Genomic DNA, 285,558 nt, shown 5'->3' with positions numbered 1-285,558 from the left:
AGTGACTTGCCCAGGGTCACACAGCTAGTAAGTGTCAAATGTCTGAGGCCGGATTTGAACTCAGGTACTCCTGATTCCAGGGCTGGTGCTCTATTCACTGCACCACCTAGCTGCCCCAACACTGAATTTTTAAAAAGTGTTCAAGTACCTTCTATGTGCAAAGCACTAAGATTAAAAAAATGGGCGGAAAAGATTGTTGTTTTGGTCTGGGGTCAGGAGGTGCTCACAGTTAGCATCACAGATTATGAGAGTTGGAAAGGCCCTCAGCAGCCTGGATTCAATCCCAACATACAAAGAATGACGCCCCGCCCCCCATCATATCCCTGATGAACCATCATTTAGCTTCTGTTTGGAGGCCCCCAAGGAGGGGGAGCCCACCACCTGTTGAGAGAGCTCTTTCTTTGTTTATTTCTTTCTTTCTTTCTTTTAAAGTAGCTCTTATTACTAAGAAGGTTTTCCTTTCTTCTGTCCTAGAGTTGTCTCTTAAATTCCCCCCATTGCTCCTGGTTCTTCCCTTGCCATGGGCCATATAGAACAAATCAAATTCTTCCTCCCTATGACAGTTTTTCAAACACTTGAAGACACTCTTACGTCTCCCTGTTCTGAGTCTTTTCTTTCCAGGCAAGACATGCCCAGTTCCTTCACCTGGTGCTCGTATGCCCATGATTCAAGGTCCTTCCAAACCCTGGCTGTCCTCCTTTGGAGAGTCTTCAGCCTCTCAATGGCCTTCTTAAAGGCCCTGAGTTCAGTACAGCAGAGAAGACCTGACGAAGGTAGAGTCCAGTGAGAGATCCTTTCTGCATTCCTAGAAACTGTGCCCCTCCCAATACACCCCAAGATTGCAGACCTTTTTACTGTCACATCACACACTGATGACTCAGACTGAGCTTCCAGTCCATTAAAACCCTCAGGTCTTTTCCAGAATAATTTATGTCTAACCTTAACTTCTCTCATATTCTCCTTAAGACATGTGCTCCCAACGTGAGGTCTTATAGCGCCATGCCATCTCTTAGCTTTCATCTTCCATTATGTGACCCTGACTTCCATCATCTGTGAGTTTTTAAATTCTAAGTTCATTGGTGAATTCCCCCTGCATCTGCACTAGTCTTTTCAGACATATCTGCTTTCCCTTCCCCATTGTAATGATTTATTTTGGCCTCTTCAAAATGTGTTGATTTATTGTTTCTTAGCTGTACTGGCCTGAATTCCCCTATGGAAATGATGGAAAAGGGGAGGAGGATAAAGGGGGGGAGGCAAAGGAAGAGAAGGCAAATTAGGGGTGGGGGCAGTAAAAAGCAAAACACTTTTGAGGAGGTATAGGGTGAAAGAAGATAGAAAAGAGAGTAAATATCAAGGGGGAAGAGGATGGAGGGTAATACAGTTAGCAATAATAATTGTGAAAGAAATGATGAGCAGGATGCTATCAGAAGGACATATGAAAAATACAAACCATCAACAGAGAAAGAACTGATGATATCTGAATACAGATTGAAGTATAATTGTATTTGTTAGTTCCTATTTTCTTTTTTATATTCTCCCATACAAATATTTTTTATTTCCATTTATATTTAGAGATAGTTTTCAACATTTATTTTTGTAAGATTTCTAGTTTCAAATTTTTCTTCCTCCCTTCCCTCCCTTTCCCTCCCCAAGACGGCAAGTAATCTGATATAGGTTTTATATGTACAATCACATTAAACATATTTCTGCATTAGTCATGCTGTGAAAGAAGAATCAGAGCAAAACGGTAAAACTGCAAAAAAGGAAAAAAAATAGAAATTGGATGGTTCAATCTGAATCTAGATTCCATAGTTCTTTTGTTCTGGATTTGGAGAGCATTTTCCAGCATGAGTCCTTTAGAACTATCTTGGACCATTGAATTGCTGAGAAGAATCAAGTCTATCATAATTGATCAACACACAATGTTGTTGATATTGTGTACAATGTTCTCCTGGTTCTGCTCATCTCACTCATCATCAGTTCATGCAAGTCCTTCCAGGTTTCTCTGAAATCCACCTGCTCATCATTTCTTACAGCACAATAGTATTCCATTACATTCATATGCCACAACTTGGACAACCCCTCAATTTCCAATTCCTTGCCACCACAAAAAGAGCAGCTATAAATATTTTTGTACATGTGGATCCTTTCCCTTTTTTATGATCTCTTTGGGAAAAAGAACTAATAGTGGTATTGCTGGGTCAGAGGGTATGCAAAGCTTTATAGCCCTTCAGGCATAGTTCCAAACTGCTCTCCAGAATGGTTGGATCAGTTCACACCTCCACCAACAATGCATTAGTGTTCCAATTTTTCCACAGCTTCTCCAACATTTATTATTTTCCTTTTTTGTCATATTTGCCAATCTATTAGGTGTCAGGTGGTACCTCAGAGTTGTTTGTTTGTTTGTTTGTTTGTTTTCGGGGCAATGGGGGTTAAGTGACCTGCCCAGAGTCACACAGCTAGTAAGTGTCAAATGTCTGACGCCGGATTTGAACTCAGGTACTCCTGAATCCAGGGCCGGTGATTTATCCACTGCACCACCCAGCTGCCCCCAGAGTTGTTTTAATTTGCATTCCTCTAATCAATAGTGATTTAGAGCATTTTTTCATATGGCAATAGATAGCTTTGACTTCTTCATCAGAAAACTGCCTGTTCACATCCTTTGACCATTTCTCAATTGGGGAATGACTTGGATTCTTATAAATTTGATTTAGTTCCCTATATATTTTAGAAATGAGGCCTTTATCAGAAGTATTGTGTTAGCTCCTCTTTCTAAAGTTATTTTGTCTGTTTTCTTTCACAACCTGACTAATGTGACGATGTTCTGCATGACTGCATATGTATAACTTATATTGAATTGCTTGATTTCTAAGGGAGGGGTGAAGAGGGAGGGAGGAAGAAAATTTGGAACACAAGGTTTTAAAAAATCAATGTGAAAAAAATTTTACATGTAACTTGGGGAACATTCTAAATAAATAAATTTTTAAACGATGGGAATTTTCCTCTCTTTCACTGAACACTGAAATCTGTTCTCTCTAAATCTAGGCCTCCCATCTGATTGTATCTGGTTTTCTTCTCCTCTCTTACAAAATGTAAGATGGAATAGTTAACCACTTTCCCCATGACCTTCCCACTCAAGCCACTAGGCACTGCTTGTTGGTGAAAATCAACTTCAGAACAGAATTTCCCCTTCTTGGGTGTTTCTCATTTTGAAGGATGAAATTATCATGAAAGTGAATCAAGAAACTGTTGCTCCTTTGCTTTTATCAGAGAGAATATTTTGGGAGATGTGCAGATAACTGAAGACTGCTATTGTGTCTCTATTTTTCTTCTGTGACCAATTGACCTATTGCCTCTTTCTGTCCAGGTGGTCTGACATCTACAACGATTACTACACTGGTCCCATTTCTGCCCTCAATGATCTTCACCCACATGCTTTCCACAATGATTTACCAACATGAATACAGCTTCTCCATATGCCTTCCCCCACTCCTTGAAGACACCTTTTATCTTGAATAAGGTGCATTCACAAGAGCCAGGTCCCAGGAAACATACTTAGTCTATTGCTGGGATTATACTTGAAGCCTTCCCAGGCCAGCAGAACCTACCAGAGCTCACCCTCCACTGGCATAGCTTGGGAATGGTGTGACCTCTGAAGACGAGTTGAGAAGGACTTGGTCATTGAACTGTCCCCTGCTGGAGGCCAGAAATGAGCAGACAGAGTGACTGCAGCAAAGGGCTGTATGACATGACATGCATTTGGATGGAATCGGGGCCTAATCCGCCACTGTCTATAGCCTCTGTTGCTGGTCCATCCATGCCAGGGGCAATCACCCTCCCCCAGAAGAAGATCACAGGAGCTTAGGAGGCTGGGGAGGGGTGGGGCATACAGGAACAGCCATTTGGGCCAGCTCTGCTCTGCTCCCTGGCATCTAGGAAAGCAGGAGCCCAAGGACCATGCCTGGGCAGACAGAAGCAGGTACCATGTCCCAGGGAGAGGGATGAGGACCAATTGTAGCAGCTGGGGCTGGCATTCAGAGAGAGGGCACAGGGTCAGCAGAATCCTGCCAGTCAGTGCCACTGCTGGCCTGGCTTTCAGCTCTGTAATCTGGCCCCAGCGACTCAAATTCAGAGAGATTGTTTCTAGGGCAAATGCTAGTTTTGCTGTCTGCCCTGAAAGTGACTTTGGGGGTCAGGGATCAAGGTCCTTCCTTGGCATCTCTGCACTTCTTTTTTTTTTCCCCCCTTTCCTTTTTTTTTTTTTTTTTTGCGGGACAATGGGGGTTAAAGTGACTTGTCCAGGTTCACACAGCTAGTAAGTGTCAAGTGTCTGAGGCCGGATTTGAACTCAGGAACTCCTGAATCCAGGGCCGGTGCTTTATACACTGCGCCACCTAGCTGCCCCGAATCTCTGCACTTCTAAAGCCTCTACAGATGCCCTTCATGATTCAGCAGAAGCTCCAAGTCAATACTGTTCCTCAAGGTTCCCATGATTCAATTCACCAGGTGTTTGCTGTGAAGAGAGTCTTTGCTCAGTGATCAAAGGATAGAGAACTTACAGATGTGTGTGTGTGTGTGTGTGTGCGCGCGCGCGCGCGCGCGCTATGAACACGAGTAACTCAGAGAGAAAACAAAGAGTGGGAGGAGCAAGGGAGAAGCTCAGGCCACTAGCTGGGAGTAGGGGAGCAAGGTCCCTAGCAGCCAGTGGGGCGGGGAGGAGGGAGGGAAGGATTGTGTATCTAAAAGGAAGTCTTTAAGGAAACTGTCCATCAGCCAGCACTGATTAAGTGCCTACTGTGTGCCAGGCACCATAGGGAGTCAGATATAAACTATGGAAAGTGGCAGATTTCATCAGGAAGAGAAGGCAGTAGAGGCCGTTTTAAGTGTGGGCCCGGACGTTTGCTGCAGTGGACAGTGCATGAAGGCCAGCCAGACTGGATGAGTCTAGACAGGCACCAGCTGGTGGGAGGCTGAAAAGGACTGGATGCGGAGGTGACGCTCTCTGTAGCGTCAGTTGGGAGGAGGCTTTGTTGGCAGAGGAGTGAGGTGATCAAAGCCATGCATTTGGAAGAAGAGTACATGAGCATGTGTGGGACAGATGGGCTGCAGAAGAGGGACTGGACCAAGGCTGGAACACTGATCTGGACAAGGAGAGGTGAAAACTGGAACCTGGCCATTGTGATGCCCATGGAAAGGAGGGGTCAGGCAGAAGCCATTGGGAGACGCACTCTCCCCAACAGGAGAGGAGGGTGGAAGGAGCAGAGAGGGGAGGACCCAACATGGCTCTGAGAGAAGCTGCAGAGAACTGTCTCTTGTCTTTAGGGTGGAAGCAGGAGTAAGTGAATTCATAAAGGTAGTGACAATTGGCCTTAGTGTTGAGAAGGTTTGGGATACTCATTGATTTCTTGAGATGGGTTGAGTCATTTAGTCAGTCAGTCAATAAATATTTATTAAGCATCTACTATGTGCCAACAGCTGTACTAAGGTCATTTAAGCTCTCTTCCGATTGGTAGAGGGATTTCCTCAGTGAGAGTTCCCTGCATCTATAAAAGCAAAGGTCCTGTCCCAAGACCCCACCCACCTACAGATGATAATGATGATTAAGAGAAGGAAGGAAGGAAGAAGGAAGAAAAAAGAAACAAAGAATGAAGGAAGGAAGAAAAGAAAGAAGGGAGGAAGAAAGGGAAAGAAAGAAAAAGAAAAAATAAAGAAGGAAGTAAGGAAAGAGAAGGAATGAAAGGAAAGAAGGAAGGGAGGGAGGGAGAAAAAGAGGAAAGAAAGAAACAAACATACAAACAAAGAAGGAGGTGTAAGGACCAAATTCAATATGAGGAAAGTTAATTGGGCAGCTCGCCGAAATATTGGGGTAAGGGAGGAGATTAATAGCCATTTTTTTTAGTGAGGCAATTGGGGTTAAGTGACTTGCCCAGGTTCACACAACTTGTAAGTGTTAAGTGTCTGAAGCCAGATTTGAACTCAGGTACTCCTGACTCCAGGGCTGGTGCTCTATTCACTGTGCCACCTAGCTGCCCCAATAGCCTTAAAAAAAAATGAAACAGGGTTTATTAACAAGAACAAATGTAAAACACAAGTGAGATTAGTAGAATTAGGAACAAGGGAAAAGGGGAATAGGGGAAGGAAAATAATATGACCTGAAATTACCCCAACTGGACTCAGCTGTTCCCAAAGAGCAAAACAGCTGCGCCCCATCTCTCTCCCTCTCACACGCCAGAATGGGGAATCTCTTCCCTTCTCCTTCCCAGAAAATCCCAGGCTGTCCACACACAGCCCCAGGCTAATTGACTGGCAGCCCTGATTGACAGTTATATGACTGCCCTCACTGGGCTTCTCGTCATTATAATTTGGCCAGGCCCATGTAGGCATCAGTGGGTGGTGATGATGTGGACTGCAGCTGGCATGGAGGCAGCCGAGCCCCAGGGCTTCCAATTTCAGCCAAAGATGGGATCACAGAAACCTCAGATCACAATTAATTCTTTTTGTTTTTGTTTTTGTTTTGTTTTGTTTTAGTGAGGCAATTGGGGTTAAGTGACTTGCCCAGGGTCACACAGCTAGTAAGTGTTAAGTGTCTGAGGCCGGATTTGAACTCAGGTACTCCTGACTCCAGGGCCGGTGCTCTATCCACTGCGCCATCTAGCTGCCCCCACAATTAATTCTTTACAGAAGGAAGAAGAGAAAGAAAGAAAGAAAGAAAGAAAGAAAGAAAGAAAGAAAGAAAGAAAGAAAGAAAGAAAGAAAGAAAGAAAGAAAGAAAGAAAGAAAGAAAGAAAGAAAGAAAGAAAGAAAGAAAGAAAGAAAGAAGGAAAGAAAGAAGGAAAGAAAGAAGGAAAGAAAGAAAGAAAGAAAGAAAGAAAGAAAGAAAGAAAGAAAGAAAGAAAGAAAGAAAGAGAGAAAGAGAGAGAGGGAAAGAGAGAAAGAGAGAGGGAAAGAGAGAAAGAGAGAGGGAAAGAACGAAAGAGAGAGAGGGAAAGAACGAGAGAGAGAGGGGGAAAGAAAGAAGGAAGGAAAGAAAGAGAGAAAGAAAGAAAGGAAGGAAGATAAAGAAGGAAGGAAAGAGAAGGAAGGAAGAAAGAGAGATAAAGAAGGAAGGAAAGAGAAGGAAATGGAAGGAAGAAAGATAAAGAAGGAAGGAAAGAAGGAAGGAAGGAAGGAAGGAAGGAAGGAAGGAAGGAAGGAAGGAAGGAAGGAAGGAAGGAAGGAAGGAAGGAAGGAAGGAAGGAAGGAAGGAAGGAAGGAAGGAAGGAAGGGAAAGAAGAAAAGAAAGAATTCCTCTTTAGATAAGCAGAGTTGCCTTCAGGAATCCAGAAGGTAGGTGGAAGCATGGGACCAGTGTTCTGAGGAAAGGTTAGAATTAAATACCCAGATTTGAGAGTTAGCTGAGCAGTGGAGATAACTGAAGCCAGGAGAGTGGGTTTTCACCTCAGTATCCAGGTCCTCCTTGTGGGTCAGATTCAAGTTCACAACTTGTCTATGCCTGTTGCTCCTTCCATTTTCTGAAAGAAGCAATCATTCATGTGGATCCTGAACTGCTCTGATTAAAGCAGAGAGAAAGAGAGCTGCAGCTGCTTCTTGGAGAACTGAGGTCTCCCATCGCAAGCTGTCTCTTTCTTGCCAGATTCAGGACTAGCATCAGGAACTCCTCTAGGTAGCCTGGTGGCCCCTAGTCTATGCCATCACCAGACTTCCTGCTTTCTTTTGATCCTTACCTAAATTCCCCCTACCAATAAGGCCCATGAGGGTGATGAGTTTCCACATGGGAACTTTGATTTGAACTCAGTCCTGTGTGGCTGCAGTAAGAACAGGGTGTCTCTTGCCATTAGCTACATCTCTCCAAGTCCCAATGATACCTTTGAGGGATAATTACACCCCATTCCCCCAGGGCCGTTGTGAGGATCAGATGAGATGACATTCATACTGTCTCCTTCTTGTAAGAACCTTGTGCTATTGAGATCTCCTGCTCCCTCTGTTTGTCCCTCACACACTGTGCCCAGTGAGTTAGGACTTTGAGCCCACAAGGGTTGTTTCTCCCCCCTTTACATTGCTGCTGCCAGTGTGTCTATATGGTTTTTATTGTACTTCACCGTTGTGGTGCCTTGAGCTGCCTCTTTCCATATGAAGCGCATCAAAATCCTTTCAATCTTGTCCCACAAATGACCCCATTAGAAGGTGAGCTCCTTGAGGGCAGGGACTGTTTTTGCCCTTCTTGGAGCCCACAGTGCTTAGGTACAGTGCCTGTACATAGTGGACTCTTTTTTTTTTTTTTTTTGGCGAGGCAATGCAGGTTAAGTGACTTGCCTAGGGTCACACAGCTAGTAAGTGTTAAGTGTCTGAGGCCGGATTTGAACTCAGGTCCTCCTGACTTCAGGGCTGGTGCTCTATCCACTGCGCCACCTAGCTGCCCCCATAGTGGACTCTTAATAAATGTTTACTGGCTTTGCTTGACTTGACCAGATCCCTACCACAACACAGAGAGCACCCAATCTTCTACTAGGATCCCTAAAACAATAGAGGATCCAATTGGACCGAAAACACCCTGTTGTCCCTTACCCCACAGGATATACCAAAATCCTCTGAGTCCCTGGAATAACATAGGATATCCCAAATTTCTGGCACTTCAAGGAAATTCCTCCAAAATTCCAGTTTGAACTTCCAGACTCACCCCTCACTAGGAGAAGTAGGTTACCTTAAAAAGCCCTACTCAGCAAAGCCCCTTAAGCTATTAGGCAAATTTATCCTATGGATCTTCAGTCCTTAAGGGTCTCACAAGGCAAGCAGCCTAAGACTGTGCAAAAGCAAAAGCAAAAGCAAAAGCAAAAGAGCCCCAAAACAGCAATAAAAGAACCTCTGGAGCAGAAAAACCCACAAAAATACATGCAGAGATTATTTTCCAGCCATAGACAGATTAAAGGGGGCCATGCTGGGCTATGAGTAAAGTCCAAGCCTGCAATCACAATGACAGAGACCCCAGGAATGCTGCACCAGAGGAACTTAACCCCGAGCCTCCGAATCAGCTGCAGCACCAACATCTTCTGGAACTGAGCTTGCAGTCGGGTGACAGGGCTGAACGGCTGGAGGGGGGGAGTGCAGGGGTGTCAGTGGGACCTAGGGAGGAATTCAGCTGTCCCTCCCCAACAGGGAACCAGGAAGAAGTCCTGAGCAGCAGGAGGCCCAGGTAGGGGAGGGGCTCAGGCTCGTCAAAGCTAAGAACCATACCACAGAAAGCTTTTCTGGTTGGTTGTTTAGTAAGTAGGCTTGAGGTTATTTTTAGACTAGAGAACAGGCCAGATGAGAGAAAAGCCTGCCCTCCCTCAAACCAAAACACCTGGGACCCTCTGAAGCTGGAGACAGTAGTGTAGCCTAGAAGCAGGGCTCCCCAGTGGGGAGTTAAAAGTCAAGTAAAAGATGGCAATATGAGCAAGCAAAGAAAGTTCAGAACTATAGAAAGTTTCTTCAGCGACAAGGAAGATCAAGGTGCACCCTCAGAAGAAGATAACAACCTCAGGGCCCCTACATCCAAAGCTTCCAAGAAAAATATGAACTGGTCTCAGGCCATGGAAGCTCTCAAAAAGGACTTTGAAGAGAAAATAGGAGATATAGAAGGAAGATTTAGAGAGAGGGAGGAAAGAATGGAAAGAAAAATGAGAGTGATGCAGGAAAGTCATAAGAAAAAAGTCAACAGCTTGAAAAGTCAAATGGAAAAGGAAATAAAAAAGATGTCTGAAGAAAATAATTGCCTAAGAATTAGGATTGAACAAATGGAAGCTAGTGAAATCAAGACACAGTAAAGCAAATCCAATTGAATGAAAAAATAGAGGGCCATGTGAAATATCTCCTTGGAAAAACAGCTGACCTGGAAAATAAATCCAGGAGAGATAATTTGAAAATCATTGGACTACCTGAAAACCATGACCAAAATAAGAGCCTAGACATCATCTTCCAAGAGATGTCAGGGAAAATTGTCCTGATATTCTAGAAGCAGAGGCTAAAATAGAAATTGAAAGAATCCACTGATCACCTCCCGAAAGAGATCCCAAAAGGAAAACCTCCAGGAATATTATAGCCAAATTCCAGAACTCCCAGGTCAAGGAGAAAATATTCCAAGCAGCTAGAAAAAAGGAATTCAAATTCTGTGGAGCTCCAACAAGGATAAAATAAGATCTAACAGCATCTACATTAAAGGACCAGAGGGCATGGAATATGATATTCCAGAGGGCAAAGAAACTGAGACTACAGCCAAGAATCATGTATCCAGCAAAACTTAGTATAATCTTTCAGAGGAAAAAAATGGGATTTCAATGAAAAAGAGGACTTTTAGGTATTTGTGATGGAAAGACCTGAAGTGAATAGAAAATTTGACTTTGAAATACAAGACCCTGGAGAAGCATAAAAAGGTAAAGAGGAAAAAGAAACCATGAGAGACATTAAAAGTTTAAACTGTTTACATTCTTATATGAGAAGATAATACTTCCAACTCATAAGAACATTCTCAGTAAGAAATACACAGAGGACATAGGTCTGAACTGAATATGAAGGGATAATATCTGTAAAGCATTTATGTTTTCTTTATCCTTGTTCTTTGTGGGGTAAACAGGGTGGGGTGTCTTATGTCTGGGGCCGGATTTGGGCTTGGGGCCTCCTGGTTTCAGGGCTGGTGCTTTGTCCACTGTGCCACCTAGCTAACCCATGAAGACATCTTTAAAATAGGGTCATGGGGTAGGAAGAATAGACTGGGGGAGGGGGAAGGGGAGAGGTGGACTGGGGAGAGGTAGCTCACATGAAGGAAACAAGAAAAAAACTTATGATGGGGAGGGGAAGAGGGGGAAGGAATAGGGCAGTGAGTGAACCTTGCTATCATCAGAACTGGCTCAAAGAGGGAATAACATACAGACTCAAGTGGGTATAGTAATATAGTAATATTTCCTCTGTGGAAAAGTGGGTGGGGAAGGAGATAAGGAGGGGGTGGGAGAAGAGGAGAAGGAAGGAAGGGAGGTTTGGGGGAGGGAGCTGGAAAAAGCAAAACACTTTTGAGGAAGGTGAAGATCTTCTGCATAATAGCACATGCATGACATATATTGCTTGATTTCATAGGGAGAGTTGAGGAGGGAGGAAGAAAAATTTAAGAAAACAGAATTAGCTCAAAGACTTTAACCTCATCAGAGTGGACTCAAGGAGGGAATAATATACACACCCAATTGAGAGGAGTAATCTATTTAACCCTACAGGAAAGTAGGAGGGAAAGAGGATAAGGAGGGAAGGGTGAACGAACGAAGGGTAGAGCAGGGGAGGGGGTAGTCAGTAGCAAAACACTTTTGAGGAGGAATAGGGCAAAATAAGATAGACAGAGTAAATGTCATTGGAAGGGAATAGGATGGAGGGAAATAGTTATGATGATTGACTACAATGGCAAAACGTCTGGTACCTACTCTGCTGGGCTATTGTGAAGAAAATTCTTTATCAAGTTTAAGGTACTATATAAAAGTTATGATGAACAGGATGCTATCAGAAAAACCTGGAAAGACCCACGTGAACCGAGGCAGAGAGAAATGCACTGTATACAAAATAACAGCAATAGTGTAAGATGATCTGCTGGGAAGTATGTGGTTATTTTCAGCAAGGCAATGATCCAATATAACTCTGAAGGACTTGTGAAAATTGCAATACATCTACAGAGAAAGAACTGATAGTATCTGAAAACAGACTGAAACACATTTTTTTGGGGGGGGGGGAACAATTTCTTAATCTGAAGTCTTGTTTTTATCTGTTTTCTCTCACAACCTAGCTAATGTACAGATGTTTTCCATGACTACTCATTGAATTGCTTGAGTTCTTGGGGTGGGGGGTGGGAAGGGAGGGAGGAGGAGAAGTTGGAACACAAAGTTTTAAAAAATTGATGTCAAAATTTGCTTTTATGTGTCATTTGGAAAATAAAATTCTAAACTAGAAAAAAAGAGCAAAAGCAAAAGATGAAAATTTATCAAATGGGAATAAATTTAGGGATGCAAAATTCACACTCTTATTAGCTGCAAATTCATGATGGGTACAGAAATACAATAATTATCAGTACATAAGCATTCAAATGGGTTAAACTCATCTCAAAAGAACTGATCTGGGAGATTGGTACCTCTGAGCCACGTGCTTTGTGCCTATCTCCCCATGAGAAGTCCAAGGATTTTTTTCATGGTTTCCCTCCCTCCACCCTTCCCTTCCCTTACCCCTAAATAAACTACCACCTTATTCTAACTGCCTTTGTGTGTAAGAGGGTGTAATTCTTTAAAGAGGAATTCCTAAGAACCCCAACCCCATACCCAAACCCTATACGCCATTTCCCTTCATATCAGAACTATAAAAAATTGGAGTTGGGGGACATAACTAGGGTTGTACGGTGGGTGACTGTCTTGTGTCTGAGGCCGGGTTTTTGCTGGGATACCCCTGGGTCCAGGGGTTGTTGCTTTGTCCACTGTGTCACCTTGCTGCCCTATTATGACATCTTTAGGGTTAAATTGAGGGGTGAAGGGAATGAACTGGGGGAGGGGGAAGGGCAGAGGTGAAATCCTACATGAAAGAAACAGGAAAAGGCTTATGGAGTGGGGGGAGAGATGGGAGAGGAGCAGGACAGTAAATGAATTTTACACTCATCAGAAAAGGCTCAAAGACCTTACACTCAGCAGAGTTGCCTCAAGGAGGGACTAACACACACACCCAACTGGGTGGAGTAATCTATTTAATCTGGGCAGTAAATGAGCCTAACACTCCTCAGAATTGGCTCAAAGACCTCAATCTCATTAGAATTGGCTACAGAAGGGAATAATGTACACACTCAATTGGGTGGAGTAATCTCTCTAAACCTGCAGGAAAATAGGAGGGGAAGGGGATAAAGTGAGAGGGGCAAAAGAAGGAAGGGCAGAGTGGGTGAGGGGACAGACAGAAGCAAATCCCTTTTGAAGAGTGATAGATGAAAGAAGATGGATAATAGAATAAATATCTTGGGGAAGGGAATAGGATAGAAGGGAAACAATTGACAATAATAATCATGAAAAAGAGAAAAGGGAAAAATTGTACAAAAAATATTTATAGCAACTCTTTGCGGAGACTAAGAATTGAGAATCAAGGGAATGTCCATCAATTCAGGAAAGATGGAAGAAGCTGTGCTATATGATTGTGGTGGAATGGTCTTAAAAGAAAAAAAAAATTAAAAAAGAAGTGATCTGGCTTTTAAAGAAACTCACCAGAAAAACTGTGCAATTATAGCTAGAACAAGAGAGGGAAGAAAATTGTAATTCTGCCCTTGTGGATCCTGAAACAAGGGAAAGTCTTGGCCGAGGAATCTACCCAGCAGCCCCCACAAATGTGAAAGTCCAATATTTATTCAAGATGAGGTCCCACATGTAACAATGTTCTGGAGCTGCTCTCCTCATTCCCACTTTACCTGATGAAATGGGTCCCAGATTGTGGCTACGTCTTCCTCCCAGGGCTCTAGGGATAGCTCTGAGGGGTTGCATCTATCTTTGCCATGCTATTTAGTTCCCAAGTCTCCAATAGTATCCTTCCTCCCGTGATTATAGGTTGATTATCAATTTTTCAACTAGATTTAATTAGCTCTTAGAAAGGGCTATTTACTAAGGTGATATAATCAATGTAAACTGGTCCAGCCCACCACTCAGAACAGCCCTCCATAACACATTCTCTCACCAGTTGGTACAGAGCCTAAGGGAAGGCTTGCTCCAGATTTGAACTTGCATGGCAGAGCCCTAGAAGTCTTCTTTTCCTGTGGTCTCTCTGACTTTTCCAGACCTCCAAGGCTGGTAATTTATCACTATGTACAGGGACTGTACATAGGACTCTACTGTCCTCTGGCTGATGGTAGTGGGCAGTAGCAGAGGAGACTGAGACTGAGGTCTGGGGCTCTGCTTCTATTCTGTTGATTCCTTCTCAGGGATTCAACTGGAATTCTCTCTCCTCTCCATTTACTTGAATCTCTCTGGCTCCGAACTGGCTCCTACCAATGCCCTGAGCTGATACAGATCCCACTGAGTGTCGCCAGCCTCCCTTAGTCAATCCCCAAATTTCTTATGCAGCATCACTCCAGATAATTAAGACTTTGGAGCACCTAGTCTAGGATGGACTGAGGTGTGTTCTCACTTGGGTAGGGCATTGGGTATGACATTCTGTTACTTACTTTGAGCGGGGTGGGCTAATTCCTCCCCCAACCCCGCTTATGTAAATAAATATTGAGTCCTCATTACTGGAAATAGTCAAGCAGGGGTTGGGTGAGCCCAATAACACAGAATTTGAGGGTTGGAAGGGACCCGAATAGCATCAAGTTCCACCCAAACGATAATGTACCGCAGAATGGAATGTACTGCAGTGTGCTTGACAGGTGGCCAAGCAGCCTGACTTGAAGACCTCCAGGGAGGGGCCCCCAGCCCCTACTAGGAGACCCTCTCTCCTTCTCACCAGGAAGTTTTCTTTGACTTTTGTCTTCTTAGCCGCTTGGCTCCCTTCTCAAATGGATCGCAAATTCTCCTGTTCAGCTGCTGACCTTCCTTAGCTCGGAGTATATCTGTCCTCAGGTTCTTAGGGGGCCATGTTGGGGTGTAGCCAGAGCAGATGTGGCCCTGGGCCAGACCTCTAGGGGCTAGGCATCCCTCACATCAACTGGGGTGTTGGGGTCTGGGAGAAGGCATGGCTCATCCTTGGCTTAGGAGCACTGACGCCCACAAAGAGCCCTCCTACTGTTTGCAGATGGTCCTAGGGATGTGTGAGCCAGAGGTTCAAGTCAGAATGGGCTGGGTCCTACGAAGGTTCCATCTACTAGACTGGTTTACTGGCTCTCCATAGCCCACCCTCAGACCAGCCATGCTGGGAGGAAAGGGACTGGAGGGGGTCCAACAGATGTCCTATGTGCTCTCGGCCTCCCCCTCCCTCCAAGCTGCAAGGAAGGTCGAGGTTGTCTGTTTGGCAGGAACCAAGCATTCCTAAAGACCACAAAGGGACTTGTCTGTCCAATCTCCCATACCCAGGACATGTGGCCTCCAAGAAGACCGAGGCTGTGGGAAGCCCTGCCTCCATCTCTGGACTCACTTTGTCTGTCTCACCTCTTCCTGACTCCACTTAAATGGCAATTGCTATTATCACATGTATGATTGTGGCTTTCTTTCTCCCTCCTTGTCTTTCAACTATACATTCTGCCACCATGTGTCAAATACCTACAATGTGCAGCAAGCAGCTAAGTGTTGTAGAGAATAAAGCACTGGGTCCAGATTCAGGAAGACCTGAGTTCAAATCCAGCCTTAGACACTTAGTAGATGTGTGACCCTAGGCAAGTCACTTCACACTGTTCGCCTCAGTTCCTCATCTGTAAAATGAGCTGAAGAGGGAAATGTCAAATTACTCCTGCATCCTTGCCAAAAAAAACCCCAAACAGGGTCACAGAGAGTCATGCATGACTGAAACAACTGAACAACAACATGTGCAGCACATTATGCCAAGCACAAGGGGTGTGTGTGTGTGTGTGTGTGTAGGGGTGAAGATGATGCCTTTTGCTCCTCCAGGAGCTCACTGTCTACCAGGGGATTCCATATGTAAACATGTCACTCAAATATTATTTTATAATTCACAGGTGCATGCACCAGGGAAATGTGAAAGGGTGATCTGAAGAGGGTCAGAAGCTTATTACCAACTTGGGGCAGGGCTGGTAGATCAGGGATGTCTGCCTGGTGGAGGAAATCTTTGAAATGGAGTGACAGGGGCAGCTAGGTAGCACAGTAGATAAAGCACTGGCCCTGGATTTAGGAGGACCTGAATTCAAATCCGACCTCAGACACTTGACACTTACTAGCTATGTGACCCTGGGCAAGTCACTTAACCCTCATTGTCATGCAAAAAAAAGAAAAGAAAAGAAAAGAAAAGAAAAGAAAAGAAATGGCATGACAGACAAGGATTCGTTAGAAAAAGAGGGGGAGGACAGTTCAGGCAAAAGGAAAGGTCCTCACTGGTGAGGGAGGGAGCACAAACTCTCTCCATCTAAGCCTCCTAAACCAGACTAGTACAGACTATACTTCACATTCATACAGCCATTTCTTCCCCTCTCTTTACCCTAACCTTACAGATTTCTTTCTCTTATTTTATTCCGGGACCTATAATTTTATCCATTCTACCATTGCTTCTGGACAGGACGCACCACTGGATTCCCCTGTGGCTCCTCCCAAAACCAAACATCCCACCCTGGCCACTACTCCCCAACATGTGCTATTTCTACCTATCAGAGTATAAGTCCTTGAAGACAAGGACTTTCTGGACTTTCCATTTGTATCCAGAGTACTTGTGCAACCCAGGTAAGTTCTGAGAATTCTCATCCTAACTTCTACTGTCAGGAATGTTGGGTCTCCAGAATTTGGAAACATCTCACCCTCAGAGTTCTCAGGATCAGGAGTGATTCTCTAGTGGCAACAAAATGACCCCCCCCCCCCCACCACTACCAAAGTGCCTCCCTCCAGATTATCAGTGGAGAATGATTTAGTCAACCAGTCTTAAGTCACAGTTAAGAAGGGGGGTATAGGAAGGGCTAAACAAGTTGTGGTATATGAATGTAATGGAATACTACTGAGCTGTAAGAAATGATGAGCAGGCAGATTTCAGAGAAACCTGGAAAGACTTACATGAACTGATGCTGAGTCAAGTGAGCAGAACCTGGAGAACACAGTACACACTAATAGCAACATTATATGATGATCAACTGTGATGAATTTAGCTCTGCTCGGTAATACGATGATCCAAGACATTCCAAAGGATTCGTGATGGTAAATGCTCTCCACACCCAGAGAAAGAATTATGGAATCTGTATGCAGATTGAGGCAAATTTTGTTCACTTGTGTTTTATTTTTCTTTCTTGTGGTTTTTCCCTTTTGTTCTGATTTTTCTCTCCCAACATGACTAATGTGGAAATATGATTGTGCTGGATTGCCTGTATCAGATTGCTGTCTGGCTTTGGGAGGGAGGAGGGAGGGAGAAAAATTTGGAACTCAAAACCTTAGCAAAATGAATGTTGAACTCTACCTTTACATGTAATTATTAAAAAATAAAATACTATCAAGTGAAAAAAGAAGGGCGGTAAAATAAGAGTAGTTCACCTTAAGCTTTCCCCCAAAGTCTGTGACTCTCTCTCCCCTCCCCCTCAGACATCCAGGGCAAAGTGGGCTCCAGCTTAAAACATATACTACTCATCACATTTGCTGGTCGCAAGGAGCGGAGCCCTTTGTAGGAGGAGCTCCTCTTAAGCGTGTAATCTCTTTGCTGGCCTCCTTGTAGAGCTGTGAGTCCAGCCTGCCCATGACTGTCAAGGCTGCAGATTCTGCCACCAGCTGATCCACAGATGTTGTGTAGGACACTGATGGGGAATGGGAAGATCCAACCTCCTTTAAACCTTTGGAAGCTAGAAAGGTCCTTCTCCAATCCAGGGAAGGGGGAGGAGACCTGGCTGAGCCCTCAGTCTCTCCCCTCCCTTCCAGGTGGCTCTATCTTAGGGAGGGACTGTAAAGCCATACACTCCAGCTTCTGGAAGACCCCTCCCCACTCTCAACTCCATTGATAATTCTTCAGTCAAGGAGATTGGAAATTTATCAATGCCTTAGTCTGTACCAATTTCTGTTGCATGTCACTCTATCATTTTGTTTTTGTTTTTTCTTTTGGCGGGGCAATGAGGGTTAAGTGACTTGCCCAGGGTCACACAGCTAGTGTCAAGTGTCTGAGGCCAGATTTGAACTCAGGTCCTCCTGAATCCAGGGCCGGTGCTTTATCCACTGTACCACCTAACTGCCCCTCACTCTATCATTTTGGTTCAAAGGACTTTTCACACACAAGTGTAAAGTCTTTTGAGTGATTAAGTGATTGAGACCTGTTCTCACCTAGTTAAGATATCTAGTCAAAATTATCTGAGGTGGCTTTGACTCCACTCTCACACGTGGCATGTGGTGAGTTCATACTAAATTCTTTTCACTCATCAGAGTATGAGCTAATGTATGGAGATGGGAAAATGTAGCCCATATATGAGGGCCAGCCAGGAAATAATCTGATTTGGCTGGACCATAGAGAGAACTACTATGAGATAAGGCTGAAAAAGATGAGAGAATCTTGAATGACAGGTTAAGGAGGCTGGACTTTGCTTCAGGAGGTGATAGGAAGCCATGCCACGGTCTAGAGCAAAGGAGTTGCATGATACATTCAGGTCAACTCAACAAGCATTGATCTTAACCATGTGCCACACACTGCTAAGCACAGAGGAAACAAGGAAAGGCAAAAACTCCTGCCCACAAGGAGCCCACATTTAAACAACTGGGAAGCCATTTCAGTGCCCTCTGCCAGCCCATAGTTTCATAATCAATGCTGATAAGGACAATCATCAGAAAAGTGCTAGTGATCTGTCCCCTTTCACACCTAGTTGGTGCCCTCCTTCCAATTTCAATGCAAATGCTCTCTGGATGACGCAGCAGTTGTGTTTCGATAAAACTCTCTGGAGGCTTATTTCTCATCCCCCTTCCAAGCTCTTTATTGTCTTACAAGGCAACACTGCTTCTTCAGTCCTCCTCAGTTTTTCTAGTGAGACAGGACCCTAAATTAGTCTTGACCTCACTGTTGTATCTCTTCGCTTCACAAGAACATCAAGTGTTCACTCACGACTGAGGTGGTTTCTGGGATCTGGCTGTCTCCTTGGGACAAATATTTGCATGGTCTAAACACCTCTAAGGGACATCAAAAGCCAGAGTCAAAGTCTTTGCTTTGGGCCATCTACTCTTTTTCAGACAACAGCTTGATCAAGCAGGTTAGGGTTGAGCTGCCGTCAACATAGCCATTGTTTTCCTTTTCTTTACCCCTTTCTTCAAATCGGGGCTAATTTTGGCCTCTGCTCTATGCAGTTGATGATTAGGCTGTGTCCTAACAACTGATTCAGAAAGGACCTCTGTTTTCACAATGAAGATAGTCATTTGTTTGTGGTAATGTTGTTCAATGCCCTTGTCCCATATAGAGGTATCAAGTCTGAATCATCCATCTGCCACCTTTTCTCAACCCCAAACCACTTTCCAGCCTATTTTTGGATACATGAGAGAGATGTCTCTCATCTCCACCTTAGTAAAGTCATGTAACAGTGTCCAATCATAGACAAAAGCCCTCAGTGTACCTCCTATTCTACCTTCTGGGCTGTCCTAACCCTATGATGGACCAAGGCCAGACATTAACTAACAAATCAGCCTTCATAGTAAGGAAGAGAAAGGAAGAATAGAAGGCTTAGCCTGAGCCTGGAGTGAGGAAGAACATGGGTATGGTTGGGGGAAGAGTCAAGCAGACCCAGAATTGTCACCCCCTGCTACCATTCCAGAGACCAAGAAGGGACCACAAGAGAAGCAGCAGAAAAGAAACTCCCCCTCCCCCTACCTATCAGGCTGATGACTGGGTGAATAAGTGCATGCCAGGTACCTTACCATGTGCTGTGCTCTGCCATGATGGAGACAAGAGGAGGAGGAAGAGGAGGGTCAGATGAAGGAGGAGAGGGAAGAGAAGCAGAAGAAAGAGGAAGAAGGACAAATGAAGGAGAGGAAGAGGAGGAGGAGGAAAAGGAGAGAAAGAAAGAAGAGGAGAAGGAGAAGAAGGAAGAGAACAGGAAAAGGACAAAGAGGAGATGAAGCATGAGGAAGAGGAGAAGGAGGGACAGGAGAAGCAGGAAGAACAAGAGGGACTCTTGGTATCCTAGGAGGTCAGTCATCACCTCATTCCTCTCTCCTCCGGCCCCACGCTCCCAGTCCCTCTGCTACCACGTCCTTCTCCCTGCTTCAAATACACTTAGTCCTCTCCTCTTCCGCTCCCAATCCCACTGAAGACTCCTTCTCTTCCCATGACCCCGAGGTTACGGAGCTCCTCTGGGGAGGGGCCAGGGCTGGCCTCCAGATGCTCCGGTTGAGCAATCATTAGACATTTACAAACTAGAAGTATCTGAAGGGTGTCCAAGCCCTTTCCTTTCACATTTAATCTACAGGACTCCAGGACATGACTCCAGAACTCATTTTTCTTTTTCTTTAGAGAATGGACAAGGGTGAATGATGACCACATGAAGCCCTTCATCAGTCCTAGCTACCTCCAGAAGCCTGAGCTCAGAGATACTCAGGACCACTCGAGGGGCCCACCCTGACTGGCCATCTCCACTCTAGGAGCTCAGTGCTTCCCACATACCCAGGAGCCCGGGCTGTAATGAATACCCAGGGTTCACTTTTATATCACCTTCAAATCTGATGGCTTAATAGACGTTTATGGACCGACTGACTGATGAGGCCACTATCTGTGCCTTCATCCAAGTCTACTAAATAACACAGGGCCCAGCAGAGGTGCCCAGGCCCTCCACTGGAAGGCCCCTGCTCCACTGACAAGGAACCATGGGTCAGGCTGGCTTGTCAGGAGAAGCCGGGGAGGGCTTTGTGTGTGACTGGATCGAGCTTGGTCGGCTGTATGGCTTAGAGGGGTTGCCTGCAGCCATGCCTGAGGGTTGCTTTGTGCCTAGTTTCTGGCTGCTTAGATTTGAGGCTGTCTAGGCTTGGGCTCTGGTCAATGTGCAAGTCAGTCTGTGACTGGTATTGGGGCTTGGTCTCTGGCTGGGACATGAGCCAGCACATGGCTTTGCGTGGATGTGGTGGGAGGCCTCGGCCTGTGGCCAGTGTGTCCAGAAGGTCAGTTGGTGACCAGTGAGTGCCCAGGTCATGGGCCCTGCAAGAGCGGAGGCTGGTCTTCAGGAAGTCAAGCCCCTGATTTCATCTCCTGGGCCCCTGCTCAAAAGCCACCTGCTCATTTCTTCCTTTCTCTGGCTGCTGTCACTCAGCTATGAAGACTCAGAAGACTCTTTGCTTGTGATGTCCCTTGGAATCAGGTGCTTTCTCTGCCTCCAAGGGACTGCAACAGCGCTATGGTGATGGCTGGTAACCATGGGGATGCCTTCAGCCCAGCTGCTGGGGAGGGCGGAGTGCATGGGGGATAATGCGGCATTTCCAGGTAGCTGGCCAGCCCCTTGGTGCCACTGGCGACTGCTCCCATCAGGGATGGCACGCGCCCAGGGCGGGGCTCCTCAGGACTCTGTGTCTGGACAGAGCCCAGGGCCCTGGGGAAGGAGTCATCTTCCCCCCTGCCAAAGGTGGGCAACAGAAAGGGACTGAGCTCTCTCAGGTCACAGAATCATCTCAGGGTGTGAGGCCATTGACAGGAGAGGAAGAAAAGCAAGGAGGTAAGTGGAAGCCCCCATGGGGGCTCAAGGGGCAGCTCTCAGGACACATGAGGCCAGGGGAAGGTCAACAGAAGCCTGATATGCAGGCCTGGCCCACGGGACCCCAAGGAACAGGGGGGCAAGTGAACCAGGAAGGTTCTGGCTGCCATCTACACCTGTACATGCCCACCCCGGCGCCACCACTGTCCAAGGCATCCAAGTGACTGCTGAGGGCTGGACATCTCTGATCCTCCCTCTCCCGACAACTATCGCCCTTTTCTGCTTAAACATGGCGTTCTCCCCTTCTCTGTCCTTAGCTCCAGACCAGCCTGAACCTTGTCCTTTGCTCTGAGAACATCACACTAGCCTCCCAAGGTCCAGAACAGTCGTGTCCGGGAGGTACAGGCTGGACCACAGGCACACAGCGACCAGGCCACTCTCCTGCTCAGAGATCATCAGAGGCTCCCTACTGTCTCTAGGATAAAAAGCAGAGGACTCGGTGGGGCTTATGATAGCATGGCTCTGCCCGCCCCTCCCAGCTGTATTTCCCAGAACTCCCCTTCTTATACATGCTCCTTGTGCCTGCAAAGTGCTCCCCTTGCTGCTCTCTGGCCTCAAGATTCTCCCTCCACCTCCAGGTATTCCCACTCTACATGTTTGCAATGTTCTGCCTTTCCTCAGCCTAATCAAGGCTCTGCTCAGGATCACTTCTCCCAGAAGCCCTCCCAATCCCTCCCCCTTAGTGGTCCCATATCCCTCCTCCTCCCCACCCCTCCCAGCTCCCTCCTCCCCCCTCCCAGCTCCCTCCTCCCCACCCCTCCCAGCTCCCTCCTCCTACTCCTCCCAGCTCCCTCCTCCCCACCCCTCCCAGCTCCCTCCTCCCCACCCCTCCCAGCTCCCTCCTCCCCACCCCTCCCAGCTCCCTCCTCCCCACCCCTCCCAGCCTTCCCAGGTCTTGACATGCTTTCCCTTCTCAAATTTGGTAGTTATCTCACAGTAGACTATGAGCTCCCCATTACACTTCCTGCTTTCAGCCTCTCCCCTCTTCAATCCTTCCACATAACTTCCTGATGAAGTAGCCAGAGTGCTCCTTCCTTCCTCGCTCCCCCTCCCTCCCCCTCTTCCTCCTCCCCCTTCCCCCTTCTCCCCCTCCCCTTCCTCACCTCCTCCTCACCTCCCCCCATTCTCTTCCCTATCAGCCTTCTCTCCCAGGAGATGCTTCTGCCCGGTAGTTTTTCTACTTCCTCCAGAGCAGTCTTGTCCCCAGGCAGTTACCCTCCCCTTCTCCATCTTCATTTAGTGTGTCTGTCCCCATTAGAATGCTAATGAAAATTCCTAACAAAGAATATGAGCATTTTGAGAAGAGAGAGACTGTCTTTCATGCCTGTATTTCTATTCCCCCTGCATAGCACCATGCCAGGCACATAGTGACACTTATTAAATATTCTATCTTTCAATTTAACGGGTGGCAGGTAGGTGGCTCAGTGGATAGGGTGACAAGCCTGGAGTCAGGAAGACATGTCCTAGCTGTGTGGCCCTGTGCAAGTCACTTAACCTCCGCTTGCCTCAGTTTCCTTATCTATACAATGAGATGGAGAAGGAAGCAGCAAAGCCCTCCAGTAGCTTTGCCAAGAAAACCCCAAATGGGGTCACGATTCCAAAAACATGATGACCACCCAATTTAACTCTCAATCTCCCTATCCATCAGTCAGAACTGGCTCAGAAATCACCCACACAGGGGCAGCTAGGTGATGCACTGGATAGAGCACTGGCCCTGGATTCAGGAGGACCTGAGTTCAAATCCAGCCTCAGACACTTGGCACTTACTAGCTGTGTGACCCTGGGCAAGTCACTTACCCCCCATTGCCCCACAAAAAAACAAAACAAAAATAAAACAGAAATCACCCACATTGGGCAAGCCCCCAAACCTTTCTGGGCCTTAGATTTCCCCACCTCAGAAACAAGAGGTTGGACCAGATGGACTCTGAAGCCCCTTCTGGGGCTGGGGAGGAATAAGCATTTCTGTAGCTTGGGCCAGGCCCTAGGCTGTGGGCTGAGAAGACTGAGGCAGGCAGAGGTTAAGTGACTTGGCCAGGGTCCCACAGCTAGCAATTCAGGTCTTCCTGACTGCACACTGACTCCCTCATAGCTCTATGATCTCATAAGGCACAGATCTAACCAAGTGTCTCCCCAGCTCAAGAAGCTTCACTGGCTACCTACTGCCCCAGAGGTAAAACACAAGCTCAGCTCGGCAGCTCAGTGTTGAAGCCCTCCCTGTTCTGGCCCCCAACTACCTGCCTGCACTACTCCCTGTTCCGGCTAAATGGACCACTTCTGTTCCCATTAGCCCGCAGCCCTGGCCTCTGCCCCTTTGGTCAGCCTTGGTTGTTGCCAAGGCCAAGAATGCCTCCGTCTCTTCCCGCCCCACCTCCTACTCCTTGGCTTCCTCCCAGGCTCCTCCCAGGCACCACGCCCTCTGGGCAGCCTCCTCGTGGCTCTGCTCACAGTCCACTGAATTTCGTGGCCTGGGGAAAAGGTGTGTCCTCCCAGCATCATGGGGCGGAGTGGGTCGTCCTTTGGCTCATCTCAGCATCCCCGGTGACTTGCTCATTGCCTCATCCTTAGAGGGATCAGAGGAGAAGGAAAGGCAGTGCGTGGGCAGCTCCAGCCAATCCTGTGTGGGCTTCCATCCTGGAGTGGAATCTGGCCACTGTCTTACCGACATGTCCAACCAGACAAGCTGCGCAGGGCTCGGGCACCCAGAATGAGGAATGCTCATCTGACAGTTCTGCCGAATGGAGTGGAGAGGCATCCCATCTGTGGGGCCCTGGCATCCCTCTGCCCAGGAGACCTCTTCCTCTTCTCACAATCACCTCACTTGCTTTAATTTTTTTTTTTGGTCAGGCAATTGGGGTTAAGTGACTTGCTCAGGGTCACACAGCTAGTAAGTGTTAAGTGTCTGAGGTCAGATTTGAACTCAGGTCCTCCTGAATACAGGGCCAATGTGTGTGTGTGTGTGTATATATATATATATATATATCCACTGCGCCATCTAGATGCTCCACCTTGCTTGATTTAGATAACCATAGTCATGGCTGCTGTCTGAATGGGCTCAGGACCAGTTACCCCTTGGAGGCCATTCACCCCAACATTTATTAAGGGCTTCCCTTTAGGTCAGGAATCAACTCCATGCAACCACTAGGCAGTGGACATCCATCCCACCTGCAGACCCACAGAGATGCTGTTTTCCTGTAGAATGGGGGACTTCAATTATCCAGACATCTGCTGATGCTCACTCTGTGACAAAAGCAGAGGGGCTAATCATTTCTGTACTTTGCTTTATGGTTTTTTCAGTATTCAAAGGTGAAGGAACCAACAAGAGGTCAGTCCAGCTGGGCTGGTTCTCACTGACATGGAGGGGCTGAGGTAGAAGCGATGGAAGCCATCCACTTTACACCCATCAACGGGTCATAATGGTGACAGACAAGGAAAATGGCTGTGGGGAAACAGGAGCCGGTGGAGGTGTGACATGAGCCAGCTATTCTGGGAAGCGATCCTGAGCTAAGTTCAGACAGTCGCTGCACTGTTCAGTCCCTTTGATGCTCTTGTAGGCTGGACCTCTACACCCAGAGACCCAACACAGGGGAAAAGCATTTGTAGCACCTCACTTTGTGGTGCCAATCAACTGGAAACTAAGGGCGGGGTGGACCGTATGCACGTCTGCTACCTGATGACTAGCCCAGCTAAGTCAGGAGATGCTCATTCACAGGATGAAGGTTTCAGCCAATTTGGAATGCCAAGGCCCAGAGGCGTCACAGTCTGGAGGTAGTCAATTTGGAAGCTCCGGAGTCATCCTGTCCCATCTGTGGGGTAAGGCTCGGGAACTTCTGCCACCAGGTGCTTTGTAGAAGAGCTGTGGCTATGCAGGAGAGGGGTCCACCCCTCAGGCTGGGGTGGAAAGGGACATGAGAGAGACCTAGAACCTCAAGAGGTGGGGAGGTCAGGCTGGGGTGAAGAACACAGTGTGGGAGAAAGGGAGAGCCTGGGGGAGGCTAAAGAGTGAGGCAGAGCATGCAGCGGGAAAGAGGCGCTGTCCAAGACTGGCCGCTCCTGATGGTTCTGAAACTGACAGCTCTGGAACGGGGAGCGGGGGGGTGGGGGGGTGAATTTAGTCCAACCGCATTACATCAGAGGAAAAGGCCACGCAGTGTGAAGTGGAAGAACTGGTATTGGAACCCAGGCCTGCTGATGCCCCAGAGGCCACGGAAGCATGTGTGTGCACGTGTGCGTACAAGCGCGCGCGCGCGCGCGCGCGCACACACACACACACACACACACACACACACTCTACAGAGGGCTCCCATCCATAAAGAAAAACAGGAATGGGACATTGAGTCACGGTCAGCAAGGGCATTCCCAGCGGCCCCTTTCAGTTCTCAGAGGCTCAGACTGAAACAGCCCCAAGATCAAGGTCTTCCCCAGGACGGTTTAAGTGGAGACGGTTAGAGAAGGTGCTCATGAGTGAAGGGAGGTGCCAACAAGCAGCCCCCTGCCCTTGCTACGTCCTTCCATTCACAAGTGTCTGCTCTGCTGACTAGGCCCTCGGATCCCCATCCCCTCATTCAAGGCCGAAGGCAGCCCTGCCCAGCCGGCCCAGCAGGCCCAGCCGGCCCAGCCCGGCCCGGCCCAGACCTCCCGGCAGCGGCAGCAGCAGCAGCGTCCTCTGCAGGGAAACAGACGAGATGAGTGATGGGCTTCAGTTCCCTTCGCCATCTAGTGGGCGGATGGGGGATCACATGGTTCCCCTGAGTTTGCTCTGCCATCTAGTGGAAGGATGGGGGATCACACGGTTCCCCCGAGTTTGCTCTGCCATTTGGTGGGCTTAATTTATAGACTAAAATGAAAGAGAAGATGCATTTAGACCTGGAGGGGACCAGAGATGTCAGGGAGCCCAGCCCCCTCTTTTGACCAATGAGAAATCTGAGGCTCAGAGACGTAAAGCCACTGGCCCAAGACCACACAGGCAGTAAGAGGGAGAACCACTTGCCTCCCTGCATTGTCCCTCCCACCTCCCAATCCCTCTTTCAGTGGCCAAAGTGATCTTCCTAAAACATGGACCTGACCATGTCACTCCCCTGCTCAAGAAGCATCAGGAGCTACCAACGCCTCTAGAATCAAATGCAAACTCCTTCATTTGGCAGGTAATGCTCTTTACCAACTGGCTGCATCTTCCCTTGCCGGGTTTATTACACATTACACTCCTTCACACCCTCTAAAATCCAAATATGCTGTTTCTGGCATGTGACATTCTGTCTCCCTCCTTGCTGCCACCTCTTAGATCCTTCCAAGTTCAGTCCAAGCATTACCTTCAAATGAGACCTTCCCAGATCCAAAAATAAAGCCATCCTTTACCTCCCCCTCCTCTCCCCCTTCTCTCTTCTTTCTCTCTCTCTCTTCCTCCCCCCTCTCTCTTTCCCTTCCCTCTTTTTCTCTGTCTCTCTTTGCCTCTCTATGTCACTGTTTTTGTGTCTCTCTGTCTCTGTCTCTGTTTCTTCTCTCCCTCTCTCCTCACTACCCTCCCCTCTTTCCCTTCTGTCTACAAAGAGTTTTGTTGATGTTGCTTTTTATATAATTGTACTCAACACGTCTGCTGTTCCTTCTGAATTCCTCCTTTGTTATGCATGATTTTATCTTTCTGCATTTGTCTATATTTCTATCCCTCATATTCGTCCTTTTAAAATAGGACAGTAATATTCTGTTGCACTGACATACGCTAATTTTTTCAGCTCTTCCCTAGTCACTGGAAATAAAGGTTGTCTTCAGTCTTTCTGCTCTTGGAGCAGTGACTACACTTGGGGAAAGAGGTCTTTTTTTCTTGGTAATGATGTCCTTAGCGTATCATCCTCATCTTGGAGATATGAAGTCAAAGAATATGGGGAATTCTATAGTTGTCTCCTTATTGCCGGATCATTCTTCCCAAAGCATCGATTTATAATTACACCAGAAAGATAATTCTGCGCCTGTTTCCTGGCAGCATAACTACATGGAATCCTGCAGCTCTGAGTAATTTGGCTGATTTGCTATGAGGTTGTTTGTTTAGGTTGCTTATCTACTGCTATGTCAATCAGGGTATTTTGCATTGGGGTAGACATTCTAATAAGCTATAAAACTCATCTATTCACTCGTCTTTAGCTGTGTATCTGGCTCTAGAGCATCCTTTCCTTTCCATTCATTGTGAGCTCCAGGCACAACACTGTCTTCTTCTGGTGTTGCTCTCAGAGTGTGTAAGCTACAACTAGGAATCTCGAGATTCCAGGATTGGGCAGGATCTCTGAGTCCATCGGTTCTAATTCACCTCAAGTTTCTTCCAGACAAGCCCCACATCTTCCTTTCACCCTCGGGGCTGAGCAGAACCAACCTCATCCTCCTTCTACAGGGCTACCGTTCAGGAGCTTCCTGAGTCTTCTCTTCTTGTGGTGAAATATCTCCAAGTCCCTGGTTTTCATGTAACGTGATCTGGGGACCTTCACCAGCCCAGTCAAATTTCCTCCAGAAGCTCACCAGCTTGGCACTCTTTCCTAAACTCTGGTGCCCCTAAATTTAACACAATATATCCCAAATTTCTAAGCAGGCCCAAATACTGTGGGATAGTCCCTAATCCTGGACACGACCGCTCTTAATGTATTAAAGTTTTCAGCTGCCTATTGACTCTCATGGAGCATATGATCCCTCAAGACAAATAGGTACTTACAGAATCCTAGAACTGCAGGGTGGAAGGGAAGTTATTCTAGTCTAGTGTGTCATTTAAAGATGAATGGTTACTTACTTTCATCTCTTCTATCACACTCATGAGATTGATTTTTTGAACCTGAGTGTAAGACTTTACATTTGCCCTTATTGCATGTATTCACCAAGCATTTGGCAAGTGTCTGAAATGTGCCAGGTGCTATGCTCTGCACAGTGAATAGAAAGAAAAAAATGAGTCTCTGTCTTCAAGGAGCTCACATTCTATTGGGGGAAAACATGTACACACAGAAGTAAATGCAAAACACATTCAAAGTTAATTCAAGGTCCTTTTGTGGAAGGGATCAAGATGGGCTTCTTATTAGAGGCAGTGGTTCCCGAGCTGTGCTTTACAGGAAGTGAGGGGGGATTCTATGGGGTGGAAGTGGGAGGGACTAAAGGAGAAAGGAGCAGGAAAGTCAGACCCCAACAACAAGCCAGGGATGTCGTTCACCTGGATTGCAGAGGGTGAAAAGCAGAGCAACCTGCATTTGTTTTGAAAGTTAGGCGGCAACCAGGTTGTTACAGGCTTGAAATCACAAAAAGAGGAGTTCTATTTTCTCTGGAGACAGGAGGGAGCTATTGGTGCTTTTGTGTAGAAGAATAACCTGATCAGACCTGTGCTTTAGGAAAATCACTTTGGCATCAGTGTGGAAAATGGATTGGAGAGGAGAGGTGCTTGAAGCAGAGAGAACAATTCATTTTTTAACTTGATATTTTACTTTTCCCCAAATATATGTAAAAACCAATTCTTAGCATTGTTTTTTTCATTGAATTCCAAATTCTCTCCCTCCTTTCTTCCTTCCCCTCCCATCCCCCACTGAGAAGGCAAGTAATTTGATACAGGCTATGCATGTGCAACCATGCAAAACATATTTCCACGTTAGTCAAGTTGTGAAAGAAGACACAGATTTTAAAAAATAAGGACAAAGTCTGCTTCAATTTGCATTCAGACTCCATCACTTCTTTAGTTGAAAATGGATAACATTTTTCATCACAAGTCCTTCATAACCATCTTGGATCATTTTATTGTTGAAAATAGCTAAGTCATTCACAGCTGATCATTGCACAATATTTCGGTTATTGTGTACAATGTTTTCTTGGTTGTGCTCATTTAACTTTGCATTAGTTCATGTAAATCTTTCAAGGTTTTTCTAAGAGCATCCTACTCATCATTTCTTTCTCTTTTTTTTTTCTTGCAGGGCAATAGGGGTTGAGTGACTTGCCCAGAGTCACACAGCTAGTAAATGTCAAGTGTCTAAAGTCAGATTTGAACTCAGGTACTCCTGAATCCATCGCTGGTGCTTTATCCACTGCACCACCTAGCTGCCCCTTGCTCATTATTTCTTACAGCACAATAGTATTCCAAAGCAATCACAGACCACAACTTGTTCAGCCATTCCCCAATCAATGGGCATTCCCACAATCTCCAATTCTTTGCCACCACATAAAGAGGAGCCATAAATATTTTTAGATAATCATCCCATCATATTCAACTCACACCCATTCCCTTTGTCAAATTAACCTAATAATAAGAAAGGTTTTAGGAATTAAAAGTATCATTTTCCCATGTAAGAATGTAAACCATTTAACCTTACTGAATCCCTTATGATTTATCTTTCCTGTTTTCCTTTTTATGCTTCTCTTGAGTCTTACATTTGAAAGTCAGATTTTCTTTTCATATCTAGTCTTTTTTATTAGTAATGCTTGAAAATATTCTCCTTCACTGAACTCCATCTTTTTCAAGAAATTATCAAGGAAAATTGCCCTGATATCCTAGAACCAAAAAGTACAATAGAAATTGACAGAATCTACCTATCATCTCCTGAAAGAGATCCCCAAATGAAAATTCTCAGGAATATTGTAGGCAAATTCCAGGACTTTCCAGAGAAAATATTGCAAGCAGCCAAAAAGAAGCAATTCAAATATGATGGAACCACAGCAGGACAAAAGAGCTAGGATTACAAGCAAGAATTACCTGCCCAGCAAAAATGAATATAATTCTTCAGGGGAAATTTTTTTGTTAGTTCCTTTTTCTAAAGTTTTTTTGACTGTTTTCTTTCACAACCTGACTAATGTGGAGATGTTTTTCATTACTACACGTATATAACTTATATCGAATATCTTGAGTTCTTAAGGGGGGGTGGGTAGAGAGGGAGGAAGAGAATTTGGAACACGAAGTTTTTTTTCATAAAAGTATTTTGTTATTTTCCAGTTACATGTAGAGATAGTTTGCAACATTTGTTTTTATAAAACTTCTCCCTTCCTCCCCTCCCTCCCCCCTCCCCAAGACAGCAAACAATCCAGTATAGGTTATATATGTACAATCACATTAAACATGTTTCTTCATTAGTCATGCTGTGCAAGAAGAATCAGAGCAAAAAGGAAAAACCTCAAAAAATAAAATAAATATAGTATGGTTCAATCTGCATCTAGATTCCATAGTTCTTTTGTTTTCTGGATTTGGAGAGCATTTTCCAACATGAGTCCCTTGGAACTATCCCGGACCATTGTATTGCTGAGAAGAGTCACGTCTATCACAGTTGATCAATATACAATGTTGCTGATACTGTGGAACACAAAGCTTTAAAAATTGATGTTAAAATTTGTTTTTACATATAATTTGGGAAAAATAAAATTCTAAATAAAAAAATCACTAGCTTCCATTTGCCCAATTCTAATTTTTAAGTTCTTTTCTTCAGTGAATTTGTGTGTATCTTTTTACATTTGGCCAATTCTGCTTTTCAAAACATTCTTCTCTTCATGGGATTTTTGTTCCTCTTTTTACCATTTGGCCTATTTTGTTTTTGGAATGTTATTTTCTTCAGCATTTTTTGCTTCCTTGACCAAATTTTTGAATTAAAGTTATTTTTTTGCAGCACTCTCATTTATCTTCAATTTTTCTTCTACCTTTCTTACTTGATTTTAAAAATCCCTTTTGAGCACTTCCAGTAATTATTTTGGGGCCAGGGACCAATTCACATTTTTCTTGGGGGGGGGGCAGGGCTTTGGATGTAGGAGTTTTGACTTTGTTGTCTTCTGCTGAGTTTGTGTTTTGATCTTCCTTGTCACTGTGTAATTTCCTATGATCAGATTCTTTGTTTTTTGTTCATTTATTGAGCCTATTTCTAGACTTTTAACTTTATGTTAAAGTTGGGCTCTGCTATTAGGATGGAGGGGGCACTGTCAAAGACTCGGGGTTTTTTGTGAAGTTGTTTTTGGAGATGATTCTTGGAGTGTGTAAGGTTTTGGTTCTTCTAAGGCAATATTGCCTAGGGAGAGATGTGTTTACTACTCTTCTGGCCAGTGCTCTGGCATGTGAGTAATCACAAGAACTCTTTTCTGTCCTGGAACTTTGACAAGGATGCTAGCTCCCCTGTGGCCACAAGTTCTGGGGTACAAGTGCTCCTCCTCACCCTGGGACTGCCACCCAGGACTGTGACCTAGATTCAAGTAGTGGCAGTGCAACAGAGTCCTGCTCCCGGTACCAGCAAAGGGACCTATATAATCTTCTGACCAGTTGTCTGACCCCCTTACCATCCATGGACTGATTGCTGCCGAAACTGATACTGCTCCTACTGATTCAGTCACCCTCAAAGCCCACTGCTGGTTTGCTGGGGCTTAGCCTATACTGGAAGGTGCTCCACTCGCACCCTGGTGCGACAGACCTTTCCTGCCAAGCTTCTAAGTGGTCTTGGGCTGTCCTTTTATGGGTTCTGCTCCTTCAGAACTTGTCTTGAGGCATTATTTTAAGTTCTTTGGAAGGTTTTGGCAGAGAGGTCAGGTGAATCCCTGCCTTTTCTCTGCCATCTTGGCTCCACTCCCCCCCCCCACCCCACCCCCACCCCCCCGCCCAAAGGAAGACCAACTTAAAAGGCTACAATAGTCCAGGTGAGAGGTGATGAGGGTCTGAACTGGAGCAATGACTTAATGAGTGGAGAGAAGGAGATGGGTATGAGAGATATATACATATAATTAAATAGACTTGGCAACTGATTGGCTATGGGGAACACGAAGGAGGAGATAGAGATGAGAGATGGTGAATAGTCAGGGATGATTCCAAGGTGGCAAACCAGAGTACCTGGAAGGGGGCAGTGCCTTTAATGAAAAAGGAATATTAAGAAGAGGAGTGGGTTTGGTAGAAAAGAGAGTGAATTCTGTTTGAGACATGCCGAGTTTGGGAGACCCAGGGAACATCCAGGTGAAAATGTCCCATGGGCCATCAGTGTTATGAGGCTGGAGCTCTGTAGGGAGAGATGGGATAAATCTATAGGTCTGAGACTCATTTGCATAGAGAGCTGATGAGATCACCAAATAGAAGTTATGGAGAAGAGGGACCCAGGACAGAACCCTGGGTTTCCCAGCATGATCTATTATGTGATAATATAGTAAAGAAGATGGAGAAGGAGTAAATAGCAGAATAATCAAGAGAGAGCTGTGTTATTAAAACCCACAGAGCAAAGAGTATCTAGAGGAGGTGTGAGTCAACAGCATTAAATACTGAAGGGAGATAAAGAAGGATGAGCACTGAGAATAAGCTATCAGATTTAGCAATTAAGAGATCATTAGTAACCTTGGAGACAGAAGTTTCAGCTGGCTGTTGAGGTTGGAAACCAGATTGTGAAAGATTGAAAGTGAATATTGTTGTTGTTCAGTCGTGCCTGATCCTTCATGACCCCATTTGGGGTTTTCTTGGCAGAGATACTGGAGAGGTTGGTCATTTCCTTCTCCAACTCATTTTACAGATGAAGAAACTGAGGTAAACAAGGTGAAGTGACTTGCCCAGGGTCACACAGCTGAGGGTGGATTTGAACTCAGAAAGAGCAGTCTTCCTGACTTCAGGTCCAGTGCTCTGTCCACTGTGCTACATCGCTGCCAAAAGTGAATGTAGGTGAAAAAGTATGGACTTTTTTTCAGTATGTCTGTGATAGGAGGGAGAGATGTAGCAGGGTAGTCTGAGGAGATGGTAGGATCACAGGGAGTGTCTCTGCTCCCAAAGCACTACCATATACCATAGCCCATATCCATATATGTGTATGTGTGTGTTTGTATGTGTATATATATATATGTGTGTGTGTGTGTATGTATATATTCACACACATATATGGTATATGTGTATATATGTACACCATATACCATATACAGAATTTATTGCATAAATTCAATTACAAAGTGCTCCTAAAATTAAAAAAAAAACTTAAGTAGCCACAGGAATATGTGATACTTGTGGCTGGGCCATGTAATGTCATAAAAACAACAATGCTACCAAAGTTAACTTACAGCTTTAATTCCATTACAATAAGTAACATCATTCTTTTGGAAAATAAAAGATATAGAATATCAAGGTGGGGTGTAATGAAAAGAGGGGACAAAGAGGGAATTGCTCTTTCAGACCTCAAACTATATTCTTTTTTTAAAGTTAATGAATAAATTTATTTTTGATAGCATTTTAATGCATATACTTTTGCTCATTTAATCCTCACAACAATCCTAGAAGGTAGATAATACAGTGGTTATTATCTTCCCCATTTGTCTATAGCTGAGGAAATGGATGTCTTAAACTATATTCTAAAAAAAAAATTTAAAAACCTATATTCTAAAGCAGCAGTTTTCTTTTTTTCTTTTTTTTTAGTGAGGCAATTGGGGTTAAGTGACTTGCCCAGGGTCACACAGCTAGTAAGTGTTAAGTGTCTGAGGCTGGATTTGAACTCAGGTACTCCTGACTCCAGGGCTGGTGCTATATCCACTGTGCCACCTAGCTGCCCCTAAAACAGCAGTTTTCTAAACCATCTGCAATTTGCTAAAAAACAGAGAGCCAACTACACAAAAGAGAAGTGATGGAATTTAATAATTCAGGGTTCAATAAACTGGAAAATGTAAAATTAGTCAGAAAAGGACTTCCTTAATAAACACTGCTGGGAAAACTGGAAAACCATCTGGCAGGCTTAGAGCAACACCTTATCTCATTCCACAATACATTTTAAATGGATATGGGGCCTTAATATTAGAGATCATTTAAAAAACTAGAAAAGAAACAGATCATATTCTTCTCACAGCTATGGGCAGGAGATGTATTTTTAAGCAAACAAAATGATGAGGAAATGACAAAAGATACAGCAGATAACTTTATGTAAAGCTGAAAAGCTTCTGCACAGACAAAATTAATGCATGTGGGATAAGATGGAAAGTGGTAGAATTGGAAAAAAGAAACTATCAAATTTCCCTGATAAAGGTTTGGTATCCAGTGTATATAAATGATCTCTATCTCTATCTCTATATACATTCATATATTTGTGTGTGCTTATAAGTGTAGCCAAAAACCATTTCCCAACAGATAAGTGGTCAGATTATATGAACGATCAGTTCTTAAAGGAATGATGGCAGCCTATTAACAACCATATGAAAGAATGCTCCAAATCACTTAAAACAAGAGAGAAGAAAATCAAAACAAACTCATACCCTGCAAATTGTCAAAGATGACAAAAGATAGGAATAGTTAGTCTTGGAAGGTGTTGTGGGAAAATAGGCTCACTAGTGCATTGTTGGTGGAACTATGAATCAGTACAACCATTTTAGAAAGCAATTTGGAATTATGCAAAGTGATTAAAAGGCCCATACTCTTTGAACGAGAGGTTTCTCTGCTGGGCTTATACCTCAAGGAGGCCACTGATAAGAAGAAAGTCCCCACATACACCAAAATATTTATAGTAGCGCTTTTTGTGCTGGCAAAAGAGTTAGAAACAAAGCAGATGCCCAAAAGTTGTGGAATGTCTAAACAAAGTATGGTCCATATGTGAGTTACCTCCATAAAAATCCTGTTTAAGTCCGTAAGAGATGACGTCACAGAGAAAGATAGACACAGAAAGATACATAGACAGAAAGGAGAAAGGAGGAGAGGAGAGAAGAGAGGCAAAGAGGACCCGTGACAGAGTCTGAGGTTCCACCTGCATTTATGGGGTGGAATATATATATGATGGTTCAATAAAGGAGACTTAGAAGGGCCACTAGGTGGCACAGTGAATCTAGAATGCTGGGTCTGGAGTCAGGAAGACTTGAGTTCAAATCCAGCCTCAGTCACCAGCTGTGTGACCCTGGGCAAGCCATTTAACCCTGTTTGCTTCATTTTCCTCATCTGTCAAATGAGCTGGAGAAGGAAATGGCAAACCCTTCCAATATCTTTACCAAGAAAACCCAAATCGGGTCACAAAGAGTTGGACATGACTGAAAAAATGACTGAATAAGAAAGAAGACTTAGAAGTAGTGGTCAGCTAGGGAGGAGGAGAATCCCAAACAGTGGTATGTAAGGAGGAGAGAGGAGTCAGCAGTGTCAGATGCAATATGTGGGATGAAAAAGATTAGGACTGAGGGGGGACAATCATATTTGGCATGTAAGTGGTCAGTAACTTCAGGGACATCAGCTTCAGCTGGGTGATAAAGTGAAGAGATAGAGGGCAAGGCACACTGAGAAGTGGCATTAGAGAGTGAAGATCATAGAAGCTGACAGCCTTTTCTAGGATTTTAATTGTGAAAAGAAGAAGCTTTAGATATAGGATACTCTCTCGTATTGAGGTTCTATTCTACCAAGGCCCTCAGATCTTTTCCAGAAAGACAGACAGACAGTCAGAGACCGATAAGGAGATAGACACAGACACAGACAGACAGACACAGACAGGCAGAGAGAGTGAGAGAGAAGAAAACAGGTATCAAGCACTCACTGGGTGCCAATGTGCTAAGTGCCGGGACCACAAATCAAAGCCAAGCAGCCTCTTCCCTCCAGGAGATAGTGGAGAATTATAACACATAAGTGAGTGCAGGAAAGTAGACCCTACAGGCAAAGCAGACATCAATGAGAAGTCCAGAGAGCACAGCAAAGTGAGCATAGATGGAGCCTGGTCAGATGGAAGAATGGGGACCCAGGGGAGGGGCTTCTCCCAGGCAGGAAAGTGTCTGGGGAAAAGGAAGAGGAGAGATCCATCCATGCCTTTCTCAGCTTTTAAGAGTGAGGGTTTTTTATTACAAGAGTAAGACTTGGTGGGGGGGAGTCTGGTCATGTGATATCATTGGTTTAGGGCTAGGAAACCCCCTTATCTGGTGAGGAGACTCCCTTTACTGACACAGATTCAAATCTGCCTCAGAGCTGCCTGGGTGCAGAAACTGGCTCTTTCTCGACCACATCCCACCAAATGGGGAGTGGTAGCTCATTCATTGGACGACAAGGTCAGGACCTAGAAAAGATCTTGAAAGACTTCAGTACAATACTGAAGCTTATACAATTAAATTCACCAAGCCTGACCCCTTCTTCCCACTCTTTGCAGAAGTGGTGGGCTATGTGTGAGGAACACTGACTAGAAATGGAGGGAGGTATACCATATTTAGTTTTTCAGAAAATGTTCTCTTTCTCCTTTTCCTTTCTTCTGTATTATAAGAGATGGGGCACACAGGAGGAACCTGGGGAAGGACATGCGGGACCGCACTGCTACCTTCTGCACATGGTTAAAGTTTCATCAGGAGCATTTATAGCTTAGAAATCCGAAATTGGCAAACTTGACAAATTGGGCTTGATTCCTTGTTTTGTTGATTGTCTAAACTTAACAAAATGATGGAGAAAATGTTAGTAGCTCAGACTAAATTTTAAAGTGTGTCCTGTGCAAGTTCTTGGGTCTATAGGTGATATAGAAACGACAGACGTCAATAAAAAATGTATGTAAAAAGATCAAGAGAGATAAATGTAAAGTCCTATATTTGGGTTCAAAAGAATTCACTTCATCAGGTCTCAGGCTGCATTGTGTCCTGTGAACACTTGGGACGTCTTCATCTGAGCTAAAGATACAACATGGAAACGCTGCCTGGTCAGCCACAGATTCCAGGCACCCCTGGAGACCTCCTGCAACCTGACATTGAACTTTGTGAGTGACTCTTCTTTGACTGGCCATGTAAGCTCTTTGAGATCTACCCAACTTACTCTCATCAAGACCAAACCTCCATGTTTCATAGGAGGACAACACAGGGAGCTTAATCAAACTGCCTCCAACATTCTCTGGTCTACTACTAGGTTCGTCAGTCACTCCGAGAGAGGATAAGAGAAGGGGAGGGAGGGAGAAAGAGAGAGGAAGGAAAGAAAAAGAAAGAAGGGAAGGAAGGAAGGATGGAAGGAAGGAGAGAGAGAGAGAGAGAGAGAGAGAGAGAGAGAGAGAGAGAGAGAGAGAGAGAAAGAGAATTGAGTTACGACTTGTTCTGGACGCGAAAAGGCTGGCTCTTGGATCGTCTCTTCTTTTGCTAGCCTTTCCCCAAGCATCTCTCTGATAGAATCTGCCCCAGGATAGAAGGCAGCTCCCAGGCCGTTCGTGCCCCTTGGGGCTTGGCTGACGTCCTGCGGCACTTGCACCTCCAGGACGCTCTGATCACTACCTCCCTCCCCTCCCCGGGCGATAAGGCTCGCCCCCAGGCTCCTCGAAGAAGGTTTCAGAGACCGGCAGGCTGTTAGGGATTGGTCCTCTGTATGGTTCAGCCGCACCGAGGATCTTTGGGGGCCCCACCAATTCTAGGAGGTGCTTTGAGCTCACCTTTCTCCTTCCTCCAGATGCTCGCGGCTCCTGGCGGGGGATTCTGGAATCCAAGCCCGCAGCGTTCGAGGGTCCGCTAGATGGCGCCAGAGCTCCGGTCCTTGCCTTGCCTTTGAGCCGCTGGAAGACCACGCTTAGCCCCTCACCCTCCTCCTTGGGGGCTCGGAGAGTTGGGTTTGGAGTTTGCAGCCGACGTGCCCCGAGGGAATGGAATGTTCGTGTTCTGCCTGCTGCTGTATTTTCAGAACGCTCCCTGTTTGGTAGTCAGGGGGATTTTTAAGAATGTGGGCATTAATAATAATAATAATAATAATAATTTTTTAAAAAGAATTTTAAAAATTGGGGCGTCAGACTCTTCTTCCCCGTGAATGGAGTCAGGAAGACCTGCGTGTGAGCGCCTCAAACACTGACTGCCTGTGGGACCCTGGGCAGCCCCTTCGGGCCTCAGTTTCTTCATCTGTAAAATGAGTGCATCGTACTCCATGATTTCTAAGGTCCCTTTCAGCTCTAGATCCCGGAATCTCTGCTTCTGAGATTCCCTCTTTCCTCACAGATGGTCAGTTTTTCCCCTACTTTACTTCCAAAGAATGTTTAGTCATTTGCTGAATTTATCCATTTGACTTTCCACTGTTTTCTCAGGGGTTTTGCCCCATGGTCTCTTCTGGAAATGTCCTGGACACGTCAATTCTCCCTTTAATTGTACTTGTGATTTGGGGTCTAAGTTTGATTTGCAAGCTCTCTCTTGGGATTTCCCGGATTGCTCCCCAGCACTGTCTCTGAGTGAGCTTTCTGTTTTGTTTCCGTCATATTGGGATGGTGGATGGATGACTTGACTTTGCCTGCTGGCACCCTTAACTGACCCTAATCGCTAAGGGAGAGTTCATTTTGCTTCTGGTGCCTGTTACCTCACAGGGCTGCTTCTTGGCCCAAATGAGATAATGACTGGAAAGCATTTTGCAACCCTTAAGGGTCTCTAGAAATGCCAACTATTTAACCTCACTTAAGGATTATCAGTACACCAGAGCTTGCCTCCAGTTTGCTCAGGGCATTTTTCAGAAATCTAAATCCTTGTAAACATTTTAGCATGAAAAAAAAAAAAAAACAAAGCTGTTGGCTTGGGGTTGGGCTCTCTGAGCAGACCTTGTAACCAGTAACTCCCCAGTCTTCCCAGATGTCGGAGGTGACAGCCCCCTCCCGAGACAGCTAAACCAACCATGGGAAGTTCCTCCTCAGTGATTCATGGTCTAGGACAAGTCCTCACAAGGTCCTTCACCTACTGGCACCCATCCTATAAGGGGCTCACCTTTACCACCAGCACTAGAAGCTCGTCTCAGAAAAACTGTTACATTCTCACTAGGAATAGTTCTTGTGCCTTGGACTTCTTTGAGAAACCTGTGAAAACCTCAGCCTGTACCCTGACACTATTGACACTGCCTCTTCACTTGCAATTACCCAGTAAACAACAGTCAAGAAAGTCTGGTTGAAAGAAAGGGAGAAACAAAACAGAAATCTTTGACTGAGGAACATTTCTGAGCCCTGTTGTTTATTGGCTTATCGTGAGGAATGTGATCTGATCGGAGGGCCTGATCACCAACCCTGGCTCCCCTTTCCAGAACAAAGAACAAACATCTCATTCCTCCACAGGGAGAAGCCTTCCACAGTCTGGCTCCACTTACCTTCCTAGACTTACTTCCTATTACTCCCTTCTGCCCCCTCACCATTACAAACAAGCCTCCCTCTGCTAGCTGATCCCATCTCCCACCTCCAAGCCTCTGCACAAGGAATCCTGCCAAGTGCTCCCTCCTAACCTTACCACCACTTCACAAAATCCCTCCTTACTTTGGCTCAGGTGTCAACTCCCAGTTGAGACCTTTAAGAAACCCCACTCCAGGTTATAGTGAGACTCCCCCTTATAATTTCCATATGTTACTTTGTATCTCCTTTGAATTGACTCACTCATCTATGGCCCAGTAGACTGTAAGCTTCCTGGGCTCAGACACTGCTTTGCCCGTTGGGTTTGGGTTTTTTTTCAGACTCTCCATGTCACTCCCCTAAGTTCCCGGGAGTGGGTCCCTTTGCTGCAGCCCCCAAAGGAGTCTCATTGCCAGCCCACCTGCCCTTGCCCCTCTGGTGGCTCCTGGATTTATAGAGGAGTACCACTCTCTGCAGCCCATTGGGTGGCGCCAGCAGATGTCTCCACATATTGTTCTCTGTTGCCCCCTGCTGGTGCGTCCCGGCACTCCTCTTGAGGAAATGAAAACTGACCCTGGCATACCCAGGCCCAGGATTGCCTGCTAACTAGTCATGTGACCTCAAATCACTTAACCCTCTGAGTCAGTCGGTGAAACTAATCTACCAGCCTTTCTGAAGCGTCTTGTTGCTGTTGTTCAGTCGTGCCCGACTCCCCGTGACCCCATTTGGGGTGGTTTGCCATCTTCTTCAGCTCATTGGACAGATGAAGAAACTGAGGCAAACAGAGTGAAGTGACTTGCCCAGGGCCACCCAGCTAGGAAGTGTCTGGGGCTGAATTTGACCTCAGGAAAATGAGTTTTCTTTCTCTTTTTTCTTTTTTTTTTCAGGGCAATGGGGGTTAAGTGACTTGCCTAGGGTCACACAGCTAGTAAGTATCAAGTGTCTGAGCCTGGACTTGAACTCAGGTCCTCCTGAATACATGGCTGGTGCTTTAACCACTGTGCCACCTAGCTACCCCCGTGACCTCAGGAAGATGAGTTTTCTATCCACCGTGCCCCCTAGTCATTCTATTAATTGCCTACTACACGCCAAATCCATGGGTAGCCAGGTAACCCTGTGGATAGAGTGCCAGGCCTGTCACTCATCTTCCAAATGGGGTCACAAAGAGTCAGATATGGTGGAAACAACTCAACAACGACATGGATCGATTGAGAAAACGGCCTCTGCTTCCAGTGACTCTTATGGATGCCAAGAGCCCCCGGTGGAGGTGACTCGTGGAGCACCGCAATCTCTGGAGAGTCGGCATTGCCCATAGCTCGGGAAGTGGTGGAGGTAGACATGGTGGGTACCAGCAGGCTGGACAGGGAAGGAGGTGGGGTGGCTAGGCATGGGGCAAAGGTGAGTGCTGGGCAGTGGGTGACCCTCCCCCCCAAGCTGGGCCCACACCTCAGGGTGGCTCAAGGCCCACAACTATGTGTCCGGCACACTTGCTCCATCCTCCACAAAGGACTTGTGGGAGGACACCAACAAGAGCCTGGCAGCGGGACGCGCATGCAGAGGTGAGGAGACAGTCCCTGCATGCGTGTAGTCAGGGATCCTTAGAGAGGGGCGCAATTTCATTTTTATCTTCGCGTTTATTAAGCATCTCCTCTGTGCCAAGCAAAGCCCTCAGGATGCTTACAGTCTATTAGGTCGGGGGGTGTGGAGAAGGAAGGAAATACCGAGTCTAAACAATGACATCCGGTGGTTTCTAAAGGGGGAGGGGGGTCAGGAAGGGCCTCAGGGAGCGGGTGGAGGGAGGTGGGGAAAGCTGGCAGAGCAGTGGGACAGGCACCGACCAGGGCCCTGGGGGTCACTGTGACCGAGGATGGTCAAGGGAGGTGGGAGGACTAGGTTACTACAGACCCCATGATTATTGTGATTCCAGTACAACCCCCCCCCAGGCTCTCCCGGGGCCTGGCTCTGTGCCAGGCTGCTTGGGCGAGCTGGAACAGACGGGGACCCTGCCCTTGGGGAGTCGCCGTCTGCCCAAAGGGTCAGGGCAAATATTCTGCACCGGGCCAACCTGGGCGGGAGCTCTCCTGGCTCCCATGCAAGGCAGTGAGTGGCTATAAACTGGCTTATAGGCTTCACCCTGGGCTGGGCCCTGAGGGTCTGCTCTGCCTAGAATCATCCAGGCAGGCTTCCCAGAGGAGGGGGTGTGAGCTGGACAGAACTAGGACAGCTGGAGAGAGGAGAGGGAATCGACTCTGGGTCTTGTAGCTCTCTTGAACTGCTCTAGGGGATGGGGGCGGGGGTGTTGTCCTTCCCACCCCCAGAGGACACCTCCTCTGGGCTCTCCCACGACATTGTCTGAGCACAAGACTAGGCACAACGGGGCGAGAGAAGGAAAGCAGGACAGGATGGGGGTGTCAACAAGGATGCTTTGAGGTGGGTGATGGAGCCCCTCCCGAGGCTGGTTGGTGAAGCTGGGTCTGGTAGGCCGGGGGCTCCCATCTCACCAGGCGGGTCTAGCACATGGACGTTGGCACCCTCAGACCCGAACTATAGGCTGTCCTCCACCTGGCCCGCCTTGGCCTCCGTGTCAGCCCAAGGCCATGGTCATGATTGTTCCACCTCCTGACCAGCTCAGCTCGGACCTCCAGGAGACCAGAAGGGGACAGTGTCAGGCCCCCAGAGGCCTCCCCCAAGATGCTCTGGGCAGGAGAGCCAAGGCTCGGTTTTGATACCCCCAAGTTGGGCCCCCTGCGCTCCCTGCAGACCTGCATCCCTTCCTCAGCCCCTCCCCCTCCATATCTTCTTTCAGGGTCTCCCTCGGGGACCCCAGCTCTCTCTTAAGCCCCCCTCACTTGGGCTCCCTCCCGGGGTCCCCCAGGGCCTTCCAGAGCCTCTTCCTGGCTCTGGAACTCTTGGCTATGAGCTGTGCCGATCAGAGCCAGGGGACCACGGTCAGGGGGAGGCTGAGGGAGGGGAGGCCGATGGCTATTGACAGTGGCCTCTCCTGCCACCAGGGGGCTGCCTCCCCTCAGGGAATGGGCTCCTCATGTAGTGTCTACCTGGGGCTAGGCTTTCATTTTTTCTCTCCCCTTTGGTCTTTCTTCCTTCTCATGCCACCTCTCCCTCTCTCCATCCATCCCTTTTGTGGCATTATATCCCCCCCCCACCCGAATTTGGCTTCAGAGGGCCTGGGTTTGAATCTAGCTGTGACTTTTACCAGGTCCTTCCCAGACTGCACCTCAGCTTCCAGCTGCCTGAGAGGTCGTGGTCAGATCACTAGACTCAGAGTCAGGAAAATCTGAGTTCAAATCTACCCTCAGATACTTCCTAGTCATGTGACCATGGACCAGTGATTACCTGGCCACTGTCTGCCTCAGTTTCCTCAACTGTAAAACTGCCAGGGGCGGTTGTGGGGATCAGTTCACAGCACACAGTGGTCGCTAAAGCAGGCTTGTTCCTCCCCTGCCAGCTCTAAAGAGGAGCCGATGGCCAGGACGAGGCCCCCGGCTCTTGCTAGTGTTTCTGCCCTGCCCCCATCGCCTGGAGACACCTCTGCAGACACTCATCCTCCTCCCCCACGCTGGGAGCCCGAACTCGGGAGGCCAACTCTGGACTTCACCAGGAGGCACAGCTGCATCCCTTCTAACTGGACTGGACCTCACTGGCCACCTCCTGGCTTCCGGGGCCCAGGACCTGAGGAGTGGGGGAGGTGGTCCAGGGGGCAGTTTGGGCCTGGCCTGGGCCGGGGGAAGCCAGGACGAGCAGGGATTGCCAGGGCCACACAGCCTCACCTCTTGGTTAAGAAAGCAGTAGAGCACAGCTACGATAAAGCCCTGCAAAGAACAAAGAAGACATCTGGCTGGTAACTCTTTGGTGTTGGCATTCAAGGCCTTTCACATCTGGCCACAGACTCGGGCCGAATTGTGCTCCCTCAGTCCCTCCCAGGCAGACTTTCTCCTGCTCCAGCCCCAGATGCCACCCCTCTCCTGACCTGGCTCTCTCCTCTGCCTCACCAAACCCTCAAGGCTCAGTTTATCACTCTAGAGGGAATGGTCTGTCCTCCCTCTCCCTCTCCTGCTCCCCACTCTCCCTGTCTTCTGGAGCTTGCATGGACTAACAGACCCTCCAACACACTAAGACAAGTGCTTGCTCAGCCTCTGCTTGAAAACCTCCAGGGACGGGGGGCTCATCGCATGTCCAGGCAGCAGGCACCACCAGGGGCCAGCTCTTGTGGCTAGGAAGGTTTTCCCTGACATGATTCCTAAGAAAGGTCTGTTGTTCCCTGATTGTTCCAGGCATCAGAGTCTTGCCTCCCGGGCTAGGCTCTGAACTCTCCTGGGGTTTGTTGATTGACTGTAGATGATATGGTAGGGCCCAGCATGGTTCTGCTCCCTTCTCCCTGAGCCTCATGGGGGTGGGACAAATGAACCCTGGGACCAACCTCTACCTGCCAGGCCTTCGTCATGTGTGTTGGGGGGCAAGAGGATGGGGAGAGGCTATGGGGGAGGGGGGAGGGGGGGACTGGGAACAGTGAGTTAAATAGGAATGCCAAGTCTGCTTCCATCAGCTCCCATCTCTGACCAACCAATCCAATAGCTGACAAGCAAGTGCCACATGTTCCCAGGAAGAAAGTCAAGGGGGAGGAGTTGCCCATGATCCCTGAGGAGCCCTCCGATTCACTGTCCTAACAATGGAGCCAGGCACCAGGGATCATTTGCTCCTAGAGCCATAACTAAGGTAGGGTGAATGGGACTTTGCCCCAGGGTGCTGAAATGTCGAGTGTTGTCAGCACTTGCAAGGTCAGAATAAGTACACTTAGCACCTGAGTAGAAAAATTAGCCCAAGTAGGAAGCTACAGGACTGTGTACCTTTCTATCTTGCTGTTAGCACTGGGTGAGCTCTCCCCCTACCTGTCTCTCTCTCCACAAACTGCCCTGGATGTCCAGATGAGAGTTATGGCTCTATGTGGTTCCCATGGTGACCAGATGCACACTCTTATCAATGACTGACAGCCCCTAGGTCAGACTGTATCCAGAATTTGGCCAGGGGCCCACTGCAGCTGATAGTTTGTGTTCGGCTCCCCTGGGGGCAGTCTCGTCCTTGACCATGACCTCACCAATTTCTACACTAACCATTGTGCTAACCAGAACTGACTCTGCTCCATGGCGGGGCGGGGTAGCGCCCTTGAGCAGGGAGGGAACCCTGGTCCCTCTCCAGCCAGGTGGTGGAAAACGTCTATCTGGCCCCTCACCTGGAAGGAGCCAAAGCCCAGTTCCAAGCAGAGGCGGAGACCCACGCCGGCGCTGTCTGGGAGGAAGTTGAAGATGATGTAGTGAGTTCCAAACAGTGGGATGAGGAGCAAAGTTGACTTGGAGAGCCTTCTGGAAGAGAGAAGAGGAGGTGGGGAGCATGGGTGTGACTGGCACTTCCTCGATGATCTCACGGATGCCCAGTACAGTGAAGAGAGCCAGCCTCTTGGACAGGAAGACCCGGGTTCAAATCCTGCCTCTGACTCATCCTGGCTCTGTGATGCTGGGGGAGGGCTGGGGGAGGCAGGGCAGACTCGCAGGGAGTCAGGAGGTAGCCTTGGCTGAGACAAGGGATCGGGTCAGGAGCAGGGCGTGCATTAAGACTGAGGGATCGCATGTGAAGCTCCTCCTAGAAGTCACGAGGGGTGAAGATGGGGGCATATGCCGGAGTCAGTAAGGACACCAACCCAGCAGTGGGGGAGGGCAGGCCAAGAGCCCCGGCTGGCTGCCCCCCCCCCCAGCATCTCCTTCTATATGAGACCGTGTGGCCCTTTGCTGCATGTCTGACATCTGTGGGACTAGTATTACTAGGCCCCCTGCTAAGAGAGCACGGGTTGGTCTTGCTAAGGCTGATTCCGTGTCCGGAAGTGACCTCGCCTCAACCATGTTAGTTTTAGCCGTCACACGTCCCACAAGGCTTCGCTGCCCCAGAGTCAGATCACAAAGGCTGGGGCCGGAGGGGACCTTGGAGGTCATGGGGAGCAGCCCCTTCAGTTCACAGAGGGGGAAACTGAGGCACCCATAGAGAAAGGGATGGCGGGTCACCCAGAAAGCCGGTGGCTCGGCCAGCAGCGGCCCCCAGGGCTGCTGACGCCCAGTCCGACGACATGCAAAAGGCGCCCAAGCGACTGAGAGGGAAGGGGATCAGAGGGGTGCCTGCACGCCCCAACTCCTGACTCCAGGGACATCCACAGGACCAGGGCCTCTGAGCAGGAAGGGCTCTCACTGGCAGAGCCACCATCCGGCCCAAACTGGCCTCCTCTCTGGCACCCAGAGAGAACGGGTCTGACCCTACCCCCTTCATACAACCACCGCCATATTCCTGGAGCATCAGACCCTCCCAATACAGCCCAAGATCATGTTAACTTCTGTGGCCACTAGGTCCCTCAGCTGACTCAGATTGGGTTTTTGGCCCACTCAGACTCCCCAATCTTTTTCGGACAGATCTTCATCCACCATCCTGTACTTGCAGACTTGATGTTTTGGAAGCTGCCTTACCCACAAGCGTAAGACTTTCCATTAGTCCCTATTGCATTCCATCTTAGGAGAGTCAGCTGGATGCGCTAGCCTCTCGCGGTCTGTTGAGACCCTCACTCTGCCATCCAGTACATTATTTAGCCCCACCTGCCCAGCTTTGTGCCACCTACAGATTGGATAAGCCCAAATCTAGGCCGTTTACGAGGCCTGCAGATGGTGCAGGGAAGAGAGGCTGGGCCCAGAGTCAGGGAGGCTTGCATTCAAATCTGCCCACAGACCTGTTCTAGCTGAATGGGCAAGTTACTTCCCTGCCTGCCTCAGTTTCCTCATTTGCCTTCCAGTGTCGTTAGGAGGATCAAATGAGATCAGCTCTGTAACGTGTGTCACAACCCTTCCCGTGGGCTGTGAGCCCCAGACCTTATTTCTGGCCTCTCCCAGAATGCTGACGCCAGGCCCAGGAGGGGCCTGGGAGGCCACCTAGCCCAGTTCTCAAACACCTGGACAAGGAGCCCTTCTCACAGATCCATGGGCAGAGCTCATCAGTGGGCAGAGGAGCTCACCACCTGCCTGGGCAGCCCGCCTCGCCTCCGGAATTTGGAAGCTCAGGCAAATTCCTTCCCCCCTAGTTGGTATGTGGGGCTGCATGGGCCCTCCGGAACATCCCCTTCTGACCTCTGGGGCCAAGAAAAACAAGGCTTATCTCTCTTCCATGTGACGGCCACTCAACTATGTGCAGCCCAGGGTCAGGTCACCTACCCTCTGCGGGGTGTGCTTCCCCAAGGCCTTCACTGCTGCCTTGCCAGCCGGCCCTTCTGGTCAACTGGGGGCCCTCTGATTCATCTGGAGACCCGTGTGGGGCACCGAGCTCAGCCCCGGCGAGGCCCAGTGGAGAGAAATAGCCATAGTGATGCCAAGCACTCGGGGCAGGTCGGAAAAGCCCTTCAAGGAATTGTCCGGACACCCTGGGAAGCCGGCACCCCGACCCCATTTTGTAGAAGAGAAAACTTGCCATGGGGCGCCCAGTGACCAGCTGGAGACAGATGCAGAGCCGGGTGTCCCCTCAGTCCAGCCTCATGCGCCGGCTCCACTGACCCACCAGCCCCTGCCTCCCAGCCAGGGCTCAGACTGCTCTTAGCAGTGCATCCGCATGCACCGAGGTCTCGGGCCACTGTCCCTGAGTACCCTCCACAGGAGCTGTTTTCCAGCCTCGCCTGCTTCAGGCGTCCACAGTGGATTTGTCTCATCTCACCCCGGGTCTTGTGCTGGGGGTGGGAGCTTGGGAGGCTGCCGGTTCCTGCCCCTGCCGCGAATGACCAGGCAGGTCTCTGACCCAGCTGGGGCGGACGAGTCCTCTCCTCCCCACAAGCCCCAGGTCTCGGTTGTTCCCGCCTCCCCCTCAAACCCTGCTCCCTCCATCCCAGACTCCGTCCTCCCCAGGGAGGCACCCTCTCCCAGCCATGACTCCTCTTGTCCATGCACAGGGAAGGCAGCACACAGGATGACCTTCCCCACAGCCTCTACCTTCCCCTAGGTCCCTCACTCCTGCTTTGTGAAGATTAGCAAGGCAGCTAATGTTACACCTTTGAGGTAGCACCAGACCTGGAGTCAGGAGGACCTGAATTCAAATCCGGCCTCAGACACTTGACACTAGCTGTGTGACCCTGGGCAAGTCACTTAACCCCAATTGCCTCACCAAAACAAACAAACAAATCAAGCCACACTTATGAGGGCCCTGCCTCAGTTTCCCCAACTGTGAAAGGGGGATAATAGCAGCACCTCCCTCCCAGGTTGTTGTGAGGCTCAAGTGATTTCAGCACAGTGCCTGGCACATAGTAGGTGTAATATGAATGTTGGCTACTGCTGTTTTATCATAGTAAAGCTGGGCCACCAGCCCAGACCCCCAGGGCTCCTCCCCTGGCCCCTGGCTGGGACCTTCTACATGATCTGACTTTGTCCCAGACCCGCCCCCCTGCCCCCTCACTTGGGCCTCTCTTCCTGGATGAGCCTCCTGATCAGGCTCCCCCCATACAAGTGCCTCCTGGAATTCTTTACTCGTCTCCTTCAGCCCCCATGGGCCACCCCTTGGCAGCTCAGTCCCCCTCCTTCCTTCCCGAGCTCTCACCCCCCCCCCAAAGCTCCCTGGTGTCCCACCGGTACTGGGCATGGCTGTGCAAGTTGTTCTGTCCCGGATCCAACTTCTTGAGCAAGATGCGGACAATGTTGAGGAAGAGCCCAAAGGTGACCTGGTGCCAGGGACAAGAGGGCACGGGTGAGCTGGGCACAGAGAGTAGGGGGCCTCACAGGCCACCAGGACCCCTGCCTGCCTGAACATAGGGCTGGAGGGGCATGAATGGACCTGGGACACAGGCAAGGGACTGGCCCAGGAAGACTGACACCCCGCAGAGCTCAGGGGCCCAAACCTGGACGCGCCCTGCTGTGCCTGTGACCTTGTCTCTTTGAAGTAAATGTTTTTTCTTGGGGATACCCAGGCTAGAGGGGTGCTGTGAGCCAGCGTCCTCCTCACTTTCCTGTCTTTTCCCTCTGCCCTAGCACCCCAAGGTGCTCCCCCTCCCAGCACCCCCAGCATTGTTTCCTACCCCTACCCCCAACACCCCCAGAGTTGTCCCCCCTCCCAGCACCCCCAGCATTGTTCCCCACCCCACCCCTCCCAGCACCCCCCAGAGTTGTCCCCCCTCCCATCCCCCCAGCCTCCCAGTGTCCCCCCCAAATCTTTCATACACTAGGCCAGGCAGCTAAAGAGGACCCCTGAAGCCATTAAACCCAACCCACTCATTTTTACAGATGAGAAAACTGAGGGTCAGAGTGGGGAATAAGCTTCCCCGGGATCACCAGAAGGGAGTCAACCCCAGGGTGCTGGCTTTGCAGCTCTGTTCTCCCCCTGGGCACTGGCCCAGGGACAGCTCGGGGGTGGGGTCCAGGGAGGGCAGCCTCACCCCGACCGAAAGGACGATGGGCCCTTTGATGATCCACCAGTAGGGGGAGTCGTCATTCATGTCCCAGCACCTGCAAGAATAGAAGGCCCAGGCATGGGGGTGTCCAGAAGGGTCTGCCAGGGGACAGGCAATGTCTCCTTGGCTCCCCAGCCCCACCCAACCCTGCCCTATGGGGATCCCCCCCAGAAGGGCTCCCCACTTCCCCGCTTTGCCCCTGGAGGTGAGACCTTGGGCAAGTCATGTACCCTCTCAGCCTCGGTTTCCTCATCTGTAAATGAGCGACTGGACATTCCCTGAACCGGGAATGGGAGCTTCTTGAGGGCAGGGGCCGTTCCATTGCTGAGCCTACACAGAGGCTCAGTCAAGCCTCATGTAGCCGAAAGGCTCCAGCCTTTGCAGCCTGTGATGGAGAAGGGCTTCTGACTCAAGGGAGGGCTGGACTAGATGCCTGGAAGAGGCCTTCTAGCTCGTGTGTATGTGAATGTGTCACTGAGTGTGTGAGAGTGCATGCGTGAATGTGTGTGTGTGAGTGTGCATGTGAGTGTGGGAGTGTGGGAGTATGGGAGTGTATGAGTATGAGTGTATTAGTGAGTGTATCTGTGTATATGAGTGAGTGTGAGTATGCATGTGAGTGTGTGAGTATAAGAGTGTATTTGTAAATGTGTCTGTGTATGTAAGTGTGCATGTGAGTATATGTGAGTGTGTGAGAGTATGAGAATGTATGTATGAGCATTCTGTGTATATGAGTGGTAGTGTGCATGGGAGTGTGAGAGAGTGTGAGTGTGAATATATACATGAGTGTGTATGTGTATGTGAGTGTGAGAGAGTATGCATGTGAGTGTGTGAGTATAAGAGTGTATTTGTGAATGTGTCTGTGTATGTGAGTGTGAGAGTATGAGAGTGTATGTATGAGCATTCTGTGTATATGAATGTGAGTGTGCATGGGAGTGTGAGAGAGTGTGTGTGAGTATATACATGAGTGTGTATGTGTATATGAGTGTGAGTGTGAGAGAGTATGCATGTGAGTGTGTGAGTATAAGAGTGTATTTGTAAATGTGTCCGTGTATGTGAGTGTGCATGTGAGTGTATGTGAGTGTGTGAGAATATGAGAGTGTATGTATAAGCATTCTGTGTATATAAGTGTGAGTGTGCATGGGAGTGTGAGAGAGTGTGTGTGAGTATATACATGAGTGTGTATGTGTATATAAGTGTGAGTGTGAGAGAGTATGCATGTGAGTGTATGTGTGTGAGAGTATGAGAGTGTATGTATGAGCATTCTGTGTATATGAGTGGGAGTGTGCATGGGAGTGTGAGAGAGTGTGTGTGAGTATATACATGAGTGTGTATGTGTATATGAGTGTGAGTGTGAGAGAGTATGCATGTGAGTGTATGTGTGTGAGAGTATGAGAATGTATGTATGAGCATTCTGTGTATATGAGTGGGAGTGTGAGAGAGTGTGTGTGTGTGAGTATATACATGAGTGTGTATGTGTATATGATTGTGAGTGTGAGAGAGTATGCATGTGAGTGTATGTGTGTGAGAGTATGAGAGTGTATGTATGAGCATTCTGTGTATATGAGTGGGAGTGTGCATGGGAGTGTGAGAGAGTGTGTGTGAGTATATACATGAGTGTGTATGTGTATATGAGTGTGAGTGTGAGAGAGTATGCATGTGAGTGTGTGAGTATAAGAGTGTATTTGTAAATGTGTCCGTGTATGTGAGTGTGTGAGAATATGAGAGTGTATGTATAAGCATTCTGTGTATATGAATGTGAGTGTGCATGGGAGTGTGAGAGAGTGTGTGTGAGTATATACATGAGTGTGTATGTGTATATTAGTGTGAGTGTGAGAGAGTATGCATGTGAGTGTATGTGTGTGAGAGTATGAGAGTGTATGTATGAGCATTCTGTGTATATAAGTGGGAGTGTGCATGGGAGTGTGAGAGAGTATGAGAGTGTATGTATGAGCATTCTGTGTATATGAATGTGAATGTGCATGGGAGTGTGAGAGAGTATGTGTGAGTATATACATGAGTGTGTATGTGTATATGAGTGTGAGTGTTAGAGAGTATGCATGTGAGTGTGTGAGTATAAGAGTGTATTTGTAAATGTGTCCGTGTATGTGAGTGTGCATGTGAGTGTATGTGAGTGTGTGAGAATATGAGAGTGTATGTATAAGCATTCTGTGTATATGAATGTGAGTGTGCATGGGAGTGTGAGAGAGTGTGTGTGAGTATATACATGAGTGTGTATGTGTATATGAGTGTGAGTGTGAGAGAGTATGCATGTGAGTGTATGTGTGTGAGAGTATGAGAGTGTATGTATGAGCATTCTGTGTATATGAGTGGGAGTGTGAGAGAGTGTGTGTGTGAGTATATACATGAGTGTGTATGTGTATATGAGTGTGAGTGTGAGAGAGTATGCATGTGAGTGTGTATGAGTGTATTTGTGAATGTGTCTGTGTATGTGAGTGTGCACATGAGTGTATGTGAGTGTGTGAGAATATGAGAGTGTATGTGTGAGCATTCTGTGTATATGAATGTGAGTGTGCATGGGAGTGTATGCATGAGTGTATATGTGTCTGAGGATGTGAGTGTGACAGTTGTGTGAGAATGACGTGGGAAGATACTTGTGCTTCCTGCCTCCCCAGACAAAGGTGGCCTCCTGCCTGCTGTCTCTCCTCCTGCTCCCGCCCCCCCTGCAGTGCCCTGACTGCTCTGGCCAGGCCTGTTTTCTCACTGACCATTCCCGCTTTTGCCCCCCCCCTTTCTGCTGCCTGCCATCCACCCCCCTCCAAATCCTCTTCATTCTTGGATCCCAAAGCTTGGACCCTCCCTCTGGGACCCTTGACCCCAGCAGCCTCCCTGTTCCCCCCTTGGGTCACAGCCCCAGGCACGTAGGCCTTCTTTCCTCTCACACTGATCCCTGGGTCATCTCCTTGCCCTGTCTCCTGAACAGTTGAGTCCTGAAGACACTGAGTGTGTGTGTGTGTGTGTGTGTGTGTGTGTGTTAGTATGAAAGTATGGGAATGCATGAGATTTTGTGTGTCTGTGTGTGTGTGTATGAGTGCATATGTGTGTGTGTGTGTGTGAGAGAGAGAGAGAGAGTGTCTCTGTGTATGACTGTGTTTGTGTGTGTGTCTGTGTAGGAATGGAGGGCTTTGTCCCTCACCAAGGTAGCACTGAGGTTGTATGTGGTGGGGGTGGGCAGTGGGGGGGGGTCCTGGGCTTGGGAGAGACTCACACTCTGTCTTCGAAAGCCAACTTGAAGAAGATCCACACAAGGATGAAAAACATGGGAAGACCTGAAGATGAGACCAGCTGTGCTGAGCCCCTCCCCCGCACCAGGGGGTGCCCTTTGTCTGTGCTGTGAGGCCTGGCGGGAGGGTGGCAGGAGCCTGAGCCCCGAGCCAGGCTCTCCTCAGTCCCTCCTGTCATTTTCCTTATCATGGCTCCAGAATGACTCCTAACCCTGGGCAGAGATGGCCTCTGATTCTCAGACTCAGACTGACCCCTGAGCCCCACCCCCAGCCTGACCCTGGCCTTGGCCCCAGCCTGCTCCTGCCCCTGCCACAGGCTGCCCCCACCCCCAGATGCAGAGCATTCCCCAGTGCCAGGCGCAGACGGGACCCCGATCCCTGATCTCCCCAAGCTGTACCCCAGCCACCGAGGACGAGCCACCAGAAGTATCTCATTCCACTGGAGAAGGCCGTAGCCAGGAGACACGTCAGGTAGATGGCCTCGCCCAGGAGCCAGGTGAAGTTGGTCATGGTGGCAAAATAGGAGAAGGCCACGGAGAGCTTGCAGCCAGTCTGAGGGTAGGAAGAGCAGAGGGCAGGGGAGGTCGTGGCTCCAGGCAGGCCCCTGCTCCCTCCCCTCTGGCCTCTTCCATCTGGTGCTTCACAAGGGTAGCTCCTGGAGGCAGAGCCTGGCCCCCGAGCGTCTTGGTGCCCACGCCCCACTAACGCAATCTGGGCACAGAAGGAGTAAGCTGGAGCAAATTGAAGTGGAGCTGGCTCCCAGGCTGGGCTGAGCAAGGCAGGACAGTGGCTCAGGAGGCTGTGGCCTGCCGAGTGGGCAAAGACCAGAGGAAGCCAGGACTCACGAAGAGCTCACCAGAAGTGGGCAGGGCTCTCAGAAGTGGAGGCAGCCAAGGAGAGAGGCCCAGCCCGGAGAAAACAAGGCTCTGAAGCCCCCTGGGCTCATCCTAGCATTGCTCTGCCTCAGGCCTGGGCAGGTCCGGGCCCTGACCTTTGGTGCCGCTCCCTGGGTGAGAGGGAGGGGTGCTGGGGAGCCTGAGGCCCATCTGGGCCGGGGCCAGGAGAGCCGGCTGCTATCCTCCTGTCCTTTCCGGCAGCGGGTTCCCCTGGGGCCCCTCTCCAGCTTCTGTCTTCCTGGGGCCTGGGCCGAGCAGTCCTCTCCACCTTTGGTGCTGCCCAAAGCAGAGCCATGTCCGCTTCTCCTGCCAGGCTCCTCCATCAGACGAGCCCCTAGTTTGCCTCACCCCACTTTCCCTGGCCCCCCTGCCCAGGGGCTGCAGCTGCTGTTGCTCCTGCCTCCCACCATGCAGAGGACATAAAGGTGCCTTTGCACACCCTAACACTGACTCCCTCTGCTACCGTGAGGCAGTCACAGTACTTCTCCAGGCCTCAGTTTTTCTATCTGTAAAATGGGGGTAATCCTAGCCATCCTGTCTGCATCTCTGAGCTGCCCCAGGGATCCAGTGAGAATCGAGCAGTCCTGCTCGGTGCTGAGATCTGGAGTCCCTGCCCGCCTCCCCTCCTCCAGGAAGCCTTCCGGGATTCACCGTGCTGAGCCCGGCCTGTCTCTCAGCCTGGAGCCTCTTCACTAACAACCTTTTGCTTCCTAATCCACCTAGTCCCCCAAGGTGAAGGGTCTTTCCCTTCTCCTCTCGTCTTTCCATCCACTGCAGGCCTGGCCAGACGGGGCTCCAGCCTTGGTTTATCAAAGCTCTTTTATTCTTATATCACTGGGGCCTCGTGAGGAGGGTGGGAGGTTCGATTGGCCCCATTTCAAGGATGAGGACACGGAGGCTCCAGGACATGACCTGCCCAGGTCTGCTCCCAGCCCCTTGGGGCTACAGACCCATCTCCGCAGCCCTTCTGTTATACACCCATGAGGACAGCCGCGGGGGTGGGCACGGAGGCAGGGGCTGCCCCAGGGCCCGGGCACTCACCGTGGAGAAGGTACAGTGGTCAACCTCATCCTCCCCCTGGAGAACTATAGCGTCTTTGAGGAAAACGGCCCCAGCTTTGAGGATGAACGTGAAGAAGAGCTGGACGTGGATGTAATTCCTGGGGCAGCGAAGCCTCCTAGGGCACCAGGAGGGCAGGGTCACAATCCACCACGGGGCGGAGGCAGGAAGGAGGACGACGCATGTCAGGGCAGTGGGGAGACAGCTCAGGGTCAAGTGGACAGTGGGCGTGGGGGGCAGGGAGAGCAGACTAGGGCCAGAATGGAAGCCCGTGGAGGGCAGGCACTGAACCAAGCCCCTTGTGGAGAAGCACGTCTGCTGGGCCGGACTGACCCTGAGGACCCATCTGCGGCCACTCTACCTGCTCTTGTGGGGGATGGGGAGCCACTAAAAAGGATTGCCCAATGACAATCGCCCAATGACAATCGCCCAGTGACAATCGCCCAATGACAATCGCCCAATGACAATCGCCCAATGACAATCGCCCAGTGACAATCGCCCAGTGACAATCGCCCAATGACAATCGCCCAGTGACAATCGCCCAGTGACAATCGCCCAATGACAATCGCCCAGTGACAATCGCCCAGTGACAATCGCCCAATGACAGGATGGGGTCAAGCTGTGCTTTAAGAAGTTTGCTCTGGAAGCTGGAGGGAAGGAGGCCAGGTGCCAGGGACCAGTTGGGAGGCCATTGCAATTCTTGGAGAGAAGGGAGAAGGCCTTACTGGAATGGAGGCCACAGGAGTGGAGAGGAAGGGAAGGATCTGAAAGTCGTGGGGCGGGCTGGGGTCAGGAGGGATGGGCCTATGGCCTAGGGCAATTGGCTGCTCAAAGATTCCCTCCAGCACAGGGGCTGGGGGGAGGGGAATGCTGCCTTCTCTGCCTGGGTTGTGTCTACACAGGTGGGGTTGAGGTAGTTACTTATTTTCCTGAAACAAAGTCCAAGGAAACAAACCAAAAATAACCCTGCAGAAGGGAAGGAGACCGAATGACCCAGGGCAGATGTCTACACTGAGAGGAACCATTTGCTAATTTCCCTTCTCTACCCTTCCCACTGCACCGGCAGAAACAGCATCAGGTGGGACCATGGAAGGCACAAGTTGGGCTGGGAACCAGTCCCGACCAAGATGGGAGAGAAGTCATCCATATGTGCTGAGCCAGTTAATGTTGGCTCTAAATGGGGAGCTGTCCCTAGAGCCTTTGGGAAAGTCCATCTGCTGGGATCAGGACACAGCTCCTTGCTCCAATCTAGCCCTTAATGAGACCTTCTTGTCTCATTTCCCTTATTCCTAGAAGAGCCTCCTGGACCCAAAGGGGACACCCAAAGCTCCCCCTCCCCCCATCTTTTTTCATTCGGTTGTGTTCCTGTCTATGTATCTATCATAGACTGAAGGAGCCCTGAAGGCGGGGTTGTTGTATAGAGCCTAGTCAAGCACTTTTTTTTTTGGTGGGTTGATGAGGGTTAAGTGACTTGCCCAGGGTCACACAGCTAGTAAGTGTCAAGTGTCTGAGGCTGGATTTGAACTCAGGTCCTCCTGACTCCAGGGCCGGTGCTCTATCCACTGCACCACCCAGCTGCCCCCTGGTCAAGCACTTTTTGATAGTGATAGGGGTGATAATAGTGATCTGTCAGTCAATTAACCAACACATATCAATTCAGCTCTTTTTATATTCTGGGAACTGGGCTAAGCTTTGGGGTTACAAAGTCAAAGGATGAAGAGCTTAATTCTATCGGGGGCCACAACATTAGCATATAGAAGTACTTCAAGACTAAGTACAAAGTCAATAAAAGGTATTTTGGGAGGGAGAGTATTGGGTCAGGGGTCGTGATGGAGATGAAGACGGGCTTTCTGGTGGAGATGGGGATGGATGACAATGAGGATGGTGGTGAGGGCACTTCCGATGGTGTTGGTGGTGACCACTGATGATCACTAGGGATCACTGGAGATCACCAGTGATCCCTAGTGACCATTGGGGATCCCTGGTGACCATCAGCAGCCACTGATGATCATCAGTGGCCATTGGCAATCACCGATGACCACTGATGATCATCGGAGAGCACAGGTGACCACTGGTGATCACTAGGGATCACTGGAGATCACCAGTGATCCCTAGTGACCATTGGGGATCCCTGGTGACCATCAGCAGCCACTGATAATCATCAGTGGCCATTGGCAATCACCAATGATCACTGAGGATCACTGGTGATAGTGGGGTTAGTGAAATACCTGAACATCATTAGGATGATGATGGCCACAAGGAGGGAAGTCAGTGAGATGCTGTAGCCGATGGTATAGATGATCTTGACTGTGGAGAAGTAGGATTTCTGCAGAGGAGAGAGGAGCATTAGCTGGCAGCCAGGAGTCTGGGGCCAATGTTAACTCCGGAAGAGGAACATTACAACTTCCGTATTAGGGAAATGAAGCTGTGATTATTCACACACTTGTCCCCGCTCCAGGGCTGCCAGTGAGGGCTGTCTTACACTAGCTATTAGGAAGAGGGTGGGCAAGGACAGGGACGGAGATGGACAGTCAAACCTCAAAGCCAACACAAAAGAGGCCCCTGCCTTGTGAGAGCCTCCAGGAGGGGAGAGAGGATTTATGAGGTGATACCCGAGGCAAGCTTGGAGGGGCCCATGCCCCACAAAGAGAACACCCAGCCTGTCCCTCATGGCTGGGCAGTTTCTTACTCTCCCTAAAGCTCTCTTGGGCCCTGACCTTGCTCCATCCTCCCAGCAGCCTTATGGCATAGGGGCCAATAACACCATCCCATTTTATAGCCAGGGAAGCTGAGGCCTGAGTCAATAAGTGGCAGGCCCAGAGTCCCTCCATGAATGAATGGGGGGCTGTTCTATGGAGGAGCTGGAGTCCCAGTCAAAACATCTGGGTTCTCATTCCAACTCTGCCACTGACTGATCATGCGACTTTAGAGGAGCTAATTAACTCCTGGGGGGCTGTTTCCCCAAATGTAAAATAAGAACTCTGACAGCTACCCTCCCTTTTATGCCTGCAGGGGTGGGTGGGATTGGCTCAGCAACATTAGAGACCAGAACCCAGCCCTCCTGCCTCCCAGTCCAGGGGACTTTTGGCTACACTACCCTGAACCCACCAAATCATCACCTTCAACCTACCCCCACTGTCCCAATCACTATTATTCTCATTCCTTCTGATGCCAGTCCTGGGCACAGGGGGAGGGGGTATAACAGAGAGAGAGAGGTGGCTCAGCACAGTGGGCTGTGAGCCTCACCGTGCTCCCCCTCCCTCATGCCTGACCACTCTGACCCTACTTCCTTCTACCTTCCCCTCACCATCCTGGGAGCAGCCCACCTCCTCAGCCAGAGATTCCAGCTCCACGGGACAAGCTTCAATATATGGTGGGGAGGGGTCTGACCATCCTGTGTCCATGCAGTCTCTCCTCACTGTTCCTGGAAGGGAGAAGAAACAACAGAGAGGGGGGATGGGAGCATCTATCTCTAGAAGTACCCATAGACATTGTAGGGTACCCTAGTATTTCCCTAAGAACAGGGGTATGAAACTGAAGGACATGAACCCATAGGGGAAAAAAAACATCAGGAAGGGCCCTGAGGGAGCACCCTGTGTTTCTAGCCTTGCTTCAGCAGTGGTCTCCTGAGTTTGCCAGCCCTCTCCCCACTGGAGCAGTGAGGCAGCTTCTATTCCAATCCCATCCTTTGCCAAATATGGGAAGATCTGGGACAACTTGGGCAAGGGAACCATTGACCAGAAGCACCTTGCCTGACCCCTGTGCTAAGTACTGATAGGAGGAGGTCTGTCCTCCATCCTCTCCCTCCAAACATGGTCAGAAGAGACAAGGGGATGAGGAGGAAATAATGCCTGCCCCAGGACTCTGGGCCTTCCTCCCAAGGTGCATCATCTACCCTCCCTCTCCCTGTCCATTCTACAGAATTGCCTCACCTGGTTTGGGGCTGAAGAGAGAGAAGAAGTCTGGGCAGGGCAGGGTGACTGATGCCCCAGTGCCCAGAGCCGGCCAGCAAAGCAGGCCATCCCACTCCCTCTGGCAGCCTAGAGAAGAACAAAGCAAGCAGCCTTGTCATGGATGTGAGGAGAGAGTCTGAGATCTGAGGCGAAGGAAGGGAACATGGGGAACAGACCAGACATGCTAGGCAGTGGCTACTCCCTCCATTAGCAGGAACTGCTCGTTTGGGGGAGAAGAGTAAGCCGCACAATGGGCCTAACTGCCCTCACAAGCCCTTTCGATCTTATATGGTAAAGCTAGAAGTGTTGAGAAAAGCTGGTGAATGGCCCAAAGGACAATGTGGTTTGCCCAGCCCTGCATGTTTATGCCAGTGGCTTTGTTTTTCTTTCATTATCAGTTGAGGGGAGAAGGTTGGGATGGGAAGGAGAGAAGGCCTATTTTTGCTGATTTAAAATAGACATAGATAGATAGATAGATAGATAGATAGATAGATAGATAGATAGATAGATAGATAGATAGATGATAGATAGATAGATAGATAGATAGATAGATAGATAGATGATAGACAGACAGGCAGACAGACCGACAGACAGGACATGTTTCTCCCTGGGCAGGACAAGGTTGCTGATTTCCCAGGGCCCACTGTGGACTAGTGGCCTGGACCTTCCTGCATCCCTCAGTGGCCCAGACAAGAGAAGGAGGTCTGCATACCCACAGTCCCATTGGACAGCTCCTCTTCTCTTGGCAGGCATGCTAACTCATCCTTTTTCAGCTCTTGGAGAAGTTCACATTCTGGGTGCACGAGCCCCAGCACCTATGGGTAAAGATGTTCAGAAATGTAGGAAGGGCCCAGAATGCCCTTCCCCATCCTGGAGAATGGGCCCAGTTTCCCTTGGGCAGGAAGCTGCTGCCTGATTCTCTTGGGGCTGGGCAGAGCAGTCATCCTCTCTTTCATGAGGAGTAAAAAGTGGCCAGGCTGTTTGGCATCCTCACATAGCTGAGCAGGCAGCCGAAGCAAAGGCTGGCCCTTAACTCTGCCCTTAGGAGGTTTGTGGTCCAGAGGAGATGGTCTAACAGAACAAGCATACACACAAGATTAAGAAGCTGCCCATTAGCACATGCACATGGAAATGTTCCAAGAGGACACAGGACATAATCAATGGAAATGCTGAGTCAAGAGATGGAGCGTATTGTTTGAGGAACAGAAAGGAGGTGAGGATCACTGAATCTCATGGCATGTTCAGCATGGAATAAGGGCATTTCTGAAGATGGCGAAGACACGGGCCTATCCATGAGCAATAGGGAAGCAACCAGTAGACAGGGAGAAATGGAAGATTAGTTAAAGTGGCAATGCCAGAAGAGGTGATCTGCTTGCTGGGGAAGACGGAATGCGACAGCATCACTTGTGCTTGAGGAGGCAAGGAGAAGAGTCACCTCTTCATGTGACACAGGGATGAAGGTGGAGATACTGACAGAAGGCAGCTCAGTGATGTGAAATGAGGAGGAGGGAGGAGGGAGCTCTCAAGAAGTGTTTGCTTTTTCGGTGAAATATAAAACAAGGTTCTCAGCTGAGAGTTGGGAGAGAGGAAGCTATTAGAGGTTTGAGGGTAGACAAAAGGGTTTGGAAAAGTAGTTGTGGTGAGTGGGATAGTGACTCAATTGGGGAGATACAAAGGAATTATCTTCCAGCAGTGATGGCCCGGTTGAGGAGGACACCGCTCCTCTCACTCTCTTCATCTCAAAATCTTTTCTACATCATCTAGCACTCTATTCCTTTCCCCAAATCTCTGACACAGAGGGGACCCTTCTCTTTGCCAAGGCCAACCCTTCAAGATGTACCCTGGATCAAATCCCTCCTGTTCTTCCAGAAGATTGCATTCACAATCATTTCCTCCTCTTTTCTTGAATCTTCAACTTCTTCTCCACTACTTCTTTTCCTACTGCCTTCAGACAAGCTCAAGTCTCCTCCATTCTTAGAAAATCTTCACTAGGACACTACCATCTCCTGCAGCTATCATCCTATATCTCTTATCCCTTTCTTTTTCTTTTTTTTTGTTTGTTTTTTGGGGTGTTTTGCGGGACAATGAGGGTTAAGTGACTTGCCCAGGGTCACACAGCTGGTAAGTGTCAAGTGTCTGAAGGCGGATTTGAACTCAGGTCCTCCTAAATCCAGGGCTGGTGCTCTATTCACTGTGCCACCTAGCTGCTCTCTCCCTTTCTTTTTTAAAATGAAGTTTTGAGTTCCAAATTCTATCCCTTCCTGCCCCCTGAAGTAGCAATCAATCAGATTGTATATAGGTTATACACATGCAATTATGTAAAACATTTCCATATTGGTCACTTGGTCTAAGACTTCAATAAAAGAAAACAAATGAAAGAACATGAAAAATAGCAAACTTCAGTCTGTGTTCCATCAATATCAGTTCTTTCTTTGGAGATGGAGAGTATGTTTCATCATAAGTCCTTTGGGGTTGTCTTGGATTATTGTATTGCTGAGAATAACTAAAGTCATTCACAGTTCTTCATTGAGCAATATGGCTGTCACTGGTTCTACTCACTTCACTATAAGTCAGTTCATACGATTCTTTCCAGGCCTTCCTGAAATCATCCTGTTTGTCATCTCTTATGACACATAATATTCCATCGCCATCATATACTACAGCTTGTTTAGACATTCCCCAGTGGATGGGCATCCCTTTGATTTCCAATTCTTAGCCACCACAAAAAGAGCTGCTATAAAAATATTTGTACAAATAGGCCCTTTCCCTTTTTTGAGGATGTCTTTGGGATATAAACCTAGCAGTGGTATTGCTAGATCAAAGGGTATGGGCAGGGGCAGCTAGGTGGCACAGTGGATACAGCACTGGACCTGGAGTCAGGAGTACCTGAGTTCAAATCCGGCCTCAGACACTTAACACGTACTAGCTGTGTGACCCAATTGCCTCACTAAAAAAAAAAAAAGAAAAAAAGAAAAAAAAAGGGTATGGGCAGCTTTATAGCCCTTTGGGCATAATTCCAAATTGCTTTCCAGAATGATTGGATCAGTTCACAACTCAACCAATGGTGGATTAGTATCCCAGTTTTCCCACATCCCCTCCAACATCCAACATTTTCCTTTTTGTCATATTAGCCACTCAGATAGGTGTGAGGTGGTACCTCAGAGTTGTTTTAATTTGCATTTTTCTGACCAATAGTGATTTAGAGCATTTTTTCATATGACTATCTATAGCTTTGATTTCTTTGTCTAAAAACTGCTTGTACATATCCTTTGGCCATTTATCAATTGGGAGATAACTTGTATTCTTATAAATTTTACTCATTTCTGTATATATTTGAGAAATAAAGCCTTTATCCGAGATAGTTGTTGCAAAATTCCTTCCCAGTTATCTGCTTTCCTTATAATTTTGGTTGCATTGGTTTTGTTTGAGCAAAAGTCCTTTAATATTTTATATTTTGTAATGCTCTCTTAATTTGCTTTGGTATCACCTTTTATGTGTAAATCATGTACCCATTTTGACCTTATTTTAGTATACAGTGTGAGATGTTGGTCTATACCTAGTCTTCCCCCTTTCCAGACCAAAGTATTTAATAGAGCTGTTTATACTATCAACCTTCACTTCCTCTTGTCTCATTTCTCAACCTTTTGCAACCTGACTTCTGACCTCCTCACTCAACTAAAATGACTCTTTCCAAAGTCAATAACGATATCTTAATTGTCAAGTCCAATGGCCTCATCTCACTTCTCATCCTTCTTGACCTCTGTGCAGCCTTTGGTGCTGTTGGATCACTCTCTCCTGAATACTTTCTTCTTCCTGGATTTTCATAACTCTACTTTCTACTGGTTGACCTCCTGCCATCTGACTTCTCTTTCTTAGTCTCCTTTGTTGGCTCATTAGCCATTTCATACCCCCTAATTTTGGGTGTTCCCTGAGGTTCTAGCCTGGGCCCTCTCTTCTTCTCCTATATGCTCCCTTGATAGCCTCATTAGCTTCCATGGTAGTTATCAACTCTATTCAGATGATTCTTGATTCCATACATGAAGCCTCGATCTTTCAACTGAGCTCTAGTCCCACACCACTAATGGCCTTTGGACGTCCCTGAGATATCTCAAACTCAGCATGTCTAACCTGAACTTATTACTCTCTCCCCTAAACCATCCAGTATTTCAAATGTCCATATTTTTGTCTAAGGTGTCATCACCCTTCCAGTGTCTCGGATTTATAATCTCAGTGTTATTTTGGACTCCTCAGTCTCTTCACCCCACAGGGCTCATCAGTTGCCAAAATCTTGCACACTTTATGCCTTTATAACATGTCATTCATCCAACCTCTTCCCTTCACTCATACAGCAACTACTTTAGTTCAGACCCTCATTACTTTTCCACTAGATCATTGCAACAGCTTCCTAATTAGCCTTCCTGCCTCAAATCTCTTCCCATTCCAGTTTGTCCTAAAAACTGGAGTAATTTTCCTTAAGCTGAGATATGACCATGTGATGCCCCAACTCAAGCAACTCCAGAGGCTCCCAATAGCCTGTGGGCTAATATGTAAGCTCCTTGGTTTAGCCTTACATAACCTGGCCTCAACCTCTCTTTTCAGTCTCATTGGATGTTATTCCCCCTCCTCCACTCCAGAAGCCAGACAATCAGGCCTTCTGTTCCACACACAATACTCCATCTCCCTTCTCTACGAATTTGCACTGGACATTCATCCCCATAGGCCTTGAATGCATTCCCTCCTTGTCTACATCCAATCTAGTCACTCTACTCTTTCATACTGCACCTCAGACACCAGGGGAGGTGTGGTGATTCTGCCTTTCCTGATCCCTTAACCACTGCTGTCTTCCATTTCAAATTGTCTTATACTGAACTACTAATACATCTGCACGTATTATTTTTATGTGTTCTATATATACATAGTTCGTGTGTGATCGTTTCTCCATTAGAATGTAAGATCTTTGGGGCAGCCAGGTGGCATGGTAGAAAAAGCACCGACCCTGGATTCAGGAGGACCTGAATTCAAGTCCAGCCTCAGACACTTGACACTTACTAGCTGTGTGACCCTGGGCAAGTCACTTAATGCTCATTGCCCCACAAAAAAGAATGTAAGATCTTTGGAAGTAGGAATTGTTTCATTCTTGTCCTTGCATTGCTAGTGCCAGCATAGTATCCAATGCCCAGTACATAGTAGGGTAATAAATGTTTGCTGAGTGATTGATTGAAACTGGCCCACTGAGCCCAAAGCCAATGCTCCTTCCCTACCCCAAGCTACCCCCAGGAGGTAGGAGGGTCCCAGTGCCAACCTTGCCCAGCAGGACATCATGAAGGCTACCTTGATACTGCCCATGGGACTGCTGGTTAAGCAAACACTAGAGAGGGGAAGGGGCAGTCCCCACCTGGGTAAAGGGGCAGGGGCCAAGTAAGGAGCTAAGCTGGCTCTGTACAGGCTTTCTTCACAGCACTAACAGCCCAGGGCTGAAAAAGACAGGTAGACAGCTGCAAATACTAGCAAAGCTTCTGGAGTCACAATTCAGAGGTGTCCAGGGAGCTCACCCAACCCCTTTCTGCAGGCTGTGAGCAGCGCTTCCCCTCACCCAGCCCCGCCTCTTGCCCTTTGCTGAATGTCCCCTTACGGACCCTGAGCCAGACCCCAGGTGCCCTTCCTCAGGCTCAAGCAGCTGCAGGACACGTCCCTGCTTAGTCAGACCTCGAGCCTTTTCTGAGGCCTTCAGTTTGTCCTGATACCCCAGACTTTGGCTTTTAGGTTCAAGGCTCACGTGAGACAAACCATACAGACTGTGGGAAGAAGAAGGTCTGGGAACAAGGTGGTGACTGTCAGTGGGAGAGTCTTGAGGCCACCCTGGAGCTGTCCAAGTGCTGACATGAGTCAACCTGAGAAGGCTCCCTGGAGAAGTCAGCATTTGCCAGTTGCACTTATTTAAAATGTTCACATGGCAGCTAGGTGGCACCATAGTGCATAGAGTGCTAGGCCTGCAGTTGGGAAGACTTATCTTCCCGGGTTCAAATTTGGCCTCAGACACTTTCTAGCTGTGTGACCCTGGACAAGTCATTTAAACCTGTTTGCCTCAGTTCATCTGCAAATGAGCTGGAGAAGGAAATGGAAAACCATCTCTGACAGAAAACCCCAAATGGAATCACAAAAAAAAACAGGCATGACTGAACAACAATAAAAAATTTTGGCCTCCCTCCTCTCCTCTCCTCTCCTCTCCTCTCCTCTCCTCTCCTCTCCTCTCCTCTCCTCTCCTCTCCTCTCCTCTCCTCTCCTCTCCTCTCCTCTCCTCTCCTCTCCTCTCCTCTCCTCTCCTCTCCTCTCCTCTCCTCTCCTCTCCTCTCCTCTCCTCTCCTCTCCTCTCCTCTCCTCTCCTCTCCTCTCCTCTCCTCTCCTCTCCTCTCCTCTCCTCTCCTCTCCTCTCCTCTCCTCTCCTCTCCTCTCCTCTCCTCTCCTCTCCTCTCCTCTCCTCTCCTCTCCTCTCCTCTCCTCTCCTCTCCTCTCCTCTCCTCTCCTCTCCTCTCCTCTCCTCTCCTCTCCTCTCCTCTCCTCTCCTCTCCTCTCCTCTCCTCTCCTCTCCTCTCCTCTCCTCTCCTCTCCTCTCCTCTCCTCTCCTCTCCTCTCCTCTCCTCTCCTCTCCTCTCCTCTCCTCTCCTCTCCTCTCCTCTCCTCCCCTCCCCTCCCCTCCCCCTCCCCTCCCCTCCCCTCCCCTCCCCTCTCCTCCCCTCTCCTCCCCTCCCCTCCCCTCCCCTCCCCTCCCCTCCCCTCCCCTCCCCTCCCCTCCCCTCCCCTCCCCTCCCCTCCCCTCCCCTCCCCTCCCCTCCCCTCCCCTCCCCTCCCCTTCCCTTCCCTTCAGTATTTCCTATGTCTGACACCAATGATTGTTGATATTAGTCACAGGCCTGGCCCAGCCACTCTTGCTTTGGCAGAGGGTGGGGGACCATTCACGTGTCCTTTCAGTTCATTCTCAGAGAAGGAACAAAACAAGGTGATTTCAGCCTGCCGAGTGGGTGACCTTCTGTGTACCCACTGTCCCCACCACAGCTGTCACCCTGCCTGCTAGTTTCCATCTCCAAAGCATGAATAATAAAAATATTCCTATCTGGGAACTGGCTTGTCCAAAGGGCAGCCTAGCCCTGAGCTTCATCCATATGAAGACCACAGCACACAGCTGCTGGGGAACAGAACAGAGTGTGTGGGGGGGGGGCTGGGAAGGCATCCTCCGGGCACTGAAAGCAGTGGCTTCTGGACGGTCCTTCCAGGAAGCTCTCTGCCCCAGCTGGGTGGCTCTCCCTGCACACTTCTGTCTTTAGCCATACTTCATTCCTGCCAAAAATCCCCGACATGCCCTCCTCACTCCTCCCTCATTATCTAATCCCCGACTGCCCTTTGGGCCCCTGCTCAAGGTCTGCTTTCCTAGGAAGCCTTCTCCAAGTACCCCAACTCCACCCCTACCACCCACATTCCACTGCAAAGTCATAGGTTGTGAGCTGGAAAGCATCCTTGGGGATTGGAAATCCAGGCCCCTCATTGCACAGGGCAGGTTCTGGGGTTTGCCTGATTTCTACCTCCTAGTTCCACTTGAAAGCCTGATACCACCATGTGGATTGGGTCTCTGAATGTTTCCCTTATGTGAATCTTGTCTCTCCAGCCAGACTAGGAACTCTGCTCCCCCAGGCAGGTGCTGCTTCTTGCCCTTGCCCCACCCCTCTCCTCTGTGGCGATTGGCACAGGGTAAGGCCCTGAGAGAGGAGCCTCATTCCCCTGGATGTGCCAGCTCTGCCCCAGACAATCATAGAGGCCTCACTCCCATCTCCAGGCTGAATAGATTCAACAAGGACCACTCTCTCAGTCTCAGGCCCACACAAGGACCAACTTCCTGAACCTGCTCTGTCTCTAGAGCCACACCTGGACAACACAAACCCTTTGGAGGGATGTATTGGGGAGAAGAGTCTACTTGGGGGGAATTCCAAATCCCTAGCCCTTGGTAATCAAAGAAGTAAGAGGCTGGAACTAAATGAACCTCCTGTTTGTCCCTGCTCTCTTCCCATTCTCCTATGCTTAGGTCTCCTTCCTGGGCTGCAGCCTCAGAGATAGCCCCTCTCCTCTTCTTTCCCCTCAAGCCCCAGCCCCGCCCTCTAATTCCCTGACTGGACCAAGCCACCAGAAGCCACTTGGGTGTCTCATGCCCAGCATCCTAAAACAAGGGCAACTCTTTTTCTCCTGATTTGAAGAGGTTTTGGCACCAACTCCACTGTGGGCGTTGTCTGAGAACATAGGGAGACCCAGCCTAGCAAGGTCCCATTGGCTCAGGAGTCATGTTTTACCCAGAGAAGATGGAGGCCATCCAGTTTGTTCTCTGCCCCCCAGACTCTTTCTCAGATGGTCCCTGCTCCTCCTCCCAATATAAGCTGCATGTGCCTGGGTCTTCATCTCCTGAGGAGTCAGGGGAGCATCAGGGGGCTCTTGGCACTGCCCCCTCCTATCCATGGCCCTGGAACAAATTCATTCTCTCCTTTCCCCACCCCTCCCACCCCCACTCTCCAAACCATGGCTATTTCTCAATTTCTGCCAAAAACAACTTTTTTCTCGCTCTAATTGTGCCAACTGGCCCACCTGGACACTTGGGCTCCTTTTGATTAATGACTGGCTAGAGCCCAAAGCCATCTGACCTGTGCTGGAGATTGATAGCCACGTCCTGTTTTTCCATTAATAATCAACTCTTGGGGATTAGACACAGTCATTTACCTGATATAAACAGAGCTGAAGTGTGAGCCCTCTGCTCAGCTGGCAGTCCCTCAGATGGGGGTCACTGAGCTTCTGGACCCCACCCTAGCCCAGGGGTTAACTGCAGAGGATGAGCACCCAAGGGAGAGAGGGCCTTGCTTCTCCCACCGTTTTCTCCTCCTTTTCTACAGCCCGAGGCCAGCCAGAGGCAGTGCCAGGCATGCAGGGAGCTGAGGGCCAGCGAGGCGGACTACTTACACCAGCCACAAGACCGAAGGAACAAAAAATCCAGAGGCCCCACAATTTGGCAGGCATGGTCTTCAGCAGAGAAAACGAGCAGTCAGCTTCAGGCTGGGATCCTTCTGTGTCCTGAGCATATAACCTCGTGGGCTTGCTTTGTACACAGGAGGGCATCTGAATAGTCATGACATGCTGATTGGCCCCGAACTGCCACTGACTAACTATTCAACAATATATTCGTGTGTGTGTGTTGGGGGTGGGGGTGGGGTCAGCTTGTTTCTCTGGATACCTTCTCCCTCCTCCACACTAAAACAGACCCCCTCCCTCTAGGCTCAGGGGAAGCCCTGGTGCTGTCCAACATGTTGCAGTGAACTAGACTGACTCTTATTCATTTTAGAGATGCCACAAGGTAGAAGACCACCACCAGGCAGCAAAAGGACGGGGGGGTGGGGAGAGAGAACAGAGAGAGAGGATTGGCAACAGATGAAGCCGAGGGACCGACTTTACAGAGGTGAGTGTGTGAACAGGCATAGATGTCAAGTCTTCTAGCGGAGTTACAAAGCAAACATACAACTCCAAAAATTCCATTTGAAAGCCTGTGGTCAGAAGGCAAATCATTTGTAAAAGCTTTGGGGATTTTAGAGGCCTTCAAGGTCACTCCCTCCAACTCCTCCCCATTTCTGCTGAAGGTTTGGCCATCATCCACATCACCCACCCTTGGCGCCATCTTTGACGCTTTTTTTTTTGCTCTTTCCACTCCCACATCCAAGCAGCTGCCAAGTCCTACCAGTTCTACCTTCCCAGCTTCTTTCCTCCATGCCCCTTCTCCCCTTTCACACGGGTACCACCCTACTTTAACCTCCTATCCCCCTTTCACCTGGATTACAGCAACAGCCTTCTGCTTGGTTTCTTTGCTCCAGCCTCTGCCCACTCCAATCTACTGTCCGCTCAGTGATTTTCTAAGGCATATTTCTGCCCCTGTCTCTCTCTTATTCAAAGGCTCACTGTCACCCACCTGGAGGCTCGAAGCCCTTTTGTTTCTCCTCACTTCTGGCTCAGCAACTGATCAAACAACTCTTTTCACTGCTTAGTAAGTAGCCAGAAATAATCACTGAATGCCTATGTCTGCTGAGAAGAGGGCGGATCCCTTCTACTACACATCATCAAACGCTTCCAAAAGCAAGGACCTTCCCCCATGGGCTGGCTGAGGGCAGAACTCTTGTGTGTGCCCTGAGGACCAGGCTCTGGCTGGCCAATGCCCTGTTCCAATGGAAATCCCAGCACATCAAGAAGGACTTGACGTGACTCTTACTTCTCCTGGCTTAGTGATTATGGTCCAGCCACCTGACCTCTCTGAGGCTCAGTTTTCCTTGTATGTTAGATGGGGACAGTGACAGCTATAGTACCTGTGGGAGAAAAGCCCAGAGCCTTCCATAATAAGGAGGGTGGTGTTCTTATCTCTGTGAATGTGAAAGCCCCAAGGGCAGGGGGCTGTTTGTTTGCTTTATTCCCAGCATCTAGAGGCAAAGATGCTTGTTGGATTTCATGTGAGTCAAGGGTGTGAAGTACCTTCAGAGGTGTTAGCTCTAGCACTAGGGAGGGGATCTGCTCTGCTTTCCACTGGTACGGGGCATTGGCCAACCACAGGATGGTCTTCAGGGTGTATGCAGAGAGCCAGCGTCCAACTTGAGCATTTTCTCATAATGAGGGGCTGAAGGGGACTGCCCACGTGTCTAGGCACATGCCAGCTTCTTGTGGGCAGGGGGGGGTCTTCCTTTTTTCTCTGCCTTCCCAAAGCCTGGCACCGAGCTAGACACACAGCAAGCACTTAATGTCTGTTGAAAGGAATTGGCCATGACCTACTCAAAGATATTTCAACGTGAGTGAATGCCCTGGAATTCAGGGCATGTCTCCTCTCCCCATCAATTGGCAGGAAGAGACAATCATTAGCCCCACAGGCTTCTGGTGATCTGGGTTGCCCCCTCTGGGACTTTCCCTGTTGACCTGATGATCTTCCAGAGCCTCACCCCAGTGCCTGGGGATGCGGGCGCCTGGCCCATCGAGGCCCCCAAGGTGACCGTGTCACTGGTGCCCAATCCCAGCTCCTGCTCCACCCTGGCCCCCTACAGCTTGGCTCAGTCACAGAGGGATGGGCAGGCAAACTCAAGCCTCTCTGAGCCCAGGGAGGTAGAGGAAATAGTGCGGGTGTGGGTGTGTGCCTGGGGCTAGCTTTGAGCAAGGGCAGCGCTGTTGGGTACCCAGATCACACCTCCCTCCTTAAACTTTAAGCTGGGCCTAGACTTTGCCCTCCCAGCCAGTAGTAAGAGCCAGGCCCAGGTGCTGGTCTCCCAGGAGACCAGCAGGGCCTCTCCCATGCCCAAAGCCAAGGTTTTAGGAGGGCAGGGGCAGGGGCCAGGCCTGGCACATATCATCCCCACCGTACAGAGGAAGAAGCAGAGGGGAGGAGGGGAGAAGCCACTTATCAAGGCACTCGCAGAGTGGAGACTAGACCCCAACTGCCCCAACCCTGAGCTAGCCTGAGGCTCACCGAGCTCCCAGAACTGTGGGCAGCAGCCCTTTGAAGAAGGATCACACTGAGCTCATGGAAACGCTGTTAGAAATAATCAAGCCTCGGGGCAGCTAGGTGGTGCCGTGGATAGAGCACTGGCCCTGGAGTCAGGAGGACCTGAGTTCAAATCCAGCCTCAGACACTTAACACTTACTAGCTGTGTGACCCTGGGCAAGTCACTTAAACCCAATTGCCTCACAAAAATAAAAAAAGAAAAGAAAAAGAAATAATCATGACTCAAAGAGGTCCACCAGCATTTCAATTGCTTTCCTGCTACTAATTCCTGTGTCTGTTGTTTGTCTTTCATTCTTCAAGAGGACCACGACATCGAGATGGTGTCATGACCTGCACTGAATTGGATTGAAGTGAGGGAGGGCTGTGCAAGGTCACCAACTTCACTCTCTCCTCCAGAGTCATCTGGGTCCAGTGGCAAGATATATATCAGGACAACTGGAGATGACCCTGGATGTTTAAAGCAATTGGGGTTAAGTGACTTGCCCAGGGTCACACAGCTGGTAAGTGTCTGAGGTCATATTTGAACTCAGGTCCTCCCAACTTCAGGGCCAGTGCTCTATCCACTGTACCACCCAGATGTCCCTATTCTTGTGTCTAGCAAACTATGGGAGTTACAAGACACTTTCCACTGAGGTAGTCTGGATCATCCCCATTTTAGAGATGAGGTAACTGAGGCCAAGATTGCAAAGATGTCACACCAATCTCTCTTGACTAGAGGCACTTAGAGGCAGGTAGATGTGGTGGATAAGGGTGCAACCCTCTCCTTCCCCACCACCTGAGGTAGTTCATTCTCCTTGGATACACACACACACACACACACACACACACACACACACACACACACACACACACGGCTCCTGGTACCTTCAGGGCCAAAACCACTCTTAACTTTTTCTTCCCTCAAGAACCCTTCAAATATGTGACACAGACCCAGAGTCAAAGACCTGAGCTCCAATTTGGCTTTGGACACTTACAAGCTGTGTGACCTGGACAAGTCACTTGGCCTCGATTATTCTCAGTTTTCTCAGCTACAAAATGAATGTGCTGATAGCATGGACTTCGCAGGGTTATTAGGAATCTCAAGTGAGAGAATATTTACAAGCCCTTCCCACAGTGCTTGATAAATGATATGTAAATATCCTCTTTCTCTTAACTCCACGTTGTTGCTCTTCCCACTGGGCCTCACTCCCTCAGAATCCCAGTCAGTTCCTGAGAGTTCTGTGAGTTTGGGGTCCTAAAGGACGAAGGATTGAGGTGGAGTCAACAAATGTGGGGGGAGCCAGCCAGCTAGATGGAGAGGGAAGTCAGGAGCAGGGGGTGTGCATCCTCCCCTTCTGGGGCAGTAAAGGTGTAGGTCCTGAAAGTGTTGGTCACGGTCTCCATGAGTGGACTTTGAACCTCCATGGCCCTGTGTCCAAGTGAGCATGGAGCCCACCTGTGCAGGTCAAGTCCAAGGCTCAATCATTGACTCCTTGGGAGCTGTTGTGTGTGTGTCCAAAGGCCGTCAGGGCATCCCAGGGAATGGGGCAGAAGCAATTATGGAGTGGACCAACCACACTGATAGTGAGACTCCCTCCCTTCCCATTGCTGTGACCCAGGATCCCCAGGCCTTGTCCCCACACCAGTCGCCAGCTGATACACTGGCCCCTTCCCCTCACATCTCCTTCTCTGGGGAGCAAGTTCCCCATGTTCCCTCTCCTGACTTCCCCCTGATGTGCCAAACTCATGTGCTAATGGGAGAGAATCCAACCTTCTCCCCGACACATCCCAGTCCTCCTCCCCCCCCTCCCCCCTCCTCACTCTCACAGGTAATATAGATGTTTTATAGGGGCCTCCTGGAAGTGACTTTCACCTGGCTTTTTCTGGCCATGGAAGAGCAGAACGGGAGGAGTCTTTGGGAGGTAGTGGGGTCTTCCAGGAACACCCAATAAAGTTGCCTTATCTTTCTGGGTGGAGTCAGAGCCCTGAGAATAGAGAAGGCTTGATTTCTTCTGACTCCCCTGGACATTGCTTCAGTCCACAAGCATTTATCAAGGAACAGGCATTGGGACACGGACAGAAATGAACACTCTATCAGAGGAAATAACACTGGACACACATAAACTAAAATAAGTCATGTAAAAAGTCCAGTCAGAATGTGGAAATATGCTTAATGTGGTTGTACATAAATGACTGATATCAGGTTGCTTGCCATCTTGGGGAGAGAAGGGAGGGAGGGAGAAAAATTTGGAACTCAAAATCTTATAAAAATGAATGTTGAAAACTATCTTTATATGTAACTGGAAAAAATAAAACACTATTAAGATTGAAAAAAAGTACAGTCGAGGTGATCTCAATATGGGGAGGGAATTAAGAGCTGGGAGCGATGGGGGGTGTCTCCTGTAGAAGGGGCCCTCAGGCTGAACCAAGAGATTCCACAAGGTTGAGGTGAGAAGGGACAGTGACCCAGGCACGGCATGTGGTCACTACAAGCATGACAAGGGCTGGATGGATGTGAGGAACAGGAAGCAGACCAGCTGGCCAGACCGGAGGGTACCCAAAGGGGAGTGAGATGTCACCCATTTTGATTTGTGCAGAGAACACTCACCTCCTTCTGTAGTCTGGAGGGGTTCCACGGTGGCCAGGATTTGGCCAGGAATGCAATTCTCACCATGAACTCTGATTTGGACTTGACACACTCTGTCAGAAACAAGATGCAGGGAGTACTTGTTTCTTACCCTGTGTTCCTTTTCATCTGAAGAATGGCATGGTCCCCAGATTACCCTCAGTCTCTTGGATGGAACATTGAGAAATGTTATAAGATATGGTTATGCTCCCTCAAAAAAGGCCACATTCAACCCTAGAAAATAGGGGAGGGAAATTAATTTGCTGCTGCTCAGTGGTTGTGGTACATATTGGACAGGTGGGTGAGGTTATCTGCCTCAATGAACCTGTGTCAGCTTTCTCCCCATTTCCTTAGAGATAAGGTAAGGGAGGGGGCAGCTAGGTGGCACAGTGGATAAAGCACTGGTCCTGGATTCAGGAGGACCTGAGTTCAAATCCAGCCTCAGACACTTGACACTTACTAGCTGTGTGACCCTAGGCAAGTCACTTAACCCTCATTGCCCTGCCAAAAAAAAAAAAAAAAGGAAGGAAGGAAGAGATAAGGTAAGAGATAGAAATAAGTGGGACCCTGAGTCAAATGACCTTGTCACTTGTGTGAATACTTCTAGGGGGTGGGTGTGGGAGTAACCTGTTCCTGATACCCAATGGCCAGCAGCCGTTGGTCTTTTTACTCTGTGATTCTGTGATGTCCTCTCATTCCAAAAGAGGTGGAACCCTCTTAAATTTTATAAGCAACGACTCCCAGACGAGCCTGCCCAGGGGCAAGCGTGATCTTTCACTTCCATGGCCCAGCCTCAGCTGTTTTATGAGGGAAACACCTTTTCTCCAGTTTGCAGAGACCACATGAGACAGTGTCCCATTGAATGGAGCTGGGCATCTTGGGTCCGGGCATGAGCACAGTCATCAGCATGGGGCAAATGAAATGCTCCCCCACATCTTCTGTCCCTGCAATCCTCATTTAAGTGCAGCTGGGCCACCCTAAGCGGCCAGTGAGGGCCATCCAAGTGCCCCAAAATGCCGAGGTCCTGGTGAATTTGGCCGCCCCGGGGCTGGAGCAGGCATTTCAAGTAGACAGGAATTCTGAGCCATGGAAGTAGACTGCCGCTGGTCATCGCCATCACTGTGCCTTCTGAGGGCCAATCCTCCATGTTCTGATCAGCCAGAGCGAGCCTGCGCATGGCCCATGAAGGCTCCCGAGAGCAGCCGCCGGTTCTGGGAGGCTGGAAATTGGTCAACGACCATCCCCTGGAAACGGAAAAATCAATGAGATGTGGGCAAGTCTAATGAGGGGGATGAACGGCCCTGGCTTCTATCAGAGAGTGTGGAGATACACACCCAGAGCATGCTGCCCCAGTGAGAACTCGTGTTCACAGAGTGAACGTTGGTTAGAGATGATGAGACTCGCTCTCTTGGTATTGGAGGTGACCATGCACGTGTCTCCTTCACGTGTCCTCTCCGGGGGTGCACCAGCCACATAGATTCCTGACATCCACATCCTCCCTCTCGATGCACATGCCCTCCAGGCGTGTTCCCTGGGCAGGCATGTTCTCAAGTGCTCCCCTGTGCGAGAGTGTGCACCGTGTTTGCATGGAGAGAGGAAATCTACTGCTGGGGACCGTCTTTTGGGAACTAGCACGCCCCCTGGCCAGCTGGCTGACGCCCAGGCAAGGCTGTGGCTTCTAGCTGTGCTAGCCCACAGAGAACCATGAGCCAGCCATAGGATTTCTGGGGACCTGAGCTGGAAGGCTCGGGCCAGGGGCTCTATCAAAGGCACATGTTAATTTGCTTGCCCCAGGTGGTGCTACTTACCCCAATTGTACCCCCTTGCTGATGGTCAGCTCCCCTCTCCCTAGGGCTAGCCCTCTCCGCCTCCTCTCAAGCCATTTCCTGAGGCCTTGGGGTTTTCTAAGGAAAGACAAGGTTCAAATGCTGCAAACATGCATTAAGCACCTACTGTATAGGAAACACAAAGGCAGAAATGGAACAGGCCCTGCCTTTAAGATCCTTAAATTCCATCAGAAGGAGAAACCTGATGGACCAGATCGTTTGAAATGGAGAGAGCATTAAGAAGAAAGGAATCAGGAATGACTTCCGGGAGAAGGTGGCATCTAAACGGAGCTTGGAAGAGAATGGCGGGATTCTAAGGAGGAGAGGTGAAGAAGGAGGGCACTCCAGGCACTGGGAACAGCCAAGGCCCAGAGGTGAGACCGGGAATGATGAGCCCAGAGAGCTTCACACAGGCCAATTTGGCCAGAAGAGAGCGAGGCTCGGAGGGAATCCATGTGAATGTCTAGGAAGGCCTGGCTGGAGTCCTGAAGGCACGTCTCTGAGGGGCTGGTCGGGTCCTGAAGGCAATGGGGTGCTACTGGAGGGAGGGGCAGAAGACGGACACAATCAGGGCTGCTCTCGAGGAAGTTCCATGGCTTCATCAGCTGCGCAAAAGCTGAACTGGAGGTGGAGGCACCAACTAGCAAGTTACTGAGCGCTAAAGGAAAGTCCCAGAGGAGAGAAGATCGTCCTGTGTTCAGTGAAGAGCCAGCCCCATTAGTCCTTTACCAAGTACGTCGGTCTAGTGGATGAAATCGGAATGGCTCACCATGGGTTGGCCAAGGATCAGCCTCTGGAGAATGAGCACCACTTAGTCGGCCAGCCCAGAAGACAATCACATCAGTCACAGGAAGGAAGGATGCACAAGGTCGTCCTCTGCCAGAGGACAGCAAGGCAGGAGCTGGGAGGCGGGGATGCCCAAACAGGAGAGATCAATACCAGTGCATTTTTACAAATCCGCCCCCCGGCCAGAGCTGTGAAAGGAACTTCCTCTATCCTCCTCTGATGGGCGTGGGGCTCATTTGGGTTCTGGGGGCGGAGGATTGGCCTCTTCTGCGTGGGCAGCTGACCTTTGCCTCTAACTCTGGTCACTCCATACATGCTGGCAGGGTGGGGGAGCCCAGGTGGGCAGGGCTTGTGACAGGGCTGGGGCAGGACTTGCCCAGGATGGGCTGCGATCTGACTCACTAGAGAGAAGAGCCACAAAAGCTTGGAAGCAATTTGATCTGGGTTACCTGTGTGCAATCACGTAAGTCCTTTGGAATCGTCTTGGATTGTTGCACTGCCGAGAAGAGCCGAGTCTATCCCAGCTGACCATCACACAATGTTGCTGTTACTGTGTCCAGTGTCCTGGTTCTGCTCACTCAGCATCAGTCCACTCAGGTCTTTCCCTGAAATTCTCCTGCTCATCATTTCTTACAGCACAATAGTATTCCATTACATGCATAGACCATAACCAAGTCTCTCATGTCCCAGCACCAGGATCTCTTCCCTGGCATGCATAACTCATTGTCCCTGCCCCCCCCAACACACACACATGCACATGCACACACATACACACAGCACAGTGCCTGGCACATAGGAGGCACTTACGAAATGCTCACTCCCTTCCTCTTCCTGCCCCTCTAATGCATCTCCAAAGTCTCCCCAGCTATCTCCCTTTTGGGCTCTGGCTTTTGTCTCAGAGACTTCTCCTGCAGATCTGCCTTCTCTGTTGTGAGGGTTAGAAAAGTTCTTTTAACTCCGTCACACACCTGGCAGCAGGCTGCAGGCCATGCCAATTACCCAAAGGCTCCCCTTGAGCCAGCAGGGCAGGGCTGGTGACCCTGCTCTTTATTCCTTAAGTTCAGTGGTTCCCAAAGTGGGCTCTAGGGACTCCTGGGGGTCCCTAAGACCCTTTCTGGGGGTCCATGAGGTGAAAAGCATTTCCATCATAAAACAAAGCTGTTTTCATGTCTAATGCAGTAAGTATTAATAGATGTAACTCACATAAACTCAAGCTTGGAAGGGTGGGGAGGTCCTGAGAACCCAAGAGTGTGGGAGCCACTCCTTTTGCTGCCCCCAACATCGCCACAGACTCCTTGGCCCAACATCCCAGCAGCACATCCTGCAGGCAGGCTGGTCTGCTGAAAGCAGGCACCAGTCTCAAAAAGGGAATGCAAGACTTTGCTGGGGCAGGGAGGTGTTGCTACATACACGTGGAGGAATGTGATCCCATTAATCCTCAGGGAGGTGGGGGTCTCCCACTGGGAGCTTTGCAAAGAGGCATTTGAATGAAATTTCCAAGCTCATAATCCCTGGAAATCTATAGAATGAGCGATGGGTCATTGCACAGCCCCCTCCCCAGTGCCCCTCCCCTGGTGGAGATGCCTGCTGGGAGGGGGAAGGCTGCTCATCACTTGGCTGCCCTGTTACAGAGAGAAGCAGGGAAGTTCCAGGGCTGCCCACAAGGTTTTTGTCGCTCCTCTTCGCTCCACGCCCCTTCTCGGCCCTTGATCACACGTGAGCACCTGGCCCTGATCAGAGGCCCCAAGGCCACCCCCTCCCAGCGCAAGACTGCCCTTTACCCACCCCTGCCAAAGGGCCATCCGCCTCCCCTAGGCATCCCAGTTCAGCCAGCCTCTGGGTGGCTTCCAGTGCCTTCTCATGCCAAACACAAGAAGGCCAGCGCCCCTAGTAGGCAACAGCCCTCTGCATGCTCCATCTCGGGTGTTTGCCAGTCCGCTCCAGGTTAGACATTCCCCTCCTCTGATGCCGCAGGAACAAAGCCCCCTGACAGACTCTCAGGCAGGGCAGACACTGGGTCTGGGGGCAAAGGGGGCGTCCCCAGGACACAATTGTCTCCTTTCCCCTCCAGCTAACAGCTGCCATCCTGTCTCCACACTTATAGGAGCCCTCAATGCCAGGCCCTAGAAAGCTGGTGAGTGCCCCCCCATCAACATGGGGCCTGTTGGCCATCTTCAAGGCCCTGCCCCTTGGGATGCCTTCCTCTGACTCTAGCCCCCAGCACTCTTCACTTGGTTCCCCTCTCTAGACTCCATGAGCTCACTGAGGACAGAGGCCAACTTATCCAGGCCTAGTCTTAGCTCAGAAATCACCACTTGCCTATAGGACTCCAACTGGACACCCATTGACCCCCAGATGTCCCACACGGCTCAAAATCCACGTGGCCAAAGCAGAAATCATTCTCCTTTCCCCAAACCCTCACCTCTTTCTACCTTTGCTGTTCCTGGGGCGGGGGTGTGCCCATTCTCCCGCTCCTCCAGGCTGGCAACCTCAGAACCTTGACCCCTTCCTCTCCCTCATTCCCACCTAAGGCACAGCTGTAAATTCTGCTTTATTCCAGTCACCACATTTCCCCCCTCCGCTCTCACAGCCCTCACCCAGCTGCAGTCCCCCATCATCTCTCTCCTCGGTTGGTGCAATCGTCTCGGCATCTCAAGTGTCCCCCTACTCCAATCTATCCTTTGATCTGCTCTCTGTGAGACAATAGGAGCTTCTGGACAGAAGGAATTATTTCCCTCCTTTGTAGCTCTGTTTGAACGCAGACCAGTGCTTGCCACAGAGGGAGCAGTTTGAAATGCGTGTGGACTGGCTGGTGGCCTGTGTGCTAGCTGGCCAGCATCCACCCCAGGGCTTTGCACCGTGGGCTCCCCCTCCCTGCCAAGTTTAAAACATAAAATAAGTCACTGTTGGCTTTCTGCTGCTCAGCCCCCTCAGGGCAGCCCCTGAGGATGTGAATGGTATTCTGCTAAGGTCCTCTGACAGGGAGGGCACTGTAGTCCACTGACCTCCGGAAGCGTGGTCAGCCTGGGATAAATCCAGGGCTCTGGGCTGTGGCCAGCATGGGCCCAGCCAGATAGGCATCTTCACAGTAGCTTAACTGGGTTGGGTTTATGGGAGACAAATAGTGTGGCCTCAGGTTTATAGATAAACAAAAATTAAACCACACCAGAGGTTTCACGAGCATTTTATAAGCTTTCTTGGTTTACACGCTGTACTCTTGTGGAAGAAACAGACTAGCTGCCACACCCTCTAGGTTAGCCCAAGTCTTTCCCTCACATTTTTATAGACACCATAAGACAGGGCTGAGTTAATTCTCATCTAATTGCTGTTGTTCAGCTTTGGGGCCTCACGCCATCTCTCCATCATCCTAGAAGTCCTGGAAGCTGGAGGCACTGATGGCTGGGACTGGACATGATAAGATGTGACTTTGATACGTCCATTGGTTCTCTTTGAAACCCCCTGTTCTTCTTTCTGGGTCAAGGTACAGAGACAGTGGCTGGAACCCCCACCTACCCCCCAGGGGGGTAAGAGGAGCATGAAAGATGTTGTTGGCACAGGAGCAGCCAGTGTGGGCAGGGCAGGGGTTTGGAAAGGGGGAATCAGGGACTCCAAGGACTATCCCAAAGGGCAGTGAGTCGTCTGGCCACACAGAGCCCTCTCCCTCTCTCCCTGCTCTCTGGAAGCTGGAGCTGCCTCTCCTTCCCTGCCCTGACAGTCCAGGCATCCAACAATTCTTCCGGGGACTCTTGGCTCCTTGGAATAGAGTTCAGGTTCAACTGCCTCTTCTGGGACTGTTGGACCCAAGAAAACAATCTCAGTGCTGAGAAAAGAAGAGAGAGTGGGGAAGCAATTGTGGGGGGGAGAGAAAGAGAGAGAGAGGGAGAGAGGAGGGGGGAAGAGGGGAGAGGGGAGAGGAGAGAGGAGAGAGGGAGAGAGATTCAGAAACAGAAAATGATGTAAATTCAGAGAGAGATCCATAGATAGAAAGATATTCAGAGATAGATCTATCCAGAGAAACATCATTATATATAGACAGATTAAAAAATAAAGATAAATAGATACAATATTAAATCAATATGTAGGGAAAGAGCTCCATACATAGGTGGCCAAAGAAATATAGATAGATAGATAGACACACACATATAGGTATGTATGTGTGTGTCTATATCTGCTGATCTATCTATATGTATATATGTATGCATGTCTGTTTATCTTCTCTATCATCTACCTATCATCTATCTCTCAACAATCTATCTATCTGGGGCAGCTAGGTGGCTCAGTGGATAGAGCACTGGCCCTGGATTCAGGAGGACCTGAGCTCAAATCCAGCCTCAGACACTTGACACTTACTAGCTGTGTGACCCTGGGCAAGTCACTTAACCTCAATTGCCTTACCAAAACAAACAAACAAATAACCCCCCCCAAAATAATCTATATTTACCTATCATCTATCTATCTAATCATCTATTGATCTAATCATCTATCAACCTGCCTATCATCTATCTATCCATCGATCATCTATCTATCTATCATCTATCCATCTGTCTATCCATCTGTCTGTCTGTCTATTTATCTATCTAGAGACAGAGCTGGAGACAGCCTGTGATAATCAACGTGAAACAGCAGCTCCTTTCTCGTTGCACTCTTGCACTCTGCCTCACCTGAGTTAGTTCTCTCATAGGGTGGCCGTTGAAAGGGACCTTACAGGGCATCGAATGGAAGTCACCTATTGAGGGCACAAAGGGCAGAGATCAGGGATTCACACTGAGGTCTCAGGACTCTGAAGACCCCATCCCCATTGCCCCCCTCCCCCCATTCTCAGGCATGAGTCTTATTTCCCAGACCCCGGACTCTCCAAGGGCAGGGTCCAGATTTCTCTCCGTCCCGTCTCCCTCACAGCTTAGTTGAGCACATGCCTGGGCACATGGGGGAGCTCAGCCACCCTCCCTACTTGGGGCCCAGATTGAGGTGCATGCTTTAGGTAGGCTCCCTGGGGAGGAAGTGACCAGATTCCACATGGCCAAGCACCCGAGGCTGGTCCTGGAAACAGAGGCGAGGGGCACAGGCTGACTCAGCTCTTCCCTGGGGCCCCCTCGGGGTCTGGGCCTCCCTGGCAGTGGATTCCCTCATGGCCCTCATCATGCTGTGAGCCCAAAGACAACAATGCATCACATGAAGCATGGCCTTCCATGAAACATTAATCAATCCCTGCTCTTCCCTGGGAAGCTGCCCTGCCCATGAGGAGAGATGGAAAAAGCCTAATTATCCCCACTGCATGCTGGTGTCAGGGAGGCCCATGGAGATGCCGACCATGGCCCAGAACTCGCCAAGAGGGAAAATGTTCTTGCCGATGGCGTCCACAGAAGACAGAAGTGTCACAGAACCCCCCCAGCCCACAGAGCAGACGTGAGAGGCTGTACCGAGCCATCCCCACTTGGGTCTCATGACCCAAAGTCCTTGCTTGGGACACGTGTTGGGCTCAGGGAGTGGCCAGTCAGTGGCCAAGGCCAGGGGTCCGGCTGTAGGCAGCAGAAAAGCCGTCCTTCCTGGTCCCTCTGAGGACTGCAGGCGGGCTTGGCCTAATGAGAGCAGACCTGCTTTGGACGTGTGGGATGCAGAGATGGAGCATCTCCACCTGGCCTTCTTCAAGCTGTAACTAAATAGCCACCCTTGGCTTGCGAGGGATACTGAGGCCTCAGGAAGGGCCGTTTGGTCTGTACGATGCCCAGCGGCTAAGCGGGGAAGAGCGATGCTCTTCATCCAGCTGTTTAGGATGGGGGAACTATCGAGGCCACAGCTCAACTGAGTTAATGGAGGTGTTCGCCAGGGATATCTGGTTAATGTTCATTCTCATGCAAAACAAACCAAGGTCATATTCAGCAAGCGGAAGATTCCAGAGAGGACAAAGCCCTTGAGACCGGCTGCTGCCAACAGCTCTGCCTTTGTCTCTTCTTGCTGCTCCCCTTCTTTCTTTCCTGTTCCAAACTCCCTCCCCTCCCCACCCATTGAGAAGGCAAGAAACAGGGCCCCTGTCGCTTCTTTCTTTCTTCTCCAATCGAGGGTACAACTAAGTGGCCTAGAAATGATTCACTCATCAAGGTGTTCCCTGACTTCAACTCCACACTCATCCCTTCAGATTTTGCCTCCTCTGTTCCATCATAACGATGCTAACTAGCATTTACATATGCACTTTGGGTTTCGTTTAAGTGTTTTTATATATATGATCTCCTTGGACCCTCACAACAACCCTGGGAGGTAGGTACTTTCATTTGACAGATGAGGAAACTGAGACACACTGAGGTCAAGTGACTTGCCTAAGGTCACACCATTGAGATCATAAGTTCATTAAGGGTAGGAACTGCTTCTCATTGCCTCTTTTTGATTCCCAGTGGGCATCCCAGCACATGGCGTCCTGGAGAATGGGGGCTGAGCTCCCCCAGAACACTGCCTTCAAGGTGCTTACGATCTATCAGCAGAAACCATGTACAAATGTAAATAAACGCAAGAGCCACATGCTTTAAGGGGTGGGGCGGTGTGGAGCACCAGGAGTTGTGGGGATCAGGAAGGGTCGCCCATAGGAAAACTTGAGCTGAGAACTGAGGCAGGTGGGCATCCTGGGCATGGGGGACGTGGGCTGTCATGAGGAAGGGATGGCAAACAGAACTGTTCCATGGGGCTGCAGGGTGTGGGGAGGGGATGGGGGAAGGAGCGGGGCACCCAACAATTCATCTATGAGGGAATAGAGAGCCCTTGGCCTGCGCTTCACTGAGAGCCCTCAGCAGCCAAGGGGAGGATGAGCTGGGAAAGGGAAAAACTTGCGGGGTCGGAGGGCGGGGGGGGGGCTGGCTAGGAGCCTGTTGCAATCCTCTTGGCACGAGGTGATCAGGGAGGAGAGCCGGGCCTATCTGTGCATGGCTTTGGCAGCCACTTATCACTGAGTGTGATAGCAAAGGTGCTGGAAGAAGTCTCCCACCTCCCTCCAGCCCTGGCGATGGTGCCATGGGGCCTGAAAGGTGACTGTTGGGGCTTCACTCCTTTGGGGCAAGCACTGGCCCCTCTAAGGGGTATTTCCCTGTGGGTGGTGGGGGAGGGAGATTTACAGCAGGGACTGTGGCAGCAGAAGGACCCTTGGTGGGGGGCAGGACCCTGACAGACTGGTGTGAGGACTTCTGCCCTCATGAGCCCACTGAGGCCCCTCAGCCCAGCGCCACTTAGCTGGGCTGTGACTGACTCCACACCAGCCCAGTCCTAGACTGGGCCCGCCGGCCCTGGCTCCTCAGCCACCTGGGCTCTCTGTGCTCTTCCTTATTCCTTCTGCGTAGAGGAGAAATGCTTGCCTGACCCTCGGAGTCCAGAAGGAATCAGCCACAAGGAAGCCCGAGGCTTCAAGCCACAGGCTGAGTGGGAGGACCTGGTACTTTTGGGCGGGAGGCGCCCGCTCAGAATGGAGGCTCTTAAGAGAGGAGACTTTGAGCCGCACCCCATTGTGAAGCACCTGCTGTGTTCAAGGTGCCAAGCCAGGCCTGGCTCCAGAACCGTAGCCCAGCCCAAGGACACTTTCCGCAGGAGATGAAAGCCGCCAGCGAGGTGCCCGTGGGGCGTTCCCTGGGCTCTAAAAAGATGTCTTCCCAACTAGGGGGTCTGGAGAGTGTTTGGCCCGTCTGGGGAGGCTTCTCCCCGCCAAGGGGGTCTGGAGAGTGTTTGCTCGTCCCTCCCACGGTGGCGCCCACAGAAATGCTCGCTCGCTCTGACTCTTCCCGCCAGGGACGTCTAAAGAGACATCTTCCAGACAGAGCCAAAGTCTCAGCCTTCATCAGGCCAGTTACCGAAGCTCAGAGGGGGCCCAAGGGCCTTCAGTCCAGCCTGACCAACCCCTCTCTAACATCCCCAGGGGGCAGAGCGGCGGTCATCCTGAAGGAATGGGAAACCGCAGCGAGGAAGCGGCGGCCCCAGTGCTGGCCCCAGAGTAGCCCTCGAAAGGGAATTGATGTGGCTCTACATTCGCCCATGTCCCCCGTGGGCTTCTGCGGCCATCCCCTCACCCATGCGACAGCCCTTCCCAAACCTGAGGACAGCTCCCAGGAGCCGTCTCCAAGAAGGAAGATGCCAAGGAGACTTCTCTTTTCCAGACTAGCTCTTCCTACGAGCTCTCTAAGGCCTTCACCATCCCGGTCGTTGTCTTCCCCTTCCCCCTCCCCTCCTCCCCCTCCTTCTCTTCCTCCTCTTCCTCCTCCTCCTGCCCGCCCCCTACCTCCCCCTCCTTCTCATCCCCCTGCCCCCTCCCCTCCTCTTCCTCCAGTTTATCAATGTCCTTCCTAAATGCTGGTGCCCCAGCTAAACACAATAGTGCAGGAAACGGCCCCTCCTGATCATGCCCTGGGATGGGAGATGAATCTGGCTGCGTGAGGAGAGCAGATTAGGAGGGAGGGCAGCTACCGTAGAGAGGAGGGGATGGCGAGGAGACCTGGTCTGAGTTGGAGGCTGGATGTCTGCAGCAGAATTAGGGGAAATCCCAATTCTAAATAAGCTGATTTCCAGGGAGAGATCCACAGCAGTGAAGTAGTCAGTCAGGAAGCACCTACTGTGTGCTAAGCACTAAGAAAGCCCAAAGCCGGGGTCTGCCCTCGAGGGGTGCCCAGTCTAAGGGAGGAGACAAGGCACCAACCAATGTACAACCCAGCCAGAGATCGCCAACAGAAGGAAGGCATCCGCATTAAGGGGGGTGAGAAGAGGCTTCCTGTAGGAGGCGGGACTTTAGCTGGGCTGTGATCGGGAGGTGGGGAAGACAAGTGGGCCCCAGGCCTAGAAAGAGGACCCAGCCCCTGAGCTGGCAGCTGGGAAGACCACGCCCAGCTAACGCAGCCAAGGTCAAGGCTTCCCACGGGGCAGGCCTTCGTGGGGGGGACCTGCTCATCTCGCTGCCGATGTCAGTGCCAAAGTCAGTGCCCACTCAGTGCCCATGCCAGTGCCCATGCCAGTGCCCATGCTGATGCCTGGACCAGGGATCACACCAGAGAAGCTTAGGAAGTGATGGAGCCCTGAGAGTAGACACAGACCCTTGATCTGGAGGCTTTCACCTCCTCCTCTTCAGTCATGCTGAACTCCACAGGCGGAGGCTTCCAGCTCAGAGACCCCCAGCCCCTGGCAGCTACAGACAGAGAGCTACTACCAGAGAAAACGGGTGCACCCCCACGTCTGGGGGCAGGGGGCTCACTATAGTTTCTACTCCCCCTCCCATGTCGACTATGCCTGGCACACAGTAAGTGCCTAACAAATGCTTGTTGATTGACTGACTGACTGACTGTCAGCCAAGGTCCCTGTGTCAGTTGGTAGAGCTCAGTGACATAGTAGGCCTGCGACAAACAGGCTCCCAGGATGGTTAAAGCTGCTTCCCACCTGATGGGCACCCCCCAAATAGGGGGGAGCCCTGCTAGCGGGGCTTCCTGCTCCATCCATACTAGTGAAGCTCAGGGGAGATGGTGTATGCCAAGTGCTCTGCAAACACCAAGAGATGGAGAAGTCTTATTAAGAGGGAAACCCGGAGTCAGTGTGAGAATCTCAGGCCTCCAGCCCAAGGTCATTCAGACGGGGCTCCCTTCTACGGCCTCTGCTCCCAGTCCCCTGAGCAGGGACACCCCCGCTTCAGGTCCTGCCACGCCAGGACCGCTCACAGCATCAGGATGCTCTTGGCTTTCCTTGGTTCTGCCTCTGGACCAAGAAGACAAGGCACAGCCCTTGGCCAGACAGCTCGCAGAGCCCCCCCCCCCCGAAGGCCCTTGTGCCTCCATCCAAGACTTGGCAGTCGTCCTGCTAAACCTCATGCTTGGTTCAAAAGGAAGTGGGGGGGGGCATCACTGGGAAGCCAGTGACTATTGAAGTGCGTCACTGAAGCCTTTGTTATTATCATTGAAGTTATTAGAGCTGCCACTGGCCTCCACAGCACCTTCCTCGATGCTGAAGTGCCCATGACTCAGGAAGGTGCTGCGAGTGGAAGACAAGGTCTCTCATAACTCCCCAAACTGGAGGGGCTTCAAGCTCCCACAGCCCAGGACACGGGCTCAGCCTGGCTGAGCACAGAGAGGAGGATGGGGTCAGCTGTTGTGCAGATGGCGCCTGCTGCTCTTAGGCAGTGACAGGGGCAAATGGGTGGGAAGAGCAGGGGAGGGAGCTGTTCTCAGGCAAGAACTTGGTGGTTGGTGCCCCAACTGCAACAGTCTTGTCCAATGCCCAGTGAGCCAGCATGCTCCGGCAGAAACCCAGGCATGCAAGTGACTGACATTCTTGCTATCGAGGGAGCCCAAAGACAGAACAGATGGGTGGCTCACAGGAACTCCTTGGCACTCAGAGGGCACAGGGTGAGGGGGAGCAGGCTGATGAGGAAGAGCTAAAAAAGAATAGGGCCTGGTCACATGGAAAGAGTAAGGGCTGACGAGGAAGCTGGCTGGTGTCCCATTGGTCCCCTCAGAGTCTCAGGAGAAATAAGGAAGGCTTCTGGCATGTGGGGTGGGTCCCTTAGAGTGAGCTCAGAACCTCCTAGAATAGGCAAGGATAGATGGCTTGCCATCTGCATTGCTGGAGGAAATGTCCATGTGCATGGATCCCTTGCAGTAGCTGAAAGTATTTGCCAACATTTCTCCTCAGTCAGTTCCATGGCTCTGGCCTCCCAACACCCATTTGAAGCTCCCCTTTATCACTCAGTGCATTTGTGACTCCGCCCAGCATTGTCTTATCTGCAAACATGATGAGTGTGGGTCAAGCACAGATTCCCAGGACACTCCACTGGGGACCTCTTTCCTAAGCTGATGTTGAATGGTTTCTCTTTGGAGTCAGACACTCAACCTATTTGGAATCCATAGACCCTGCCATCCTTCAACCAAGCTCCTTCTCCTTGTCCCCCCACTTCTTTTTACATCATCACCATCACTACCACCACCACCTCCTCCACCACCATCGTCACCCCCATCTTCATCATCATTACCACCACCATCATTATCATTGATCCATCAGAGGACCACCCTGTTCCAAGGCAGTCCCTCCTATTTCTTTTTTGTCAGTTTCTTTTTTTAGGGTTTTGTGTTCTTTTAAATTATTATTTCTGCATTAGTCATGTTGTGAAAGAAGAATAAGAATAAAAGGGGAAAACCTCAAAAAAAAAAGTAAAAACAATCTGGTTCAATCTGCATTCGGAATCCACAGTTCGGGGGTGGCTAGGTGGCACAGTGGATAAAGCACCGGCCCTGGAGTCAGGAGTACCTGAGTTCAAATCCGGCCTCAGACACTTAACACTTACTAGCTGTGTGACCTTGGGCAAGTCACTTAACCCCAATTGCCTCACTAAAAAACAAAAATAAAATTAAAAAAAGAATCCACAGTTCTTTTTTCTGGATGTGAAGAACATTCTCCTTCATGAGTTCTTTGGAATTGTCTTGGATCATTGCATTGCTGAAAAGAGTTAAGTCTATCACAGTTGATCATCACACTGTGTTGCTATTACAATGTTCTGATTCTGCTCACTTTGCTCAGCATCAGTCCACTTAAGTCTTTCCAAGGTTTTCTGAAATCTGCTTGCTCATCATTTCTTACAGCACAATAGTATTCCATTACATTCATATACCACAACTTGTTCAGCCATTCCGAAACTGATGGGCATTCCCTCAATTTCCAATTCTTTGCCCCCTCCTATTTTCCCTGGTACAAAAGCCACTGGATCTGTTACAAAAACATGAGACTCTGTTGGTGGAGTTGTGAAAAGATCCGTCCATTTTGGAGAGCAATTTGGAACTATGTCCAAAGGGCTATAGAACTGTGCATACCCTTTGATCCAGCAATACCACTGGTAGGTTTTTATCCCAAAGACATCCCCCCAAAAGAGAAAAAGACCTATTTGTACAAAAATATTTCTAGCAGCTCTTTTTGTGGTGGCTGAGAATTGGAAATCAAAGGAATGCCCATCAATTGGGGAATGGCTAAACAAACTATGGTATATGGTGGTGATGGAATATTATTGTGCTTCAAGAAATGACAAGGGGAAAACATTTTTAAAAGTTTAAAAAAGAAATGACAAGGGTCTTAGTAGATAAAGCATTGACCCTGGATGCAGGAGTACCTGAGTTCAAATCTGGTCTCAGACATTTGACACTTACTAGCTGTGTGACCCTGGGCAAGTCACTTAATCCTCATTGCCCCATCAAAAAAATTAAACAAAAAAGAAATGACAAACAGGATGACTTCAGAAAGCCCTGAAAAGATTTGTATGAACTGGTGTATAGTGAAGTGAGTAGAACCAAGAGAACCTTGTGCACAGAGAAAGCCATATTGTTTGAGGAAGAATTGTGAATGACTTAACTATTCTCAACCATACAATGATCCAAGACAATCCCAAAGGACTAACAATGAAGCATATTATCCACCTCCAGAGAAAAAAATGGCTATTGATAGAACACAGACTGAAGCCTGCTATTTTTCACTTTCTTTCATTTGTTTCTTTTATTCGAGTTTTCTTGTACAGTAAAATGAGTAATATGGTGATATTTTACATAATCATACATGTATAGCCCATATCTGATTGCTTACCTCCTCAGGGAGGAGGGAGAGGACATAGGAAAGAGGGATAAACATTGGAACTCAAAACTATAAATAAGTTTATTTAAAAACAAAAACAATAGCCCGAGACTGCATCTGAAATGGGGTTGGCGATAGGCCAGGGGAGGCAGCATCGGGTCTTGATGCCCCAGGGCCCCTGGCACAAAAGCAGGCCCCTTTGGCCCAGCCACGCCTGGCAGTCTAAACCTGCAGTTCCTGCCCTTCCTCCCCAGGCCTGGGAGCCACCAGCATCAGGCACTCTAGGCCTGGATTTTCAGCCATTTTCATACCCTGGACCCCTTGGCAGTCGGGGCGGGGGAGCCATGGGCCTCTCCTCAGAATCATGTTTTTGAATGATCTCAGTTAGACGTTAATGACAATAAAGATTTTTTTCCTGGTCAAGTTCCCAGACCCTGAGATTTATCCACAGACCTGTTGAGGACTGTGGAGCCTGGCTTAGGTCCCCCTGCTCTGGAGTGATGGGGGAAGGCCGACGTATTAAGGCTGCCTCCTCTGATGGCATCTGACCAGAAAGCTGTTGCTGGGGATCACAGGATGCCAGGTTCATCTATGGGAGAGCAGGGCATGCTTTGGTCAGAGCTGGTGCCTCCGGGGACCGCCAGCAAGCGTGACAATGAGTTGGGCAGGGATGGTGTGTCTGAGAGAAGGACCTCTGTGCGCTGGCCTGGGTCGGTGTGCTTCCAGTCCCCAGGCTCTGGGGGAGGGGTGGGGTTCTCCTGTGTGAGGAGACCCCCTGGGGGGTAATGCCGACAGAGGCCCCTGGAGTCTGTCCTTAGGGCTGACACCTGAGGAGCTTTCTGTAGGCACCATAGAGCAAAAGGGCAGGGATGGGGGCAGGAGCCCAACTCCCAGAGCTCAGGGCAGGAGCTGGGTCAGTGTGGGCTGCCAGCTCTGTGATCACAGGCTCTGGTGCAGGGGCCTCCCCAGGCAGCTCGGTCCAGCTCTGTCACACAGGGTACCTGACGTGGCACCTGGGGATGGCTTCACCCAGGATTGTTGGCAGTGCCCTGGTCATGTGCAGACCACACCTAGGCAACCTGCAAGCAGGGATTCTAGCCCAAAGTCTGTCAGGTGAGGGATGGGGGCCAGTGTGGGTGTCTGAGGTGGACAGGAGGCAACAAGGGAGCAGAGGCAGATGGGGACCTGAGAAGGGAGGGGAGGGGCAGGATGGAGAAAAGCCCGGAGGCTTTTTGGGAAGAAGGGAGAAGGATCCAGGGAGTGCTCCCAGTCCCTGGCCAGCAGGGGCTGTGGGACACTGATGGGTGGGGAGGAGAGGACAGGGTACAGGAACAAGGCTTCTAAGGCCTCGTGACCTTTACGGTCAGAACAAGGAGTAAACAGGAGAACCCCCAGATGCCAACTTTCCCACAAGCTGATTCTCAACGTCTCCAGAAGGGGCAGGGCACAATGCCTGAGCCCCTCCTCTCACAGATGGGCAAGAGCAGCACTTGGATACAAGAAGGGCCTGCAACCCAGGCCCCACTGAGGGGCCCCGAGAGCCCCACACGGTCAGAAGCCACGCCCTTGGCGGGCAAGCTCCCGGAGCACAGGGACCGCTTGGGGCTCCTTCTTTGTAGACTTTCTCAGCCTGCCTGCTCCACTGCTGGCCGGCTGAGCCAGAGTCTTGCGGGCAGGGATCTGGATCTGACTCCTCCTGGCTCGGCTCTGCTGCCACCCCCCTCATCAGACACTGACACGGGCGCTTCTGATTCATGTAGTGACTCTGCCTCTCCCTGGACCTGCTTCTCATTCTCAGAATCTCTCCCTTCTTGGACCTGAACTCTAAAGAATGCTTCCTCCCTGACACCCCTCCCCTCCCCTGTCCCTCCCAGGACAGACTGTCCAGTAAGACTCGTTCCCTGGAAAGGTCCTGTCCCCTTCCATACATCGACGCCTTCCCGAAAACCCTAGGCATTCAAGGAACAGCCATGGAAGAGAGGGAGAAACTGGGCTGGAGGAAGGCATTCCTAGAGCCCCAGAAACCTGAGCGTGTGTGTGGGGAGTTTGGACACAGACTCGAAGATTCCAGAAAAGTGCATGGGATACAAACGGGAGGGGTGGCCCTGCAGAGGGCAGAACGGGCCGCCGGGACTTGACCCTTGTCTTCCTCTTCCAGGATGGAGAAGGGGCAGAACTGAATCCTAACTTGATATTCCCTCTGCTTCTGGCTGGGAGAAGGGGGTTTAGGGAGTGAGCTTTTCTCCACTCACCGCCCCTTCCATCCCTTCTCTCTCGGGTCTAATCAGCTACCCCCACGACAACAATTAGCTCTCCTCTTAGCTTAGGGACAATATGTTGGCACTCAGGCTCCTCTGCTTCTCTGGGAGTTTTTATCCAGTGAAAAATCAGTGTTGTGATCACAGTAGCTCAGAGCCCCCAGTTAGGAAAATCCCTAACATTCAGAAAGAGGTTTGGCTCTTGGCCCTGCCGTATGGGGGCCAGTCACCCTCATTGAAATGTATAATTATCTCTAAATATCCAGGAGCAGACTCCAGGCAGGCAGGGTGGCTCCCACTGGTGATTCCTGCTGCCAAAGAAGCTAGGCTGGCCAATCTCTTGAGCTTAAAAGTTCTCAGTTGAACTGGGCCAAGTCCACCAGATAGCCACATTATAGACAGCATCAATGTGGGAAACCCCTGCTAATGGGGGTTGCCTGGGAAGGGATGAGGTGGCTCTGATCCTAAACAGAGCAGGTCAAAGCTCCCTGCTGATCAGTGGGGAGCTTCAGGAAATGCCCATCTCATCTAGCCAGGGCAAAAGACCAAGAGAAAGGAAGGAAGGAAGGAAGGAAGGAAGGAAGGAAGGAAGGAAGGAAGGAAGGAAGGAAGGAAGGAAGGAAGGAAGGAAGGAAGGAAGGAAGGAAGGAAGGGAGGGAGGGAGGGAGGGAGGGAGGGAGGGAGGGAGGGAGGGAGGAAGGAAGGAAGGAAGGGAGGAAGGGAGGAAGGGAGGAAGGGAGGAAGGGAGGAAGGGAGGAAGGAATACTGGAAATGGGAGGAGGCACTGAGTGCTTCTCCTGGAGGCCAGGAAGCTCATGTCCTTGTGGCTCTGTGCCCCTCGAGCCTGGCACAGTGTGTGGTCAGTGTTAATGGGGTCGGATTGCATGAGCAAAGGAGGAACTTATGAATTGGACTTGACTTGAACAGGCCAAGATGGTTCCATCCCCAGAAGAGCAAGTGCAGGGACAGCTCAGGGCAGGAGGAAGGGTCCCCACCCCACACACACCCCTGGCCTCTGGGCATGTTCTGATCCAGGAGCTCTTGACTCCTCTTGCCTGGGAGCAGACTTTCCACCTCAGCTTCCCAGTCATTCCCAAACCAGGGTCTTACCTGCATGTATTTATATCCTCAGCACTTAGGGAAGCACCTGGCACCTAGTAAGGGCTTGACAAATGCATCTATCCATCCACCCACTAACCCACCTACTCACTCATTCATTCATTCACTCACTCACTCATTCATTCATTCATTCACTCACTCACTCACTCATTCATTCACTCACTCACTCACTCATTCATTCACTCATTCATTCATTCACTCACTCACTCATTCATTCATTCACTCACTTACTCATTCAGGCTAAGAGCAATGAATCAAAACTGAAAAATGGAAGCAGTTTTAGGCTCAAAGTTAGGACAAAACTGCTAACCATGGGAGGCATCCCAGAGTGGGCCAGGCTGCTTTGGGGAGGGGGTGACAGGCTCCTCTTCTCTGGACACCTTCCACCAGAGGCTGTGTGGCCACTTGTTAGGAAGGATGCTCACAGCTTGTTCCAGGCCTGGCTGGACAGGGCAGCCTCAGAAAACCTTTCCTCCTCAGAGATTCTGATTCTGTGGGGGTCACATTTTCCTCCGGCCATGCTTGCTGAGTGACTGCCAGATGCTGGCTCCTGGCTCCTGGCTCCCGGCCCAGACAGCTGCCTTGTTGGGCCTCTTACACGTCTCTCTCGGGATAGGGAAATGGTCCTGGAGGAGGGACAGCATGTTCTTGGACTGGCCCAGGCAGGGCCCCATTCCCTGCAAAATGCCTTTTTGGAGCACCAGCATTGAAGGGAAGTTATTAGGAAGCCACACCCTGGTCCCCCATTGTTGGGGAGGCCAGGACCCCATGCACACTGTGCCTGACAGGTGGCAGGGCCCAGAGACATCCATCCCTTCTCCTTCGGAGGACACAAAACAGGATAAGCCACCCAGGTCCTTCAGATCTGGCCTCTGGGGTCCTTGTCCCCAGGCAGCCAAAGCTCTTTTCCATCTGCTGCCTGCAAGGCGAGGCAGGGGCGGGGCTTCCGCCAGTATCCCCCTTCTTCAACCCCACCCACAACTGGAGTGCTTATGGATCTCCCAGCTTCTTCCCCTACCCTAGCCAAGGGTCAGGAAAGGATCTGATAAACTAATTCACGCTCAAGTGTTAATGACTGATAATGACTTCAGGAAGGGGGCCTGGGCTGTGCTCATGTGATCTTACATGTTTCCGCCATCTTTTCTCCTCCAAGGTTCATCTCAGACACATGAAGCCCTTCCTGGCTTCCCCAGTTGCCAGTGACACCCTCCCCCCAAAATATATTGTGATGCTCGCTTCGGCAGCACGTATACTAAAATTGGAACGATACAGAGAAGATTAGTATGGCCAAAATATATTGTGTCTGTCTGTCTGTCTGTCTCTCTCATCTCTGTCTCTATCTCTCTCATGTGTGTGTGTGTGTGTGTGTGTGTGTGTTGCACGCTCCTTGAGAGCAGGGGTTCTTTTGTTTCCCCAGTGACTGGTGAACAGTAAGTGCTTCGTAAGAAGCTTGTTGAGGCCAGGCAGCCTCTGGGACTCCTCTACTCCCAGCCGAGTGTTGAATCTTAGGCTCCAGCAGGGCTCATAGAAGGAGAGAGGACAGCTGGCCCAGGATCCCCAGAACCTTCCAGAAGACAGGTGTGGCCCCTTGGGGAAGGCCACTGACCATCGGGACTCACCCACCAGAGACCAGAGGGAGGGGACCTGAGAAGCCTTCACCACCCAGAGAGCTAAAGAAATGTGAAGAGAAGAGACCTAATTTAGGCAGGAGGGGAGCAGGACCGGTCCTTTGTTCCCCCAAACTGTCAGCGGGGGGAGTGGGCGGGGACTCGACCGAGGGGAAGGAAGGGAAGAGCCCCTTCACAGTTAGAACCTGACAATGATGGGAACGGGGTGTGGAATCACCACAGAGTCAGCAGCTCGAGGTTCAAATTCTGGGTAAAATGAGGGCGTTGGATGAGGTTTACCCCTTCCCCTTCTGAAGTTGTGACCCTGTGGCCTCTTGAGGGGTCTTCAAGCAAAGGCACAATGACCTGTCAGTGGTGGTTGTTGTTGTTTGTCCTTCTTTCTCCAAGAGGACCATGTCATCGGGATGATGTCATGACTTGTAGTGGGTTGGATTGAAGTGAGGGAGGGCTGGGCAAGGTCACCAGACTCACTCTCTCCTCCAGAGCCGTCTGGGTCCATCAGGACACCTGGAGGCAGCCCCAAATTTTTGAGGCAATCTGGGTTAAGTGATCTGCCCAGGGTCATACAGCTAGTAAGTGTCTGAGGTGAGATTTGAACCCAGGTCCTCCCAACTTCAGGGCCAGTGCCCCCTAGCTGCCCCATGCACCTGTCATGGAGACTGCAAAGTGGGGGGGACTGGCCCAGATGGCAGGGCCTCATGGTGTCAATCACTGAGGACCCAAGAAGACTTGGGTTGAGTCCCCTTCAGACATTCACTAGCTGTGTGAGCCTAAACAAGTCCCTGAGTGTGCTGCTCCCTCATGAGTGTCACACACACATGTGTGCACACACAGGCAAACTTGCACATGTGTACAGACACGTGCACACACCCCCAGGGGTGTTTCTCTCTCCACACTGAGAAGAACAAAGTTCTCCTGTGGCCTGCAGGATGGGGAGTTACAGGGAGGGGTGCCATCCCCCGCTTGTCTCTCCCCAGAGTTTTCTGGTTCCCACACTCTGGTTCAAGCCTTCCCAAGTTCTCCCCTGGTTGGACCCCAACATCAGCACCCAGTTAGTTCAGCAGCAGCCTGATCAGGAACCCCCACCATTCCCCCTTAGAAGAAGGGGTCACCTCAGGATGGGGAACTCACTCCCTTGTGAGACAGCCCTAGCCACTGAGATTTCCTCTGGGAGGTGTCTCCCGAGGTCTTCCCTTTAAGGTCCCCCATGTGTCCTGCTCTGCGGACCCTTCCCCAGCCCCCTTCCCCAGTAAGGTCTCACCAGCACACAGCCTGAGGTTTCAGGGGAAGTGGGGAGAGGAGACAGGGAGGAGGAGAAGCGCAGGGCCTCTGAGGCCACCTGCCCAGAGAAGACAGAGGTGGAGGAGCCTGCCACAGGCTGCCTCAGTCTCCCTTTGGGTGGGAGGGCACTTGACAAGAGCCAGGAGTCCACGGGTGTCCAGTATTCATACACCTTTATTTGCTTGTGTGATTCCAACTCCAATGAGACAGCAGCTGCCACACAGGCAGAGACGGGGCCCATCCACTGGACGTGAGGAAGAGAAGGAGAGGGGCAGCAAGGCACTGTGGTCAGGAAGCTGGTCTGGCTGGGGCCAGAGGTTTGGAATGCCCGGGGGCACCTGGCCAACTGACATGCCAGGGCTTCATCCCAAGAGTGGGCGACCTCGGCTCCTGGTCCCTGCCTGCCCCAAACACCCTGGGCACCTGGTCTCAATGGCCTCACCTGTCCAATGGACGGGATCACCCCTGTGATACAAGTGTGAAGAAGCAAAGGGAAAGACTGAAGCAGCTGGGATGCTGCCCCCCCCACTCCGGGGGTGTGGAGGCCTGGCTGCTTGTGGAGAGGTGGGCATGGAGGCGAAGGAGGGAGAGGGTGCACGGCCCCCTTGGAAGCCCAGCCTCTGCCCCCCGGGACCAGTGTCCACCTGATGGAGATCTTGGTCTCTGTGGGCTGTGTAGACCCTGCTGGAATGTTGGTGGGAAGGGAGCAGGGAGAGGGGCCTGCCTGAGGTGGGTTCCTGCCTGAAACTCCTGTGGAAGCAGCCCCAGAGGCCCTTGGGTCCCCTGGCCCAGCTTCCAGCAAACAGATGGGCAGGGGCAGGCGTACGGGCATGGGCTCGGGCAAGGGCATTCAGGCCTGGCCCAGGCAGAGTTAGTGACTCAGGCTGCCTGCACCCTGGGTGGGCAGAATGATCCTATGGTGAGCTTGGGCTGGTCTACACTGGCAAAAGGGGATGGAGGGAGGAAAAAGGGGATGGAGGGAGGAAAAGAGGAAGGAGGGAAGAAAAGGGGGATGGAGGGAGGAAAAAGGGGATGGAGGGAGGAAAAGAGGAAGGAGGGAAGAAAAGGGGGGTGGAAGGAGGAAAAAGGGGATGGAGGGAGGAAAAGAGGAAGGAGGGAGGAAAAGGGGGATGGAGGGAGGAAAAGAGGAAGGAGGGAAGAAAAGGGGGATGGAAGGAGGAAAAAGGGGATGGAGGGAGGAAAAGAGGAAGGAGGGAGGAAAAGGGGGATGGAAGGAGAAAAAAGGGGATGGAGGGAGGAAAAGGGGGATGGAGGGAGGAAAAAAGAGATGGAGGGAGGAAAAAGGGGATGGAGGGAGGAAAAGAGGAAGGAGGGAAGAAAAGGGGGATGGAAGGAGGAAAAAGGGGATGGAGGGAGGAAAAGAGGAAGGAGGGAGGAAAAGGGGGATGGAGGGAGGAAAAGAGGAAGGAGGGAGGAAAAGGGGGATGGAGGGAGGAAAAAGGAGATGGAGGGAGGAAAAAGGGGATGGAGGGAGGAAAAAGGAGATGGAGGGAGGAAAAAGGGGATGGAGGGAGGAAAAAGGGGATGGAGGGAGGAAAAAGGGGATGGAGGGAGGAAAAAGGGGACAGAGGGCTGGAAGCTCTTGCTTCATCAGCAAACCTCAAGGGGGAGAAATTGTCCATGTGACTAAAGAAAAATGATGCTTTGACAGGACGATTTCATAATGGCTTAACTGAGGGCCTCATAGATCATGTCGGGGATGGGAGGGCTGGGTGCATCTCCCGCCAAAGCCTTGGGTTGCAGACCCCTCCTCAAATCGACACTCTCCATGCTTACAAACCCGCCATTCGTGCTGAGACGCCTTGGAGGGCATCTTGTCCAGTGCACCCATTTCACAGAGGGGGAATCTGAGACCCCTGGAATGGTAGAATTTGGAGCAGGTGGTGGACTGGGGAGACAATTGTGGGCAGAAAGCTTTGCAGGGTCCCCTCCCATCACGTGATGTAGACGACTACCTCCGCTGTCTAGCCCTACCAGTAGAATCCACGGCCCCGGGGGACTCTCTGAGGGGCTCTCTTCCCTCTCTTGTGTCCCAATCTTGGGGAAACAAGCATTAACGTGCGGACCCCAGGCACCAGCTCAAGAAACAAGAGACCAGGAAAAGAGAAAGAAAGAAGCTGAGACGCCCCAGGAGGGCCCCGTGTCTCCAGGGCAGCCGGCTTAGAGCCTATAACGTGGGTTTCCCGTCCTCCCCCAGCCCCGCCCTCGCCCCCCTCCCGCCTGCCCGGCAAACCCGCCCCTCCCCCACTCTGCGCAGGCTGCCTCTACTTGGGCTTCATCTCCACCCTGGAGTTCAGGTCCTCAGCATCCAGATCATATTCCTCCACCTGCCCGCTGGTCCACACCTTCATGCGGTCGGTGAGCTCGCTGCTGCGAGGGGCCAGGATGAAGTCGTAGATGAGCGCAGCCAGGGCACCCCCAATGAAGGGCCCCACCCAGAAAATCTGGAAGAGGAGAAACACTTCAGAGAGGCAGCAGCTGCCCCCGTTTCACAGACCAGGACACCGAGGCCCAGACACCGGAAGTGCTGTGCCCAAGGACACTCACGGAAGGTGTAGGGGGGCAAGAAGGCGTAGGGTGTCCCCCTCACCCCGGGCCTGGCAGAGTCCACAGGGACGCTCACAGCAGACCCCGGCCGCTGCCCCCTCATCTGGCCTTTGAAGCCCCCCCTCCTCTTCTCCCCCCCCCCTTCTCCTCCTTGCTCACAGTCACCCAAGAAGCCTGTCTGCCCCGCCCCCGCCGCCCCACCGAGTGAGGCTGGCATGCCATGCACTCACCCAGTGGTGCTCAAAGTTGTTGGCGATGACCGCTGAGCCGAAGGACCGAGCGGGGTTGATGCCGCAGCCGGTGTAATCAATCTGTGGATCCGAGATTGTATGTGAGAGGGTGGAGACGGGCAGTGGGGTCCAAGGGAGAGGGGAAGGGAGGAGGAAGAAGACACAGAGAGTGGAGACGGTGGTGAGGGACAGAGGACTTAGGGAGATGCGGCGGGAAGGAGACCCTTGGGCCTCCCCACCGCCGGCTTACCGCGAGGAGGTGACCCAGGGCGACCGAGAGGCCGATCGCCAGCGGAGCAGAGCCGGTGATGTCGTGACGCCTGCGATCCGTGGTGGCCAGTACACACAACACCAGCTGCAAGGTGCCAATGATCTCGATGCCCAGCCCCTGGCCTGAATTGACTCCCTTGGCGAGCTGTGGGAGAGAGAAGACAGGGCAGAGCTGCCTGATGAGCGGGTCCTGAAGCCGGGGGAGCCTGTCGCCCCTCCTCCTCTTGGGAGTCACCCCCATTGCCGCCCAATATCCCCTGAAGTTCGCAGGCTGCCCCAGCACCATTTAGTCCAGCCTTGATCCCCAACACGTCATGCCCCGCCCCAGCCAGGTTGCCCGAGGTACCGAGCGTGTGTGGGCAGAGAAGCAGCCTCCCACAGGGCGGTTCCCTTCCCCTGGCCCCCAACTAGGCTCCTGGCATCAGCCCCCAATGGGGCTGCTCCAAATGCGTCCTCTTTTGACAAGCCCCAAGTGAGGCTACATCCCTTGGGCCTCTGGCCTGGCTTCCTGCTTCACTCGGCTCTCTGAGACTGTGGGCAAAGTGCTCCTGAGCCTCAGTTTACTCTTCTGCATGTAAGCGATGGCCCAATCGTCCACTAAGGATTTTTCCAACCCTAATTCTATTCTTAAAAAAGACGCCTCCCTCTGAGGCAGCCTCTTGTGCCGCCCACTCTGTCCTCGGCCTCCTGACTTCGGCCTTGCCTGCTAGTCACTCTCTCCAATGCCTGGCTAACCACCGAGTCCCAGAATTTCCACTCCTCACCCTCCTCACGACTGGGGGCTACCTGATGTCTGGCCTCCCCCTCCCTCAGCCTGAGATTGGACTCCTCCTCTTGCTTCTCCCTCTTTCCTGAGCTCCCGCCTGTTTCTCCAAGGCATCTCTAAGCACTTGTCTGGTGGGCACCTTCAGCCCCCTGAGCTTGGCCTGTGCCAAGCCTCTTCTGACCTATTTCTGCTGGCCACTACTCACCTGCTGTCCCAGCCTGGAAACTTTGGTACTCCCAAACATTGCTGGGGGATACTCAGCTGGCAGTTCCCCCTCTGCACCCCACCCCATGCTGGCCCGGGGCCTGGAGATGCCTCCCCCATCTCTGCCTCCTCCTCTGGGAAGCCGGCTCTGGGCTTGTCTGCCCTTCAGACCCACAAAGCTGGGCCTTTGCCCGCAGCCTCACACTTCTACACCTTCTGGTGTCCTCCCAGAAGAGAGGTGAGGTGTGAGCTCAGCTTTGGACCTTCCCTGGCACTGAGCCTCGGCAGAAGGACCTTGCTGAAGAAGTTTCTGCTGGTCTTTGACTAGGTCTCGGAGCAGGCTGGGGTTCTCTTGCTCCATCTCCTTGGTGCCAAGCATCTTGCTCACAGCCCATCCAGGCTGGGGAGCAGCCAGGGGAGAGGGACCAGAGCCCCAGCCCTCTGTGTCCTGGCGAGGCTTCGGTGAGCACGGCCATCTCCTGACTGAGTCCTCACCTGGCCTTGTAGGAGGGAAGCTGCAGGCCCTGAGGCCCAGGCTTCTCACCTAGCCATGAACTAACTCACCTGGGACTTTGGGGCTGGTTCAGCCTTGGACTAGGGGACTAGGGGGCGCTGTGGTGCACAGAGCTCCAGGATTGGAATCAAGAAGACTCATCTCCCTGAGTTCAAACTCAGCCTTCAACACTTAATAGCTGGGTGACCCTGGGCAAGTCCCTTCACCCTGCCTACCTCAGTTTCCTCATCTGTAAAATGAGCTGGAGAAGGAAATGGCAAAGCAGGGTCTCTGCCAAGAACAGCCCAGAGGGGGTCACAGTCAGCTGCGACTGAACAATACATCCTAGGCTGGCTGGCGAGAGGCCCAAGAGCCCTCCAGTGGGCAGGAGGGAGGGGCTCTGTCCAGAGCCAAATGCACATCGCTTCTGATAAAGCTGGCGTCTCGGGCTGGGGAGTGGAAGGGGTATCTGGAGCCAGCAGAGAAGCCTGGGAGCCCAGAGGGAGAGAGGAGGCTGAGCTCATCTGGGTGGGGACAGCTCAGAATCCATGGGGGGGTGGGGGGGGCGAGGGGGGGTTCAGTCCGCAGAGGGGAGGGGCTGGAGGTGGACTGCAGACCGAGGGGCGGGGACAAGCAAGGTGCCGGTGAGGCAAACTGAAGTCTAATGGGGCCAGGGAGCTGTCCACACCCCCCACCCATTTCTAGGGGCTCCAGCGCCAGCCAACGCCGGCCCTTCCCACCTTCCCGGTATGATATTTCCCATATAAATATGGGAAAGTTAAAGGGGGAGATTAATGCTCTGTATACCCAACTTGGCTCTCACACCGGGCAGGTGCTGTCTCTTACATCTCTCTATTCCATTCCTGACTCTCGGTGTTCTCTAGTGGGTTTTGTGTTTGTCTCTGTTCTGTTCTCCATGTTCTCTCATTGTTTCTGTCTCTGTCTGTCTCTTTGTCTCTCCCTTTCTATCTCTGCCTGTCTCTGTCTCCCTCCTCTCTGTTGTCTCTCTCTCGGCTCCCCAGTCTCTGTTCTGCTCCGAGACATATAGGAAGTGGAGTCTGGCTGGCACTCGCTCCGTCCTAGTTACTTTTAGAAACATGAATCATGGAAAGCAGGAGGGAAAGTTTAGCTGCTGTGAGCTCATTAGGGCCGGTCCCCTGTGGCAAGGCCGGACCCCTCCCAGCTGGAGCTAGCTCCATCCTGGCCCAGGCCGGGCCCATTCCCAGAGACAAGTGGAGACACCCCCACCTGGAATGAGGAGAAGGAGTGGGGCAGAGAGCCGGCCCTCCCATGCAGGAGCTGAGCGGTCCCTCGAACCCCCCTGGTCTTGGTGGTCCCAGAAGCAGCCGCCTGCTTTCCCCCATTGCTCGGCCGGCCTTGTTTTGGCCCCTGGGCTCTGGGACGGGTCAGTCACCTCTCCTAACTTAGAGTCACCTTCCCACACAATTCTCTTCCCCTCTTTGTTGGGCGGCCGTGACTCATATCCCTGTCATTCATCAGACCCCGGGATGGGGCAGGCTCTGCCTTCCTCCTCTGGGGCCAGGGCCCAGGCACAGGATCTGCCCCACTACCCAAGCTCCCTCCCTCACCCCTCAGTTAGCAGAGCTTCCCTCTGGAGCAAAGAAGCGCCGGCTGAGGGGATGGAGCTCAGAGCAGGGGCGGGGCCCCCTGGGCTTGATAGAGTAGAGATAGGGAGCCCAGAACGGTCCTAGAGTAGGTGTGTCCCCAAAGCCCGACTGGTGCCCAGAAGGCAGCCCCGCCCCCACCTCCGCTAGCTTTGTTATTTGCAGTTTAACCCCCGAGGTGGGGGCTTTCTGCCGCCGCCTTTCTATCCTCTTTCCCTAGAAATGGCTCCGTTATCGGCCTGCCTGGAGCCTCTCTGTCCCTTGACAATGGCCAATGGCCCCAGTCGGAAGCAACATGACCTTGGTTCTGGAACCTCAAGACTCCAGCCCCCTCTGCTTCTGGCCCAGCGGCGCCCCTCCAGCCGCCTCCCGCACCCATGCCCCACCCGCACTGCGGCCGGCGGCAATGCCCCTCCGTACCCTGCCTCGTAGCGCACTGAATTCTTAGCCATCCTTAAAACCCACTTCAACGACCCCTCCTCCAGGAAGCCTCCCCTGAGCTCCGAGCTTGGGAGATTCTTCCTGGGGCAGTGGTAGAAGACCTCCCCGGAGTTCTTCCGTTCTGTTGGGGAGAATCATGGGGAAGGGTGGGCACGGCTGCTCCGAGCAGGGTTCACGTGGCAGGAGGATACCCAGACGCTGCCTACGCCGCAAAGGGGCAAGTTTGGCCTGGGCGGGTATGGGAGGGAGCCTCCTCCAGCTTGGGCCAAAGTCTGCGGAGGGACCGCAGCCGGATAACGCCTCAACGGAGAGCCCAGCCCCCAGGGTTCACTTTCAGATTAGGGGCACGCAGGTGGAAGGGCAGGAGCGTAATTCCAGGTCTCTGATTGGCTGGCGTGTTGGGGGGGGTGATCAGGGAGTTGCAGACCCATCTCCAGCGATGGGGTCCGGAGGAGCCTGCTGTTTGGCTAGTGGTCTGACAACTCGGGGTCCAGCGCCCCATTGTCCGTTCTAGTGGGAAGAAGGGGAGCAGGGCAAGGCCTAGAATTGAGGCGCCCGAGTGATTCCTAACCTGAGTGGTTAGTGAGGCACTCTCTGGAGTCACCGCCCTGTCCCCACTGTGGGTCAGCCGCACCAAGCACCCTTCTAGGGCGGTGCAGGAGCCTCGCCCACCAGGCAAACAGCACTCTCCTGCCCTGTGCGGCCGGCCCGCTGGGGCTACCCCAGAACCACAGGCTGCCTCGGGTTTTGGCAAACCACCTCCCAACGGGGATGCGTCTAAATCCTGTCTGGTTCCGAGGCTTGTGTGGCCTGGGGGACGACGACGAGAAGGCACTTGTAGCTGCGGGGCCTGACTTGGTCCTCACAGGAGGCTGTTGGGGCAGATACTGCTTATCCCAATTTGACAGAAGGGGAAGGGGAAGGGGAGAGCCAGGGAAGGGGTCACCTCCTTTGAGGTCACACCGATGAGCCGGTCCCAGAGAGGAGGGGCGAGGAGGCTGGGAACCTGGCCACTCCGGGGTAGAGGAGAGTCGGGAGGCATCTGGCATCGGCCCTGGCTCTCTGGGCTGCTTTGAGGTGCCACTATTTTCCTCGACACTCAGAGGGTGGGGCGGGCATCGGCCCTGGGGCCCAGGGTGAGAAGCATGGGGCAGTGCCAAACTCTGCAAGGCTCCGTTCTCCAGGACAGAGAAAATGCCCGGGGTAAACTGTGCCCTCCCCACCTGAATTTCCAGGGAGAAGAGAACTGCTTGGCACTGAGTGCTCCATAACTGTGAGATGCCCAATGTTAGGAGGCCTTGCCTCCCACCCACGGGGCTGAGTGGACAAGGAGCTAGCTTGCCCCCGCCCCTTTCCCCTAAACTCTGCCCTGTGCACCAGGAGCCGGCCAAGCCAGCCTGGGGGTGGGGGGAGTATTTCTGACTGGAGCTGACCTGAATGAGCAAACTGGGCAGGGCACCAAGGGCCCCCTCATGCCCACTGGCCACACTTCCTCCCTGGGCACCAGCCCCACTGTCCTGGAGGGTGATGGGGCAGGTCAGATCCAGCCTGAGTTAGGAATGTGCGTGTTACCTGACCATATGTATGACATGCGTATGTGCGTGTTGTCTACTTTCTGAGTGCACTGGCCATTGCCTCCGTTGGGCACACACGTGTGCAAGTGGGGGTGATGTGACCCTGACCCTCTGCTCTGTCTCCAGCCCCTCTCTCCCCTACATTCTCCTCTTTTCCCTCTCCCAGCCCCCTCCTCTCAAAAGCCAGCCCTCCCTCCCCCACTACTTTCCAGCCATTGCAGCATCCCCAGCTGAGACCTCTGTTCTTCCAGAACATCTCCAGGGACAGGGAGCTCACTACCTCCCTGGGTCAGTGGAGATGGGAGAGTTAACATGAGAAAGACCCAAGGCTCCAAAGCTTGAGAAGAGTCGGGTCCGAGCTGACTGGAGTGTTGTTTGTGGCATCAAGGGAGTGGGGAGGAGCATTGATAAACTGGGAGGAGGCAGGGCTCGGAGACCCTCAGCACCTCAGGCCTGCACTATTGCCATAATCTGCTGGGGAGGGGGCGGGGTCCATCCTTCTCCATTCAGGCACTAAGGTCCCATCACGTCACGCCTCCTACTTAATAAATGTCTGTGGCTCCCTATTACCTCCAGGAGGCTCTGCCTGGCATTCAAAGCCCTTCACAAGCTCCTGGCATCTCCAGCCTCCTTCGAGACTTCTACTGGCTTTCCCAGCCCCCCAGCGTCCTTCCCTCTGAGGTTTGCTGCAGTTTATCTTGTGTGTCACCTGGTTGTCTACATGTTGTCTCCCCCATTCCCCATTAGACGACAAGCTCGCTAAGGGCAGGGACTCTATGTTCCCTTTCTTTGCACACTCAGCCCCTAGCGCACAGCGTTCCAGAGACAGGAGATGCTCAATCACAGCTTGCTGATTCCTGCTGAATCTGGAGTTAGAACTTGGGTTCAAATCTCTCCTGGCCTTGGGAAGTCACGTCACCTTCCTCAGCCTCAGTTTCCCCATCTATAAAAGAGACTGGACTAGATGACCTCCGTGGTCAGATGCCAATGCCAGGATTTCGTGATACTCTAATATTTCCAAGCCTGAGAGATTCCTGTCTGGGGAAGGGAGTCAAAGGGGACAGTGGCTTCAGCCCCCCCCTCTCCCTGCCTGGGCTGGCAATGGGCTCAGGCATGGGATGGGGGGGGGGTGGTCAGCCTGCCTGGGAGGGGCTGCTGTTGCCTTGGCCACTGGCTGTGTTTGGGCTCGAAGAGCCTGGGATATGTAATTAGTGTTTCCAATCAGAAACAGATGGGGAAAAAATGAGGAACAGACGACATTTTGTGGTAAAGGCTCATTTATGATGGAAAAAATGTGGAGCCATTCCCCCCCCCCAGGGGCCCACACTTCCCCAGCCTCTGACTCCTTCAGTGCTAGTCTACCCAGATCAATCTACGAGCAGGCTCTCCCTCCTCTCCTTTTCCCTCCTCCCCTCCCCTCCTTCCTTCCTTTCTCTCCTCTTCTTTCTTCCTTCCCTCCTCTCCTCTCTTCTCCCCTTCTCTACTCCCTTCCCCTCTCCTCTCCTCTTTTCTTCCCTCCCTTTTTCTTCTCCTCTTTTTCTCTCCTCTCCCCTTCTCTCCTCTCTTCTCCTCTACTCTTTTCTTCCCTCCCTTTCTCTTCTCTTCTCCTCTCTTTTTCTCTCCTCCTCTCCCCTCCTCTCTTCTCTTTTCTCCTCTTCTCTCCTCTTTTCTTCTCTCCCTCTCTTTCTCCTTTCCTCTCCTCTCTTTTCCTCTCCTCTCCTCTCTTCTCCCATCATTACCATTATGGGTCACCATCCCAGACCAATCACTAAAGAGCTCTTGGGTCACCTCAGGGCCAAAGAGGAGAAGAATAAGTTTGTCAGCTCACATTTTTTTCCCTCTTCCCTCCTTTACACATTCAGTTCGGGGACTGCCCTGGCCAGTTACTCTGGTGGCTTCGGCTTCAGCTGGGCATGCAGCACGCCTTCCAAGAGAGCAAGCCTTGGACAAGGAAGTCTGTCCTGAATGGCAGCCCCAGCCTCGTGCCCATGTTCTTGGAAGGCACCAGCAGCTCTGCCCATGCCCGTCTGGCTCCAATGGGCCTTGACTCCTGCCTTCCTCAGGGCCCTGGCCATCACCCAGTCATACAGCCTGTGTGTCTGGAGCTGCCACCCAGGAGAGGGGAGTGGCCTTGGGCCTGGGCAACTGCCAACTTTCTGGGCCCCAATTCTGTTCTTGGTGCCCTCCATGGAACACAGAAACAGCCAATGGCTCCAGTGCCTGCCAACCACCCCCATGGCAGGAGGGCTTTGACATGTGCTTGAACACACACACACACACACACACTCTCTCTCTCTCTCTCTCTCTCTCTCTCTCTCTCTCTCTCTCTCTCTCTCTCTCTCTCTCTCTCGCACACACACACTCTCTCACACACACTCACACATTCACTCATACACTGCCTTCTATTGTTATCAGATATGCTCCTCAAAACAACCCCTGTCGGCTCAATAGAGGAGGAAGCCACTAGGTGCTTAATTAATGCTTGTTGCCAGAGGTGTCAGTGGATTGTTAATGGCTGAGCTGTTGGGTGTGTCAAGGGAGGACATAAGAACACCTGGAATTCATAACTCTTCTTCAAAGTACTTCCATAGCTCTCATTGGCTAATAGCATCCCCACTTTAGAGATGGGAAGACTGAGGTCAGATAGTCACACAAATCTTTTTTTTTTTTTTTGGTGGGGCAATAAGGGTTAAGTGACTTGCCCAGGGTCACACAGCCAGTGTCAAGTGTCTGAGGTCAGATTTGAACTCAGGTCCTCCTGAATTCAGGGCTGGTGCTTTTTCCACTGTCTACCTAGCTGCCCAGTCACACAAGTCTTAATGGGAAAGTGTGCACTAGAATCCAATCTCAGCTGGGGTGTGGCCCACAATTCCTTGCTGTCTTCTGCCCTTGACCTCCCTTGATTCATTTGAAAATGAATCTCGCTCAGACCAGGACAGATGGAAGGATCATGGACTCTGGGAGGGGCACCTTTGAAGTTGGCTTGTCTACCCTTGACCCCCACTGGAGTTTGGTCCTTAGAGCCAAAGTGAGGCCTCCAGATGTGTGGCATGTGGCCCCGGCCACCACCCCTGCAGGGGTGTTGGCTCTTCCATGACTCATTGGGGAGAAAGTTCCCCCCACTCTTCCCCCCACCTCCTGACTCACTCAAACCACTTCCTACTGCTTCCTTCTGTAATTTTTCTGGAAATTGCCAGCTCGGTGCCCGAGGGGCAGATGGGGCTCTGAGGGGGGTTCCTCCAGACAACCGGAGATTCTGATGGGTGCTAGGCTCCCCCACCTTCTTCCCCCTCCCACCTGCCCAAGTTCTTCCAGCCCCAATGGACTCCTTCCCCAAGAGGAGACTGGAGCCCCAGGGAGGGCAGAATCTGTCCGTGGGATGGCTCTGACTGCCTCAGTGTCACAGAGGAAGCTGGCGATGGAGATAGCCCCACCGGGCCCAGCCCAGGGGGCTCTGCTCCAATTGCCTTTTGCAAACACATATTTCTAAGAACAGAAAATTCCATTCTCTGTGGCCTGAAGGGCTTTCGCTTGTGAGAAGTCACAACCAATATCACCGGCTCCCAGAGACCCAGAGACCCAGAGATGCTATTTCCAAGGAAGCCTCGTGCTCCCGGACCCTGGCTTTGCTGGGAAGGTCCCCTGGCCCTCAACCTACCCCTGGACGACTCACCCTTCACCTGCCACGAGAGCACCCTGCAGCTCCCAGATCCCACTTTTAAAAGCCATCCGGCCTAGGCCAGGATCAAGCCCTGACCACGGAAGGATCGTGGGCTTAGAGGGGAAAGGGACCACAGAGGTCAGCCAGTGTCATTTTATAGATGGCAAAACCGAGGTCCCCATAGGTCCGAGTCAGGCAGGTGGCAGACGGCTGAGCCCAGATTCCAACCCTGGTGTTTTTCCATTGTCGGGTCACAAGGCCCCCAACCATGAGGGAATGAATTTCTCAGATGCCTTCCTCCAGCTCGGGAGGAGAGAGCCAAGGCAAGGCTACAGGAGGCTCCTTCCAGGGGAAAAGGATGTAGCCACTGGAGCTGGGTGGGGCCGACCCCACCCACTCGGCCTCCCCAGAGGCCCATGCCAACACTCCTGTTCTATAGATGAGACCACTGAGGCTCAGGGCAATGAAGGGGCTGTCCAAGATGGAGAGTCAGGAGGGACTTCAGGCCACCGTCCCCTTGTCTTAGAGTGGGGGAGGCCAAGGCTTGGGGACACCACCCTGGGGGAAGTGTCAGAGGCAGAATCAGACCTGTGACTGCAAAAACCAGGTCCTCTTCCCCATTAAACAGCTATAGGGGCACTGCAGTGCTCAGAGTGCCAAGCCTGGATTCAGGAAGCCCCAAATTCAAATTTAGCTGTGTGGCCTTGGGTAAGTCACTTCACCACTCCCTGCCTCAGTTTTCTCATCTGAAAAATGGGAATAGTAATAATAATGATAGCACTTACCTCCCAGGCTTGTGAAGACCAAATGAGATCATATTTGTAAAGCAATGAGCACAATGGCTGGTACGCTGTAGGTGCTCTGGAAATGTCAGCTATCACTACCACCATCACCAGCGCTGCCTCCTGCTTCAGACATTGCCTCAAGCTCCCCAGTGCTCTGGACAAACGGCTCACTTGTGTTTGAGTCTCGAGGTCCAGCCTGACCCCAGACCCCCGGAGGGGCCTAATCTATCAATCCTGGCCACGTGACTGGTAGGTTGATTGATCGATTAGAATCAGGCTTGGAGATTAAGAGCTGGAAGGAACTATGGCAGTGATCTTTCTGCAGAGCTGTTGGTCCACTAGCATTTATGAAGTGCCTACTAACTGCCAGGCCCTGCATTAAGTAATCGCTGAGGATACAAAGGAGGGCCAAATTGGTCCCTCCGCCCTCAAAGTCCAACAGGGGAGGCAACATGCAAACAACATCCAAACAAGCTACCAAGAGGCCCCCTGAGCAGAGGGAAGGCCCAGTTGAGAGGGGAAATCAGGAAGGCTTCTCGTGGGAGTTGGGATTGTGGAATTTGGGGTGAAACCCGGAGGGGGGTATAGGGACTTGAGAAATGAAGTGATTATGGCCTCCTATGTGCTGCTGAGACAGGGAGGCCCAGTCAGGGCTCAGGGGACCCAGGGCCTTCCTCCCCTCTGGGACCCTGCCTCTCCTAGGAGACGAAGCCAAGGTATATGGGAAACTGGACGGCCATGGGGCTGACTCCAGCCTGGGGAGAAGCCAGCCCTGCCCTACAGTGTTCTGTGTCCTGGGGGCCGGGGGAGCATCTTCTCTCCCACTACAAAGAAATGAGCTTGGTCTCTTTTTTCCTTTCCCCAGAGGGGATCCGTCAGTCAATCAACAAGCCTTTCTCAGGCTCCTAGTGGGGCTAAGCCTGTGATGGGGTGGCTCTAAGAACCAGGGATCTGGGTGAGTCATCCCCATGGACTTGGATCTTGTCTCTCTTACCACCCTTGAGAGAAGGATCCTCTCAGCCCCTGTCGTGTGAGCCAGAGGGGGCCACAGAAGTGTGTGTGTGTGTGTGTGTGTGTGTGTGTAGGGGGTGTCACTGATGTTCACAGGACCCTCTGGGCTAGGGACAAGCGGGGAGCCCTGGGACCTTTGAGGAGGAGACCAAACATGAGCTAAGCCTTGAAGGAGCAGTGGGATGGGATAGATGCAAGAGTAGGGAGGGTTCTCCAGGCGGAGGGAAGGCTGGGAGGCCAGTGTACGGGCTAGAGCAATGCAGTCGGGCCGTGACCAGCCCTTATGGGCCAGGCAGGGCGCAGGGGAACTGGCCCCTCAGCAGGGATAGGAGCACCTCTGGGCCTCTCTTCCCCAGGCAGCCCAGCCGCCCTTCCTCTCTCATCACACTGGCTCCCTACTGCCCGGCCATTTGGTCCCAAGACCTTGCTTCCAGAAGCTTCCTTAGCTCCTGAAAGTTGGGAGCAAGTCCAGACAATCTACTGACCCAGCCCTGGGCCCCCTGGGCTGCTCTCATCTGCTTGGCCTCCAAGTGCCCAGGGAAGCGTGGACAGGGAAGATAGCTAGAAATGGCGCCTCCTCCCTAGATGTCCCTGTGATGGACCATCTGGCCACTCGGCTGACCCACCCAGCTGCCCCTTCTTCTCCCCTTCCCTGCAAAGCACCCAGGCATGCAGGGCTGGTGGCCGGGAGAGATTGAAATGAGGCTAAGGGACCTGGGAAATGACCTGCGGGTAGAGGCCGAGGGGGCAGCCGCCTTGTGTGTCCAGAGCCTGGGCCCATCTGGGATCTCCAGGGAGTAAAGGGGGAGAGGTGCAGCCGGGAGCCAGTAGGGGACACTCGCCCCTCAGGGAAGGCTGGCAAGGGTCATTGGAGGTGCCCTTGTGCCAAGAGAGGATGGGGCTGTGGCTACAAGAAGACCGTCCAGGGCATCCCCTGGTCTCTTCAGCCTAGCTCCAGGAAGCCTAGAGATCACCCTGCCCAAGAAGAGGAAACTGAGGCGGCCCAGGGAGGGGAGAGAGACTAGCCCAAGATGGCTCAGGCTGGTTTTTTCAGGGCCTTTTCCATGAGCCTGGCTAGATAACGCCCCCCCTCCCCCACCCCATCAGCCCCACCCCGCCCGGCCCCACCCTCCTTCCTGGCCTCCCAGAAGAGCTCTGCCCTGCAGAGGCTGCTGGGGCACAATTGTGCCCCCCTCACTTCACTGACCTCATGGACAGAGCTCAGGAACGGCCCCTCTGCCTCACGTCCCTGGACACCAGCTGTGGGCTCTCTGAGTGAGGGATGGCATTCTCTCCCATCGGGCCTGACCCTAACCCTGACTCTTCCCAGCCTTGTGGGAGTGCTCCTGCTCCACCAGCCATGCCACGAACAGCCAGAGTGGGACCCAGAGCCTGAGAACTGGCCTTGACACCCAGCCCTATGGCGCTGGCCGGGGGCTTTCCTAGGCTGGGACTCAGTTTCCTCATTTGTCAAAGGAGGGGTTAGACAAGGCAACCGGCAGGGTCCCTTCCAGTGCCTCATGGACAGAGGACGGGGTGCACAGAGCGGGGTCTACCCAAGGCCACAGGGTAGGTTACCTCGCCCCGGCGGTCCAGCGGCCTGCCTCTGGCCTGGAGGTGGACCCCACATTCCGACTAAAGTCCAAACTCCAGCTAACGGGGCCTTGGCTAATCTTCAAGCCTGGGCCAGAAGGAGGGCGTTTGCTTAATAACTGCGCTCAGCGAGGTGTTGGCCGCGGGTGCCCGCTGGGTTTGATTAACAAGCCTTCAGGCTCTCTTTGTTTCCCCTCCCTGGCCCTAGGCCAGGGCTTCCTCGGAGGCTCGACACACTCACTCACACGCACACACCTGTCTCAGTCACCATCTGGAAACATTCTGAGGCTCCCCGGCTCGTTAACTGAAGAATCCCCACCTCTCCCATGGCCCCCCCACATCCCCATGTTGGGGCCTCAGCTCCCAGGAGAGCCTCCTGCTTCTCTCTCTCTTCTCTGGTCTCTGGTCCTCCCTGGGAGGCGCCACAATCCAGTGTAACGAGGGATGGATCTGGGCCAGGTGGGAGGACCCCAGGTCATATTCCAGCTCTGAGGCTCACAGCCTGTGTGACCTTGGACAAGTCACTGCTTCCCTGGATTTCTTCATCTACAAGAGGAGGGCTAGCTCTACTGGCCTCCTCCATCCTATCATCTTTTAGTCCCTGCACTGTACCTCCTGACTCCCTATCTGCTCCCCAGATCACTTCTGACTCATCCCTCCCCTGCCAGGATGTGGCTTGGCTATGGGGGGCAGGGGGATGGGCCTTTCTAGAGTCTGCCGCTCTCTGCCCTGGTGTACCAGGAGGAAAGCTGGCTATTCCCCATGTCACCAGTTGGCTTGGCTTTGGGGCACTCTGGGAGACCCCAAATTAAAGCCCCAAAAGCACGCAAACAGCCTGTGGGGTTACCCCTCCCTTCATGATGGCTCTGGACTTTGGGGGAGGACCTTAGAGGGATGCCCGTACCTTGGGGGAGGAGGGGAATCATCCTCGGACCCAGGGCGCCTCTCGAGTCAGGCCAGGTCCTGTAATGGGATTTCAGTGACAGCTTTTTGGCGCTTGTGGCTTGTGTGTGCCACACTTCACTGCCCTCTGGGGGGCCCAGGGGCAGCCTCTAGCCTAGGAGGGGGGCTGGAGGGACCCGCCCACTGTCCCCCACCCGCCACCACCACCTCAAGTGAAGCCTCGGGGCGCTCCGGGGGCATTCCTCTCCTCGTCTGGGGAGTCTCTCAGGCTCTGCTCGCTGAGCCTGCTTAAAGCTAGACGTGCCACCTCGCTGGCCCATGCCACTCCTAGTCGGGGGAGCCAGGGGCTGATGCTCCATTCCCAACAGGGGCACAGCTCCCCCAGTCCACCTCCCTGTCCTCCTCACGAGAACATCCCCAACGCCAAACCTGAACCCAACTCTCCTTCAAATTCAGACCCTAGTCCTCAGGCAGCAAGCAGAAGTTTGGAACCTCTGCCCAGAGAAAGCCCAGGTGACGAGGTAGGGGGAGGGCGCACACCTGACAATCCCAAGGTCAGCATCCCTCTGGCCTGCCCCTGCCCCACCCCTCCGATACACAGAGCTTCGGAATAGAAGGGGGAAAGGCTGAGTTCAGACAGGTTAATGGTTCTCAAAATCCCCAGCGGTTGGACCCAGTTTGGCCAGATGGTGTTTTTCTCCTCCAGTCTCTGTGTGTGGGTGGGTGTGTGTGTGCACTGTGGACCTTTTATGGCCAGGGGCTCAGCAACACCAGGGAAGTAAGACACCCCATTCCCCTCATCTCCCCCATGGTATCTGAGTGTGGCCAATTCCCCAGTGAGCTGCCAGCGGTGGAGGGAGCCGTGAGCCACTGAAGAGTCCAAGACAAGTGGAGCCCACCCCACTTTGCCGTCTGAGCCCTACCATTGCCTCCGATTACCCCCTTCTGCAAGACCAGATCCTGGCACAGGGCTCTGGCCAACTGGCTAGTGTATCCTGCACCCAAGCCGGCTCTTAAAGCAAGAACCCGGACTGTGGACAGCACTGGAGGAAGGCTTCGGTCTGTCTGGTGACCACCTCTGGGCCTTTCTCACCAACGTGAGCCTCGGGTGTCAGGGAGGGCGTCCGGACCCACCTGACCTCACAAGCCCACAGGGCCCCCACTTACCCCATTGAGCCCCAGGGTGTTGCCAGGGAGACCGGAGGTGATGCCCGAGAGGATTGCCGTGGCCACAATAGCCCCCACAGACTGAGCGATGATGTACAGGAGTGCCCGAAGGATGCTGATCTGGCAGCTGAGCAGGAGGCCCAGGGTGACGGCCGGGTTGAGGTGGGCACCGCTGATGTGGCCCACGCTCTGTGCCAGCGTGGCGATGCTGAGGCCGAAAGCCAAGGAGACCTTCACGTTGTCCTGGATGGCCCCGGAGGTCTTGTTGCCCTCCACCGGGTAGTTGTAGCCCAGGGCCGATCCAATACTGATGAACACGAAGAGGATCATGGCCAAGAACTCGGCCACCACTGCCCTCCAAAAAATCTTCTTCTTAAGCTCGCTGGCCATGGTGCCCGTGACGACCACCTGTCCTGCTCGGTCCTGCCCTGCCCTGCCTCAGTGGCCACAGCCGCTTGGCACACCGTCCTTGCCTCAGAGCCTGAGCAGAGAGCTCTGGAGAGCAGCCCGCCTTCTGGGGATATTTATAGGGCCCTTGGGGGGCGGGCAGGGGGAGGAGGAGGAGGAGGGAGAGGGTGTAGCACACAAGGAGGAAGGCTTGGCTTTCCTTGGGGGCCGGCCGGTCGGTGGGAGGAGGAGGAGGCAGGAGGAGAGATGGATGGAGAGTGAGCTCTGTCTGAGTGAGTGCCAACTGTGGGGTTTTTTTCCTTCCTTCTCCTTCTCCCCTCCCTCCCCAGCCAGACCAGGGAGGGCTCCCTAGCTGCTGGGGCCGGCCCGGCTGGGGCTGGGGCTGGGGCTGGCAGCTCTAATAGGCTTTCTGAAATTCTCATAAACGGCCTCTTGGTGCAGGCTAAAGAATTCTAGCACACCTCCCTCCCAGAGCTCCTTCCTCCGTGCCAGCCCCCCCCCCCCGCCCCCGATGGAGCCCCGGGAGCAGGGCTGGGCCAGGCCTTGGCAGCAGGATGTCCTCTGCCCTTGGGGGGTGGGCAGGGTGAACCCTGCTCCCCGCTGCCCCGTTACTTGGAGGGAGGCCCAGCAACAGGGCTTCTTGGACAGGCCAGGCTGCTAGGGGTGCCGGGGAGGCGGGGATGAGGAGAAGGCTGGGCTGTGCTGAGGCCTTTGCCCAAGGCAGGGGCCAGATCTCTCCCCAAGCCCCCAGGGCAGAAATCAGGCCATGGCCCCTCCCCTCTCCTGGCCTGGCCTCCCCTTCCCCCCAGCTTGGAACAGGGCTGGCCAAGCCTGGCTGAGGGCACAGAGAACTGAAGAAGTCGCCCCCCCCCTCACCCTCACCCCCCCCACCTCCACCCTCACACACCTGCCTGGTGGCCAAGCCCATGACCACAAACAAGGGGCTGTCCCACCACCCAAAGGCGGCTGCTGCAGGCCCACCCTCCAGGCACACTGGATGAAATGCACTTGTCCTGTTTCCTGCCCAGAGAAAGGCAGCCCATTCTGCCTTCTCCAGGGAGACTGTCTGGACAGAGGACTCTGGCTGGGGCTGGGGCTGAGACTGGGCGGAGAGAAGAGAAAGGGGAGGGAGGAAGAGAGAAGACAAAGAGGAGGGGGAGGGAGAGGAGGCCAGGAGGGGTGAGGAAAGGGGAGGGAGGGGAGAAAAATTAAAGAGCAGCTGGGCGGTGCAGGGGAGAGAGTGCCAGGGCTGGAGTCAAGAGGACTTGAGTTCAAATCCAGCTTCAGACACTTACTAGCTGTGGGACCCTGGGCAAGTCACTGCACCCAGTCTGCCTCGGTTTCCTCAATTATGAAATGAGCTGGAGAAGGAGACGACAATGCAATCCAGTTTTTCTGCCAAGAAAACTCCCAATGGGGTCAGGAAGAGTCGGGCATGACTGAATACAGCTGAACACCACTGGCTAGGCTTGTTGTGAGGACTTAGCCCAGTGTCTGGCACATGGTTGGTGCTATGTGAGTATTAGCTGTTGTTATTAAAGAGAAGAAAGAGATAGAGGCAAATGGAAGAGAAATGGAAATGAGAGGAGGGAGGGGAGAGAAAAACATGGGTGGGAGAAGGAGGTGTAGCCATTCCTGGGCATGGGGCTGGCTGGGGTGGGGGTGGGGTGGCAGCCTCCTGTGGACAAAGAGGAAGCTTCTATCAGAGCAATCTTGGCCATCTGGAGACTCATCTCCAAATCCCTACAAGAGGTGGGTGTTGTCAGCACTTTTTGATGTGGGCAGTGCCCCCAGGCACCCCAACCTCATTCTGGCCTTGTGAAGAGAGAAACAGTAAAAGAAGAGAGGGAAAATGGGAGGGGGAGCAGAAGGAAGGAAAGAAGTAGGAGCATGAAAGAAAAGGAATGGAGGAAGAAGAGAAAGGGGAAAGAGAGGAGTCAGGAGAGAATGGATAAGGAAGATGAGGAAAGAGAGAAGAGAGAAAGGAGAGGATGGCTGGATAGCTGCAATCAGGGGGAGAGAGAAAGGGAGGGAGGGAGGAAAGAAGGGAAAAGGATAAAGATAAGGAGGAAAGGAGAGAGGGAGGGAAGAAAGTGAGATGGGGAGAGAGATATGAAGGAGAGATAGTGAAGGGAGAAAGGGAGGGAAAGAAGGGAAGGAGATGGAGAGAGAAATGCAAGGGAGATGATGATGGTGGTGCTGGTGGTGACAGAAAAAGAGAGGGAGAGAGAGAGAGAGAGAGAGAGAGAGAGAGAGAGAGAGAGAGAGAGAGAGAGAGAGAGAGAGAGCGCACAATATCTGGGAGCCTCAAGGCTGGCACAGGCAAGGAGGTTGGAAAGAAAAGGATGAAAGTGATTGGGTAGGAAATGAGTCTCTTGGCAGGGGCTGAGGAAGGGGTTTTAGAACCCAGCCTGTGAGGTCTGCCATTCCTCTGTTCTGCCCTCTCCTCACCCCTCCCTGAGGTATGTGCCCTTTCCAAGTCCCGGATTTCCTCTCCCTTTGCAGACATTCACTTCAAAGGTGGCAATGGGACAGGACCAGATTTCAGGCAGAGAACAAAAAATGCAGTATCGAGATCAGAAGGTCGATGAAGAATCGGCTCAGATTGTTTTGGTCCTTCCTCCCCCAGCCCCAGGGATCTGTACTGAGTATTTCCTTCCACTTATATAACTGTCCTGCTTTATCCACCCTGTCTGAAAAGAGTGTGGGGATTGGAGGCCCCAGAAATCCAGGGCTTCCTGGGCCTGGGGGCTCTGAGCTAAGAACAGGTCCTGACTGCAGACTTCCAAGGACTGAAGGAGGTCCCTTGCTCTGTCTCTCAAGCTCAAGGGAGGGATAGGGGCACAATCCCATCTCATGGGCCAGAGCCTCAGAGCCCAGCATCTGTTTTCCAGGGTCCAGGGCCCTGGTGGGGGGCATCAGTTGGGCCCACGGGCAGGTCAGAGTGGGTCAGCACCCCTAAGGATGACTATACCTGGGGGCCTCTTTAGTTTGAGTCCCATCAATCCACTGTCCCCTCCTAGTTACACATGGTGGGTTAATAAGCATTTATTTAGGCCTTACTTGATGCTGGGAACACAAAAGCAGGAAGATCCCTACCACCTTGATGAGGGAAGAGGGCAGATAAAGGACAAAAAAAGGAAACTGAAAAGGGTGGGGAAGATGAAGGAGCCCTGGCAGGCCGCTGGCCTGGCCACCTTCGTCCTGGGAAGAGCCCTCCAATCAGAGGCAGGGCCGAGGGCCCGACCTAGAGTGAGCTTCCGGCCTGAAGAGGTTTCTGGGTCCTGGTGGAGAAGTCCTGGCCGGGATCCTGTCCTTGGGCTGGCAGTGTGACCTCGCATTCCCTTTCTCTGTATTTTGTGTCCCACCTCTCGGGTCCTGGGGATGTCCCCCAGGACAAGGTAAGTTCCTCGAAGGCAGCTTGTTTAGTTTCCTTTTGTTTTTGCGGCTCTAGCACCCAGGACAGTGCCCAGAGCATAGTGGGCACTTCACGGGTGCTTGTGGATGGATTGTCGAAGTGGGTGGGGAAGTCAGGACCCAGCTCTCTTCCCCTGAACAGCCTGGGGAAGGAGCCAGAGGCAGGGCTCAGCCTTTCTGGGTGCTCAGCACGGCGGTGGCCGGATGGGGGAGCACAGAAGGAATTGCATCTGGCCCCCTGGGAGGCTGAAGGCCGGGCCTGGTCTGAGGGCTTGGAGGAGTCACTGGGCAGGAGATGGGGGGAAAGGCAAAGGATGATGACGCGGAAGCCAGGAATGAAGCGGTGGGGATCTGGATTCGAATGGCGGCTCTTCTACTTACCACCCAGCTGACCTTGGACAAATTCCCTTGCCTCAGTTGCCTCATCTGTAAAAAGGAGACTTTGGCCTAGGTAGACCCTGAGGTCCCGGCCAGCTTGGGACCTGTGACTCTGTGGACTAGGCTCTCGCGTGGGCTCTGTTGCTAGTGGCTCACCAATGCTTCCCAATCACACGTGGAGGCCTCTGGGGAGCCCCTGAGACGGGTAACCCTCCTAGGTGGGGACAGATAGGGCTAGGGCGTCACTGGAGGCCAGAACAGATAGTGCTGGGGCGGGAACACCATTCCTAACCGATTCCGGGTTGCCTTCAGCCCTCCACCAGACCCCGGCTCACCGGCCCACGTCCACACGGAAGCCATCCCCTCCGGGAAGGCCTCCCCAGGAGGACTGGGGTGACCATTCAGTTCCCAAACCTGCCTCTTTCACTCACACTTTGGGGTGTCTGTGTCCCCATGGGGATGAGAACTCTCCGAGGCGGGGAGGTGCCTTCCAGGAGCTCCCTAGACGAGGCGAATAGCCACGCCCAACCCTGCCCCTCCCACATCCCCTGGGCCCAGAACGCTGGCTTCCTCAGGTGCTTGGGGACTGGAAGAGATGACGGGAAGGAAAGAGGATGGATGGGGGAGCACCTGGTTGGGGCTTCGGGTCCGCTTCTGCAGCGGGTGGACGGGGAATGGGGAGCCCCTTCCCCTGCCCCTTTACACAGAAGCTCCAACTTTCAGTCCAGCCCAAGGACAAGAAGGGCCCAGCAGGTCCTGTCTGGGCCCCACCCCTTTCTGTCCTCTCTTCGGGGATGCTCTTTGACTTCTCGGTGCGCTCAGCTCCTGCCTTCTTCATGCCCCGCCCCCCGCCCCACCCCCAGTGCTCTCTCCCCAAGCCCCTCGCCTGCTCAGACCTGCAGCCAGGGGCCTAGTGCAGACTCGGAGGCGTGGCCTCTCCCCATAGCTCTCTGAGCTTCCCCATCAGACTGGAGGCTTTCCAAAGATGGGAGATGGGTCTTCCTCATGACCCCCAGGGACTCTCTAAGGGTGGGCCACTGCCTCCCCTATCACCAGGCAGGGGTTTTCTGAGCGGAGGGTGAACGTTTTCAACAAACCGGGGTATCCAGGGAAATCAGACTGAGAAGAGAACCCCAGAGATAGTGATCACAAGCCCCTGGAAAAGCGAGACCAGGAGAGGCTGGAAAGGGCACACGTGGATCGGGAAGGCCCGCGGCTCTTCAGCCTACGGGCCGGCCATCTTGACTTGGGTCTTAAAGAAATACCTCGTGAGCTCTTGGGGAGGGAAGTGGTGACTCGTTCAGAACAGGCCCAACTGCCTTCCCCTCTGTCTGTGCTGGGGTGACTAGACTGGAACATTAGGGAGCCTCTCTCAGGAGAGTGGACAAGAGAGGGAAATAGACGGGAGCTAGAGGAAGGTCTCTAGTGCAGTGCCCCAGGGCTCTGCTCTGGACCTGGTTCTAGTCAATGTTTGCATCAGTGACTTGGGCTTCTCATACAGTCTGTGGACCCCATGAAGCTGGGAAGGGAGAGTCGAACGCTGGATGGCAGCTCTCTGAGCCAGCTAGGCGGTACACTCCATTGAGTGCTAGACTAGGAGTTGGAAAGATCTGAGTTCAAATCCTCCCTGCTACCCTTACTAGCTCTGTGTGAATGACTTAATTACTCAGCCTCACTTTCTGCATTTGGGAAATGTAACATTTGTTAAAAAAAAAAAGTACAATGTGATCAAATGAGACCATCTTTGCAAAGTGCCTAGTATACAGCAGGTGCTGTATAAATGCCTATTTTTCTTCCTAAAATATGGGTAATACTATACCTACTTCACAGGATCATTGTGAAGACCAAATGAAAATATTTGTAAAACATTTTATAACTATCAAAATACTACATAAATGCGAGGCTTGGTTATCTAGTCTGGAATCTCCTGGGGATAAATGTAAGGTCTTGCAGCCCAAGTGTGAATGGGGATGTCTACAGGATTGATAGAGAACATCCCCAAGAGGAGGCTAGGGCTCTCCCCGTCTATGTGAAGGGCTGGCAGAGGGATTCGGAGGGTTCTGCCAGGCCCCAGAGGGCAGTACTAGCTCCAAGAGGAGGAAGGTGCAAAGAAGGGTCCTTTGTCTTCAGGGACAGCTGATTGGGGGAGGTCCCATGGGGTAGCTCTTCCTACCATAGGACCTGGTCAGGAGCCTCAGGGCTTTTCAGGTCTAAGCCCAGGGCTGAAGTGGCCCTGACCCCACCCAGAATCTCCCAAGGCCCCTTGGCAGGTGGTGGGTAAACACAGGATAATTACCGCGTTTATGGGTTTATAGAGTGTCAGGCCAGTGCTTGCTTCCTGCAGAAGGGCTAGCCAGCCCAGCTGGCCATTGTAGGAGGTGAGAGGGGAAGTGTGCAGTCACATAGCTACAGTTTGGGGAGTGCAGGGGAGGGTGTTGGAGGTGGGAGGTGCTGCTGTGCCCCCCTCCCCAGCCCGAGGTCAATACTCACTCTATTAGGCTGCTGGACTCTTCCAACCCCCAGCCTGTCCCATGGGTATGGGACCTAGCCCAAGCCACCATTTTGTCAATGGCTCCAAGTAGTAGAGAGATTTGCCCAGAGTCCCTTGAGCCACCTTAAAGCGGAGGCTGTTCTCAGGGCCTGTGGCTGCCAGTAGGCAGGACACAGCTCACCCTCTGCACTGTGTCTAGAGGGAGGGAAGGAGGTTCATGACACAGTAGGCCGTCAGGCATCCCTCTGCCCGACTTGGAAATCAAGACTGGGCCAGCATTTACCTGTGAGTCTGGCTATGATGTGAACCAGGCAGAAGGCCTTGAGCACTTAGCCTAGTTTGAGGCTTCTAGGCAAGTCCTACGGCTAATGCCCAAGAATCCTCATCCCTTCATTAAAGCAGCGCCTAGCAAAAGGTCAGGAGAGCCAGCCTGAAGCCCTTGGCAGAGGAGAGGGAGGTATTTGGTCAGCCCTGCTCCCTGCTCACTACAGCCACCTCCCCTTGGCTAAGCAGGGTCTCCGAGGGAGACTCGCCTAGTTTGGCGCCTCCCAATTCTCGGTGCTATTCCCTTGCCTTCCCTCTCAGGGCACCTGCTCTCCAGGTGACAGACGGCTAAGCTAAACCTCACCAGAGCAAGTGCTACTTCTCCCTGGTGGCATAGTTGCATTTCATCAGAGCCTTCTGGAGACACCTTCTTGTCCCAAAGGAACGAAGCTCTGATGGTTGGATCTCGGGCTGCACAGGATACCAGAGGGAGAGAGCCTTGGGGAGGGGCCACCAGGGAACCCCCAGGCTACAGAGTCTTGTAGACTTTTCCATCCATTCGTAGATTTGTTCATTGACTCCCTCACCAAACATTCATCGAGTGAGAACCCAGTTACGTACTTCAACTTGATAGCAAGAAAACGGCATTTCTCTGAAACTGTTTTGTAAGGAAGACACTTCCTGGCTCCAGCCTGACCTCTGCCCACACTGCCCCTGGCGGCTGTTCACAGGGGTGGGGGAACGGTCCGTGCCTCGGGAGCTCGGGCCTTGGGTAAGCATGCCCTGAATTGAGGGGTCCTCTGCCTGCCACGCTCGGGTGGTCCCCAGCCTTGCTTGGGAAAGGGAATGCGTCCTCCCCCTGCTCCCACTGGCCGTAGACAAGCAGCAAGATGAAATTGGGTGGCACAGGCAGGAGGGGTCTGGGAAACTGAGGCTACAAGCAGTCACGCAGAGCTGCAAGGGTCTGAGGCGGGATCTGAAGCCAGCCTTCCTGACTCCAGGGGCTGTGCAGAAGCCGCAGCAGGATCAAGTGGGAGGTGAAGCCTGACTTGAACACTGGGAAGGCTGCTGGCATTACAGCCCCTCAGGCTGGAGATGAGCAAGCCCAGCGCTGCCCGGAGGGTCCTGGTGAGCAGTCTGGGTCTCCTGCCTCCCCCTCTGGCCCTGTAGCTCCCAGCCGCCTCTGCCACCAGGACTCCCGGGATGCTCAGGGGGCCCTTCTTTCCTCACTTCTGGGCTCAGCCGCAGGCTTCCTCACAGGTTGCTTCCTGTGCCCTTCCAAGGCTACAGAGATTTTCCAGGATCTACCTGACCCCAGGGCAGCAAGGTAAATGAAGGCAAAGAAACATTTGCTTCCCAGTCACTCTACACCTGGACAAACCCATTTATTTGGTTTGTCCTCCCCCCCTCCCCGCCCCAGGCAATGAGGGTTAAGTGACTTGCCCAGGGTCACACAGCTAGTAAGTGTCTAGTGTCTGAGGTCGGATTTGAACTCAGGTCCTCCTGAATCCAGGGCTGGTGCTCTATCCACTGAGCCACCTAGCTGCCCCCCAGGATTTCTAAATGGGCTTGTCGGGAGCAGCTAGGTGGTGCAGTGGATAAAGCACCAGCCCTGGATTCAGGAGGACCTGAGTTCAAATCCGACCTCAGACACTAGACACTTACTAGCTGTGTGACCCTGGGCAAGTCACTTAACCCTCCTTGTGTGCCACCCCCCCCCCCCCCCCCGCCAAAACAAAACAAAACCAAAAAAAGAAATCCTCGACTTGGTCCTTCACCTTGAAGTGTTGCCTCTTGCAGGAAGCTTTCTCTGATTGCTCCAGGTCCCAGGGAGGCCTCCTGCTGAGGCTGAAAGCCCTCATTGTCTGAACACCTCCTCCCCAGGCCAGCTCATGGGCGCACATTGACCTGAGTCCTCTGCCTATACCATGTCACCAAGCAGCCTATGATCTCCCCGAGGAAGGGGCTGGGGTCTCTCCCTGTTGCCACAGAAGCACCTCGCTCCGTACTTGATCCTCTCCCCCAAGATCAGCCTTACTGTGACTGGGGCCCATCTCCCCGACCTTTCCTTTCTCAGGGGGTGGATTGGGGTGGGGGGATGGTAGAATATCCTGCTGAGACCTTGCTAGGAAGAAAGGGGAGTCACGCACAAGCTCCCAATGCTCCCTTCATCCCAACAGGGGAGACAACCCCCAAGAGAAAGCTCACAAAGTGGGGCAGGAGTCGGGAGAGGAGGCCACGCAGGAAGGACAGCAGTAACTCACTGGCCGATCAGAGTGGGAGCCTGAAGCAGGGCTTTGGATGGAGTCATAGTGCCCAATACACGGATGAAAGATGGTGGAGCAGCCTAGAGAAGAAGCTCCCTGGGTCCTAAGGAGAGCCAGATGTCGACGCCTCTCTGTGCAGGCACTTTGGCCAGCTCACCCTCATCTTCCTTGGGCTGCGGTCACCCAGGACACCTCCCTGAGGCCTCCCCGGAAGCCTTGTCAATCTTCACTCCTAAATCGAGGGGTCCTGGAGGTCTCTCCTCCATCAGGAATGTGGAGATGGAGTCACTCGGGGACACAGAATGGCACAGAGAGCCACACAAGCCACCAAGGGCCACCATCGTCAGGCTCTGGCCTCCCTTGAGCCCCTGCCCCTCGGGCTGACAGCTGCTGTGGAAGGGCCAGGGGAGGCTCCCTAATCCCGGGCCTGGGGCTCTCTCTGGCTTTATACGCTGCCTAGCGGTGTTGGTCAAGTCAAGTCAAGGAGCATTGATGAAGGCAGGTGTTGTGCCAGGCCTTAGAAATCCCAATAGGAGACAGAACATCTTGGGGGCCTACAGCCCCCACCCCAGCCATCTGCCTGGGACTTGGACTTCAAAAAGACAGATGCTCATATTTGATGGTTTTCCTTACGCCCTGGGTAGCCTCTTCTCTAGGTGGCTTTCCCGCACCATCTTTCATCTTCGTGCTGGGCCCCAGGGATGATGGATTCCTAACATTCCACAGCATATGAGCCCCTGTCAGTGTGCTTCTCATTATCGGTCAGCCAATAGACACAAGTAGCTCTCCCTTCAAAGCCGAAAGTCCCACCTGTGTGACCCTGAGCTGCAAATAGGCACTCCCCATATCTCAGGCCCACCACTGCTTCCTGGTCATCTCTATGCCATGCCCCTTGACCCCTGTTTTCTCTGTGTCTCCTGCTCAAAACGTTCCTCTCTGGCTACCACTCCCCTTTATGCACTGTCTCCTGGTATGAGAATCTTTGAATGAGAAGCTCTTGGAAGGCAGGGAAATTGTCTTACTCACTAGTATTTGTATGCTTTTGCTGTTGCTTGCATGCTACGCTCTCTTTTGTCTCCAGAGTTATCCTCCAGGAGGAGTTCAGAGAAACCTGGAGGGTCTTGCAAGGACTGATGATGAGTGAGATGAGCAGAACCAGAACAACATTGTGCACAGTATCATCAACATTGTGTGTTGATCAACTGTGAAAGACTAGATTCTTCTCACCAATCCAATGGTACAAGAAAGTTCCAAAGGAATCATGATAGAAAAGGCTCTCCAAATCCAGGAAAAAAAAAGAACTGTGGAATATGGACGCTGATTGGACCATACTATTTCTTTTGGTTTTGGTGCTGTTGTTTTTCTTTTTTTTGAGGTTTTTCCTTCTTGCTCTGATTCTTCTTGTATAACATGACTAATGCAGAAATAGGTTTAATGTTATTTTATCAATCTATCTATCTATCTATCGATCTATCTATCTATCTAGATATCTATCTATCTATCTAGATATCCTATATCATATTACCTGCTGTCTAGGGGAAGGGGGGAGAAAAATTGGAAATTGGAAATCTTATCTGAACAAAGGTTGAAAATTTAAATAAATAAATTTTTTTTAAAAGACATCCTCCATGCCTACAAGACACCTCTGTTCATTGTATAGACAATGTTTGATAAATGCTTTTTCAGTCATTCATTGATCAGAATGTCTGATCAAAGATCAGTTCAGCCTTTATGTTCTTTATGAAGTCTCTCTGGATCCCCCAGTAGTTATTGCCTTCCCCCAACTCACCTCATAAATATATTTTTTGGTATGAGCAGCACAGCACAATGGACAGAGCACTGCCCTTGGAGTCAAGAGGACTTGGGTTTGAATGCTGATTCAGACACTTATTAGCTGTGTGACCCTGGGCAAGCCACTTGGACAATCTGTGACTCAGTTTCCCCATCTGTAAACTGGAAGTGCATTGGACTTGACGGGCCCCAGGACCCTTTTAGTTCTGAATCTAAGATCCAGGGCCTTCTAGGTGTCACTCCGTTATTTGACTTGTGGCTCTGTATTTCCATCATTGTCTAGCATAAATGGGTGCTTAATAAATGCTTGTTGATGGCCGCTTAGCAGGAATGACCAGAGCTTGTGTTTCATTCCATGGCTATAGCTTAGAAATCCCAGGGTTGTCTCGACACCATGATAAGACCTTGGCACTCCCTGTCCTTCCCATTGAGCCTCTCCCTAGGAGACCCAGGAGAGCACATGCCTCTCGAGCTGTTGGTTCAGGTGGAGCTCACTATCCCTTCACATCTCCAGCTCTTTTTTGAGGCGCTCCTCCCTCCCCACACTTCTGCCACTTGGACCTGTTCATGCCCCAGTGTAGGACTTGACGTCTGTCCATATTACATTTCATCTCTTTGGCTTGGGCCAGGTTTCCTCTGAATCCCGACTCTGTTACCCGTTGTGTTGGCTTTCCCCCCAGCTCCATGTCACTTGGAGAACATGTGATAAGCCTGCTCCAGGCCTCCGTCCAAGTCACTGACTAAAAGAATGCTAAATGGCACTGGGTCAAGAGCAGACCCTTGAGGCACTCACTCACCCGGGGAGGTTCCTTCCATGCTGACCTCCACAGATCCAAGCAATCCTTCAGCCCGATCATGAGCTGGCAGCTGGCTCACGATCTTGTCCCCAAGCAGAGCGTGAGAGACACAATACGATGCGTTGTTAAATCAAGCTGTCGTTGAATCTTCGGCATCTTTTCTCTGCCCATCCTCGGCCCGCTCACCCTGTCAAAGAGGGGGCAGAGGGTTAGTCTAGCACGGCGTGTTCTTGATGAAGCCTGCTTCCTCTTTCAGATACTCATTAACCGGCTCGTGAATAATTTGCTCTAGAATATTGCCGGGAATCAAAGTCAAGCTCCGCTGGCCTCAGTTTGCAGCTTCCGACCCAGTCTCTTTCACATGAGTCCTTCTGTCACTTCCGCTGGCCATGATGTTCAGCTGTCACTGATGAGAGCTCCGCAGCCACACACCCCTTTATTGCCATGGAGCGTAGGCTATCTGGGCCTGCTGACTGACTAATTACAGGCACCCTAATGCTCTCTCAGCATCTCCTCGCTTCCCTTTCGCGCTTTGTTAGCGATCTTTGCTCTGTTCTTGCCAATCCAAAGGCCATTTTCCTTGGCAGAGAAAAAAACCAAAATCATGAGCGGCTGAACGGCTCTGCCTTTGGCGCATCATCATTGTCCCATCTGCCCAAAGCAGCAGTTGCATCCCTCCCTCCTTTAATTCCCTTTCCCCCCAATAAAACCCTTTTCTAAAACCCTTTTATTGCTTTTAGCTTTCTGCCCAGCTGTGGCTCATTCTGAGCTCCATGACTTGTGACACTTCACTTTTGGAACTCCAATACCTTCCCCTGCTTCCCTTGTCTCTATGTATCTTTCTTTCTTTCTGAAAGGCTTTAATATATAATATTATTTTCCAAGTTACATGTTAAAACCATTTTTTAACATTTGGATTTTTTTTAAGTTTTGAGTTCCAAATTCTCTCTCTCCCCTCCCTGAGACAGTAAGCAATCAGATATTAGTTATCTATGTGCAATCATGTAAAACATTTCCATATTAGTCATTTTGTACAAGAAGACTCAAGTAAAAAATAGCATGTTTCAGTCTGTGTTCAATCAACATCAGTTTTTTCTCTGGATGTGGAAAGTATGCTTCATCATTAGCCCTTTGGGAATGCCTTGGATCATTATATTGCTGAGAATAGTTGAGTCTTTCACAGTTCTTCATCAAACAATATTACTGTCATTGTGGCCCTACTCTCAGCTCGCTACTCTAGAGACCCAGAACTTTCCCCTTGGGTGAGATCCAGGGTTCCCTCTTTTCAGAAAGAGAACTTGGTGTGTTGAGGAAAAAGCACAGCTTTAAGAACTATGTTCAAATCCAAAATTCCATGCTCACAGTATGACCCTAAGGACTTAACAGTCAACATGTCAAGCAAAAGGGCAAAGACAAAGACTACCAAGAAGCACCCTCAGTATGCAACTTCACATGTACTCACTATGTTTGATCAATCACAGATTCAGACAGAGATGGTTTTATTGACAAGGAAGATTTACTTGATATGCTTGCTTCCTTAGGAAAGAATCCCACTGATGAGTACCTAGATGCATTGATGAATGAAGCTCTGGGTCCTATAAATTTTACTATGTTCCTCACAATGTTTGGGGAAAAGTTAAATGGAACAGATCCAGAAGATGTCACCAGAAATGCTTTTGCTTGCTTTGATGAAGAAGCTACAGGCACCATTCAGGAAGATGACTTGAGGGACAACAATGGGAGACTGTCATTGTGCACAACATTTTCCTGGTTCTGCTCACTTCACTCTACATCAGTTCATACAAGTCTTACCAGGCTTTTCTGAAATCATCCTGCTTGTCATTTCTTATAGCCCAATAATATTCCATCACCACCATATACCACAGTTAAGCCATTTCCCAATTAACAGCCATCCCTTTGATTTCCAATTCTTAGCCACTGCAAAAAGAGCTGCTACAAATAAACATTTTTGTACACATGGGTCCTTCTCCCTTTCCTTTGATCTCTTTGGGATACAGACCTAGCAGTGGTATTGCTGGATCAAAGGCTATGCACCGTTTTACAGCCCTTTGGGCTTAGTCCAAATTGCTCTCCAGAATGGTTGGATCTTTTCACAACTCTACCAGAAATTCATTGCTGCTGTTCAGTCATTCAGTTGTGCTTGACTCTTCATGACACTGTAGACCACAGCACACCAATACTTTCCATGAGGTTTTCTTGGCAAAGCTACTGGAGTGGTTTGCCATTTCCTTCTCCTGTGGATTAAGGCAAACAGAAGAAATTAAGCAACTTGCCCAGGGTCACACGGTCAGTAAGTGTCTGAGTCTGGATTTGAACTCAGGTCTTCCCAACGCCAAGCCCAGTGTACTAACCACTGAGCCACGTGTCTGCCTAGTGGTTCATGAATGTACTTATTTTCCCCTCCAACATTTTTCACTTCTGATAAGTGTGAGGTGGCACCTCAGAATTGTTTTCATTTGCATTTCTCCAGCTAATAGTGATTTAGAGTGTTTGATATGATTGTAGATGGCTTTGATGTCCTTTTCTGAAAACTACCTGCTTGTGTCCTTGGACCATTTAGCAGTTGGGATGGATAGGGTACAGACAGGGTGGAGAGCATCTGCTCACAGGTGTAGATAGTGTTACCCCTTAACAGACAGACTGAACTTCTTCAGGACAGAGTCGGTGCTTAATAAATGGCTGTTACCAATTGACTGACACATTGGTGGAAGCAACAGAGCCTCTGTTTCAGGCACCGCTGGAGTGGGAGCAGGAAACTTCTATTCTGATTGTCTAAAAAGACACAAGAAGAGATTCTGCAAAGGACAGGTGAGTGGTAGTGACTTTGCAAAGTTCCCAAGAAAACCTGAGACTGGGTGTCTAAAGAGATTGTTGGTGAACATAATTTGTATAGTGTCTAAGTGCTTTACAAGTGTAAACCCTATGAGAAAGGTGCTATCATCATTATCATTTTACAATTGAGGAAACAGAGACAAACAGGGTAAAGTGACTTGCCCAGGGTCACACATATAGTGTCTGAGGCCACATTTGAACTCAGGTCTTCCTGTCTACAGGTCCAGTGATCTATCCACTGTACTATCTAGCTGCCCTAGCAAAGGGAAATCTAGCAAAGAAAGTGAAAGCTGTAATTATAGAGACTGCATTTGAAATAGATGGTTTCAGAGAAATCTGGGAAGACTTGTATGAACTGATGAAGGGTGAAGTGAGCAGAACCCAGAGCAGTTTATAAAATAAAAAAGACAGCACTGAGTGACTTAAGATTTCTCATCAACATGACCGATGAAGATTCAGAGAATCTATCTTGAGGCTTGCTACCCACTTCTTGACAGGGAGGTGCTGGAATCGAGATGTAGAATGTGATGTTCCTTTTGGGACAAGCCAATGCGGGAATGTGTTTTGCTGGATTTTGCACATTTGTTAAAAGAGCTTTATTGTTTTTCTCCTTCCTTTTCCAAGGGGGCAGAGTAGGTAGGAGGACAAGGGGAAATAGAGGCACAACATGTTCAGACTATTAAATACAAAATAGGAATAGGGTAGCAAGAAAGAAGAGAGAGCTAGTGAGGTATTTTTATTTTACAAAGGGAGAGAACAGGACAGCAAGAGGCCAGGAAGCAGTGCAGACAAGCTGGCCAGCTACAAGCTAATCTGAATATGCATTTTAAAAGAAAAGCAGGCTGTGCATAATAGGGAACTATGGTCTCAGATGTAACACTTTTTCCTGGTCTATTATGAACATGTAAATGTTCATTCTATTTGTCTCTTCAGGATAAAAATAAAATTTAATTTTATAAAAGGGGGATGTGATTTCTTGTTCTACAAACTGGCAACAACCAAATTAGCTTTCTTTCCTTTTTTAACCAAACTAGTAACTGAGGGGACCATTCTCACTATGGGTTAGCTGCCTCTTAGCAGAATGCGAATAAAATTCCAGGCCCAGTCCTCATCTCTCTCCCTTTTTGATGAACTATCTCATACTATTCTTATGGAAAATATGTGGAGATGTGGACTAGACAATAAGAGAGTTGATGGATTTGGGACTGGTTGAATGGCTGCTTCCAAAGAGCATCATTAATGATTCACTAGGAGCTGGGCAAGAAGTCTACAGTGGAGTATCCCCCAAGGATGTGTGCTTGACCCTGGGCCATCCAACATCTTTGTCAATGACTTGGAGAATCTATCTGATTGTTAGAGAGCAGGGAGTGAGAGAAGGAGTAGAGCCATCTTAGTAGGATCACTGACCAGTGGTGACCAACTCGAAGGCCAAGCCAATAGAACACCACCATTGCTCTGGTACTTCTGTGAGTCACAGGGATGATGTGGGGGATGAAGCTTCAAAACTGCTCCCACCAAAAGTGGGGAAAGGACTCTCTTTTTTTGCAGGGTAATGTGGGCTAAGTGACTTGCCCAGGGTCACACAGCTAGTTAAGTGTCAAGTGTCTGAGACTGGAGCTGAACGTGGGTCCTCCTGAATCCAGGGCTGGCGCCCTATCCACAACGCCACCCAACTGCTCTGAAAGGACTCTCTTGATTCCTGTTGTTTCAGAGGTGAGTCCTCTCTGGATTCTTTGAGAAAGAAATCAAATCTGTTCTGCATTTGTTGCCTTGTGTTTCCCCATTTAATTTTAAAAGAACCACCTAGAAGATAATGGAGTGTTTTATCTTCCACACCCATGGAGGGAGAATAACTCCTAAAGTGGTTGTATCTCACAAGAAATGAAGAGAGAAAATCGATGGTATGTTGGTAAGTCAGCCCTCTGAAGGCTCCAGGATTCCAACCATTCCCAGTGGTTCAGATTTCCATCCATTCCATAGGGTTCTTGTCCATGCCCTCCACCCAACATGCTGGGACCTTCCTCTCCATCTCCGAACGCTGGGGAGAGAGACGTTGGTTTCCCCTCACTCTCCCTACATGGCCAGGTTGGCCTTTTCCATCATGCTGGCTGAGGGTGCTCCTGCTATGACCATTGCTTTTCATTGGTCCAACGTCTTTAGGAAATGGTTTTGTTGATTGGTGAGGTCTGAATGTCTTCCTCATCTGGGGTCTGCACCCTTGCTTTGGAAGAATTTACAGCCAAATGCCTTTTCTGACACCTCCCTCCATTTATGGCTCTTAGATCCCATCGACAGGATTCTATAATCTGCAAGACAAGCCTTCCCCTCCCTGAAAGCAGAGTGGCTATGGCTGGGGGAACCTGGGTGCTCTGCTTGCCTGCTCCTGTTAGATCCCTCAGGGACTTCTCAATCTATTTTATTAGCCTTTAAGGTCTCTGGCAAGAAAGAACAATTCACCATTCACTAGATGGACCTGTGATCTCAGTTATGTGAGCATGCAGGCTGGCCTGACATCTGTTATCTATCAAGCTCCCTCCCTGACCTTTTCCAGTCTCATTTCCTGAATACCTTTTATGCCAATTCCTATGCACAAACTATTTAATATAGATAAGTTTTCCCATCATCATGCTACAAGTCCACCAGACATCCTTACTCAACGTCCTGGACAGTGTCCTGGGCAGAAAGGTCACAGCAAGTTAGAGTATCCTACAAAAGGGTGCCTTGGATCCCTCTCACCTTGGACTCCTCTCTCCCAGTCCTCCTGATACTTTGAGTACGAGATTACTCCAACCACTTAGAGTGTCTTCCTGCCAGTGTACAATTCACTTGCACACTCATATATTTACACACATGTACCTAAAGAAGCTCCCATGTATACATGTGATTCTAGGTACATTGTTATAACTACATGTACGAAAAGACATGCATACACAAAGTATACCTATGTAAAATACAGGCATCCACATTCATGTACACTTCCACATGTGTACAAACACACATGACATGCGACCCTAAAGAATGACCCACATGAAAGTGTTCCATTCAATTAAGTTCAACATGAATTTATTAAGTAACCAGATACTGTATGATGAGGCACAAAATTGAAATCATCCCTGCCTGCTGGGAACTTACACTCTATATTGTAGAAACAGAACACACACAAATGCACACATGCACACACAAGCGCACACACACGCAATACTCTCACATATATACACACACATGCACATACACACACGCACACACACACGCACACACACACGCACACACTCACACAGATTGGATGGACATAAAGCACTTCCCACAAGTTAGTTACATCTAACCCCAACTGGGGTGATTGTTCAAGGCCTCTGGCAGGAGAGAGAGCATCGCTCACCTTCATTCCCAAGTGTAGCCCCCTCTTGGGGCTTACTCTCTAGCCTTCTCCGGCCTCTCGCCTCCAGGTTCTTGGGGCAGCCCTCAGAGCTCACAGGCCCCCACTAGGGTATTTTCCACCTCCAATATTATTTGATACCGACTCATCAGCCTGGAAGGTTTTGAAGTTTTGCTAAGAGGTTCAGAGAGCAAGGATGATGCCCTCCATCCCATGGATGGGGAAACTCATGCCCGAGGTCACACATGGAGGGGGTGGGGTCCAAACCCTGAGGTCATCATTCCACACTCTCTCACCTCACACAGGAAATGCAACCATTGGCTGGGGTGGTTTATCAGTAAATCTACCCATTGCTTTTCCTGTTTTAGCAGAGGGCATAGGTGGAAAAAGGCAAGAGAAAGAAAGGAGAAGAGGGGAGAAAGGGAGAGAAAGGAGTGAGAGTGAAGCCCCACCACACACACATACACACGTGGCCTTTCTCAGCCCAGCACTATCAAAGTCAGGGCCAAAGCTGCGCCCCCTACACACACACACACACACACACACACACACACACACACACACACACACACACACAGATGAGGGGCTGGGGGCTGGCCTGCCCAACCAGGCAGAGCAGCTCCCGCCCTGGGAGTCAGCCTCAGCTCTCTCAGACAGCCCTGGGGCTCTGAGGAGGGAGGTGGGAGGGAGTTCAGATCCATGCGGGGTATTTTCTGGTCAGTGGTCCTCACGTGGTCGTAGCCCCGCCTCTGAAGTGACCTTGGTCTAGATGGTTGCTTATTCTTGGGCCGGCAAACCACATCACAGAGCCCCCAAGAGCGTTTAATTGGAACAGAAGAGGAATTGAAAAACAAAACGCAACGTTGTCAGCAAACGTTCTCCCAGGAGCACATTCTTGCTCCCCTCCTCTGGCCAGTGGGGTCTGGGCAGGGGCGCCTCGTGACCTTGGGCTCTCTGCTTTCTTCTGTAGCCACCCCGGCTCCTCCTCCCCTTGTAGTGGCAGGAAGCCTGTCCAGGGGCCACTGGGTGCCTCTTCCACTGGTCATTTGGCAGCCCTTGGCTGCCCGGGGCCCCCCAGACACCATCTGGTGCACTTTTCCATGCAGATGCCCACCCCTCCCACAGGTGCTCTCTTCATTTCCTCCTCCCTCCCTCCTCCCTGGCCATGAAGCCCAGTCGGGTGGGCTTGAGCCTGAGGCAGCCCCCCCACCCCCGCCTGCTCCCACTGCATAGGATTGAATCCACTGGTAGAGAGCCAACCCTCAGCACCATTATCCTGACATCCAAACTCCTATCTTCAGCCCAACACTCCCTCCTGAGCTCCGGATGCTTATCCGACTGCCTGCTGGGCTCTCCCCCAGGTGCCCCATGGCATCCTGGACCAACACCCGGCTTCTCCTCTTTCCCCCAGCCTGGTCCGCTTTGTTCCAGCAGCTGGTGCCCAGTGGAGACATGTTTGGCTCCTCCCTTCCTTCCCTCGATCCCAGCCCCATCCGACCTGTCACTGCTGATATCTGCCTGTCACATCAGTCACTTTGTTTATCCCTGTGGCTTCTGACGTAGTGCATCCCCATTCACTAGGTCATTCCATAAGCATCTTTTAAGTGCTCGTTATTGGCCAGACCCTGTGCTCTAGGCTAGGAACAAAGAATACAGAACCAGACAGTCCCTGGCCTTTGTTCCTTGTATCAAACTGTGGGGGAACTACACAGTGCATAGAAAAATTAAATATAAAATATCAGCAGAGTAATTTGGGGGGACACTAGAAGGTAACAAGCATTTATTAATGTGCCAAACACTGTGCTAAGAGCTTTAACATCATGACATTATTGCATTTGATCCTCACAGCAACTCTGGGAAGTAGGTGCTATTATTATCCCCAGTTTACAGATAAGGAAACTGAGGCAGACAGCTGTTGAATGACTCGATCCCAGTCACCCAGCTACTGTCTGAAGCCTGGGGAATGGCCACTGAGCTGAGTTTTGCAAGGGATCGGGCATTCGGTAAGCCAGATGTGGGGAACAAGGACACTCTGGAGGCCAGGGGAGGGGGGAGGCACAAAGGCCAGGGAGGGGGAAGAATTATCTGCCAGCCAGTTTGGTGGATCGTGGAGTTCGTGAACGATGTCAGTGTACAGCCAAACCCTTCCTCAGTGTTGGGATGACCCATGACGGCCTCCTCTTCCTTCCTGACTCCCTCCTCCCGGCAGAGAAGGGTCTTCGTCTCTGCATCCCCAGAAGGCCCTGCACCGTGTGCAGGAAGTGTCTGGGGAAGGAATGAATGATGCAAAGAGGAAAGGACAGGGCGGATAGTGGGGCACGGCTAAGGGGCCTGACAATCTCTGCCTCCCTGTCCTTGGACAAGACACTGGACCTCAGTTTCTTCATCTGTAAAATAAGAGGGTTCAGCTCGATGTTCTCTGAAAACTTTATGCAGATGGTGGTGATAGAGACAAGAAATTTCATCCTCTTGCGCCCTAGTAACATAGGGCTGGGCACCTGGACAGGGTGTACCAGCACATGTGCACTCGCGCACACACAGGCACACACATACACGCATGCACACACACACACAAGCGTGCACACACACGCACACATACTCGCGCTCACACACACACACACACACACACACACACACACACACACACACACACACACCTTCTGACACCCTTCCTCTCCACCATCTTCCCTCCAAACAGGGAGCTTTTCACAAAGAAGCAGTTGTCAGCAATACCAAATCCCTGAGTTCAATGGCTGGGAGATGCACAAGTGTCTTCCAAGCTTGCAATGAACCAACTGCCTTCGTGGGCTGAGGGAGACTCGCCGTCCTTGCAGAAAGAAAAGGTCACATGGGCTTCTGCGCGGCTCCCACCAAGCTCAGTGGACCATCCCAAGGGAGGATTTCTTCTTTACTTTTCTTATCGATGCCTTTTGTTTTCTGCCCCTCTGATTCCCAACATGTCCCTCCCCCTGCTCCTCCCAGCGACCCATCACCTAGAACAAACAAAAAAGAGGGAGAAAATGGTTCAGCAAAATGAACACATTGGCAGTCCACACCCACAGTCACCATCTCAGAGAAGAAGGGGAGGCGCATTCCTATATCTCTTCTTTGGGGCCATGTGAGAACTTCAGTTGGCACTAACTGCAGGCTGAGGAAGAGGTGGGGCGACCCCTCGGGCACCTGGCTGGGGAGATAAGGAAATGGGTGGGGCCTTAGCCCTCCTATCACAGTGCACAGGAGGACCCAGAACATTCCTCAGCTCCATGTTGGGCTCAATGAGTCTTAGAAAAGATGCTAATGCCTAAAGACGCTGGAGCTCTCAAGAGGAAGTGAGCTTCCTAGCCCTGGCAGTGTGCAAGTGGCAGCTGATGCTAGGTCCAGGATGATGCTGAGGGGATGATGTCCCATGGTGGGGAGGGCTCTGACCCTCTTGATGCTGAGTTTCCATGACTCTTAGAGGAGTTACCCTAATTCGGGCCCTGGAAAGGGAAATCCATCCTCCTCAAGCATCTGCTAATGGTTCTTCCCACCCAGGACCATGTGGCCCTCCCACCATTGCTGGTCTACATGCATTTTACCAAGTCATTTCTCCAAGAATGGAACACTTAAGGCATCACAGCTTTCAGAACAGATGGGACCCTTTAATGGGGAATTGCTTTGGGATTTCCCATCACGGGGAAATTGGGCACAGATGGTGCATCCTGGCAGGGAAGCCAAGTCCCTTGGGGGAGGGGGAGGCTCTGGAAGCCCAGCAAAGAAGAGGAAGATGAACATCCGTCGCTGTCTATCACTGGAATGTCAAGATGAAGACAGGACTAAGTCTTATCTTTGCATATTCCCAGGAGCCTGCTAGAGTGCTCTGCACACAGTAGGTCTAGAATGCATCAATGGCTTGCTGTATCACAAGGATGTCTTCAGGGATCTCAAATCCTGGGGAAGGGAGGGCCAGTCACTACTGACCACAGCGTGGGGTGATGGGGGAATCAAGACACCTGCAGGCACCTCGGTGTTCCCTTGGTCCCCCAACCCCCCCAAGATGTGTCAAGCTCACCTTCTCTAGGGAGCCTTCTCAGGGAAGAGGACTTCTCCTCTGGATGGGGCTCCCAATGTCAGCCCCAAGGAATGAATTTCTAATAGCAGCACTTCAGACTAACACCAGATTTTGGCATTTGGGAAGAGAGCTGCCTAGGGGGGTACAAGTCCATGAAGGAGGCCCATGTCTGAAGCTCTTCATGCGCCCTAATGACGGACCTGACACCTCTTAGCCCTCCCATGCTGTTACTGCAGGACACGGTGGACACTGAGCGCTCACTGCCCACAGGACTCTGTGCGGGTCCTTCCCCTGCCTGTGCCCCTTTGGCACAACCATTCATGTGTCTCCTCATTCCCCCTCCCTGAAAAAGGTCCTGAGGCGACAATTCTGGATTCCAGAGGTGGTTCCAGTGCCCAGCAGATGAGCGATGGTGGACCAGGTGAGGGAGGAGGGAAGGCCGCCTGGGAAGCCTGGAAGGAAAGAAATGGGACCCAACGATGAGGGTCTCTCTGGCAAAGGGCGGGGCCAGCTGGTCGGTGCCCCTTTCCCCACTCGAAGTTGCCTTCCCTCTTCAGACCCTCCTTGAGGGCTCAAACAGGCCTACAAGGCCTCCGGGGAATCAGAACCAAAAGCCAAATGGAAGTTTGAGTTTCCAGGATAAAAGGATGGGATCCCCTAAAAGAAAAGAGGGGTCTGGAAGCGACCCTTCTCTGGAGATGGGTTCCAGATCAAAAGTACCCCGGGTGTACTCGGGCTCTGGGCACTCGGGGAGGACAAGCACCTCTGGGTGAGGGTGGCCGAGCCCTTCTCAGGGCTGCTCGTCCACCTCTGGTGCCCCTAAGTGCCCCTTCCCCCAAGCTCCAAGAAGCTGTAGCATGGGCAGCAGCCACACCCCACTAAACTGTCTCAGCAGATGGGCCAAAGCAACAGGCCTCAAACCTATGGGAGAGTTAGGGAGAGTCTTCCCCAAGCATGTGAAGAGGGGTGAGAACAGTCTATTCCAAGAGGCATGAAGACGGCTGAAGCAGGCACTGTGGAGCAGGCACTATGGAGCGGGCACTGTGGAGTGGGCACTGTGGAGCGGGCACTGTGGAGCGGGCACTGTGGAGCGGGCACTGTGGAGCAGGCACTGTGGAGTGGGCACTGTGGAGCGGCACGGTGGAGTGGGCACTGTGGAACAGCGTGGTGGAGTGGTGCAGTGGAGTGGGCACTGTGGAGTGGGCACTGTGGAGTGGGCACTGTGGAGTGGGCACTGTGGAGCGGGCACTGTGGAGTGGGCACTGTGGAGCGGGCACTGTGGAGTGGGCACTGTGGAGCAGGCACTGTGGAGTGGGCACTGTGGAATGGGAACTGTGGAGTGGGCACTGTGGAGCGGCATGGTGGAGTGGTGCAGTGGAGTGGGCACTGTGGAGCAGGCACTGTGGAGTGGGCACTGTGGAATGGGAACTGTGGAGTGGGCACTGTGGAGCAGCGTGGTGGAGTGGGCACTGTGGAATGGGAACTGTGGAGTGGGCACTGTGGAGCGGTGTGATGGAGCCCAGGAGCTTGGGCAGACACAGAAGACACGGGATCACCCACTACACCCCAGCCATCGCCGCCATGACCTTTGTCCTGGCCCTGGATTTCCACGACTCTGGATGAAAGAGATGTCCCCGGAGGGTCCTTGCAGCCTGGGATCTTAGGACTGCTGCTGAATGGTGAGAAGGAATGTCACACACACCAAACACAACAGGAAATCATTCGTCACTCCACTCCAGGTGAGCAAAGGGAGCACGAGTTTGTTTATTAAAGAATTGTTTTTCAATGGTGACTCCTCTGAGAACCATCAGGGACAAGCAAAGGTGAGGTTTTGAAATCAGCACAAAAGATACTGAGAATTTTGCCCCTGCTTGTGTGCATTATGGGGCAAGAGCCCTCATGCTGAGCAGCGCCAGTGGTGTTGTGTGGCACAGAGGACCCGTGCCCACTGCAATCACTCTAGTACCCTGACCCTGGGCAGACAATGCTCAGCATGGAGGTCTGGTCTGGGAGGGATTCCTGTGGATGGCAGTGCCTTCCAGGTGCTTCCGCTTGCAGATGGCATTGGGTTTCTGGCACTGAGCCCTGCGTATTGCAGAACCTTCTCAAGGAGATGCTCCCTCCCTCATTCATGCAGATAAATTCAGCCTTACAACCCACACAGGCCAGACCAAGTGGATGAAGACTTGGGTTGTCTCGACTCTGATGAGCCGCAGGACAGACCGCTCACAGAGCTTTCCATCAGCCCTTACATCTCGGACAGTATCATGATGGACAGTGAGCTAGGCCTGTGAGGGAGGAGCAGCAGAAGAGTGGCCTGGATTCTGTTGGGAGGTCACCGTGAGCTTTTAATGCATGACCTCCAGTTTCTCCTTGATCCAAAGGCCCATCTTCTTACCATCAACATTCTTCCTCTGACGCCTGGCCAGGGATCTCGTGGGCTCAGAACAATGAAGGTTGAGGCACAGGGTGGGCATGATAGGTCTGGAGCTCATCACAAAGCTCGGCATGGAGGAGTGCATAATGGACACCATCTGAGTATTGGGTGAGCAAGGAGGAGGTGGGCAGGCAGCAGGCTCCCCAGGGTGTAGGTGGGTACGGCGTAGAGGAAATGGAGTAAAGGATATCACTAGGGAAGCACGGCTCTGCAGATGGAGGTGCCCTGCTGCGCCAGCATGCCTGAGGGCTGGCAAGCCGCCTGCACAGCGTGGGTGTGTGGCTGGTGCCCTCCCCTCATGGGCCCAGAGTGATGCCACACTGAGAGTACAAAGGATGTCCGAGGAACAGGTCAAGATGTGGAGAGGACACTCTGCCCACTGCCCTGCCCAGTGTGGGTCCCCTAGGAGGGGACAGAGGCATGGACACAAGTCACTCTGAGCAGGCAGGGGTGGCCAGAGGGCCACAGATCCATAGAGTCTAATGAGGGTCAACTTCAAGGTGACCTCGGGCTCTGGCTGTCACTGGCCTCGGAGAAGCCCTGATGAGCCCCTGGCAAGGACTCGCCCTCCTCCCCACGACTCAGTCCCTTCCCCGGTTCCTACATGGCCCCATCAGACATGGCATTTTATTCACCGAACCTCACAAGGGAACACTGGGCCATGCAGTCCAGCACTCAGGGCCTGGGGACTTCCTGGGGATCAAGATGGTGACTCCAGTTTCACCTGCACTAGGGGCCCGGGGGTGTGGGTTGGTGGTGGTGTCCTCCTAAGTATGGGGAGATCTCATGACTGGTCTGTCTTCCAGCTGCTTTCCTAAAATTAATCTCCCGGATTAGATTGGAAGCCTCTTGAGGGTAGGCACTGCACTCAGTGTGAGGTCTGGCACACAGTAGGTGATTAATAAATGCTAGTTGGCTGACTGACTGACAGTATGATTTTCATCTCCTTACCCTCCTCATCCCCCCCAATCACCAGCGTGTTGGGCCCTGCAACACTGAGTGCTGTGGCGGGGGAAGATGGTAGTGCCCCCTCACCAAAGGCACAGAGGAGGAGGTACACCCCAGGATGGCTCCCGAACCAGCATGGCTACTATTACCTAGAGTCAGGACAAGTCAACCAGCATCTACCGAGCACTAGCCCTGTGCCAAGTACTCAGGGCACTCAGGATGGCAAAGACAGGCAGACATGAGGATCGCAAGGTCAATGGGGAAACAATGTCACATGTAGACAGGAGGTGGCCCCAGAGGGAAAAGCCCTGAGGTGGGAAGGACTGGGGGAGGCCTCATATAGGAGGAGGGATTTCAGCTGGAACTTGAAGGAAGCCAGGAGGCTGACAGGAGGAAGGAGAACAGTTCAGGCCTCAGTTTCCTCATCTGAAAAATGGGGGGGGGGGTGCTAGACCATCACTGTTTCCTGTCAGCTTTCAGCACTGCGTACTCCCAGAGCACAGCTTGGGCTGACCCTGAACACCCCAGGCCACTCTGCTCTCTCTCTGCCTTCCTGCAAGGCCAATGTAGGAACTCTGAAATCCAGGCCTCTCAGCCCCCACCCATAAGCTCCCTGAAGGCAGGAACCATAGTCTCTGCTGTCTGGCCTGGTCTCAGCACATGGCTGGGCACAAAGGGGGGCTCTGGAAGGCCCCTTGGAGTATGGCAGTTTACCCAGAAGCAGGCACGCCCTGTCACCCTCTCCCTCCTCCCCTTGGCCCAGCTCTTCCCAAGGCCAAGCCTTCCTCATTCACTCATCACTCGCAGCCGGGGCGGGCACAGACGGAAGGGGTGAGACCCACCAGGGTCAGAGGGCTTTGGGACTGGCCAATATACGGGAGTGGAATGACCTGCATCCTCCTTCCTCTAGTGGACCGCAGATCAGGAAGCCCCGGTTCCCAGGCCATGGCGATGGAGACATAAAAGGTGGATAAATATAGCAAACGTTTTTCCATTCCCCTCTCCTGGGGCCGTGGCCCCCTCTTCCTCTGCCCGGATCAGGACAGGGCTGGGCCCACGCCCGCCCTTCGGGAGACGTTTTGGGAACAGTCGAGGTGGAAGGCGAGGGTGGGGAGAGGAGGCCTCTGGGCCAGAGAGAGCTACGCAGGCTTTCTCCTTACATCCCCCCTCCCCCCAGTGAGTGAGCTTCAAGGGAGAGAGAGCAAAGAGCTCCAGGCCAGGTGTGGAAATCAGCAGGCCTTAGATATGGGATGAACCTTAGAGCTCAGCCCTCTCTTGTTTCACTTCTCTTTCCAATTACATGTAAAGATAGTTTTCAACATTCATTTTTGTAAGACTTTCAGTTCCCACTTTCCCTGCCCCCACCTTCCCTTTCCCCTCCCGAAGCCGGCAAGCCACCTGATATATAGGTTATACATTAAATTCACGTTAAACACATTTCTACATCAGGCATGTTGTGAGAGAAGAATCAGAACAAAATGGAAAAAACACAAGAAAGAGGAAACAGCAACTTAAAAAACAACATAAGTGAAAATAGTCTGCTTCGATTCATACTCCGGCTCTCTCATTTTACAAATGAGGAAACTGAGGCCCACTGAGTCACACAGGTGCTCTGTGAGTTGAGTCTTGAAGGAAGCCAGGACAGCTGAGGCAGAGCCTTCCAGGCACGTGTGGGGAGCAGCTAGTGCAAAGGTGCAGAGGTGAGAAACGGAATGTTGTGTATGAGGAACAATGAGCACACTGGAGCTTGTGGAAAGACACTGGGACAGAGGAAGAGTGGAGCAAGGGGTGATGTGTTCAGACTTGTGCTTTAGGAAAATCACAGCTACTGGGAAAGGACTGGAGTGGGGGTCAGCTTGAGCCTTGAACACCACTGGAGAACTATTACATAAAATCAAAATGACCTCGAGGTTTCCCCTCCCATCCTACACATGGGCAGAGATAACCCCAAAAGGGGTTGTAGGAAGATAAATGCACTGATTCAAAACTCTAACAATGTATCAGCTATTGTTAGCGAAGCTTCAAATCGGTACAAACATTTTGGGAAGCAATTTGGAATGATAGAAACAAGGCATTGATGCCCTTTAACCAGAGACTCCACTACTGTGCTTATATGCCCCAGGAAAGCCATAGTCAGGAAGAAAGTCCTCCCATCCAGCACAATATTGATAGCAGCACTTTAGTGATAGCAAAGAATTGGAAACAAAGTAGACGCCCATCCACGGGGAAGTGAGTGTGATGGAATGTGATGGACCTATAAGAAGTGATGTGTCTGATGAGATTGGAGAGGTCTGGGAAGATCTCCTGAACTGATGCAGAGGGAAGAGAGCAGAGTCAAGGGAACTCGGCTACAACATGGGAAGAGAGCAAGGCCAATAACAAGAACCCGGCAGATGCAGAGGTGCGAGGTCCTCGGGGGATGTGCACTGCACACATGCTCAGGCTTCTGCAAGGTATCGATGGATCCATCACCTTTGCTGATTTTCTCTCTTTTCCCCATCTTCTTTTTGTCTTCCAAAAATATTATTTGTTAGATGAGATGGATATCTGGGGTTGGGGGGAGAGCTGCTGGGGCAACGATGGGGATGTAAAAACAACCGAAGGACATCAATAACAACTTATTTTAAAAAAGAAAACAAAATATGGAAATCGGTTTTGCGTGACTCCAACAGGTATCACCGGCATCCTATTGTTTGCCTTCTCAAAGGGTGGAAGGAAGGCGGGAGAGGGTTTGGAAGTCAACATTTTAAGAAATGAATATTAAATTTGTTATGTGTAATTGGGAAATATTTAATGTAATAAATAAAATACATCAATTAAAAAGAAAGTGATGAGTGATGGGGGCTTCTTACCCTAGGGTGGTGGCCATTGGAGTAGAGAGAAAAGAACAAACAGGAGAGATGATGCAGAGGTAGAAGCGATAACCCTTGACTGGATAGGAGGTGAGAGAGTGAGGAGTCGCACCGAGATTTTGAGCCTGGGTGGTGGAAAGGTTGGGGGAGAATTCCCTGACCGGCAATCGATAATCGGGAAGTGAGGAAGAGGGGAGGGCTTTAGCGGAAAAAGAATCAGTTCTGTTTAGGACTGTTGGGTTCGAAATTCTTCTGGGACATCCATTATGAAGGTAGATGGAGCTCAGGAGAGAAGAGCTGCATACCGGATTTAAGAATCATATTTGAGAATAAAGTCCCTGTTGCTGATGAAGTCACTAAGAACAACAGAGAGAAGAGTCAGTCCGTCAGTCAGTCGGTCAACAAAGCTTAATAAGGGCTAGGTCCTGGGCACACAAAGACAAGCACAGCCAGTCTCCCTGCCCTCAAAGACCTTGCAATCTCACGGGGGAGACAACGTACCCCGCCAAATTGCATTTACAAGAAATATGCAGCAAACTGCTCCGAGGGAGAGTCTAGCGTGGGGAAGGGGAGGAAGCTCCGTGAAGAAGGGGGACTTCTGGCGGGGACTCGAAGGAATCCAGGGAAACCGGGAGGCAGAAAGCAGGAGGGGAAACCCGGAGGCCGCGCACTGAGGAGGGCCCAGAACCGAGCCTGGAGGGGCAGCCACGATGGGGGGAGGCGTTGGAACACCTCGTTAAGATGTCCTTCCCCTCCACGGATCGCCAGGTCCCGGTTTGCTCTCTAGCCCCCTCCTCCACCCCCATTTTATAGATGATGACCCTCAAGTCTAGAGAAGGAAGGTGACTGCCTCAAGGTCCTGAGGCTGGGGAGTAGCAGGTGTCTAGTAATCCGCGAGGTTCCCGGCCATCTGCCTGAGCCCGGCGCGCGTGGGCTTGGCTAGAGACTCCTACCCGAAGCCTGTGCGTGACCATCTCCCTCGGCACTCCTGGCCCCGGTCTCCGGCCGGTCCCGGGTGGCCCGGCCCAGAACAAAAGCTCTGCTGGACTTCCTCGGGCTGATTGCTAATTGCTCCCTTTTGCTTTAAGGCTTGCCAAAGCAGGCGGAGGGAGGAAGCTTTCATCATTAAGCAGGGATGTTTTGCAAAGCCGGCTCCCAGGAGAGCTGGGGCTGCTGCTGGGGCGGGCGCTTGTTCCCGCACTGGAGAGGCTGCGGTGCCAGCCAGGGGCCGGGCAGCTGAGAGGGCTCAGCACCCAAATGGAGGCTTTACCCCTCCCCTCTCTGCCCATCGACCCTTCTCCTCCCCTCAGTTTTGCAGCAGTGGCTGCGGCTAAAGAGCCGCTTTATGGAGGTTCCTCACCTGGCAGGGGGCAGAAGCAGGGCCGGGGCCCTGGCGCTAAGGACTGCGCTCTCTGCGCTGCGGCCAAACGGGATGCTTGTCTTTGTCCCGCTGACCCGGGTCGTGGCTCCTTCCCCAAATCCCCATCACTACAGCCCGGCCTGGGGGGGCTCTGATGACCTTCTTCCGACCACAGTTTTAGGTGGATGCAAGTTCAGACTCGCGGGCTTGGTTTTCAAATTCGTGGCTCTCCCCCTGTACTGTCTCTTTGCCCAACACCTTTGGGCACACATGCATCTTATAAACTCAGGGGTTTCTTTAACAAACACTGGAGCAAAGGAAGCAAGGGTGTGGGGGGGTATCCTGTGGAGATCTGAGGTATAGAATTAAGGAGAGCCTTAGTATTTCCCTAAGGGCCCCGCGTGGGGGAGGGTCAGGGGCTTGAGAAAGAAGGAAAAGTCTGGGACACAAGCTTGGGGAGACGGCCAGTGTCAGAGCCCAGGCACAAGAGGTAAGGCCTGGCTGCACATCATTTTGTGGTGAGCTCAGTTACTCTTATTGGGCAGCTTCCTCCCGTCCCATTCATCAGAACTAAAGTAGGAGTAGACAAGGTGGAGGGGGCGGCGCATCCAGGACTGGGGTCTGCAAAGGGATGTGCAGCAACAGAACAAGGGGGCACGGGACCCAAGGGCAGAGAAGAGTCATCCTGAGCTGGTTCATGGCCTGGGAAGTCTGAAAGGGGGGAAGGTGAGCCCAGAGAGGGGGCGCTGGGCTGCACAAGCCAGGAAGGCCAGAGGGACTGGGAAAGACCCAGGACAGGGTCAGGGGGTGAGGTGCCTGGAGAGGAGGGAGGATGGGAGGGTGTGGTCAGGGAGAAAGAAACGAATAACAAGATCCCCACATTCCTCCGACTCAAAGTCCCTGTGGACACTGACAAAGTGGTGCTTCATCCATCGGCTGAGTTTTCCCAGTGGAGGGCCTTTCCACACCTTCACTCATCTCCACAGAGAGGACACAACGAGCTGCAGACATAGAGGGGCAGCTGGGGGCATGAGAGACCTCACAAAGACCTCTGGGGGAAAGCACAGAAGCAGCTTCGTGTGATAACAACACCCCTAATCTGGGCTAACCCTCCTGGGAGGCCCACTTCCTCTCCTATGCATGCTCCTCCCATTGTGTGTGTGTGTGTGTGTGTACATGTGTTTGTTTAGATGTGATGCATGGGTGCCTTGTGAATGCGTGTGTAATGTAGGCATATAGCTATGTGTTAGTGTATGTGCATGTATGTATATAGGGTGACTGTGTTGTATTAAGGAGTGTATGTTGGTATGTATGAATAGGTGGGTTGTGTTTGTGAGCAGGTGTGTGTGTGTGTGTGCTCGTGGTGGGGGGAAGGCTGATAGAGGTCGTGTTGTGGTTGGCAGAGTGGAAGTGGGAGGAGGATAGCAGAGGAGGGGACTGGCAGAGTCTCCCCTGGACTATTACAACAGCCTTTTAATTGCTCTCCTGGCCTACAATTTCTCCCCACTTTGTACTCCAGGCAGCTGCCCAAGAGTTTCCTAAAACGTGGAACTAACCCTACTGTATAGACTCCTGTGGCTCCCTCTCACAGCTGGGAAGCTCAGCCCAGCTTGCCCTTCTTCCTGCATTCTGCCAGCCAGCCAAGCCAGCCACTCTGGCTGTTTACCACACAGACCAAGCCTTTGCCCTAACTGCCCCATTCCTGGGCTCTTTCAAATGCCCACAACTGGTCGGGCACTTGGTGCCTTCCCCCACAAGGTTACCTCGTCTCTGCTTTGCATACACCTGACAGCCTCTTAGGAGAGTTGTCTGGCATAAAGTGGGCACCTAATAAATGCTCATTGACTGGTGGGGCCCCTGGTCTTGGGGAGGGAGGCCCCTGGTAGGGAGACCTGGAGCAGTGGATACCAAAGATGGGCACCCAGGCTGATTCAGACGGTGATTGCTGTGTTTGGGGTGGGGAGCTTCCCTGAAGCTAGGAGAGCTCAGGGGGCACTCGACTTGACACAGGTCACCTCCTGGGGCGTGGGTTAGGGGTCGTCCAGGTGTGACTGCCATCACCTGGTGAGTCGGCTCCGGTGTCAGGGGATGAGCACTGTGAGACTTGGATTCTTATTCCAGGTCTAGTCACCCCCCACCCCCATTCCTTCTCAGGCCTCAGTTTCCCAAAGGGCGAGATCTTTAAAGTCAAGGACAGTCTGGATGTTTGGAGTCTCTTAATCCATGATACCCCTACGTGAGGCAACATTGCCTCCCCCCAAGATCCAGCCACTTCTTTGGGTACCTGGGGAGGCCAGATGAGGAGACAAGTCTCGAGTGGGTGAAGAGGGAAGAACTGGGGGCAGCCTGGAGAGAGGGGGCCTGTCTGTGGAAGTGAGGGAAGCAGCTCTCCTGGGGATGAGCCTGGGATAGAAACCTGTCCAGAGAGAGGCAGTGTGGCTCAATGGGGGGACCTGCTGCTGACCAGCAGTGTGGCCAAAGGCTTGTCTCCAGCCTCAGTTTCTGTACACTGGGGTCATGATAGCTGCAGCTCCTGAGATTGTGTTTGTGGCTTAGAGGGGATGTGATGAGCGTGATGTGCCCCATACCCTTCAGAGTGGTCCACACAGGCCAGTCACTGTGCATTGCTAGGATGTCTCATCTCTGCCTGGACTAGGCAGTGGAGGCATTTCTTACCATGCAAACAGTACCAGGGTTGGCCTTCTCATGGGCAGAGAAGATGGCCAACCATAGGGGACGAATGGGGAGGGGGAGACAGGGAGACACCAACGCTGGCTCTCACACCCTGTCTCTGTCTTCTGGTCTCTACTCCCTCCATCTGTCTGTCCATCCAGCTGTCTTTCTTCCCTTCCCTCTCACCTCTTCTCTCCTCTCTCCCTCCTTCCCCTTTCTCCTTTTTCTTTTCTTCTTTCAGTCTTTCTGTCTGTCACATACACAATGGTGGTGATTCCATTTCTAAAAGCCATGGAGAGCAATGACTGTGTGACCTTGGGCAAGTCTTTCCCCCGAGCCTCTCAGTTTCTTCCTCAGTGAAATAGGTACATTGGACCAGTTGACTCCCACGGCCACTTCTAGCTCTAACAGTTGAAGAGAGAAAAGGGGTGCGACATGGGGATTCAGGGGATAGGAGCATGTCAGCAGGGAGAAGGGCTCAGAGATGGCCCAAAGAGGGCACTTTGCTCATTTCCCAAAAGAGGCCAGTCCCCTAAAAATGGAAACAAAAGACTACAGGGCGGGGGCGGGGGGGGGGGCTGAGGAAGCGAGTGGACGAAAAGAAAGGCTTTCTGCCCCGTCGCCCTCAGTCCTTCGTTCTCAAGGTCACATTGGGTAATGGACATTATCTTCAGTGCCTGGCATTTTGGTCCGGTAATTATCGACCTGGCAGCCAGGCAGTCATTAAGATCCTGATTGTGTAATAAACAGCGCGCGCGCGCACACACACACACACACACACACACACACGACAACTCCTGCAAATGGACTTGGCCACTTTCTTGCCTCCTGTAATACTGATGGCCTCTTCACGGCTCAGGAGAGCCCCGCCCGACTTGACCACAATCGGGGGAGTGGGGGTTCCTGGTTTGGGCTGCCCCGTGGATTCTCTCCTGCTCCCAGGCCACCTAGGGGGAGCCTGCCTGTCCGGTCTGGCCACAGGTGGCTGTGAGGGCGACCTTTGTCCTGCCCTGCAGGGTGCCTCTGCGGACTCAGCCCCTGGCTCTGATTCTCCCAGTTGTTTCCTTGGAGAAGTTTGAAGTTTGAAGTCAGACAGAAGGCTGAGAGACTGTCGTTTGGGTCCTTGACTACGGAAGGCTGGGCCTGCCCTGGAAGTGGACAGCCCAGACGGCTGCCTCTCCCCCGCCCAGGCAGGGAGAGACCTCGGCTTAAAGGTGGCAGAATGAAGGCCCTAGCGTGCCTTCAAGCAAAGGGGCAGAAAGCAGCCTGACTTGCTGCTACAATGGAGTGTAAGCCCCCTGGAGGCAGACAGGGATGGCGCAGCCCAAATGTGTGGCCCAGCACCCAGCACACAGCACTCTTTACGATGCTTGTTGAGTGACTGGCTGATGGATGGTGGATGAATCAGGTCTCCTGCCCCATAGACCTAACTGCCCCTTTGGCTGCCTCTGGGGTGGAGGGAGACACTGCATAAAAGGAGGAAAGGGCCCCTGAGGAGGGGTTTGGAGGAGACCACATTCACCCCCCATCCCGGGCATCTCTAAAGAGCTCCAAATGACCTGTCCAAGATCTCTCCCGCAGACGTTCTTCTAGACCAGCTTTTATTTTCGGCCTGTACGTTCCTGACCTTCTGGAAGGTCCTGGGACACAGGGAAGGGGAGAGGAAATGGGTGAGGGCTATCTGCTTCTGGCCCACACTGGATTCGTGCTGCTGAGAGAAATGTGCTGTCTCGGCCGGGCCTCCAAGCAGCCTCTCTCCTGGCTGTCTGGCCCAACCCCGGGAGTATTCTGTTTTTCCCGGCAGGGCCAAAAGGCCTGCCAGGGTTCTGGGCAGGAGGTTAAGTGAGGCCCTCGACAAAGCCTCCCTCTTCCTCCGCGGGCTGCTACAGGGAAAACGATTTCCTCCCCCCGGCCTCAGTCCCAGTCCGGGCCCTGGGGCCAAGCAAAATAAACAAACAAAGCCTTCAGTCCCCTATAGGAAGTTTTTTTGTTGGAAGCCTGCGGTGAAGAGGGCACCAGCGTTTACATAGCAAAGAACCCTCCCTGCGGGTGGCAGCCGGGCCACCTAGGTTTGAGGCAGCCCCTCCTCTCTGGGACGCTGCCTCGAGGGTCCCTGGGACTTGGGAGTGAGCAGTGGCTAGAGTGGCTGCCAGTCAACCCGGCAGCCTGGAGGGAGGAGAACGTCCCGACTCTCTCCGGCTCCTGGCCCGCGCAGCAGCACAGCGAGCTCTCCGCTCTGATGGCAGTGCCCAGTGCTAAAACAGCTGCTGCCCACCCGAGCTCAGGAGACATGGGCTGGCACAGAGACTGGGCAGAAGAGGGATGAACTCAGCAGCGGCTGCGGTGGGGAGAGGGCTGTCCCACCCTTGGCTGCCAGGCCGCTCAGTCCCATGTGGAGTCGGGTGCTCCACTCTGGACACTGGGAAGTTAAAAGAGCAGCCAGGGTGACCAGGGAACATATGATGGTCAGAACTTGGCACGGCCTTGGCCACAGTCTTTGAAAGCTTGCTAGGGCTTGCCAGTAAGGGCTGGGGGCCGGCCAGGGACCCTGGGGGGGAGATGTGCAGTGGATTCTGGGTTGGAGAGTGGCAAGGCTCCTGGCCCAAGCCCCCTCCCCACAGGGCTCCCGGCAGGGCCTGGGGGCCGCCTTGTTGGGCAGGTGCCGGTCAGGCCATGGAGGCCCCTCTGCTGGGACAGACATCTGGGCTTCATGGAGGCCAAGTGTGGGCCGGCAGCTGCTGACGTGTGTGTTTACTGATAATGTTCCCTGCTTGTTTTCCAGAGCAGCATTATTAAAAACACCCGATGCAGATGCTCCAAGCAAAGCCCGGGCTTATTAAAGGTGCATGCTTCCAGGAAGAAGGCCAGCCCAGCCCCGGATATGGTGGGCCCTGGCCTGGGAATGGGACGAGGCTGCCCAGGCCCAGGATCCAGCCCCTCCACAAAGTGGGAGCCCTTGCCAAGCTGTGGGCTCCCTTCGGCCACCTCTCTCATCCCCCCTTCTTTTGGGATCAGAAGGCCCACACAGGCCCTGTCCCCTGGGGTCAGGGCTCTGGAGTGGCCCTCCTGTCCTGCTGAGAGGCCCTGGGTCTGTGGGGGTCAGATCCTGTGCTTTCTGCTGGAGCCCCAAAGCCCAAACCGACCCTGGCCTCACAGTGCTTCCACTCGACCCTAGCCAAGTCATTCCAGGAAGGAGAGGGCTCTAGGCGGGGGGAGAACAGCTGGAAGTGGGGACGGGGAGGAACGATAAGTGTCTGCTAGGGTGGCTCAGAGCCAGGCCATGGAAGGCCCCCAGATGCAATGGGGACCAGCTCAAGGGGCCTGCGAGAGGTCGGCTGTGCCCAGACCAGTGCCCTCTGCCTGCCTGTCGGCGTATGGACAGAAAGGCTGCTGGGAGACTTGGGAGGGGGACAGAGAATACACGAACCTGAAACAAGGAGTGTCCACAAAGGCAGGTCTGCCCCCCGCCCCCAGCTCTCTTGCTACTGTCTGTCACAGCTCCTGGGCTGGGGCACATTCTCTACCTAAACTGTAAACTCGAGGAGGGCAGGGGTGGAGTCCTCGATGGGCTCCTTTGGATACCCCCAGGCAGCACAATGACTAAAGGGCAGGCAGGAAGCTATGGGGGAGTCCTGGATAACTGAGCACAGCCAATTCCCTAATCTGTGCAATGGAGGCAGGGGCCTGGATCTGAACTCTATCTAAGGCCCTTTCTAATGGTGGAATTGGATTGGGGCAGGGCCCTTCCTCAGTCCCACCTACCCACACAGGCAGGTAGTGGCTTAGTGGGCCATGCCAGATGCCCAAGGACGGGGTGTCCCTCAGGGAGGTATTATCCCCAGGCCCTGGCCCCACAGATAATGAGCTTTCAAGGGAAGGTCCCAATGTACCCGACCTCCCTGGGGCCCTTAGGGACAGCAGGAATAAGACCAGACCCACATCAAGCACTTTAGCCCCTGCTTTACTGGGACAGAAATGAGCAACATGGGTGTTGTGGGCCAGCCTGCAGAAAGGTCGGGAGCCATCTGTGTCTTTCCTGGGGACTGGGAAGAGGTATTGAGACAGCGCCCGGCCCGTCTTCCGTCAGACCTTTGCAGACAATGGCAGGAGGCAGACAGGACTCAAAGCTGGTGTTGACAGCTGGATCCACAAAAGGAAACTTGAGGGAATTTCTGTGCATGTCCCTTGGTGGGAACTCAAGTGGCTTGGGAGGAAGGTAGAATTCTTCAAGGCTACAAGGCCTCAGGTCTCAGACATCATCCAGCTGGCACAGGACATGGCCGCCGGGGCCTGGGCTCACAGGATGGGCTCTGTGCCGTTCCAGTCCACAAAGGCACCCTTCCACCTGAGGGACACACAAGGGGCGGGAACACTGTTAAGTAGGATAAGGCTGCCAACACCTTGGTCTCTGCTCCAGGGGAACCCCGGCCCAAGCCCCAAGGGCTAGAAGGAAGAGGGAGGGACACAGGAGGCCGATGGGGGGGAAAAGGAAAAGCTGGGGTACAGCTGAACCAGGGGGTGGAACAGTGGGCTGGGATCAGGAGGGATGAGGCGGGATGAGGCAGCTAAGGAGGTGTCAGTCCATAATCGCTATTAGGGCCAGACTGGGTCTGGGGGATGCAGGACAAAAAGGAACCTGCTGCTGCCCTCAGAGAGCGGCCAGTCTCTGGGAGAGATGACCACATGACTACTGAGCACAGGGAACCCAGTGGGAGGTTTGGAGGGGGGTGCATCAGGAAGCAACTCAGGCCAACTTGGGAAGGGATTCTGGGGGTCAGAGTAACACGGGGCCACCCCCACTTTCTAGGTCCCTTGTGTGCTGTCTTTCCTCATTAGAAGATAAGCTCCCTGAGAGCAGAGAGAGAGCAAGAGCCATTACTATTGCCCATTCACTCCAGGCACGGGCACAGCCAGTGCAAAGGCAGAGAGGTAGGAGACAGCACAACAGGGCTGAGGAAGGGCCGGGGGAATCATCCATTCTCTCCACGCCCCGGGGCTCAGGCCTTCTTTCCCCTTTCCCCAGGAGGGCAAGCACAGAGCTGAGTCCACTTTCTTGTGGTCACCGGCCGGCTATTGGTCACCCGGCCTTACACTGTTTCCCAGAATTGTAAGCAAACAGAAGCCTCTGGGAAGGACAAAGGAAAGAAGTTCTAGAAAGGACTTGACTTCGACACAAACACACATAGGAGGGCAGTGGGGGAAAATGAGGCCAGGGCCAGAGGCAGCCGGGCTCTGGCCTCCTGGTGCCCGAGGGCACGCTGGATGAAAGCACAGACTTGGGCCCAGAGAAGGGAAGACTGACCGGAGCGCGCCAGGACTGATTTGTAAGACAGAAGCCATCTATGTCTCACAGGCCCGCCCAGGGAGCCCGCCAAGGCGAGCAGTTCCTACCAAAGTCACTAGAGGCCTAGCAGGAGCACACACAAGCGGCTGCAGAGAGAACTGCTTGGCCAAGACGCCCCAAGTCAACCTTGGGCGCGACAAGGCTCCTGAGGGCCCTCTTTGCTAACCGTGCTCCACTCATGACATCACGGGCTGCAGGTCAGGCCCCACAGCCTCCCTCCAGGGACATGGGAAAAGATCAGTGGATGAAAGCCACCCAGCGGCCCACGCTTGGGGGCGGCCATCAAGGTCATCCCAGACACCTGGATCTCATTCCAGATGGAGCAGGAGCTGGGCCTAGAACGAAGCCAACAAGAACTCAGGACGGACTGTGGTTGGGAAACTGGTCAGACTTTCCCCAAAGTGCCCCCCACGCCCGCAGAAGCTTCTCCTGTGGGGGCTGTGACAAAGTCAACAAGCATCTGTTCAGGGCCTCCTAAGTTCCAAGCATCAGGCCAGGCCCCTGAGGGCCTGCTGGGTATAGAACATGCAGCGTGAAGAACTTGGCAGCCCAGAGGGCATGAGTGGGCATGAGCAGGGCTGGACACAGAATTGGATACTGTGAGAAGCGGACAGAAGACAAGACCAGACTAGGAACAAGAACGAGACCACGGCGGGCACGGCTGTGCCCCAGCCCGCTGGGTGGCCCACCATGGTTCAAGCTGCATTATCAGGGGTCCAATACCAAGGTCTGTTAGTGGGGAAACAGGGAGGGTCACAGACCACCAGGGAAGGTGAGGTCAGCTGGACCAGGGAGGGGGAGGAGCTGGAGGCTAAACCAAGTGACCCTGGTCCTCCATGCACTGGCTTCTCCGAAGCACAGCCATGGACTGAAGTTAGATCTGATTCCCATCGACCTGCCAAGGGCCTGGGACCAAGCCGTGAGAGCTTTCCTCACTGGACTTTTGCTTTTCTCATTCAGCTGTGACCGCCAACACCACCCTCTCAGTCGCGGAGATGGCCTCAGGATAGGGCCAGGAGTGGCTGGGTCCTGAGACCCCGTGCTTAATTCCAGGTGGAGACCTGGCACTGGCTCACCATCCCCTCTGGGGCTAGAGTCCTGGGTTCTAGTCCTGATTCTGCCGCTGGCCGATGTCTTTCAGCTTCCTCACCCAAATGGCAACAACTGTCACTATTTGTCAGATGGCCCCCACCCCAGCGCAGGGTTGTTGTCGGGATCACAATTTGACCAAGGCCCTGGAGCCCGGCGTTCAAGGCCAAATTCTGCCTCTTGCTAAGGAAATGTCCCGGCAGCCGAGTGCTGGAGACCGGGGGTGGGGACGGTGGCCTCCCCAGCAGGGGTCGGCCGATGGCCCACCAGGGTATGGCAGCAGGGGCAAGGGGGAGGAAGGGGGCGTTCTTTCTTCCAGGAGGGAGCAAGTTCTCATCAGGGGAAGGGCCCCACTTCCTCCAGATTCTTGCGGCTCATGGACCAGCTCTTTTCCTTTGAGCTATTTGTGAATCAAGGGGCAAAAACAAAAGGCGGATCCTTTGTAATCGGAGCTCTCTGAGCCCTAGCCAGGAGGCGGGATCTGCTTTAGATTACAATGGTATTTTATCTGATGGGGATGAAAAAGAAAATGCTGTTTTCTGACTCTCTGCTCCCCAAGAGCACGCTGGGACCCTGAGGAAAGTGGACATGCTGCTAACCGATCCCCGAGGTGGTGCGGGCAGGGGGCAGGGTCCCTGGGCCTTCCAGTTTGCCCCGTGTCCGGCTTGTTTGCATGCAGCGGCGGCTGGCAGGCCGGCTCCCCTAGCAGACCGTGAGCTTCCCCAGGGCACCGGTGGTTTTGTGCCTTTCTCTGCATCAGTGCCTGGCACACCGAGAGCTCCTCTCTCAGACAGACTGAGTGCCCCCTCCTTGGGAGGGGGCTGGACAGCGTGGCCTGATAGGACTTGTCCAAAGTGACCCAGGCGCCCCGCCCCGCAGGGTGCTCCCGGTGTTTTCCACTGCCCTGGCTCAGGCAGGTCCAGAGCCTGCCCGGGGGCCTTCAATGGGGTTGAGCCCCATGACACCCCGAGGCCCCGGGGACCACTCTGAGGGCATCCCAAGGGAAGTTCTCCTTGCTGTGTGATGGCCTGTAAAGCTGGAGAGGGTCAGGGTGGGGCCCTGCCCCCTGTCATGGCTGCTCCCTCACCCAGTGTGCCCCAAGTCTCTCCTCTGCACAGTCTGCAGCCCCAGCGCCTCACGCCCCGAGAGCTCCAGCCCTGTACTTGTTGAACTGAACTGTGCCAGTGCCCAGAAACCTCCCCAGAGTGGCCTCCCTACCAGGTCACTGTCAGACTCCCCGCCCAAGGGGGCCCGAGTGTTTGTTCTCCTGTCCTTCTGGCCCCCCATGAAATGCTGGCTCCTCCAGGAAGCTTCTCCTGGGCCCTCATAGTGCCAGCTGCTGTCTGTGGCTCGTCTGGGCGAGGCTTCTTTGCACGTGTCTCCCCCATTCAACTGTGAGCTTTTTTTGGTACCTGCACTTTGTGCATTTTGACTGGCCATCTTAGGGACCGGGGACACCGCCTTGTGAGGCGAGTTGAGGCCCTTCCCCCACCCACTCCCTAAGGCCCCGGCCGCCATTCTAGGATCATGGGGGGCTACCCCTGAGCTCCGGTCCTGCCACAAGCGGGGCTGTTCAGCTGTGGAGGGGGCGCTCTGGCCCCTGGGGACTGGCGTGGCCCCCATGGCCTCCGTCTGCAGAGGCTCATTTTGGCTCCCTCTCCAAGCTGCTGCATTTCTTTCAACACGTTGAATGAATGTTTCTTTATACATGAAAAGAGAGCAGTGAGGATGTTCCTTTAATCTGCCTGATGACAGATGAGACAGCATGTGACCTTGTAGGAATGCTTTGTGTTTGTGACTGGAAATGCTCCCAAGAAAATCTGCGTCTCCTCCGATTTCCTCTTCCTTTTCAGAGAGTGCACATCAATACAATTTTCTTAGCTCTCCGGTTGCCTCATTCCAGGAGGCTCCAGAGACCAGGTGGCCAACTCTGGCCCGAGGGCACTGTCCAGTGCGGGAGGTTGGCAAGGGTCACGACCCCAGCTCTCCACACCCCCCCCCAGTGTTGTCCAAGGGTGCAGCTGGTCTTCACCAGCCAGCTTCTGACTGCCTAGGCTCATCATTGCCTCCAGGAGAGACTCCTTTGAGACAGGACTCACTGGAAAGAATTTGATAAATTAATTGATAGGAGTGATTTGTCATTCCTGGCTGATAACGACAATCTATCACCCTCACTCACTCATGAAGAGGTAGCCTGTGGCGCCTGTCGGGGATCTTGGCCTTTCCTTGGATTCCCAGGGCCTGGCACATAGGCCATGTGTAGGAAATGCTCTTTTCATGGCTGTCTCTGGGGTGTTTGTCTCGTCACTCAGAGATGAAGCTCAAGCAGGGATGTTTTAGGCATCTCAGGAGGCTGGTGCAGACGTTTGGAGGCACAGACGAGTCTTCTTGCCATTCTTGGCGAAGGCTGACTCTGGCCCTGTGATCCCTTGGGGCAGGCTGCCTTCCTTTCAGTGCCCGCACCATCCAGCTGCACTGGAGTCTACATCGTGGGGAGGGGCTTCGGGATGCCTCCAAGCCAGGATCTGGCAGGTAGGCACTGCCCACTCTGTGACAGGCTGTCTCAACCACAAGCCACGCGGCCCATGCTCAGGGCCGCAGAGGCAGGCACAAAGTCAGAGGTCCAGCTTTCTTCCACCACAGGAATCTCCTTGAGCCCTTCCAGTGGTGGGCAGGTCCTTCCATGACTGGTCACTCAGCATGAGCTGAGACTTGTCTCCCAGGCATCTCCACCCACACTAGTCTCAAAGGCATGCCAAACAGGGTCACTCTAGCCCCTCCATAAGCTCACTAGAGGTATTTGAAGTCAGATGTCGTGCCGCCATGGGCAGAAACGTCAGGAGGCAGATCTGTCCACAGCAGGCAGGACCTGGCATTCCCATCCAAGGAAGTCCCACGGGCTGAGAATAAGGCACGTCCACTAGGGGCAGCAGAGGCGCCATGCCTGGGCAGAGGGCACAGGGAAGAGGAGGGCTGAGGCTGAGTCAGGGCAGGGTAGGCCATTGCTTCAGGCGGTACACTCCACTGGAAACCTAAGCCTTCCTTCCCTGTGCCCCTTCAAGGGCATCCCTTCTGACCTCGCTTGAGACTCTTTGCCAGACCGGTCCCATGGGTCTGTGGGCACCCAGGAGGGGCAGGGGATGAGGGTGGCAATGGTCTCCCCCTGTAGGCAGAGGAAGGTGGCCCTGCAGCACCTGCCTCTGTGTCTTGCCCCAAGATATCCAGAATCCACGATGGGAAGGGCACGGTGGTACGGCAGAGCAATGGAGAGAAACCAAGGATGCCTAGTTCACCTTGCACTCAGAATCATCTGCAGGCTGGTCAGAGAGGACCCTGGGAGGAAGGAGAGTCCCACACGTGCCCCAGCACGCACAAAGCCCCTAAGGGCTCCCAAAGGGCTTGGGGATTTACTAAGAGTAAAAGGCTTCTAAGCCCAAGCTGGATCTCAAAGTAGAACCAGCGAAGTCAAGCCAACCCTTGTTCTGTGCCAGGCTCTGGGAGGCACTGGGACCTTCTGCTTTGCAGGTCTTCTCGTTGATCTTACAGTACCATGGGGTCAACCCGCCACTCGCAGGCAGAGGCTTTGTAGCTACTGAGACCCAGCAGATGACAGCAGAGACAACACCAGGGTCAGAAGTCGGAGCTGCCCTTGGCCACATGGGATTCCCCCACCACGTTCCCTGGCCACATCTATCTATAACGTGGCCCTCTGTGCACATTCTTTGTCATGTGTTCCCTAAGGTGTGCCACAGTAACCTCATGCAGACGTGGGCATGTCTTCGCTGGCCACTTTATTTGCTGCTCTGGGTTTAAACGCCTCATGTCCTCTGGCTGTTTGGCCTGGCCCAGAGCGCCTCCAGGAGGGCCTGATGGCATTATTCTCATCCCACTCAGTCCCACGAGGATGGGGGTCCTAGATTGCCACAGTCCAAGAAGTCCAAGCTACAGCAGAGTCAAAGGTACTTAAGAAACAAGGGAGGCTTCCTTGGGGGAGCCGCGTCTCTCCGTGGACGGGCCCAGCTGGCCCGGCTTTCAGATTTTTGGTTTTTGCCCTGCCCAGCAGGACTGGTCCTATGAAGAAGTGGAGTTTCTGGGGATGTGGAGGTAGGTGGGTGGGCAGGCTCCATGCTCTCCATAGCCTGCCGGGATCTCTTTGACTCCATCTCTTCTCCTTTCACACAAGACGGGCTGGGAGGGAGGAGAAAGAGGCCTGCACCTGGAGCCAGAGGCCCTGGACTCAAATCGTGGCTCTGAGGCATCTCCCCTCGGTGACCAGAGGCCAATTCCTTCCTGTTTGGGTCCGTGCTTCTCCATCTGTAAAGTGACTTCTGAGGGCCCTTTGCCCCATAGTCTAGGGGCTTCCTAGCGATACCCCATCTCCTGTTTGGGAGACGCCTCCGGCTCTCGGCTTCTTTGCTGACACCAAAGAAGTGCTCGGTTCTGAGGCTGGTGAAGACCCCTCCCCGGTCAGGGGCCAGCACTGCCCACCCTCTTCTTTTTCTCAGAGGCTCCAGATTCCCAGCGCTAGGGGCTGATCTACAGAAATACCCCACATTTCTTTAGCATTTTACATCTTCTCAAGCATTTCCTCAAAATCACCCTGGGGTAGAAAATACTTTGCACAAACAGTAACAATAACCACCAAGTTCCACCCGGTGGATGAAGAGAGGCCGTTCTCCCACCAATGAAGCAGGCCAAAGGTCCGTCCATTGGCTCCGCTTCACTGCCTCTGCCCTGGAAAGCTGAGCACGGTGTCCAGGTCCCAAACTTGGGGTCTGTCCCTCCAGGGGAGGCCCCTTCTCCACTCTCTCTTATGAAGAGTAGGCGTGACCACCCAGGCCCTCCTGAGGCCGTCTGAGTGTTCTGAGAAGGGAACAGGACATTCTGGACAGGAGCTCACTTACTTGGTCCGGATGCAGTGTTCCAGGGGCGGGATGAGGTCCTTCTCTCTGTCTCCAGGCACTGACTGGGTTGTATCTGGAAGGGACAAAAGGATGAAGGAGCGTCTGGGCCTCCAACAACACCCAGCTCTTCCCTCTCACTGACCCCCAGTGGCTCAGGCACTCAGCTCTCTCCTCAGCACTCCTCTGATCACCCCCCCCCCCAGCTGAGGACCTCTCACCCAAGCCATCAGGAAGCTTCCTAACTGGTCTTCATGCACCTCTGGCCTCTCCCCCTCCTACGTCACAGAGCTCAACGGCCATCACATACTCATCTCCATATTAAGCAAGCGGAAAGTGACCTCCTGGTGCCCCGAGTCTCATCGCTCCTGTCATATCGAGGCTAGAGGTTGGTTAGACCAATGCCACACAGGCCAGAGTCTCCCAGCAAAGCTTCATCACCTCTTCTGGACTGTGCTCCACCAGGTAAATGGGACAGACAGGAGCTCAGACTCAGGCCCTCTCCAGCTCTGGGGAGGGGCTGAGGCCAGAATGTGCTGCTTCACATATGCAGGGGAGGGAGCTGGGCTCTACAAGCACCCATGGCTAAGAGCCTCCTCTGAACCAGAGGTTCGGTGGTTAGAAGGCCTGGGGCCGGCGGGGGCCAGTTTGCTGCCAGCATCACCCCACAATGTTGGCTTTGGGCTGTGATCTGTGGCCCCAGTCTCATGGCTAAACTGGCCACCAGCATGTTCACACTCATCACCCGCTATGGAGGGATGGTTGATTAAGGAGAGCCCTCTGCTCTTCAGAGAGAGGCGGCCGACCAGGGGGCCCCACCGAGAGGGAGCCCGGCAGCCCCTCTCCAGGTATCTCCTGATGTCCAATGTAAATGTGTCTCTTGGCACAGTGAGGCCGTGGCAAAGAAGATTCTGAGGGCAGGGGAGAAGTCTTGTTGAGTGGGTGTGAACCCTGCTGAACTGACGGGCTGTTCAGAGTCAAGCTGAGAGCCCACATTCTTCCCAACATGGGCCAAGAGTCACCTTCCATTCCCTAAGATACCCCAAAGCCCTCTCCCCACCCAATAAGACAACGCAGCCCCGACCACGACTCCTCCCAAACCCCGCAGCCTCTAGCCAACGTCCACACGAGCCTCTGGTCAGCCCTGACAGTGTGCGCCCAAGCCCCTGAAGACATCTGGCCTTTTCCTGGCCTTCAGCCTGGGTGCTCACCTTTCCTGAGCTTCTTGAGCCCCGCCTGCCCACTGGGCAGAGCCTTGTCCTCCTGTGGCCATCCTATTACAGGTCCCCGCCTGCACATGTCCTGTGCGTCATACGGGTACAGAGTGGGACAGCCAGCAGGTGCTGGCATCCCTTAAGCCAGGGTTTCCCTTTGTCACCCCCGGGAGGTAGGCTGAGGTTGGGGCTAAGCCACATACCTATCGTAAGCCGAATCTCCCCGGGCTGGTTAGCCAGCCCGTCGTAGTAATAGAGATCAAATATTCTTTCCGCTTTCCAGTCATTGAGGAGGTCTCGCTGTAGGCTGAAGAGGATGCTGAAATGGCTTTCGCTGCACACAACCCAGATGGGGTACCGTGGAGTCTTTAGATAACAGCCAACCTGAGGGCAGAGAGCAGAGTCGAGAGTGATTCACTGGCTGGGGAGCAGAGGGGCCGACATTTGAAGGACAGACCAATGGCAGTCACTCTACTGCCAGCCCCAGCATCCTCTCCATGGTGCCATGGAGACAGGAGGCCGACGGTAAGGTTACACAAAGGGCAGGTCATTGAGTTCAACCTTCCCCTTTCCAGGAATAAGAAAATGAGATTTGGAGTCACACAGGCAGAAGTCCATCAGCCAGGAAGCACAGTGGAAACAAGTTCTCTGCTATCACTGGACCACACAAACTTCTCGGTGGCACCACTGCTGCCAACAGAGCCCTTCCAGGCTCATTCCAAGACCCTATGGCCAGAGCATCCACCAGAAGAAGCTTGGTATTAAAAAGGTGAGTTTTAGGTCAAGGAACTAATTGTTGATAGGGCCTGTCCAACACATAGGCACTGACAGTCCATGAGCTGTCCACATAAGCCCAAGGATGTTTAGAGGTCACGTATCTATCATGTGTGTCTTTATGTGTATGTATACTCACCCACAGATATACAGAGACAGATAGAAACAGTGTGATGGGGCAGACCAGGAGCAGAGCTGAGGTCAGAAGACTGACTATCGACTAACCAAACAGTCCGAGTATTTGTTCCATGTTTACCACAGTCTGGACACTGTGCCAAGTGCTGGGGATACAAGCACAAAGAATCAACCAGTCCTGGCCCACGAAGAGCTCACATTCTACTGGTGAAAAAAGCGCCCACAAAAATGTATACAAGAGAACACAGGAATCAAGGGAGTTCTCCTTAAAATGATAAGTAGTATCCCCCTAAAACCAACCATCTGCGAGCATTATCTGTAATGGGGATAAGTCAGAAGTCTCCCAGTACAATCAGAGGTGAAGCACGGATGCCCATTATCACCTCTATTATTTTATACTGTACTAGTATCTCTGATAAAGGCCTCATTTCTCATATATATATATATATATATATATATATATATATATATATATATATATAAATGAGTCAAATTTCTAAAAATACAAGTCATTCCCCAATTGATAAATGGCCAAAGGATATGACCGGGCAATTTTCAGACAAAGAAATCAAAGCTATCTATCTATAATCATTTGAAAAAATGCTCTACATCACTATTGATCAGAGAAATGCAAATTAAAACAACTCCAAGGTATCACCACATACGTATCAGAGTGGCAAATAAAGCAAAAAGGAAAATATTGGGTGTTGGAGGAGATGTGAGAAAACTGGGACACTAATCCACTGTTGGCGGAGTTGTGAATGGATCTAGTCATTCTGGAGAGCAATTTGGAACTATGGCCAAAGGGCTATAAAACTGCATACCTTCTGATCCAGTAATACCACTGCTAGGTTTATATCCCAAAGACATCCCCCAAAAGAGAAAAAGACCTATTTGTACAAAAATATTTATATCAACTCTTTTTGGGACTAAGAATTGGAAATCAAAGGAATGTCCATCCATTGGGGAATGGCTAAACAAACTGTGGTACATGATGGTGATGTGCTATAAGAAATGACGAGCAGGATGATTTCAGAAAGGCCTGGAAAGATTTGTATGAACTGACATGTAGTGAAGTGAGCAGAACCAGGAGAACGCTGTGCACAGTGACAGCAATACTGTTTGGTGAAGAACTATGAATGATTTAACTATTTTCAGTAATACAGTGATCAAGACAATCCCAAAGGACTATTGATGAAACATACTATCCACCTCCAGAGAAAGAACTGCTATTGATGGAACACCGACTGAAGCCTGCTGTTTTTCACTTTCATTTTTTCTTTTATTCAAGTTTTCTTATACAAAATGACTAATATGGTCATGTTTTACATAATTGCATATACATAACCTATATCTGATTGCTTACTGCCTCAGGGAGGGGGTAGGGAAAGGAGGGATAAAATTTGGAATTTAAAACTTTAAATAAATGAAAATGTTTATTACTGACCTATATATATATATGCGGAATAAATATGAAGTAAATACACAGATGCTGATTAGCTGTGTGACCCTGGGCAAGTCACATAACCCTAGTTGCCTCAGTTTCCTTATCTATACAGTGGAGAAGGAAAACCCCAAATGGGGCCACAAAGAGTTGGACATGACTGAAAAATAACTGGACAAAAACCTTCACCCATAGGCAAAGTCATTAAACGCAAGGTGACGTGGGGGATATAGGAAGGTCTGTACAAGAGATGGTGCCTGAGCTGCATCTTAATGGAAGAGAGGGACTCTCTGAAGTTCTGGGGAGGAAGGGAATGCATTCGCAACATGGTTAATAAGCGGTACAAAGACCAGAGATGAGACCGTGAGTAACACGGGGAAGACCAGTTTGACAGAGCGCTGAGAGTAAGACCCAAGGACATTGGAAAGCTACGTTGGGGCAAGCTTGTGGAAGGTCTCTGTGTAGGGCCTCACAAGGGAAGCAGACAAATGTCTGTTGGATCCTAGTAGCAACAGAAGGGAGTCATTGGGGCTGGGTGAGTTGGGGTAGGGAGTCACCTGGTCAGGTCTGCACTTAGGGGACATCACTTTGACAGCAGAGCGCACAATGGGCTGGGCTGGGCAGAGAGCTGACGCAGGGAGGCCAACAAAGAAGCTGCTGCAATCGTACATGAGGGAGCTGAGGGGGGTCTGAACTAAGGTGGGCAGCAGTGTGACTAGGGAGAAGGGATCAGGTGTGTGAGGGATTGTAAATGTAGAAACTGGGAGATTTGGCCACTGACTATGGGAGATGAAGGAGGCAAGGGTAAGGCTGGGGTGATGATCCTGGAAGACTGGAAGCTCGGTGGTAACTTCAACGAAGAAGGGAATCTGGAAGAGCGGAGGGCTCAGGGAAGGGACAACGAGCTCTGCTTTGGACGTGCAGACTTTGGGATGACCTAAGACGTCTCTGGAACGTCCAGTGGTCAACTCGTGATATGGGAGCTTAGCGGAGAAACCAGGACTGGAGAGACGGGTCTGAGTGTGAGCATCAGAGTGATGATAGGCCCGTGGAAGAGAACGCAAGAACCCTGGAGAGTGCCCACAGTTTGGGGAGAACCCAACAAAGGACAAGGAGAAGAGACAGTCAGCTAAGTCGAGAGGCCAGGAGAGGGAGGAGCCACGAACTCCAAGGAGGAGAGTTAGTGACAGCGCCCAATGCAGCAGGTAGGCTGAGGATGGAGCAAAGCCCATACTTTATAATTCAGAGGACATCAGTAACGCTGGAGTTGGCAGATTCAGCTGAGCGATGAAGTTGGAAGTCACACTGCGAAGGGCCGAGGAAGAGGTGAAAGCAGTGAGGACTGACAGACTTTTAAAGAAGTCTGGCTAAGAAAGGGAGGAAGTGGAGGACCATTTGAGGGGATGATAGGGTCTGGTAAATGTTTTTAAGGATGGAGAGGGGCAGCTAGGTGGCGCAGTGGATAGAGCACCCGCCCTGGAGTCAGGAGGACCGAAATTCAAATCCGGCTTCAGATACTTAACACTTACTAGCTGTGTGACCCTGGGCAAGTCACTTAACCCCAACTGCCTCACAAAAAAAAAGGATGGAGAGACTTGGCTGTGTTTGAAGGCAGTAAGGAAGGAACCAGTTGGGAGAGGCTGAAGAGAGAGGGTGTTATTGAGAACCATGTAATCTGCTGGAGAAGATGGGAAAGGATGGAAACAAGTGCCCAGGTGAAGGGGTTGGCCTTGGCAAGGAGACCAAGGAAAAGGAGAAGAGAGTGGGGGGTAACATTAAGGATTTTTGAGGAAGAAAGAGATGGTCTGAAATCATGGATGTCATCAATGTGTCATGGGCCCAGTCGGCACAGTTGTGGCTTCCTTCAATCTGCAGCTTATGAGGAGAAACAGGGAGCGAAAGAAGCGGGTGATGGGATAATCCAGGGCTAAGGTCTGGCGACAGAAGAGCAGCAATATGACAAAGGGGAGAGCATGGATGGAAATGACAAACCACTGGTCTGAAGGTGGCAAAGGAGCAAAGTCGAATCACAGCAGGGCTAAGTACCTGAGAAGGTCTTGAGGGGCCCAGGGACTGGATGAGGGATGGATGATAGATATAGATGGACTCACAGGGATATTGTCAAGCATTTATTAAGGACCTACTAGGAGCCAGGTGCTGTGCGAGATTCTGGGGATACAAAGACAAAAAAGGAGACACTCCAAATGTGCTCAGCAAGCCCTGGGGCTCAGGCCCTGGATGGAGCCAGATGAGGGGCAAGGGCCCAGGGCAGCACCTCGCACCCAGCCTGGGATCTGAACCTTGGTCCTGACTCTGAGGCCAAAGCACTCTCCATTCTGCCGCCCACAGGGTGAAGTCGCTCTATGAAATGAGCAAACAATGGACAGATTCTACAATCGCCCCAAAATCTGTGCCATAATAAAAGAAAATCCTGGAAGCAGGAACATGGCAGACCAAGAGGGCTTTGAGACTTCTTTAGAGCTGACTGTTGGCAAATAGCACGCTGTCCGTCTCCCCAGATGTTTCTCCAAACTGCCTTGGGACAGCAAGCACAGTCACAGCCTGGGCGTGCTGCCACCCCCTGAGCGGGGACAGTCTTGGAGAACTGACACTCCCCTGGGCAATGGAGGCCACCACTGGCTTGGTGACATGAGATCCCCGTCTTCTGCTTCCTGCAGCAGCCATGAGGAAGAGGAGGATGCTCTTCTTTGCTCTACCTAGGGATACCCATGTGAACTTTAGGGCCGATGCCAGGAGGGCGAGCAGGGTTACTGATGACAGTACATCTCGGGTACAGGAACAAGTAGCCAGGATAAGGGAGCCTCCAAAGCGTCTCCCCTTCGAGAGACGGCCTCCCCTTCTCTAATCATGGGGAACAGACATGACCCAGAGATTTTTCTTCCTTACTAACCACGTAAGAGCATGCCCATCCAGCTCGAAGCGCAGGGAACATGGGAGGTGCTCAGGCCCATAAATGCTGCAGGCTTTTTGTTCCTTGTTATTTGTCATAAGACAGTCAAATGCCTCCCTGCCCTTCCAGCATGGCCACCATCCAGCCCACTAGCTAGGCAGAGGCGCCTCAAGGGCAGACACATTCCTTGGTGAGTCCAGGTGGGAGAAAGTGTTGTGGAGGGTGGGAAACAAGGGAATGCCAAGATCCTGGGAACCTGCAGGGTGAGTGGGGGAAGGACATCCCCCCCTCAAAAAGCCATCTTCAGGGATATTTCTTGTGCTACTTGGCCTTGACTATCATCTCCCTCATTTTAATCTTCTGGACCCTTAAACCTTTATGAAAATTGCCCTTCCAGATTTCAGAGAAACATGGAAAGACTTAAGTGGACTGACGCTGAGTGAAGTAAGCAGAACCAGGAGAACATTGTACACAGTAACAGCAACACTGTGTGATGATCAACCATGATAGACTTGGCTCTTCTCAGCAACGCAATGATCCAGGACAATTCCAAAGAACTCATGATGGAAAATGCTCTCCACACCCAAAAAAAAAAAAAAAAAAAGAACTGTGGATTCTGAATGCAGACTGAACCATGCTATTTCTACTGTTGTTTTTCTGAGGTTTTTCCCTTGTGTTCTGATTCTTCTTTCACAACATGACTAATGCAGAAATGTTTAATGTGATTGTACCTATAGAACCTATATGAGATTGCTTTCTGTCTTGGGGAGGGGAGTGGGAAGGGAGGGAGGAGAAAGATTTGGAACTAAAAATCTTATGAAAACAAATGCTGAAAACTATCTTTACATGTAACTGGAAAATAATAAAAAAGAAAATATTCCCTACCTCTCAAGAAATTGAGTTTAAGATCAAATTGCAAAGGCCAAAGCACTCTGTATAAGTTGGTTTTAATTAGTAAATTCAGCCCTTCAATAAAATTGCCCTTCCACATTCAACCCTGTTCCTCTCAGTCACCCACTCCTGAAGCTGCCCTGGCCAGCCTGGCTCCCCAGATTCCTCACTGCCTTTGTAGGAGGCGCCACACTGGCGAGCGGCCCAATGGCTCTCCCGCTGTTTCCTGCCTGTGAGCTCTCCAAGGAGAGGGAGCAGACCTACCTCTCCTGCCTCTTTCTAACACCAAGCGGGTGCTCAGTACTGACGAATCATCTTTTCAGGCTTGGTTGTTGTCCTTACTCATTCTGTGTGCTTGTTTCCTGTCCCCCACCCTCACTCCTCCATGAGACCCAAAGCTGCCCACGAGAAGGGAAGAGAAAGGCATTAGCTTCTTCGTGAGATTGGGCCAAAGCTGTCCAGCGACTTCTAAGACTCCCAACCTTCTTAACGCCTCCTTGGTCACAGCCACCGTAACCACACTCCCTTCCTTTCTACCTCTAAGCACTGTGATCTCCAGGTGGTAAGTGGAGATTCTCTCGGGCTTAAGGCAGCACACTGAGGTGGCCAGAGTCAGGAAGGCACAGGTGAGCCCGGTCAGGTTCCTCCTCCTCGCAGGGTCCCAGGGATGTCTCTAAGACTATTGGTGGAGCCTTGACCCATCTTTATTGGCAGGGGAAGTTTCCTACTCCAGTAAAATCACAGGGAAAAGAGAACAAAGAAGGTCCGAAAAAAACAGATAGAAGTGGACACAAAGGTTCCGTCTGGGAACATCGAGACAGACAAAGAAAACAATCCCTTTTCAGTCTCTTCACTTGCTCTCTTTGCCCTTTAGTTAGAAAGACTTAGATAAACTGAGTCACTCTGAGGTGTTAGTGGCTGCTAATGCTCCCATCAATGGACTTCAAGGTTTAATGGGATAATGCTAAATTCACAGGCAAATAGGTGAGAGGTTTGGGGAGGGGGCAACTTCTGTTTCTGTGGCCAGCTTACCAAAGGGGATGTGTTCTTGTGTCAATGAGAACATGGCTTCCTAGTACTCCACCCTCCAGGTCGATGGAGCTGACTCTGGGTCAGAATTCGCAGCTGAATGAGAAAAGGTAGGAAGTGACTGGGTTTCTAGCTGTTCCCAAAGGTGTCCTGCCATACACCTCCTCTGGCTGCCGGCTACACCGACTCTGCCAGTTAGTTCAGTTAGCTGAGAGAGCCGTGGGACCCCTGCTTGAGCCCCTTTTACAGGCCAGACCTGCTCATCTCCAGCAGAAGCCAAGCCTGCACATCGAAAACCAAAGTGGGAAAGGACCATGGAGGTCATGCCCTGCAATGCCTCCTTGGAACAGGGAAGAAACAGAGGCTGGTAGGGTGACTTGGTCTGGGTCATCTGCTGAGCCAGCACTGAGTCAGGCCGCAGCACGCACGAGGACAGGATGCTCTTCCCCTGCCCAGGCCAGGGCACGCTGAGGCATTTCTGCCACAAGAAAACGGTGCTCCAATTTGGAGGTGATCCTCCTAGGTCAGCAGCATTGATAAAGAATTCCTGAAGAACTACCAGGAATTGCACGAGCAGCTCTCTGGAAATGTCTTCCTCTACCCTGTAGGGTCTGCTGGGTTCTGCCCAGGGATGGGTTCTCTGGGAAGCCTGAAGAGAACCCTTATGGCCATTTCAAGTGATGGGCACTGAAGAAAACAAGCTCTTCTGGCTGATGGCAAAATAACTTCCATACTTGCCTTAATCCCCACGCCTCGGAAATGCCTCGACGGGGATTATGATGAAGAATTCCACCATGGGCAGTAGGGAGGGCTCTGATCACAGAAGGGGGAGGGGTGGGCGCCGCTGTGGGGGCCACTTCTCACACACGCTGGGGAAGATTCATTTCTTTAGGGAATCGGTCTCCCTGTCAGTGGACGGAGCTCAGGGCTGGACATGGTGCCTGGCACACAGTAGGCACTCATCCCTCGAGGGCAGCTCTGCTTTTCCTCCCGGTGCCTAGCACAGAGCACTGAATTAACCTGAGTCCCCTCCCACCCACACGAGGAGCCAGGTGCCAGAGGGATCATGGTCGGCATTTCCAAGATGAGGGCACAATCAGGGGAGGACCTGGTCCCTGTGGCCACCCCTGCCTCCTGCTGTTCAGCTCAGCAGCCTCACCCCAGAGTCCAGCTGGTCGCACTGAGTGCTCTCCACCAGACCCATTCATCTCATTAGGTCAGCGTCCTGACAAGAAGCCTCCCGAGGGCCTCCCTCCCTGCATGGAAGAGGAGTTGACAAGGGAAGCTGGGCCTGGCCCATCACGGAGCCCTGCGACCCAGCGGAGGGAGCAGCCCAAGTGTGGCCTTTCCCTGCAGAGGGGGATGTCTCCTGTGGCCCCATTCTTTACACAGAGTCCATAAGAACGTGAGACTGGTCTGTGTTGGCCATCCCTTTGGCAGGAAGGCAGTGCCTGTTTCTGCAAAACTGAAAACAAACCAATCTCCTTGTGTTTGAAAAGAAGGCAGTTAGCCAATGCAAGTGTGGACTGACTTGCAGCTGTGACAAGTCCCTTAAAAAGGGATTCTTTAAATCAAAGAAAGGGCAAAAGCCTACTGGCAAGGGCTCTGGCCTTGGGAGACAAGGGAGTTAGGGGCCAGGGCTCCAGGGCCAGTTTGTCTCTGACCGGCTGTGAGAGCTTGGGGAGGGATATTTGCTTCGCTTCTCTTAGCCTGCTTCCTCATCTATGAAATGGGCACACGAACGCCCTGAACACCCTACCCTCTGTGCCCCTCACAGGGGGTCTCCCAAATCACAGAAGCCAGCATCCCACACTCGCTGTCTCTGTCTCATCGGAACAACGTGAGCACGGCTCATGCCCCGGAGCTCTGGCCTCCCAGCAGTGACTGGTCAGCTGTGACATCCAGGAGGGTGGCAAGTGTTTGGCAGAAGCTAAAGTGCTCCATCCATGCAGTGTTACCATGAAGTGCAGAGAGGCAACAGAACAGGCTCGTGGGGGTGGGGAGGGGTCTGCTCCCCCCCATAGCTGCGGGCCCTCCCCCACGGGCAGGGTGCGGGGATGGGCCGGTTTTCCCATTAGGGCAGTGAGATCTGGAACCAGCCCCTGTTCTAGCTGGAAGACGCCAGTAAACACGCCGGCGATGGACGATGCCCAGCATTGACTGCTCCGAGCTTCAGGTCCGTGCCACTCACCAGGCATGGTCAGTCATCTCAGGTTCTTCCTGCCTGATGCCAGGAATGTAAAAAGAGGAGGAGGGGGAGGAGGAGGAGGAGCCCATATTCTCGGGGCAACTCTCCCGATGGGGAAGAGAGCGTGCCAACAATAGTCTATTTTGGTCTGCATGGAGGACAGATGGTGGGACAGACCGGGAGAGGCCTCCATGGAGTGGAGGTGAGGAGGCCTGGAGGTCCCAGGGCGGCTGGGCCCGGAGTTCAGGGAGGGACCCCTTCTGTTCAGAGACTCACTGAGGAGGGAGACAAGTGGCCACCAGAAGAGAAGGGGGAGGGCACGGGGCTCCAGGGGGCCAGGAGAAGATGGTGGGGGGAAGCTCCAGTCAGAGATGTCTGCAAGGGCGCAGGGGGATCGGTGAGAGGAGTGGCCGTCATTCAGAACCAAACGTCCCCTATCCTCCAATAAATAGAACCTTCACTCGACCGCCAAACCCACAAGTTACTGTCTCCATCTCTCCCCCTTTCCTTGGCCAAACTCCTTGGGAAAGCGTCTGTCTGTACTTTCTGCATCCGCTCCTCCCTCCCTCCCTCCTCAATTTATTACGATCTGACTTCTGACCCGACACTCAACTGGAAGAGTCCCCTCCAAAGTTCCCAGTACTCTCCCAATGGCCAAGTCACTGCTCTTTTCCCAGGCTTAACTTCCTCCATTGGTCCGCTGCACTTGAGGCTGCTGAGCGCCCTCCTCCCGGACACTCTCCCCTTGTCCTGTCAGACTGCTCCTTCACAGTCTTCACACCCCACCTGGGGGTGATCCCCAAGGTTTGGTCTGGGGGCCTCTTCTCCTCAAACCCCACGAGTTGAATGACCATCTCAATGCAGATGACTCTCAGCTCCACATGCATCTGTCTGGTGTTGGTCTCTCCTCCAAATTTCGGTCCCGGTCCACCACCTGCCTATTGTATGTTTCCAATTTTATGTCCCCAAATCCCTTACATTCAACATTTCTAAAGCTGACCTTGGCATCTTTTCTCCTAACCCTCCCTCCTTCCAAGCTTCCCTATTTCTGTCTAAGGCACCAACACCTTCCCAGTCTCCTTGGCTCATGATTTTGACCTTGCCGGGGATTGTTCCCCCTCCCCAGACTTTTCTACCTTGACAACTCCTCTCCTGTGCCCCTCCTTCACTCCACTCACAGAGCCACCCGCTTGGTTTATACCTCCCTCACCTCCAGCCTAGATCACTGCACCAGTCACCTGACTGGTCTCCCTACTTCAGGCTGTCCTACTCATGGCTGCTGAAATAATGATCCATAAGCACAGATCAGGCCGGCTGACCACCCTGCTCAATCCACCTCAGGATCCAGTCAAATCGACCTCTCTGCTCCTCACACATGACACGATTAATGTGTCCCTGTACTTTCCCACTAGCTGTCCGCCATGCCTAGCAGGTGCTTCTATTTACGCTCCATAGATTTCAGACGTATTTCTCATGTACAGTGTATACAAAATACGCTGACTGCATCCTTGAACACAAAGCACACAGCGCCACGGTGGAGAGGGGCTAGGATGGGATAGACAGATCAGCACAGAGATGATAACTGAACAGGCAGGAACTGGCGAGATCGCTGACAGAGAGAGCACACAGGAAGAAGAGAAGGGCCCAGAGCCGTGCTGTGGCCAGCAGCCACGGCCTGGATGAAGATGCAGCCAAGAGACTTGAGAAAGTGCATCAGTTGGGGGGGAGGCAGGGGGAGCCGGGGAGAACAGTGGCACAAGAGCGGAGAAGAGGGGGGTCAGGACGCCGAGAGGTCAGGAAGGACGAGGCTTCAGAAGTGAGAAGAGACTGTGAGGAGAGGAAGTGCAGACACACACATGCTTTTCTCGGGGAGTTTAAACGCTAAAAGGACAGAGAGATAGGGGACAGCAGGGATTTGTGGGGGATGATGGAGGAGATGTGGGCACGTCTGTAGGCAGCAGGGAAGGAGCTAGGGAATGGGGTGAGGCTGAAGGGGAAGAGGAATGATGGAGAACAATTTACTGGGAGACATGGGGATATAGGGCCTGGTTTGCCTTGGCAAGGGGAGGGGCTGCCTCTTCATGAAAGAAGCGGGTGATGGAGGAGAAAGCAGGGCAAGGATGTGAGTGATGTGAAATGCAAAGAGGGGAAGAAGAGGGAGCTCTGTTAGTGGCTTTGATTGTTTCTGAAGGGGGAGGCATGAGGCAAGGTCCTTAGGGGAAAAGGGTAAGATTATCTGACCTACCTTTGTAGTGGGCTCAGCTGTTTTACCATCTTCGGTTCCATCCCACACAGCTGTATTACCTCAATTCATTTACCCATTATCTCTACACCAAGCAAATAAGGAGAATACTTTTTCAAACCAGAGAAAATGATAAAAAATTCATTCTGAAGAAGAGAAGACCAAGAAACTCATGGAAAACAGTGAGGAAGAGCATGAATGAAGGGGATGTAGCCCCACCAGATCGCAGACAATTATAAATTGGCCGTCGCTTCTAAAAGCTAGACAATGTTTTTTAAAAACAAAAAAATTCATGAGTAGAATTGATTCAATTAGCAAGAAATAGAACCAAATGAAAATCGAAGTCCAGTGTTTGGGAAACCCCCAAACATGGCTTATGGGGGAAGGACTCTCTTTTGGAAAGAACTGCTATAAAATTAGAAAGCGGTTTGAGAAATCAGATGCAGACCATGATATACCGCAGTAAGGCCAAAACAGAGATGAGACCTGAAAGGGTCACACCGTAAGAAAGAATAGACAGAGTAAGACCAGGTGTTTTTCAAAAGTATGGCTAGGAGTGGAAATCTTAAAAGGGGACAGAATGACCGGGAAAGGTTTTTCAAAAGACAATTTGATGACAAAAAATTAAAAGCTTTTGGATGGAAAAAAATCCATGTAGCCAGAATAAGTTTCATCAAATATCACCAATAAAAATCTTATTTGTAAGAATTACAGGCAATTGACATCAATATTTAATGCCAAGAGCCACTCCCTAATAGAGAAGTGGTCAAAGAATATGAGGTTTCAAAAACAGAATCTGAAATTATGAATAACCACATGAAAACATTCTACAATCCATTAATCACAAGAGAAATGCAGATTTACCATAAAGCTGGCAAAGTTGGCCAAAAAGAGGGAACCAGTGGAGGGGCTGTGACAGCCATCTCAGAGCTTACTGGTTGTGAGACCTTAGGCAAGTCATTTACTTTCATCAGCAGTTCTCAGTTCCCTCATCTATAAAAATGAGGGTTGGATAGGATGATGCTCCAAGTCCCTGTTAGCTCTCAGTCTACAGCCTTCTTTTTTTTGTTGGTTTGTTTTTTTCGGGGCACTTAGGGTTAAGTGGACTTGCCCAGGGTCACACAGCTAATAAGTGTCAAGTGTCTGAGGCTGGACTTGAACTCAGGTCCTCCTGAATCCAGGGCCAGTGCTTTATCCGCTGCACCACCTAGCTGCCCCAGTCTACAGCCTTCTGATGCGAGGGTCTGCCTAGGAGAGCCATAAAGAGATCCAGGAAGGCCTGAGGCAGGGCCCCAAGGCCTGCAGATCCTGAGATCCCAGATGCATCATTGCCAGGAAAAGAAGTGATGCCTCGGGAGCTGCTGAGGCCACATGTCTGAGGCGACCATCCCCCAAGGACTTTTTGGCTTTGATGCTGGGGAGGCGTGTGTGTGTGTGTGTGTGTGTGTGTGTGTAGGTGTGTGGGGGTATAGGTAAAGACAAAGAGCCCAATGGGCCACTGGAGAGAGTAGATATTTCTGGACTTGTGAATGAGTGCTTGTGTATCTCTTCTGGCCTAGGTACCTGACACCTGTGTCGTCCACTGAACACCCTTTCTGGTAGGGACCCAAGTGTTACCCACATTTTGGAGAGACCGTCAACCTGAGCCATTTAGAAGATCAGGGATTTCCTTGGACTTACTTGGGTTGGGGACAGAGACAGGGACAGAGAGGAAGGCCTGAGAGTCCCCATACATCCTCCTTGAGGGTCCATGTGAGCCCAGAGCAGAGCTTCTCATGAGAGTTATGTCTTGGGTTGAGGGGGGCAAAGGAATCTAGCCCTGATACAGTAAGGGCTTCCAAATGTGAAAATGGAATTCAAGGCCAAATACTTTCCTGCCTCAGCTTGTTCACAGTGGTAAACCTCTGAGTGGTTACCAACGACTGTGAAAGCATTCCTGTGTTCTCCCTGGATAGAAATATTTCTGTGAAATGGTTGTTATCATTGTTTTCCTCCCCAAAGATAATGGAAATTTGGGCTTGGTTGTGTCTGGGAGTGAGGAAATAAGTTAGAGAGGAGAATGCCGTTCTGGCAAATGCAGCCCCATGAGCCCCTTGGAAAAGGAGGGGGGAGGCCCTTTTGCTCCTCATTCGGACAGTCAGTCGGAGGCAGTTCATTTAGACCAGGGCACTCACAACCCCTTTTCACCCAAGAAATTCTTATACAACCCCAGGTATACAGGCACATAAAAGAGGTACACAGAACCTTTTACTGTGGCCAAAGGTTTTGTGACTCCCACATTCAGTTATGTGACCCCATATTTAAGAAGTTTTGATTTAGACCAAGGTTGAGCTGAAGTTCACCGAGGCTTAGAACCTTGTTCTTTATCTGATGAGTGCTTTACAGACCTTAAAGCCCTCTGAAAATGTTACTCCCACTAATTATTATGATTTCAATCCTTACTCCCACCAACTACAGAGGGAATGGTATAAGCCAGGCTGCAGGGATCCCCACTTCCCTGACACACTCGGGGCCTTTGTGAATCAAGCCGGATCATCACATCCCGAGTCATTGCAACAGGGCCCCCCAGGCCCACTGCCATGTGGGGGACCAATGGGACCCTCCTTGCTCACACTCTGGAGGCAGGGCTGCCTTGCTGGCCGTCAGCCATGGTCACCCTGACACTATTTCCCCAGGAGGTGCTGCCTGCAGGGGGGCGGGGCGGGGTCCACCTCACCTGGCAGACATCATAGTGCTCAAACAGAGAGAGGAGGCCGATGTCGCTGCGAGACGTGACTCCTTTGAGGAGAGTGATGTTCCCGTTGCCAGAGTCCAGCTCCACCAGATCATTGAAAACATTGGACACGGCTTTGCCGGTCAGAAGCAGGTTCACGAGTTCCTGTTGACAAGAGAAAAAGGAAGTTTGGAATCCCACATACCAGACACAACAGAGAAGGAGATAAGATGAGGGTGGGGAGGAAAGGAAAAGAAGGGAACATGGAGGTTTTTTTTCCCCACTACTCATAGGGAGCAAAATGTCTATGGCTTTCCTGTCAAGGTCCTAACCCATTGTTTGATCCTATCTTTTTGGAGGCAAGTCATTGAACCCTCGACTCTTCGGCCGCTGAGTGGACTTGCTGGCCACTGAGCTCTCTCCCAACTCTACATCCACAGCCCCAGGATTCTTGTAAAATGCCACACTAGACACAAAGCCACTGGTCTTGCCCTCAAGCATGTCCCTTAAAGAAGGTGAGGTTTTTCAATAGTTTTTATTTATTTCATTCAATATTTCCCAATCACAAGTAACATTTTTTGACGTTTGTTTTTTAATATTTTGAGTTCCAAATTCTCTCCCTCCCTCCCTCCCACCCAACTGAGAAGGCAAGCAATAGGCAGTCAGTGATACACGTGAAACTAGGCGAAGCATTGCCATGTCAGTCATGTTGAAAAAAGGCAAGAAAAATAAAGTGAAAAAAGCCTGCTTCACTCTGCACCCAGAATCCAACAGCCCTCTCTGGAGTGGGCAGCCAGGCCACCACCTTCATCATAGGATCACCACCCTGAATCGAGTAGCGAAGGCGTCCTCAAGTGATCTGTGTGCACCCTCTTCATGATTCTGCTCACTTCACTCTACATCTGCTCACCCAAGTCTTACCATGTTTTTCTGACAGCACCGGGCTTGTCATTTCTCATAGCACAACAGTATTCCATCACAATCATATACCACAGCTTGCTTAGCCATTCCTCAGGTGATGGGCGTGAAGGGGATGAGTCTTAAGAAATGTAACAACTCATGTTTATCTAACATTTTATGTCTTTAAAAGCGCTTTTCTTGTAACACTATATTTTGGGGGGGCTGGGCAATGAGGGTTAAGTGACTTGCCCAGGGTCACACAGCCAGGAGGTGAAAAGTATCTGAGGCCAGATTTTTAAAAAGCGCTTTTCTTATAACCCTGGGATAATGCAAATATCAATGTGCCCGAGTTACCGAGGAAGGAATGGCTTCTCAGAAAGGTTAACCACAAATACCTGTAATACCAAGCAGAAAGCCTCAAGTGCCCTAAGAGGATCCAGACGAAAGGCTGGGGGAATTGGGGAGGGGGAGGGGCCGCTCCCAGTGGGTGGCACTGGGGAAGCCCTCACCCAGAAGGTGGTATCTGACATGTGCCTTTAAGATTGGGTAGGAATTTAACAGGTGGAAGTGGGACTGGCATGAGCATAGGTCTGGTGGTAGGAAAGGCTGGGGGGCTCGGGCGGTAATGCTGTAGAGGCAGAGCACAAGAGGGAAGATTCTGAACCATGAGTGCCTTGAATGCCAGGCTCAGAAGCAGTGGCTCGTGCTTCATTATGCTGCTGACGAGGAGCCCTGGAAGGGCTTGGAACATTACAGAGGGTGAGAGGTGAAAGGGGCCAGCTAGTCCAGGCAGTGAGCAATGGAATCCTTCCTGCGAGCTCTCCTCTTTTCCAAGATCCGCATGGCCAACAGCTCCTCATAGGACTTGGAATCAAGGCCTTCACCATTCCGGTCACCCTTCTCTGGACACTGTCCAGCCTGTCAATGTCCTTCTTAAACGTCAATGTCGTTCTTAAAGACCAGGGGAAGTGTACGGCAAGACCATGCTCCCCAGTCCTGGAGGCTTTGTCCTTCTCTGCACAGCCCCAGGCCAACTTTTTAGGGCTGTCCTATCACATATTAAGCTTGTGGTCCACTTAAGCCTCCAGATTTTTTTCAGACAAACCTCTCTAGCCCTAGTTTTGCTTCTTTTAAACCTGATGCATAAGACATATCATTTATTCCCCCCCCCTTTTTTTTGGTGGTGCAATGAGGGTTGTGACTTGTCCAGGGTCACACAGCCATATCATTTATTCCTAATGAATTTTGTTCCTCCTGACTCAGTCATCCAGTATGTTAGCTATTGTTGTCATTTGCAAATTTGATAGCCTACCATCTCTGCCTCTGTGAGCCAAGCCCAGATAGAAAGAAAAATCCCTGAGTGATGACCCTGGACATCTCCTGCCAAACTGACACTGATTCTCTGTTTGCATTGAGCAGCCACTCAACCAGTTCCTGCATCTACCGTCCCATCAGCCTGTGTGGCATCCCCTTCTTGGAGAGCCTGTGGACTCTATACTTGAGACTGGATCGGGATGGGCCATAAAGGTCTCTCTTCTTTCTCGGATCATGTAAATGTGCCACAACAGAAGGATATGTGTGAAAAGGCCTGGCTCTAGTCGGAGGGCCTGGGCTCCAAGCCCACCTTGGGGGATTACCACTGTGAGACCTTGGACAAGTCACTTCCATTTCCTGGGCCTCCATTTCCTCCTCAGTAAAATGAGGCCGGATGCGGCTGTTCCCAGGGGTGATCCCTAGGGTCCTGGCACTCCCTTTAACCCACCCAGCAGATAAGGCCCATGCAGGCTCCAAGCCCAGCACATTACCTGCCTCACGTTACTACGCCACGTCAGATAACAGAGATTACTGAAGGTCTCTCTCCTGCCCCGACAATGGTGAGAAAGGTAGCAACTGGTAAATCACTTTCATCCCCACTGACAACCCCTGACCCAGTGATAGGAAAAAGGACCCTCGGTTTTATGGGTGGGGGATGCGGAATGCCCCGCGTTGTATATAAACAAAGGAAGCCAAGAAGGAACTTGGAGGAAATGCTAAGTGAAGTTATTGGGCTCTGGGGGCATCGGTCCCTCAGTAAAGGGGGGCTAAGCTCACTGCCATGCTCTACAGGGCCAAAGGTCTTCCCCTCTGGCCCACTCTCTGGGCAGCTTCCTCCAAGGATTGTTAACCAGAACCAAGCAAAGGGACAAGACCTCCTGCTTCTCTTATGTTCTGTGTGGACTCCGTCTTCCTTTTTCCTGATCTCGGCGCCTTCAAGAGTGACCTGAAAGAGCGGCCTCTAAAGCCAGCACCCTCCCACCCCCGCCCCAGGGCCAAAGTCCCACACCCACTCTCCGGAGCGGGCAGGGAACGTGCTCCGAGGAGAGGCCAGTGCGACGAGGCAGGCCTGGGGGCCCCCGTTCTAGATGAGGAGATGGCGTGTGGATCTGCATCTCCTTCCCCACACCATGATGGGCATCTGGGAAATGGGGAGGGGCATGTGCCTGCACTGCCCCACGACCAGCTGACCACTGGCAGAGCACACGCTGGCACTGCCTCCGGAGATACAGACTGCGGCCCGTGGGTAGAAGGGGATTTGTCCTCCAGCTCGGCATGGCTCCACTCCTACAGACACAGCCAATGGTTCTGCAGTCTTGGGACCTGAGCTCAGTCCCCGCTTCTACCACTGGGGCCAATTCATTTCCCTGGGCCTTGGTTCGAGTCGAGTCAATAAGCATTTATTCGTCACCTACTGTGTACCAGGCAGTCTGCGAAGCACTGGGGATACAACGGAAGGCCCTCAAAGAGCTCGATAAGGACACATGGGGGCTGTGTTGTCCCCAAGGAGGGGGCCACGATGAAAGAGATCTGGGGAGGCTTTTGGAGAAGATGGACTTTCGCTGAGACTTGACTGACCCGAGGAGAGCCAGGAGGAAGAGGGTCCGGCCGTGAGAGACGTCCAGTAAAAACACTCAGTCTGATAGCAGCTGAGAACAGGACATCCATGGGGGAAGGGCTGAGCAAGCTGTGGTGTAGGATGGGGAGGGAACATGACTGTGTTCTAAGAAGTGACCAGCGGGATGACTGCAAGAAGGCCTGGAGACACCTATATGAACTTCGGTAGAGTGAAGGAAGCAGGACCGGGAGAAGCTTGTGCAGAGAGAGCAACAGTGTTGGATGAAGAGCTGTCCCAAAGGACCATGGATGGAATGGACCATCCACCTCAGAGAAAGGACGGATATCGATGGAACAGACCCAAGTCTGCTATTTTTCACTTTCTTTCATTCTTTTTTAATTCATGTTTTCTTGTACAAAACGACAAATATGGAAATGCTTTACAAGACTGCACACGTACAAACCACATCAGACTGCTTACCATGTTGGGGAGGAGGGAGGGTTGGAAGACAGGCAAGGATAGAGTTTGGAATGCAAAACTTGAAAAAATGTTTTAAAAATTGTTTTAACATGTAATTGGGGAAAAAATAAACGATTATGAAAAGAGAAAAAAATGCACATGGAGGGTCTTGTTGACGAACATCCAGGAAGCCCATATGCCAGGACTGCAGGATATGTGAAGGAGGGTTAGGTGTAAGAGAACTGGAAAGGTAGGAGGCCCAGGTGAGGAAGGGCACTTTGTATTTGGTCCTGGAGACACTAGGGTGCCGTGGGAGTTTCCCGACTAGGGGGTGATAGGAGCCAGACCTTCATTTTAGGAAGACCCATTTGACATCTGAGTGGAAGACGGATTGGAGTGGGGACACACTCAGCAGGCCGTTAACAGTCCAGGGGTGAGGTCATGAGGGTTTGCCTGTGGTCAGTGGGCGAGCGAGCTAATGAAGAGGCCCACAAGGACTGTCTTGCAGCAGTTGAGATCAAGGGGCCAGTGAGCACACCTCGGTGACTTTCTCTAGTCTCCTCCCTCGCCCCCTCGGGGACCCTTCACTCTGACGCATGCTACCTTGTGTCCTTGCCTCCCTGTTTGACGCTGTGTGACACATCCCCCGCCCCTAGCCAGACTGAGCACTCTTCTGGGCAGAGACACGATCAGGCAGCTGTGGCCGTGGTATCTCTGATCCCATCCAGCTGCTTGACACGATGACGGCTTAGCTGCTTCATTTCCCCGGGCCTCAGTGCCCTCATTTGGGAGATCTCTAATTGTTCTGATGTCCCTTGATTCCTTGTGTTGCTATGAGAAAAGCACTTTGCAGGCTTTAAGTGCTTCAAAGACACAAGTTCTGCTTCGGAAATGGGGCCCAGGGCATAGGAGAGAGCACAAAACCCTCATGTGCTGGGCCGCACTGGGTGAGTCCTCTAAGCTCTTGGCCTCAGTTACCCCCATCTGTAAGGGGGGACAACACCCCCCGTGCCACCTCCCTCAGAGAATGTTTGTCTGACTATTAGGATTTTGCTCCCTTCCATTGGGGTAGCACTGTGCTGGGCACCCCTCAATAGTTTTTTGTGGAGCCAATCAGTGAATGGAGCCAATAGGGACAAACAATAGGAAACAAAGCATTAAGCCCAGCCGGAGTTCAAGCTTTCCTCTTCTTCCTGTCTTTCTCTCCCCTCCTCTCCCAGGCCCGCTCCCGTGGTACCTGAGTGCAGTATCCGTGGGCTCCAATCAGACAGTTGGTGGGCATGTCAAAGTCTTTGCGCACTCTGAAACACACAAGGAAGAGTCGTGGCTTGAAGAGGTGCCCCATCCACTCAGCTGAGCTCTACCCCTGGACGGGCTCAAACTGGGCAGCAGCCAGAAGACATCGGCTACTGGGCGACCTCAGCTAAGTCATTCAAGCTCTCTCCCACCGAGTAGAGAGCTGAACTAGCTGATCTCTGAGACCCCTCCAGCTCACAAGCCTATGTTCTCCTATGGGAGCAGTTTCCTTCCTGGGCTGACAGGGGATGGATCTCATGGGGTATCTCAGGACTCCTTACTACTTGTCCAACCAGGCTCCCCCCCCCCCCGCCCAAGTGCCCCAGTCTCAGTAGGCTGTCAAGGAAGAAAGGGATCAAATCTAACTATTCCCAAGGCAGTCATGATGCTCCCTCTCTCTCCAGGAACATTTGATTTCCAAAAGGGGCACCGTGGCAAGAGAGTCCCAGAGAGGAAGTGGGCGTAGGCTTTCTTAAGGTTCTGCCCTTCCCCCACTTGGCCAGACTGGGCATGAGCCCCCACCCACTGTAAAACCATTCTTCACACTATAGCATCCCTTCAGACTCTGCCCCTTGGAGAGGAGGTAAAGGCCAAGGCAATAGGTTCAAGGGTGAGCTTCTTTGGGCTAGAGGCCCTGGGAGCCAGGATTTAAACAAGAGGAAAAGAATGGAAACAAGGCCTGGTCCTAACTCGGATCTATCATAAAGAACTCCACCCCGTTGGGCTTCAGACCCTGAAATGGTGTTAATGCTGAATCAGGAAACACACACCAGCCCAAGTTCACCCCCTTACTCTTCTCCCTTTGGGGAATGCAAATTTCCTAAGCCTTGGAGAAAACCACTCTGGTGTGGTAGACATTGCCCAAGCCAAGCTGGGAAGTTCTGGGAAAGCCCTCGGGCATTCCGGGCAGAGCTTGGTCTTGGAGGGACTTGGGGAAGAGGATGAAAGCCTTGAGGCCTCAGAGCTGGTCAGAGATTCCACCACGTGAGGCAGTGCGGGGCAAGTGGGAGGGGCAGGTCAAGGAGACTAAGGGCTGAGCTCCCGAGGGGCAAAAGGAAAATTAGTGGCAGTCATGTCAGCCCTATGAAGCAGCTTCTTTTGAAGAGAAGACAATAACCTCCTGGCTCCTTGATAACCATCTCTGGACCGGAGCCACACCAGAGTGTTAAGAGAGCTCCCTCTCTAGTATCCCGCGGCCTGTAGTTCATCCAACGACTTGAAAGTGTGCGTCAGCACGGCGCAGAGCAGGGGGGCAAACAGAAGAGCACAATGGCAGGAAATGGGAATTACATTGTCAGGTGCTAAAGCCATGGGAATTTAGCAGCTGGTCTCCAAGGAGAGAAACATCTGCCCTTCACGTTATTCCATCAGCGAGGAGGCCAAACAAAGGCATTTACAGCTAGCTAGCACCAACCCAAACCCACCACCCAGTCCGGGTCTGAGGGGTGTCCAAAGAGCGCTGTGGCCTAACTACCAAGTGGCAGGAGCCAGTCAGTGCTTCATGGCTCTCCTTGGTCCTCCTGGGCTGTAGGGTGGCCAGCCAGTGCTCTCTCACAACCCACCAGTGTCCACCACAAAGCATGCGCCAGAGCCTCCTCCAATAGCTCAGTCTTAGCTACCCATCACTGGGGTCAGAGACATGGGCCAGAGGTCCGGCCCTGAAGGTCTACAGGGACCTTTCACGATGCCTGCATTTCCATGGGAAACGTTCTCTGCGTTTTCTCTCTCACTTCTCTCCCCGTCTACAAGGGGAGAGAATTCAGTCTGTGCACAGAAAGGAAGAAACCCGGCTCACACCCCTCCCCGGCATTCTGGGGTGGCAGACTCACTGCATTAAAGGCTTTTTTTAGTCAGCTAGAAGAAGAGTGCTGTGGCAGAGCAGAAGGAGTCCCAGAAAGATCCGTCAATGACCAGCCTGCTGTGCTCTCCATGGGTGGTGGTACATGAAAACGGGGGAAGCACGCTGCCCGAAAGCAGGGTTAGGGAACCCATGGTCCGTAGTTCAGAGGGCCCTCGGGGCACGGCAATGGCTGAGCCAGGACAACGCCAGGCCAATCGGCACATCGGGAGGTGGGCGTGCCGTGCCTCTGTGAGGCCCACAGACCCTCCTCCCAGCTGCCCAAATGCTCACTGGTCCTGGCTCCCCCGGATCCCGCCTCTCAGTAGCATCTCAGCCCGAGTTCCCCAGAGAGGCCGGCCCCTATGCGGACATGGAAGAGCAGCAGCAGCCGGGAGCCTGGGGCTTTGTCCACTGTCCCTCTGTCCATTAGGAATGTTCTGTGCTTCAGGCCAAGTTATCTCTGACTTTCTTTTGTGACGGCAGCATCACCTTGGCTGGGATGAAAAGGAAACTGAAGATTCAGTGACTAGAGGAACATGGATGGGCCTTGGCAGAAGGGAAACATCCTTGGAGGTGGGAGGGGCCTCTGAGGTCTCTAGTTCAGCCCCCTCCATGGAAAGAGACACAGAGAGCGGAGCGGCCGAGGGCCTCGACCCACACCACGCAGTCTGTGAGGGGCCTCAGCCTGGGGCCTCTGACCAAGATGCCTTCCGCCTGTCCCATGGCTGATCGAGAGACTCCTGATGGGCTTCGGGTGAGCAGGGGGGACAGCAGGGGCGACCAGAACGCCCGAGTGGCTGAATCTCCAGTCAGCCCAGAAGATGCCATTCTCTGTACGGGGCCACGGGACAGCTGCCCATGACAAACCAAGAGAGAAGACGGAGCGGAGGCAGGTCTGGAGAATGGTTAGAAAAGGGCGAGTGACAACCACTCGCAGTGCCAGCAGTATGAGACTGTGCGCTCTTCTCTTCTGGGGGCTTTTAACTCCTCCATTCTGAGGCGTTTCTGAACGTCGGTGTTTTCTTGCCCCATTACCACATATGGCAAATGGCTAGGAAGGAGGGAGAATGAATGGAGTTCACAGCCACACTGGTGTGGAAGATGCCCTTGAGGTTGAGAAGTTAAGAACATTAGAAATGAAGGAAAAGGAAGTTTCCCTGGACGGGTCCTGCCAAGCTGATTAAAATGCATGCGGCCAACATCCTGGGCCACTCAACCTATTTCCATGTGGCACAGGAAAAGCTAAGGACGGGGATGGCTGCAGGGTCAGGCCTCAGCTTTCTCTTCTCTCCCAACACCGCAGACGGCCCAGGACAACTCCCTCTGCTCTCAGCAGCAGCAGCCCCCTCTCTCCATCAGCCCCGAGTCAGGCTTCTGGGAACCTCAAGCTCTTGAGCTTCCAACCCCAAAGCCAATGAAACACCCATAGGACTGTGACTTCTGGGAAAAGAGATGAGAGTCAAGGGCAAAGGCGTCTGGGGCTGAGCAGAAGCACGTGTGCTGGAGGCCTGAGGCCCCCTGGTCAGAACCGAGGACGGCCTGAGCATCTCTCAGAAGGCTGGCCCGTGGAGCCAAAGGGCATCTCGTTGTGAGGCAGGTGGGAACGAGAGAAGGGAGGGGGGCAAGTGCGGTAGGGAAGGGGCGTGGAGGGCCCTCGACACCAGGCCCAGCCTGACGGGGGCTTCCCAAACTGTCGGACTGAGACCCAGGGAGAGGGAGACTGGGTCACAGCTAGGAGTGGGGCCTCCAAGCCACCACCCTTCTGCCTCCCCTTCCCTCTAGAGTGTTGGGGGAATGGTGGGAACTGAGGGAACTCCACAGACTCCCTCTTGGGACTGATCCAGTTCTGAAGCCAGGTCAGTGCTCTTTCCATTCAATTCTGGATCTAGTCCAAATTCTGCCTTGTGAAAAAACTTGATAGGATTATGGGAATTGGGAGACTACTTTATTGTATTGTTTGAACCTGGCCCTGAGGAGCGGCAAGCCGGACCACCTCCACCTGCTGCTGAGAGACCCTTCACAGGGGACCTCGGTCATGCTCACCAGAAACTGGGCCACGTCCAAAGACTGATGCAAGGAGTTTTCTCATAGGTCTACATCTCAAGGAACCCACACGTCTTATCTGAAAACCGGCGCCATATGGATCAATCAGTTATTGTGTCCACGTTCCTTTGATTGTTTATAGATACTGGGGGGGGGGGCACCTCTTTTTCTGATTTTAGGAAATCACTCTCCTCACTCTCCCCTTTCCAACTCGGAAAGTCCCGAATTTTTCCTCCAGTTAGAAATCAGATGACCTCATCTTGTATCCTGGTTTATATCCTGCCAATTGTCTCTTTCGAGGAGGCCGGGCCCGGTCTGCTGGATGACTGGCATGCCCTGCGTAATAAATCGACACGCGGGGAAGCTCAAACCTTTGTTTTCTCGGTTGTTTCAGACTGTGCCCATCACAGTGTGAAGGGACCTCTGATGGAATCCGGTCCAAAGCCCTCCTTATGGACAACGGCTAGGGCCTGAGGATGAGGGACCCTCTCAAGGCGACCTGGGTAGTGTGCATCCGAGGAGACGTGTGAGCCCCAAGGCTCTTCCCACCGAACCACCGTGAAAGGAGATACCAAACTGCCCTGGGCCAACCCATTTCAGCCTAGGTGTTCTTTCTAATGCCCAGCCCCATCTCCCTCAAGTACAAACTTAAGTCTGTGCCCTCCTAGAAGCCCCTCAGAACTATGAAGTCCTAAGCTCCGGCATTGGTCCGTGCCTGTGGTACTCAGCCGTGGTCCTGTGGTCCTGCAGTGGCCCCAAGGCACCAGAGGCTGGGAGCTGGGAGGGAGCTAGAGAAGCTGGGGGTGGCAGCAGGGGGTAGACCAGGGAAAGAAGGGATTCAAATGTCCTTGAAAGAAGCTTCTGCCGGCCCACAGGGAAGGGCCCCCCAAGCAAAGACACAGACAAGTGACCTCTGAACCCCTCTCATTTCCCACTCACTGCCCTGCCCACGTCCCCAGGCCAGAAAGGATATCTCTAACTGGACCTCAGGGATCCCAGGAAAGTGAGGGAGAGTGCCGAGCCTCAGTATCCCCATCTGTAAATCGGGGACAATGCCGCCGGCCTCCCTGGCCAAAGTCACTACAGGGCTCAGAAGAAACAACAGGCGGGAACTTCTTTGTCCCAGCAGGAGTCATATTATTTTTAACAGGACAATGGCTCTGGGTGTTGAGAGCAGGTGAGGCACGAGGGAAGAATGACTGAGAGGTTGCCGGCTGGGTCCAAGAGAGGAGGAAACAGGCTCCATAAGAGGAAGTGGGCTCTGGGCGGGTGCCCATTGTTTGCGGCAACCCCTGAGCGACCCCAGTCCTCTCTAAACACTTTCCCTAATGTGGAACAACTCACCGGGAAGGCCCAAGGCTAAAGGTTAGGGTTGGTGTTAATGAAGGAATTTCTGCTCAACTTGTTTTTCAGCCCCAAGTGTGGAAGCAGATGCAGCCCAGAAGTGAGAGAGCTGGCCTCTGACTCCAGAAGATACCCCTGGGGCTCCAGGCTGGGTCACCCATGCCCTCCGAGAGGACAAAGGGCCAGTCTGCATTGGCAGAGGAAGGCTCCTCACACGAGTGAGATCCCAGGGTGGAGCCCAAAGCACCTCTTAAAAAGAGGAAGGGGAGAGCTGGGCTGGGAAGGTGTAATTGGGATCCACTCATCCGGCTCACAAGCATCTTCTCTTCCCCGCGGCCACTCAGGGCATCGCCCGGCCAAGCCCCTTGGACCACCGGCCAGCTTGCCTACTTCTCCACAGTGGTGTGTACAGCTGTCACCTGAGGAGAAAAGGGGCCTTCGCAGCCACAAGGGAGCTCAGCTCCTTCATTCCCTGGCGATGATCCCGTACGGAATCCCCAGGAGACAACGAAGGCCATTTTCCAAATATGGATCTGGAGTCAGTGAAGCTGGGCCTGAGTTCTCAGTGGACCACAGACCCCCTGCAGGACCCTGGGCAGGGAGCTCACTTCAGAAAACTGGGCCTCAATGGCCTCTAAGTCCAATCTAGGACCTCTTGGGCCGGGGCCCTCCCCACGGTCGCACACAGTTGGCCTGGTCCCCTTAAGCTCTAGGTCTGTGTTCCATCAGCCCTTCTAACAGAGCACAAACACCACGTACAGACACCAACGGGCAGCTCAGCGAGCATCCATGAATAAGGAAGCGAGTGATCACTAGCGCTTACATAGCGCTGACCGCGTGCCAGGTGCTGCGCTGAGTGCCTGGTCCTGACGACCAGCCTGGGAATGAGGCGCTTTGGTCGTGTGAGGAAGGCAGAGGTGAAGTGACTTGCCCAGTCACAAGGCTAGTAAGTGTGTCAAGCCAGATTTGAACTCGGGTCTTCCTGACTCCACTGAATCAAAGGGGCCAAGACACTGAACCCAGACACCAGGCTCCAAATTGATGACTCATCTCGAGCTAAGATAAGACAGGGCCTAGCACTCCTAGAACCATCAAGAAGGGGGATGGGACACACCCTGAAAACTTTGTGACAAACCCATGCGTGATGAGAGGGTGTGAATGAGAGAGGAGCAACAAGCAATGCGCTCTGACCCCAACGTTGTCCACCAGAACTTCCTGTGCTTGGTGGCCCATCTTTGGGGTCAAGCTTCAGAAAACACCAAGAGAAGGGATACTTACAGATCAGTGGACCTGGACAAAATGGCAGACACGGTCAGAAGGATGCATCCGGAGGGGCCGCTCTGAAACTGAGCAGAAGAATGAAGTCACACAAAGGCAGAGACCTGAAGGAGGCTGTACCCTAATACAAAGCCTTACTGACGGCCATCCGGGAGTTCTTCCTGGATCAAGCTGAACTGTGTTCCCCAAAGAGAAATGGCCCTGGCCCTAAATGCCAAATGGGCAAACATTTTAAGGGGCAGAGATGCTGATTCCGGAGGTGATACTTACACACACCTTCCGTATCTGGAAAAAAAAGGATGTTAGAAATGCAAGGCCCCTTGGGGACGATGCCCTCTTGGCCAAGCCTCTCAGGTAGGCGGGGAAGAAAGCCAGGTCTGAGGGACCGAGGCCCAAAGACTTGGCGGGAGCAGAGACAGGCCTCTGGCCTCCTGATGCCCAGCCAACAGCCCTCTCCACAACAAGCTGCTGGCTTGGAGTTGAGAGATGGGATCCTGGAAATGTCTATACTGTGGGACAGGATGATCCCCCCTAGTCTATGGAGCCTTCGCTTTGTCTAAAACCCCCTGCTAAGGAACCGTCAACATCATCCTTTCCTATATTAAAGCTGACAAGACATGAAAGACAAGGGGAGAGGTAACGCTCCCAAACTCCCTCTCCCTGGAGGCTCTGGGCACTGCCAACAATCAGCTCAGCTGGAAACCACCGATTATATTCAGAACATGCCCGAGACGGCGCTAGAAGAAAGAGCACTTCTTCCATTGGAGGTTTTCAAAAACCGGGAAGAGTCTTGGGCCAACCCTGGCAAGAGAGATCAAGAAGAGGGCTGTTTCCCCAAAGCTCTGCAGGGATTGCCAGGCACCTCCCCAGTAGCGGGAGAGTGGGAATGAGAACCCCACACACAGGCTGTTTATTTAGGCAAAGACTCCAGGCTTGGCATGGACAATTCGTTGGGGTTGGAGCTCTTGAAAATGAATTTTGTCAGGGCCACGCTGAGACAGCTGAAATTCTTCCAATAAAAATACAATTCTACTGAAGGAGAAAAATAGATTTTGATCTTGTGAAGAAGCCAAATGTTGCCTGGGCATAGAAAAGGGGGCAAAGCTTGGTCAGAAGTGGCTGTCTGTCATCCCTCCCCTCCTATTTGCAGACACACATTCTCCAGCACGGTCCGTGTGGCCTTCTGAGGGAGCCGAGGCCCACAGTGAGTCCACGGTTATCTCAGCCTCTTAGCTCGCACCGTCAGTCCAGAAGCCAGAACCCGGCCTGACATTTCCAGCCTCGAGTTTGGAGCTCCTTCCATGAGGTCACCATCTGGATGATGCCGTCCCATTGAGCAGAGTGTGTGCCTGCTGTCCCCAGGCGGGGAGTTCTGTCCCTCACTTCCTCCTGGAAGGCCCACCCGGCCCTGCAGCCTCCTCCTCCTCCCCCTCCCCCTCCCCGCTGCCTCTTAGGTGTGGTCTTCCTTGGAAGCTCCCAGAGCCCAGGGGCTCTCTTTTTGTGCTTAATAAATGCTTGTTTTCTTCCTTTCTGTGTCAGGGAGAGGGGGTGACCTGCACGGGGACACTGAGGACATCCCAGACCCTACTAGTCCCAAGGAGCTCAATCTCTCCGCACCGTGGCTGGCATACAATGTCCCTACTGCTGCCTCGGCCTGGCGGCCAGTGCCAGTGCCCCCGAGGAGGGCTTCAGAGACCCAACTTTACTCTCCAGGTGCCAAGATTTTCAGAGGTCATAGGCAGAACGAGCTGTCCTGCCCAGTGGCAGAGGAGGCGAGTGAGCCGGGACCTGAGAAGGCTCCGGAAGCTGCTCGGCCTTCCAACAAGGAGGCTGCTGACGCCAGGGGCTGCCAACTCATCTGAGGGTACTGACGCAGCTCCAGGTGGACCTGATCACAGCCACACCGAGGGAGCTGTTGTCTCTCCTGCCCCCACCCCCAAATACTGACTTGGATTTACAGTTCTCTCTCTCACAGTGGGGGCTAGGGCTGTGGCACTGCCCCCCCACATTCCCCAGCAATCTGGAAAATCCATATAACTTTTTCTTTGCCCTCCCTTTATGCATGAGAAGAAGTCTGCATTTCTTTCTTTTTATTTTATGGGTGTTTACAGTACCATATTGTAAAATTTGGGTGCTATTACACAACACTGTACATACATTTTATGCATTTCTGAGTTTCTAAAGTTTTTCTATGCCATCTGTGGCTTCTGCAAAACTCCCCCCCAAATTCCCACTTGACTTCTTACGCCGACCTGCGGTGGGTCAAGTGGTGAGGTACAGGACATAACTCCAAGAAAGCTCTCCAGGTCAGTCCAAAGGGCCATCACATCACAGACGGTTCCCAGGAGAGGACGTTCTAAGACTGAGCCAAGCACAGGGTAGCTGCCCACTTTGGGGGCCCGGGGGCCCAAGGGCTGCAGCCAGAAGTCTAGAGAGCAGAGTTTAAGCCTCTGTGAGGCTCAAGGAAAGAAAGTGAAGCCCAGGGGGCGTGGGCAGTGCTTCATCTCTGCTGACCAACTAGGGCAAGGGCCCCAGAAGAGAAAGGCGGGTCTGGGTTGTGAGCAGCTAGCCTAATGGCTGGGGTCTTCGAAGACTAAGTCGGGTCTCACCTCACCCTCCTCTCCGAGCTCCTCCATGCCAGCCCTGCCTCTCGACATCCTGACCCCGTCCCCTGCTGTTTTCTCGAGGAGCTGGGCCCTTGGCTCATTCCTTCTTTATTCTCTGCTGCCTATCACAATTCCTGACCCCACAAACTCACACCTGACCCTCCTGAAAGGAAGGGCGAGGCCTCCTATCCATTACGTACCTCTACGTAACCAGTCCCTTCTCCCTCCTCTCGACAGCTTCTCCCTTAGCGATCTCCTCCACTCCACTGGTTTAACCATCTAAACAAATCTAAACATCCAGTTCAAGTCTCTCTCCCGGCCCCCACTCTTGGACGTCTAACACCGGATGCCCCAGAAGCCCCAAATTCTCTTCTCCTCCAAAGAAAACGCTCTTCCCTCCAGTCACGCGGGGTCTGCAAGCTCAACGCCCTCCTCCATGCCAGACTTGCACGGCCACTGGGGAGCCAGGCCTCCCTCCCCCCCTCCCCGCCTCCAACACATGTGCCCTGCTCTCCCCTCCCAGAGCGGACCGTCCTGACCTCTCATGTGGGCCTCTGCAAGGGGCGTCTGCCTTCTCCTTCCCATCCTTGCTCAGCTGCCTGACCCAGCCATCCCCCTGCAGGAAGCGAGACCCACGATCACCTCTGGGATCAACAATGTCTCCTTGGCTCGATGGTGAAAGCCCTTCCCACCTTGGCTCCATCGGCCAGGCCTTTCCAGGCCAGGTGCTCATTCCTGCCTGTGCCCCGCATGGCAGACCTAACCGCCAGCCTGCTGTTCTGAACTCAGAATTCCATCTCCTGCCTCCATGCTTTTGCACGGGCCACCTCCACTCCCTGGAGTGCACACCTTCCTCACCGTTCCTTCCCTGGCACTTGTTCTTCCCAGTCCTCAACTTGTCATGTGCCAATGAATCAACAAGCACAGCCAGCCCAGGGGGTACAAGCCTTCTGTGCTCCTTGCCCTCTATTAGGGGTGGGGGAGACAGCGTGTTCCTGGTGCAGGAATGCGTGGCCCAGAGGAAGCGTTTAATAAAGGCTCTTTGATTCATTCACATAAGCAAAATTACATCCAAGGTAATTTCCAAGGGAGGTTGGCTTGGTGGTGGCTTGGCTGAGTTTTGGAGGAAGCAAGGGGTTCTAAATGACAGAGGGGAGAAAGAGGGGAGCCTGTGAAAAGGCAAGAGACAGGCTGGAGGGCCAAGCAGGGAAGGGAGGCGGGGGTCAGGTTGTGAGCCTTGACCCTAAACCAAAGAGTCTGTTCCTGAAGCCAGAGGTGCCAGAGTCTCATAGAAAGGGTCCCCAGGGTCCCTGCAGGCACACCCTGACCCAGAAGACCACAGATCGACATTATCTATGTCCTGCTGCATTTGTATTTCTTTGGTTAGATGTTTCCCAGGCACATCTGAAATCTGGCTCTGCCCACGTGGCAGGGAGTGCTGCTGGGGCTGCCTCGAGCCATGTGTCTGGCACCCTATCGGGGGAGGGCAGTGCCACCTGCCTCCCGGCCACTTCCACCTGTGGAAGATACCTGGGAGAGGGGAATCCAGCCCCTGCTCAACACGTGCCCCTCAACTATGTGAAGAGAGTGACCATGTCTTGCCCATCTTCTTTTCTCTGAGTCGAAGAATCCGAGTCCTCCTCAAACAGCATGGTTTCCACGAGCCCGGCTTGTCCTCGTCCTGCCCCGGCGATTCCTCCAAGCTTCCTCTGGTCCCAGGACTTGGCCCCCGATGCAAACTGCCCACGGAGGAGCCTCTCTGCTTCAGTCTCAATGCTCACCCTCTGACACAAGGGACCCTGGCAGGGCCTGGTCCCAGGCCTGAAGCCCCTGCCACAGTCGGCCTTCAGCTTTCCCATCAAGACCCAAGGAAGCCTCCAGCCAGGAAGGAGCATGGGAGGTATGGATCTGTCCACATGCCTCAGAAACGACTTTTAGGTCAAAGTCTTAATGACAAATACAATGGTCCCAGACTCCAACCCTGTCATACCTGGTGAATGTTCTGTTGAAGAAAACTGACCAGCTCTTCATACTTGGTCACCTTGTGCAGTATGAGCTGAAAGAGAAGAGACTGTGTTACTGCCCACATCCCCAAATACAATAAAGTGGCACTCAGAGAATTGTAGAGAGAACCCTACCATCTCTAAGACTCCATCCGCTTTGTATTTTCCTACTGGACTGAACTGCTGCATTCCCGAAGCCCTAGAAAGGAGAAGCAGACACAGGAGGCTTTGCTTCAGCCAAGGCGAAACCACATGTGTAATACAACGAAGACAAATAAAAGAACTTGGCGACAGAGAAAAGCATGTAGCAAAGCAGACGGCTGTTTGTTTTCTTTTGCTTTCCCACTTTTAGGACTCCCTCGCTAGGCTGGATCAGAAAAATTTCCTTAAGAAGACAACTTAAGAACACCAAAGGAAGAAGGGAATTTCCATTCCTTAATAGAACCGATCAACCAATCGACATTTATTAAGCACCTACTATGTGCCAGGCACTCTGCTGAGGGCAGAGTGGAGTTAGAAAAAGAAGACAAGAGGCTCCACCCTCAAAGAGCTCACAGTCTAATGGGAGAGACAAAATGCCAGCCAATCCATACAAAGCAGCTTTGCAGAGGATAAATAAGGGAGAATTAACAGAGAGAAGGCACTGGAATTCAGAGGATTTGGGAAGGCTTCCTGTAGAAGAAGAGATTTTATCTGAGACTTGAAGAATGACTGGGAAATAATTAAGACACCAGTAGTAATTTTGGAGACAGAGTTTTGGTTGAATGATGAAGTCAGGAGCCAGACTAGAAAGAGCTAAAAAATGAGAGTAAAGCAAGTCGAAGTACCAATTATAGGGGGTCTTCTTAAGGACTTTAGCCACAAAAGGCAGGAGAGATATGAGGCAGTAGCTCAACGGATGGATGGATCAAGTGGGACTTTTTTTGAGGACGAAAGAAACATGGGCATGTTAATTGGCAGGAGGGAAGCAACCAGTGGACAGTGAAGATAAATGAGAGGAGGTGGAAACCTGCTGGAGATGGGATAGAATGGGACCACTTCTACAAGGAGAGGGGTTTTCCTTGTTAAGGAAAAAGGCAGGCTCTTCACATGAGTCAGGGGTGAAAGAGAAGATGGTGACAGAGGTGTCCGAGAATGAGGGGAAGAGATGGAGGAAGGAAGGAAGGAAAAATAAACAACCAAAAACCATTCCTGAATGGAGAAGTGGCTGAAGGGTAGAAAGACCTGCTTCTCAAAGGAAGACGGTCAAACTGTTAAGAAGCAAATGAAAGAGGAGGCGTTACCAAGGGAGGGCACTGGAGGGAGGGAGAGGCCAGTGAAAAGGCGCAGAGTCAGGAGGTGTGTCTCCCTGGATGGGGGAAACCCCATGTACTCTCCGCATGCCCATTACCGTTAACCCCCCCACTCCCAGCCCCTCCACATCGGCCCTTTTCACTTTCACACACACTAAGGAATCATGAGCTATTTGCGACCCCCCCTGGCTCTGAGTCCTGCCTCCTCTCCTTCTGCTCCCTGAGCCTGGAGAAAGCCTTGTTAACAAGCACACGCCTCCCTAGCAGGACAGACCTCGCCAGATTCGTTCTCTTCCCCTCCTGCTTCTTGTCCCATCCTCTCCTCGGCAAACAGCTCTGTTTGGGGACTGCCTGGCTCGACTTTGTAAAGACGTGAACATAACTTACAGGGCCACAACTGCCTTTTCCTCTCCCCCTGCCCGCCACAGAATGTCCGCCATGGCCAGGATGAGGCTGTGGGTCCGAGAGGCATCTGAAGGCTGTAGCTCCCTAAGAAGAGAAAAGAAAAGCAGACTTTGTGAGTCAATGAAACAAATTCTGAAATGCACAAAAGATGCTTAAAAATAGAAAAAACCTCTGAAACATGCTGAAACTCCCTCTGTCACAAGGTTGTAAGGCCAACTCTGCCCATCAAAGGTCATGGCGGCAGTGGGGTGATGAGAAGGAAGTCAGCAGCATGTGGGGACAGGAAGTACAGCCTGGAAATGAGACCCTCACACAATGGCCAACAGATCAGACACGTTCTACACTTACTCATCATCAGCACACAGAATAGGGCACCTCTGTGGGCACAGGGGCACAAGAGGAACCACCACCCTCAACAGTAAAGGTGCAGAAATCCTGACACAGCTCACTCCTGCAAAGGAGCAGCGTTTCTCAGCGACACAGGTCTTTTCTAGAACACTCCATCCAACAGTGCCCCGGGAGTTACCAGTATTTCTTTTTCTCATGGGATGTTAAAAGTGATATGTAGGAAAGAGCACCGGCCCTGGATTCAGGAGGACCTGAGTTCAAATCCAGCCTCAGATACTTAACTTACTAGCTATGCGACCCTGAGCAAGTCACTTGAACATTGCCCCGCAAAAAAAAAAAAAAAGTAATACGTAGCTGTCTGTAATGGCAATCAGCTAGAAGCCTTCCCAGTAAAATTTGGGGTAAAGCAAAGATTCCCATTATCACCTCTATTATCCAACATTATGCTAGAAATGCCAGCTAGAGCAATAAAAGAAGAAAAAGAAATTGGAGGAATTAGAACTGGCAATGAGGAAACAAAACTATTACTCCTTCAAGATGATATGATGGTACACTTAGAGAATCCTAGAGAATCAACTGGAAAACTAGAACTAATTAACAATGCTAGCAAAAATGCTGGATACAAAATAAACCCACATAAATCATCAGCATTCAGTATTTTTGATAAAGGCCTCGTTTCTAAAATATATAGGGAACTAAATCAAATTTATAAGAATGTAAGTCATTCTCCAATTGAGAAATGGTCAAAAATATATGAACAGGCAGTTTTCACATGAAGAAATCAAAAGCTATCTATTGCCATATGAAAAACTGCTCTAAATCATTATTGATTAGAGAGATGCAAATTAAAACAACTCTGAGGTACCACCTGACACCTATCAGAGTGAGTAATATAACAAAAAAGGAAAATAATAAATGATGGAGAAGCTGTGGAAAAACTGGAACACTAATGCGTTGTTGATGGAGCTGTGAACTGGTCCAACCATTCTGGAGAGCAGTTTAGAACTATGCCCAAAGGGCTATAAAGCTGTGCATACCCTTGAACCCAGCAATACCCTATTAGCTCTTTATCCCAGAGATCATAAAAAAGGGAAAATGACCCACATGTACAAAAATATTTATAGCTGTTCTTTTTGTGGTGGCAAGGAATTGGAAATTGAGGGGCTGCCCATCAACTGGGGAATGGCTGAACAAGTTGTGGTATATGAATGTAATGGAATACTATTGTGCTGTAAGAAACAATGAGCAGGCAGATTTCAGAGAAACCTGGAAGGACTCACATGAACTGATGCTGTGTGAGATGAGCAGAAAGAACCAGGAGAACACTGCACACAGTATCAACAACACTGTGCGATGATCGACTATGATCGACTTGGCTCTTCTCAGCAATACAATGGTCCAAGATAATTCCAAAGGACTCATGATGGAAAATGCTCTCCACATCCAGAAAAAAAGAACTATGAAATCTAAATGCAGATTGAACCATACTGTTTCTACTTTTTTATTTTTCTTTTTTGAGGTTTTTCCCTTTTGTTCTGATTCTTATTTCACAGCATGACTAATGTAGAAATATGTTTAATGTGATTGTACATATATAACCTATATCAGATTGCTTGCTGTCTTGGAGAGGGAGAGAGAAAAATTTGCAAGTAGAAATCTTATAAAAACAAATGTTGAAAACTATCTGTCCATGTAACTAGAAAATAATAAAATAGTTTTATGATTAAAAAAATGAAGATTTTTATTTAAAGTTTTGAGTTCCAAATTTTATCCCTCCTTCCCTCCCTTCTCCACTCTCTAAGGTGGTAAGCAACCAGATATAGGTTAAACATATACAATTATGTAAAACATCACTGTAACAGTCATCTTGTATAAGAAAACTTGGATAAAAGAAAAAAATGAAAGCAAGAAAGTGAACAATAGCCGGCTTCAGTCTGTGTTCCATCAATATCAGTTCTTTCTTTGGAGGTGGAGAGTATGTTTCATCAACAGTCCCTTGGGATTGTCTTGGATCATTGTATAGTCAAGTCATTCACAGTTCTTCATCAAACAATATTGCTGTCTCTGTGCATAACCTTCCCTTGATTCTGCTCACTCGACTATACATCAATTCACATAAATCTTTCCAGGCCTTTTTGAAACCATCCTGCTAAACAAACAGCCAAGATGGCAGAGAGAAGCCAGCAAGCTGCCTGAGCTGTCCTTCGGTTCCCTCAAAAAGAACATTAAATCAAGCCTCTAAATGGATTCTGAAACGACAGAACCTACAAAAAGACAGAGAGACACAATCTTCCAACCTGAGATAATTTAGAAGACTTCAGCAAAGGTCGGTCTCACTCAGGCAAAAAGGTAGCACAGTGCACCTCAGTGCAGTGCAGCCTGGAGGGGGTCAGGGCAAGTCAGCAGGAAGCAACTGAGGCCCCTTGATCCTGGCTCAGCAAGCTGGTGGCGCAGCAGGTCAGTGGTGAGATCCACCAGCACCAGCTGAGAGGGCAGGCTGCCAAACAGAGAGCCACCCACAGGACAGGCACGACCAAGGCCTGGCCATCCCAGTGCACCAGAGCAAGCACAGGGAGCAAGCCCAGGGCGGTGAGCAATCCACAAGCCATAGAGGCCTCAGAATAGAAAGCCTGTGACACAGCCCCTATCTCCCAGCACAAGAAGCTTGAAACAGTGACGCTGGGGCCCCAGGAGCAGACCTCAACTTAAAAAAATAAATAAATAAGCTGCAATATGAGCAAGAAACAAAAAGGGGCAGCTAGGTGGTACAGTGGATATAGCACCGGCCCTGGAGTCAGGAGGACCTGAGTTCGAATCCGGCCTCAGACACTTAACACTTACTAGCTGTGTGACCGACCCTGGGCAAGTCACTTAACCCCAATTGCCTCACTAAAAAAAAAAAAAGAAAGAAAAAAAAAGAAAAGAAAAAGAAACAAAAAAAGAGCTCTTACCATTGAGAGCTTCTGTGTTGACAGGGAAGAGCTAAACACAAACTCAGATGAGGACAAGACTCTCAAACTGCCCACATGTGAAGCCTCAAGAGGGGAAGATGAATTGGTCTCAAGACCAAAAAGCCTTCCTGGAAGAGCTCAAAAAGGATTGTAAATATCAATTGAGGGAGGTAGAAGAAAAAATGGGGAGAGAAATGAAAGCAACACAAGAAAATTATGAAAAAAGAATAGCAGCTTGGGAAAGGAAGCCCAAAGATTGACCGAAGAAAACGATGCCTTAAAAAAATGCATTTGGCCAAATGGAAAAGGAGGTGCATAATCTCGCTGAAGAAAACGATGCCTTAAAAATTCGAATTGGACAGTTGGAAGCTAATGACTCCATGAGACACCAGGAATCAGTCAAACAGAATCAAAAGAATGAAAAAAAATAGAAGAAAATCTGAAATCCTCCTGCTTGCCATTTCTTATAGCACAATAATATTCCATCGCCATCATGTACCATAGCTTGTTTAGCCATTCCCCAATTGACGGGCATCCCTTTGATTTCCAATTCTTAGCCACCACAAAAAGAGCCGCTAGAAATATTTTTGTACACATGGGTCCTTCTCCTTTTCCTTTGATCTCTTTGGGACAGAGACCTAGCAGTGGTATTGCTGCTGCTGGTGAAGCTGTCAGACATTTCAGACTTCTGTCAGTTGTCTGAGCTCACTGGCCTGCTGCTCTCTTCTCTCCCCTGGAAGGTCTCTCCTCCTCGAGGTCAGAGAAATGCTCATTCCCTCTCCCTCATCAGTCTAGTTTCATCCCCAGCTATTCAGTTTTGTTCCATCTTTTTCATTGCAAAGTAAGGGAGGAGCGCCCCCTCTTTCTTCACCTGCCATCCCATTGTCCCATGCACCCCAAAGCAGTGGGGTTGTTCTTTTTTTGATCTTTGCCTCATCCTCAACAGAACTGATAGAGAGCCCTCCAGACGGACAAAAAAAAGAGAAAGCCCACCCACCTTCTCTGGTTATCCATTGCTTTCATTATGATCTTTAGTCTTATCAACTTTTGTCCTTGGATTTCCCCAAAGCCCAAATCTGAGCAGGTCATTTCCCCTACTCAGGAAACTTCTGTGGCTTCCCCTTGGCCCAGGGTGAAAATGCAAACTCTTCTTTTTAGCATCTAAGTCCTGTGCCTCCATTTCTAGGCAGCATACTCAGCAGGCCCCTCGCACTCTCAATGTTCCGGACAAAGAGACTTTATACTTTACAGGGATTTCCTCCATCTGCAGAATGTTCTGTCTACACACGCACTCCTCACACTTCCCACGCACTTCAAGGCTTAGCTCAAGTGGCGCCTTTATTGGGGGTGGGCTGAGGCCTTCCCTGATCCCCCCAATCCCTGTCAAAAATCACCTATGTTTTCTATATCCAGTGTTTAACTAGAAACATTGTATTCCCAGGTGGAATGGGAGTTCTTTGAGGGCAGGGACTGGCTTACTTAGCCCCTCAGTGCTTGGTGCATAATTCTAGGTGGGTGCTTAATAAATGCTCACTGACATGGGCTGACATAGCAAAGGCTCAAACCAGGAGAACGTTGGACACAGTAACAGCAACACTGTGTGATGATCAGCTGTGATAGACTTAGCTCTTCTCAGCAGTGCAATGATCCAAGACAATTCCAAAGGACTCATGGTGAAAAATGCTTTCCACATGCAGAAAAAAGAACTGAATGCAGATTTTTTTTGGTGGTGCAATGAGGGTTAAGTGACTTGCCCAGGGTCACACAGCTAGTAAGTGCCAAGTGTTTGAGGCCAGATTTCACCTCAGGTCCTCCTGAATCCAGGGCCGGTGCTCTATTCACTCTATTCACTAGCTGCCCCCTCTGAATGAAGATTGAAGCATACCTTTCTACCTTTTTTTCTTTTTTGAAGTTTTTCCCTTTTGTTCTGATTCTTCTTTCACAGCATGACTAATGCAGAAATATTTCTAATGTGATTGTCCATATATAACCTATATCAGATTTCTTGCTGTCTGGGGGAGGGGGAAGGAAAGGGAGGGAGGGAGAAAAATTTGGAACAACAAATCTTACAGAAACAAATGTTGAAGTATGGCAGAAACTAGGTACAGACCAACATCTCACACTGTATACTAAAATAAGGTCAAAATGGGTGCATGATTTACACATAAAAGATGATACCATAAACAAATGAAGAGAGCATGGAATCATTTATCTGTCAGATTTATGGGCAGAGGAAGAATTTAGGACCAAAGAAGATATAGAGAGTAAAACAAAATATAAAATAGATCATTTTGATTACATAAAATTAAAAAGGTTTTGCACAAACAAAACTAACATAACCAAGACCACAAGGGAAGCAGAAAACTGGGAAAGAATTTTTCAAACAAATATCTCTGATATAGTCCTCATTTCTTAATTATATAGAGAAATGAGTCAAATTTATAAAAAATACAAGTCATTCCCCAATTGATAAATGGTCAAAGGATATGAACAGACAGTTTTCAGACAAAGAAATCAAAGCTATCTATAATCATATAAAAAAGTGCTCTAGATCATTATTGATCAGAGAAATGTAAATTAAAATGACTCTGAGGTATCACCTCACACCTATCAGAGTGGTAAATATAACAAAAATGGAAAATATTGGATCGTTGGAGGGGATGTGGGAAAGCTGGGATGCTAATTCACTGTTGGTGGAGTTGTGAAAAGATCCAACCATTCTGGAGAGCAGTTTGGAACTATCCCCAAAGGGCTATAGAACCGTGCATACCCTTTGATCCAGTAATACCACTGATAGGTTTATATCCCAAAGACATCCTCAAAAAGAGAAAAAGCCTTATTTGTACAAAAATATTTATAGCAGCTCTTTTTGTGTTGGCTATGAATTGGAAATCAAAGGGATCTCCATGAATTGGGGAATGGCTAAACAAGCTGTGGTATAGAATGGTGATGGAATACGATTGTGCTGTAAGAAATGACAAACAGGATGATTTCAGAAAGGCCTGGAAAGACTTGTATGAACTGATATATTGTGAAGTGAATAGAACCAAGAGAACATTGTGCACAGTGACAGCCATATTGTCTGATGAAGAAATGTGAATGACTTAACTATTCTCAACAACACTAAGATCCAAGACAATCCCAAAGGACTAGTGATGAAACATATTATCCACCTCCAGAGATGGAACAGACTGAAGCATGCTATTTTTCACTTTCTTTCTTTTTTTTGGTGAGGCGATTGGGGTTAAGTGACTTGCCCAGGGTCACACGGCTTGTAGTAAGTGTTAAGTGTCTGAGGCCGGATTTGAACTCAGGTCCTCCTGAATCCAGGGCTGATGTTTTATCCACTGTGCCACCTCACTGCCCCTATTTTTCACTTTCTTCCATTTTTTCTTTTATTCAAGTTTTCTTGTACAAAATTACTAATATGGTAACATTTTACACTATCATACATGTGTAACCCATATCTGATTGCTTACCACCACAGGGAGGGGAGAGAGGAGGGAGGGAAAGAGGAATAAAAATTGGAATTCAAAACTATAAATAAAAATATTTATTACTTAATAAAAGATTGCCAATGAAACTGCAAATCTATTGTGTACAACTTGCTATTCTTTTTAAATGCATAATAAAGTAATCATGTAACTTTTTAAAAAACCAAATGTTGAAAACTATCTTTACATGTAACTGGAAAACAATAAGATACATTTTATGATAGATGGATAGATAAGATAAGATAGGTAGACAGACAGTCAGACAACCAGACAACTGCTGCTCGACTGATCGATGGCTAGGCCACAGAGCCGTGCCCCACTCTCATCTCCACCCCTAGTGTACAGTTATGCCACCATCTAGAAAGCATCTTTTAAAATGCGTGAGCTGCTCAATGAGTTCCCTGTTTTGCTTCAGCCACTGGAAAAATACACATGACTGTTCATTTGTCTGGTTCCTTTCTCATCAAGAAAAGGTCCTGCCCTGATGGAATTAGCCTTGATAAAGCCAGACACTCCTGCAAAAACAAAAATATCTTCCATGCCAAGAATCCTTTATCTCGGCATGAATTCCCTGGAGGCCACCCTCCCATGCTCACCCTCTCCTCATCCAGAACCCTTTCCTGGTGAAAAGGATAAATGAACTACGTGGAGGCCCCACTGTCCCGAGCACACACTCACACACAGATCTGCCCATGGCCTAGGCATGCCTCAGTGACGGCCATCACTGGGAACAAACGTGTGCCTGCACGTGTCCCTCCTCCAACAATCCTGGATGCAGGCGGCTTTGGTCAGCTCCCGTGCTCCTAAAAACTACACTTGAACTGACTTCTTAAGAAGCTGGGTCCCACCTTACAGTCAGCATGCACTCCGTGTGCTGGGCACCAGGGGTCTGCATTCTGGAGTTCCTCCATAGCTAGAGGGGGATAGTGTTTCCCTTAGCGAGAGAGGCAGAGGAGCCCCAGAGTCAGGCTTTGAGCCGAGAACACCGTGAGCCAGGGCTCCACACAAGTCGCCCCAACTCCCAGGACAGGCCTGTGCTTCCCTTAGGTTGAGGTCATGCATGCCTGCTACTCTCAGCATGACCGCATGGTCTCATAAGCCCTCCATCGCTGGCTAGAAGGAATGGCCCAGAAGGACCACAGCTGCCACTTTGATGACGCGTTCCAAGAGCTTAGTGAAAAAATGGCTTTCGGGATGATCTTTTTCCTGCCTCCATCAAGGTCTCCCATGTTCAATTCTGCAATAACATCCTGAGACTACTGGTGGCCACGCTCACCTCTAGGACTCTTTTCCTTCTTGGAATCAGAGAATCTCGGTCTTGGAAGCAATGATGGTGAGCCAGGTCTCCCAAGTTCTGCGATTCATGCCTCCCTCACTATTGGCCATTGAATCTGTGCTGGCGGGGACCAGCCATCACTGTCAGGGAGGCCTCCTCAATGCACCCTATGTAAGTCACTGATCCATTCAGGACCGCTTCATCCTGCAGAAGTTAGAGACGTCAACACCGGTATTCTAGAGCTGCGTAACCAAGGAGGAGAACCACAAACAACGTCCCTGACGTCACAGAGTCTGAAATGGCTCGGCAAAAGGAATTCCACACGGAGGCTGGCTGGCATCTACAGAGAAGGCATCTAGGGAACCTCCGTGGCCCTGGGCTCTAAAAGAAAGGCCCACCTGAGAGGCACGTCGTGACGATGAGCTGGCCAGCAGTGACCCTGATCTGGAAGCGGAGGGGGCGGGAGTCTGGAGAGTGATGGGACTGAAGGGGGCTTCCAGGGAGCTCAGACTGTTAGACCACATGTATGAAAACTGGGAGAAGGCGGGGTGACTCGAGAGCGGCCTGTCCTCTCAGGAGGCTTCCAGGGACCCTCCCTGCCAGAACAGACAGAGGCTTAGGAGAAGATGGTAAACGTGTTAACCTTAGTACAAGGAAGGGATCAGCTTACAGATGGAGGCTGTATGGGAAGAAGAAAAGGGATGGTGACCATAAGGACCTCTCCAGTGGGGTGCAAAGGAAAGTCAGCAGTACCAGGAGAACCACACGACCACAAATGAAAAGAGCCACAGAGGGGATGATGTCACTCGTCATTTGGCTTTGCTATGAGGGAGGGACAGAGGATGGACTTGGGGGGGAAATGTCGAGAATCTCAGAACTGTTTCATGCCCATGTTATTTCTTTTCCTCTGTCAAAGTGAATTGTAAGATAAGATTTTTCATGTTGGAAAGGGTGGGAGAAAGGGAGCTAACAGGGAATCTAAACCCCAGGTAAGGTAGGAGGTGGAAGAAGAAACAGGCCTGCCGAATGAGCTCAAACCGAGTGGTTTGGATGAGTTTCCGGGCAGGGCAGTGACCCTAGAGATGGGCTGGCTGGGAATGGACCAGATCCCACAGCCCAGAAATAAGCAGGCTTTTCTGCCAGCATCGATTAAGTCCTACTAAGTGCCAGGCACTGAATTTGCTCAGGTGCTTGCTCAATTGAGATGGACTGAGAATGAGTCTTCCCTCATGATTCACTTTGCCAAGCCAATCCGTTAACAAATAGGCACTGAATTAAGCGCTTTCCATGGGCCAGGCTCTGCTGTGTGCTGAGGACACAGCTACCCAAACCGAAGCAGTCCCCACTCCCAAGGAACTCACACTCCCCCTCTCAGACCTAGAGAGGCAGAAGCACACAGCCAAGCACTGACCTGCTTTGGGTTCACAACTCTGGGCCCCCCAGGCCTGAGCTGTTTCCCACACAAAGCACTTGAGTCCAGAGCTTGGTCACTATGTAACGAAGGACCACTCCGCTGGTGGCAGGGGCAGAGGAACAAGGCCTGGGCATAGCCTCGCGCCCAACAAGAGTTGCCCTTCCCCGCCACTGCTCCTGAGTAACCGAGAGCAGGGCGTCGGCCTCGGTACAAAGCTCTGGCTCTGGCTCTCTGTCCTCCGTGGCGATGCCCGCCTTCCCCTGGGAGGGTCACTCATTGCAGGGAGAGGAAGCAGCAGCCTCATGGCACCCACATGAAAGCACGGGTTCATGAGGTGAGCTGGGCCGGGAGGCCCATGGAACGCATGACTTCAAGGCCTGGGAGAACAGCTGACAAGCCCTTCCTGGAATAGACTGAAAGACTCTGCCCTGATTGTTAGGAAAAGATCCATGATTTCCTCTGAGGCTTCCAAAAGCAGAGTCCAAAAGTATCTGGGAGGCTCAGTTTTCAGCTGAAATGAGTTACTGGACAGTTCCACGGACAGAGGCGAGAGTCCTCCTTGGGAAACCTCAAGTCTGGCCAGGCCTGGCCCTTCCAGTCGGCCTTTCCAAGGCTGGGGAGCCCAGGGGACACCCGGGGCTCTCTCCATTGGAGCAAACGTCTGGGGTAGGTAGCAAAAAGGGTCTGCAGACACGATTTGGTTTGAAGTCAACCTGGATCTTTATCCAGATCACTCCCACTGACCATGGGGTCCCCTGAAGTTCCGCCATCTTCATCCATTTGTTTTCACTTGAGGATCTCATCAGCTCCAGAGGCTCAGAGTTCATCTCTATTTGGTGATTCCCAAATCTAGAATTACAGCCCCGACTTCCCCAACAGCTGCACCTCGTCCCACATGCTTTCACACAGGATGTCCCACAGGTACCTGAACTCAGCCTGTCCAAGAGCATGGAGGGTAGCACAGGATGGAGAAGCTGGCATGAGGCTGGAGCAAGTGCTAAGTCCTATCTCAGAGGAGGGAATGGACAGAGCCTTGAAACATGGAGAACTGGATGTCTGCAAGAAGCCCCCATGGAACTGTGCGGTCAGTCTCTGTCCCAAAGGGCTGCAGCCAGTTCAGGGGGCAGAGACCTGGTGAGACAAGGACTCCCTGCATGTGCCCATCCCCCTGATGGCTGAGAAGGGAGAGCCCTCGGTCACTGTCAGCGCTGCTGCTTTGTCCGGTCCTGGGGTCTCATAGAAGGAGCAGCAGCAGCACTTACACTGGCCACTGGAGAATTCCTTGATCATCAGTGTTCAGGGGCCTTGGTGATTGCACAGCACATTCCTAGAGAAGGAGACACCAAGTGACTCCTCCAGAGACACAGGCCTGGCAAGGAGCAGAGACAGGATGCACAGCCAGCTTTCTGTCCACTCAGCTCTCCCGTTGCGGAGCATACACGGTCGAATGTGGTGACGAGACGTGCAGGCTTGAGCAAGCAAGGGACAGAGCCCACAGGAGGGGCAGAGGCCCAACAGCCAGAAGAAAGGCTCGAGCGTGACTGAGGCCAGCATGAGCACCTCCTGCTCAGAGGACGTGACAGCAGAAACAAGGGGTGACCACCTCCAGTCTGTCGGCCAAGGCCAATCCCTGGAAGACGCCACTGGCACTGCTATTGTCCCGGGTGGGCAAAAAGCTGCAAGTCATGAAAAGAAGACAAGGAAGGAAGGAAAACCCTGTGCAGTTTAAACACCGTCAAAATCACGATGACTGTGTGAAAAGGTGAGGGGCAGAGGTCAGACCTGAAACTGGACAAGTCACCTGGAGTTTGGGGTAGAGTTACAAGAAGGATCCACAATATCCTCGGGGGTCTGACCAAGATATGGACAGAGCCCAAGGAGAGGTGCTTGGGTGTGGAACTGCTTCAAAGATCTGGCCCAAAGCACTGACATCCCCCTGGAAGTAGGTGTCTAGTGAGGTACCACAGGGCTCTGTCCTGGGCCTGATTCTACCACATGTTTTATCAAGACCTGGAGAAAGCCGGGCAGCAGAGATCCCATACGGGATGACAGACTAAGGATCCAAAAGGATACTGACAGGCTGGATTCAACGGGCAAAAGCTTCTAAGAGGGATGAACTGACCAAAAGACAGCTCAGTATCAATCGGTGATGGGCTGTGGCCTACACCACAGCCACTGGACACAAGGTGTGAGGAAGAGAAGTTGCATGCAGAAACCCTGGGTGCACACGGCACAGCTGGGATCAGTGGTCTGCTCAGGGCCCAGTATCTAGAAAGGAGAAGACAGTGACTAGGGCAGGGAGATGGTGTGACCGGCATATGGCCATGGACAAAAGGAATCAGCTTCTTTCCCAAGTCAGCGAGGCTCAGGGGACATGAAGCATGAGGAACCAAGGGTGGACTCAGGCACTCCTGTTTTCAAGAGTAAGGCCCTGAAGTTCTTTCAGGCATTTGGTCTTGGAATAATTGCACAGAAAGCGACAGCAGCACCTGACCCGAGGTGCGTCCAGCATGCAGTCCAAGGGAAGGGTCTCTGCTGGGAAGGGGAAAGGGAAGCCATGAGACATCTGAAGAAAAGGCAGGCAGGAAGACAGGGCAATGCTCAATTGTCATTGTTGAAGCTAATGTGGAAGATGATAGATTAGAGGCAGCCACTCAGCTGAATTCTCCCAACATCGCTCTCCAAACAACTCTCCAATAAACCCTCACAGTTCCAGGGTCAAAAGGAGCACTAGCCCTGGTGGCTGCAGGAAAGCAGTGACCACACCTCTGTCCATCACCTTGGAAGCACCAGAAACATGCAGACCCCGAGAACCAGTTCTGAAAACAGCGGACTCAAAAATCCAGACGCTTGGGACAGTGCCTCCCCGACCCAGGGTAAGCAGAGCCCAACTACATCATAAGATTCAAAGTCAGGGACAGCTCGGTGGCCCAGTGGATAAAGCACCGGCCCTGCATTCAGGAGGACCTGAATTCAAATCTGGCTTCAGACACTTGACACTTACTAGCTGCGTGACCCTGGGCAAGTCATTTAATCCTCATTGCCCCACAAAAAAACAACAACAAAAAACATAAGATTCAAAGTCAAGAAAGAGGCTAGAAAAATGAGCAAACGACAAAAAAGAACCTGACCATAAAAAGCTACCAGGGTGGCAGGGAAGAACAAGACATAAACTGAGAAGATATCAATGTGGAAACTGATAAAATGTCAAAGGACATGAATAGGCAGAAATCAAAGCTATCTTTGGTAATATGAAAAAAATGCTCTAAATTCACTAATGATTAGAGACATGCAAACTAAAACAATTCTGAGGCACTACCTCATGCCTGTAAGAAATGATAAATGCTGGAGAAGAGTAAGGAAAAATAGATACACTAATGAACTGCTGGTGGGATTGTGAACTGGTCCAATCATTCTGGAGAACAATTCGGAACTATGACCAAAGAGCTATAAAACTGTGCGTGCCCTTTGGACCAGCTATACAACTACTAGCTCTATATCCCAAAGGGATCAAAGAAAAGGAAAATGATCTATAAGCACAAAAATATTTACAGCGGCTCTTTTTGTGGAAAAAATGGAAAATCGAAGGGATGCTCATCAACTAGGGAATGGCTGAATAAGCCAATATGTGATTGTGATGGAACTGTGCTATAAGTAATGACGAGGGGGTGATTTCAGAAATACGTAGCAAGAGCCGTAAAAACTGATGCAAAGTGAAGTGAGGACTGGGAGATCATTGTGCACAGTAATCACAATGTTGTAATGACAAACAACTGAAACATTTGGCTGCTCTGATCAATACAATGATCTAAGACTACTCCGAAAGACTCATGATGAAAAAGCTGCTATAGACCTCCAGGGAGAAATGATGAACTCTGAGTGTAAACTCACTTGATTTTTCTTACTTTTTGTGATATAGCTAATATGGAAATATGTTTTGCATGATTTCACACCTATAACTGATACCATGTTGCTTGCCTTTGTAGTGGGTGAGGGGAGAAAGGGAAAGAGTTTGGAACCCAAAATTTAAAAAGACAAGAATGCTAAAAGTAAATAAATAATGAATGAATTAAAAAAAAAAACACTGCCGTGAACAATCACCAAGTCAATTCATGAAGTGCTGCAATTTTAAATGGACCCATTAATGAATGATTTTTTAGAAACCCCTCACAGGTGAGTCATTTCTTGCTAGCATAGGTCTGCTTGGCTGTCTTTTCCAGAGGAAATTTCTCAAAGTCTCCTTAACTATGGAAGCTTCACCAGAGTTGGTGACTTACCGAATGCTGGTACTTCTTCTTTCTCCCCCAAACAAGAGATTTTTCAGGACACAGCCCTGAACAGCTGCCAAAACGCCACAGGGTCCTCCCTACAAAGAATCAGATGCAAGGGTGACAAGGACGCCAAGTCCCACTGAGCAATGATTCTAGGGTGCTATTCAGACTTGGGGCCCCAAGTGAAGAGATGAGCTCAAATCCAGCCTCAGGCACCAACCAGCTCTGTGGCCCTCGGCAAGTCGCCAAGCCTCTACCCACCCGTTTCCTTATGTGTAAAGCAGGGATCTCTCAGGGCAGTTGTGAGGAACAAATGAGATAGTCTTTGTAAAAAACAGCAGGCACTTAAGGAACAAGCTTGTGTCCCTTTCCTCATTTCCCCATCCATCTGGGAAAAGCTCCAGATTAGGGGACTCTAGACATCACCCCAAGTCCTCCCGAATCACCCCCAATGGGTGTGACCCTGGGCTGCCATGCTGGATCAGAACAGGACAGCCAATGGGGGGACCCCACCCCCACCCTATAGGGGTTGAGGCAGAGGGAGACAGAGCATGCTGGTCCTCACAGGGTTAGAAACAGAGCCTCATTCAGTTCTTCAGCATCACTTGATAATTCTTTTATCTTATACTGATGTGAAATGAAATTTTAGGATAACAATTTGGAGTGTTTTGAACCCAGGTAAAAAATTTGGTAGGTGAAAAGGTCAGCCAAGAGCAACCACAGTGCATCTGTTTCCCTAAATTGCAAAGGGAAAAACTGTTCAACAAAAATAGAGTCGAATGCCTCTGGAACAAGGAGGTCAGGTCAGCCTTGCGTCCAGCCAGGAGAACTCTGTGTGGCCAGACAGCTGTGGGCCTGTGCTCCCTGCCCCACAGGACCATCTGGTCAGGTGGGGAAACAATGGGCTTTGGGGGCACGAAGCACAGAGTCAGGCTGATTTCTCAAACAGTGCCCCCTCCCTGTACAGCCCAGGCCTCCTCCCAGTGCCATAGGTGGCAGAGAGATCCAAGGTGCCTACCTTGTTCTGCACAAGGCCATATCTGAGCTGAGTCACTTCACTGAATATAAAATTCTGCGATTTCCATTCTTCATTGAAGCCCCAAAGAGTTGAGCCAAACAGAATGGCTTTTATTTCCTTAAAAAGAAGATAGAGGGATCATTTGACTTGTGATCATAACAATGAAACAAGTCAGCTCTGTGGCTGCACACAGAATTCCCTCGTTTCAAACAGAGGAGAGCTCTGGTAGTCTCTTTCATATTGCAAGCCCAATGTGACATGTTTAAGGAATACACGATTCTTCCAATTAGTCCTTCCAGATCCATTCTTTTGTATGATGCTCAGAACATCTTAGTGAGGTGACAGAGCAGGTGGTCACATGGTTAGTGGTGCAAGACAAGAACTCGAGTCCTTGGACTCAATCCCCCTTCTGTCCCTGACTCACATTTATCTTCAGGGCATCTCTGGCACCTGCAGGATGTGTGTCCAAAGGTGCTCACATTGGCCCAACACCTGAACTGGGTCTGACAGCCTCATGTGAGACCATGGAAAATGAGGGAATGGTGAAACAAGTTATGGTCTATGAATATGATGTAACAGATTATCTATAAGACAGGATCGAGGGGATGGTTTCAGAAAAATCTGGTAAGATTTGCATGAATTGAGACAGAATGAAATGGACAGAATCAGGAGAACAATCGATGGAATCACAATACCGTAAAGATGAATAACTGAGAGACTTTGGAACACTGATCAACAAAATGACCAATTGCAACCTTAAAGGACTTGGGATGGAAGAAGCGCACTGCCGCCTCCAGATTAGAGTGGCGACAGACTTAGGGTGCCAAGTACAGTCTGTTTTTTGGTCATGACCAAAATGAAAATGGTGTTTGATTATACATGTCTGTAATAAGAGTTTTGATTTTCTTGCTTTCTCAATGTGGGGGTGGAAGGAATAGAAGGCAGATTTTCATTTGGAAAAAAATTAAATAAAAAATAAGATAAAGCTGGAAAGACTTACAGAAACTGATTCAAAGTGAAGAGAGCAAAAGCAAGAGAACACTGTACATGGTAACAGCAATGCCGGACGATGTCAACTGGCCTATTATCAGCAATACAACGATCCAAGACAAGTCCAAAGGACTCATGACGAAAAATGCCGCCACCTCCAGAAAAGGAACTGATGGAGTCTTAATGAAGACTGAAGCAGACTGTTTTTCACTTTATTTTTTCATGGGTTTTTTTTTGGCCTGTGTTTTCTTTCACAATATGACTAATATGAAAACGTTTTGCATTATTGCACAAGTGATACGATATCAAACTTTTTACTGTCTCAGGGAGAGGGAAAAGAGAACTAGGAACTCAAAATTTTAAAAAAATGAATGCTAAAAGCTGTCTTTACATATAATTAGGAAGAAATAAGGTACTATTTTTAAACAGACAGATGAAATCTAATGTTCCTTACAGCTCCAGGACATGACACAAAGCAACAATCTGTTCCATTCTCCTCTTTGGTGGTCAGAGCTCCTTCACATCAGCCTGGGGCAGAGGCCCACCACTGCAGCCCCAGAAGGGGATAAACACCTCTCTTCAGGGAAGACCCAGCCCACCAGCTCCAACTATCAACACCTCTAGGCACCATCAGGTGATGGAGAAAGCATCTGTGAGGGGCATTCTCCCGCCAGCTTCACAGGAACATGGACCTGGTCCAAGATCGTCTTCACTTCTTTCATAGACTTCCATATTTTAAGAGCTTCTCATTCCATGTAGTTTGGAGAAGACTGAGTATTCAGGATGGCAACATGATTTAAAATGCTCTTCTTTTATTTCTATGGACCAATGTTCTTTCCAGGAAGTAGGCAATATTTCTCTGTGTAAGGGAGATTCAATGCCTGTGAGTTTATTTGCTGAATCTATGTCTATTTGGGGTCACCATTGCGTTATTATAATTATGACTATTATAGCACTGATTTAACGATGTAATCAGTATTAGTGTGGAGCAGGTATCCTTACTATTTTGGTCACTCACCATGAGCTCCCCCTTCTCACCGCCTCCTTACCTCCATCCGTCTGGTGCCTTCTGCCCCTCCCTCCTCCTTCACCCCTATCTGACATGAGGAGGTGGCCTGACTCCTGACCAAGGCTGCTCCAGGGATCCCACAGATTTTCTCCTGTCATCCCTTCTCTTTCACTTAGCTTCAATCTCTGTCTACTACAAACAAACCCCCCTCACTTAATCCTTCCATCCCCACTCTCGACTTACTTTTCCTCTGCCTTTTGTAGCTAAACTCCTGGAAAAGGTCACCTACAAGAGGGGTCTCCCCTTTCTCTCCTCTCATCCCCTTCTTAACCCTTCCAACCTCATCCTCCCACCCAAAGCTCTCCCAAGTCACCAGGGATCTATCCCTTAGTTGCCAAATCCAGTGGCTTTTTCTCAGTCTTCATGCTCCTTGGCCTCTGCAGCCTTGGACGCTGAGGGTCACTCTCACCTCTCTCCAGGCATTCAGGGCCCCTCTCTCACCTGGTTCTTCTCCTCCTCCTCCTCTAGCCATAAGGGCCCCACAGGGCTCTCTCCTCTCCTCCCTCCACACTGCTTCACTGAGCGACCTCATCAGCTGCCATGGATGGTAACTGCTCTCTGTGCCGAGGATCCTCAAATTTACCTAGCCTGTGCCAGCCTCTCTCTTGACCTCCAGTCTTACATCTCCAACTGTACGTCCAGTAGACATCTTAAAAAAATCTTTCCCCTGTGATAAAATAATGTGATTTGGCAGATACTCAAAGGCTCACCTGGAGATTAATCTAAACTGATTGAATTAAGTGAGAGTGGTTGACTGCCTACTTCAAGTTAACTAGATTGTAAGCACACCTGGCTAGCCTTTAAGAAGGTATTGTTCAGGCAGCTAGGTGGTGCAGTGGATAGAGCACCGGCCTTGGAGTCAGGAGTACCTGGCCTCAGACACTTAACACTTACTAGCTGTGTGACCCTGGGCAAGTCACTTAACCCCAATTGCCTCACTAAAAAAAAAAAAAACAACCAAAAAACAAAGAAGGTATTGTTTTCAGAAGCTAAAGACTTTGAACTTAACTCGAGACCACCTTCAAAGTCCAGTGAACCAATGGATTTGGATGATGCTAACCAATCAGCTTGAAGCAGTGTGTAAGGACCGCCTCTCCTCCAGACCTGCTCCAGCAGTTCCTGGCTGAAGCAGGCTCCTGGTGGAGGACTTGAGGAAGAGCCAGAACAGGCTGGAGATCTAGGCTAGATGGGCCTTTTCTTAACTTTCTGAACTCTACGTGTTCTCTTTACTAATACCTGGTATGCTTTAATAAAGGCTTAATGCCCAAAGACTGCTAAATTTAGGCCAAAGGTGCTAAATTCAAGGCAACCACACATTTAGTTTTAAATGTCACCTCCTCCCAGTCTAGGTGTCATCCTCGACTCCTCATTCTATCTGACCCCGCCCCGCCCCATATCCAAGCTGTTGCCAAGGCCTATTGATCTCACTTCTGCTACATCTCTCCAATACAGCCTCTTCTTACACTGCCCCAACCCTGGTACAAACGCGCCCCCCCCCCAGGTCTGCCCTCCTCCAGTCTTTCCCCACCCCCCTCCAACCTCCATTCAGCAATTCAAGGGATTTTCCTAAGTAGATCTGACTGTGTCATCTCCTCCTCAATAAATTCCAGGGGCTCCCCACGGCCTCAAGAGCAAATAGAAAATGATCCTAGCCCAGGCCCCTCCTGCCTTTCCAATCCTTTTCTAGGCCACTCCCTGACACGTGCTCTCCAGTCCAAGGCCACTGACAGCCCAGCTGGCCCACCTGTGGGACTTCCTCTGGGCATCCTCCCTGGCCTGCTCCTCGGCTCTACCTAGTGAACTCCCTGGCTTCTTTTAAGTCCCAATGAAAACCCCCCTTTTCACTGGAAGCCGTCCCCAATCCCTCTTAATGCTGGTGCCTTCCCTCCGTTTCCTATTTATCCTGCCTATGGCTCCCTTTGCATAGACTGGCTTGCATGTCTATGTGAGCTTCCTGAGAGCTGGGGCTGTTTTGCCTCCGTTTGTATTCATTCCCAGCACTTAGCGCAGTGCCTGCACATAGTAGGCCCTTCATCAATGTTTGTTTTTGCTGTTCTTTGTCCTTCATTCTCCAGGAGGACCATGACATTGGGGGATGTCCCGACTTGGATTTAGGTGAGGAAGGCCGTGCCTCCAGGTCACCAGCCTCACTCTCCTCCAGAGCATCTGGGTCCAGTGGCAAGTTATACATCAGGACATGAGGAGATGGCTCCGGATGTTTGAGACAATCGGGTGAATGACTTGCCCAGGGTCACACAGCTAACATGTGTCTGAGTCTGGATTTGACCTCGGGTTCTCCTGGCTCTATCCACTGCACCACCTGGCTGCCCGACCAAATGCTCATTGATTCTGACTGCCCTCCCACCCTGCACCTTCCGCAGCTCAGCTCCTGAGCCCCCTGCAGCCCCTTGGGTTGGGGTAGCTTCTCTCACTCTCCCAAACTGCTTTTGGGGCCTTTGTTCATCAAGGAGGAGGAGAAATAAGGACTTGGGTGCAACTGAGAGCGGCCCACCCTCCTGCCCATCTGCTAACAGTGCCTGCTCCTGGTTGTCGGTTCTCTTCTCCATCGACTTATAGTGGTTTTATGAGCAACTGTCCTTTCCTCACGTTCACTGCAGTGGGTGAGTAAGGCTGGGATGGACAGCAGTGACCTGTCTTTGTCAGAGACAGATGGTCCTGCTGCTCCCTGGGTGCACAGTCGCTCCCCCAAGGCAGGTCCACTCCTTTTCTGTGCCTGAGAATCTTCGAGTGTCATGCCTAGTGCCCCCAGCTAGCCTGTGGCAGGGGCAGAACTTGAACCCTGGTCTTTCTGACTCATGACCAGTCCTCTCTGCACTGAGCTTGCTCCCTGAACAGCTCTCCTTGCTGCTCCCCTCCACATCTTCTCTGTGTACTGTAGTTCTCATTCTGGCCCTTGCAAACCAGGCAGCCTCTCTGGGCCCAGTGACCAGCAGGAGCCAAACTGCCTTAGCCGTGCCATCGCCATGCCCTGCAGTGGGCACACTATGGGGCACCAGAGTCAGAGGGCGTTGCCTCCAATGCCTCTCCCAATAAAATAAGGGCTTAGAAGACAGATTTCAGAAAAACCTGGAAAGACCAATGTGAACTGATGCTGAGTGAAGGGAGCAGAACCAGGAGAACACTGCCCACAGTATCAACAACACTGGGTGATGATCCACTGTGAGAGACCTGGCTCTTCTCAGCAGGGCAATGACCCAAGACAAGGCCAAAGGACTCATGAAGGAAGATGCTCTCCACATCCTGAGAAAGGACTGTGGAGTCTGAATGCAGACGACTGTCACTTTTGTTGTTCCTGTTGTTTCTCTTGTGATTTTCCCTTTTGTTCGGATTCTTCTCTCACAACACGACTAATGTGGAAACATGTTTAACATGATCGTAACGTACAGCCTCTATCAGACTGCTGGCTGGCCTCGGGAGGGGATGAGAAATGTGGATCTCAGAATCTGACAGAAATGAATGTCGAAAACTATCTTTACGTGTAATTAGAAAAAACCCTAAAAATTACATTAAATTAGAAAGAAACAATAAGGGCTTAGATGAGATGCCGGCCATGCCCCTGGCTTCTCTGTTCAGCACTTGGCCCCTGTGTGGCCCCCCACGACCCCCTGAACCTCGCCTGCAGCTGCATCTCCTCAGTGACTTCCACTCGGAAGGGCTCATTTTCTGAAGTCCCAGAACACTTCTACCAGCCAGCTGCTGGGACCACGTACTTACCCGCTTCTGCCCTGTGACTCCCCTTTCTCTGGGCTATAGCAACAGCACACCATGTTGTTATGCCCACCCCCCCAGGCACATCCCTTCTGTCCATCCCAAGCAGCCCAGGCCCCCCCCCCCCAAAGGCCAGACCTACTTTTGCTGCTGAGAGGCTCATTGGCTTGGACGTCACCTGCAGCTTCAGCAAAGGCATCACCAGGCTTGAGGGCTGGACAAGGCCCTCATTCAAAAGTTCTTCATCTTCCACGTCCTCTGAAACACGAGAAACAGGACACGTGAATTCCCTGAGTCCCAGGCCCTTTGCTGTACTCATGGAGGTACTGAAGGGTTCAGAAACTTACCTTCTCTTCTGGGGGAACATTCCTACCATGCTCACAGTGCAGGCACATTGGGCCCCTAGCAAGGTCCGCATCCAGGCGGGCAAAGAGAGTCTTGGTGTTTGGAGCCAAATACTCCAAGTCACCATGGAAAGAATGTGTAGACAAGCCCAGCCAAGAGACGATTCTCCTCCTCATCCCGTAATAATTAATTACCACGATGGTTTGAGAGTAGAGTCTCCAAATATCCCCTAAAATATCATTTCTAGGTAGACTCTGAGAAAACGGCATCACTGGTGGCTTTGCTCAGGTCACCCACAAGCCAGACGTGAGGGACATGAGACAAGGCAGCTGGGATGTGTTTCTCTGAAGCAGAGGGTATCTCGATGTTACTGTTTACTCATTTCCACGGTGACCCCGTTTGGGGTTTTCTTGGCAGAGATACTGGAGGGCTCGGCCATTTCCTGCTCCAGCCCATTTTATGGATGAGGAAATTGAGGGAAACAGGATCTGAGGCAGAATCTGAACTCGGGTCCAAGCCATTTGACATTCTCACTCTGTTCCTCCCCTTCCTGCACAGCACAGTCTAGGCACCCTGGTCTTGCTGCTGTCCCCACACTCTAACTCTTGCTCGGGGGCTACCATCCAGGTCTGGCATGTTCTCCCCACCCCCCCTCCCAGAATCCAGGGCCACGTCCAAAAGTAGCAGGGTCCGGGGTCAGTGTTTCATGGGTAGAGGGAACGCCTGACCAAGAAGACTTCCTCCACCCGTGCAGGCGGCCACTCTCTCTGCCACTCAGAGAAGAGAGTTGCCCAGGGCAACTCAGCAAGGGAGTGGGGAAGAGGCACGGCTCCTTCTCCTGGGAAGTCGAGCGAAGGAGAGGTGTCCCGGAAGCAGCAGAGCCAGCACTCAGGAAGATCTCTGCAAGGCTGACAAAGCCATGACCTCAGTGAGGGCAGAGGCTGAGGGAACTGAGGCAGGCACGGGAGAAGGGCCTCGCCCCAAGCCCCGGCTACTGAGTGATGACAAAATCAGCAGTTTTAAATTGTCCTTAGAAACTGATGGGGGGCGGGGGAGCGGTGCCACGGGACATAGAGGGCCCGGCCTCAAGGCAGGAAGACTCATTTTCCTGAGTTCAAATGCAGCCTCAGACACTTGCTAACTGGGTGACCCTGGCCAAGTCACTTCGCCCTGTCTGCCTCACCTCCTCATCTTTAAAAAAGCTGGAGAAGGAAACAGCCAACCCCTCCCAAATGGGGTCACCAAGAGGCGGATATGACTGAACAACAACACAGAGAGAAGCTACTGGTGTGGGGGCATTGGGTGACCACTGGATACGAGGACAAGAAAGGAGTCCTCAGAAGCTCTGAGGCTAGCCCTGTGGGAGAGGAAGAGGGTGGGGGGACTCAGCAGCAGGAGAGGCTCAGGGAAAGATGGTCAGAGGTTCCATTTTGGAAATGCTCAGGTTTTATCCCCAGAGTCAGGTCCTCATGTGAGGAATCAGTCCCGGTTTGGGAGCTGGAAGACCATCCTGCCCAAACCCCTGCTTGACCTATGAGGAAACTAAGGCTTGCCCAGGGCCCCAGCAGTTAGCTCTGGGCCTGGCACACAGACTGCCCAGCCAAACCTCGTGTTGGGGATCACCAAACGTACCAAGCGTGAGGACGTCTGCTTCTTCATCCACACAGACAGGCACATTATGGACAGGGACGGTCCTGAAAAACAAAACGTGCACACAGATGGTAAGTGGGCCGAGGTGAACGATCCCTGAAGAAGGCAGGGTCGCCGGGGCCTTCTCTGTGCAGCTGCTGTGTGGCTGCCAAGGGCCAGGCCAATCCAGTTTTACTTGGGACCCATTCAGCCCCAAGAGTCTTGATTCTCAATTGCTGTCTGACCTTCAATGGACAACAGGGCCCGAAACACCTTCAGTGCACATACAAGGGAGCGACCTAAAAGAAACCCTTTGAAGCAGGGATGACCATCCCCCAGTGGGTGTGTCTGACAAGTTTGGAGCCTTGTGTCCCGAAATCACTGGAGTCCCAATCCTGGCTGTGTGACCCTGGGCCAGTCCCTTAACCTTTAAGTCCCACCCCCAGAATGGCTGCAAACATTTGGAAAATACAAATGCCTCTTCTTGTGATTTATTTTCCAATTTGTGTGAAGCCTGAGGAGCCAGAGGGCTCTTGGGAAGCTCGCAGAGAAACCAACTTCCCACCACCCGACGGCCGCCAGGGCTATTGTTGGAGAAACAATCCCGGCTGTGCCACAGCACACTCCATTGAATTAAAAACATATAAAGCTACACAAATGACAGAACTAGACAATACACGTGATGCCAAATTAACAAACAGTTCCTTCTTTGGGCACTGGCCTTTCTTGCTCCCACAAAGGAAAAGATGCCTCTCTCCTTACTAAATGCTGATCCCCTCCCTCAGAAAAACGTGCCCTCCAAAGCCCTGGCTTTCATTGGTCACGTTGAGTCCACACTGGAGTCAAAGGGCCATGGAGCCCTGCCTCCCTGAGGGGTAGACATCAGTCTGTGGCCCCAGAAGCTCGGCTCTAATTCTCAGAGCCCCTTTCATTCCATGAGTGACAGAGACCAGGGACAAAGGACAAAGGCAAAATGGACGCTCCCATTCTCCGGGCACGTGCCCAGGAACTGAAGGAGCAGAGGAGGCACTTCTTGGACTGGGCTATCAAGGCTTGTCGATTTCCTGTGCCCCTCTGCCCCCTCCATCTGTCCCTATCCTCTCCTCCACCCCTTCTTCCTTCCCTTTCTCCTTCTGCCACTCATGAGCTGGCTAGGGGGCCTTGGGTAAAGTCCCTTCTCCCCTTAGGCCCCATTTATTTCTTCCTCTACAAGATTCAGGGGATTCAGGGCAGCTAGGTGGCACAGTGGATAAAGCACTGGCCCTGGATTCAGGAGGACCTGAGTTCAAATCCAGCCTCAGACACTTGACACTTACTAGCTGTGTGACCCTGGGCAAGTCACTTAACCCCAACTGCCTCACTAAAAAACAAACAAAAAAAAGTGTGTGCCACCGTGAGGGAGAAATCCCCATTCAGTGTCCCAACAGAAGAGAAGGACCTACAGATGGTGAAGTATTCCAGGCGTTCTCTCCTGTTTGTACATGCCACTATGCTGACTGTATCAAACCCCAAAACATGGCAGGCTCCGATCCAAGAGATCCACCAACACTTGGAAGAGATCAGCATAAGTCTCTACATGTGCATGGGCACATACAAACACAGACAAACTGATGAACACCTATTGTTTGAACCAGGCCACAAAACTGGATGGACAGCTCACAGACCTGGGTTATCTATCAGCAGATTTATTTTGGACAATGAACACAGACCAATGAAGTTCAGATCTGAATAAAAGAGGAGGGCAGTAGGCTAGGCTGCATCTGGGAAATTGGGAGGTATCTTTAGTGACCCCATGCTTCTCCTTGAAAGAAAATCTCCTATTTTCAACCTGCTATAGCAGAGTTGCCTGTTCCTCTCCCCTCTGGGGATAAGCAGGCCTTAAATGCATCAAGTATCCCCTTTCCCCATAAGGAAGGCACTATTAGAAAAAAGTAAATGCAGGTGATGAGCGTGGAAATGGCAATGTGTGTTTTGGGGAGTGAGATTTCCTCGAAATGCACATTTAACCCGAACAGCCTGAACTACTCAAAGAGTGTTCTTGTGACACCAGGTAGAAGTTAAAAGCTGAGCAGGCTCTGCCTGCAAACAGTGGATTTACAGCTGAGTGAGGGCACACACAGGCTGGTCTCCTCAACTCAATCATGGGATTTCCATGTTCAAAGTCTATGAATTATTGAAGAGCCTTCTAAGATGCTTTGTTCTCCGTTGCCTATAAATCAAATTGCTAAAGGACGTATGTATTGTGAATATTCTTAGAAAATGTCTTCACTGTTCCTTTGAAGTTTCCCTTTGTAGCACAAGTGTTACCACATTTAAAACGTCAGTTAAAAGGCATTTGCCCTTTGAAAGAAAACCCCTATTTAATGTGAACAAAGAAACAAAAACACACTGACAAAACAAGTAAGTGAATTAAAATGTGAAAATAAAGAGGGTGCACATATGTGTGTGTGTCAGCCTACCAAAAACGAGGTCGGAATTGCCTCGCTTGTCTACACCTGAATGATACATCACCATCTCTTGATCCTGACCTTAGGGAATCCGGGCTTTGGCACTTCTTCTCACCACAGGTCACTGGGCCTTCCCTTCTCTGTTTCTTTCTCTTCCCCTCATCTGGATGCTGCCTGAACCGCCTCTCCTTCACATCTCAGATGTTTGCTTTGCAAGGTGGGGTCTGTGGTGGCAGAACTGGCGGTGGTGTAGAGACGTGGGCCCAAGCAGCATGGAGAAGGAGGAGGAACCCTCCCGGCTCTCCTCTCTGATGTTAAAGAGGCCTGGCCCTTCAGATGGTGCTTTACACGTAGTAAATGCTTTATCCTCTCATCCCTTCAGATGCATCGTGGGCAGGTCCTCACTCCCCAAAGACGAAATCTTTTCACAGGTCAGACCTGACCGTGTCATTTCTCTGGGGGCTCACTGCTCTCTACTAAGGGAGTTCAGACAGTTCCAGCCAACATTCAAGGCCCTCTCCAGCTTCCTCTTGTTTTACCCCCTCGTGCACTTGCCTTCCCAAGAAAAGGGAATTTCTCTGCTGCCCCTGGGATACTTGATGCTTCCCTGACTCAAGGCCTTGGTACTGACTGTTCACAAAACACCAGCAGCCCCGGATTTCACCAGAAGAGGCTTCCACTCACACGCGCCCACCACCACATGCCCAACAAGGGTTATAATGGTGTCTTTGCCCACAAAGGCTGTTCCACTTCTGCAGAATTCGAATCGTTAGGGACTCTGGCTCTGGGATTTCCATCCCTTGCCCCCTTCCCCCACTGGGGCCCAACAAAGCCATTCAAAAATCCCTTTCCCACGTGAAAGATTTTCAAATAGTTGACAAGAATTGACTTGTGTTCCCAGAGTCTTCTCTTTTGCACTCCAGGTTCCTACCAGTAAGGTTCCTATGGCACGGACTCTAGGCCTTTGCCACGGTGTCTGCTCGCTTCTCGATGTCCTCCCAGCTTTCCAAAGTCCTTCCTAAACTGTAGTCATCCCAACACGGTATCTGAGACATGGCCTCAGTGGGGCACAGTGCCACCCAAGACCCCACATGAAATCCTATTGTGCTCCAAGGACACTGACAGTTGTTCCCCACCCATCCTGAATCTGCACACATGACTTCTGGGGTCCCAGTATATGCCATCACCCTGTTAATGCCAGCCCAGGCTGTACCCGCTCAGTTTCAGCCATCGCTCCCGATGTGCTATCATCAGAAACTTGACAAATGTGCTGTGGCTGCAGTTAAGGAACGCTGGACCAAGGTCACACACCTCAGGTCCTCCACCAGAGGGGCCAGAGTTTGCAGGCTCTGAGGTCCCTCTCCCATCCTCCATGGCCATTCCCACAGGTCAGAGAGGACTCTAACACCACACGAGTGTGGTTTGACTAGGCCAGGCCAGTGAGGGGTTCTCTTACAACCCTCCTTTCTTGTATTGAATGGGAAATCCCCATCAGCCGGAGGTGGGCAGTTCTGCTCTCTCTTCTGTCCATGAGCAGAGCCCCACAACCCCCAAGCAACAGCCCTATTTCTCTTCTCACAGTGTTCCTAATGTAGCTAAAAGCAAAGCCCCTCCCTATCCTCCACAGGCTTTCTCTCTACCCTCCGTTCATTTGGAACATTGTTCCTCTCCCTTACAGCCCTGAGTCCTCTGTCACCTGCCCTTGCTGCCATCTTCAGGACACGTCCTTTTAAAAACTGCTTTGGTTGGGTCCTTTGGACCTCCAGAATCATTCCTGAGCATCTCCTGCTCCTCCTAGGCTGACATCTCCCACAGCACAGTAGTCTATGAGACTCTACCTAGCCCTGCTCCTCCGAGCCCTCTGGAATCTGCCTTCCCCAAGCAGGTCAGACTGTGCCCAGCTTCCTTCTCCTCTATCATAAGCTCTTGGAGGGGAGGGTCACTTCTCACCAAGAATTCCATCCCTCCCACCCCATTCCAAGCTGTACGGCGTGTCCAAAACAAAACTCATCATTCTGCCACAGGCCTTCCCTCTTCTCAGCCTTCCCATTGGTGTCAAGGGTGCCCCACATTCACTCTGAATATGGAACCGATGGCCAAATCCTGTCACTTCCTTCTCGACAACATCCCTCACATACATCAACTCAGTCACCACCCTTTGAAGACCCTTCTCACCTCTTGCCTCGATGACTGCAACAGCTTTTAATCTGGTCTCTCTGCACTCTCAGCCGACTACATCCACGTGGTGACCAAAGCGATTTTCCTAAAGCATGGGTCTCACTGTCTCATCCCACTGCTCGATAAACTTCCATGGCTCCCAACTGTCCCCAAGGCTAACTATATACTCATCTTGTCCCTTAAAGATCTTCCCAGATTTCCCCCATACAACACTCGCTATCGAACAAATGACCTGCCCAGCCTGGAACACGCCCCATCCTCTCGGCCTCCCAGGCTTCCTCCAGACCCTGGCGACCACCCCGCTGACATGGAGATCCCTGGTGGTAGGACCTCTCCTTCACCCATTCTCTCATCCCCAGGCCTTAGCACAGTCTCTGGCACAGCACAAGAGCTCAGTCCATATTTGTCGTTTGCTAATTGCCTCGACTTGAGACATTTGGGAAGGGGCCATGGAAGCTGTGGGGCTCCCTGCTGACTCCTTCACAGCTATTCCTTGTCTTGTACAGCTTCTCTCCATGCAGTCTAGCTAGATGGATGAACCGAAGTGGCTCTCTCCCTCCCAAATCTTTTCCATTTTCAAGGCCCCTGAATCTAGACTATATGAAGCATTTGGTAAACCTTGAGCTATTACTAGGTTAGCTATAATAAATCCTACGCCTCTACTGATTAGATATTGCCAGATACCAAGCAAATACATGTCCACCCCTCGAGTGTCTTCCTACCCTCCCTCGCTACTTATTTTCTCCCTGTCTCTCCTTTAAATCCCAGCCCAAATGCCACCCCTTTCCACAAAGACTTTCCTGATCCTCCAGCCTTCCTCATGCGCTCAAACCTAAGGGGTAAAGTGGGATTTGGTTTTACATTCTCTCTTTCCTAGACCATTAGTCCCACTAGTGCAGGCACCTGTGTCTGATCCAACTACGTGGTCGCACTGGTGTCAAGCACATTTTCATAAGCTGTGATCAAAATGGATCCGTTTTCCTTGAGTAATATTGAATGTTCCGGTAGGTTATCATTCCACTGCAAGACAATGTCAGTCCCTTGTTTTCTACTCTGGCCCTCAATAAAGGCAGTTCAATTTGTAGCAGTTTGGGTTTCTATGATGCTGTTTCATCCTCCTAAGACCCGGAGACCCAAGACAAAGAGAAGCTCTTTGGGCCAGCCCAGCACACCTGAATGAGAGCATGATCTTGAGTGCCTGAATCCAAAGCTGGTGGCTTCTTCCTTTCTTGCACTATCCTTCAACTCTGTCCTGAGGAATTCTGGAGGAAGGACATGGCAGCAATGACTGCTCACCATGAGAGTAAGGAGGTGAGGGTGAGGCGAGGTGAGGTGAGGGGGCATAAATGAACCTGCTGGAGAGCTCAGCTTGGGGTGGGGGGGGTGATCTGGAGCCATCCCACCACCAGGGGATGCTTCTCTCGTTGCTCTCTTGGCTTCCCCTGGTCCAGTCTGTGCTCTAGAGTTGGGGAATCCCTCAGTCCCACCTGAGAAGCACAAGTGGGAAGAGGCTTGGAGAAGTGGCTGGAGGTGGGCAGCTCCTCTCAAAGCACCTGTCCCTCTTTTCAATAACTCTGTGGCCACAGTATGGAGACAATCTGAGACTTGTGAAGGGCCAAGGAGGTACACAGGGGAGAGCTCTTTGCTAACAGCCCTCTCCCTACAAGGGCTGAGATGTGAGGCGCCTGGGTTCCCTACAGAACTCCAAACCCAGAGAGCGGCCTAGGGTTGTGCAGATGCATCTCCCTCTGGTGGCCAATGCGGGAACTGCAGCCTTTCTCAATGCTGGCCCACACATGTGAGGTGGGGCCCGGGGAGGAGGTGACTCAGATATGGGAAGCCCTCCCTGGATAACTAGTAGCATCCTGCAGCCTTTCTGTAGGATTTGGGAGGGCAGCCCGTAGAACCCATTTGGGCAGCTTACTCCAGGGCAGGGGCACATGTGCGTCCCAGGGAAAGACCCAGGCTTTCTGTCACACACAGTCTCCTTGCACAGAATCTCACGTTTTTTAGAAACAAGCCACAGTAGATTTAGAGAAAGTGTGTTGAACGTCTGGAGAGTAGAGAATAACGTCAGCGTGCATTTACACAAAGCCCTTTAGAGACCGTATTTCATTTGATCTTCACAGCCTTAGGAGGCGGGAGCTATTATTGCTCTCATGTCACACTTAAGGAAACTGAGGGAGACAGAGGCTCACTGACTTGCCCAGCATCAAACAGCTAGTAAGTACCTGAGGCTGAATTTGAACTCGGGTTCCTGACTGCAGGTCAGTGCTATAACTCCACTTCACAGGAGGACCTTCTAGTGCTTTGAGGAGATTCGGGGTGTGTTCAGAGAAGACTGGCACCTCTAGTGCGAGGGCTGCTCGTCCGTCTTTGCTGTCTGCCCGATTCACCGACTCTCTCACCTATGGCTCCAAGAAGCTGCAGCAGGCGCAGCCGCCCCACGTTTCGGCACTCGGGTAACCAAGAGATTTCAAAGCCTTCAATGAGCTTGTGAAGACTGCCCCCAGCAGAATGGGCAGATGAGAACAATTCACTCCAATGGGACAACGGGACAGCAGCACTGTGAAGTGCTCAGAACTTGAGTAGACATGGGAGACACCAAGGGCATCCACAGCATCCCAGCCATCACTGGTCATCCTGACTTTTGTCCTGCCACTGGACCGTGATGATTCTGGAAGAGAGAGTGAGGCTGACGTAGCACAGCTCTGCCTCACTTCAATCCAATTTATGCACAAATCGAAAGACGTCGCCTGTACTACTTAGTCATTTGTACCCACCTCAAAGTCCTTCAGCCACAGGTAAGGGACGAAGCAGGGCTGAAAATATGCCCTACACACAGGTGACCCAGGACCCTTAATCATCACTGCACTGAAGCAGCAGTGGCATTTGGCAGCCCGCACCACACAGCTCACCTCTTAGCATAAGGAAGGGGCTAGAAAAGGTGGCATAAAAAGTGTCTGCTTCACCCAAGCCTGGCCTGCTTACTGCAGCAAGCAGGGATCCCACCCTGTGGCTGAAACACAAAAAAATGTACATTTTTTTCAAAGATTATTCCACTCACCACCAGTACATGGAATGTGAGCATACTTATGGACAACATGCAATCTAGCACACCTGAAAGAGAACGGCTCTTATTGTGAGAGAACTCAGCAGGACTGCCTCCAAATAATAGCTCCGAGTGGAACAAGGCTAGCCAATGAAGGTCCACTGACCAGCGTTGAAGCTGGAGTGGCCACAGGGGAGGGGAGCTCAGCTCCATGAAGCCGACACAGGTTTTTCAATCAAAACCAAACAAGCCGGTATGCCTCCCAAAAGAATCGAACGTCGGGCTTGGGACGATGTGATTGCCATCCACAGGAAAGCCCCATCATCGGCATTGGCACATGCTGCCATCCTAATGACCCCTGGTGGGTCCAAGACATGTTTCAGGAAGGCCTGGACACCCTCCTCATCAGTGTGATTCTGGGCAATTTTAATGTGAGAGTAGGTACCAGCAATGGTCACTGACTCCTGAAAATCTGGGTATCTCACGGCCATCTCATCCCCAACACTCTCTTCCATTTACCTAAACACAGTGAACTCGGTGGCTGTGTCCTCACAGTTAACACTGGCATCTACAGATTATATCGCCGTAAGGAGAAGGGACAGAGGGGATGTAAGCACATGGCGCAAAGTGCTAGGCCAGGGACAGATTCGTCCCCTCCAACTTATCCCCCTTAGCCAACAAAGCAGCAGCAAGGCAAGATGACCACAAGCAGACTTGAAGTCAAGAGATCAGAGCATTACTCCTAGGAAACAAGTCTTTGCTAACCTGGAGGGAAAGCTGACACAACTCCTGGTTGGCAACAGTGGGCAGCTTTCAGACACTGGTGTACAGCACCGCATGTCCTGATCTGGGTCAGAGTACTTGCAAATATCAAGACTGGTTTGCCAAAAATGACGGGTAAATTCAGAAGGGGCTAAATGAAAAATAAGAACTCCACAGGGTTGGTCAGCAGGACAGTTTCTCCATCCCTAAGAAGGCAGCGGCTAACTCCATCAAAAGGAAAGTGCCAGCAAACCTTCAAGAGAAGCAGGATTCTTGGCTCAGAAGGAAGGCAGATGAAATCCAGTTTTATGCAGATGGTAACAACCCAAAGCACTTTTATCATGCCCTGAAGGCCATTTATGGACCAGAGACGTGTGGTACATCTCAACCACTCAGTGCTGATAGAGCCACATTGATCAGTGATAAGGATATGGCCCTGGAGAGATGGGATGAACACTCCCATAGTGTTCTCAACAGGCCATCATCAATCAATGCTGAAGCCAGTCCCTCTCTAGATGAACTTCTGACCAAAGAAGAGGCTCTTCTCGTGTGGCAAAGTGTCTGGTGCTGATTCTATTCCAGCTGAGATTGACAAGGCAGGGGTCCACTGCTCATAAAAAAGCTGAGTGAAATCACCTGCATTCTATGGCAAGAGGAGGTCATCCCCCAGGAATTCAGAGATGCCTCCATTGTCCATGTCTAGAAAGGTAAAGGAAATAGACTGTCCTGTGATAATCACAGGAGGGTGTCTGTCTGTCTATGTCTCTCTGTCTGTCTGTGTCTCTCTCTCGCTCACTCGCTCGCTCATCTTCTCTTAGATGTTTGCCAGAGTCCTCCTTAATAGGCTTCTCCTTGCCCTGGAATATGGTCACCTACCCGAGAGCCAGAAAGGGCTGAAGAATACTCGATACAGTCTTTGCTAGCTGATAACTCCAGGAGCAGAATGGATTTCTACACACAATGTTTGTCTATCTGACCAAGGCCTTTGATATGGTTAGTTATGGGGTTTGTGGAAATTATGGAAAATTTGGTTCGTCAGTATCACACGCCCTTTTCACGATGACCTGCTTGGAGGGGTTCTGGATAAAAGACAACGTTCTCACGCTTTTCCAGTCACCCACCCAGTGAAGCAGGGATGTGTGCTTGCTCCCATGCTCTTTAGCATGGTGTTCAGTAATGTTAGCAGATGCCTTCAACGAGGACAAAAACAGCATCAAGATCAGCTACCCCCATGCTAGTAAACTATTTAACTTGAAAAGGCTACAAAAGCCAAGACTAAAGTGAAGGGAGAATTGGTGTGTGACTTCTGTTTGCTGATGATCAGTGTGCTCAATGCAGCCTCTGAGGATGAGCTGCAACAAAGTATGGATCAATTCTTTGCCACCTGTGCTAATTTTGGCCTGACAATTAACACCAAGAAAACAGAGGGGCTCCATCAGTCCACACCACACCACCATCTGTGGAACCATCAATGATAGCAAATGGAGAATTACTGAATGCTGTGGATAAATTCACTTACCTTGGCAGCATACTTTCCATCTACATACACAGAGATGATGAGGTTGATGTACGCATTGCCAGAGCTAGCTTAGTATTTGGGAGGTTGTGAAGGAACGTATAGGAGAAAAGGGGTATTAGACTGCCTACCAAACCGAAGGTCTACAGAGCCCTTGTGCTGACCTCATTGTTGTATGCCTGTGAAATCTGGACAGGCTACCAGAGCCATGTCAGGAAACTGAACTGCTTCCATCTGAATGGTCCTAGGAAGATTCTGAAGATCCCCTGGTAGGATGAGGGACCAGACGCTGAGGTCCTTTTCTAGAGCTGAACTGCCAAGCATTCAGACTCTACTGCAGAGAGCACAACTCTGATGGGTTGGTCACATTGTTCAAATGCCAAACACATGTTTTCCAAAAGACTATTTTATGGAGAACTCTCACAAGGCAAGCGTGAATTTATCCACAGCATTCAATTTGCTAAGACACTCTCAAGGTCTCTCTGAAGAACTTTGGAATCAATTGTGTGACATGGAAGACCTTGGCATAGGACCAACCTGTATGGTGTGCCCACATCAAAGAAGGAAATATGTTCAGAGATGTGCAAATTTAAAGAATCCACTCCAAATTTCATGTGGACTATTTGTGCCCGACCTGTGGTAGAGTCTTCTGAGCCTGACTGATCTGAGCAGGTTGGACACAATGCATCTTGACCCTGGCATAGTGATGTCATTATGGTCCTCTGAGAACGAAGGACAAGCAAGCAACCAGCACTGTGGGGCATGGGTTTCACCAAAGAGCAGTGGCTCTGTGGAGAAGGGGGAGTGTGCCGAGACAAAAGTAAGAGATGTCTCCAGCTCACGAGGCGTCATTCAGATCTAACCAACTAACAAGCAGCACATACCAGCGTCCAGCCACCCAGTAGAATGAGTCTGAAAATTCAAAATGGTTGGGGGAGGGATGCCTCTCAGAGAGAAAGAAAAAACACAGCAAGCACCTAGGAGAGCCGGGTCCTGGCATTAAAACAGGAAAATGGCTTCCAGAGGCTGCCTCCTCATCTGCCAAATGAAGGGAGCAGATCCCGATTCCTCTGCCTTAGTGCAGGAGAGCCCTCCTCAAGTACAGATTATTTCTGTTCTGGAAACTCAGACATTCTCTGACGCGCTGCCCAATAAAGACGTCCAATGAAAAGCCTGATGATCATTATCTCAAACACCCACCAGTTTATAAGTGTAAGGGTTACACAGTGGCCTTAACATATGTAGAACACAGAGCGTAGACTGTAAGCTCCTTGAGGATCAGATGGGATATTTGGAAAGCACTTAGCACAGCACCGAGCACAGAGTAGGCACCTGATAAATGCTTGTTCCCCTGCCTTGAGCACAGGGATTTTTTTTGTCTTTACAACCTAGTGCCCGGTCCAACCAATGTTTGGTGAACTGAACTGAATCATCAAAAACATTTTTTGAGGTAAAGTTATGACACAAACCCTCTCTCTAAAACCATGAAATTAGTTTCACTGCCTTTTTTTTTTATTTTGAAGACTACTGCTTATTAAAACAAAGCAGAAATGTTAGTATTAGACAATCTGTGTATCTCCATGTATGCATGTGTATAGTAGTGTGTGTATAAATATGGACATACAGACAGACACACACACAAACACACATATACACACAGACTCTAAGCCTCCTCCAGGCAGGGACTGTCTTTTCCTTATTTTTACCCCCAGGGCTCATTAGCACAGGGCCTAGCACACAGTGGGCGCCTAATGAATGTTTACCGAATTGACTACATGTACCTCTGTGTCTATGTGCAAGTAGACGAAGCTGCCGTCTTCCCCTCTGGGATGTCTCACAGTGCCCCTTGAAAGCCCTCCTTTGTGTGCCCCATGCCTGAAATCCAGGAGGGGCTCACTGCTGCTTGTGGGCTGGCTCAGTAGGACTTGCTTTTGAAGTCTCTGTGGCGCTGCCTTCTCTAACTCTCTAGAATGTTTCCAGAACTGCCTTCAAGCTCTCTTGCCCAGTCTGGCTGCAGACTCTAGGGTCTGGCTGGTCTCACCTCTTTCTGACCCTTTGGTTATTCCCCCTTTCTTCACAATCCTTCCAGACTCTCGGCAGCTCGAGCTTGGGGATCACATCCGGTACTCTTTCAGCACCTGAAGATGTCACTCATCTGGACCAGGTGACTTGCCATGTAAACTGTCAACTGGTCACTCAGTAAGCATTTATTAGTCGCCTACTATAAGCCAAGTGCTGTGCTAAGCACTGGGGATACAAAGAGAGACAAAAGACAGGCCTTGCACTCGGGGGAGAAATGTATGAACAACTACAGAGATGATAAATAGGAAATAATGAACAGCATGGATGTACCAGAATTCAGAGGGGCTGGGAAAGGCTTCCTACAGAAGATGGGATTTGGGTTGGCACTTGAAGACAGGGAAGCCGAGGAGGTCAGAAGTTGGAGCAGAGAAAGGACAGCAGGCCAGGTCTGCGGGCAGCCACAGCTGATGGAGGACCTCAGTGGGTCAGAGAATATGCGGATAAGATGTAGGATGAAAAAGACCAGAAAAACTGGGACAGGGGCTAGGTGATGACGTTCTGGAAGGCCAAGCAGAGGATTCTGAATGGTCCCAGAGGTGCTAGGGAGCAGCTGGAGTTTATTAAGCAAGGAGCTGGGGGACTGGGGGGGGGGTGACAAGATCTGACGTGTACTTAGGACAATCTCTTTAAGGGCTACAGATAGAGGACGGGCTGGAGGGAGGAGACCCCAGGGGCAGCAGAACTACCCCCCCCCCACCCCGGAAGCTATCTCTATAGTCTGGACCTGAGGTGATGAGGGCCCACACCACTCATTAAGGGGAACGGAGGAGCTGCTCTCTTGCAATCTGCTTATTTATCTTGGGCATCACCTCCCTAGTCATTATAATTGCTTTGTCCTTTACTGGCCAAAGACCATTTTCCTTGGCAGAGAAAAGAGAAGACAAGTAAGAAGACAGAAGGACCCCCTCTCTGCTGCTGGCTACCCCGAATTCATTTCTGCCCTGAACCAGGGGGAGGTCTCTTCTTTGATTCTCCTAAAACCAGACAAAAGAGAAAAAGCATTACAGGTGTGCAGAACAGCCAATGAAAAGGTGTGGAGAAGGGAGATGAGAGACCATGGGAAAGGTGCATCAAGCGGGGAGGGGGTCTGGGGGCCCAGATCCTAAAGGTGGGAAGGGGAAAGGTCATGCCATGATTTTATAGGCCAGAGAGACCTTGACATTCAGCATCTCCTGAAGGGCAAGGGGCAGAGGGGACCCAAATATACACATACACGCACATGGATGTGCACACACCCACACAGGCACACAAATGCACATGCATGCACACTCATACATATAGTCACACACATACACAAGTACAATGAAACAGGCCCAACACACACACAAGTACATAGACATGTGCACACATGCACACACATATACATATACACACAATATAAACATACACGCACATGAACATACACTCACACCCACACCCACCAGACTGAAGAAAGGGTGACCCAATATGTCTGATCCATGCAATCAGCCAATCTGAACAAAGGAGTGTTTGTATCTCCCCTGGGAGAAAGGGCTAAGCTTGGGTGGCTGCTTCTTTTTCCTCAGACCTCCAGAGCCTGTGGAGAAATAGCTGCTGAGGCAACTCCACCTCTCAGGAGAACAAGGACTCATAAAAGCCTCACATCGGGACCAGAAGGGGCCTTTGAAATGGCCAGGCCTGGCCCTCTCACTGGCCCAAACGCTTCACCAGCTGAGGTCAGAGAACGCCATCAGCCTCTCGCCTGCTCACCTAATGTCACTGGGCTCTCGAAAAGGTGCTGCTTACCCAAGTCACTACAACGTACTGCCACCTGAAGAAGATCTGGAGCTGCTGACCTTTTACAGGACTTTCCTCCCTCTTCCCCACTCTCTTTAAGGATATGGAAAAACTGACTAAAATGACTTGGCCTGATGTTTCCTGTGAGAACGCTCCTAGCTTAGGATGCCACGACAACACAGTGCCTTAACATTTTAATGTTACAAAACTAAGATAAAGTCTCACTTGGGCATCTGGGACAAACGGCCAAGTGGTGACTAACGTCTGCCCACAAGAGGCATCAGTCAGTGGGGAGAGACAAAGTGCTCACGGGAAAGTCACGGCCGAGGCGGCGGCTTCAGAGACAACGCTCTGTACCTCGTCCTCCCAAACCATTGTTCTCTGGGAGCTAACTATCTTTCCTTATGTGTCGCCACATCTCTCAGCCCTCCCTGCATCCCAGGGCCTTCCGCAAACTCTAGAGGAAACATGTGCAGTACGCCGTGTACACATTCATTCAGAGATGCACATTCTGCGCTCCCCACTCGGCCTTGGGAAGGAGGCTCCACGGGCCCGCAAAGGAAGCCCCCCCCCACCCCAGCCTCCAGGTCCCCAGATAAAGAGCATGAGCACTTCCTGTTCCTGCTCTTTTGCTGCACGGAGGGAGATCCCACGTTCTCCTCCGAATGAGCGAGTGCGTGACTGCTAAAAAGCCAAACTGTGAGAGCTCAGTGGCTTTTCCCTTGGGGTCTCTGGCCTTCTCTAGAAGTGAGGGGTTCTGGGACTTCATCAGTCACAGATCCCTCGAGGTCTTGGCTGTGCCTGCCTGGCTCTGTGCAACAGCAGCTGTTGGGCCAAATCCAACTCGACAAACATTTATTCAGCACCTTGGGCTGAGGATACAAAGACTTGCACCAAACAACCCACTACCCCAAGGGGCTTACACTCTTCTACAGGAAAGACCCAAAGATCTGTGATTTCCATGGAATGGGTATCCCCTTTGCCAATGCAAATAGCAACCCCACCATGATTGGACAGGTGAGTTGCTTAGTCAGAAAAAATGTATTCCCTAATTACCAATCCTCTTACTCAGCAGGCAATTAAGAGTTCAATTTAATAAGCATTTATGAAGCCAGGAAGTACAAGGCCCAGTGGCCAGGATACAAAGATGAAAAGGAAGAGTAGGGCACAAAATTCCAATCTCTAACAAGTCACTGGAACAGAGCTCCAAGCATGATCCATCAATTTGTGAAGACCAGTGGTCCCTAATCAAGGGGGCCGAAGACCTTCCTCATGGTCAGGGTCTCTGACATTAAAGGGCTGAAGGGTTTTATAGACCTTGGGAGGTCCTGGGGAGGTTCCTCCAGAAGCACAGAGTGATTGCCTGATCTTTAGAAGCAGGGGAGCTGCCACAATTGGCCAAGGCCCACGTCCCTCAACCACAACCCCTTTGTCATCAGGTCTTTCACAGGCCATCGGCTACAGGCCGACACTGACTACAGGCCGACATTGACTACAGGCTGACATTGACTACATGTCGACTCCATGCCATCTTAGTGATGCTTTCCAAAGGTCATAATAAGACCCTGTCAACAACATCCCAGGGCCATTCACAGGATCGCAAACCCTAGTGTTTGACCAGAAGTATCCTAGGGTCCAAGGACGTTGTGGTTTTGAAGCAAAGGTCACTAGGGAGTGGGTGGCAGCAATTCCCAGGGGTGAAGAGACACATGAACCTTATTTAAGGCACTGCACTGGATGGGGGTGGAGTATAGGACAGCAATTAAATCCTTAAAACAGACGTTACTGATCCAGGATGAATCCAGCTGATAAATCAAATACAATTAATAGAGTAAGCAACACATGAAGGATTAATCAATCATAATTCTTATCCTAATGAGACCAGCATGACTAATTCAAACTTAATCCTATTCTGCTTAATTCACTAATACAATCACTGATACCCATCGAATCACAAGAACTGAATAAATGCTGACTTAATTGAGTAGGAGCGTCAAAATTACTTTCACAGCAATTACTGTCTTCGCCTTTGAAGAGATGATATTCTGTTGGGGGAAGACAACATGGACCCAGATAAATAAAACTATGGCAACAAGAAGTCTACCATAGCTGAGATTCTGAGAAAAGACTGCCTTTCCGCATGGGGATAAAAGTAGTGAGGGGCTTTTCCCTCCTTGTCTGATACCAGACTACGTGAAGGGCCTGTCTCCCTAACAGAGTCAAGGCTTCCATTTTGGAGGTCCACACTAGAGATGGTAAAGTTTACTCTGCCTATGAAGGCAATGCAGGAATGGAGAATGAGGTGTGCCCAAGGAACAACTCCAAGCAGTCTCTCAAAATCTCTGCAAAGCACCTGAAGGAACAGCCAGTGAATGTCACCCTCAGAGACTCTGTCCATGCAGATCAATCGCCCTAAGAAGACTTAGGAAGACCCAGACTCATGGAAGCTCCTGGGCTCTGAACAGGAAGAAGGAAGCGGCCCTTGATCACACGCTCCACAATTCCCATACAGCCATCTGCTCGGGAGTCTGTGGGTTCCAGGGCTGGACCTGCGCAGTGGACATGGTAAGAATCCAATGGAAGAGGAAAACAAGATGGCGGCCTTTCGCAGCCCTAAGAGCCCCCATCTGTTTGGGGGCAGGCTCTGAAGAGTGTCTCAAAGACAGGTGGAGAAGGAGAGAGGAGCCAGGAATTACCCGGAAGGGCTGGTGCCGCAGAGTCTTTACCTCCAGGAAGACAAATGGAAGAACCGGAGAAGAAAAGACGTGGCCCAAAGCCGCCACCCAAAAGGGACCCACTCGGGAGCCCCTGGCCAGTGTGGGAATGACAGCATCTCCACGAGGACCGAACACTGAGCTGGAGAAGAAAGCAGCACATTCTGGCCAGTCACATCCACAGAAACTGAGCGAGCTCCAAGACCTCTAGGCTGACATCACTGTCCTCAAGAGCTCCCATCTCATCTCAGCTCTGTCTCTCACAGCATAACAGACCTGGCAAGGACCAGAAGCAGCAAGGCCACAAAGGCCAGCCTGCGCCCGCCCCACCACATATGCGTGAGCCCAGAAAAGGCTTGGGAGGGGCGATGCACTTATCTGAAGCTACTGCAACTGCCAAGCAGAGACTGGCGATGCCCTGGAGGAAGGCTGTCCCTGGAAAGTTCTTCCATTATAGGGATGGGGCAGGCCCAGTTTCAAGGATGAATTGACCATGCGCTAATTCACATTTTGACCACATGAGGCTGAACATTGCCTGCCCGAGATGGGTAGCAGCTCTAGCCAGTTAGGGAAGGCTGACCTCGATAGCGATGAGTTACAGGGAGTCGGGACAGCCCTTTGTGAAAGATGTGAAGGGACTTCTTCCACAGGGAGGGGGGGCACTGATGTCTGCCTACTTGGACAGAAGCATCAGAGCAGAAGCATCTTTGCCTCTGGCTATGACAGTGTCACTGAGGGATGAAGGGCTATAAGAATCAAGGGAAAGAGGAGAAAAAGCTTCATTCCCGACTGCCTGTCAGACAGGGCAGAAGCTAGAACTAGGTACAATAGAGACACCAAGTCCCACCCAGGATGCAGGTGGCTCTAAGCCACCACCCTCTTACCACAAAAGCTTCCCAAGATGACGTTTGACACGTGGCCAAGAAGAGGACCCAGGTTGTAATAGAGAGGAATGGGGAGGAGGGGATAACCACCCCAGCGACTGGAGGGTCAGAGAAGGCCCAAGCAGCAGAGGGAGGAGGAAGAACCCACCAAATGTGGGAAACATCCTGTGCCCAGGCTGGGGCAGAGGAGACAGAACATTGTGTAAGGAGGCCAGCCGGGAATGTGACGTACATGAGGGGGAGTTGTGTTGCATCAGTCTGGGAAGGGAAGCTGGAGGCGGGCTGAAGGGGGCTTCATGTCCCACAGAGCAATCTGCATTTTATCCCGGAAACAGTCAAGAGCCAGGCAAACCTCCACAGCTGCATGGGAGCCACACTAGAGAAGAGGGTGAGTGGGAGCAGGGACATCAGGAAGAGAAGGGCCCCAGCAAGGCTCACCCAACTGGGGAGCTGGAGGGACCTCCAGGATGAGGAGCCCTCCACCTCCCAAGGCAGCCCAGCCCACTCCGATGGGAAGCCTCCATCTTCCTGAGACTCCCCCACATTGTTCCTGGTTCTGTCCTCCACGACAGCCCTTCAAATACATCCTCTCCCAGACCTCTCTTAACCTCCCCTCCTGAGTCACTGATTCCCATCCCTTCACCACTTTGCACTGAGTCACCCACTGGGTCACCCATTCCTCTCTGCTTTGGGTCACTGGCCAATCTGCTGAGTCTGCCATCAATGCCATCATCCGAGTCATGAGGCACTCCGCTAGGCAGTGGAGCCGTGTGCTGCAGAGAGGAGCCACGTCCCGAGGGAGCTGCCCTACAACGGCCCTGTCTATGGTGGCTTTATTTACCAAAGGATCAAAAAGAGGAAGCTTGGGGCATCTGTTAACTAATGGAAACTGACAGTAATTCTACCCATAAATTATTCTGGGAGGAAACATTTTCAACTTCCCAATAAACATGTAGCACCAGAGGCAAAGCTGTAGGAGGTAATAAAACTGCCAAGGGCTCTTGGACAAACTCCAGCAGAGACTCGCAGACCGATCTGGAGTCGTCTTTGCCTCTTCTCTCTCCTTGGTTCACCAAACCCGAAAAATGATTCCTCTGGCCACCTTTATTAGGTGAGCCTTCCTTGATTGGTACAGAATCAAGTCTCATTTAGGTTTGTTGGCTTGAACTAAACACCTCCTCAGGGCCCTGGACAGCTTGACCTCTTGGGTCCGTCACATCCACATTTTCCGCACTGTCTTCTCCACAGCTCATGTGAATCCTGCAGAGCCTTACACAGACCCAAGTCTAATCCCATCCCCTCCTAAAAGCCTTGCTGACTCCCACCACCACAAGTGGGTTCTTCTTCCTCCCTCTGGCACCTAGCCTTTGTAGCATCTTTTTTCACCCTTAGTAGAGGTAGGCCTCCTGGAGGAAAAGGGTCGAGAGAGGATTTTTAAAGGAAGCAAAGAAGCCTAAAGGATGCAAGTGACAAGGGAATGTATCCCAGGCCTGTGCAAAGGTGCAAAGACACAAGGAAGACAACAATCTGGAGGCCAATGTGGCTGAAAAATAACAAGGAAGATGGAAAGATTGGCTGAAGCCAGACAGTGATGGGCTTTGAATTGCAAAGAGAGCATTCAGAGTGGATCCACGGGCAGCTTCTTGAGCAGGAGAATGCTATGAACAGACCTAAGTTTGAGGACTCTCAATGGGGCATCTCTGAGGAGCACGGACAGGAAGCAGGGAGACCAATGAAGAGGCCACTGCATTCAAGTGTTAGCATGCTATCTGATGAGGTGAGACGTCACGAAGGTGGCCTGCGTTGGGGGAGAGGATGGAATTGACTTGATGTGGAGAAAGAGCGAGAAGAAAGCAGAGTGACTAGAAATGTTTTTAAAGGCTTAGCAAAACCCTTGACCAAAAAAGCCAGAAAAGTCAGGAAGAGCAATGGGGTGGGGGTAGGGAAGACAATGAAAAGGCTACAGGACAAATCCATGTCTACAAAGCAATTGGTTATATGGGACCAGAGTTCAGGACATGAGTCTACAGGTGGCTATGTAGAACTGGGAATCATATGCAAAGTTATGATAACTGAACCCTTGAGAAACACCACCCCACACACCACTATCAAACTGGCTAATATGATAAATGTTGGAGGTGAGGTGGGCAAATTGGGACACTAAAGCACTGTTGTTGGAGTTGTGAGCTGATCCAACCATTCTGGAGAGCAATTTGGAACTATGTCCAAAGGGCTATAAAGGCACTCTTTGATCCAGCAATAACACCACTAGGTCTATTTCCCAAAGAGATCAAAGAAAAGGGAAAGGACCTATATGTACAAAAATATTTATAGCAGCTCTTTTTGTGGTGGCAAAGAATTGGAAACTGAGGGGATGCCCATCTGCTGAGAAATGGCTGAACAAGCTGTGGTCTATGATTGTGATGGAATACTACTTTGACAGATGGGCAGAATGGTTTCAGAAAAGCCTGGGAAGATTTATATAAACTGATACAAAGTGAAATGAGAAGAACTAGGAGGCTATTGTATTCAGTAACAGCAACACTGTTCAATATTGTTCATCTATTTAAGACGTAACTATTCACAGCAATACAATGATCCAAGACGTATCCAAAGGACTCAGGATAAAAAAAATGCTGTCCATCTCCAGAGGAAGAACTGATGGAGCCGGATGCAGATCGATACATTCTTTTTCTTGGGGATTTTTGGTCTGAATTTTCTTTTGCAACATGAATAATATGGAAATATGTTTTGCATGACTGCACATGTATAATCTATATCAGAGTACTTACCTTCTCAAGGAAGGGAGAGGGGAGGGAGTCAAAATAATTTTTAAAAAGATTGTTAAAAATTGTTTTTACATACAATTGAGAAAAAACAAAATAAAAATGTTCTTTAAAAAGCAAAGTAATGGGTACCAGAAACCTACTGTATTTGTGAGTAAAGGGCTCACGGACAGTGACCTTACTAGAGAGTTCAGGGCAGTAACATTGAGTGTCATCAGAAAGTTAAGGCAGGAAATAATCAGAGAGCACCCAGCTACTGTGGATGCATTCCAGTCACCAGAACCAGATGAATTACAGCCTCGCAGTCTGAAAGAACTGAGAGGCATGATTAATTGCCAATTTCTAGTCCATAATATTTGAAAAATGGTGGAAAACAGGCCAAATGCCACAATATTGGAGAGGGGCAAAGTCCTGATTTTCAGAAAAGGGAAGAGGACAGAGTCAGCTAACTAGAGGTCACTGAGCTTGACTCTGACCTTTGGGAATGATCTAGGATGCTCATTAACAAGAGGGCTGTGAGGTGTAGGATCATATCAAAGAGGAGACAAGGGGGGAGCTTGGTGGGGCAGCGGATAGCGCACCGGCCCTGGATTCAGGAGGACCCAAGTTCAAATCCGGCCTTAGACACTTGACACTTACTAGCTGTGTGACCCTGGACAAGTCACTTAACCCCCACTGCCCTGCAAAAAAAAAGAAAAAAAAAAGAAATGAAGAGCTTCCTGGAATGGTGGGGGGAAGTTGGTGAGAATCCCACTATACATGGCCATTCTTATTAATCACTCTCATCTGGAGTACTGCATTCAATCCCGGGCAGCTCAGTTTAAAGATTCTGATGAGCGAGCGAGCGAGCGAGAGAGAGAGAGAGAGAGAGAGAGAGAGAGAGAGAGAGAGAGAGAGAGAGAGAACACGAGAAAGTATCCAGGGAAGGCATCTAGGATGTTGAAGAGGCTCAAGTCAATGTACATGGAGACCGTTTGAAGGAACTGAACATTGAGCCTGGAAAAGACCAGAGGAAGGGGGGAGGGGAGGGGGACATAGGATCACAGACTCGGTGCAGAGAAGGACTTACTGCTGAGGCTCAGAGAGGCTCACGGAGCCAGGATTTCTAGCCCACGTTCTCTGACTTGACATCTGGCTTGCTTCTGCTGTGCCACCCTGACCACAAGAGGACAGGAAGGACCACTGTGCAGAGGAGCAAAGGTTGGCCTTATTCTGTTGGGTACTGGAAAGCTGGATGCCAGGAAACACCCCCTCCCAATTTGAGCCATCCCAAGAAGAAATGGCCTGCCTCAAGAGCTGCCGCTCTGCCTGCCTGGGCAGACTGGATGGCCACGTGTGCCACCTGTCGGAGAGGTTGTCCTGGGGGGCATCGCTGTGGTTTACAGGTAGCACTTTAGGAAGGTCTCCCAGTTCTCAGATTCAGCCTCCCACTTGGTGCCAGCCTCAGAGCTGCCTCTCCATGCCTCTCTACATCGAGAGTTCTGAGAGCCAGCCTTCAAAGAAAAGAAAGACAATTTCTTGGCAAACTGCTCCGAAAGCTCGAAGGCTGACGAGGCTAAAGCCAGAAATCCAGGAAGCAAAGGATACCCCCACCAAGCCTAGATAAGCCCGGAGCCCCACAATGGAACAGAGCTTATGTCTGGTCTCCAGGATGGAGGGCTGACCACTGACATGCCAGGCCCACCGCACAACAGAAAATGCAGAAAACCGCAGGACCGGCCTAGGCCAGCTCAGATGTCCATCCGAGGCGCTCAGTCCGTCTCACTGGCCACCTGTGGGACGTCCCACAGCATTTCAGATTTAACCCGTCGAGAACAAAATGCATTCTCTCTCTCTCCCTGCCGCCCCTCCTTCCCCAGTCTGCTGGTCACCTCCTGCCGCCAGTGTTTCCCCCCCCCCCCCAGTCCATTCCCCACTCTGCAGTCAAAGTGCTTTTCCTACATCACAGACCTGTGTCATCGTCCCAACTGCCACTAAACCAGCGCCGGCGGCTCTCAATGACCTCCTGGATCAAATGTAAATTCCTGTTGGGATTTTAACACCACCCTCCCAGCCCCGATTCCTGCCTACCTTGAGTCCTCCACTTTCTTCCCTCCTCCAGTAACCCGGGCCTCCCAGCTGCTCTCCCTAGCCCCAGTATTTTCTCTGGCTACCCCCCCCCCCCCGCCTGGGCATTCCCTTTCCTCATCTTTGCCTGTTGGCTTCCTTCAAGACTCTGTTTAAAGTTCGGCTTTGTCTCCCCAGGCCAACTTAGCAAGTACTCGGACTATAGCAAGCACTTTGTCAAAGCTCGCTGACTGACAGACAAGTAAGCCTCACCTTTCTCCCCGAGACTCCAAGAACCTCCATGGGATCTTCACTGTCCTCAGAAGAGAAGCAAATTTGGGGGCTGCTAGACAAGAAACACCCCACGCCCGCTGTGACAGGAGCCTTCTGGGGGCTGCCACAGACTGGCACTGCCTGCCCGGGACAGCTGGGCCCAGAGCCCTCACATGGCCAGTTCAGCAGCTACCCAGGCACTCCCCAGTCTCTCATCCTATATCAGAATCCTCAAACTCCCCAGAGACTTGGCATTGTCCCCCCAACCCAGAAAGCAGGTGCTCATGCCCTCGAAATCTAAGTGCTCTCCTCTGAGGCCGTGTGGGTGAGATGAGAGCACTTACCTCTGCCATGTACCTTGCCCCAGTGTAGCCCTTAGCAGCTCCCAGAAGCAGCCCAGGCTCAATGGCAAGGCCAAGTAGCAAGGGGTGAGGGCTCTGCTCCCCAAATCTCATCCTCAAAGGGCTCCAGGAGAGTTTGTGCCAATGATCTCTTCCCTACTTGAGATACAACCAAAGTCCCACGGAAGCTCAAAGCTCATCTGGTTGGTCAGGGGCCTTCCCTACTTACATAGAGCATATCTGGTACAGTTGGGAAGAACTAGAGAGGTTTTTGGAATGGGAGCAGAAATGGAGTGGGTGCTAGGGTATCTATCCCTTCTCCCTTCCCTTCTTGGTTGAGAAACTAGGTAAAATTAAGGGGGGGCTGCTCCAAGGCATAGCCATGCTGACGCATATGGCCAGGAATCAGAAGGGACTGACAAAGGGAAAAGATGAAGAACCTTGGTAAGCAAGGAGGAGAAAGGGGCTCTGTAAACATTCACCCTTTGAGGGGAAAGGGTACGGACAGGGGCATCAAAGCTGAAAGGGCTTTAAAGGATTAGTCCTGTCGGATTGGGCGTCTTTTCACCAAAACCACAGAGCAACAGAAAACTGAAGAGACACAAAAAAGAAGATGGATTCGGGGCAGGGGGAGACTACTCCCACCCCCATCCCCCACTCCTCTTCAAGCTTGTTTCAGTGAACCCCCCCCCCCATTGAAGAGGGTAACTGGCTATCAATCCACAACTCTGGGACTAAAGGTCACATGTTCAAAGATCTGTTTCATTTTCCTCTTTGTTCTAATAACATTTTATTCTGTAATATTGTAAATATCAAACTGGGGTGGGGGGACCGAGGGTCAGACTCTGTACTGTCCCCAAGTGTCATCAGGCTGCTGGGGTCTTAAAGGGTCTCTGACCCCAGGGGTTACACCTCCTTTGATCTTCCTCTGGGCTCATCAATTAGAGATGGCCAAAGCCATGCCGGGCTGTCTCCTGAGGAAAGAAGTTTCTTGCCACTAGAAATGCTCAAACGCCAGGTAGCTGAGCACTCAGCAGAGATGCCTACATGAGGTAGGAGGCTGAATAGCGAGGCTACTTCTCAAATCCCATCTGACTTTAACATTACAAACCCGCCGATAAAGCAGCTGCAACATGGCTGACTTGATGGTACAGAGGATGCGTTTACATACCCCAAGAGGAGACTAAAAACTGTTTCCAGAGGAAATCATTTCACTTTGGAAGTTTTCAGAAAGACAATATGAGCAGCAGGCAAAAATGCAGAAAAGGGCAAACCTCGGGGCGTGTGAGATTGTTCAGCAGCTGCACAGGCCCCTGGCCTGGAACTGCATCTGCTCCAGTACTTTCAGAGGGGAGAAGAAAACTCCACTGTGCTGCTGTGCACCATGAAGGCCATCTTTATCCTGTGACAATGGGAACAGCGTTTCGGCTTTGGAAACGAGTCGGCAGGAGATGCTGGCCTTCCCCCAACAGACACAACTGACTGCTTTCCGGGCTCTTCTCAGAAATGGAAAACAGAGCGTCTAAACACAAATCCATGCCACAAGCCCAGAGAATCACACGATGCCCAATGCAGACTCCGTTGTCTGATGATGCTTCCCAGGGAGCCCAGGCCCCTCTGAGAGCTCAGCAGCCCCTTCCCAGGGACAAGTCACTTTGTCAGAGCTTTGTTCCCTCCTCCCACTCTACACAAAAGCAAAACCACCACCCAGTTTGGGGGGGACATAAGAGCATGCCAGCATTGCCTCTACTGACCCCAGGAAGCTATCGGGAGGAGCTGATTCTACAAACTTTCAAGCACAATAGAAACGTGAGCCACTGTGATCTCCGGGCTTCTGCTGAACAGCTTAAGAAAGTCTTTCTCCTTCACCCCTACTCAACCTTCTGTCTCCAATGAGGCTTCAGATTCATCAGCAAAGGATAAAAGCAAGAGGTGTGTGGACATCTCAGGGGAGAACTCAAGTTGTTGGCAATGAAGGCCTGAGGTTAAACTCTCTAGCAGAATCACAACAGCAAACACCTATTTCTGTCTTGTAGAGAAATGGCCCAGAAGACAGACACACACTGATACACGCACATGCGCATACCCACAGACACACACTGATACACGCACATGCTCGCACCCACAGCCAGCCCCCCCCCCCCAGCTGGCACTGTGGTGCATTTTCAGGTGTGTTATCATACTTGTGCCAGTTCCCTCTGCACAGATGAGGAAACTCAGGTTAAGCAAGATGCCTAATTGCTTGAGGCAGGATTCGCACTCCAGACATTCCATCTCCAGGTCCAGTGCTCTCACCCACCAGGCCTCCTTCACCGTTAGCTCATAAGCAGGGAGAAGATACAAACAATGGAATTGTGCAGGAGGAAGAGGGCTGAGGCTTCCACTTCCCTCCCCTTCCAAACCCGCCTGCAGACCACTCTCAACTTATCTTGACAGAGAGACGCAGTGAGCTTATCCCTGTGCTCAAATCCAGCCACAAGGTGGCACCACTTACCTTCCGCTCTAGGGGGTCCACACTCCAGTCCAGTGGGACCACCTGTTCTCCTTCATCCCCTGCATCTGCGTTGCCCTCATGGTCAGGATGCCCTCAGAAGCCACCTAGGAAATTTCCTAACTCCAGAACCATCTTTTTTTAGGAAGTCTTTGCCCATGTTTAGAAAATATAAGATCACATTGTTTTCTCTTAGTTGCTGATGGCAAAGTATTTGACTAAATTATTCAGAATCCAGCCTTTAAAAGTTCTCTTTCCTCAAATAAGAGAAATTCCACTCGTGTGTTGAACTCACAAGATCCCTTGGCACCCAAGGAAGACTTCAAACAAGAAAATACAATTGTGCAAATAATGCCATAGGATAATTCCTGGAGCAGAAAATGCAATTACGGCTTTTCAGCATCAGCAAAGAGTTCCCACGTGAAGTCCAAACAGTAATTGGAAGCCCAACCCATGAAGAGATGAAGAGATTCTAGAGATGTTCCCAACTGCGGAAAACACTGGGAAGATTTCATGAAGCTGTTATTACCCTTTTAAGTAAGTTCTTTTTAAGCATATCTCTTTACTTGAGAGAGAGAATTCTGGCCACTCATATGGAAAAAACAACCACAAGGAAATGAGGAGCTTCTGTCTCCCCCAGATCACAACAAGCCCCACAGACTCAGGAGCCAGGGAGGACGGGGAGGTGCTTGGCATCCAGAAGATACCAACAGCCAAGGAGTCATGATGGCCCCAAGTATAGGCTAGGATCAGAAGCCTCTTGAGCCACAGAGCCTCAAGCTTGTGAGCAGCTGAGAGATTGTTCACCCAAGAGATTATCCACTTTAAGAAAGGTGAGACTCAATCCACTGTTGGTGGAGTTGTGAAAAGATCTGGCCACTATGGAGAGCAATTTGGAACTATGCCCAAAGAGCTACAGAACTGTGCATAGCCTTTGATCCAGCAATACCACTGCTAGGTATATATCCCAAAGACATCCCCAAAAAGAGAGAAAGACCCATTTGTACAAAAATATTTCTAGCAGCTCTTTTTGTGGTGGCTAAGAGTTGGAAATCAAAGAAACGCCCAACCATTGGGGAATGACTAAACAAGCTGTGGTACAGGATGGTGATGGAATATTATTGTGCTCTAAGAAATGACAAGCAGAATGATTTCAGAATGGCTTGGAAAGACTTGTAAGAACTGATGTCTAGTGAAGTGAACGGAATTAGGAGAACGTTGTGCACAGTGTGAGATTAAAAATTGGATATTAGATCATTGCATAACTACCTCAACCCTCTATTAGAAGTCTAAGGATATAAAGGAGGGAATGTAATGGAATTTATTAATTTGATCATTGACAATGCTATGCTAAGGTTTAGTAAAAAATACAGCAATTCAAGCAGTAAAAGAAGATAATCCAGCTTTCCAGACCAGAGTCCAGAATCCAGAATCCAGACCGGAGTCCAGAATCCAGTTTTCCAGACCAGAATCCAGTTTCCTCCTGATGACATCTTACCACTTCAAGAAGACAAGAGAACTCAGAGACTTTATATGAACTGTTTTGCTTTATTAGCTTTTACTATCTCCTTTCTGTTATAATATATACTATCTGTAACATGTACTCTCTGCAGAGGCTCTCCCTTTGCAAGACTAATGTCAAAGCGTCGGTTCATGAGGACAAAAAAAAAAAATCGCCCCTCTGGACAAAACTTTCCTCTCTCCCTTTTCTATATTGTTATTAACATATTGTTAGTTAGCATAGGTTATTATATTCTGTTATTTTTGACTGTTTCATCAAGGAAACATACCATTTCTTGAGGAAACAAAGCAGGGAACTGTAACGATTGGAATGACGCCACCTGCTGGAGACTTACTGTGGAAGAGTTCCGTCCATGAAGCGAAGGTCTTTGAGGGCAAGACCAGGAGCCTTTTCTTTGGCATCAGGAAGTGACGCGGGCTAGTGGGAGGAGGAAGGAAGAGACTGGCGCTCAGTCTCGGTCTCTTTCCTTGGGACTCTGGTAGAGAGCGGAGCTAGAAATGCGCTCTCCCTTTAAGAGATAGAAATCTAGGCCTTTCTCTCTCTCTTTACCAAATTCTTATTCTCCTTAATAAATGCTTAAAAGTCTAACTCTTGCTAAAGCTTATAATTTATTGGCGACCACTCATTAGATATTTTAGACAGTTTAGCTAGAATTTTAGCCCTTAACAACAGGGACAGCAATATTGTCGGATAAAGAACTGGGAATGACTTGACTATTCTCAGCAATCAATGATCTGAGACAATCCCAAAGGACCACTGATGAAGCAGACTATCCACCTCCAGAGAAAGAATTGATACTGATGGAACAGACTGAAGCCTGCGGCTTCTCACTTTCTTTCATTTTTTTCTTTTAATCAAATTTTCTTGTACAAAATGACAGGCTTACTGCCTCAGGAAGGGGAAGGGGAGGGAAGAAGGGATAAAATTGGAACCCAAAGCTATAAATAAAAATGGGGATTACCTTAAAAAGAAAGGGGAGACTCCTAAGAGTTTGAAGCAATCTGGCAGACTCTAACTCATCCAAGATGACAAGTTTCTCGGACTCTGAGAACGTTAAGGGACAGCCATCCCCATCCCGTGACAACCTTAAGCGCCTCTCCTTGGGTTTGTTTCTTTGATCCAACAACAATTAAAGCCGTAAGAAATCAATTCAAAATTTCGTCCTCACTTCGTCTTGTGAGATATTGATATTTCTAACCCTCCATCCAGTAAGGACAAGGCTTGAGTCGGCCTCTCCATATGGATTCATGGAGGTCTGCTGCCACCTGATGGCCATTTGTCACATGCAAGTGCAAACTCCCAGCTGGCTTTAAGCTTGAGTCACTCAGAACTGGTGGCAAGAGCAAGCTGCAGAGACAGACTGAGAGGCCATTGCCTATTCTAATTACAATGACTTTTAACTGTAAGCAACTATTCCTGTCATGTACAAGCCTGGGCACAAAGGTGCTCTGGTCCCTCCCAGACGGATCCCGCCCTACTATGGGTCTTCCCGGCGAGTCGTCCTTTTGGATCTGCTCCACCCAGTCCAAACACCCATCTCCTTGACCCAGAAGCAGCAGGACCATCCGAGCTGGGCCACTGACTGCCTCCCCCTCCCATTCCCCCTCCTCCTCTGCAGCCACTCTCTCCTTTCGCCAACAGAGCTCCTTTTCAGCCCTCAAAGTCAGCCTTCCTTCCCTGTCCTCTGAAGACCACTCCCAGTCAGGCTTGGCTCCTGGGCCTGACTCCACCATGGTCGTGACCTTCTTCTGCTCCGTCTTTGCTTCTTCCCTTTTTAAAACCGGAGCTGCTCGGCAAGCTCCCTGCGATTCCAGCTTGGTACTTTTATCCGCAGCAGGACCGCTTTCCTTCATTTAGCCAGAATTTTGTTCCAAAGGTATCTTGCAATTATTCCTCCTGGGTTGAGCGGCCTTACACATTCTCAGTCCAAACCTGGGGCCGCTAAGTGGCACAATAGACACAGCACTGGCCCTGAGTTCAAATCTCACCTCAGACACTTACTAGCTGTGTGACCCTGAGAAAGTCCCTTCACCCCAATTGCCTTAAAAACCCAGGGCCATCTCCAGGCGTCCTGATGTCTATCTTGCCACTGGACTCAGATGGCTTTGGAGGAGAGAGTAAGGCTGGTGACCCTGCACAGCCCTGCCTCACTTCGATCCAAGAAATTGCCCCGATGCCATGGTACTCTTGGCAAAAAGGGGACAAACAGCAATGATGACAACAACTACAACAACAGGAGCAGCCAGACTATGACGGACTTTCCTCTCCCTCTGTCATCAACTTGGATGAAAGGTCACGTCCACCCCGGTAGCCAGCTCCTCTTGTTGTCAAGAATCAGAGCCTGGAGAGAAGTTTCCCGAGCTGACTGGATCGCCCTGGCAGCTGGGGAAGGAGAGAATGGGTGCAGAGACAGCACCCGGGCACGGTAACAGGCCTAAGTCAGAGCCAAGGTTTTATGAGTGGCAAGAAGGGCATGGACACCTAAGATGCCATGAAGGTAGAAACGAGTTTTGCCCACTGGTCTGATGGATGGGGTAAGGAAGAATAAAGAGGCGAGGACGACACTGAGCTTTGTTGCCTGGACAACACATAGGACGATGATGCTCTCCCGAGGGAGGGTGAGTTCAGAAGAGCCTGCCACGCCCACAGGGGGCGCTGCACTCCAGTCCCCACCAATAAACACACACTGGGCATCAGTGCGCAGCGGGCAGGAGGAGAGGACGACATCAGCCCCTGGCCACCCTCCTGAGGGATCTCCGTGTAAACAGATAAGTACAAACAGGATAATCTGGGGAAGGAGGCGGCGACTCGAGCAATGGCCTTCCCTAGAAAGTGGCCCCGACACCACAGCCCCAGCGGCCGCTCAGCAGATATTGTTGCTGAATGACTTAAATACAAACGAGGCCGACCAGCTTGTGTTCCATTCTGGTCTGGACCAATGAGCTGGCACAGGAAACCAAAACAAAATCCGGTTCTTCGGCCACAGACTCAAGCCCTGGAATGAGTGTTCTCAGCGAGGCCAAGAGCAGCGACGACGCGGCCCCTGGCGCCTGACTGATCACACCGCCACAGAGCAGGGGAGGAGAAGGAGGGCACCTCGGCCCCCAACTGGCCCAACTCACAGAGAAGAAGAAGGCCAGACCCCACGAGTGGCCATCCAGCATGCGCCTGAATGAGCAACGGGCACCACCCTGAAACCGCCAGTCCCCTTGGGGCACCTGGCCTTGCCGGCAAGCCTCCACACGAGTAACTACATCCTTGCAAACTCCTTTATGGTTAGAAATGGCAAATCCTCCGCAGAGAAATGAGAGAGGGCATCTTCTAGGCCAAACCCATTTGGCCGTGGAGGCAGCGCTCTCTGGTCTATGGACATGAACATATGCCTGTGCCCAGCCCTTAATTCAGAGGTCTGGCCATGACACGGACACAGAGGCTGAGGGGCTGCTGCCTGGCAGGCCCAGAAGGCCGGCTAATTGTTCTTTGCCCGATATGACCTTCGAGTTCCTGTGGGGGAGCCTGGCTGGACTGATGTGTGTCCAGGTGTCATCGGAGTCCAAACAGCCTTACTCAAGTGCACAGCCCGTACACAGCTCCTCCCTCCCCTATGTGGTCCCCGGGAGGCCCCAAATAACAAACACTGGCTGCCTGCTGGCCTCTCTCTTTGTTCCAGCTTCCCTGACTCAGAGCTCCTGCCTCTGGGTGCTCAGTGGTGCATTCGTTCAGATTGTCTCGACTAAAAAGCCAAGAGCTCATATCAATGAAGGCATTTAAAGGCACCAGGCACTGCCCTCAACACTGTGAAGCCACTCTGATCACCCCCATTTTAGAGCTGAGGAAGCTGATGCCTGTAATCCAAGACTTGTCCATGATCATCCAGTAAATGCTGGAGCCAGGCTTCAAACCCAGATCTCCAAAGGTCACTACGAGAGCTCGGGCAGCTTCTACCTGACTGGATGGGCTGCCAGCCAAGTTGTGGGAGCTCAGGACCAGACAAGGTCAGTGCTGAGAGGCTCTGGGAAGCAGCACACATGTGGCCGCCAGGAGGGGACTCGCCGTAAAAGCCCTTCCTGAAAATCCTCCTAAAATGGAGCTGTGACTTTGCTGTGGGCTTTAATAGCCTCAGATCAACCCTGGGCAAGGGCATTCTCATCCATGTAGGGGATCCATCCGGCTGATGTGGGCGGGCCCCAGGAACTCTTCTGGGAGTTAGATTCCAGGGCTCCTGGAGGAGGGGCTAGAACAACCTCAGAGACTATCTGGCCTGACCTCCTGCCCACAGCCCAGAGAGGCTCTGACCGGCCTTAAGTCACCCAGGCCAAAAAGGCAAGACTCCAGGTCTTCTGCTCTCCGGTGTATGTCCTCTTCTGGGGCACCAAGCAGTTTATCCTTGATATCTATGTGTTTTCCTATCAAAGGGAAATTTCCCTTAAGCTGAGCTGTGGTTATCTAAAGTCTTAGGGTCCACAGACAAATAAACCATGCTTCTAAACAGAGTACTTAAAAGCCAAGTAACTGGTAGCTAAAGTAATGGTGTACCCATGATCAAGTCAAGGTAAATCTGCTCTCCCTCCATTTAATCTAGGAAGGAGTAGCTGATATGGAAAGATCGCAACAATCTACCGAGTCATTATTTATCATCGGCCTCAACCCCCCCCCCCATTACTAGGGAAGCTCTCCCACCAGAGCCCACCTCCCCTGACACGCAGCCAGTGCCAAAGTCTCCCAGTGCAGGCGCCTCTGGCCCGAGCTTTGGTCCCTATTCAAACACCCCACCCCCCACCCCCTGTAATGACAACACATTAAAATTCCATTTAATCAGGGGCTCCTTCCCCTGTGGTGAATAAAGCTAAAAGATCTTTTTCTAAAAGCACATTCTGGAAGGGAGACAGGCTGAAGGCAGCCTGGGGGTACTCACTAACTAAGCCGCCCATCAGGAGGGACCTCGCACAGGAGGCTGAGGCAGGGAGGCCACCCCAGGGAGCAAATGCTGCAGGCCAGAAATGAGGGACCCAGCACTGAGCCCCTGCTAGGTCTCTCAGGGTCTAGACATTAATTCCCTGGTGAAATGGGATGGGCCCAAGGAGTTTTCTTCCATAAAATGCCACTCGAGTCACTTGGGTACAGACTCATGTGTGTCCTTTGGTTTATTAGGGATACTCTTGCAGGCACTCTTTAGAAAGGAGTTCCAGCTCACAGAAGGCTTACCTGTGCGGCAACGACTGGGTATTCCATTTGAAAGCCTTTTCCTGTCTTTCCTGAAAAGGCTTTGAACTTCCACAGGGAAAGAGCAACCGCCCATTTGTCCCTGTCTTCTCGGCGTTACTACTCACTGTGGCCTTGCCTTCCGGGAAGTCTTTCAGTTTGTTTTTGTCCGTTTCCAAGTGTGTTTTGCTGAGAGGGTCAGAAGAGGCGCTGGACAGGTTCTTCCACTTGTCCGAGACCAAGCCGCCGTCAGTGCCCATGGAATTTTTTGAGGAAGAGGTGTCTTTAGCGGCAGAGGCGTCAGCCAGAATATGGCCAGTGGGGGATAACGTTAAGGCTTTAGGATGGTCTTCACCTCTGTTCTGTGCTGCGCTCAGTCCTGACGACCGTCTCACGAAACGTTTTCTGAGGGGGTCCTGAGAAAGTCAGCAACAAAAAACAGTCAATGTTTTCATTCGGATCCCTTCACAACAACAGAGTTTCCACAGAAGGGAAACCGTTTCTTTTTTGGCTGCTGATGGGCAAGTGCAAGCAATGGGGACTGGCTTGAACCATCCTCCAATACTGCAGGGTACAACATGGAACCAGCTCCACCTTGCTTGACCATCGTACATAACCAAAACTTCCTGCAGTGAGACAGTAAAGCTGAGGTGAACAGCTGACGGAGAAGGCATTAAAAACAATCACCTACCCATGGCACTGCTGACTCACTGGCCAATCAATGAATACGCCCTTACCCACCACCTGTTATGTGCCAGGCACTGCACTAGGCACCGAAGATACAAAGACTTTCTCAATTTAAAATGATGTTTGGAGATGACAACAGGTCAGGAAGGGGCAGGAGCAGCAGAGACCAACTACCTCAGCACGCACCTGAACAAGAGACTGTAACATCCTTGAAAAGTGGTTGTTCTTGCCTTTTCAATGGGTAAGTAAGGGCAAGGAAGAGAGGTTGGAACTAATCATTTTAAAACAGAATGGGGGGCAGCTAGGTGGCACAGTGGATAAAGCAACGGCCCTGGATTACGGAGGACCTGAGTTCAAATTCAGCCTCAGACACTTGACACTAGTTGTGTAACCCTGGGAAAGTCACTTAACCCTCACTGCCCTGCAAAAAAAACAAAAACAGAAACAGAATGGGACTTAAAAAAAGAGAAAGGAGCTGCTGCCTGGCCTTGGTCTGAGAACATGCAGGGACAGGGGATCCCGGGCTTCACAAGGCTGTCCTCTCCCCTTGAAGAGAGTCCCCGTTGTGGGGGTCCTCCACTGTGATCAGACCTGTCTTTCTTCAGACTCTCCATGGTCCCAGGCTCTGCCCTTTGGGGCCGAGCAGAACAAGGGAAGCCCCTCTCACCCGAGGGAGGACCCTTCCAAAGCTTGAAGAGAGTGTTCCTGTCCCTGTCCCTTCCCCTCCCCTCTCAGTGACACCCGCTCCATTGTGGCCAACCACCTCTGGCAATTCTCCAACTTTCTCAACATCCTTCCTAAAATGTGGTGCCCAGAACTGCCCTCCATCTGATGGACACTGAGCCGCCATGTCGTCCTCTGAGCCCGTGGTCAGCAGGAACCCCTCTCTTGTAAGCAAACTGTTGTCCAGCCATTCCTCCCCCAGATCTTTGCACTCTGAAGTTGTTTTGGTGAACCAAAGTGCAAGACTTCTTATCCATCTTTCCTAAGTTTCCTGTTCTTGGTGTGGCCCCAAACTCAGGGCCCACAGAGGTCATTCTGGCTCCCACCTCTCACCCACAGCACCCAGACAATGCTGATAAACATTAAACAGCACAGAGTCAAGCAGAGATCCTGGCCTGAGCCATTCAGGCCTCTCTCTTCTTTGGAACCAGTGATTTGGCCTCTTCTGACGCCCAAGTCTGGTGTGTGTCCCTTTCTCTGTTCTACAAGAAGAGGAGGAAAAAGACTGGCCGATACTTTGCTACGATCTAGACAGTCTGTACCCAAAAGAGTCCCCTGTCCAAATGGGACATGAAGCCAGTCAGGAAAGACTTGTCATGGATGAAACGGTGCTTGTGGATCTCTATCCCCACCTCCTTTTCTAGACATGGACTCACACCGCCTGGACCCCACGCTCCAGAACTGAAGCCAAGAGCCCTGAGTTTGCAGACTCTGCTCTCTGCTTTTTTGAAAATCAGGACACCCGCCCTCCCCGGGGACCCCTGATCTTTGCAATGGGAGGCCTGGCACCTGCATGTAACAGACCCAGGGGTGTGATTCACCAAGGTCAAGTGACTGGAACTGCCGCCGACTGTCCAGGACAGATGGCCTTCACAACTCATCTAGCATCTCTGCCTCTGACCATTGTTGGCTCTGTCCTTTTCAGGTCAGACACAGCCGTCTTCAGCAGAGAAAACAGAAGGAAAGTATCACGTGAGCAGCTAGGAGTTTTCTCCAGGCTACTTACTACCTGCCTTCCACTGTGCTACTGCTGCTGTGGAGAAAAAGGCAGAGCCCAAAGTTTTAGAAACCCTGAGCTTGAGGCTGTTTGCCATGCCAGAACCACAGCACGCTCCTCTATTCTGCCCCCTCCTTCCAATGCTGCAATCAGGAGAGGCCTCTTCCAGGAGGCAGCAGAGTGAAGCTAGGAGGTCCTCTGGGTGCCTGTCTCTTACGGAGTGGGGTCCAGGGGATGGAGGCACCAGGACAACTACCTCCCCCAAAGACTCATCAGTCTCAGTTTTCCCATCCCTCCTTCATCCCACCACAACCAACCAGGGGGAAAAAAGCTGTACCCTTGAAGCCGTGACCTCTTGCTTGAATGGTGGGACCTCGGCCTGGTTGTGGGATCACTGTGTGAATGTGGTTCTGAATGGTTAAGTGAAGCTGCCAAGATACATCATGCTTCTCCCATGGGTGTCTGTGGGCTGTCTTTCCAACAGACAGAGCCTGCCCTAGACATCCCTCTCCTCCTGCCTGGGGCCTCTACCACTTCTGCTACCTGCCAGGACCTCCCCTTACAGGCCTGCCAAGCACTTGCCCTGACTGGCACCTCCTTGTCTATAACCCCAGAGATGGGACGCCAATCAGACGGATCCCAGAGAGACCCCCAGCCCCTATCAAAGCTGCCCTGATGCCAAGATTGATGAAGGGAGGAAAGGTGCGGGCATGGGGAAACACACACCACGTCCTGGGAGCCTCCAAGGCAGACCCCCTGCTCCTACCCTGGCCTGAAGGACACAGCACCCGAGGCTCTGCAGACATCCCCAGAGGGAGGAACCCTGCACTTCACTGCTCCGTCCTGAGCTGGGCTGGGTGCTGCCCTGGTTCTCAAGGTACCAGCTGAGGACCAAGTGTGGCAAATGGCAGCCTGCCTCCCTTGGGTTGGCTACAAAGTCTTCTCTCAGCTGTACCCCAAAGAAGACCCACTGCTTTGGGCACTGACTGGCTCACCTACTTCTGTTTTTTTTGTTTGTTTTTTGTTTTTGTTTGTTTGTTTGGGGGTTTTTTTTGGCGGGGCAATGAGGGTTAAGTGACTTGCCCAAGGTCACACAGCGAGTAAATGTCAAGTGTCTGAGCTCATATTTTAACTCAGGTCCTCCTGAATCCAAGGCCGGTGCTCTATCCACTGTGCTGCCTAGCTGCCCAGGGCTCGGGGATTTTTTGGCTTTTGCAACCTCATTGGAACTGGTGACTTACCTAACAAGATAATGTTAAAGGAGATTATAAAACAACAAAGACATTTTAAAGGCATTTCCCTAAAAGAAATGAGGGCCCTTTCCCTGAAAAGTCACTAAGGTGGCTATTACTGGTTTGTTTTACCACACTGACTTTTAACTCCTGGATGAAGCTGCCTTCTGCTTTGGTTAGGCCCAACTCACTACTTCCAGAGAGGACAGGTAGAATGGAGTTAAACCATCACAGAACAAGTAATAAAGAAGACTTTAGTCTTTAGCATTTTAAAGCTAGTGGATTCACAAATCCACTTGTCCAACCCCCTCTTTTTATAAAAAAAAGCAAGTAAAAGTCCCAAGATCAGCAAGTCTGAGGCAGAGCCAAGTCTTAAACCTGGGTCTCTTCTTCACCCAAATGATAACAATAACAACCTCATGTGAGTTGGTGACGGGCCCAGACAACATTCCTCTAGCCGAGAGGCCAGGCTTCAGTCTGACATCTCCCATTTTCTTTGCTTCTGAAAGAGGCTCCGCCATTTTGGAGTTCTCCATGCTGCTAGACGTGATCTTCTCCTTTCCAGGTGGTGGTGAGCCATCTCCCACGGTGGCCGTGGGGGTCTTGCTTTTGAGCAGAGGTCTCTTGGGGGACGCAGTGTTGCTGAGTGTGTCACTGTCACACTCACCATGCCTACTGGAAAGAAGAGGTTTCCTTTAAGAGCTTGTCTCCGTCCTCACAATTCCTGAGCACTCCCACCCCTACTTGGACATTCCCACCACAGGCAGATGCACCATCTAACAGCTGATGTGAAAGGCTTGTGAGGCAGCCCAGTCATCTGTCATGGGGTGGAAGAGTGGAGTCTTTATTTAACCAAGGCAGCGCTTTCTTAGTGTTTTTAGGGCATGCTTCACTGGTAACTGGCAAGAATTTGGGAAAAGCTGAAGCACTGCACCCCCAGCCCATGACCCAGTCACAGACTGGTCTAGTTTACTCCTGTTCCTTTCACAGAATCTTATTTCCATTCGGATTAGTCACAGCCAGAGTATAAGTAATGGACAGAGGCTGTCATTTTAAATGAAAGAAAATGAACACTTTAGACAGAGATTAGAGAATGGGGCTCTTTGGTCTGCTTGACTATGGCAGCTTGTACTCAGAGGGGCCAAAGTCACTGGGGTGCACTGGTCCAACCCAATTCGAATGTCATTGGGAAGCTCTGAACAAAACAAGTAAAAATACAATGCAACACATATGATGCTAATTTGTGGCTTTCTAAGTCAATAGAGTACCCCAAGGATCTGAGGTTGCCCCCACCACCCATGGCTCTTCACTACTACTTATCCCAAACAGACAATTACTGAAAGGCAGCCAAGGTAACCCCATATGGGAAAGGACTTTTCCACACAACTGGGGTTTTCAATGTGCTATATAAGGGGCAATAAATGCAAGTAGCACCACTGGTTTGATGCCTTCCGTGCCAGAAATGTTTTTTGTTCTGAGCAGCAAAAACAACTACACATCAGTGTTGGTGAAGCCAGCCAGGCAGGGCCCAGACACAACCTTCCCATGTGAAGAGCCCCCTCTTCTTCATTCCACATTTATTATGCACCTACTCTGTGCCAGGAATGGGGGAGAGAGGAGAGGACACAGGCCCTCCCCTCAAGGGATCCCACTTTACAAAGTGCCAGTCCCATAGGCACTAGGTACCCTTTAGTACCCCAGCCTTCTGATGAACAAATCCTGGGAAAGTGATAAGCTCACCATCAAATCTTGAATTCAATTTTTAATCTCCAGAGCCATTTGAAGGGGCCGTGACAAAGCAATAAGAAGAAAGGAGGACTGGAGTGTCAGAGGAAGTGCCACTTCATCAGGTGCACAACCCATTTAGGCAGGCTCCCCAAAGCACAGTGCCCAGCCAACACCACCCGAAAGTGGGGGTTTCTCTCCAACTCTCTCTGCACACTAGATAGCAGGTAAACCAAGTGACAGAACCCACTACAGATTCCCACACAAAACGACTTTAATACGGTCAAGTTTTGCTTAACTCTTTTTTTTTTTTTTAGTGAGGCAATTGGGGTTAAGTGACTTGCCCAGGGTCACACAGCTAGTAAGTGTTAAGTGTCTGAGGCTGGATTTGAACTCAGGTACTCCTGACTCCAGGGCCGGTGCTCTATCCACTGCGCCACCTAGCTGCCCCTTGCTTAACTCTTAAAGCCTTCAAGGTTATGCATTTTGATTCATTGAATTTTGCCTCCAACAATGTAGACTGCAACTATCCAAAGCAGATAGATAATTTTCAGACAAGTTTTAACCATTCCATCTAATTTATAGATAGTTGGGCAGAGTAGAGACAATATTGGATTTTGATGTCAGAAGATCCAGAAAATTCAAATCATGACTTTGGTATATAAGACCTTGTGTAAAAGTCCCCTTAGCTCTATGGATCTCAGTTTCCCTAACTGAAAAATGAGAGGCTTTTTATAAGATCCTCCCCAAGATCCCTCTTAGCCCTAAGTCATATTATACTATGACCCTCTAAGACTTGGCTGGACACAGTAGGGAAATAAAGTTTCCTCAATGCCACCAGTCCTGTGCTCGCCCTCAAAAAAATCAAATCAAATAAACCAGTGGACATTCTCTACTTTTTGATCACTGTGGAAAGCAGACCTTGGGCAAGGGAGCTTGCCCTGACCCCTCAAGTTTCCAAAGACCTTTAAAATATAGAAGGTGGACTAGATGCATTTCTAGGGTCCCTCCCAGCTCTGAATCAATTCCATAGTATTTATCTGGTCTGTCTGGACTAGTGAGCCCTGGTAGTCATTAAGAGCTGGAGCAGTAAAGCTTTTCAATCAATCCACCAATTAACATTTATTAAGCACCTGCCATAGCTTGTGCCAGGAACAAGCTCCTTTTGGTCTCTCATACACAAACATCTTCCTGAAAGAGCCTTTCTTTCTCTTCCCTGGGCTGAGTGGGACCCCAGTCAGCTGCCCTGCCCTGCTTCTCATGCTTAAGTACTTACTGTATACACCTCTCTGGGTGCTGTTGCTGTCCCTCACTGTTTTGATAACTAAGCACTCTAAAACTGGATTTCTCTCCATCCATGTCCCTCGAGCCTGTTTATCAGGGGTCCCAGTATTCTACCGTCTGTGCTTTTCCTATGTTCTTCCACTCATTAAACAACTGTCAGCACTTTCTTGTACAGATGATAACATGCTCGACAACAGATCAGAGGTGTGTGCCTGTCTTTCTTCTTAAGATGGAGAAAAAAGCTTCTCTATCTCCTACAAAAGAGGACAGCATAAGAAGGAGGGGCATTGGGCTGACCACCCTCATCTATGTCAGAAAAGGCGACAAAGGTGAGTGAGCTGGTGTCACCATAAAGGAACCTGGCACTGTTGGGTTCTAAAGAAATAGCTGTTGGACAGATGGCACACATGCTGCCCCAAACAGGCTTCCTAAGGAGAAGCCTGAACAAGGCTTAAGCCATCAGTAAGGAAGGCCAAAAGGTCTTCCTGCGAGGATCTGCCCCTCTCTTCTCAAAACACCAGGATTTCACTCCTTTGAGCACTGTGCACTATTCAGTCACCAAGCATTTATGAAGAATTGTTCAATGCTGGGCCCTGGGCTAAGGGCCTCTTTTTTTTTGGGGGGGGGGTCCACTTTCTAATGGGGAAAACATGTGAATGACTAGGTACAATGACAGAAAGAGAGCAGATGGACTCAAAGATGGGAAAGACCTCTCTCAGAAGGGATTTGATGGCCAATGCCAAGACCACACTGAGGAACAAGCTGGCCAGAGCAGCTGAATCAGAGCAAATTGTAGGGAATCTTGAAAGGGAGGAAAGGGACTGCGTGTGACTTTCTGTTGGATCTTGGGGGTCACAGGTCACAGGCAGAGAGACTCTGAAGGAGAACATGTTGGCAGCTGACAGGAGCACAGCTTGGCAGAAGACTCAGAAGGTGACAAGGCCACGGTAGTGACCGTGGGTTGTGGAGAAAAGGATGACAAGTTCTGGCAACTACTTTGATATGTGCTGTATTCGAAGGAAGGCAACAAAGGAATCAAGATTGTGAGCACAGGTGACCAAGAATGGTGGCACCTTGGACAGCAACAGGGAAAGTGGCAATTGGGCAAGGCCTGGAGAAAAGAGAACAATTGTTTTGGTAGCCAGGGGTGCCACAGGGCCCAGAGCACTGATTCTGGAGTCAGTAAGGCCTGAGTTCAAATCCAGCCTCAGATACTTCCTAGCTGTGTGACCCTGGGCAAGTCACTAACCCAATTTGCCTCAGTTTCCTCATCTGTCAAATGAGCTGGAAAAGGAAATGGCAAACCAGCCCCAGATATCTGCCAAGAAAACCCCAAAGGTGGTGCAGTGGATAGAGCTCCAGCCCTGGAGTCAGGAGTACCTGAGTTCAAATCCGGCCTCAGACACTTAACACTTACTGGTTGTGTGACCCTGGGCAAGTCACTGAACCCCAATTGCCTCACTAAAAAAAAAAACCCCAAAGGGGACCATAAAGTCGGGCAGGACTGAACCAAGCAAACAATCACCGCCCCCCCCCCCCCCCCCCCCGAGGATCCAGGGAGATGCACAGGGCCGGGGCATGTAGTGGGTGCTTAATAAATGCTTGTCTTCCCTCTGGGCATGTGTAAAGATGCAGGGCTGGGTCCCGGAGATTAAAGCTGGACAGGTCAGCCCCGAGCCTAGGAGGGCCCCCCAAACCTCGCTAGGGGAGGGCTGGGGTAGAGGATGCCTGGGGATGGGGGAGGGGGCGAGTGCTCAGGGCAGGGCACAGGGTAACTGACTGACGTCATCCACTCACTGGAGACCCCCCCCCAAAGTGCAGCCCACGCGTGAGCCTGACCCCTCCCCTGCCTGTTCAGGCGGAGGCCTCCTCCCCCTTCCCCTCCTCTCCCCTCCCCCCCTTCCAGGGTCCTATCCTCTCCTCCAGCCCCACCCCCTTCCCGGGGGTCTCCTCCCGGAGCAGACGCCAGGTGGGCCGCGCTACCTGCGCAGGGGTTGCAGGCCGACTGCGGCTCGGGGACTCAGGGGAGGACGAGGCCCCTCGAGGCCCGGCGAGGGCAGAGGGGGCAGCGGGGCTGGGGGCAGCGGGGCTGGGGGCGAGCCCCAGGCCCGGGCCGCCCTAGGCTCGGAGTCCCGCGGCCCGATGGGGGGCAAGCTAACATCGGCCGAGGACATGCCCTGGCGCCCCTCCCCCAGGCTCCCCGACCGGCCCCGGACAAGCGAGGCCCGCTGGCCTGACGAGGCACCTCGGGCCCGGCCTCGCAGCCACCGGTGGTTCGAGGCAGCGGCCTGCCGCGCCCCGACGTGAGCCCTGGCGCCCTTCTGCACATGCGCCGAAGGGCGGGGCCACGGCCGCGCGCCCGCCGAGAGCCTGGCAGCGGCCCGACGCACATGCGCCGAGGGGCCCGGGGGGGGCGGGCGCGCCCGCCCCGCACTGCACCTGCGCCGAAAGGTGGGCTGTGACCCCGCCCCGCGCTCCCTCCGCTCCGACCGCTGGCCCCCGCGGGGCGGGCTCTCCCTACTTCCCTCCGAGGGGCTGCCCACGCCCACGTGCCGGGCGGCCGCTGCCCTCCTCCGGAGCCTCCCGTGGCCCGCGGTGCCCGCGGCTGCGCACTGGCTCGCGGAGGCGGCGGACCCTCCGTGGGGGGCGCCCCCATCCTCAGGTCCCTGGCGGGAGAAGGATCCCCTGCTGCCAGCCGCGCGTCTTCTCCCCCGGCCCTTCGCTGCCCCTTCCCGCGGTGCCAGCTTCCCGGGGCGTCCTTCGGTCCTGGCCCAGACTTTAAAGTGCTGCGGAGCCCGGGGGAGCGCCTGGAACCCTGCGGCGCTGGGCGAGAAAGGGGGGACGTGCCAAGCCGGGGCACCAGTCCCGCCATGGGTCCTGGGCTCACCGCCCCCCCCCCGTCTGTCCCAAGGTCTACCCTCCTGCCCACAAGGAAAGCAAGAACGCCGGCCCTTTGGGTCACTCACCCGACGTCCCCCAAAGAACTGTCTCCCACATAGCCCCAGAGGGAAACTGCAAGCAGGAGCCAAGGGATGGAACCCCGAGCCTGGCAGACAGACGGTGATGGGTTCTTAAAGACAATAAAGCTCGAAATTCAGCGAAGGCACGAACTCCAAAGTGCAAACTCCTTCCTCCCAGGCCGCCCCAAACGCTCCCTTTTTAAACCTCGATCGATTTCAAAATTGGGGGCATCCTTTTATAACGGACACAGCTGAAATGAGACCACGGATGACCACACTATGTTCACCCCGAATCCCTCTAATGGAAGCCCAAGCTTTGGCCAGACTTCAGGAAATAATGCAATATGGTACCTGCTCTTTCCATCTTCCTCTGAAATTTCACATGCATTATTATTATTCACGGCAGAATTCTCAGAGCATTTCAAAGGGACTTTGCTATTCATCTTGGAAGCTGAAACAATAGAAAGTGGTGTTTCTTGTATTAAATTGTAAGTGTTCTTTCCAAAGTGATCCAAAAAGTAACTTGTAATGATTTCGAGGCTTGTTTTCAGAGGATTTTTCTTTACCTGTTATTGGGAGAAAAAAAAAGTTTAGCTGTATGAATTGCTTCAAGTTTTAGAAAGCTGAGTTTTGCTAAAAGTATTTCTCTTTGAATTTTTCCAGTTTACATCTTTATTTTTTTCCCCCAGTTGAAGTGAGAATAACTTTCACAGATGGAGCCTGTGTGGGAGGTGTAAGAAGGGGGCTGGCCAAGAAGCCCAAGGACCTGACATGAACACTGTCTACCACCTGTGTGGCCTTGGAGCCTCAGCAACTGCAACTGAAAATGAAGAAGTGCCCCTGAGGGCCTTTCTATGATCTTCTCATCCTGTTATCAAAGAAAACAAGATTAATCCTGCACTCTGCATTTTAGGCCCAAGTCTAACAATTTTATTTGACATTATTCTAAATCCAAGGTCTTTCCAATATTCAAACTAGCAGAGCACCTCCCAGACATGTCCCTCTACCCAAGGACAATCTATCTGGGGTCACGTTTATAGGACTCTTGAACAAAATCAGAACGTGTTCAAATACAATTGGGGGTCAGCATTCCAGAAGAACTCTTACAGCTCAGTTGCTTCAGACCACTCCCCTCCAGGGCCTTCCTTCCTGCCACCCTTAGCTCTCTCTGTCCAGCCCCTGGTCTCTGCTGACCTCCAGTCCCACATCAATCATTGCCTCCTAACATTTCCAACAGGACGTTCCATGGGCATCTCAACATGTCTAAAATGTAACTCACAATCTTTGCCCCTGAACCCTTCCCTCTTTCCATCAAGGGCCCCACTGTTCCTTCACCCAGGCACTCGTGCTCCCAACCAGGGTGTCGGAGATGACTCTTCATTCTTACCTCTCAGAGCAAAAGAGTTATCTTGTGGCCCTGCCACCTCCACAACGCCTCTCTCACCCGTTCATCCATCCCCTTCCCTCCACTCACACGGTCAGTTTTACACCCTCATCACCTCTCACCTGGAGTATGGCAAAAGCTTCATAATTGGCGTCTCCCCTCTCCGGGCCATCTTCCACCCAGTGGCTAAATGGATATTCCTACCATGCTGCTCTCCTGCTCCTAAGGCTCCAGCAGACAGTACAAACTCCTCCTTTGTTTGGCATTAAACCCTTTGTCATCTAATTGCTGAGCTGGGAGTCCAAACCCAGTCTCAGAAACACACTAGCTATGTGATCCTGGCCAAGACACTTATCTTTTCTCTCAGCCTCAGTTTCCTCATCTGTCAAATGCAGGGTCTCTTTCTAGATGGATGACTCCACTTCACATGCTCTACCTCCAGCTTAACAGGCTGTTGCCAGTACATGACATTCCCTTTCCTAGCTCTGCACAGGTCTCTCCTGTGCTTGAAATGCATTTCCTCAACTTCCCCTCTTGAAATTCCCTAAAGCCCCCAAGCTGCTGCCTACAGGAGGCCTACTCTGATTCCCCGACTTGCTAAAACTGTCTGCTCAAAAAATGGCCAACTTTCCGTGTATGTGTCAAATTCACTGGCTAGCACACTGATTCCTTCAAGAGAATGTCGTGTGTTTTGCCTCAGGGGAGGGAGGGAGGGAATGGTCCCTTTTGTCCCCACATCCCCACATCTAGCACGGATCGATGTTAAGGAATTGTGTAGGATTCTGCCCACCGGCTCCCTTCTCCATGCAGGAGAGGACCACCTGTACTGAGGCCGGCCACCTTGGCCATCTTCTCCGCAGCCACCCAGCCACCCTGCACTTGGGCTCAGGGAGAGCAGCCCCCTCCCCCAGTCTTAAGGCCCCACCCCATTCAAGTCCCTCACCTTGTTTTCTTTATAAAGCATTTCTAGGTGCAGAACCTTCCGCAGCTCATTCCTGTTGTTGATGCTGTATTCCCCTCGAGGATGTTCTTGGTCCATGACAAGACTCGTTTTTTTTAAACCCTGGAAGACATTGGAAACGTTTGGTTGGTTCCCATCTTCAGCCCAATCGGATGCTCCTTAGTAGAAGTCGCTGGGGTCACCTGGACAGTGATGATCCAAAGGAGCCCCTGGGCTTCCCAGCCATGTGACCAAGCCCTGGCCCTCTGCCTGACCCAAGCCTGCATTTCTGGCCGGGAGTCTCCACACCAACCCCGGATCCCCCCTTGTCCCAGGGGCTCTCCCTCCACCCACTGGGCGCAGGCCTCAGTAAAACAGCCCTCCAGGAGGGCAGGGAGGTGCCTCATTAAGCTCTAGATAAATGCTTCCCCTCCCCCGTGTCCCCTTCTGAGTTTGACTTTCCCTCCAAGTCCCTCATCCACCCCTCCTGCTTAGGCGGCAATCCCTTCAGAGTATCCAAGGTTTGCTTCAAAGTGATCTTTGGAGGGGAAGGGCCACGGAGAGCCTGGCTCTGGTGTTACTGGTCTGAGACCTGGGGCAAGTGTCCTCTCTATGGGCCTCATTCCACAACTATTAAACGGGGGACTAGTGTCCCACAGACACCAAGATTCTGTGAATGTCTCCTCTTCAAGCAGCTTAAGCCAATGCCATAGTTCTCTGCACCTCAGTTTTCTTATCTCTGGTAGGGTACTTGGGAGGCTCAAATAAGTTGTGAAAATCAGCTGGTGAGAACCCAGGTGGTGTGACCAACATGGCAGAGCTTGGAAGACAGAGGAGAGCCTAGAGGACTTTGGGAAATGGCAAGTAGACCACCAGGGTAAGGAAGGCTGACGGGTCACAGGACCTGCCCCTTCATGGCCTGGGTCGGGGCAGGCAGGGGGCCATTCCTTCTGGAGGAATATGTAATATTGCAGATGCTGTACTGAGTGCAGAGTGGACACTGGGCACCATCGTGCAGGCTGATCAATGCCCCAGTGCCACCAGCTCTCACCCAAATCTACCAACTTGGTTATGAAGCAAGAAAATGCCCCCTGCCCACGCGGGGCTTGCACTTGGAAGGCAGGGACTTTCCCGGACAGTGCTAGACCATGGTCCTTAGTAGTTTAGACTTTAGACTGCAAACCTTTTCCATTCAAGACCTCTTTTTACCCCCAGAAAGTCTTACGTGACCCAGGTCTAGAGGGATATAAAATAAGTCTCCATAACACTTTATTTATTTAAAGTTTTGAGTTCCAAATTCTATCCCTCTCTCATTCCCTCCCTCCCCTCCCCTCCCCCTTCCCTGAGGTGGTAAGCAATCAGATATAGGTTATACGTGTGTAATTGTCTCCAAAACGCTTTCCTGCTGCCAAATTTTTCACAACCCCCACACTGAGTTATGCCACCCCCATATGGTGTTACAACCCACAGTTTAAGAAGCTAGGGTTTAGTCTACTAAATGGTTCTTAGTCTGATATTACTTTCCAGGCTTAGACTAAGAACCCAGCCCATTCCCCAATGTAGACAGAACCAACCATACCCTACAAAAAAGGTCACTTTAAAACAAAATGTGGATTAAAAAGGGAGTGGGGGCCTTGCCTACCACTTAGAGTGCTCTTCTGAGCACATCAAAATGAAGATATAACCCTTGCCCAACCCCCGCCATGGAATCAGAAAGGTGAGCATCCCACCACTCCCCTTCAGGGACAGACAACTCCTGTGACCAGCTGAGTGTTTGTGGGAAGCCCCTACAAGCAGCCTTGTCTTCCGCCACCCAGACCCCTTTGGTAATAAATGAGGCCTCGTGTCTTTCATACCAGTTTGTTCCACGGTTCAAGATCAGGCCCCAAACTAATTTTACACATGAGGCTGTACACTGACGCTCAGCTGTATATGATAGGGGAAATTTCCCCATCTATTGAGTGGAAATGTTTGCACTGCCTATGTCCCCAAGATGTGGAGGATCTCACAGGGATTTACCCACTGTACTGCAGGGAAACTGCCAGCTCCTGCCCCACACAAGTATAAAGTGCGAGAGCTGCTCAAGCCCCTCCCTTGGTGGTCTGGGGAAAGGCACTTCGATTCTCATCTGCAAAACCCGAGGACAGACCACGAACAAAACTGGCACTGAAGCCTGGTCTCCTGACTGACCAGTGTGTGAGGGAGTGCCTGAGCAAGTACCTTGTGTCTGGAGAACGGCTAAAGAGCCCATTTAAAAATGAGCCTGGGTGAAATGGAATTTGAACATCCCGGTCACTCCCGAAGCCTCCTGAGGAGGAGAGTGGAGGTACCACACACAGCAACATAGCTGCAACACTTGATAGCTTCAATGCCAACCTGGGCGAAAATGCTGAAGAATACGGGTCAGGATGAAGATGTAGAATCAGCCCAAAGTGCCCCATGGATACTGACATTACAAAACAGCAGCAATTTCACCTCTCTGTCTTTGCCTCATCTCTCAAACCTAACGTGACACTCTGCCACCTGAGTTCCAGAGCCTATTACCTTTCTTACCCAGGCTGTGGCAAACAGCCTCCTCATTGGTCTTCCAGTCTCCTGAGTCCCCCCTCTCCAAACTATGCTCCATGGGGGCCAATCCAATTTTCCTGATATGTGTGTCTGACTGTCACTCCGGACCCTCACCCCCATTCAGCCAACTCCAACAGTGCCCTGTTGGACAGTCATTGAAACAACCTGGTCTGCCTTCTTACACACTAGCCTCCTCCTCACATTCCATGGCTCCAGCCACAATGGCATACTCGCTGTTCCATCCTCCATCTGTGCCCCTCCTCATCCCCCTGAGGTTCCCTTCTTTGCATGTCCCTGATCTAGCTGTGATCATGTGGTCTTTCCAATTAGAACAGAAACTCTGCAAGGGCAGGGTCCATTCACTTTTTGTGTCCTTGGCACAGGGCCTGGCACATAGCCAATGCTTAACAAATGCCTGCTGGTTGATTTACAGAAAGTAGTGGACGTAGCAAGGATGGAATGACAGCTTGGCCATGGACAGCAAACAGGAAGCATCTGGTCACTGGTTTAATGACATGCACAAGACCTCCTGGAGTCAGAGCATTGACTGATCAGAGAAGGGAGCAGATTCATTCCAAATTAGAAGAAAGTTAAAGACAAAACTCATGGCATGTCATTATGAAGGCTGCAAGCTGACATTTCAATAGGCCACAAGCTCTGAAAAATAAGGAATGGGTAGAAATAAAGACCAGCTTTGGTTGTCATCACTTCTTAAAGATGTAACCATTATGAAATATCTGCTACAACATGGAGGCCAAAAGGGCCCAGAAACTGCATCAGCCAACAGACAGACACTTGGCTTTTTTGTGAAAAGACGTAGCAACCGGAGGTGGCACTGGCTGAGAATGTGCCAAACATGCCTGAGGAGGAAGGCGGAGGAGGGGGAGGAGGAGGAGCAATTCTCAGTAGCACTGTCTCACAAAGCAGCAGAATTAAGTGAAACAAATCTAGCAGATGGAGAAACACAAGGGCAGCTCAGCCAGACCATCCTGGGAGCCAGGATGGGCAAAGCAGAAAGGAAGATACTGGAATTATGTGAAAAGGATGGATCTACTAGTATTTTTGTATGGATGCAGGTGTATTTTCATCTTCAATGATGGCAAAAATCCTACTGCCCACCTCCATACCGGATGTCACAGATTTAGAAGTGTTAAGGCTAAAATTCTAGCTAGTCTGTCTAAAATATCTAATGAGTGGTCGCCAATCAATTACAAGCTTTAGCAAGAGTTAGACTTTTAAGCATTTATTAAGGAGAATAAGAATTTGATAAAGAGAGAAGAAAAGGCCTAGATTCCTATCTATTAAAGGGAGAGCACATTTCTAGCTCCCTTCTCCGCCAGCGTCCTCAGGAAAAAAGCGCGAGACTGAGCGCCAGTCTCTTCCTTCCTCCTCCCACTAGCTGGCGTCACTTCCTGACTCCTGGTCTTGCCCTCAAAGACCTTCCCTTCATGGGCAGAACTCTTCTACAGTAAGTATCCAGCAGGTGGCGTCATTCCAATCGTTACAGTAGCCAGGTGTGTTCACTGAGGAAGCAAAAATGTCATTCATAGTTATACATTACCAAATAGTTACAGCAGAAATACTGAGAGTGACCCTATTTTTTAAAGAAGGGAAAAGATTACAGACCCCTCCAAAAATTATTCCTAAAAGGTATCTGGTTAGATGCCAGCAATCACTAAGCTATATGCTTACTTTCTAATCATTATAAAATCATTATGAGAGGAAACTGTGGGAAGATGGTGGAAGGAGGCAGGAAATTACCTGGCTCTCCCAAATTCCCCTTCAAATAAATTTCTAAAATTCCTCAAAGCAAACTTTAGAGCAGCAGAAATAATCAAAAGTCCAGGTAAAGCAGTCATCCAGCCTAAGACAACTTGGGAGGACTCCAGGAAAGATCTGAACTATGGGTTAGTGACCTGTCCAGAAGTGAAGGAGCAGAAGTGCAAGCCCTGTGGGAAGTTATACTGTGGGGGGGGGGCAGCACTGGCAGCTAGAACTTTCACCCCACAGACTTGTTGGGGGGGGGGGAAATCTGTGGCTGATGAAAAAGACTGGGGCTGGGTGGGAAGAAAAGCCTCTACTAGTGCCAGACACAGGGCCATTGATGGATGCAGCCCCAGGCTGTGGAGAGAGGAGAAGTGAGCACATGCCACAAAGGGGCAGGGGGGCTGCTGGTGGCTGTCACCTGAAAGAAAGCAGAATCCCTGCTTTGGGTTCCAGGGAAGAGGGGTGAGCTGAAGCTAGAAGCCACTGGGGGACCACAGGGAGTAAGACAATTGTAGTCATGTATTGCTGGGAGCCCTGGCCATGACTCAGGGATAGAGAAGAGAACCTGAAGGCCCTTATAGACCAAGACATGAGCCAGAGGAACAGGGACCACACCTGGCCTTGGATTAGAGAGCACTGAAAGAATCAAAAGAGGTCAAAGGCCCCCAGATAAAACCAAGAAAACAATAGTACAAAAAACCTGAAGCCTGAGACATCCTCCACATGCCAGGAGCAAAACCTAACTCTAACCTAAAGTTAAACAGGCCACTAAAACGTTAAAAAAATTAAATAAAAATAAAAAACCAGAGAAAGAACCTAACCATACACAGCTATGGTGAAAGAGAAGATAAAATTTCAGACTCAAAAGACAAAACAGCTTCCTATAAAGCTTCAAAGAAAAATGTAAAATGGTCACTAGACCCAAAAGAGTTCTTGGAAGAGCTTAAAAAGGATTTTAAAAATCAAATAAGAGAGATTGAGGAAATATTGGGAAACAAAATAAGAATAATACAAGAAAAATAAAGTAAATTATGAAAAGAAAGTCAACCAATGGAAAAAGATCCAAAAACCTATGGAATAACTCCTTAAAAAAATAGAATTGGGCAAGGGGAAGCTAATGACTTCATAAGACATCAAGAAATAATAAAAGAAAATAAAAAGAATGAAAAAAATAGAATTGAACATGAAATATCTCAATGGAAAAACAAATGACCTAGAAAAAAAGATCAAGGAAAAAAATATATAAAAATGGTTGGCCTACCTGAAAGTCCTGATTTTTAAAATTAGTCTAGACACTATACTTCAAGAAATTATTAAGGAAAATTACCCTGAAGTTTTAAAACAAGAAGGTAAAATAGAAATTGAAAAAAAAAATCCACTGGTCACTGCTTAAAAGAGATCCCAAAATGAAAACTCAGAAACATTATAGCTAAGTTTCAAAGTTCCTAGGTCAAAGAAAAATTGTTAAAAGCAACTAGAAAGAAACAATTCAAATATTGTGGAGCTGCAGTCAGAATAACACTAGATTTAGCAGCTTCTATATTAAAAGACAAAAGGATGTGGAATAGAATATTCTGAAGAGCAAAGGATCCAGGTTTGCAACCAAGAATAACCACCCCCCAAAAAGCTGAGTGTAATCCTGCATTTAAATACTTTAAAAATTAAAGGACTTTCAGATATTCTTGAGGGGAAAAAACAGAATTTAACAGAAAAATTTATTTACAAATACAAGAATCAGGAGAAACATAAGAAGGTAAACATGAGAGACTAGTCATAAGGGATTTAATAAGGTTAAACTGCTTACTTCTTTCTTATATGGGAAAATATTTGTAACTCTTAAAGAATAATATCATTATTAGGGTATTTAGAAAGAGCATATGTAGAGAGATGACTTGGGGTTGAATTGATTATAGTGAGATGATCCTAGAAATAAAATTAGTTAGGGAAAGGTTAAATGGAGCAAATTATTTCATACAAAAGAGGTGTGAATGGAAGAACTTTTACAATGGAGGGGAAGATGGGGTCTAATAAGATGGGCAGGGAGAGAATCTTATTACCATCAGAACTGGGTTAAAGAGGGAATAACATACATATAAAAGGGTATAAAAGTCTTCTTAACTTACAAAGAAATAGGAGGGTAAGAGGATAGGATAAGGAAGAAACTCTTAGAAGGGTATGCGGATTAGAGAAGCAGTAGTCAGAAGTAAATTAGATAGGAGCAGCTAGGTGGCACAGTGGATAAAGCACCGGCCCTGGATTCTGGAGGACCTGAATTCAAATCTGGCCTCAGACACTTCACACTTATTATCTGTGTGGCCATTGGCAAGTCATTTAACCCTCATTGCCCCGCCAAACAAACAAACAAACAAAAATAAGTGAATTAGATACCTGAGGAGGGATAGAGTAAAAAGAGGGAGAGAGAATGATAAACAGTGGGAGAAATAAGATGGAGTAAAATACACAACTAATAATTATGACTTTGAATGTGAATGGGATGAACTCACCCATAAAATGAAAAACTATAGCAGAAAGGCTCCAAAACCAGAACCCAGCAATATGTTGTTTACAAGAAACACTTTTTAAAATGAGAGATGCCAAACTGTGATGTTTAAAATTTAATGTGTGGTCACCTTAAATTAGAAGCTTTAGCACCAGTCTTTGGGCATTAAGCATTTATTAAAGCCTACCAGGTAATAGTAAAAAGAGAATACGTGGAGTTCAGAAAGTTAAGAAAAGGGCTATCTAGCCTAGAGATCAGCCTGGACTGTTCTCCTCCAAGTCTTCCTCCATGAGTGAAGTGACCACCTATAACAGGATAAAACTTATAATGTCCCTCCTTAGGCATTTATTTCTTGTATGATATTGGAAAAGCCAATTAGTCTTTCTGGATCTTACTTTCTTCATATGTGAAATGAGAGGGAACATTGGATTAAATGATTTCTAAGATCTAAGGCCTAGAGTAGAACTTATTATGCTTCAGCTGATGTTTTTTAAAAAAAAAAGCAGGGATAGTAATCATGATCTCAAAGTTAAAGCTAATATAGATTTAATTTAATTTTAAAAGATAAGCAGGGAAACTACATTATGTTAAAAGGTACCGTAGATAACGAAGTGATATCATCACTAAACATATATGCACCAAATGCTATACAGCATCCAAATTTATAAATATATCACAATATATCTCAGAGACTATACATGGTGAACAAGAGGGATTTATACCAGGAATGCAGGGCTGGTTCAATGTAAGGAAAACTATTAACATAATTGATTATATCAATAGCAAAAGCAACAAAAATCGTAAGTTTATATTAATAGAGGCAGAAAAAGCTTTTGACAAAATACAACACTTATTCCTATTGAAAACACTTGAAAGCATACATATGAATGGATTTTCCTTAAAATGATAAGAAGCATCTAACCTAAAACCATCAGCAAGCGTTATCTGTAATGAGGATAGCAAGAAGCCTCCTCAATGAGATCAGGAGTGAAACAAGGATGTCCTTTGTCACCACTATTTTTCAATATTTTACTAGAAATGCTAACAATAGTAAGAAAAAGAAATGGAAGGAATCAGAATGGGCAATGAGGTAATAAACCTATTTTACTTTGCAGACAATGGGATGAGAAACTAGAAAAATCCTAGAGATTCTATGAAAAAATTAATTGAAACAATAATTTTAGCAAAGTAGCTGTGAGAAAATAATGGGGTTTTGGGACTCCCCAGAGGCCCCGCTGAGCCTGGCCTGACCTTTCTTAAGGTCAGCTCAGAGTCAGGAAGTTACCTCACTCAAAACCACACCCACCTGAAAGCCTTGTTCCCGCCATGGGGTGTGCTCTCTGAACTCTGACCTCAGTATGTTCTACTCATGGATCGCCCTCCAATTCAGTGAACCCATCGATTTGAGTGATGTTAGCCAATCAGCTTTGAACAATGTGTAGGGGGAGGCTCCGCTCCTGCCCTCAGCAAGCTTGCACAGACACAGGCCATTAGGATCCCCATTTTCTCTCTTCTCTCTCTTCTATTTCCTAGCTGGGCTTTCCTATCTTTCAGAGCCATGTGCGCTCTCTTTATGAATACTTGATATGCTTTAATAAACGCTTAATGCCCCCAAACTGGTGCAGTAGCCTCTAATTTCTAAGTAACAAATATATGATAAACCCTAGCTAAAATTCCCTACACTTGGGACAGAAATAGGGCAACCACATAGAGTTTTATTTGCCACATGGCAGGATATAAAATAAACCCAAATAAATCATCATCATTTCTACATATGACCAACAAAGCCCAGAAAAAAGAAATAGTAACATTTAAAATAACCAAGGACATATAAAATTCCATGGAGTATACCCGCCAAGACACAACCAGAAACTATGTGAACATAATTATAAAACACTTTTTATACAAATAAAGTCAGATTTAAATAATTGGCAAAATATCAATTATTAATGGTGTGCTAAAAAAGTTTTTAACAGTTGGTTAGTGAATACGGAAAGACGCCAGTTTTTGAAGGACCACCCTTTGGGGAGGAGACCAACAGCCGTACATGGGCTACACACGCCAGTCCGGCTGCTAAGCACTCCACTTCCAGGGTGCAAGCTTAAAAGGCAAGGAGAGAACGGAAGTGGGATCTCTCTTTTCGGCTCTCCTTGTTCGCTGGCTGCGCTGCACACACAGAGGCTGACAGAGGTTGGACTCGGCCTGGCTCGCCGTAGCAGCACGTGCTTGACACGGCTCTCCCCCCCAAAGGTGGCCTTGGGCTTTTGGTGAGTTTTATAAGGAATATAGACTAAGCTTAGACTTAAGACTATTTGTTTTGTATTTCTACTTTCCTATCCCTCCAATCAACATCACCTTGTAATTTCCAAACAATAAAAGCTCTAACTAGAGATACAGAAGCTTCTTCCATTTACTAGTCTGGGAGATAAATAAGGGAAACAGTTAAAAGGGGAGGTTAATGCTCTAGTATCCAATTTTAAATCTCACAATGGGTAGCACAAACTGGTATAATAGAAATGACAATTCTACCTAATCTAATTTAATACCTAATTCAGATTTAGTACCATCCAATTAAACTACCAAAAGCTTATGTTATTGAACTAGAAAAAATAATAAAATTCATTTCAAAGAACAAGAGGTAAAGGATATTAAAGGAATTCATTTTTTTCAATGTATAAGGAGGAGGTCCTGCAGTGCCAGATCTTAAATTGTATTATAAGATGGCAATTTTCAAAACTATCTGGTATTGACTAAGAAACAGAATGGTGGATTGGTTGAATAGAATAGGTATATGATCCACCTTGCATAAAGATCTAAGCTTTTGGAATAAGAATTCTCTATTTGGTAAAATTGCTGGGAAGACTGGAAAGCAGTCTGACAGAAAGTAGGTATAGAACAATATCTTACATCATTTAACAAGATAAGGTCAAAATAGATACATAACTTAGACATAAAGGAAGATATAAGTATGTTAGAAGAGCATGGAACATATTCCCTATCAGACTTAAGGATGAGAAGAATTTATGAATAAACAAGAGATAGAAAACACTGTGGAATATAAAATGCATAATTTTGATTTCATTCAATTAAAAGGGGGTACACAAATAAAACCAACATAGCCAAGATTATAAAGAAAGCAGAAAATTGGGGGGACAGATTTTATAAATAATTTCTCAGATGAAGACCTCATATCTTAAATATATAGAGAACCGAGTCAAATTTATAAAAATGAGTCATTCCCCAATTAATAAATGATCAAAGGATATGAGCAGGAAGTTTTTTGACGAAATCAAAACTGTAGTCATATGAAAAAATGCTCTAAATCATTATTGACTAGAGAAATGCAAATTAAAACAACTTTGAGGTTCCATCTCATACCTATCAGATTGTCTAATATGATGGAAAAGGAAAATGACAAATGTGGGAGGGGATGTAGGAAAATCGGGACCCCAGTACACTGTTGGTGGAGTTGTGAACTGTTCCAACCATTTTAGAGAGCAATCTCGAATTATGCCCAAAGAGCTGTAAAACTCTGTCTACCCTTTGACCTAACACTACCACTATTAGGTCTGTTTCCCAAAGTGATCAGGGAAAAAGGAAAAGAACCTATGTGTCGTAAAATATCAAGAGCAGCTCTCTTTGTAGTGGCAAAGACCTGGAAATGGAGGGGATGCCTACCAATTGGGGAATGGCTGAACAAGTTGTGGTATTGTGGTATTAAGACTGTGATGTGTAGGGAGTAAAGCTATATGTGGTCACCTTATTTCTGTCCCAAGTGTAGGGAAATTAGCTAGGGTTTTTTAATTTAATTGTTACTTATAAATTAGAAGCTTTAGCATCAGTTTGGGGCATTAAGCATTTATTAAATCATACCAAGTATCAGTAAAAAGAGAATACCTGGCTCAGAAAGTTAAGAAAAGGCCTATCTAGCCTAGAGATCAGCCTGGACTGCTCTCCTCCAAGTCCTCTATGAGCTCAGCAGAGTGGAAGCTCCCTCGGCATCCCGAGGGGAGGCAGTCCCTACACACTGACCCAAGCTAATTGGCTAGCATCACCCAAATCCATTGGTTCACTGGACTGGAGGGCAGTCCATGAGCAGAAGGAGATCAGAGAAGCGTGGTTTCAATCAAGTCAACTTCAAGTGAGTCAATCAGCAAAGTCAATCCAATCAATCTTAATATAACCCCCTTGAACAAGGGGGGGGGGAGGGGGGGACTCTGAGTGTTCCAAAACCCATTATTTCCTCACAGATGGAATACTATTGTGCTGTAAGAAATGCTGAGCAGGTTGGTTTTAGAAAAATATGGAAAGACTTGCATGAAATAGTGAAAAGTGAAATGATCAGAACCAAGAGAATGTTGTATACAGTAAGAGCAATATTATTCAAAGAGTAATTGTGAATGACTAAGCTATTCTGAATAATATGAATATTCAAATCAACTATTAAGAAAGATGCTCTCTACTTCAGGAGAAAGAACTGATTTATGGAAATATGTACTGTATGGTTCCATATATGTATATGGAAAAAGAGATCCCAAAATGAAAACTTTATATATCTATGTGTGTATATCTATATATCTAGATGTCTTTATCTCTATCTCTATCTAAAATGTTGGCCTTCTCTAATGCTGGGTTAGCAAGGGGGGAGGGAGAAAGGAAGGGAAGACCCAGACAGAGATAGAGATAGACCCAGAGAGAGAGAGAGAGAGAGAGAGAGAGCACTCAAAACTCAAAAGTGTAATTAAAAAGAATGTTTAAAAATCATTATGAGAACAGTCTATACGTGGCATCCTTACTGGAAACAAGAGACAGACATTGGCCATTGATTCTCTATACTAGACCACAAATGCCCAGGCTCACAGTCAACTGAAAGGTATGGGGAATATAAGTTACTGTCTTTGTGAACTGAAAAAAGACATTTTGACTCAATGGAACAAAGACAAGATTTAGGGACTCTCCTCTTGGGTTAAGATCATGCAAGATTTCCTGACAAACCTAACCACAGAGATAACTCTGTTCAAGGATGCTGTGACTATTAACAAAGTGAGGGATAAAGGGGAAAGATATATGCTCATCAAAGGGGTTACCAGTGCCATAGAAGATGTTCTGTGCAAAGTCCCAATAAAATAGAAGTCCCCTCCATCTGGAGCAGTCCTCCAGATGTCCCAGGTTTGTAGATAATATTGTGCTGCTCACATTAGGCCGGGGAACACTGCCAGGTTTCCCTAACAAAACCACTCCAAAAAGTTGACTTATTCTGATACAAATCAGTGAATGAAGCACACATATTGCCCAGGTAATGGACTCAGTAGGCATCTCAGTGAGTAATCTAATTCACCAGTATGTGTATTCGGTATAGATAGATATAGAAATGTATGTTTGCATGTTGATACATGTGTGTGTGTGTGTGTGTGTGTGAATGTATCTTGGAGCAACCATGCATCAATAGAGTGAGTTGATCCTGAGTAAAATCAGAGGAAATGAGACTTTGGGGAATTCTATAAGCCTTTCTCTGCATGATGCTCATCTTTTCATCTCAGAAGAATCCAAATTCTAGCTGGCCCAAATGGTGGGTGCCCGAGGCTGTGGCACATTGCCAAGTAATGCCCTGAGAAGCCTCACGAACATTGTCATCTGTGCCGTGTGTGAACAGAAATGTCTATATGCCCAGTGGTTCAGTCACATAGCAAGTGTGTTCTACTGGTAGCCATGAAATATTAAGAATGCCAGAGAAGCACCTAGAAGCTCAAAGTTGGAAGGCTCCAACCCTGACCTGATGCAAGGACCCCAACAAGGTCACCTCCACTTGAGGAATCCTACTGCAGCCAAGGAGGCTAAGGCTGGTGGAGATCTGAGTGTCCACAGGCTAAACCAGTCAGCTGAGCCCCAGGGCCTGGGCCTGGGCTGCAGTAAGAAGTGGAGCAGGCTGAAGCTCCTGTGACAAGCAGAGGGTTTGAGGCCGGGAGAAGGCCGTGCACCTCCAGCCTCAGTGAAATAGGAGACCTAGTCCGAAAAACAAAGAGAGAATTCCCCTGCGGGACACCCACTGCCCATGAATGCAGCTCCCACCACTGCTGAATGGTTCTCCTTGTTGGGAACTGTTTCCTTCTAATCTTGAGGGCACCATATTTTCCATCTTCGTAAGCACAAGGTCAGACGCTTTAATCAAGGCAACACTGAATCCTATGGAGCTGAGATTTGCCTCCCTGCATCTTCTTAGCTTTTGCTCCTGGTTCTTCCCTCCAAAAACAGGACAAGAACAGGACAAACTTAGGCTGAGCAGAATGCACCGAGCCCTTCCAACAAGCAAAGACCATTCATGACCACGTCTTCCTCAAGATTAAAAAGCTTGTGCTTTCAACCCATCCTCCTATAACACGCCTTCAAGTCCCCTCACCATCCTAGTTACCTTCCCTGGATGATCTTCAGCTTATCACAGCATTTGAGGCCATGAATCCACTGCCCTCATTCTACAGATGAGGAAACTGAGACTCATTGCAGTGACTTGTCCAAGGTCACACTGCTAGTACCTAGTAAGCCAGGAGTCAAACTCATATCCTAGGACTCCAGACTTCACCTTTTCTACTTTATCACTGCCTCAAGGCCTCAGTATCACCCACTTAGGCAGAAGAAACAGGGCCTGAATCTGGGACTTCCTGCCACCAGCGGGCCTCCCTCCCCCAGTGTAAACTCCTTGAGATCAAAGCCTGGAAAGCCACACTATGCCTAGGACACAGTAGGCACTCAATAAACGCTTGGTGAATTGAGTGGCATTGAATGTGAGGCTCCTGCATGGCAGGCACCAAGAGGGGCACCACCTCCATCCTCTGCCCTTCTGTTTATGTGAGTCCATCCCTGCTTTAGCCATCACCAGAAGGCCAGCAGCCCTGAGGGGGTGAAGGAACTACCAGGGAAGGGGGCCTGATACCCAGGGATGCTCAGTCAAGTCCCCGAGAGGGGATTCTGCAGAGCTCTTTCTCACCTTGTTGGACTTTGGTGGGGAGAGAAGGGGAGGGACCAGGAGAGGGAGCAGGAGGCTGGAGAGAGGGGCTTCCTCTTTAGAAAGTCTAGAGAGTAGACTCTCCTAACCTCCTTGTGCACTGATGAACTCATACTGTGGCCCTTTGTCTCTGCCTGTAGCCAGCAGGCAAACTTGGCCTAAGTGCAGGCCTGCATCCTGCCCCCTTGGAGACGGGCAGAGGAATGGCCTCCTACCCCCTGCCCCCTTGGAGAGGCCTCCTATATCTCCTGCCCCCTTGGAGACGGGCAGAGGGGCGGCTTCCTATATCTCCTGCCCCCTTGGAGATGGACAGAGGAGTGGCCTCCTATCTGTCCGCCTGCTGGTGAGGACCAGACAGAAGTTTCCTTTCTTGGGAACGAGAATCTAGGCAAGGGGAAGCCACGTGGCCCGTGGAGGCCCAGGAGAGGGACCGTACTTAGTTCTGAGCCAGGGAGGCGCCACCCAGGACCCGAGTGAAGGAAATTCCCGTTTGCCGAAGTGGCTCACGGGAGATGTAGTCCAGCCTCTTCGCAGGCGGTCCCGGGCGCTTTGTTGGGAAGTTACAGGAAGCTTTCCGGAGTGCCCGGGGCCAGATCCCGGCCTCCCTGGCCGGGACAAGCTGGCTGACCGTTGCCTGCCCGGCTCCCTAGCCCCCCAGCCCTGCCCCCCCCCCCCGTAGCTCCCGGGCCGGGCGCAGCCCCCTGGCGCCCAGATTACCTTTCTGCTGAGAAATTCTCGGACCAGGGAGGCGGCCACCTCCTCCACAAAGAGCTGGTCCATGGCCGGCCCCGCAGCCTCCCTGAGCGATCTGTCCTTGATCTTGGCACTAGTTATTCAGAACAGCCCCAATGGCCATTAGAACGCGGGCTCGAAGAGGGATTCAGTCCGCCGTGGCAGCGGCAGCAGCAGCACCCGGGGAGCGGCGGCAGCACCCGGGGGGGAGCAGCCTATTGTCGGTTGGCTTGGCCTGGGGGTGTTGCCGTGGAGACCGTGGCATCAGAGGCTGAGCCTGGAACTCCTCCTCCCCCCCTCCCCCTCCTAACCTGGCCCTGGCGCTCAGGGAAGGGGAGGATCAAGGGGAGGAGGAGAAGGAAGGGAGAGGGAGGAGGGAGGAGGCAGCCACCGGACCAGGCACAGTCTCTGGGCCCTCAGCTAGCCTCCTCAACCACTGGAGGCTCTCTTCACTGGGAAACCTAGCCAGGAGCAGGCTGCCCTTCAGCTCCCCCTCGCCAGCCTGGCCCGCTTTTTCGGGTTGGCTCTTTAAGGATACATCCGGACTCCTTCCTTCTTGCTGGAAATGACTTTGTCTGTTACTTTGTCCATGTTGGAAGCACCTCCCCTCCAGGCACTCCCCCAAAAGCTCCACGAAGATGGGACCATTTGGTTCTTGTCTCTGTGTCCCCAGCACACCGGGAACCCAGTAGGCACTTAATTAATGCTTATAATGTAATTGAATCTTGACATCACCCTTCAATCATTTTCAGATCCAATGTTTACCTAATTTAAGGAAGGATGCTGTAGGAACCAGGAGCCTTAGGGTACAATATTTCCTTGGTTCATCTAAAATCTTGGTTAACCTAGACCAATCCAGCAAATGAACGGTTAATCCATGCTTTGCCTGAACTTTACTTCAGAGAAAGGAACAAAGAAGCAGCTGTCTCTCCCTGGGACCAAGGGGTTAAACAGGCCATCACTTAGCCCTCAGGTTCCTCCTGTGTAGAAGGAAGAGTGTAGATGATCCCTTCTTTTCTATAATTCAATGAAAGAAAAGAAAGGAAAAGAGAAGAGGTTCCTCTGACCCCCCAAAGTGCCTGGAGATCAGGGTTTTGTTTTTTTAAGAAAGTCATTCCTTGAATGTTGGGGGTTAGGGAGGGTGTTTCTGCAGCCTAATCTATTCTCACTGCTGACACCCACACTGTTGTACACTAATGTAGGGACATTTTTGAAAGACCCCCAATTTGGGAAAATAGATACATACTTGGGAAACATTTTCAACAAAGATGGAAGGGGCAGCTAGGTGGTACAGTGGATAGCGCACCAGCCCTGGATTCAGGAGGATCTGAGTTCAAATCTGACCTCAGACACTTACTAGCTGTGTGACCCTGGGCAAGTCACTTAACCCCAATTGTCTCTCACATACACACACCAAAAAAAAGACGGAAAAAAAAAAACCAAGAGAATCCAATTTTCTCTAAAGGAAGTCCAATATTTAACCAAAGTAGACAACACCCTGCCAAGTTGTCTTTGTCTCTGTACCTCAGACCCAGCAGTTCATCTCCCTTTGCACTGACTGCCCCACGAGCCAGGAATGCTCTCCCCTCCCTCCTCACTTCTGCCCAATAGAGTCCTTTCTTTCAGACTTAGCTCCAACTAGGGCCATGTTCTGCATGAAGACTTTCCTTACCTTCCCAACCCTCGCACCCTCACTTCCCAACTACAGCCAGTCAGTTCTGCTCTAACATGACATATGAGTTCCTAAAAATCACCACGTAAGCCAACATCATGCCACAACAACTCCCAGGCTTGTGGGGGCTTGGGGCACCACACTTCCAGCCATGGAGGTTGCCTTCATTTTCACAGCATTGCCCCTCACGTCCACAGCTTGGATCCCTCTGTACTTTTTCTTCAGGAGATACCGCACGTTCTCATTTCTTTCAAAATACTTTATTGTTTTAGGTTTTCCTCAAGGCCGATCGATATGTGTGTGTGTGTGTGTGTGGTATTTGTGTACACACATATGTATACACATACATATTGTGTATGTACATGTCTGTATATATTTATATGTGTGCATTGTTATATATGTATATATGTGTGTATATGTGTATGTATTGAGGGCAACTAGGTGGCTCAGTGGATAGAACACTGGGCCTGGAGTCAGGAAGACCTGAATTCAAATCCAGCCTCAGATACTTACTAGCTGCATGACCCTGGGCAAGTCATTTAACCCCATTTGCCTCAGTTTCCTCATCTGTAAAATGAGCTGGAGAAGGAAATGGCCACTATCTTTGCCAAGAAAGCTCCAAAAGAGGTCACAAAGAGTCAGACGGGATTGAAACAATGGAACCACAAAAAAATGTGTGTGTGATGTACGATGCACAGATGTGTTTATTATTTGTGTGTAGACACAGATACATGTATGTACATGTGCATGTATGTTGTGCACCATGTGCATGTATGTGCGCACAATGTGCTGTTTGTAATACACGTGTTGTGTGTAATGCATGCATGTTGTGAGTATGCATTGTGTTGTATGTGTATACACATGTGTTGTATAAGCATTTATTGTGTTCCATGTATGTGGCATGTGTTATATATGCATGTGTGCACTTGTATATAAACACAGCATTGGTGTGTATGTATATACACACGTGTGTTATGTATGTATAGTCATGTATTGTGTTAGGTAGGATGTATATTTACATTGTATAGTATGTATATACACATGTGTTTGTGTATTTATATTGTGTTATATATTATATACATTTGTATGTTGTGTACATGTCTAAGTGTGTACTGTATAAATAGATGTATTGTGTATGCATAGATATAGCATGCATAATCGTATTGTGTATATGTGCGTTACTGTGTGCACATATGTGTATATGTTGTACTGCATATTCAAGTGTGGTATGTGTACATACATATGTGTGCTACACACAAGTTCACAAATGGCAAAGAATAGCAAATCACAGCCTTGTAGGGTAACACGTGTTGTGAACTGTGGTAGATGCTTGAGGCGTGTGTATTTTATGTATTCCTAAACACCTTGGTTTGCTAGGACACAGTTTTCTGCCTTCACCTGGTGAGCAAAATTGCACCTTAGCAAACACAAAATTCATGTTATACTCCAATCGCCCCTTACATAACAATCATGTTGGAACAAATTCACATTTTCAAACCAATGTTACTGCAGGACTGACTGTATTTAACTCCTTTGTATATATTCATATTTATTTGTCTTACATTTATGCTGTACAGACTCCTATGGGTGGAACCATTCAGCCTAACTCACTTAAAAATTATCTCTATTACATAACCCTTCTTGACTGAACCAGAAATTCATGTGAACAGGGCCTGAACACTTCCCAGAATCAAAGCCACTGCAAGAGAGACTTGGTCAGCCCCCTCACCCAAAACAAGGGGTGTAAAAGGGAGGAACTATTTTAGAGCCGATCAAGATTGCCTGAGCCTGGGAGCATTGAGGGCGGGGCTGAGCTGAGAAGAGGATGATCGAGGAGGACCAACGCCCCGAGGCCTCCCGGAGCACACTTCCTCCTCAAGGATCCAGGGAAATGGTTCACTCTTTCCCCAGCTTTCCCCAACTTCCCCTGCAGGTGCTTGTCTCTCCACACAGACTGCAAATATAACATGCTGCTTCAAACTCAAATGTTTTCAGAAATCTGAATCTCAACCACCAAGAGGCCAGGAGTTAATGGGGGTGGAGGAGTGTGCCACAGACACCTGGGGCCATTCTCTGGCTCCTAGGCTCAAGAACGCTAATTATATGAACAAGGACTTATAGACACACGTTAATGCTGTAAGACTGCACTAGGACATTGGGGGCATGCTGGAGGTGCACTTCATTTCACCCTTTGGAATGTAAGCTTCTTTTGAATCAGAATCATTTTGTCCTTTGTCCTTTTATTCCCCTCCTTGGCCCCCATCCCCTGCTGCCTTTAGCACAGAACCTGGGACATCATAGGGGCTTAAGACATTAGCTTGCTATTTGATTGGTACTCACTACACTTTGAGGTAGCCCATTTCTTCTTAGATGGTTCCAGTGGTTAGGAGATTTGTCTTTATTGGGGTGTGTGTGTGTGTGTGTGTGTGTGTGTGATGCAGGAGCCACAGAAAAGGAAGCAACCCCCAGGAATGGCAGGAGAGACAAAAGGAAGAAGCCCAGAGAGTGAGCAGGGGACCCTATGCTCCTCATAGGAGCTCGATGAAGAGGGTGACCCCCACCCTTCCTCCCCATGAGTAAGAGGCAGAGCTCCGGGCAAAGAAGGCAGGGGACCCATGCCTGCCAGACGCCTCACCAATGACTCACTAAGAGGAGGTTCATGAACACAACAGAAGCCATGACAGACGATACCCACTTGATTCCAGGAAAGCCAGTGATCAGGGCATGCCAGCGTAAACAGCCCATGGTCTTGGCTGATTAGGAGCAGCTCATGACGGCAGGGACATCCCTCCTGATGGAGATCAGCAGACTTCTTGAGGAGTTGCCCTTCCCCAGCCTCATGGGTGAGGCCAGACAGCTCCCTGACGCTTCTGTCTGCAGGATTTGGAGGGCTGGGGATGCCGTGTGCTAGGGGCCTCTAGCCGTGAGTTTGGACAGAAGCCAGACTGTGACCCAGCCTGGCCATGACTCAGAGGGAACCAGCCTTCCTGAGTGATGGGTTAACTCCGCATGCCAGTGTCTGCTCTGGTCCCATACATCGGGCTGAGGCAGCACCTGCTACGTGTGCTGGAGGGGGCTGGGGAGCTGCTTTGAGGGCATCAGGATAGCCCGTAAGGGAAGTATGTCCCCAGACATCCTGTGGCTGAGGCAGACTCACCTGCCATGTGGCTTTCTGGGGCTGCCCAGCCACCAGTGTTGGCAGCTTCCAAAAGGTAACTTCTTCACTCTTGACCAGGGAGACCATGTGGCCTGAGAGGCAGGGGAGGGAGCAGGGCCTCCTCCTGTCCCCCAGTGTCAGAAGCACTTGACCCTTGAGAAATGGGCCAGAGCTTTGGCCTTTTAAGGTGTAAGGAGTGGAGTCTTGAATCCAGACCCCGAGTACAAAACATGGGGATTTGGGAGTCCAGGAATACAGGGTGGGTGTTCAGCCAATCAATGCCCCAAGGAACAAGAGTCCAGGCCTGTTGGTGGGACCAGTACTATGTAGGAACTGAGCTAAGGTGAGCTGAGGTAACTCACCACTCAGGTGGATTGTGGGCAGGGGATTATGCCCCTGAGGTATTAGAAGAAATATGTGTGCTTTGTTCTTGCTGAACAAACTCCTTACTGAGTTTGTTCAATGTTAAGGAGTTAAATGGAACTGCGGTACTAGTCACTGGGTCCCTAGAATTAGGAGAAACATGGCAGATGGGTACTCAAACCCACAGGAGAGGAAAGAATACCCCAATCACCTCAGAGGACCTTGATTGTGGGAAGGGGTGTAATGTGCAATTGGTTACTGCTGTGATAGCGCTTTGGGATCAGGAAGTCCTGAGTTCAAATACAGCTTCAGACACAAACTAGCAACGTGACCACAATTGAGTCATTTAACCTCTGTGCCTTGGTTTGCTCAAATGTAAAATGGGGCTAATAGCTCCTCCCTCTCAGGATTGTTGGAAAGATCAAATCAGATTTGTAAAGTACCTGGTATGCAGCAGGTGCTGGATAAATGCTAGCTACTGGCTAGAAACAGGCCTGGGGTGAAGCTAAAGTCAACCCTATCTCAATCATAAGAGGCACTTCGGAGCAAGGACAGCCAGCCTGAGGCCCCAGTGGTTTCTTCACCCTGTCTTTTATCTTTCTTCATGTCACCCTTGTCCATCTCCACAGCATCTCCCATATCTCCCCCACTCTTCCTTCCCACTCCTGCTATGCACACCCAACAGGGCTTACACGGACAGAACTCGAGTGGGATCCTTCTTGGGCCACTACCAAGTGAAAGGCATCTGCTTACCATCCCCTGGACCCCAGACTGCCCCAGCTTGCTGCCCCAACCTAAGAGAGACCTGACCTTCCCCCGAGGTGACACTCACCATTCAGCTCCCTGTCTCAAGACTAGGGGCCAAGGAATGAACATGCAGCCCAGCCTCATCATTTTATTTTATTTTTGGTGAGGCAATTGGGGTTAAGTGACTTGCCCAAGGTCACACAGCTAGTAAGTGTCAAGTGTCTGAGGCCGAATTTGAACTCAGGTCCTCCTGACTCCAGGGCCGGTACTCTGTCCTCAGCCTCATCATTTTAAAGATGAGAAGACAAAGTTCAGAGGGGGAGATGATTGTGTCCGGGTCACACAGCATCTGGAGAAGAGACAAGCTTCCAGCCCCGGCTCCCTCTCCCAGTCTCGGCTCCTTCTTACACCAATTTCCACACTCGGCTCCTTTGCGTGCCCCCACTGACAGCTCCTGTCCCAAGCTCTGTCATATCAGAAGGTCGGACACACACTGAGCACCCTTCCGGCTGGCCTCGGCTGCGTGCCAGGCAGGCACTGCCTCCTTGGTGGGGATTTTGAGAAAGCTCTAGGGGCATGGGCTCTGTGCCTGCATCACCACCCAGTGGCCACAAGAGGGCGGCAGAGGCTAAAGGATGAGGCTGGCCTGCCCCCCAGGGCTGCCAGCTGCTGCTTGGTCCCAGGCTTCCCGCATCCTGGCTCAGATAACGCGAGTCAGACACAGAGGGCGAGGGGATGCCTTGGCAGCCTGGCCTGCCTCACCCACAGCACTCTGTCTCCTGTGTCCGTGCCTGTCCAGGTTCATCCCAGTCGAGTGCTCTCCCGGCTCTCTGAGAATCCCTAGCTCCCTTCCAAACTCGGACCCAAGAGTCGGTCATCAATAAACACATTAAGTGCTTACTGTATGCATTGTGTCAAGTGCTGGGCACACAAGGAAAGGCAGAAGACGATCCCTGCCTTCGGAGAACTCACTGTGTGATGGGGGGCCCCCCCGCACAGCCGAGCTGTACCCGGGATAAATGGGAAAGAGTCCGCAGAGAGAAGGCGCTGGAGGGCAGGTCCATCCGGGAGGGCTTCCTGTGAGAGGCGGGATTCTACCTGGACCTTGAAGGAAGCCGGGGACGCTGGGAGGCATAAGGGAGGCAGCGAGGAGGGAGGAGGAGCATTGTGGGCACTGGGCAGAGGCTGAGGCCATCCCGACCGGAGAGATGGGCGTGTCCAAGGACCAGCCAGGAGGCCGGCGGCACCAGGGGGGAGAGGGGCGGGGCGGGAGGTGAGGTGTAAAAAGACTGGAAAGGAAGGAGAGGCTGGCTTCCGAAGGACTCTGAATGGCAAACGGAGGGTTTGTATTTGATCCAAGAGGCAAGGAGAGCCGCTGGAAAAGCGGGTGCTTTTGATTACATTAAATTAAAAAGGTTTTGTACAAACAGAAGCAATGCAGCCAAAATTAGAAGGGAAGTACAAGTTTCACAGCCAGTGTTTCTGACAAACCTCATTTCTAAAATATATCGGGAATTAAATCAAATTTGTAAGAATGCAAGTCATTCCCCAACTGAGAAATGGTCAAAGGATATGAACAGGCAGTTTTCAGATGGAGAAATCAAAGCTATCTATTGCCACATGAAAAAATGCTCTAAATCTATTGATTAGAGAAATGCACATTAAAACAACTCTGAGGTACCACTTCACACCTATCAGATTGACTAATAGGACAAAAAAGGAAAATAATAAATGTTGGAGAAGCTGTGGAAAAATTGGAACACTAATGCATTGTTGGTGGAGTTGTGAAAAGATCCGACCATACTGGAGAGAACTATGGAACTATGCCCAAAGAGCTATGGAACTGTGCATACCCTTTGACCCAGCAATACCACTACTAGTTCTGTATCCCCAAAAGATCATTAAAAAGGGAAAAGGACCCACATGCACAATATTATTTATTATAGCAGCTCTTTTTGTGGTGGCAAAGAATTGGAAATTAAGGGGATGCCCATCAACTGGGGAATGGCTAAACAAGCTGTAGTATATGAATGTAATGAAATACTATTGTGCTTTAAGAAATGATAAGCAGGAGGATTTCAGAAAATCCTGGACTGATGCTGAGTGAAGTGAGCAGAACCAGGAGAACATTGGATACAATATCAACAACATTGTGTGCTGATCAACTGTGATAGACTTGGCTCTTCTCAGCAACGCAATGATCCAAGAAAATTCCAAAGAACTCATGATGGAAAATGTTCTCTACAACTAGAAAAAAAAAGAACTATGGATTCTGCATGCAGATTGAACCATACTGTTTCTGCTTTTGTTTTTCTTTTTTCTTTTTTAAGGCTTTTCCCTTGTGTTCTGATTCTTCTTTTACAACATGACTAATGCAGAAATATGTTTGATGTAATTGTTCGGATGGGGGGAGGGAAGGGAGGGAGGAAGAAAAATTTGGAACTAAAAATCTTATGAAAACAAATGTTGAAAACTATCTTTACATGTAACTGGAAATAACAAAATACTTTTATGATTTAAAAAAAGGATAGCTGCTGGAGTTTAATGGGGGGAAGGGGGCATGGATAGACCTGTGCTTTAGGAAAATCACTCTGGTGGCCTGAAAAGGGGATGAATTGGGGTGGGAAGATCCCTGAAGCAGGCAGACCCCCTGCAGGTTATTGCAATAATTCAGGGTGAGGTGATGGACCAGGGGGTGGTAATGTCAGAAGAGAGAAGGGGGCTGATGAGAGAGGTGCTGCAACAGTGTGATGAACAGACCTCAGCAACAGAGTGGATGGGAGGGGGGTGAGGGAATGACGGGTCAAGAGGGACACCTAGCAGAGTAATGTACAGGAAGACTGGAAAGGTAGGACAGGGCCAGGGGTGAAGGGGTTTGTACTCATTCCTAGAGGCAACAGGAAACCATTAGACTTGATTGAGCATGTGTGTCTGGCCTGGGGTGGGGTGACATGGTCACACTTCTGCATTAGGAAAATCCCCTTGGCAGATGAGGGGAGGAATGGTGGGGAGTGGGGAGAGACTTGTGACAGGGAGCCTCGATATAGTCCAGCTGGGAGGTAATGAGGACCTTAGCCAGAGAGGCAGCCTCATGGTGTGAAGAAAGCAATGGTACCATCTGGGGGGGGGGGTGTCAGAGCTTGGCTGGGAAGCTGGGCCACTGGCAGGATGGTGAAGCTGAGGGAAGGGTTTGGGAGGAAAGCTCACAAGTCCTCGTTGGGCATGCTGAACTGTAGGTGTCTATGGGACATCAAGTTCAAAGTCTGTTAGGCAGTTTTTGATATGAAGCAGTTCAGGAGAGAGGACAGAGGTGAGGGCTGGATACATGCGCCTAAGAATTGCCTGCAGAGATAATCATTGATCCCATGGATAGTGATGAGATCACGAAGGAAGACAGTACAGAAGGAGAGGAGATAGGGCCAAAGGCAGAGACTTGGGGGACGCTCTCAGTCAGTGAACATTCCATGGCTAAGGACACTAGCAAGGAGTGGTCAGATGGAGAAAGGTGGGTCACAAAAGCCCAGGCAGGAGAAAGGATCCAGGAGAAGAGGGTGATGGGGAGTGTCAGAGGTGACAGAGGGAGCAAAAGGTTGAAGACTTAGAAAAGCCCTTTCAGTGTGGAAGGGGAGACTTGGCGATTTTGGAGGACGTTGTCTTATTCCGTCTTCTTTGGTTTTGCCAGCCACCTTCCCTCTGTCTGTGCCTCCATTACCTGGCACTGAGCAGACATCAAGGCCGGTTGGATTGGATCGCTTGGTCACTTAGCAGTCAGTCTATAGATGTCCCCAGGACTTGAGCCGGGGCCACACAAGGTTAGGACACACACGAGACCCAAGTCCGTGGTTCATTTTCCCCCTTGGCTTCACCATGTTCTTGTCTCCCTGAGCAAACTAAAGAATTTTTCAGCCTGGCCTGTGACCTCACGGGCTTCCCTAGCACCCACTGCAGTTGAGGCCCTGGGCAATGATGACTGCAGCAGCCGTCTGACACGGTTTAGTTCCACCTCAAAGTCAGCCTCCTCCCCATCCCTAGCAATAGAATCACGGTTTCAGGAGTTGGAAGGACCCTTGGAGGTCAGTCAGCACAACTTTGTTCCAGGTGCAGAAATCTGCTCTAAGCCCCCCTGCAAGGGCAGCATTCAAGGATCTCCCTGACCACATCAGGGACAGGACACTTACTACCTCACAAACCATCCCATTTCATTCTCAAATCCACCCTTCTCCTGAGCCAGCCCCTGCTTCCCTATGATTTCCACGCACTGGTTGCAGTTTCCTGCTCAGACATAGAACAAGTGTGCAGCCTCACTGCTGACAATCTTAGAGGGATTTAGGGAGAGCAGCCAAGGCTCCCCGAAATCTTCTCCCACCCAGTTAAGTTGTCGGTGCTGGACCCAAGTGTAAAACCAGGCTCACTGGAGTGAATCAAGACATCGTCAGAACCAATCAGGCTTATAGTGAGGACGTCAGTCATTTTTCCTGTTGTCTGACTCTTTGTGACTCCATTTGGGGTTTTCTTGGCAAAGACACTCCACTTCTTTTTATAGATGAGGAAACTGAGACAAACAGGGTGAAATGACTTGCCCAGGGTCACACAGCTAGAAAATGTCTGAGGCTAACCCTTCTGGCCTATGTGTATGCCCCCCCCCCCAGTGCCCATAGTGAGTATAGCCTGCGATGAGACGAGGGTGTTGTGCTGCCCTCCCAGTTTGCCAATTTCTATTTGTGTGGCAAGTCTTACTACATGTGCCTCATTTTTCTCATCTGCAAAGTTGAAGACTGGTTCCTCCTTGGGCTCCTTCCAGCTCTGAAGCTGTCCCTTTAGAGCTTTAGGTGATTGGGCGGCAGACACTGAATGTAACTGGGTTAGGGGAGGAGAGTCCTGAAGAGCAGGGGGTGGGCGGCAGAGGAGGAGGAGGAGACGGACTTGGTGGCATGGGGATGGTGAGAGGGAGCCCTCACACTTGCCTTAGCTGCTAGGTACTAACCTTTCCGCCAGAGGTGAGGAAAGGGAACCACCCCTGCCCCACCCTGACCCTGGGGAGGGAAGACTAGTGAATCTACGGGATGGGTCCCAGACTCCTGCTGCAATTGGCAGATGGGAAAGAATCTCACTGAGGGCAGGTCATTCCCTCTGCAACATGCCTCTGCTCAGCAGCCAATAGGAAGCCTGCTTTATGGGCCAGGCCTTCCCGGCTGAGCAGCTTCCCTGGAAGTGGCTGGGATGTAGGCTCAGCACACCATGGACTAACTTCAGGCTGATGCCCGCCCCACTAATGAGGAGCCACAGAGGGACATCATCCAGAACTGGCCACGGGCAGACGAGATGAGACGTGGCACTCGGAGGCCCCCTGAGTGGCTGAGGCATCGCTCACAGGCTTTCCTCCTGGAGTGTGCATCTGGGACATGATAAAGCTTTCCCGACTTGTCAGACTTGACAGCCCTACCCACTGTGGATGATTCACAGTGACAAATGAAGCTGCCAGGAGGAATTGAAAGAGGACATCTCCTCTAGAGCTGGGATCAGGAGGAAACCAAAGATCTTGGGGGCAAAGGGGCTGGAGCTCCTGATTGCTCCTGACTCAGAGAAGAGGAAAGAGATGGATGAAGAGATGTAAGGGGTGGGGCTGTTGAGCACATCCCGGCTGTCATTCCTAAACACTTCAATGGGTCTGTGATCTCACGGGTGTAGACATGCCCTCCTAGCTGTGCAGCTCACAACCCATTCCCATTTTCTCCTGTGCCTGAGGCTGAATTTGAACTCAGGTCTTCCTGATTCCAGGCCAGCCCTCTATGCCCCACATTTGGGCAACAAATAAGAGGAATCAAAGGTCCTTGCCCAAGGGAGCAAGTTTGGTTTCCTAAGTGTGGGGATAAAACCCAATCTGACTCTGGTTCTGAAGGGCTTTACCCTATTAAAAGGGGTATGGAATAGGACCTAATATGTAGACTCTACAAACATGGGGCATTGTGAGGACCAGAATCGGGGTGGGAGGCATTTAGATGAAGCTCATTGAACGGAAAGAGCAATAACGCTGTCACAGTATACTACAGACCAGCTGGAGAGAAGAGGAAGCCTACCAGGAGCTGGGTAACAGCTCATGAGAGAGGCAGAATTCAATCATTCGACGTCCTCTAGATTTCTCTTTTTGATTCGTCTTAGTGATAATCGCATCTTTCAAACAGTAGTTGTTGGGTCATGTCTGACTCTCCATGATTCCACTGGGAATTTTCTTGACAAAGGTACTAGAGTGGTTTCCATTTCCTTCTCCTGCTCATTTGACAGATGAGAAAATGGAGGCAAAAAAGGGTGAGTGGGGGCAGCTAGGTGGTGCAGTGGATAAAGCACCGGCCCGGGATTCAGGAGGACCTGAGTTCAAATCCGCCCTCAGACACTTGACAATTACTAGCTGTGTGACCCGGGGCAAGTCACTTAACTCTCATTGCTCACCAAAAACAAAAAGAAAGAAAGAAAGAAAGAAAGAAAGAAAGAAAGAAAGAAAGAAAGAAAGAAAGAAAGAAAGAAAGAAAGAAAGAAAGAAAGAAGGAAAGGGTGAGTGACTTGCCCCGGGTCATACAGCTAGTAAGTAAGTGCCTGAGGCCAGTGCCCTGGAAAGGGAAGTAGTGATTGCAAAGACTTCTTTGAGAACAAGTCACACCATACTAATCTGATTTCCTTTTTTGAAAGGGTTTCTAAAGAGCTATGAGAGTGCTGTAGACTGGTTTACCTAAATTTCAGGAAAGTATTTGATAAAATTTTTTATGTTCTTATACAAAAGATAGGTAGGTGTAAACTAGAATTAAAATTTAATATTAGATCATTATTTTTATTAACTATTAGATATATTAGATTCTAGCTTTACCATTTTGTCCACTGAACCACTAGGCTCCCAAGATCAACCCAATCTTTGTCTCAAACCCTCCCCTCATCCTAATTTACCTAGCTGTTTGGGAGTAAACAATTCCTGAGAGATGCAGCTAGGGGATAATAACAGCACATACCTCACAGGGTTGTTATGAGGATTCAAGGAGATCATCTTTGTAAAGCATTTAGCACAGTGCCTGGCCATAGTAGGTAATATGTAAATGTTTGAATGACTGAAGTAAAAGAGCAGTTAGCAATGGTTCAACGTCCACTTGGTGGGAGGTCTCCAATGGGATACCTCTGAGATCTGTCCAGTTCCTGTGCTATTTAGCATTTGTATAAACGAGTTGGATAAAGACAGCATGCTCATACACCTTGCAGAAGACACCAAGTTGGGAGAAAGAGCTCCCAACAGTGCATGACAGAAGGATTTTGACAGGTCAGAGCATTGGGTAGAATCTAAGAAGATTAAATTCAATGGGAATAAGGATAAACTCAACATCATAAATACAGGATAGGGGAGGCCTGCTAGAACAGCAAATATCTGGCTGTTTTAGATGACAGGCTCAACATGAGGAACTGACTCCTGTTTGTGGTTGCAGGGAGGAAGTATCAATAAAAATGGCCTGTCTTCTTCCCAAACCCAGGAGACATAGGGTAGCATCAAATCAAGCCTGGGATTGAACCTATGAGTTCTAGGGATTGTATCCTTAGGGGTACACAAGCCATGTGGCCTCCATGATCAGGAGTGAGTGGTGGTGGAGTTTCCAAAGTCAGAGGTGGTAAAAGTCATGGCCTCTTTTTTGGCCAGAGTGAGTTCTAGAACAAAAGGATCTTGGATTCTGAAGAAACCACAGAAGGGTTTAATCCTTGTGACAAGATGGCATTGAGTACAATGGAATTTGTCACATGCCTAAGTCATCTAAAATAGAGGGAACAGGAAAACTTCCAGGAATATTATAGCCAAATTCCAGAGCTCCCAGGTCAAGGAGAAAATATTGCAAGCAGCCAGAAAAAAGCAATTCAAATACTGTGGAGCCATGGTAGGGATAGCACAAGATCTAGCAGCTTCTACATTAAAGGATCAGAGGGCATGGAATATATTCTGGATGGTAAAGGAACTGGGACTACAGCCAAAAATCACCTACCCAGCAAAAGTGAGTATAATCTTTCAGGGGGAAAAATGGGACTTCAATGAAAAAGAGGGCTTTCAGGTATTCTTGATGAAAAGATCTGAACTGAATAGAAAATTTGACGTTCAAATGCAAGATCCTAGAGAAGCATAAAAAGATAAACAGGAAAAAGAAATCATGAGAGATGTTAAAAGGTTAAACTGTTTATATTCCTACATGGGAAGATGATATGTCTAAATCATAAGAGCCTTCTGAGTATTAGGGTAGATGATAGGAAGAAATTTAGACAGAGGGCACAGGTGGGAATTGATTATGAAGGGATGATACCTGTAAGGCATTTATATTTTGTTTCCCTTTTTTTTGGGGGGGGGGAGGCAGTCAACATTAATGAGTGTCTTGCATCTGAGGCCAAATTTGGGCTCATGTCCTCCTAGGTCCACGGTGGGCGCTTCGTCCACTATGTCACCTAGCTGACCCATGACGACATCTTTGGGGTAAAATTGAGGGGGGTGAGGAATACACTGGGGGAGGGAATAGGGGAGTGGCAAAATGGGGTGAAATCTTACATGAAAGAAACAAGAAAGGGCATATGGAGTGGGGGGAGAAATGGGGGAGATGTGGGGAAATGAAGGAGCCTTATACACATCAGAATTAACTCAAAGACCTTAATCTCATAAGAGTTGGCTCAAGGAGGGAATAACATACACACCCAATTGGGAGGAGTAATATATCTAACCCTTCAGGAAAGTAGGATGGGAAGGGGATAGGGAGGGAAGGGTGAAAGAAAGGAGGGCAGAGCAGGGGGAGGGGGTAGTTAGAAGCAAAACACTTTTGAGGAGGAATAGGGTAAAAGAAGGTAGAAAATAGAGTAAAGATCATGGGAAGGGAATAGGATGGAGGGAAACAGTTATGATGATTGATTATAATGGCAAAATGTATGGTACTTACTTTGCTGGGCTATTGTGAAGAAAATTCTTTGTCAAGTTTGAGGTACTACATAAAAATTGTGATGAACAGGATGCTATCAGAAAAAACCTAGAAAGACCTACATGAACTGAAGCAGAGTGAAATGTACTGTATACAAAATAGCAGCAATCATGTAAGATGATCTGCTGGGAAGCACGTGGTTATTTTCAGCAATGCAATGATCCAATATAACTCTGAAGGATTTATGAAAATTGCAATCCATCTACAGAGAAAGAACTGATGGTATCTGAAAACAGATTGAAGCATAATTTTTTTGATAGTTCCTTAATCTGAAGTTTGTTTTTGTCTGTTTTCTTTCACAACCTGGCTAATGTGGAGATGTTTTGCATGACTACTCATGTATAACTTATATTGAATTGCCTGAGTTCTTGGGGGTGAGGTGTGGGGAGGGAGGGAAGAAGAGAAGTTCGAACACAAAGTTTTAAAAAATTGATGTCAAAATTTGTTTTTACATGTAATTTGGAAAATAAAGTACTAAACTATAAGATGGAGGAAAGTACCCATGTTGAAGACCCAGGAACCTCCTTCTGAGAGATGGGAGGAATGGCACAGGCATGGAGCTTCTGGGGTGGCCTACCTTGGGGTTGGCAGTAGCCTGTTTCCTTTGTCTTCATTGCCTAAACTGATTGTATCTTAACCCAATTTGGACAGTTTTTCTTCTCAGTCATACTTGAAGGTGAAGGACTGTCACTCAGTGTTTGTGATATCATGCTGTAACAACACAGAGGCAAGAGAGCCACCTTTCCCTCCCTTCCCAGGCCATGTGATCCAGAGAAATGGCTTGGGCTTTCTCTCTTGTTTTGTTTGTCCTTTTTAGTTCTAAGTGAAGGCAATGGGATCCTTGACCTGGGAGCTTGAGTCATGGAGATCTTAAAGGCCAGAATTCCAGGCTAGATGTTGTAGCCCTGACAAGCAAGGGTTCTGGGATTCTAGTCCAAGGAGGTCTCTGAACTTGAACTTGGTTCCTATGTAAGAGCTGGGTTAAGGGGGGAGCCTAATCTCCCTCACTTCCCCAAGAGACCATGGTGGCTTGGGAGGCATTAGTTCCCTAGGTGTTGGAGGAGCGCTTATAGCTTCTTTCTATACCTTTGGAGGAGCACTTGGCCAGCTGGCTCCCAGGGGTTCTGGCTAGGCCCTTCTGGGAGTCTTG

The 285,558-nt window shown here is 50.6% G+C and overlaps 3 protein-coding genes across 5 annotated transcripts; all 3 read right to left on the bottom strand.

Annotated features, from left to right (window-relative positions):
- Positions 1-41,804: 41,804 nt before the first annotated feature.
- On the bottom strand, positions 41,805-65,271 carry GHRHR (growth hormone releasing hormone receptor). The gene is made up of 14 exons (XM_044001960.1): positions 65,093-65,271; positions 63,549-63,711; positions 58,629-58,731; positions 57,896-58,003; positions 57,290-57,387; positions 56,192-56,289; positions 53,946-54,081; positions 52,407-52,560; positions 51,993-52,053; positions 48,752-48,821; positions 47,949-48,040; positions 44,543-44,672; positions 43,083-43,124; positions 41,805-41,933 (listed from the first exon to the last, which is right to left on the bottom strand). The coding sequence occupies exons 1-14, from the start codon at positions 65,269-65,271 to the stop codon at positions 41,805-41,807; spliced, it is 1,563 nt and encodes a 520-aa protein (XP_043857895.1).
- A 30,528-nt stretch (positions 65,272-95,799) lies between these two features.
- AQP1 (aquaporin 1 (Colton blood group)) lies at positions 95,800-111,416 on the bottom strand. Its single transcript, XM_043976308.1, has 4 exons — positions 110,832-111,416; positions 96,589-96,753; positions 96,339-96,419; positions 95,800-96,005 (listed from the first exon to the last, which is right to left on the bottom strand). The coding sequence occupies exons 1-4, from the start codon at positions 111,219-111,221 to the stop codon at positions 95,826-95,828; spliced, it is 816 nt and encodes a 271-aa protein (XP_043832243.1). The 5' UTR covers positions 111,222-111,416; the 3' UTR covers positions 95,800-95,825.
- A 35,737-nt stretch (positions 111,417-147,153) lies between these two features.
- Positions 147,154-269,952, bottom strand: MINDY4 (MINDY lysine 48 deubiquitinase 4). Of its 3 annotated transcripts, none has more exons than XM_043977088.1 (18): positions 269,474-269,952; positions 254,925-255,044; positions 252,949-253,163; positions 247,045-247,303; positions 242,993-243,405; positions 210,942-211,003; positions 209,107-209,222; positions 203,177-203,293; positions 202,165-202,253; positions 188,387-188,488; positions 186,843-186,906; positions 186,695-186,760; positions 182,099-182,166; positions 175,535-175,598; positions 170,070-170,231; positions 155,943-156,123; positions 154,529-154,601; positions 147,154-147,536 (listed from the first exon to the last, which is right to left on the bottom strand). In XM_043977088.1, the coding sequence occupies exons 1-18, from the start codon at positions 269,534-269,536 to the stop codon at positions 147,488-147,490; spliced, it is 2,283 nt and encodes a 760-aa protein (XP_043833023.1). In that variant the 5' UTR covers positions 269,537-269,952; the 3' UTR covers positions 147,154-147,487. The 3 variants fall into 3 exon arrangements, with proteins under 3 accessions (XP_043833023.1, XP_043833027.1, XP_043833034.1); XM_043977092.1 differs by having other exon boundaries at positions 247,045-247,300; XM_043977099.1 differs by lacking the exon at positions 269,474-269,952 and having other exon boundaries at positions 252,949-253,048; positions 254,925-255,039.
- Between the last annotated feature and the right edge of the window lie 15,606 nt (positions 269,953-285,558).

The sequence above is a fragment of the Dromiciops gliroides genome, chromosome 1 (assembly GCF_019393635.1).
Source record: "Dromiciops gliroides isolate mDroGli1 chromosome 1, mDroGli1.pri, whole genome shotgun sequence".
Lineage (NCBI taxonomy): Eukaryota > Metazoa > Chordata > Mammalia > Microbiotheria > Microbiotheriidae > Dromiciops > Dromiciops gliroides.
Note: the sequence above shows the minus strand (reverse complement) of the source record. Positions and strands in the feature narration are given on the sequence as shown.

Bases quoted from the DNA above. Each gene is read 5' to 3' on its own strand.
- GHRHR (XM_044001960.1), bottom strand. From the start codon at position 65,271: ATGTCGGGGATTTTTGGCAGGAATGAAGTATGGCTAAAGACAGAAGTG. The intron at 58,732-63,548 runs GTAAGGGGACAT...CTTTACCCATAG, and splicing joins TGGGGTCTGGCTCAGGGTCC to GTGCTGGGGCTCGTGCACCC. The intron at 52,561-53,945 runs GTGAGTGCCCGG...TCCTACCCTCAG, and splicing joins ACCACTGTACCTTCTCCACG to ACTGGCTGCAAGCTCTCCGT.
- AQP1 (XM_043976308.1), bottom strand. From the start codon at position 111,221: ATGGCCAGCGAGCTTAAGAAGAAGATTTTTTGGAGGGCAGTGGTGGCC. The intron at 96,754-110,831 runs GTAAGTGGGGGC...TCTCTCCCACAG, and splicing joins ACACCCTGGGGCTCAATGGG to CTCGCCAAGGGAGTCAATTC. The intron at 96,420-96,588 runs GTAAGCCGGCGG...TCGGATCCACAG, and splicing joins CCCTGGGTCACCTCCTCGCG to ATTGATTACACCGGCTGCGG.
- MINDY4 (XM_043977088.1), bottom strand. From the start codon at position 269,536: ATGGACCAGCTCTTTGTGGAGGAGGTGGCCGCCTCCCTGGTCCGAGAA. The intron at 188,489-202,164 runs GTAAGTCACCAA...TTCTCTTCTTAG, and splicing joins AGAAGAAGTACCAGCATTCG to GGAGCTACAGCCTTCAGATG. The intron at 147,537-154,528 runs GTAAGTGAGCTC...TGTGTCCCTCAG, and splicing joins GAACACTGCATCCGGACCAA to GTGGAAGGGTGCCTTTGTGG.